This window comes from Orcinus orca, chromosome 10 (genome assembly GCF_937001465.1).
Source record: "Orcinus orca chromosome 10, mOrcOrc1.1, whole genome shotgun sequence".
Classification (NCBI taxonomy): Eukaryota; Metazoa; Chordata; class Mammalia; order Artiodactyla; family Delphinidae; genus Orcinus; species Orcinus orca.
The window spans coordinates 72,334,492-72,619,369 of record NC_064568.1 but is presented as its reverse complement, the minus strand read 5'-3'; the positions used below and the strand labels follow the sequence as shown (position 1 = coordinate 72,619,369).

Here is a 284,878-nt window from a genome sequence, read left to right as displayed (position 1 = left end):
GGAAGCATGACTGAAGGTGTGAGGGAGGGAGCAGAGGGCAGAGCACGTGTTGCCCTGCTGCTTTCCACCAAAGGTCACAGCTCTCCTCCAAGTGGCCTTCTTTGTCTGACTTTCCTTCCTCTTGCCTTTAAGAGGTGCTCACTGCTCTCTCCTTTTATAGCCCTGGATGCTGCACTATCCCTTGGGGTTTCCCTCCACCTATCTCTACCTTTGTAAATAATAGTCCCTTTGTGCTGAGTTGAATTGTGTCTCCCCCCTCCCAAATTCATCTCTACCTAGAATCCCAGAATGTGACCTTATCTGGAAAGAAGGTCTTTGTAGATGTAATTAGTTAAGATCATACTGATTTGCGGTGGGCCCTAACTCCAATGAGTGGTATCCTTCCTTATAAGAGGCCATGTGAAGACAACTAGGGAAGAAGCCCATGTGATGACGGAGGCAGATCTTGGAGTGATGCAAGCCGAGGAACGCCAAGGATTGCCCGCAACCACCAGAAGCTGGGAGAGGCACGTGACAGTTTTCTCTGAGTCTCTAGAAAGAACTAACCTCGCCGACACCTTGGTTTCAGACGTCTGGCTTCCAAAACTGGGAGAGAAGGAAATTTCTGTTGTTTTAGCATCCAGTTTGTAGTAATTCATTACAGAAGCCCTAGTAAACAAGTACACACTTTATCAAACTTTCTTTCAATTCTCCAAACTTGAGTCCTGTGAGGACCCTGCCTCTAGCTCACCTCATTTCCCTGGGGCTTTCCATTACCCTCAATAAGCCCCAAGTCCTCACCTTGGCACCCAACCTCCCCAGTAGGGTTCCACGCTGTTTTTCCTCCCCTCTTATTGCCTGGTTCCCACGAATGTGAATCCCTGCCCCAGCTGAGCTGGTCTTTCGGCTCCTGACCCTGCTTTGCAGTTGTCCCGGTTACCTTTTCTGGGTTCCTCCACTCAAATCTCATCCATCCTTAAGCCCAGCTCCACACTTTCTCCTCCAGCAGGAAGATTTCTGGACTCCCCAACCCGCAGAAATGGACCTTATTAGCTCTTGGTGCCAACACTCTTGGTCCAGCGTACACACCAGTGGGACCCACAGAGTGTCCTTTGTGAGCTTCTCTCCAGCTAGACTGCAAGTCCCAGGAGATCAGGGAGACTGGCACATTCTTAGGGTCAGGTCCCATGGTGCGGGCACACGGTAATGCATCTGAGTGTTTCTGGAAAGGATGCTCCTAGTGTACCAGAAGGGGAAGAGGCAGAAGCTTCCAGGCTCCAGGGAGAACCTGGGGTCCACAGCTCTTACCAGCTGGAACCCTTCTGTGACATCACAGTAGGGACAGGGGCCCTACTATGACGCATACCAAGTAGACTTCTGTGGAGTCAAAAAGACACTTCAGTAGGTGGGAAAAGAGAATTCCCCCTCTGTCCCCAGTTACATCTTTCCTCTCTTCCCCTCTCACTTTTCAGTTCCAGACTATATAACAGTGAGTCTGACTGATTCCCCTACTGGAGGTGTGTGTTGGGACAGAGGGTTTGGGGGTGTTCTAATCCTCCACCCTGAAGGTACCACGCTTCTCCTTGCCCTTTGCCCCCCATCCCTCCTCTGAAAGCTCCTCTGGCTCACTGCTATTCTGAGCCCTCAGTTCGCTCCCCGCCAGCTCTCAATTCCACTCTCTTTTCAGAGAGAATGAAGAGAAACTCTGTTGTAGAATCTGTCAAGTCCTCAATCCAGGAGGAAGAGAGCTTTCTTCAGAAAGATGCAGAGTGAGTACTGTATTGAGGTAGGGAAGCACTGTGCCTGCATTTAAAAAAAAAAATTCTTCTAAGTCTCTTTTCAACTGATCTGCAATTTCCCCCTTCTAGGAAAGCCTGGCACCCCAAGGAGTCGAGATGGGAGGCAGAGGGCAGCCCGGGGGCTCTGCCCTGTCACTCATCAGGGAATAGGCTCTGCTTCTCTGTGCCCCACGCCTCTGAGTCCTGCCTCTGTGGGTGCAGCCTGAGGACCAAGGCCGTGTTACACCCCCGGCCCCCTCCAGTCTCCCTAGCCTCTCAGGCGCTCCCCAACTTGCCATCAGGAAGGAAGCAGCTGCCTTCTCCGGGGATTGTCTCATTCAAATCTCAACTCTCCCGGAGTTCTCCAAAGCCCAAGGCCAAGGCTAAGTCCCAGCTGCTCTCTCGGGACAGGTCAAGAGCTTCCTGCAGTGCCACGCCACTACGCAGGCCGGTACCCATGGGCGTGTGGCCTCAGGGATTTCTTAGCCCATTCTCCAAGTGCTGGCCAGAGGAGCCCCTGCACACCTATATCCCACTGGGAGGGAGCCACTTCCCAAGCCAGGAAGCCATAGCCCCAGTGATGTCACTTGTGGAGGGTGGCAAACCCCAGTTCTCTCTACCATTCTGGTTTAAATAAAAATACATGTAGTCACTTATGGTCTTTCTCTTGTGTCTGCTGAAAGCATGGTAAGGGTCTGTTTTAACTGAAAATATATTTTATCTTCTCATTCTACTCCCGATTGGGTTTTCCAGGGTCCTGATCTTCTGATTGAGGGTCTTGATGGTCTTTCAGTTATGGCTGCCTGTAACCCTGTGTATGCGGGACACTGTGACCCTTGGATTTTATTCTATAGTGTCCAGTTCCAGCGGGCCATGGAGTCAGGTCCACCTGAGTTCAATTTCCATAAACCTGATGATGGGATTTTGATTGGAACTGTATTGAATCTATAGATCTGTTGGTGAGAACTAATATCATTAAATTATGAATCTTCACATTCATGAACAGGGTATATCTCTCCATTTATTTAGGTCTTTAAATTCTCTCAATAATGTCTTATAGTTTCAGGGTAGAGGTCTTATACATTTTTCATTAGATTTATTCCTAGGCATTGGATGGTTTTTGTTGCTGTTGAAAATTTTATTCTTTATACGGAATTTTTCTAAATATCGGTGATGGGTAGTATAGGAAGGGGAGCCTCTGTAATACCTACTCTTAATTATTTTTAAGAATAGCTTTATTGAGGTACAGTTCATATACTGCATTCACCCATTTAAAGCGTACAATTCAATGGTTTTTAGTATATTCATAAATATGTGTAACCATCACAATCAACTTTAAAACATTTTATCACTTCAAAAAGAAACCTCAGGACTTCCCTGGTGGTCCAGGGGTTAAGACTCTGCGTTCCCAATGCAGGCGGCCTGGGTTCAATTCCTGGTCGGGGAATTAGATCCCACATGCCGCAATGAAGATCCCACAGGCTGCAACTAAGACCCGGCTCAGCCAAATAAATAAAAATAATTATTAAAAAAAAACCCTCATGGGCTTCCCTGGTGGCGCAGTGGTTGAGAGTCCGCCTGCCGATGCAGGGGACGCGGGTTCGTGCCCCGGTGCGGGAGGATCCCACATGCCGCGGCGCGGCTGGGCCCGTGAGCCATGGCCGCTGAGCCTGCGCGTCTGGAGCCTGTGCTCCGCAACGGGAGAGGCCACGGCAGTGAGAGGCCCGCGTACCGCAAAAAAAAAAAAAAAAGAATAGAGCTTGAGGATCAAGTCCCAGCATCCCCAGCTGCACTACATGATGGTGGACAAGTCCCTCCCCCTCTGACCCCTGAGACCTTAGGGGTTTCCTCCAATAGTGGTTCCAATGAGACTGTGGCCTCACAAATTTCCTGAGAATCTGCTCTGCTTTATCCAAGTCTCGCCTAAGAGCAGCAAAGAAACCGGATCCAGGATGAGCCTTCTAGACCCTCAGCAAGTTCTGAAATCAGGGAGGTGGACAAGAACTTGCAGCCTGAGGGATGAAGGTTGGAACAAGGGCACCTCTGGACATTCCCCAATGCTGCTTGGCCGCAGTTTGTATCAGGACTTCCTTTCCCTGCTGGAATGCTTTCCCATTGCCACCAAATCCTATCCTCCAGATCAAGCTTTCTCAACAACGGTGCCATTGACATTTTGGACTAGATCATTCTTTGTTGTGAGGGCTGCCCTGTGTATGGGAGGATGTTTAGCGGCATCTCCGACCTCTACCTTCTAGATGCTAGGAGCACTGCCCACGCCACCTCACTGTGAGTTGTGACAACTAAAAATGTCTCCAGACAATGCCAGTGGCCCTTGCTGAGAACCCCTGCCCCAGATGATCTTTGTAAAGCCCCCCTTTCATCAGCCTCTCCCAGTTCAAACTGTCTCTTACTCAGTAGGCCTTTCCTGCCTCCCCCAACTTAAACTCATCCCCCTCTTCTCAGAACTCTGAGCAGCCCAAGCCAGAGCTGCCACCACCCCAGGTGAGAACAGTGTCTAACATCTATGGAGCACTTAGCCCATGCTGTTGCCCAGACTATCTGAAGGAATCCTCACAACAGACCCATGAGTAAATACATGTATGGTTCGCTCCATATTTCAGATACTGGAGCCCAGAGAGGTGAAGTCACTTGTCCAAGGTCACACAGCTGGTGAGTGGTGGATCTGGGATTCAAATTCGGACTCACAACGATCATAAACCACTCACTTTATGCCACTGGATATTCCTCATTTGTTTCTTATGTGTTCAACTGCCTCCAAATCCAACAGCAAACGCTTTGAGGGTAGGGACTAAAATACATCTGTGGATTTTCTGCTGTGCTCAGCACAGGGCAGGAGGGCCAAATACAACTTTAGTGATTGATTTCCTGCCAATATGGAGTTTGACGCATTAGAAGGCACGAGTATGTGATAGAGACACAGATGTAGAGAACGAACGTATAGACACCAAGGGGGGAAAGGGGGGTGGGATGAACTGGGAGATTGGGATTGACATATACACACTACTATGTATAAAATAGATAACTAATGAGAACCTACTATATAACACAGGGAAATCTACTCAATGCTCTGTGGTGACCTAAATGGGAAGGATATCCAAAAAAGAGGTGATATATGTATACGTATAGCTGATTCACTTTGTTGTACAGCAGAAACTAACACAACATTGAAAAGCAACGGTACTCCGATAAAAAAAAAAAAGGCATGAGTATGTGGATGAGACTGAGGATTGGGAAGAAGAAACTTTCAATTTTAGGCTTAAATAAATATATTCACGAAATGCATTGAACAGAGATGCACATCTCAATGAATTTTCACAAACTAAACACATTGTGGAACCATATCAAGAATCAGAGCATCATCAGCTCAGACTCCTCCTTCATACTCCCTCCCATTCATCCGCTCCTGAAGTATCCACCATCTTGCCTTCTAATAACAAAAGTTCATTTTGCCTCTTTCTGTACTTTGAATGAGTGGGACCATGTATCCCTTTGTGTCTGGTTTGTTTTGCCCAGCATTGTTGAGAATCATCCATGGTGTTGTATGTAGCAATATTTCATTCTTTCTCTTTTCTCTAGAGTGTTCCATGTGTGACTATACCACAGTTTGTTTACTGTTAATGGACATTTGGAAGTTTCCAGTTTGGAGCTATTGTGAAGAGGGCTATGTGACATTAGTGTACGTGTCCTTTGGTGAACACAGTATGCATTTCTGTTGGGGCAAAGCTTACCTATGGAAGCGCTGGGCCATAGGTATGCATCATGCTTCAGCTGTAGTAGATACTGAAAGGTTCTCAAAGTTTTTTATATTTGGAGGTTTTTAAAGCATAATTGATGTGCCCTTCCCCCACCCCGGGTGTTTTTCTGAAGAGATGGGAGGAGAGGAGTAGTACGACGACCTCCCTGGAATCTTCCAGATGACTACGCCTGTACTAAGAACTTTCTTTATAGGAAAATTATGTCAGAGATGAAAGGGACCATATAGATCTCAAGTCCAAGGCTTTCATTATGCACAGGGAAAAACGGAGGCTCAGAGACAAGGGTTGACTGGTCCAAGGTGGTGTGGCTCTAGCCTGGTCTAGAAGCCAAGTTTCTGGATTCTAGATCCTCATTTTGCTACCTGAGTACTTGTAGAGACTGCTCATCTGGAAGGCGATGGGGTGGAACTAGATGCTGGATTGGACCCACCAGGATTATATGTGATGCGTGAGAGGTGGGGGTGGGGAGGTGGGACTGGGGACTTGTCTTGCCCCCTACATTTTCCTTGAGTCTGGGCTGAAGCCAAGGAAAACACAAGCCTGGCGGCTCCTCCCAACAGGGGAAGTCAAAGTGAGGGGCTTTACAATTAGAGCCTGTGAGCCTTCCACCTCACAGCCTCCTCCCCTCTCCCCTCTCCCCTCCGCAGTCCAGGGAGAGGATGGGGTGGGGGAGGGCTCTGCTGGCAGTAGGGACAGGGGTTCCAAGGTCTGGAAACAAGATGGGCTTCCCCCTCAAAGGGCTCACAGTCTTCGGAAAAGCCAGACAGACTTTGGGCATAGAGCAAAACCCCACTTATTACGTACTGAAGTTCCATCCACTAGGAACCTGGCCAGAGCCTTGAGCCAACTTCCAGCGGAAACGGCTAAGTCCACGAGACCAACAGCTGCAGCCTCAGTCCTTACCTGGCGCCCCAAACCCACCCCTATTCCTGCAGCCCTCAGACTTCCGCATCCAAGTCCCCGCCCCACGGTCCACATCCGCCCCGCCTGAAATTCACTTTCCATTTTCATTAAAGTAGTTTAAGCCAACCATCCGGAGGGAATAGAAGATGTCCCCCTACCTTGCCCCAGCTTCTCTTATCTCATACCTCCTTCCCAGATCCAGAGGTCCCCACCAGGTAGATGAGACCTAAGGGAAGGATAAAAGAGAGGGGTTGTTTCTCTGTGCAAACTCTTTTGGCATCCCCTCTTCCCTCCCCATCTGCCTTCCCGCCCTGGCTCCCGCGCCGGGCTGGGGCGCCAACTAAATCTGATCAAAATGCAATTGCCAAGTCGTTAAGGTATTTGAATTAAAAAAAAAAAAACTCCCGAGAAAGAAAGTATTTGATGGCTAATAATCTCATTTCAATATAATGGGACCTTCTTCTGCAGAGAGCAAGACAGGTTAAGAGATATAATTATGACTTTGCAAACTCTCTCCCAAGCGCGGGAGACGCACTGACAGGTCTGCGCGCGGCTGCGCCCGACTCCGCTCGCTCCGAGGGGAGACGCTTTGTCTGCAGGGCCCGTTAAAGAGACACGGTCCCTTTTCCCCCCTCGGCCTACATTACAATTTAACTGTCAGCCGCGCCTTCACCCCAGGATCGGCTCTGAGTCCCACGCGAGGATCGGGGGTGGGATGGAAGAGGAAAACCGGACTAGGGGGAGGGGGAAGGAGAACGAGGGCTGACCTGTCAAACGCTGGCCCCTGGAACTGCGAGCTGGGCTGTCAAACCCGCTCCCTTAGTGGTCTCTTTAAGGTCACATTTACACTGTAGGGTTCCGGTGCAGCAATGATTGGGCGGGGCGCTGGTCGTGGTGGTAATTCAGGAAGCTCAGATTTATCTACCGCCCGTCTCCAAAGTAGCCCTTTCTGAAGGACCCCAAAGGAACAGATTCCTTCCTGGCAGAATTGCTCGGTTTCAGCTGGCGGAAAGGAACCGAATTAGGAAACTGGGGAGAGATGGCAGTGGTGCTGTTCATGCCTACCTTTCCCTTTTTCCTACACTCTAAACAAACTTTTTTCCTCCCCTTTACTATAATGGGAGAAAAATACTCATTTGAAGCCCAGATAGGAAATCCTTGAAGAAAGAGAGATTTTCTCGGTTTCACATCTCGCCCCTTCAAGAAAGTGCGAGAAAGAAAATCTCTAATTCGGTGTATACGTGTGTGCTGGGTGGGTGGGGAGGAGGCAAACGACCGGCCCAGCACAGTTAGAGAGTATTGATTGCAGTTCGGGTCAAGAGACCGGGGGAGAGTCAATGCCAGAAGCGCGAGAGGTGTTTGAGCCACGGCAGCCAACGAGCTCAGCGGCACAGCGGCGCCGAGCGACCCGGGGCCCCGACTTGGACGTGTGGGCGAGCGTCTGTGCGAGCAAGTGCGCACGTGGGTGAGCACTGCTTCCAGGAGAGCTCTCCTTTCCCAACCCAGCCAATAGTTGGAGCCGGAAATCGAACGCAGGGACGCAGTAAAGACAGACCGACAGACTGACACGCCTGTCCAGAGAAAAGGAACCAGGGCTAAAGGGGACCGGAAGCCCGTGGGGTCCCTGTCTTCGCTTGTCCGCGACTCTCTCAAAGCAGAAGGGAGATTTACCCTGGGTATTTCCCGCCGATCTCGGCGCCGCCCAGTTTTGCGCTGAAAGAATTCGGAGGAAGCGGGTGCGCCACCACCTCTCCCCAACACTCCAGGCCCCTCGAAGAGTGGCCGGGGGGACGCCGGCCATGTGGCCGCGAGGCGTGAGGCTCCGGCGAATCCCTGGGCCACTCTGACGGCGGGGCCGGTAGGCCCAGAGGCGCCGCGACCCCTTCTCGAGTTGATGAGGCCGTGGGGCCGGGGTCCCAGGATTCCCTCCGATCCTCGCGCCCGGCCCCGAGGACTGTTCGCGACGCCTTGTCGCACATCAGCCACAGCGACTCCCTAGAGTCATTCGCGCGGCAGTAAAAATGAGGTTGGCACTGTCGTGTCCTGCGTGGACAGCACACCTGGCTGCGTATCCTTAAAGTGCGGTTTGTACGCAAGCGGGGTCACCCTCACTCGCCAGACAGCTCCCCCTGGCGGCCCGGGACGCAGATTTCCGTGGCCGCGGAGGACTTGGGGAGAACCAGGCCCCCGAGAAAGAGAGAAGCGATGCTCACCTGGTTGGTTCGGGCTGAGCACCCGCCCCAGCTTATGCTGCCCCTTCGGCTTTGTCGGGCCCGGGGGGGCCTTACCCTGCTGTGGCGACCCTAGCTTTTCCCGCCGCGCACCGTAGGATGGAGAGGGGACGTATCTGGAAGCAGCCCCCCAACCCTGCTCAACTCACTAGTAAATACTTTGCTAGGCGGGTTTCTGACACCCCTGCCCCCTTTTTTTTTTTTTCTCTTGGTGTTCAGTGATCCTATACGACAGAGGCCTGGCGCGCGGCCGCCGCAGGGGAGCGTGGCTGACGGGAGCCATGTGGCTGCGAGGGCGGGGGACTCGGCTGGGATTCCCCGGGTGGCGGGTCGGCACTGGGGATCAAGCCGATGGCTCTGGGGGTGGGGGCTAGTTCGGGGCGCCGAGGACTGCGGGCCGGGGTCCTGGCCCGGTGGGGGGCGCCGGGGAAGGCGGGCGCGGGCGGGGCGCGCCGCCGGCGGGGTCAGGGGCGAAGGGGCAGGCGGAGGGCAGCGCGCGGGGAGCCGGCGCTGCGTCTCGGGTTACGCGGCCCGGCCCTCCCACCCGCAGCTCGGGCGCGGGGGCCCGGGCGGACTCGGGCCGTCCCCCGCTGTTTGCATTTCTCTGGCAGGCGGCAGAGCTTGGGTTGAAAGGAATCGCCTCCATTTGGAACGTTGTTTATTTTTCTTAACTAGCCAGCGCCGACAGACGACCCCGAAAGCACGGCGGCCGGACCCGGCCGAGCCCTCGCTGGGAAGGGGGTCAGGACCGCAGGCGGCCCGACGAGGGGGACTCTGCGAGCCCCCGCCCGGGGAGTGCGCCCGGGTGCCCTCGCGGCCGGATTGGGGGAAGGGTCGCGGTAGAGCAGAGAACGGCTTTCTTCCATGTAGGAAAACCTACTTTATCCTGTCGCAGTTACCTTAGCTTTGACCTTGCTCGAGGCGGGGCGGCGAAGTGGTTAAGCTTTCCGGCTTGGGCGTCCCGCCGCCTTGGATTTCAATTCCGCTGCCTCCTTTTTTTTTTTAACCTCCGTGACCTTGAGCAAGCCGTCTTTGTGCCTCAGTTTCCTCAGTTTTTAAATGGGTATAACGTAGTGCTTAGCTCTTCGCGTTGTTGTAAGGACTAAATGAGCTCCTTCACATAAGCCCTTAGCGCTGGGCCTGGAACTTGCCAGGATCTCAGGAGACGTTAGCCCCTCTCGTCGGGGCTGCGGATGGTTGTTGGTTCTCTGGCCACGCGAGGGTGAGTGGGGTGGGGGCCGCCAGCAAATGTGCGGCCCACCGGGAAGAGGCTCGAGCTGGAGGCCCACGGCTCTCAAGCCCCGGGAGAGGTGCGGGCTAGGGAGAGTTCTGAGCGTTTTGACATGAAATGAATAAAATGCAAATGATATTCCAACACAGATGCTAATGAGGATCTATGCTTTGAGCGTCCACAGCCCCGGCAATGCCCAGAACAGTGGCGGAGCTGGTGTGAACTCAGAGATGGACAGGGTCCAGCAGCCCGGGGCTCGTGTGTGTGTGTGTGTGTGTGTGTGTGTGTGTGTGTGTCGGCGCGCGCTTGCTCCGGAATGTGCGTAGCCGGCTCCGGGTGTGCTCGCGCCGTCATGAAAATGAGGTCAGGGAAGGTCGTTCCACTCTGCAGCATAAATCAAGGAGGAAAGGAGAATGGATGTGAGAGACAGTCCCTGGAGACCGCCCCGAGAGAGGCTGAGCGAGGGAAGCGGGAGGGGGAAAAGTTCTGCGGAGAATGGGCAAGAAGCGGGCCCAGGCGCTCGCCCTCCCCGCGCTTCCCGCCCGGCGGGTCCCTTCGCCGAGCAGCGGCGCCCCAGGCTCAGGCGAGATCGTGCCTTTAACCCCCGCATCCTCCTCCGCAGGCTCCCAACACCTTTCTCTCCTTTCCTCCAACCCCCTAATTTAAATGGTCCTCATCAAAGCGCCCTTTGTGTGGACGGTGAAGCGCCTTACGCCCAGCCTCCTCAGGTGCAGATCAGTGCTCCCGCGCACACGCCAATTGCACTCGCAATCGCACACTTGTTACTCCCGCGCACAACCTCCGGGGCTCCCGGGGACGCCCTGCGGGGATCGGAATCCAACGTCCCGGAGCGGGCTGCTCTCCGCTGTCCTCGTGCCGCGCGACTCCAGCCCCGTGTCCTTTCTCCACGCAGCCCGCCTCCCCGGTCTCCCTGACACTCACTACCACCGTCCTCCAGCCCCTCTGGCTCTCCGCTTTCCACCAGCCCCTGGGGGAGCGCGATGCTCCAGGCCGGTGTTTCCCTGCGCGCTGTCCTGTGACCCCAACCGGGAATCTCCGGAGCCTCGGTCTGTCCTGGGCCGGAACCGAGGCACAAGTCCCGGGCAACCTGGCTCTCAGGGAAAGGGGGACCAGTGTGGGGCAGTTCGGTATGGGGGAGGGGGAGAGGGGGTTAGCTCTCCCTTCTTTCTTCAAGCTCCAGGCCTAGAGGGCTGAAAGTGGGGCAGGGCACAGTGCAGAAGGACCGCAGCCCGAAGCGCCCCTGTGGACCCCGGAGCGCTTTGCTCTCCGCTGGCACAATGGGTACCCGCCGCTCCAAGAACGCGAAGAGAGCAAGAAGGAGGATGGACTGGACGGCACCCACAGTCGGAGCTTTGGGCCTGCATCAGATTTATTTCCCACTGCATTCTTTTTATGAAAATAACAACAATGATGTCTAAAGCTTGTATGGTAGGCACAAAATCGGCACACAATAATATATATTGAATTAAATTTACATAGAGCTGTTAACCATCATGATTCTTCCTGAGCCTCCACATTTTGTAGATTAATTCATTAAGTCATGCATTAATTCAACAAATATTTAGTGAGCTCCTACTAAGTGACAGAGAAACAGAATGCCAAGAGCCTGGCCCTCCTGGCACTTACATTCTCCTGGGACAGAAAGACAGTAAAAAACTCAGACATGTAATACGACTGGGTATTAGGCTGGGTAGCCCTGTGTGCTGTGAAGCAAAGATTAAGGTGGGTTAGAGAGGGCCTCTCTGGGGAGAAGACAGAGACCTGAATGAAGTCAGGAAATGAGCCATGCAAACTTCTGGAAGGAGAGGGTCCAGGCAGACGTACCTGCCAGTGCCGAGATGAAGAGTTGGAAAGTGCCTGGGGTGCAGCCTGACAGGGAGGGGAGAGGAAGGAAGTGAGATGGAAGGTCAGGCCTGGCTTTGTAGGTCTTGGAGGGGAGTTTGGGATTATATATACTTGGTGTGATTGGGAAGCCACTTGAGAAGTTTTTTAAAAAAGGACTGACACAACTTGTGTTTTATAAAATTATAAACAAAGACAGAATTTAACTACCTTGTCCATGGTTTCCAGGTCTGTGAGTTTCTTAACCCAGACCTCCAGCTTTGTCTCAGTCCAACATGTCAGAGATGCATGCCTAGGCGAGACTGCCCCAGAAGGAGCCCAGGAGACATCTTGAACGGTACTCCGTTCCTCCCACCCATACTTTTAGGAAGGTATCCAGAGTGGGGCAGTGGGTAGGGTCTCTAGATCTGCCAGCCCGGGAATCTGGGCTGTGGGCGAGGACTCCCGGGCCTCCGGCTTGAGGATTCCTGGCTCCCCACCCCACCTGTTGCCTCTGCTCTGCCTACCCTGGGCGTTTTCCGGGCTGTGGAGACTGCGAGGGCCACTCTGACGCGAGAAGGTAAGATCCGGTCTCTCCGCGACGCTCCAATTCCTCTGCTCCGGCTGCAGAAATCTTTCCCCCAGAGCGAGCGAGTCCGCCTTTGCGCACAGCCAGCACCGTGGTCCCACACCGCCTCCGGGTGGCCAACAGGGGTACTGCAGCCGGCGTCGGTATAGGGTGCAGAACAGTAACCAGAGACCGCAGGGGGCGCCGGAACAGGCTTACTGATGGCCTACCAGGTGCCAGGTGTTGTGCAAGGCGCTTCGCTTACTCTATTTAACCATCAGAGTAACCCCGGGAGAGAGATCTAGCATTTCCCTCACTCTACAGTTAAGGAAATTGAGGCCAAGAGAGGCAGTGTGCTTTGTCTGAGAACATATAGCTAGTAAATGGTGGAGTGATTTACTCACTTTTGCACTGTCTCTTGGTGCACATAGGGTGTGTGAGAAGAGGCAAATATTGGCCTCCATCCTAGGAAGCTCTCCCTCCCTTTGGCCTTGTAGAATCAGCTAGAAAATGTCTTTAGCAGGTGCACTGAGCTTCCAGATCCGTCCCTGGGAATGTCCCAAGGTCTTTTCACCTTCTCACTCCGAGCCCATTTCAGATGGGTCCATAGTCTGCAGGTTGAGATCAGTTCAGGCACAGCTGCACAACTCCGTCTTGCTTGCTGCATGACTGAGTGGTGGTCAGGGTCTCTGTCCCCTCTCTGAGATTCAGGCTGGTCGAGCACCCTTGTCCCTCACGGGGAAGAGCAAGGTGCACTGAGTGGGGAGTTCTTGAACCTTAGATAGCACGATGGAAGGGAAGGCAGAGGCTGACCACACTGAGCCCACTCAGTGCTCCTTTTCTATCTTGAGTCCCGAGGTCGGGAGATCTCTGATTGGCTTTGGGGGTCCCTCTTATCAGGCCCTGGGACTGCTCAGGCTGGTTTTGCACCTGCAACCTGTGGGGAGAGGACGCCTGGGCAGAGAGAGGCTGCCGCTCCAGCGCGGACGTGGGCGCCGTTCTCCATCCTCTGCTGCCCCCTGGTGGTCTAGGATATGGCTGCCGCCTCCAGCCTCCTGCCCACCCAGCGGAACAACCTTCTCGTCTTCTCACCTTCCTTGCCTGGACAAACAAAGGCTCCTTCCCAGAAGCCAAAGGTATGCTGGGAGAGAGATGTGAAATTTCTGGGAAGGTTAGTCTGCACAACATCCCCGAGCTGCGTCCACATAACACCAGGATTATTACCCCCAACAAATGTTTAAGAAGAGGCTACGGTGCACTACCCTCACAGGGCTCACAGTTTAACAGAGAAGACAGACCCCAAATGACTCCTACAATCTTTATTATTATTAATTTTTTTTAGCTTTTAACTTTATTTATTAAAACAATTCTTTTTTTTTGGGGGGCACGCTGTGTGGCATGCGGGATCTTAGATCCCTGACCAGGGATTGAACCTGTGCTCCCTGCAGTGGAAGCGGGGAGTCTTAACCACTGGACCGCTAGCTAAGTCCCAGCTTTTAACTTTTTTTTTTAACATCTTTATTGGGGTACAATTGCTTTACAATGTTGTGTTAGTTTCCGCTGTATAACAAAGTGAATCAGCTATATGTGCATATATATCCCCATATCCCCTCCCTCTTGCATCTCCCTCCCACCCTCCATATCCTACCCCTCTAGGTGGTCACAAAGCACTGAGCTGATACCACATGGAAGATGAGCCTCCAGAGAGGACACTGAGACTTCCTGCCACCAGGAGACTAAGCCAGGACCAGACACACACAGCCTTCCACTGCTGTCCTGGGGCAGGGGGAGGGGTGGAGGGAGCAAGGCTGCTGGGAGCTCTGACGTCCTCACAATCCACTCACTTCAACAGTCATGAAAATATTGCCATCTTATTTTACCCAAGTGCATTTTATTGTAAAAATATTCCAACAATGCAGAACACGGAGTAAAATGTGAAAGTCCCCCTTCACACACACCCCCACCCCTACCCAGACTTAGCTCCTGTTAGCATCATGAGGCAATCCTTACACACTCTCCCCTGTTTTTACACACACACACACACACACACACACACACACTGTATCTATGGATATAGATTTATCTTCATTTTAACTCATATTAATGAGGTACTATGACTATATGTGTCACTCAGCAGCTTGACTTTTTTTTGCACCTAAATGTTTTGGTGAGCTGATCTATGTACATCAGTACACACAGATCTGCCTCATTCTTTCCAACCTGTTGCACAGTGCCCTGTACTAGTGAGGAAACATCACTTACTTAGCTCCTTTCCTTGTCATGGTCAGTTGATTTATTTCTCAGTTTCATTATTATGTAAAATGTTGTGACACATAGCCTTTTATTTCCCTCGCTGTGCACATGTGACTATGTTCTCTCATGTAGACCCCAGGAATGATTGAATTGTTTGCAGGAAGGGGATGCCTGTTTAATAGTTGATAAATCTGGACAAATTGATTTCCTAAAAGGATGCGCTAATTTATATGTCCGCCAACAGCTTTTGAGACTGCCCATTTTCTCACAACCTTATCACCACTGGAAATGACCAATCTTTCAAATTCTTATTAATTTTTTTTTATGGTTTTAATTTATTTTTTATTCTTTTTCTTTTTTTTTCTTTTTTTTTTCTTTTTGCGGTACGCGGGCCTCTCACTGTTTTGGCCTCTCCCGTTGCGGAGCACAGCTCCAGACGCGCAGGCTCAGCGGCCATAGCTCACGGGCCCAGCCGCTCCGCAGCATGTGGGATCTTCCCGGGCCAGGGCACGAACCCGTGTCCCCTGCATTGGCAGGTGGACTCTCAACCACTGCGCCACCAGGGAAGCCCCCAAATTCTTACTAATTTAATGGGTGCAAAAATGATCCCCTCTCTCAATTGTTTTAATTTGCATTTTCCTATTTACTAGTAAAATTGACCCTGTCTTCTGTATAACTTTTCCATGGGTGTTTTTTGGATTGCAATTTCTGTCGTTTTTTTTTTAAAATTTCTGTCCTTTTCTGTTTCTTCTGTAGAGTTGTTGCCCTACTTATAAAGTAATTCAGACCAGTAAATTTGCAGATCTAATTGGCTTTATTCAGGGGTTCATGAATTGTCAGCATTCCATCTAGAAGGGCACTCCAAGGAGTTGCACAGAATGGAAGGTCGTTATAGGAAGAAGGGTGGGGGGCAAGGGAGCTGTTAGCAAAAGAAAATAAAGTATTATCTTAAGTCCTGGACATCTTTTTTGGGGGGAGGGGAGAAAGGGTTTTATCATGCAGACGGCCTCTTCTTCCTCTGAGGGATTAGCTCATTAGTGCTGACCAGAACATTCCAGACTGGCTGACTGTTCCTGGGGGAGGTTGAGACTGCAATTAGGTACTACGTCTAGGTTAGTTGTCATGGGCTTTAGCACAAGTGGTGCCGATTTGGGCCTGTGGTTTTTCTCTTTAACACCCTTTGCTTACTGATTTTATGAGCTCCTTATACATTCTGTATATTTTTTGTTTTTGTTTTTTTAAAGATTTATTTATTTATTTATTTAGGCTGCGCCAGGTCTTCGATGTGGCATGCGGGATCTTTTAGTTGCGGCATGCGGACTCTTAATTGCAGCAGGCATGTGGGATCTGGTTCCCCGACCAGGGATCGAACCCGGGCCTCCTGCATTGCGAGTGTAGAGTCTTACCCACTGGACCACCAGGGAAGTCCCCGGATATTTATTTTTTGTATAACATATACTATTTTTCTATCCTGTCACTTTTTAAAGACAGTGTTTATAGCATCTTTTGTCATACGTAAGAATTGGTTTTCTAAGTAGAAAATCTGTAAGGCTTTTCCTCCCTGGCTTCTGTGTGGGGAGCTGTTTGCATGGAGGGGCCAGTCCTCTGTGGAAAGGGTGAGGGGCATTCCTCCTGGAAGCCTGATGCAAGCGGAGACCCATTTCCTCAGGGAAGGACTTCACTAGGGACACCGTGGGCGATTGTGAAATTTTAGCAGCTGCAGGGAGCCCTGTGTTTCCCACCAGTGCGCCTGAGCTCGCCTCTCGGAGCCAGTTAGGGCGACAGTGAAGCCAGACCTGGGCTGAGTGTGGGGAGGACATAGTCTTGCTGTATACCTGGGCCCAGGGACTGGCAGGTCACAGTGATTTGCTGAGACTCCCTCCTTTACCCCGTGAACAAAGAACAAAGAACTTTGCTCACCATCCAGTTCTGCAAGGGTTAAGTCATCACCCACTGCGGTTGCCCATGACTGCACCCTGAGAGGAATTCGGGGTGAAGAGCAGCGTAAGGCACAATGAGCGGTGGACAAACGGGCCCCTAGAGAGTTAGACGCGTATCCCAGGAAGAACTCCAACCACCCCAGATTCTTGCATCTTCCCGTTCACAGGAAAGCACTAAAATCATTAACTCAAAATATCCGTTCTTTGTGATAAGCAGTGATCTTTTAGCAAGATGTAAGCTTGACTGCACATACACCCTGGCCCAAAAAATCACATATAAACTGGCTTCCCCTCTTCCTTCTTCGGAGCAGTCTCCTCAGGGCTGCTGAGCAGCTGTCTCTCGGGCTATAGTCCTCAGTAAGTGTCCCTGAATAAAACTTAAACTCATGACTCTTATGTTGTGTGTTTTTCTTTAAGTTCAACAGCCCTTCTTCTGGGGGTAGGCATGGCCCTGCCCAGAGAAACCCTTCCCATTCCCTCGGGCTTGGGTGTCTCTCCCCAGGAGCCTGGGATAGCTACATGGCCTCAGGTCCAGAGGGCCCTCAGACTGGGGGAGGGGAGTGGCGTCCCATGTGCCACACTGAAACATACCTCCTGGCTGGCCGGCCGCAGGGCCTCGTCTCTCTGGCCCACCCCTTCCATCTCCTACCATCTCTCCCACCCTCCCCCTCAACCCCTCATCTGAAGTCAAGGGCACGTGCAGGCCAGGTGGAGGTGGTGATAGCAGAAGGGGTCCTCCCAGCCAATCCGCCCCCTGCCTTGAGCCCTTGGGTGGGGTTGGAGGGTCTGAGGAATGATGTGGTCCCTGGGGAAGGGGCCTGATTCATCAGGGCTCCCCCAGCACCTTTGAGAAGAAAGAATTGAGAAGGATAAAGGCCTCCTTAAGAAAGGGGGAGGCCTGGGGTGATGGGCTCTAAGGGCCCAGGAGAGAAAGGAAACAGAGCCAGGAGAAGCCCCTGTCCCCCAGGTGCACAGAACATCTCTGGGCCCTTAGAGACCTCAGCTCTGCCCGCCCTACCCCACCCCATGGCAGCCACAGGAAACTGTTGTGCTCTTGGCTCTCCTTGCCTAGCTACCCCTCCCCCCATTCAGGTGGGGCAGGGGTGGGGTGGGCAGGCAGGGGAGGAGTTGAGAAGTCCCCGGAGGACACTGTGGTCATCTCAAGGCTGTCCACTCTCCCCCGCCCCCAGCACTTTCTACACGGTGTCTCTCATTTCCTGGGTTCTGGTTTTATCCCCCCCACCCCCCAAAAGTTGGGCTAAAGACAGTTGACAAGGTCAGAGCGTCATTTGGATCCTGACCACTGTTCTGAGCCCCATTGGACCTCAGAGGCCTCACGCTCACGTCTAACTGGTGGGTCAGTGATGTGTTTCCACCCTGGGAGGTTTTGTGGGTACTGGAGGGGAGAAAAGAAAAGAGCTGGGAGCAAAGGAGGGGGGGCGTGCTGATCAGGGGTCCCCAGGGGGGCTGGGGCTGGCTCAGGAGGAAGGCTGGGAGGAGGGGAGAGGCAGCCTGGGTGCTGGGGGTACCACTGAACCTCAGCTACCCCGCCAGAGGACATGAGGTTGGTGAAATGCTGCTTGAAAAAATAAGTAGACGAAAGAATCCAACCTACTTTCCTTTAATGAATCTGAGGATATTTAGAATCAGGAAAACATTGGTGTTTATATGTAATTTACAAAGAAAAGAGCAAAAAACCAAAAAACCTAGTGAGGTAGGTGCAATTCGAGGTGTGGCCATTGCAGACAGCAGCCGACCAGTGCCGAGTTCAGGGCTTCACTGAAACGGGGCACGCTGCTAGGACTGTGGCTGTGATGGTGGCAGCATTTACTGTCATCATCTGTTGATACCAGGTGGGACTCCCCAGCTGTGCCAGTCATCGGGCCTGTCCAGGGGGCACAGATGAGGCTGGAATCCCACGAGGTGCTGCCTGAGTAACCCCCTAAGAAGGGGTTGCAGTTTTCTAATCAGCAGGCCCAGAGAGGTGCCTTTTTGTAACCTCCCCACAGGAAGGGGGGACCATTTGTCTTATTTCCAGAGAGGAGCACGATGTGCCTGCCGTTGGCACTGTCATCGGAGCTCAGGGCCCAGATATGCCACTCTGTTTCTTTATTTTTAACTCACTGTATTTTTTATGAGGAAGTATTTAAAAATAAATTGCAGATATCCTGACATTTCACCTTTAAATAATTCAGTAGGCATCTCTAAAAAAAGAGCTTCTTGCTACATAGGAAATTAATATTATCACAGCCAATGCAATTAAAAATCATTTCTTAATAGCCTGCGTTCACTAGTCCATATTCAGATTTCCCCAGTAAATTCAGCACTTTAACTTTGAGCAGGAACCCATCTGCCTGAGACCTCTGGCTTCTCCAGAATCCCCTGCCTGGGACCTGGAGCAGAACCTGGTCCCCAGAGGAGCCCAGAAAGAAGGCAGAGAACTGGAAGGAGGAAGTGAAAGACTGGGGTTTCTGAGGAAAAGACCCCAAACCTGGGAGCCCAAGGACACCAGCATATTGCCAGACTCTTAGAGGTGAGTGTCAATGGAATGGGGGTTTTGGCACCTTCCTGGGACTATGTACCCTCTCCAGGAAACTGTTAAAAGAAAAAGACATATTACAATGTTTAAGAGTTTATTTGAACAAAAACAAATTTGAATTGGGCAGCATCCAACCTAGCAGATAAAGAAGAGCTCTGAGCTTTTCATAAAATGAAAGACTTTTATAGGGGAGTGGAAACAAAGAAGTTATACTGGCAAAAAAGCAGGTTGGTTATTGCAAAGTTGCTTTCCTTTAGGGGATGGCAGGGGTCTATCAGGCAGATAGCTTAACTAGGGGTGATCAGGTGATTCCTGATGGACTGGCTTAAGATTTCATTTCTGGGAGAGCTGAAACCGTAGATTAAGTTTTGGTTTGGTGACGTGGGGCTTAGCATAAGTGACTCCATTTTGGGTCTGTTGTCTTGTTTTAACAGAGCTCATGTGAAGTCATGGCTATTCTGACTCATCCTCATCCCCTCCATTTTCTAGAGAAAGAAACAGAGGTTCAGAGAGGGGCAGTGACCTACCCAAGCCCACACAGGGAGAAACTAACCCGGGTCTTGGTTCCAAGCCTTGTTTACCCTGGACCCCTCCACTCACTGGGCTTATGTGCAGAGCCCTTCCCCGCTTCCAACAGCACCCAAGGGGCTCCCAGGCTTCCGGTTGGCCCACAAGAGAACTGAGGATCTGAAAGGGTGATGATGGAAAAACAGAGGGCAAAGTGGAGAAGGTGGCCCCCTAGAGATCAAAGGTGGGCATACAGGGCAGAGTTTTAGAGCTTGAAGGAAATGTAGGAAAAATATATATATTCACGTAATTTTATAACCTACAAGGCTTGTTCATTTGCACCGTTTATCTTAATCCTCACAACAGTGTGGAGGTAATATGCATCTCCCTACGGGTGAGGAAACAGGTCCAGAGAAGGTCAGTGACCTGCTGAAAGTGGCAGGTGGCTTTATTGGCCTCCGAGACTCCTGAGTTCCATCAGGATTTTCCATTGCGGCTCCCCCTGCAGTCAGAACAGGAAGCCAGGAGGGGGTCACGGGCTGCTGCAGAATGGCACACAGACGCAGAGGCAACCCCGTCCCCATCCAATCATATATCAGGTTGGTGGCCCCAGCCTCCTGGTGAGAAGGAAGGCTGCCCCTGGCTGCTGCTGACCAGAAAGGGGTATCGGTGAGGATGCGTGTGCTCTGGGCCCAGGTTGGTCAGTTTCTCACCCTGATTCTTTCCTATGTCCCCTCTGCTATCCACAGAGAAGAGGAGCTGACTTCCTGTAGGTCTGCAAGTTCACCGTCTGCCCACACATTACCTGTCCCTCCAGCTGAGATCAGCTCTTTTGTCTCTGCTGTGTCACAGGCCAGTCCTCTCTCTGCTATACCTCACTCTCTCTAAAGCTCCGCATTTGTTCTGATGCTTCATGAATAGATGATCCTACTTAGTAATCCAAGTAGCTTGGCAATGTGGCTATTTTCAGTTCTGTTTCTAAGCAATGAGGAGATTGGAGGTAGAGACCGTAAGAACGTAGACCAGGTTCACTTAGCCAGTAGGTGAGGAGGAAAGGGGTCCCTGTCACGTGGTGGCAAAAAGTTTGGCAGCACTGCCACCTGCAGTAATGTGGAAAGTGGAAAATGTACCTGATGAACTGGGTGGTATAGCTGAGATCTCCAGGCAAAGTGATGAGGGCGCTGCCTCGTTTTTCTTGTGGCTTATCATGAAATGTGAGAGGAGAGAGAGAAACTACAGGCAGGGCTATTAAATGTGAAGGGAGCTGGGACTTGATGGCTTCGAAAATTCTCAGCCTCTCCAGACAGTAAATGTTGCTAAAATCAAATCCAGAGCACTCTCGGGAAAATATGGTCTAAAGATGAAACCAAGGGTATGATTGTAAAATCCTTTGTGAAGACCTCAGAAAGATCAAAGGTAGTGCCTCAGACCGAAGGCCCTTAATGAGTTTAAGGGCATGTGCCTCACAGATTCTTTCAATCAAACATGAGGTCTTCTAAGAAGCTTAAAGACAGTATGGAGGTTTCTAAAAAACTAAAAATAAAACTGCCCTATGACCCAGCAATTCCACTCCTGGGTATATATCTGAAAAAAACAAAAACACTAATTCGAAAAGATACATGCGCCCCAATGTTCATAGCAGCAGTATTTAGAATTGCCAAGATATGGAAGCAACCTAAGTGTCCATCAACAAATGGACAGATATATACATATATATACACATACATACAATGGGATACTACTCAGCCATAAAAAAGAATGAATTTTACCATTTGCAACATGGATGGACTTGGAGGGCATTAGGCTAAGTGAAATAAGTCAGACAGAGAAAGACAAACACTGTATAACATCACTTATATGTGGAATCTGAGAAACACAACAAACTAGTGAATATGACAAAAAAGCAAAGTCACAGATCTAGAGAACAAACTAGTGGTTACCAGAGGGGAGAGGGAAGGGAGGAGGGGCAACATAGGGGTAGGGGAGTAAGAGGTACAAATTATTCTGCACAAAATAAGCTACAAGGATATTGCCCAACATAGGGAATATAGCCAATATTTTACAATAACTATAAATGGAGTATAACCTTTAAATATTGTGAATCACTATATTGTACACCTGTAACTTATATAATATTGTTTATCAACTATACTTCAATTAAAAAAAGAAAGAAAAGCACTATTCCTCAGCAGCAGAAGCCCAAGGTACAGAAGAGGTCTTATCTTGAAGAGATTTGTGGGGGTGGCTTTTGTCTAATTGAGTGAATCCCAGTAAGATACACAGGCGACCCACACTTTTTTTTTTTTTTAGGAGAATAACATTCACAGAACACTGCCAGCTTGGACTGAAAGGCACGAGGGAGCATAACATTTAAAAAGGCCTTTGTGAAGATATACAGATTGCCAACAAACACATGAAAGAATGCTCAACATCACTAATCATTAGAGAAATGCAAATCAAAATCACAATGAGGTATCACGTCACACCAGTCAGAATGGCCATCATCAAAAAATCTACAAACAATAAATGCTGGAGAGGGTGTGGAGAAAAGGGAACCCTCTTGCACTGTTGGTGCAAATGTAAATTGATACAGCCACTATGGAGAACAGTAGGGAGGTTCCTTAAAAAACTACAAATAGAACTACCATATGATCCAGCAATCCCACTACTGGGCATATACCCTGAGAAAACCATAATTCAAAAAGAGTCATGTACCAAAATGTTCATTGCAGCTCTATTTACAATAACCAGGACATGGAAGCAACTAAGTGTCCATCAGCAGATGAGTGGATAAAGAAGATGTGGCACATATATACAATGGAATATTACTCAGCCATAAAAAGAAATGGAATTGAGTTATTTGTAGTGAGGTGGAAGGACCTAGAGTCTGTCATACAGAGTGAAGTAAGTCAGAAAGAGAAAAACAAATACCATATGCTAACACATATATACGGAATCTAAAAAAAAATAATGGTTATGGGGCTTCCCTCGTGGCGTAGTGGTTGAGAGTCCGCCTGCTGATGCAGGGGACACGGGTTCGTGCCCCAGTCTGGGAAGATCCCACGTGCTGCAGAGCAGCTGGGCCCGTAAGCCATGGCCGCTGAGCCTGAGCGTCCGGAGCCTGTGCTCCGCAATGGGAGAGGCCCCAACAGTGAGAGGCCCGAGTACCGCAAAAAAAAAAAAAAAAAAAAAAAGATTCTCACACCCAGTGTCGGCGAGGGTGTGGGGAAGAACCTATTATCTATGTTTACAGTGGCATATAAGTTGTTCAGCATTTTTGAAGGTGAATAGGAAGGATCTATGAAGTTTAATGTGCATATTCTTTGGCTTGCCGATTCTACTTCTGGGTCTTCATCCCTGAGAAATACACACACACACACACACACACACACACACACACACACACACAGAAGGACCTGGACAAAGATGTTCATCACACATTGTTTTTAGTAATTGTGAGCCCCTGTCGAGGGTTTATCTAAACTCCCTGGTGGTCTTGCTGCCTGGACACCCATGTTGTTTGGCCAGGAGGCCTGAAGGGGCCTTAAACTGACGCCAGCCCCTCCTAGAAAGCAGTCCACAGAGTCACAAACAAACCTAAGTTCCCCATCTGACTTCCCTAATAGCCCTGTGGTCAAGAGCCTCCCCTGCAGCCCTGGGCCTTCCCTTTACCAAAACCCCACTCATTTTGGTTCGGGCTCAGCCTGGGTGCCCCGAAACACTCCATCCACAGACCCTAATAAAGGCTTGGGCCCCAAGGTCTGTGCTCTGCCTTGACCTCTCTGTGTGGCCCCTCGAGGCACCTGTGAGTGATAACTTCTCTATATCAATTTCCCTTGTGGCCTTTTGTTGAACACTAACTCACTATCCAGCATCCTTAACAATTGTTAATTTAACAAAGTCACAGCAGCCCCATGAGGCAGTAATGAGATAACCTGTGGTGCACCTCTTCCATTTGGTACCACGGAGCAGTTCAAAAAGAATGGGGTTCACCTTAGATGTGAACGTAGCTCCATCTCTAAACCTCGTGTTGGATTTAATGGTTGTTGCAGAATGGCATGGAGAGTATAATCGCATATCTGTAAAGTAGAATCAACTCAGACTGTATATTTATTTGCTCATGCAAGCCTGTAGCTGTAGAAACTCAGAAATTGTCTGGAAAGCTACACATTCATCAAACAATGGGGGTACCTTTTGAGGGAAGGAGCTTGGTTAGTGTTGGGGGAAGGAGTGGAGAAGGGAACTTTATCTGTTTACTACTGTGGTGCTTGTTTTTAAGAAAGAATCTTTATGTACATGGGGACTTCCCTGGTGGTGCAGTGGTTGAGGATCCACCTGCCAATGCAGGGGACATAGGTTCGATCCCTGGTCCAGGAAGATCCCACATGCCATGGAGCAAGTAAGCCCAGGCACCACAACTACTGAGCCTGCGCTCTAGAGTGTGCTCTAGAGCCTGTGAGCCACAACTACAGAGCCAGCGTGCTGCAACGACTGAAGCCCGCGCACCTAGAGCCCATGCTCTGCAACAAGAGAAGGCACTGCAATGAGAAGCCCGTGCACTGCAACGAAGAGTAGCCCCCGCTGGCTGCAACTAGAGAAAGCCCGCGCGCGGCAAAGAAGACCCAACGCAGCCAAAAAAAAAAAAAAAAGGGACCTTTATGAACATAATTTCATATGTCGCTGTGTAATGAAGATAATGTTTTACATGTTATATTGTGTTATATTTTAAATGGTAAAGGAGGTGGGATGGGGAAAATGGGCATTTGCAGAGGACCCAGGAGCCTGTGTTCCCAGAGGCCAGTGCAGGAGGGGTGGGTGGTGACAGCCCCGGGGCAGGACACCCCGCCGAGGTGAGAGGCTTGTCTGAAAGTCCAAGAAGAAGGTTTAAATTGAACAAAAGCACAGGAGAACCAGTGAGAACACAGTGCTCAGGAGATAGCCAGCAGAGAGGGGCTTTAGACAAACTTGAGACCAGGAAGTGTCATGGAGACTGGAGCCCTTGATGACCAGAAGAGGGGCTGGTGAAGGGCATGGTCAGTAGTGATGGGGTTCAGGGCAGGCCACCCCAAAATATGCCACTTTGGTATGATCATTTTGAATGAAAGTTACTTGGGAAACAACTGGTACAAGAAGAACACTCTGACTGGCCTTTGTCTCCCTGAAAGCAGGAAATTAATCTCCCATGTGAAGGTACCCTCCCTGTAGCAGGAGGATAGGAAGCATGCTATTGCTAGAGACAGGGAGTTCAAGGCTGAGAAAGCTGTAGAAACAAACTTTGTTACTCCTTCATTATTTGCAACCTCAAGCCCAAACCCCTTTGTTTTGTCAAACCTTCACAACTAATTGTTTCTTTGTCTAAAAGGTATAAAAGCTGCCTGCTTTGGTCGCTTCTTTGAACCTCATGTCTTTGGAGTTCCCATACGTATGAAATCAAATTTGATTGTTTTCTCTTGTTGATCTGGCTTCTGTCAATTTAATTATTAGATCTGCCAAAAAGAACCTATAGGCCCTGCCCCAGGCCCTGGGGAATCTTTCCAAGTACCTTGAAGAGCCTCTGACTTGAGCCTGGCCTTGTCCCGAGTCCTCAGGTGCGTCCTGTGCTGTCCAGGTATCCTGAGTGAGAGGAGGTGACAGCGGGGGCATGGGGGGCACAAGGTCCACAATCTGGGACCAGAGGGGACAGTGCCCCTCAGCAGATGGCAGCCTGAGAGAGAGAGAGAGGGAAGAGTGAGGAGTGAAAGCCTGAGCTGGTGTTAAGCTAACCATGCCAGAGTGACAGTCCCTTATTCTGCCTGTGCCAGGCTTGTCTTGGTGGTTTCACAGACAAGGAACTCACGTGCTTTTCGGAGTCAAAGTCACGGGCAATTTTGGTTTTCTAAATGACTGCTCAGGGTTCCCCATGCAAATGGTTTAAACCCTTGCAATGGTCAAGATGGAAAAATTTTTAAAAAACCAAATAAAATTATCTAATTAAAGAAAAAACCCCTTCAAGTACTTGTATGTTCCTCTGTCGTAGAATATTGGAAAACTTTGATAAATATGCAATTTGAATCAATTGTGTTAGAGCTTCAGGTCTGTCCCAATTTGTGTCAAACTTCAAAACTGCTTTCAAATACTCAGTTTCCTTAAGGAAATCTTTTTCAGTTTCTAGAATCCTTTTTCCGGTCTTCCCAGTTTCTGGAATCCTTGCTGCGTTGCCCAGGTCTTATCTCCTTCCACCTGGTTGACAGCAAGAGTCACCCAACTGGACTCCCTCCCTGCAGTGTGGGCTGTACCTCCTGTACCTGGTCTCTGGAGGTCACAGAACTAATGGTGAGCTTTAGAAGGAGCATGGAGGAGTGGAAAGAGCCCTGGCTCAGTCTGATCGTGTGTGTGTGTGTGTGTGTGTGTGTGTGTGTGTGTGTGTGTGTGTCTGGAGAGGTATTGAGAAGATCTGGTCCTGAGCCCACTCCTCTGTGGGGGACCAGAGCAGAGGGCCCCAGGCAGGAAGACTCCAGGAAAAAAACATCTAAGGGAAGGCCACTGGAAGTCTAGCCAGAGCTATGGACCTCACAGACTTGATGGGAGAGGAAGTGTAATATTCCTATTTTACAGACAGGGAAATTGAGTCCCCTCTGTCCCTGCAGCCTTACTAAGAGGGAGGAGCGGCAGGTGGAGCTGCCTTTCCTCAGCCCTCCTGGGACTGCTGTGGTCTCAGCTTCTCCCAGATTCCTCTTGTGTCCTGAATCTTGGGGTTGGAGGAAGAGGTTACAGGTACTCCCTAGGTCAACAGAGTGGGTATGGGGGCCATCCTGGGCTGTTTCCTCTAACAGGGCCATAGACTATGCCACTGCTGGCAGTGACCCTGAGTGCCCCATTTCCCAGGCACCTCCCAGAACCCAGTTCCCACAGAGCCACCTGCCCCCAGCTCCTCCTGGGGGAGCTGCACCTGTGAAGAGGAGATGGACCTCAGGACTGGGGACAGAGACTGATTTGGGCCATTCTCTCTCTGCAGCCTCCATTCGCAGAGATCACACTGAGCTTCCAACAAAGGCCCAGATATTCAGCAGAGTCTGCACCCATGGGGGCTCTGAGACCTCGGCTCTGCATGAAGGATGCTCACCCCATTCATATCGGTGGGGAGACCACAGCTCAGAGAAATGGTGACTCCACCTTCCAAGCGCTCACTGTCTGTGGTGGAGGGAGGACCCCTTGTCACACAGCAAAGAGCAAGTCGGAAGGACAGAGGGCCACAGGGAGTAGGGTGTGGGGAGAAGGTGATCTTGGGACCCTGCTGGGAGGAGGGAAAGGAGGGATCGGTGGGAAGCTGCGGCGCTGTTCACACACACACACTCACACACACACACACACACACACAGACACACACACAGACACACACACACACACACACGATGGCTGTCGTAGCGCGCTTTGGCCAGCAGGGGGCGGGGCAGCCCGTCCATCACGCCAAGCGCACCCCAGGCTCCCTGGCGCTCCCCTGCTCTGCTGCAGACCAGCCCTGGCTGAGCTCCCTGTCCGGCCCGGGGAGGTACCGGCATCAGAAGGAGCTCTGAGCTCGGAGGACTGGGCCCTGGTGATGCCACTAATTCTCTGGGAAACCTTAAGAGAATCAACGAGACTCCTCGTGCCTCAGTTTCCTCACCGTGAAAGGGGATAGTGACAACCGCTTCACAAGGATTTTGTGGAAATCAGATTAGATCAGTGGTAAAATAGATAGCTAGTGGGAAGCAGCCGAATAGCACAGGGAGATCAGCTCGGTGCTTTGTGACCACCTAGAGGGGTGGGATAGGGAGGGTGGGAGGGAGGGAGAGGCAAGAGGGAAGAAATATGGGGACATATGTATATGTATAACTGATTCACTTTGTTATAAAGCAGAAACTACTAACACACCATTGTAAAGCAATTATACTCCAATAGAGATGTTTAAAAAAATGAAAAACAAAACAGAACAGAAAGAAAAACCAAAAACACTGATGTCTGGTTCCCACCCCACTGGGATCATTTCATTGGTCTGGGTCTGGTGTGGGCATTGGCATCTTCTCACACCGCCCAGGTGATTCTAAGGTGAAGGTAAGTTTGGGAATTCCAGAGTTAGATACTCAGGTGACCAGGCTTTGGAAACTCTAAGTTGAAAGTTTGTTTTTAACTCATTCTCCTAAGGTCCCTTTTTTTACTACCTTATTTTCATAAAATTCAAATTCCATCTTCTCTTTTTATCTTCATAGCTACTGCATAACCTCTCGAAATGGAAAATGTAGATTTTCCTAACAATCTGAACTCAAATTACTCAACTATGCACTCCTACCACCTATGATGTAAATAAACCTGTGATGTAAAGACACATGAAATCATTAGTTAGCCTGAGCTGAGGGCTTGTTTCCTAGGCCAGATAGTTGTGAAATACCAGTTCTCTTCCCAGGAAGGTGAGTATAAGAACAAAAACCGGGGTAAAGAAGTGGTTCCAGGTCATTGTTCCAGGTTAGTCACCAGCTCCAGGCCCCAGGAATGGCTCAGAACTCTCCATATTTTATCTTGGACAACCCTGCTGCTGAGGAAGATGACAGACTCCAGTGGGAAGGAGAGACTTCAAGGAATGAAAAGGGACCTGGGCCAGGAAGAGGGTCTGATGGAGGAGAAGGCATGGAACAGGGAGTGAATGAACTTCACATCCTGAATTTCCCCCTCCTTCCCCTGCTCAAAAATAAACAAATGAGGGGCTTCCCTGGTGGCGCAGTGGTTGGGAGTCCGCCTGCCGAGGCAGGGGACACGGGTTCGTGCCCCGGTCCGGGAAGATCCCACATGCTGCGGAGTGGCTGGGCCCGTGAGCCATGGCCGCTGAGCCAGCGCGTCCAGAACCTGTGCTCCGCAACGGGAGAGGCCACAACAGTGAGAGGCCCGCGTACCGCAAAAAAACAAAAAAACAAAAAACAAAAAAAACAAAAACAAATGAGACCTAATGAAACTTAAAAGCTTTTGCAAAGCAAAGATAACTACCAACAAGACAAAAAGACAACCCTCAGAATGTGAGAAAATATTTGCAAATGAAACAACAGACAAAGGATTATTTCCAAAATATACAAACAGCCCATGGAGCTCAATATCAAAAAAACAAACAGTCCAGTTAAAAAATGGGCAGAAGACCTAAATAGACATTTCACCAAGGAAGACATACAGATGGCCAAAAGGCACATGAAAAGATGCTCAACATCACTAATTATTAGAGAAAGGCAAATCAAAACTACAATGAGGTATCACCTCATGCTGGTCAGAATGGCCATTATCAAAATATCTAGAAAAAATAAAGGCTGGAAAGGGTGTGGCGAAGAGGGAACCCTCCTGCACTGTTGGTGGGAATGTAAATTGATACAGCCACTATGGAGAACAGTATGGAGGTTCCTTAAAAAACTACAAATAGAACTACCATATGACCCAGCAATCCCACTACTGGGCATATACCCTGAGAAAACCATAATTCAAAAAGAGACATGTACCACAATGTTCATTGCAGCACTATTTACCAGTCAGGACATGGAACCAACCTAAATGTCCATTGACAGATGAATGGATAAAGAAGATGTGGCACATATATACAATGGAATATTACTCAGCCATAAAAAGAAACGAAATTGGGTCATTTGTAGAGACGTGGATGAATCTAGAGACTGTCATACAGAGTGAAGTAAGTCAGAAAGAGAAAAACAAATATTGTATATTAACGCATATACGTGGAACCTAGAAAGATGGTACAGATGAACCAGTTTGTAGGGCAGAAACTGAGACACAGATGTAGAGAACAAACGTATGGACATCAAGGGGGGAAAGCAGCGGGGGGTGGGGGTGTGATGAATTGGGAGATTGGGATTGACATGAATACACTAACATGTATAAAATGGATAACTAATAAGAACCTGCTGTATAGAAAAATAAATAAAATAAAATTCATGAGCAGTCAAAAAAAAAAAAAGGCACTAATCCCATTCCTGAGGGCAGAGCCCTCATGACCTAATCATCTCCCAAAGACCCCCCACCTCCTAATACCATCACCTTGGAGGTTAGGATTTCAACATATGGATTTTGGGGGGACACAAATATTCAGGTTAATAATAGTAGCAATAGTTGTAGGTAGTGGTAGCCTGACCTTGGTAGTGGTAGGTAGTTTGACCCAGCATTACTGTCTAGCCCATTATTTGGTATTCCATGGAGGAAGGTATCCCAGGCCTGGGTGGATATACTGTAGTCTCTCAGTAAAGTTATAGAGCCCTGCTGTGTCCTGCTGAAAACACAGACCTGGATCTTCTTACTTCCATTCTACTTGGTCCTCCCATCAGCAAGGCTCCATTGGACCAGACCAGAAAGTCATTCCAATTCTAGGTTCAACATCCAAGAGCGTGATTAAAACTTTTGTCCCTGTAATCCAAGGGTTCTCAGCCTCGGCACTATTGACATTTTGGGTGGGATAAATTTTTGTCATGGCGGCCGTCCTGTGCATTGGAGGATGTTTACCAGCATCCCTGGCCTCTACCCATTCGATGCCATTAGCACCCCCCTGCTCCCAGTTATAACAACAGAAAATGTCTCCAAGCATTGCCCAATGTCCGCAGGGGGAAAATTGTCCCCAGTAGAGGACCACTGCTGTGACTCCTTGACATCCCATAATATTTAGAACTCTTTTGGATGCAAGCAACATAAACCCAACTAAAGTAAAAATAGGAGGGGGGATTTCTTGGCTCAGGCAACTGGGAAGTATGAGGGGTGCTGGTTTGGAGCACAGCTGAATTCCTGCCTCAGATAATGTTGCCAGGTCTCTCTCTGTCTTTCTCTCTCTCTTTTTCCCTTTCTTTCTTTGCCTCTGCTTGGCCTCATTCTCAGGCAGACTATTTCCTCACAGTGGAAATGTAGCAATTGAAGTTTCACATCCCACTGACCAATCAACACAGCCAGAAAGAGCTTTCTTCTCAATAGCTGCAGCAGTCTCAGGGAGGATTCTGATTGGCCCAGCCTCAGTCATGTGCTCATTTCTAGGCCAATCAGCATGGCCAGGATGATGAACTTCTTTGATTGGCTAAACCTGTGTCTGTGTGTCCATCCTGGAGAATAGGGTCAGCCCCATCAGTAAAGCTACATAGGATGAGAAGGATGAGCACCCTGAGAAAGAGGTGCTCCGCTACCCAAGGAAGGGAGAGGGGAGAACCACACAGCCAGACATCAATGTCCACCATGTCCTTGAGCTGGCTTCCTCACCATTTTTCCAATAGTCTCTTGAACTGATCTCTCTCCCCTGACTTAGATGAAGTTCCTCTAGCTGTTCAGTGGAATCACTCTCTGCTAGTAGCATGTCTTCACAACCACTCTGCACCCTGCACATCCTTCTCTATAATCTTTCCCTCCCATCATGCCCCTGTTACTCATGGTCTTAGCATGCAACCCAAGCTCTGTCTTTATTCAGGCAATTTCTTCCTCTCAAAAACAATCATTTATAAAAGTTGATTTGCACAAACCATATGCAGTCTAGCTCTTGTAGTAGAAAAAAAAAAAACTCCATAAAACTACTCACAGTGATAAGATCTGGGGTCTAGTGCTAACTTGCAGGGAAAGTTGCATCTTCTCCGGACACCTTGAGGATCTTGTCTGAAAACTGGGTGATTGAACAAGTAAAAGAGGTGGCTCCTCTTTCTTTTTTCCAAAGAGAGAAAAGCTATTCCTCACAGAGCCTAACTCTAATTCTCTACTTACAGAAATCCAAACTGCATCTGAACTACCCGAGGAAAAGTGTACCCTAGCAGAGGAGCAGACCTTGAAAGTGGACTGTCCCATCACCCACGACACGGACTCCAACAGCCGGAAGGCTTGGCAGAGTCTGAAAGGTAAAGGGGAGGTCCAGACGCTGGCAATCACAGAGAGAGTCTCGGGGGAGTTTAGTCAAGTCCAGGTGGGGAGGTACTTCCTAAAAGACGTCCCCAGTGACAGCATGCTGCTCTCACTGTGGTACATGTGGTACATGTCTCTTTTCGAGTGGAGGACACAGGACTGTACCGATGTGTGATCTACCAGCCTCCCAAGGACCCCATCATCCTGTTCTACCCTGTCCACCTGGTGGACCAAGAGTGAGTAACCTGGGGGTGGGGGGTTGAGGGTGGGGAGAGCCAGGACGGGTGGGGGTGGAGCAGTGGTGGTAGCACGAACGGGGCTGTGGCTCAGGATTCCTAGACGCCTGTGCTCCCCCAGAAGCTCCTTGTCTCTCATTTGAGGCCCTTGAGAGACATTTGGTCCAACAGTAAGAAGGGGCTTCTTTGTATGGGATTCTTCTTGGGGAGTAGAGCCTAACGTGCTATGCTGTTGTAGGAAGTGGGTGAAAGGTGAGCGGTGGACTTAGGACAATTTAGTCTCATTCTTCAGGTCTTCATGCAGTAGTCAATTCCTTGGGAAGCCTCTGTGAGTCCCCTCCCCCTCCTAAGGATGCATCTGAGGACCCTCCTGTGTGCTTCCAAAGCAGTTCTCCCCAGACCTTACTGTGGGCATGAATCACCTGGGGATCTTATTTCAAATGCAGACCCCGATGCAATAGGTCTTGGGTGGGACCTAGATTCTGCATTTCTGATCTCTTTGATAGACAGCACTATTTCACTGGATTAAGTAGTGGCCAGTTTCCTTATCTGTCTCCCCTATTCATATCTGAGATCCTTGAGGGCAAGACCTGAGCCTTGTTCGGCTCTATATCCCTAGCAACTAATGAAGTGCCTGGCACACAGTAGGGCCTCCGTACATGTTGATCGGATGAATTAAGGAAAGCAGATTAGAGGGAGGCAGGTTCAAATTCCTAGCACCTGTGGAATTCTAAGCCGAAGGAAGACAAGATACATATACAATATATTAATAAAGATAACTTGTAAAGCAATATGCCACAGGTACAGGTGAGTGCAAGGCAGAGAGAATGGTATAAAGTAATCGGAATTATTCTTGAAGAAGGTGGGGGCATATGGATTGGTGAAGAATAGTAGGCAAGTGCATTTCTAAGGACATGAATAGCTTGGAAATTCCTTCCTTGTTCCCTATCCCCCTCCCTCCGTCTTTCCCACTCTTCTTCCCTTCTTCCCTCTCTCCTTCTCTCCCTCTCTTCCTTCTTTCCTTTTCATTGTCTCTGACCCAGACAGATGCCACACTATTTCTTTAATTTTAGCAAAAGGAAACCTTGCTTCATGAATGGCCATGTTCATTTCCCTCCTGAGTTCCATTTACCCTACCACTCATCCATCCATTTGTCCAACCACCCAATGTGCCTTCTTACAGATCCTTCGGGTACCCCTGCCTCAGGTGAGAATCCTACCCAGAACTTTGCTCAGATTCCCACCCTTCCTCCTATCACCACCGAGTACTGAAGCAAACTCCATCCCAGCCCCAGGACTGTGACCCAACCCCTCCCCATGTCAGCTACCAGCGTCTCCTCTCCTGGCCTCGAAGTCAGCCCCCCACAAATGTGACAGATGTACCAGGTATGGTTTCCAGGTCTCTGGGCCCCTGGTTTGATTGCCAGTCCATGTGCTGAGAGTGAGGGATGGGAAGGGTGCAGCAAGGCAGGGGTGGACCTGAGTCACCTCAGCTGGGCGGACCTTCCCAGGGGAGGAAGGAGGCCGGGCTGGAGTGAGGAGGCGACGGTGAGGCTGCCACTCTCCCCATGGTTCCCCTCTGCTTTGTTTCTTGCACGCCAGAGGAGTAAGAGAGGAAAATGGCATCTTTGCTGAATTCCAGTGGCTCAGCCAACCCCTGATGGTGTAGTGGAAAAAGAGATCCTGGATTCTAATGTCAGTCAGACCGAGTGAAAGTGTAACTCTGGGCCAGTCAGGAGCCCTCTCTGGCTTCAGTTTCCTTGTCTCTGCAGTAGGGTGGGGTGGAGCTCGAAAAACCAGAGCTGGAAGTGACAATCTAGCCAAACAGCTCTGAGCAGCTGCTACATGTTAAGATTTCCTGGACTGTTAGCTTTGGCTTTTTTTTTTTTTTTTTTCAATACTGATGCATGTGACCTACTGCAGACCAACAGAATTAGAATTTCTGGAGGTGGGGCTGGTCTTAGTATTTTTTCTGAGATCTTCAGGAGACATTTTTAATGTGCAGCAAAGCTAAGAATCACTACCTTTGCATGCACACCCCTCCATACAGCTTATTATTAAATGTTGATTTATGTTAGAACATATTTATCATTAAATATTGAATGAACAGAGAAAGAAATATTCTTCCATAGTCCCACTAATCTATCATGTCTTTTTTCTCCATCTTCTAGTTTTTATTCATGCTTATACATATTTTAACATAGCAATAATTCTAATTATACACATTTTCATTATTTTTCTGTGCTAAAACTGTTCTCCAATGTTGCTACCTAGTCTTTGTAATCAGAATTTCAGCATACTTTTTTATCAATAGAAAGCCATGTATAATCATTTGCCTTAGACATTAGATTATTTTAGACATTGAGATTATTTTCATTTTTTGTAGCACTGATAACTCTGAGATGAACATATATTTGCGGATGTCTTTTTCTTTTTTCTTTTTAAAAATATTTATTTATTTATTTTGGCTGCACCGTGTCTTCGTTGCGACATGTGGGATCTTTAGTTGCAGCACGTGGGATCTTTAGTTGCGGTATGAGGACTTCTCAGCTGCAGTATGCAAACTCTTTGTTGCGGCAAGCATGCAGGATCTAGTTCCCTGACCAGGGATCGAATCCGGGTCCCCTGCATTGGGAGCTCGGAGTCTTACCCACTGGACCACCAGGGAAGCCCCCTCTTTTTCTTCTTTTAAATTGTTTATTCAAAAGAAATTCCCTTAAGAGAATTTGAACATTTATATTGGTCTGTATACATATTGCCAAATGGTTTTCCAAAGATTGGAAACAATTTGCAGTGGGATCCCTAACGCATAAGGGAAGCAGCATCACTGCAGGCTTGTCTACAGGGATTTGGTATTTAAAAAATATACCTGTCAAAATAGATGTGAGCTTGGGACCTGCTTTAATCTCTCTATTACTGTGGACTCTGAGCTCCATAGCGTAGAGGCAGCACCCTTTCCTCCTTATGTTGTGCCTAAGTGCCTGCTACCTAGAAGGTGCTCATTAAATCTTGAAAATAAATGATCTAGTGAGAGTCAATGTTTTTCTTTTTTCACTAATTTTCCAGCATGTAAATTGAGAGCGCAAACCTTCGCCCACATTCCTACTAAAGGCTGCATCTCCTTCATCTATTTATCTGTTAATTAACAGGAACCATTCTATGAGTCATATTCCAGTCAGGGAAGCAGAAGCCACTGAGCTGTTTGAAAAAGAGAGAATTTAGCGGAGGGAGCCGTTGGTCCAGGTGATGGAAGAGCTGAGACACCAATCAGGGGATGGAGGGTGTGGTGCCCCTGAGGAAGCCACTGTCTCCCTGTCTTAGGAGGGTTCTGCTGAGGCAGGCCATGGGGAAATTCTTGTGCAAATGGTTTAGGAAGTAATCTCAGGTAAAGCCATTCGGGAAGTGGGACCGGGGAGGGAAGGAAACCTAGCAAACGGTGTCATAACCAAGGTGAGTCATACAGGAAGAACCTTTGTTCAGTCCTGCAGGGGGTTCTGGGGACCACGGGAGTTGTCTGTATGTGGGGGGCTGGGGAGCTGGAGTGTTTGTACTCCCAGAACTCAGTGAGGGGCCATCCCAGAGGCACAGGAATTCCCAGGCACTGTGGCTGGGGTAGAGGTGGGATGGGGTGGGATGGAGTGCGGGTGTCTGGCCACCTGCGTGCAACCTCAGAAAGGGATGCATTTCTGGCCCTCGAGAGTGGACACGTTCTAGGAGCTCTGTGCAAGAAAATGTTCAAGGGCTGGGAGGGGATAAGGCAGGGCACCGGCAGGAGAGACTTGGAGAGGATGGAGTTAGCGGGGCTGGGACCTTCAGGCAGCAGGGCTGGAACCGGGCACAGGCTGGCAACGCAGAGGGCACAGCTGCAAGCTTGAGGGTCCAGAGAGGCGCTGCCTTCCAGGCCGTGCCCCAGTCCCCAGCCACCGCTGCCAGCGGCTGAACTTGGCTGGGCTGCCTCAGACATCTAGTTCCCGGAGATGCAAGGCAATGCCGCAGGCTGGGGGTGGATTTTAGTGCAAAAGGACCTTTGCTGCTTTCTATCGCCATTCTGTCATTTCTCCCTTTGCTGGTTTGCACATTCAGTTTTAAGTTTTGCATAGGCAAATGTGTTGATTTTTGAATTATTTTGTGTTGATATTTTGAATTGCTTTTATTCCTTAATTGTGCTTGATTCTATTTCCTGGTTACTTCTCTATTTTTTCCACTTATTTTAATCTTAATCCATGGAGGGGGGGTGTTACTTTACTTTATGGTACAAATTATAGAACAAATGCCTTTTTCTTCATCTTGTTATCCAGATACCACAAGACTATTTACTAGATAATTCTTGCTTACTTACTGGGCTACCAATTTCCTTAGATGCTAAATTCTTAGATACCCTTAGATCTATATCTGGACTTCTACTTGTTGCCCGGCTGCCGATTTCTCTTTTGGACCCTGTGTCTCTATAGATTAATTGTGCTCGAACCTATTTCCACATCTGCTGAGTCTAGATAGGCCAAGTTTCCTCACTCATTTGCATCTCTTTCTTATGGTACCTACTGACGTTTACCCAGGACTTTTAGAATCATGTTGCTAAAGTCTATAAAAATTCATGATGGGATTTTTCTCAGTTTATAGATGAGGAAACTGAGGCCAAAGAGGTGAGGTGACTCTCCCAGGAAGTAGGTCCTGATGCTGAGAATGGAAACCAGGTTTCCTTGCTCTGGGAGCCCTCACTCTCTCTGCTGCATCACAGCAGGAAGGAGCCTCGTCAGCCTGCCCTTTCTCCCTGATGCCTCTCTGGACATGGACCCTATGCTCTCTACTAAGTATATTTCTCATCAGTAGTTTTAAGCAATGGAACAAGCTAAATGCACAGGACAATCCCAGTTAGTATGGGGAAAGGAAGGATGAGAGCAGATGAACTAAGGGGCGTGAAGGACTTTTGCAAACGCTCAAGTGTGCAACAGCATGTGTGCCAACAGCAGCACTGAATCTCCTCTCTTCCCCAGGGCCCCTGGGACCAGCACTGTCATTCCCGTGGCACGTGGACTCCTGAGTAAGAGCCTGGTCTTCATTGCTCTGTTTGCTGTCACGCAGAGGTCATTTGCATCCTAGGCGCTGGAACCCACGAGAATGAACTCTGACCTCCATCCACGTCCATCTGGCAGTTGTGTCCAAAGAGGAGTGTGAGGGGCAGCGGATGGGGTAGGGGGTCAATGACATGAATTGAAGCTGTAGCACAGGTACTTTCTAAGGCTCAGGATCCCACCTTCTTGGCCCCGCTAACTCCCCTCACTTCACTGATAACCTTGGGTGTGTGCTTTGCCCCCTCACAAAAGAAGCTACTGCCCCAAACGTGCCATTCCACCAGCAGCTCAGGGTGTGCATTAAATACACTGTCCAGTGCTTTTCACTGTCAATGTCTCATGGGGGTCGTGAGGCACAGGGGGCACAGCTGCTCACTCTGCCCTGGTCCTTGCCCTGGACCACAATATTTTGGCCTGAATTGGACAGAATTCCCACTAGAGAGCATCCTGTTCGCCCGACTGCCAGGGCCGTCCTCTCCTCTACAATCAGATGTTTACGTTTCTCCCCTTAATTTATGGCCCTTTCCAACGCTCCCAGAAAAGACTGTTGAAAACCACGGAACGAAGAGAAGATGAGATCCACGGTGAGGATTCCACATTTGGGAGGATGAGCTGGGATCCAGGGCACAGGACGGAAAAGAGGGTATCATCATTTGACTACTGCGTGCGTTTATTGTGTGCATCGTCAGGGATGCACTTTGCCACTGGATCCTCAGAACAGCCCCATGAAGGCAGAGAAGTGCGTGGCTGGAAGGAGACCACGTGAGAAGTAAATCTCCTCTTACTGGCAGGAACAAAAACTAGAGCTCCTTTACTGAAGACCACGCACCTAAAAGCCATATAGAATGGAATACCGGGAGCCTGCTCTATCTAAATGCTTCTTCCTTGTACCACACGAGGGGCAGGGATGGTGGGTGACCGGCTCTCACCAGTTAGGCTCCTGAAGGCTGTCCCCCATGTGCACTTTCCCCCTCCTCTCTCTCTGTTCCTTTAATTCCCCTTTCACTCCCAAGCTCTTCCATAAAATAGGCATCCAGGGCCACCAACAGATTTAAATCACTAGTTTCTGATTTTCTACCTCTTCTGACTCTAAAGGGGAAGGGGTCTCATTAGTGGGGAATAGATGATAGGTCCTTCCATTCCCATTCAGGAACGGCCAAGGCCAATATCATCCTAAATTCCCCAAGAGAAAACACACTCTATCACCCACAATCCACCTCGTGTTAGGAAAACACATTCTTACCATCAGGTTGCCCTTCCCCTACTCCTGTGAGCTAAGGTACAGTCTTCCCCTCCCTGGCCCCACTGCCATCATACGAGGACTTCCGCACCAACCTGGGGCCTGAACCCTCCAAGAGGATGGCACTGACCCCATACAGATTATCTCTGATCATCCAGCTGAGTCCATTAGAAGGTGATGAAGGGAATTCATGTCATCCTGGTGCCGTGGTGAGAGTCTTCTGAGAGGCACTGGATCCAGAAGCTGTTCTGCTCAGCACATCTATTGATATTTTCCTGGCCAAGAGAACCCAGCCACACGGAGGCTGTAAGTGCATGGCATGCAGTGTTTGCTTTCTCAGGTGGCTTGTTTGGGACCTGCATTTCAGCAGTTTCAGTGTTTCCTCTGTTTGTGAAGTTGACAAAAAAGGCTAGGGCAAGGGAGGAGCCACCGTTAAATGCTCTCTAGGAGAGGCAGCGCACTTTAGGGCAGTCTCTTTCAAACTGTAGTCCTTAGGCCACCCGCATCAGACACTCCTGGAGCATTTGTTTAAAATGCAGATGCCTGGGGTCCCCCCCGGCCAGACACCCACTGAATCATAGCACGGGCTGTCTCTTGGTGGTTCTCAAGCTTGTTTGGGAGATAGGGTTCTAAGGAGTCATCGTGCTCCTTTCCAAACACCACGACACATTTATATATTCATCCTGAGTTCACCAACTGCATGATTTGTGTGCTTGTGTGATTAATTTAATTATAGATGAAATAATACTTCAGTTCAATATATTAAACTCGCCTGAGGAATTACACACACTAAATTGGAAGGCAAATGGTTGTACTGGACGCTCTCCCACTCGCACCATCAGGCCCACTCTCCATCCTTTTCCTCCCTCGTCTGTTCCTGGGAACTGACCAGGCTCCCTTTCCCACCAGCTTCTGGCTGGGTTTGGCCAGTAGGCAGCAAGAAAGAAGGGCAGGGGATGGAAAGAGAATGAGGTCAGAGTTTTTATCCTCTGGGTTCCTTCTCCGTGGAGAGGCACGAGGGGCCCTCAAGGCCCCTTCAAGCCTTGCATCAAACAGCTGTTATCTTCAAGTTTGGGCAACTGCTCCGGTCCCTTGATTTTAGGCCACGGCAAGTAGTCACTCACCACTGCTCCAGCCCCAGGGTACTGCAGCCTCCCTTAGTGGTTTCCCCGAATTCTACCCGCACTTTCATTAAACACTTCTCAGTCACCTGTTTCAGAGAGCCACCTCTTTCTTGCTGGGACCTTGACCTACACAACAGTGTTATGTGGTTAATTACACAGGCCTGGAATTAAATAGGACCCAGGTTTGAATCTCAGCTCTGTCACGTCCTTGATGAATGTCTGATCTTGAGTAACTCAGTTACTCTTGCTAGGCCTCAGCCTGAAGATATTCCTCACTGCCTCAAAGGGCATAATAACCAGGGCTTCCCCGGTGGCGTGGTGGTTGAGAGTCTGCCTGCCGATGCAGGGGACATGGGTTCGTGCCCCGGTCCGGGAAGATCCCACATGCCGCGGAGCGGCTGGGCCCGTGAGCCATGGCCGCTGAGCCTGCATGTCCGGAGCCTGTGCTCCGCAACGGGAGAGGCCACAGCAGTGAGAGGCCCGTGTACCGCAAAAAAAAAAAAAAAGGGCATAATAACCAATACGAGTCATGATTCTTGATGCTACCAACTGAATCCAATCCTGGCTAGCAAAGGAGTTTAGAAAGATATTGGTAGCTCACAGAGTCGATGAGAAGGCTGAAGGACCCGTTTTAGAAAATGGCAGAAACCAAGTTATAACTTGAGACAGTCCAGTGGTGTTGCCGTTGTCACTGCCCCTGTACACTTGAAGCCACCAAGTACTTGCCACCATACTATTCCTGGACTCTCAGTGCTTCAAGTGCCTCTAAGTCACTTACAACTGGCCCTGCATCTTGTATCGCACCCCTAGGATCCAGAATCCTGGGCAGAATCATGCATTTGCCCATACTTAGGTCAAGTCACATGTCTGTACCATAGGTGCCAGGGAGAAGGGGCAGAAGAAGTATCTGCCTCCATGCTCAAGGGAAGGGGGCCTCGTGAGACCCACACACTGGGGCATATCCCCCAAACGGGAAAGCTATTGGGTGCTGGAGAGCCAAAAGATGACAAGTATTCATTACACAATCCCAAAGCGGACAGAATTAAACGAGATAACCTGCGTAAAGCACCTGGCACACAGTAGAACTTCAATCCATGGAGGTCACTCCTAGTGCTGTTATAATTGTGGTCTCCAAGCTCATGCCTAGACTAGGAGCTCAGGGAAGCACACACCTCAGACATAGGGAGAGCACCTGAGGAATGCTTTGGGGCCCACCTGACTCATACACAGCCTTTACAGGTATCCTCTGTTTGAACCACTTGCTTCAGAATCACCTGGGCTGCTTGTTGAAGTGCAGGCTCCTGGGCCCTCTCCAGACTTACCACATCAGTATGTCTGGGGTGGAGCCCAGGCACGTGTATGTTTGCTAAGCTCCCCGAGTGATTCAGCCACATGCCCATCCTTGAGAACTGTGGTGTGGCATAACATGAAAGATGGTGGGTCATCAGGAAGGCTTGACTCGGGCCTCAAAAGGCAAGTCACATCTGGGTGCACAGTGTCAGGCAGGCAGGGATAATGGTGGGAGGGGCTGTGGAATGCAGCGGTCAGTGGTCAATGATGAGAATGTCTTGGTGGCCTGAGGAAGTGAGTGGAGCAGAGGTGGGACATCAGATGGGGGGGTCTAGACTTGCTCCGGTGGAGAATGGGGAGCTACTGAGTGTTGCCCAGTTGGGCTGTGACAAAATGAAAGCAGGAAGGAAGATGTCACAAGGGCAGTGATCTCTCTTTTCTCCTTCTTCTTCTGCATTTTCCTGAGCTGCCCCCTCTCATCACATTTTCCTCAGGGTTTCTCAACTGCAAACTGACAACCAAGCCTCTCAGGGAAGATGGAAAACACCCAAGTGGGGCAACATCCTCCAGTAAATGGAAAAGGCACTGAAGCGACTGGCACACAGTGGGTCCAGGGAGCAGGATGGAGTGAGGGGAAGGGCTCTGGGGGTGGCCGTGGCTACCGCTGCTGCTCTAGGTCTCAGGTAAGGAGAGGCAGGGAGAGGGATGTAGATGGCCAAGGGGAGGTAACTACTAAGAGGGGTTTTCTCTCATTTCTTAAGGAGGGACTGGAATGAGATCAGGGTATGTACATGTTAGAGACAGGAAAGCAAGAAAGGAAGGTCATGAATGCGGACTGTGCTGGTTGACCCCGTCCCATCAGGGACTGGATGATGAAATAGAAGGTGGAGGTTCTTCTAGAGCATCTTGAGGTTGAGAAAATTATGTGAAGTCAAACAAACAATCTCTCCTCGCTGTGCTGATATCCTGGGAGATGTCAAGAAGTGTAAGGCAGTCTCCCCCTAAAGGAATCAGGCGCTAAGGCACAGGAGCATTAATAGAGGAAAAGGCAAATGACGACAAAAGGGTCAACCAGCAACGTGAAGGCAAAACTACGGTGGAAGTCACTCTAGCAAGCCACAGAGAGGGGATGTGGAAAGAAGGTAAGGGCAGACAGAGCTGGGTTCAAATCCTATCTCTGCCATTTTCTACCTATGTGACCTTAGGAAGTCCTCTCCTCTTTGAACTTCATTTTCGTCATTTGTAAAGAGTACCTACTCAGAAATATTCATTTGTAAATGGTACCTACTTCAGAGGGTGTCCTGAGAGTTTAAAAGCAGACTGATGTAAACTACTGGCTCAGGACTTACAGCACAGTCGGTGCCCAGTAAAAGTTATAGTGGATGGCGATGATGTACCCAGGTGTAGGGTGATCAGTGGTATTGAGGGTTGAGAGGAGAAAGAGATTAGTGCCAGCGGACCTGTTCAGGTAGACTCCCCGTGCTTTTCTTCTGTCTGTATCTGAATATGGTATTTAAGCCAGAGTTCTAAACTTCCTTGGGGAGCTCCTCATTTTACCCTGGGTATTTCCCACATATACATGAGGTATACACGTTTAAAAGCTTGTTTGCTTTTCTCTTATTCATCTTCTTTTATTACAGGGATCTCAGCTGAGAACTCAGAGGGTAGAGGGAAAATGATTTTTCCTCCCCTACATCTGTCAACCTCTAGCTTCCTTCCTCCACTGAGGTCTCTCCAACTTCAGGCAGCTTTTTTGGACCAGATCTATGAAACCTATGCTGGTGGTTTCACATATGTGCAGCCCACATCTGGTCCATGGGACGTACCCATTTCATTCACCCCAGCAAACTCATGGAGCCCTGATGGATCCCCATACAGCCATCTTTTCTTCACTCTACCATGGGGACAGCTAGTCATTGGCAGTCTCTGCCCATTGTAGTTCTCAGGTTTGAGTCAGACTCCAGTCTGCTGTGTCTCCCAAACTCCAGGGGACGCTTAACAAGCTCTCCAAGTTGTGACCCTGAAGCCCCTCTCCCTAAGCTTGTGGTAAGGGGCAAGTGTCCACTCCCTTCTGCGCCCAGGGTCACAGGACACCAAAACTGTCTCCAAAAATCCTCTCCTAATCTTCAAAATCCCCACAACTTTATATCCTTGATATGGGTAAGGTTTAGATACCTTTTTGCGTGTGTTACACTGGTCTCCCAGCTCACTCTGGAATGGGGCCTCTATTTCCTTGGGACTTGCATTAGTCAAGGTTCAGTTGCAGACAACAAAATCCAATGTACCTATGTTAAGTAGAAAGAGATCCTTTAAAAATAGAATATTAAATGGTTTACGGAATCAGATCCTACTCTGAGCTTCTGGGAATGACTGTCAAAGCCACACTACAGGGTGGGGAGATTAAGGGGCCACTGCTCTTCCCACAGTCAGGACTCTGAAGAATCAGCAAACTTTGCAAATCAGGAAGCTACTGGCATAGTTTCTCCAGACCCACCCCATGTCGGCCACACTCTATACCATCAAAGTGGATGCCTTTTTTCCTACTTAACTCAGTTCCAAATTTGTTTCATACAAATGCCTTTGACTGGTAAAGCCTAAATTATCTCTGGAGCCGTAGCTGCCAAAAACCTGAGAAATGATTGTGCAGACCTTTCACAATAAAGAGGCCCACGAGAAGGAGGTGGGAGTGGAATTTCATTCCACAGCATCTGCCCAAACAATCTCAGCGAAAACGGAGATGAAAATAGTTCAAATTTTAAACATTTTCTTCCTTGCTGTCAGTGAAAGACGAATTGAGTGGAAAACAAACACCCACTCTTTGTTGTGTTATGGCAAATACATTCTTTTATCTATTATAGAGTTATGTTATAACAGCAAGTTCCTATTCACCAAAAATAATATTTTGGATATTATTATATGCTATATATCACCCTCAAGCCATAAAAAGATACAGACCCAGAGAACAAATTCCAAAATTTATGGTACTTTTCTTGGAAACTTCAGTGTGTTCTAAAAAATGAATCCTATTTCCCATCCATCTACTTTATTCTATTCCTGGGATACTGACATGATCACTCATTGTGCAGTGACATTTGGAAAATTCACCTTCCACGGCAGTCACGAAAGTAAAAATAGTTCCACTTTAGCATCCTGTAAATTGAGAGTTTTCAGAACTTCATAAAATCAGAAATGAGTACTTTAGGAACCAAGTGCAGGTCTTTTGGGGTAGGGGTTGCTGTTTCTACCAATTGGGGCTATTATATTGGGATCCTTCCTCAATCTTAATCCAGCCCCGTCTTTGAAAGACTTGCCTTGAACCAAACTTCCCAGTACATTCGGACCTTGCCTTATCTAAGCCGCTCTCAGAGCTCTGTTGAGGCTGAGTTCTCCTTGGCCTCCAATAAGCTCAGCTTTCTCTTATTAACACGTTGTGCTGGGGATATTTGAGAAGCCAGCACTGGACAATGTAATTAAATCCATCCATTTCCCCCTTATGACTTATGCTTTGGGATCTTATTTAAGATGTCCTTCCCAATCTGAAGCACAATCATATTCTGAATATTGTCTTTTAGACAATGTATGAAGATATTCTCACACATTATCTTCTATTAGCTTTACAGTTTTGACACAAACAGGACACAACAAAGAAATCTGCCCCTTAGGATGGTGGCAGGGTCTTGTTAAAGTCCACCTCCGTCATTTAGAGCTGTGCTAGTACTCTAGCCATTAACCTCATGTGCCTGTTTGCATTTAAGTTAATTAAAATTCAACGAAAAATAAGAAATCAGCTCCTCAGTTGCACTTGCCTCATGTCAGAGCTGAACAACCACACGTGGCGAGCGGCTACTGTGCTGGATGGGCAGGTACAGAACACCTCCATTATTGCAGGAAATTGTGTCAGACAGCACTGCTTTCTGTATTTCTGTTTCAACATAACTGGCCGGCTAACAAAGCTTTCAGTTCCTTGTTATAAATTTAGTGTCTTACTAATACAGATGAAAACTTTTTATAGCACACTGTACTTTCACACCTGGGTAGTTTGCTTTAGCATTTCCATTTAACTAAAGCAGATTTTCCTCTTAGAGAATCACACTTCTGATTTTGTACTTTCCATTCTCGGAGAAAGGGTTTATATTATTTTGGTGCTTCAGTCCTTTTGCCCTATTCCCCTCAAGTCTCCTCCAAAGCCTTCTTGCCCTCGCACAAAGCAAGTGCAAGTGTGGCCCATTTGGATGGATGAGGGGGATACACTGCCGGAAGCCAGGGTGCATGGGGGCTGCTCGGCAGTGGGCAAAGCGCTGGGGGGCCGGGTGTTGGAGGACAGGGTCCAAGTGACCAGCTCGGCTTTGATATCTGTCTGTGAAGTCTGAGAAACGTGGGCAAGTCACTGGCCTGCTCTTCAGCTCAGCCTCCAAAAGAAAAAAGGCTGGAGACCCGCTCTGGGGTCCCCTCTGCACGCGATCAAGGCACATGCGTGAACAGCGATGCAGAGTTGAGCAAAGCAGGGCTCACGCGGTTAAGTTAAGCCCCCTTGGCCCTCGGGGGACTCGCAGGCTGTCTAGAGAGGATGGAAGAATGTCCACAACAGGGTGGTGACAGAACACAGCACAGAATCAGGGCCAGAGTGCAGCCAGACGCTACGTGCTCAGGGCAGGGTCGGATGGTGGCTGCAGGCTGGAGTCGTCTGCACCAGCTTCTTGCAAGAGGGCCCCCTTGTGGCCCAACACAAGTGAGGCTAGTTGGGGAGTAGCCCTCAGAGGCATTCCAGGGGCTGGAGAAGGGGACAAGCTCCAGCAGCCTGAGGCACGACCAGCATGGAGTGGTACCATAAGGCGACTGGACACCCTGGGGGCTAGAGACAGGGTGGGCACAGATAATGGGGTCTTAACGCAGACCCAGGCCTCTAACTGAGCAGTGAAGTCCAGTTAATGTAGGGGAGCTGAGCACTCTCGTGAGCTCAGTAAGCAAGACACACAGTCAGGGACAAGTAGCTGTAGACCCCTCCCCAATTTGTCCCCTCTTCTCTGGGCTGCCTAGTGACCACTTGGCCTCCAGGTCTCTTCGTTACTTTCCTCAGAAACTCCAGCTTCCCAACTCCTCTCTCCTGTTGTCACCCTTCTCCCTGGGGCTCCTGGAGGCCCAGCTCCGCAGCAGGACCAGGGCAGGGAGACTTCTGCTCATTTTAGGGAGCTGAGATAATTACGTTACCTGAACAGGACACTGTGAATACCAAACACACCCAGGGAGAGCTGGGTTATAACCAACTGGGAAAAACAGTGAATTCAACACCCACTGGAATGTATGCCTGACCGGTGTGCAGTGCAGCAAACCCACCTCAGGTAAACTAGTCACTTAAAATGACCCTACTCGGTGTTCTTTAAGCCTAATCAAACTAAGTTTTTAAAAACGTCTTCTTTGTTAGTTATCAAGTACTTACAAATATTTTGTGCAAATAGTCTCTCTCCCTTTTTAAGTGAAATTTTTTGTTTTAGAGTAGTTTTAGGGTTCAGAAAAATGAGGATATTACACAGAGTTCCCATATATCCCACACCCAGTTTCCCTTATTGCTAATATCTTACATTAATATGGTACATGTGTCATAATTACTGAACCAATAATGATATATTATTATTGACTAAAGTTCCTACTTCATTCATTATTTCCTTAGCTTTTACCTAATGTCTTTTTTCTGTTCCAGGGTCCCACCCAGGACACCTCATCACACTGAGTCTGCAAGTCTCCTTAGATTCTTCTTGGCTGTGACCATTTCTTAAAATTTCCTTATGTTTGATGGTTTTGACAGTTTTGAGGAGTACTGGCCAGGTATTTCATAAAGTCTTTCATTTGAGAGTTGTTTGATGTTTTTTCTCATGGGGTTAGGGGTTTGGGGGAGGAAGACTGCAGGGGTAAAATGCTGTTCTCATCACATCTGATCAAGGGTTCATGCTATCAATGTGATTATCACTCTTGATCTTAACCTTGATCACCAGGCTGAGGTGGTGACCGTCAGTCTCATCTACCATAAAGTTACTCTTCCCCCCTTCTCCATGCTGTCCTCTTTGGACACTATGGATGGCCCACACTTAGGGGGTGGGGAGTTATGCTTTCCCTCCTTGAGGGCAGAGTATCTACATAAATTATTTGGAATTCTTCTGCATGGGAGATTTGTCTGTTCTCCCCCATTTATTTATTTATTCAATCATTTCCTAGGAACCATCTTTACAGTTCCTTGAATTAAAACCTTGCCCCCCCCAAACCTCCCAGGGTGGAAACACATCATTGACCTCCCCCATGCCTGGAACTCAGGACCCAGCTCAGGCCACCAAGGGCCCCCTGACCACTCACAGGCAGAACACAAAGTGAAAGAAAAGAGGAACAGCCTCTTACTTCACCACGGTTTCATTTTGGGCATCCTCAGGCTCCCCCAGCAACAGTGAAGGAGTGTGACGGGGTGGAAGGTGTGAGCTGTGGAGATGGGGAGGAGTTGGGCCACAGGGAGCAAGTGAGGCTTTTTTCTTTTTTTAAATTTTTTGGTCACGCCACGTGGCATGTGAGATCTTGGCTCCCCGACCAGGGATTGAACCTGCACTCCCCGCAGTGGAAGCGTGGAGTCTTAACCTCTGGACCCCCAGGGAGGGCCCAGCTTTTTGCTTCAAAAGCATATTTTTTTTGAAGTATAGTTGATTTACAATGTTGTGTTAGTTTCAGGTATACAGCAAAGTTATTTATATATGCTGGATTCAAGTTCTTTCTCCCAATCCATAGCTTGCCTTTCTGTTTCCTTAAATAGGTGTTTGATGGGCAAAATTTTAATTTCTCATTAAGTCTAGCTAATCAAAATTTGAAATTTTGTGCTTAGCGTTTTTTGTGTCCTATCTACAAAACATTTGACTAGCCCAAAGTCATGAAGATACTCTCTAATGTGAGGCTTTTTTCTTTTTTTAAATTTTTTAAAAGAGGAACAGCCTCTTATTTTCCTCTACAATGACATTCTAGAAGCTTTATCGTTTTAGTCTTTACATTTAGGTTTATGGTCCATTTTAAACTAACTTTCATATATTATATGAGGCAAGACTTGAAGTTCACTTTTGTCCTTGATCCAGTTGTTTAAGCATCAATTTTTTAAAAAGACTTTTTTTCTTATTTAATTACCTTTAGCAAACATTGATTTACTGTATATGTGGGCCTATTTCTGGATCCTCTATTTTATTCTATTGATCTATTTGTCCTTACATGAATACCACGCTGTCTTGAATACTGTAGCAAATATTTACATCAGATAATGTAAGTATTTCAACCTGTTTTTCTTTTTCAAGATTGTTTTGGCTATTCCATAACCTTTGCATCTCTGTATAAATTTTAGGATCATATTGTTAATTTCAACAAATAAAATGTCTATTGACTGATGAGTGGATAAACAAAATGTATATCCATACAATGGAATATTATTCAGCTATTTAAAGGAGTGAAGTACTGATATAACGTTGCAGAAAGTACTGCTACAACATGGCCAAATCTCAAAAACACTACCCTAAAGGAGCCGATCACAAAGCACCAATACTGTATGATTTCGTTTTCTTGAATTGTCCAGAAGAGGCAAATCTATAAAGATAGAAAGTAGTGGTCACCTGGGGCTGCAGTGTGGGGAGAGGCAGGAAAAGGGAGAGTGATAAGCTGGAAAGTGGCCTCCCCAAGGACATCCACATCCTAATCCCCAGAACCTGTGAATGTTACCTCATATGGCAAACCAAGGGGCTTTGCAGATGTGGTAAGTTAGGGATTTTGAGGTGGGGAGATTATCCTGGATTATGTGGCTGGCACTAAATGCATTCACATGTATCCTTATAACAGGAGACAGAGGGAGGTCTGAACACACACAGAAGAGAAGGTGATGTGGAGATGGAACAGAGAGATTTGAAGATGCTGGCTTTGAAGACTGGAGTGATACAGTCACAAGCCAAAGAATGTTGGCACCCACTGGAAGCTGGAGGAAGCAAGGGCTAGATTCTTCCCTAGAGTCTCTGAAGGGATCACAGCCTTGCCAATACCTTGATCCTGGGTCAGTGATACTGACTTCAGACTTCTGGCCTCCAGAACTGTGAGAGAATACATTTCTATTGTCTTAAGCCACCACATTTGCAGTAATAGGAAACTAATGCAGGATGTGACTGCTAATGGGCATGGGGCTTCATTTTGGGGTGACGAAATGTTCTAAAACTGGACTGTGGTGACGAAATGTTCTAAAACTGGACTGTGATACACTGAAGTGTATACTTTAAATGGGTCAATTTTATATTATGTGAATTATATCTCAATAAGGCTGATATACGATGTTTGTGGGGACTCCCCTGGTGGTGCAGGGGTTAAGAATTCGCCTGCCAATTCAGGGGACACGGGTTCGGTCTCTGGTCTGATAAGATCCCACATGCCGCGGAGCAACTAAGCCTGTGTGCCACAACTACTGAGCCTGCGCTCTAGAGCCTGTGAGCCACAACTACTGAGGCTGTGTGCCATAACTGCTGAAGCCCGTGCGCCTAGAGCCTGTGCTCTACAAGAGAAGCCACCGCAATGAGAAGCCCACGCGCCGCAACTAGAGAAAGCCTGTGCACAGCAACGGAGACCCAATGCAGCCAAAAATAAATAAATAAATAAAATAAATAAATTTATTTAAAAAAGACATATTAGACTAAAGAGCCCTCAAACTCATTAAGAAGAAAACAAACAAATAAAAATGAAAAAAATCTGAAGAGACCCATCTCAAAGAAGATATGTTGATGGCAAATAGATACAATAAAATATACTCAGTATCGTTAGTTATTGGAGAAATGCAAACTAAAATCACAATGAATACTACTGCACACTATTAGAATGGGAGAAAAAATACCTGGCAACAGTAAAATGCTATGAAGGATAGGGAGCAACAGGAACATCAATGCAAATGCAAAACGGTGCAGCCACTTTGAAAAACAATTAGTCAGTTTCTTTAAAATTAAACATAATCTTACCATACAACGCAGCAATTTCACTGTAGGTATTTACCCAAGTGAAATGTAAACCTATGTTCACACAAAAACCTGTGTATAAATATTTGTAGTAGTTAAAAAAAATTATTTATTTATTTATTTATTACACAGCAGGTTCTTATTAGTTATCTATTTTATACATGTTAGTGTCAATCCCAGTCTCCAAATCCATCCCCCCCCACCCCCCTGCTTCCCCCACTTGGTGTCCATATGTTTGTTCTCTACATCTGTGTCTCTACTTCTGCCTTGCAAACCAGTTCATCTGTACCATTTTTCTAGATTCCACATATATGCGTTAATATATGATATTTATTTTTCTCTTTCTAACTTATTTGGAATAACCCCAAACTGGAAACCAAATCTGATTGTCCCTGACCTGGGAGGGATATGTATAAACAATTGTGATACATCCATACAATGGGGTCCTGCTTTGAAGTAAAAAGAAACAAAGTACTGATATATTCAACACACAACATCTCAAATGCCTCATACTAAGTGAAAGAAGCCAACTTAATATGCTTGGCTGGAGAAAAGGGAACCCTCCTACACTGTTGGTGGGAATGTAAGTTGGTGCAGCCATTATGGAAAACAGTATGGAGGGTCCTCAGAAAACTAGAGTTGCTACATGATCCAGCAATCCCACTCCTGGGCATATATCCGGACAAAACTATAATTCAAAAAGATACATGCACCCCTATGTTCATAGTAGCACTATTTACAATAGCCAGGACATGGAAACAACCTAAATGTCCATTGACAGATGAAAGGATAAAGAAGGTGTGGTACATATATACAATAGAATATTACTCAGCCATAAAAAAGAATGAAATAATGCCATTTGTAGCAACATGGATGGAACTAGAGATTATCATACTAAGTGAAGTAAGTCAGAAAGACAAATACCATATATCCCTTATATGTGGAATCTAAAATATGACACAAATGAACTTATCAACCAAACAGAAACAGACTCACAGACAGAGAACAGACTTGTGGTTGCCAAGGGAGAGGGGGTTGGGGGAGGGATGGATTGGGAGTTGGGGATTAGCAGATGTAAGCTATTATATATAGAATGGATAAACAACAAGGTCTTACTGTATAGCACAGGGAACTATATTTAATATCCTGTGATAAACCATAATGGAAAAGAATATAAAAAATGTATATATGTATAACTGAATCACTTTGCTATACAGCAGAAATTAACACAACATTGTAAATCAACTATACTTCAATAAAAAATATATGCTACACACTGTACCAGTCCATTTTTATAACATTCTGGAAAGGGCAAAACTATAGAGGGAAAAAAAAAAACAGATCAGTTTCCTAGGAACTGAGGGTGGAGCAAGGGGAGAACTAAAAAAGGACACGAGGAAACTTTGGCGGGTAATGAAACACTTCTATATCTTGATTATGGTGGTGGTTACAAGTTCCCATGGGTTTCTCAAACTCCCAGAACTTTCTACTGAAAAGGGTGAATTTTACTCTATGTAAATTAGAACTTAATTTTTTAAAATCCAAAATAGAAAGACACAAAAATATCCTGCTATGTTAAATTATTTTGTACATAAAAGCCTAATTAACGTATACACATTTTTAGAGATTTTGATAAATCCTTCCAAATTTCCCTCAGAAACATTGGATCCAGTTTATACCTGTCTGTCAATGGAATGAGAGCATTTGGGTTTTTATATCCTTGTCAGCACAACTATCAGTGATTGCACTTTTCACAAGGCCTCACTCAGGGCTAGGGACACAGCAGGGATTTAATAGAAGCATTTATTCCAAGCACATGAAGTCTCCACAAGAGATAAATGAGATTTTCCCTGAGTCCTGAAGCCATTTACTGTTCTGATGGAGGAAAGAAAGGAAGGAAGATACCACGTGTGTTGGGAGGAGAGACAGCCTCTGAACTCAGGGGTCTGAGGAGCAGTGTCAAACTGGGGGAGAATATGAAAAAGGAAGGGTGAATAAGGAAAGCATACTATGTCTTATGGGGGCTGAGAGGTCTGAAGTGACAACTGTATCTCATTTCTATATGCTGGTGCCCAGCACCAGGCATAGCACATAAGGCTGTAAGAACAAACAAACTGATGAGCGAATGAATGAATGTTGAGACTAAAATTTGGGATCAGCAAAGATAAAACTTCCTTGCTTTGGGAATTGGGGGTTCAAGCTCAGTTTAAGACTGTGGCCATGCAAACTTGAGGACGTTTTACTCTGAGTCCTATCTAAGGAGAAGAAAGTCAGCATAGGTGAGTAGGGGGAGGGCACATAGTCATGAGGGTCCACCTGGGTCCCCACGCGCATAGGAGCCTACAACACAACTCCTGGATGTCAGAAGTCTATCCTTCTGATTCTCAGCCCTGGGGACTGAGTGAAGGGTGGGGTCTTGGGCCAAATGCTGGGTCATTTTAGCTGGAGTTGGGCGGCTGTATAGGAGAGATAGGGTTGGTTGAGAGGAAGTTGAGTGCGCATGCCTGTGTGCTGGCTGGGGGCTGGAGCAGGGGAAGAAGGGGCAGGGGGCGTGGTTTCTGGAGAAGAGGTGGGGGAGGGGAACATTGGGGCTGCTTTAGGAAGGCTGCAGCAGGGAGCCGGAGTCTGGACAGAGCTGATGGGTGATTAGAGGTGTTGGTAGGAGAGGCAGAGAGAGGGATAAAGGTAAGGAGATGTGAGCATTGAAAAGGAGAGGCAGCTGCCGCTTGTGTAAGTATGAGACAGTGCATGAGTGTGTGTGTGTGTGTGTGTGTGTGTGTGTGTGTGTGTGTGTGTGTGTATGAGAGAGTGTGTGAGTGTATGTGTGTGAGTATGAGAGTGTGTGTATGTGTGTGCGTGTGTGCGTGCGCAGGCATACGTGAGAGCACAGAGGCTCCTCCCTGAACCCAAACTTTATGCTCCGAGTCTTACAACTCGCATCTTCTTTTCTCCTGTCACTCTAACCATGACAAAAATAAGGTTGCATTTGAGCATGTAAGGGGTTATTTGCAAGTGTGAGCATGAGTGACTGTTCTGACCAGCCAGGAGCCTGGGAGAGAGAGAGGCAGAGTGCCAGAACGAACACACATATGCACGAATGAGTGCATGAATAAGCAAATGGGCGTTTACAAGAAGCTCCCCGTGAATGTGGGTTCGTGAAAAACGTTGGGTCTGAGAGGCCCCACCCAAGCCCCATAGCCTATATCTCTGGGTCTCTGAGCACAGAGAATTCCAGGGACGTCTGTGCCTGAGGTTCTAGAAACCTCACACTAGCCCCCTAGATGAATAACTGGCTTCAAAGGACGGCATTCCTAATGGACCAGATTCCAGGAGGGAATCCAAAAAGGGTGAGCAGTCTTCTGACCCCGAGAGCCCTCCCTGGACTGGGAGGCCCCGGCCGGGTGGAGCAGCCACACCTGCCTGAAGTTTTGAGTAAGAGGGGGTGGAAACTGCACCAGCACCGCCCTCTCGCAGGCCCTGAGGGCCCCTGCGGTCTGCCGGTCACAGTGGGTCCCACAACTTCCTCACTTCCCTAAATGGGCAACTTCATATTTAGAACCCCAGGTCTTCCCTGGCAGCCCCAAGTGGTACGTCCAGCATAGGCCTGGGGCCCTGACCTCGGATCCCTGCCCCCTGCTGGACTTGTGCCCGTCCCCACTGCTCGGAGCCATGGCTCCCGCCTTGCTGCTGCTGCTGTGGCTCCAGGGCCCTGTCGCAGGTGAGAGGGTGGGCGGGTGGCTTACGGGGGAGGGAATGGTCTGCTCCTGGACCCCCTTCCTGCTTTTCCTTTGCTCAGTGATCTTGTGGGGTTGGAGGAGGAGGAGACGGTCTGGCTGACCTCGTAGCTCCCCAGCAGAGACCGGTGAGAAGGTGCCCTCCTAGTATCTGGCCCCGGGCAAAGCTAACCCAGGCCTCACAAACTAAGATAAAGCTCTGGACCCTCTCTGCATGGGCCCCTTTATCTGCCTGTCTTCCTCAGGACCTCTGACCAGGGCCACCCCACTTCCTCACACACAACAAGCCCTCATCCCTTGGCCTCTGTCGGGAGAGCCCTGTTTGGTGCCTATGGGAATCATTACCTTACGTGTGTGCGCTTTGAATTTGCTTTTTCTTGGAACGTTGATGCCACGCCCTCTGTCCTTACCCCCTGTCCTGGGGTGGGGGTAGGGAAGCAATCCCTGAAGCAATCTCTCCCACCCCACATCTACTAAATGCTCCTTGAGGGGGCCTCACCCAATCCTGCCTTGCTTGCTGCCATGACAACCAAGTTACCATTTCCTGTTCAGTTCTGGGCACCTCCTGTGTGAGGGGTGGAAGGTGGGCACATGTAAACACAGTGCCCTGGAGACACATTCCAAGGTCACCCTATCTGTACGCCTCTCCCAGAGAGACCCGCTTTTCCAGGGCAGAAGAGTGTCCCCTGGGGTCCCCCAAACCTGCCACCTGCCAAATAATTGAGTTGGATCATTCTGTTTAACTTGCATGGGACAAAGTGATACGAGAGAGGGCGTTACCTTACTCCAAGCCTCAACTCTAGCGGCAGCTGGGTTGGAAGCTAAGGTGGATGTCTGGGGTGCTGGGCCCTTGGCTGTCACAGCTCTGGGTTCCATTGGGAAAGTCTGGAGCAACCTGCATTTGGGAGAAGGAGACGTGCACTGAGCATGGACTACATTCAAGGCACTGTCCTGGGGCACAGTTCTCAGAGCCAGCCAGAGACAGATAAGAAACAGAGATGTTAAGTGATCTGCTCACATGGTTAGTCAGTGGTAGAACCCGAGTTTTAACCTATGTTTATTTAGACTCCAAAATGCTGTCCACTCTGTCCTACTGGGGAGAACTGTGTGCGTGTTTGCAGAAGGCTCGGAGGGTGTTAGAGGAGGAAGTGCCAAGCTGAGGGTGGGTGGAGGGCTGAAGGCCCCTCACTGCAGCTTTCTCTCTCTCCCTGTCCCCTGATTCACCACCCCAGCTTTAGTTTTACCCCCTCCCCATCAGACCACGGGTTATGAAGCTCACTGACCACATCTTCTTCCTAGGCATAGAAGGCAACATATGAACAGTGAATAACTGTAGAATTCTTTGGTTTACACTCCATTGGGAGTGTATATAAATGTCTGGGCATATCGGATCTATGGGTTTTAGGTAACTAGAATATTTTATTTTATTTTTTCTTTTTTTTGTGGTACGCGGGCCTCTCACTGTTGTGGCCTCTCCCGTTGCGGAGCACAAGCTCCAGACACGCAGGTTCAGCGGCCATGGCTCACGGGCCCAGCCGCTCCGCGACATGTGGGATCTTCCCGGACCAGGGCACGAACCCGTGTCCCCTGCATCGGCAGGTGGACTCTCAACCACTGCGCCACTAGGGAAGCCCATAGAATATTTTAAAATTAAACATCACCTAGAATGAACTCAGACAACTTGCTATTTAAAAGGTGACTAGAGTAAACCTGTTTTTGAAACAAATAACTACTCTTAATATTTTCAAAGATTGAATTTTCTTATCTACCTAAGTTCGTTGTGCTCTGGAATTTCTGAATGATGACTTGCGTTTGTGTCTGTGTCTCTGTCTTATTGAGGGCAGGACCTGACTCTTTCCCACAAGACCCTGAAGACAGGGCTTATTACTCTCCCATCAGACTAGAAAATGCCGCAAAGAAAACGGCTGCGTCTGCTGAAGTTCCCTGAGTGTAAGGACTGAGTTTCCTTCATTAGACTAGGGGCTCCCTGTGGGCTAGGCCTGTGTCTCCACCATCAGACTGGGCGTCCCCGTAGCGCTAGCCCTGTATCTTCCTCATCATTTTAGGATTCCCCAAGGGCACAGGACTACTGTCTCCCCCATCAGTCTGGGAACTACAGGGCAGGGCTAGTGTCTCCTCCAACAGACCAAGAGCTCCCTGGGGGAGGAGCCTGTGTCCCCCTCCATTGGAGTTGGGCTGTATTTCTTCTTCACACTCTTGAGTTCCATGACAGCAGAGCAATATCTACCTCGTCTCCCTTCACCATGAGCTTTGAGTTTCAAGATGCTTCCTTCCTCCTTTCTCAACAAGTCGTGTCTCCCCAGGTGCCCCTGTCGAGAGCGTGTACTCCAAAGTGCGGCACTTTGAAGGGGAGACTCTGTCTGTGCAGTGCTCCTACAAGAGCCGCAAAAACCACACAGAGGGTAAGGTTTGGTGCAAAATCAGGAGGAAGAAGTGCGAGACTGTGTTCACCCGTGTTGGGGTGCAGGGGCCGCGCTATTTGCTGCAGGACGATACCCAGGCCAAGGTGGTCAGTATCACCATGGCGGCCCTGAGGCGCCAGGACTCGGGCCGGTACTGGTGCATGCGCAACAGCTCTGGCGTCCTCTACCCTCTGATGGGCTTCCTGCTGGAAGTGTCTCCAGGTGAGCAGGCCTGCTGGGGCACTGGGATGCTGGGGGGGTGTCCTCCCCGCCCTGTACTCCACTGGCATCAAATATAACAATAATAATAACCCATCAATAGGCATGATGTACAGCGGGGTTTTAACAGTTCCTTTACAGACAGCTTCATGGGCATGCTTGTCGCCCTTTTACAGATGAAGGAAATGAGATCTAAAAAGTCCTTGCGGCTCTGACTTTGTCCAGGGTCACAGAACTAGCAAGTGGACGAGATGAGATTAGAACTCAGGACTCTCTGTGCTTGTTTTATTCAATCATCTGTTCCATATATATTCACTGAGCCCTGATTCTGTGCCAGGCACTATTCTAGGCTCTGAGGATACAGTGGTGAGCAAAACCGGACCCATTCCTACCCTATGGGAGGTGACAGGCAATAGCACATTGTCAGATAAACAGTTGCAGATAACAATAAATGTTCTTAAGAAAATAAAACGATGTGATGAACCAGAAAGTTCAGTGGTGGGGGGAGCTACTGAATTAGTGGGGAATCAGAGAAGACCTCCCTGAGCAGATGACATCAAGCAGAGCCTGCGTGTGATGAGAGCTTTCTAGCCCTGTTGAAAGTGGGTGATTCAAAGGGCTTTCCAGGCGGGCAGAACTGCATGTGCAAAGTCCCTGAGGTGAGAAGAAGCTGGTCCATATTGAGTGTGGGGCAGAGTGATAGAAGATGAGGCTGGACAGGCAAACAGCAGCCCTACAGTCCCTGATTTGGGGTTTGAGTTTTATCCTAGGTAGAACAGGAAGCTATGGGAGAGTTTAGAGGAGGTGATATGGTGCCTTGTCTTTAAGGTTATCAAAACTCTCCCTTGAGTGTAGAAAAAGAGAGGAGGGCCAAGAATGTAGCCCTGTGCTCCTTCCACATTTATAAGATGGGAAAGGGTGAGGAGCCAGACAAAGAGCAGCCAGTGACTGTGAAACTTATTATCCACCCTTCCCTGTTCCCCTAACCCAACTGCATCCCCTTCTTCTGTTGGGTCTGAGCTAGGATAACTGCTGTCTCTAAGATATGGAGCAAATCTCATTCCTTCCCTCTCCGGGTTCTGATTTAGCCCTAGGGAAGTAGTCGAAACCAATTTATTGAAGTCTTAATTTGCAGGGATACAAACATGAAATGGCTTTATTTTTCCCTTAGTGTATCCCTCTGTTGTACTATGTCAGATCTCACTTTCCACCGCTTAACCACAGTTTGGGGAGATTCCAACTTTGCAGACCTTTTCAATTATTAGGAAATAAAAAATGCACAGGCAATTAAAAAGGCGAATCTTCTAGCAATATATGCTCTTCCAGTCCCCCTTGAAAACCAGGTTTATGGCCCCAGGCACTTGAAGTGGAGAAGGGGGCCTGCTGCTGTCCAGCTCCCCCCTCCTTGATCTCAGGAGGTAGGGAAGGGGTACCCCTCTCCATCACCTCCTCCTGGCCCTGCCCCTCCCAACCCCTTGGTATATTGAGGCAGGGATGAAGGAGAGGGAAACGGTTGTGTGACTTCACTGACCCTTGTAGGAGGTCTCTCTCCGTTGGATGTCACTCCTTTTCTGCCCACCCTTAGATCCTCTGTGGCCAAATGCCGGCTCTCCCAAGGCACCTGTGTATGAGTTCTTTGAAAGGTCCTTTGGGGGTCTCTTCACACTGCTGAGTAGGAAGATGTGGGAGATCTGGCTCCAGATCAGCCCCTTCCCCCATCCCCACCCTCACCAATGCCACTTGTTCTGGTTCCCTCGCCCAGAAAAATGGGCGCCTTCCACGGTGACCATCTGGCTCTCAGGAGTGCATCCTTGCACGCATAGTAGTGGGATGCAGCAGCAGCCAGCAGCAGCCCTCTCCCCCTCACCATCCCTCTCCCCCTCACCACCCCTCTCTCTTTATTTTCCTGTTCCCTGATGAGAAAGAGTCAACACTGCCTTCTAGACTGAGCCCTCACAGGTCCTACCACTCCCTCCTCTTCCACCATCCAAAGTCCAAACTTCTTCTAGAAAATGGGATGATAAAGGCCTGAACTGATGCATGAAGGTGGCAGGACCAGTTCCTGTGTCTCTTAATAAGCCCCCAAGGAAGGCACCTGGCCCCGCTGCTCATGGCGCTCTTTGGGGTCTGGGCCTTTGATGCTTCCTTGTCTTCATCTCTGGATCCCAGTCACCAATCATGGAGCAACTGGGAAAGTTCATGTTCAACATCAGAGCAGAGAAATCTCTGACTTACAGGAATGAGGAAGGTCCAGGAAGTGACAAGAGAGATGGGGGTGGGGAGGGAAGTGTCCTCTTGGCCCAGGTGGCCTGACAGGGGACACTAAAAATTTTGTGAAAGGCTCTTCCTTCTTTCCTGTGCCTACTTCCTCCTCCCTGACCTCACCCTCTGAACAAGCACGCACCTGGTCCCTCAGCAGAGCAGAATCCTAGGTCCAAGGTCAAGGAGCAAAAGACAAGGACAGGTCCGACCCAGACAAGTGTGTGGGCTGCCGGGAGCTGCTTCCAGCACCAAGGCCCCCGACTCAGTCTCACCTTCCTCCCTCTCTGGTCCCTCAGCCTCCACAACCAAGAGAAACACTCCTCTTACGAAGCTGCCCACCATCCTCCAGAGTGGAACTGTCGTCACAGCAGGCCCAGCCCTCACCTCAGGCCCTGATGCCCCTTTCACCACCAGCACGACGGTGTTCACACCTGGACTTCTCACCTTGGCTAGACTCTTGCCCTTCCCTGCCTCAGGGAGCATCAGACTGACCTCTGTGACGGGCTACGGCTTCACTGGCACCAGCCCCTCCACCACGGGGCCCAGTAGGACCATGGGGTCCCAGACAGTGACTGCGTCTCCCAGCAATGCCGGAGCCTCCGCTGCTGGTCCAGCCTCCACCCCCACTAAGGCTGGGCACCTGTGCACCATGGGATCGCCCACCACGGGAATGTGCCCCACTGGCAGGTCTCTCCTCAACCTATTATCCCCCAGCAGGTACCCGGGGGGCCTGGGTTGAACGCCATTTTCCCAGACATGGCAACAGTTCTGGGTGCCTGAACAGACCCCAAGGTGAAATGTTGCAGCAGACCAGCCCCTTTCACCCACCGGGAACTCAGTTTGGCCTGTTGCTGAATGGGAGGTGGGAGAGGGAAGCTGGGATGGACATGGGACAGAAATGATGGCAGTGGGAAAGGAGGGCAGGGGCTGGGTCAGCAAAGGAGTCTATGGATGAAGAGGAGCGGGTAGGGACCAGACAAGGGGAGCAGCCTGGGCAGTAGGAAGTGGGAAATGGGGACACTTTAATTTGGGTTCCCTGAGGAGTGGACTCTGAGACCAGGATTCACATTGTATTTGGAACACTGGAAAGAGCATGGGGAAGTGAGACAGGGAAGGGAAGGCAGCAGACAGAGAACTTACTGAGGCTGGTTATCACTGTGGGCAGCAAGAGCTCAATCCCATTGGGGAGACTCTAGGGTCCAGTGTCTAGCAGCCACCTGGAGGGCAAGGGAGCTGGGGTATTTATACACCCACTCTGTTGGTTATTGGAATATAGGCAGGGCGCCCACAGCATCTGTTCCAGAGGACAAAGGTGGCAAGTACCATCCTCAGTCACCACGAGGACAGTACGAACGTTGGTCTCTCCTGTCACAAATGCGGGTCTCTTAGAGCCTTGTCCTCAGCAGATTTGGGGGAATAATGGAGGAGAGGCACTAAAGTGGAGAGACGCTTCCCTTCGCTGGGGGCAGGGGGCTTCATCCCCTGACCTCTGAGCACCTCACTTCCTTCTCCCACAGCTGGGTCCTCCAGGAAGAGAGGCCATCACTCCCCGCAGGGACTGGCAGGTTTCCCCTGGTCCCACTCCTCTCCCGTGGTGTGCAGAAAGACGTGGGCCAGGGTGGGGCACCCTGGTACTCACCTCCTCCGCACTCTGTCCTGTCTCCGCAGGCACCAGGACTTCTATCCTGCTGTGCTCGTGGCGGTGCTGGCCTTGCTCCCAGTGCCTGTGATGCTGATCGTGGTCTATGGGTTCTGGAAGAAGAGACACATGGGAAGTGAGTAGAGCCCACCCTCCTGGCCCCCCGAGGACAGAACGCTGGGGGTTTGACACCCTTTCCAAAGTGCCCGACTCCCTCGGTCCCCAGACGGTGTGTCCTCACCTGTGTCCAGTCAGGAGGACCATACAGCACCCAGGTGAGGGAGGTGGGTGGGCAGGCGGCGACAGCTCAGCGTAGCCTTCTGGGGCTGAGCCAACAGCAAGCGGAGGGCAGAGGCAGAGGGGCTGGGCTGGCCCAGGAGCTGTGGGTGGTGGGCAGGAGGACCGCCCTCTTCATCTCTGTCCCCATCCTCGCAGGCTACAGCATGTGCCGTGATCCTGCCAGATCCTGGAGGGACCCATCCACAAGACCAGAGCCTCCGTGGAAGCCTGCTTGGTCTGAAGCCACTTAACTGTATGATGGGGGGGAGCTTCTCCCAGAGGGGTCCCGGGAGACCAGAGGAGGAGTGAAGATGGGGACCTGTCTGGATTGGAGCCAGGCTGGGGATGAGGACTGTGCAATGCTGGACTCAGGCCTTCCCAGAACCGGAGGCTGCACTGCATCCTCTCAGTTCCCCTGGGCTGCCCGGAACCTGGCGGGGGACAGGGGGCAGAGCAGGGGGCACCAGGTGGGAAGTCCCTGGGGGTAGGGGGGGAGCCACTGAGGTGATTCTGCTGAGAGCCACAGACTCCTGGGCCCTGGCTGGATGGCAGAGAAGCCCCAGGTGTGCTGTTTGCAGACAGAGACCTCAGCTCCCATCGGCCTTGGAACCTCTTACTATCTAGCTGATGGGGGGAGGGGTGGACAGCTAGGGCTGCCCTCTCCCCACCCGGGGCTCTGTCCTCAGTTTCCCTCTGCTCTTTTCAAGCGTCCCTATGCCCTTGGGGGAAGAAAGAGTCCAGAAACAGCCCGTGTCCCAAGGGTCCCACCCTGGAAGAGAAGAAGGAACAGTGACTAAGAGTTGGGGGTCACCAAAGGTGTTGGGGATCCCAGAGCTGTCCAAGCCCCCCACCCCCTGGGCCAAGTGTCCTCTACGGGGCCTCTGGATGGGCCCTGATCTGACTGTGGCTGCTTGTCCATCGAGTCCTGGGAGCCAGCAGAGCCCCCACTCCCGCTGCTGCTGCCTGCTGGCCGGCCCCTCCAGGGAAAGCTGTGACCGCGCAGCTGAGAACCCCTCACCCGCAGGACCAGCCTGTCCCTCGACTTGCATGCAGAGGCTGATCAGGGCTCTCTCCCCCAGTTCCCACACCCAGGCTCCGGGTCTGGGCTCCTGAAGAGAACAGGGGGCCCTTGAGAGTCCACTGGAGGGGAGGCCATGGCTCAGAGAAGGGGGGGTCACCTTCCCTCTGGGGACTCATTGTCTCCTGAGAAGAGAGGACCCACTGGTGACACAGCAAAGATAACTCAGAGCTGACCAGAGCCTGGAGGACTGCCTGGGCTGGGAGGGGCAGGGAGGATGGAGCTAAGGAGCCTGGGCCAGGGGCCCAATGGCCGGGGGCGTCTGCCCCTGCCTCACTGGCTCGTGCCTCAGAGTTGGCTTCTTCTGCGGCGAAGGCTGAAGAATATGGACTGCGTTCCTCCCCTAGGGAGGGGTATCCCCCAGCCTGGAGCCACTGGAATGAGAGACTGCGGGGAGATGTGGCCTGTCCACCCTCGGCCTTGGGACACAGCCCTCCCAGGTGGGAGATCAAATGTCATAGTCAGGGGAGTGACACAGCTGGGGCCTTGGTGGGCAGCCAGCCTGCAGGTGCCACTCCAGGATGGAAGTGGGGAGGGAGGAAGGGGCAGGGGGCAATCCTGGGGGACAGCAGGGAGGCAGCCCCTCTTTCCTATGTCCAGGAGAAGGCACTAGAGGGGAGACTCAGACTGAGGAACTGACAGACCTGGTGCCAGGAGAGAGACACACACACAGACACACACACACAGACACACACACACACACACACACACACACACACAGACACACACACACACACACACACACACACACACACACACACACACACACGGTGATAGCCGTCCTCCTGATCCTGGTGTGTAACTAGGACGGTGTTGATTCTCCACCCTAAAACCACACGCTGACAGCCCTGCGCCGGCTGAGAGCGGGATGTTGGTGGGTGCAGAGGCTCAGGACCGGGACCCAGGGATGCCACCTGTCACTGTGGGACCCTGTGCAAGTCACTAACCGTATTGGGCCTCATTTTTCCTCTCTTGTGAAAGGGGACACTAATTCCTACCTCTCAAGACTGTTTTCAGGATAAAATGAATTAACACGAACCTCATACACTGAGTAAAAGCCTCATGCTGCTTGGTCCTCCAGTTCTTTTCCAGGTCTGATGCTTGTCACATTCTACTTTTAAAACCATCGGATCCTATTTCTCTGTTTTGTACTTGACGGGAAGGGGCTAGGGAGGGTGTAGGGGGACATGGTCTGGGCCCAGGCAGAGGCCTCTGTTACCTGATGTCATGCTGGGTAGCTGTTAGGTGGACCGACTATCCTTATCTGCCCAGGATGAGGGGCTCCTGGAACCGGGCACACCTCCCACCCGTGAAGCCTGCTCCCAGGTGAATCCATGGTAAGGAAGGACACAGGGTGCTGAGAAGGAGGTGCAGACTCCGTACCCAGCTTCCTAGCTCTTATGGGCCAGGGTGGCCTCTTTGGACCTCCAGGCTCCAGGACATTTTACTCAAACCCTGGCCCCTTACATGCTCCTTCTGTTTGCCCTTCTCCCCGGAGCTCCAGGGGTATCCAGACCCCCAGCAGATCCAGGGCGGGCAGGTGCAGGGCAGGGGCGGGTGTCAGGCCAGAGCTGCTATTGCCTTTGGTGGACGAGACGAGGAGTCTTCCTGAGCAATGGACTGAGACTACGGGACATACCTGCGAAGGGCTTCCTGTTGTGGCCAAGGGAAGGAACAAATACAGGAAGCCCAGCACCCATGGGATGTTCACTCTGTGAGCCCTGATCTGATCCCACAGGACACATGTGTTCTTGCTGTGAGGCCAGCAGGCAAGCCTGAGGTTCACAGTCCCAATGGCTGCAAATGTGCTTTTCACTCTGCATCACCCCGCGTGGGTGGACGCCGCTCTGTGCAGCCTGGCTCCTCCTTCGGGCTGATGGGCTTCTTGCCCCTGTGCTGGGAGTAGTGAAGGCGGAAGGCAGGCTCACGCCTGGGGCAGACCCTTCCCAGGGCAGCCCCCCGACCCCCACTGATTGACGCAGGGGGTCTGAAGCCCCGGCACCCCCTGCCACCTTGGCAAGTTCTGAAGAGTATCCCATCTCCAGAATGGCTCCCAAAGTGACCTGAGCTTCCTGTGGCCCAAGGGCAGCCTGACTTCTCCTGCCTGTCCTGCTTCCCCTGCCCTTCTCTTCCCCAGCCTGGTCCCCGAGCACTTTAAACTTCCTGGTACTAATCGCTGCCTCGGAGTCTGCTACCCACAAGCCCAATCTGCCCCTCTGCTTGTTTACAGGGTTGATTCTTTTCTTTGTTGTTTCTCTATTAACCATAAACGGCCTGTGACAATTGTTTTTCTGTAGCTCATATAAAGACAATTTAAAAAAATGTGTTTGACTAGTGTGGCCTTTCAGCAAACACTATGGAGTGACTACGGCAGGCTGGGAGCTGGGGCACAGGGATGACCTGAGGGGCAGAGATCCTTTCTCCTCCTCTCCCTCCCCCTCCTTCTGCACCCATCTCCCCCTTCCCCTCCCCTCTGATGTTCCTGCCCCCAGCTTTGTTCTCTCCCACCCTTGCCAAGGACCCTCCCTGCACCTCCATTCCTGGAAATGACTCTCCATCTCCCTTCCCCTCTTCCCTCAGTCCCCACGGAACTTCCCAATTCCCAGGCAGGCCTGGGTGGGAAGTCTCTGACCCCTGGAGACCTTGCAAGTGTCCCCTAACTCTGTCATTCACCTTCAGCCCCTGCTTTTCTTTGGTGGGGAGGAGAAAGTTGAGGCTTGGGAGGAAGTGGTAGGAGAGAAGGGAGAAGGAAGGAGGAAAGATAGGTTCTTAATTTGTTACCAAGTCCAAGCTCGTACTTCTTGCCACACGACAGGCCAATCCATGGAGAGACAAGCTGTTGGGACAAGGAATAGCGATTTCATTTGGAAAGCCAGCAGACAGAGAAGATGGTGGACTAGTGACTCGAAGAACCATCCTAGCCCAGTTAGAATTCAGGCTTGCTTTATACTAAAAGGGGAGGGGGTGTGGCTGGGGGCTGCAAACTTCTTGGTGCCAGCCAGACCCTGGAGGGGATGTGATAATCCTTTGTTCTTGTAGTTGTCTACGCAGGTCAGGTCACCATGTTCCTGTAAATCTCCAACAAGACAAATGTGGTTCTCTGTTGTGCAACTTTGATCTCTATATGAATGGAAAAGTGTTATACCTTTAAAGGTCAGAGCCTTGAGAATGGGCTATTATGTATATTTCAGGCTATAAACAACATTCTTAACTCCAAGCAAAAGCAATAGAATACAAAGGTGAAAATAAAAGAAACAGATCCGATATGGAGTCAGATTTGTTCTTCAGTATTACAATTTCACCATGGTTTCCTCCTGGGCTTTTATGGCTTTCTCCACCCCAGAGGGAGTGAGACAGGCTGACGGGGAAGAGGCTGGGCACAAGAGAGCCAGAGTCCCCTGGAGTCTCTATCTAGTCTCAGATGTAGCACCTGCAGTTGAGGGTCCCACCTATAGGCCAAGGTCTCCTCCTCTTCTCCAGGCAGGCTTCAGTGGATGGGCTGAATCCCCTGGCTCTGGGTTTTTCTCCTCAGGGGCTTCCCTGCTCCCTCGCTTTCCTTCCCCCAACCCAACTCAAGAAGAGGGCCCGTGGCCTGGGAGGCCACATACCTGCTGCCACCTGTCCTGCTGGTGCTCTTGGCCTCAGATGAGGGGCAGGCAAGGAGGGCAGAGGGATCAGGGCAAGAGGAGGGGGAGATGGCTAAGTGAGATAGGTATGAAGGGGGCTCTGGGGAGGAGAGGGCAGGGACAGGGTGGCATTGTGGCCAGAGGCCGGCTCTGGGGCTCATTCTGAGTGTAGACACAAAGAGGGTGGCTCCCTGCAGGGGGGAAGCCCTCATCTCACAGCCCTGCAGTGGCGGTTGGCGGGGCTCCCTGACCGGAGGGAACAGAGGCCAGAGTTGCTGTGTAAACTAGAGGACAGGACAACTCCGTGCAATGCTGGTATCCACCCAGCAAGGCTTAAAGATGAAAACCCACACAGGGAAATATCAGCACATAGCTGTACTGTATTAACCACGTTCCAGGCTCTGGACAAGCCCCAGTAGCTTTGATTCTCTAGCCAGGATGACCTCAGCTTGGGCTTCTTCATCATGGCTGAACTCAGGGGGTTCTATTGGTGTGGAATCTACGAGTCTTCCAGGAACTCTGGTCTCAGAACCATCTGTCTGGTATATCCCAGGGTGAGTTCCTTTCCTCCTTTTGTGTGCCTCTCAGACTTCCTGAATCACAAGATGTTAGGGCTGGAAAAGACCCTAAAAATCACTTCCTTCAACCGTTTCATAGCTGAACACTAGGGCCCCTTCCCCAAGGTCTTTGGCTGGTCAGGGGCAGAACCAGCACAGAACTCAGGCCTGCTAGCTTTCCCGTCACACGCATTTCTCTGACCCTTTTTGTTGCTGCCAGCAGGACTCCTCCATTGATGTGTGATGACTGCAGAGCTTCCTCAGGCTTGAACAAGACTGGCTTATTGGTCCATTCCCAGGCATCCCTACCCCGACCCTGACCCCCAACTTTCTCTCAAAGGGCTCTGCTCAAGATGGGTCACAGGTAACTGGGTGAGGGTCAAGAAATGTGGACACAGGAGACAGCCAGGTAGCGAGGCAGACATGAGGCCCTGGGGGTGGAGCTGAGAGGCATAGCAGCTGAGGCCTCAGAGGGCCTGAACTTGCCCCTGATAGTAAGAGACCTTACCTGTCAGAGTGGGAACTTTGGGGTCATCCCTAACCAAGGCCCTCAGTATTCCTCGTACAAACTTCAGAGTTGCAAAGCATCCCCTGCATTCTCTGCAATGGTCAGGGCTTGAGTGACACCTTCCCAGACTCCTGCCCTATGGGAGCCTGTCCAGCCGTTTGGATGGCTGAGGACCCAGATCGGTGGCTGGGTCATTCACTGCCCAAGCCTTGGCTCGTTCCCTTCTCCATGTAGGGCAAGGGGCTAGGCTCCGGGAGGGGAATCAAAAACCTTGAGACCCCATCCTCAGCTGGAGGAGCCCACAGCCCAGCCAGGGAGACAGACAAGTAAATTAAGGATTATGATGCAGGGTGGTAGGTAACATCATAGAAGCATGTTGGGTGGAGGTCCAGTGAAGAGAGGAACAGGTTGATGGAGAAAGCCAGGGTTTGGACTCTCCTGGGGGACTCCCCAGAGGAGGTGACACCACCTGGGCCTTGTGGTTGAGCAGGAATTTATCCAGGGGAGACAACACAGGTTGGGAGGGTGGAGGGAGCCATTAAACATTGAAAGTGTATGACATGTTCAAATGAAAACAGAAGAGACTATAGAACACATCCAATATACAAGTGACAGTGTGATGCCTAATCTAAAATTGTGGCACGTCACAGTGAAAGAAATCCAACACTACTGAGCATGACATCTCCATTCATCTGCAGGGCCATGTGTGGCCTCCGCTTACCCAGGCCTGGGGGCTAGAAGTGGGGAGCCCTGGAGTGTGGGGCAAATAGATAGGAGTGCTCCCCTCCCTGTCACCTCCTCCAGCTTCAACACTGCTCACCACCAGGAGCACCAGGAGGACCACTGCTGCCATCAGCCCTGTCACTGACAGGCACTGTCCCCTCACCCCTGTCCTCTCAGCCCTTCATTTCCTCCCACACACTGCTGACTGTGCCAAATGCCTCCAGCTACCACATTCCCACAGATACCTGGCTCTTGGGATGAAATGGAGTCAGACAGTTCGCTTCCGGTCACTTCACCTCTTTGAGCCTCAGTTTTCTCACCTGCAGAATGGGACCAATAACATTCCCACTTTCATCTGGGGTTCTTACCTTTGGCACTGTGACATCTGGATATTATTCTGAACAGTTCTTTGTTGTGAGGGTGCATCCTGTACATTGCAGGATATTTAGCAGCATCCCTGGCCTCTGCCCGTTAGACAGCAATAGCACAAATACCCCCAGACTGCACAGTTGTGGCAACCAAAAATGTCTCCAGACATTGGCAAGTTCGTCTTGTGGGACACAACCTCCCCCAGTTGGGAACCACCATTTTACAGGGTTGTTGTGAAGATTAAATGAGATCATGGACTCAGAGGGCCCAGTGCCAGGCATGTGATCAGGGCTGCTTCTTTCTCCTCCTTCCCATTCCAGCCCTTCTCTATCTTTCAATACAAGCAGGGGAGCTATCCCGGATCTGCAGGGGTCTAGGGAAAGGGCACACTCTGTGGTTACTACCACCCATGGACGGATTTCTTCTCTAACCCCGCCTGATGGTTTCCAGGTGGAGGATGACAGCGGAGGTGGCACAAGTGAGAGCCACTCACCCCGCCTTCCTCCTGGAGGAAGACCTCATCCTTACACACCTGCCCACCGGACCTCAGACCACCCTCCCTTCTCCTCTCCAACCCCTCACTCCATTTCTGGCCATGACACAGGTCCTATGAGCAAGGCTGACATTTCATTATGGCTGAGGGCAAGCAAGGTCCTGTCTAACAAAAACATTCCCAAACGAGCTGTCTGAGCAGGAGGCAGTGAGATCGCAGCAGAGGCTGCGTGACTCACTGGGATTTTGCCCGGGGGGCTCTAGCATCTGGTTGGCAGCTGGATTCGATGACCTTTTATATCACCCTGGAGAAGTGATGAATCTGCAGTTCCAAGTAATCTTTCCCATGATGTGGCAGGACATCACCCTTCTGCCCACATGGCCTGGAGTTCCCAGAGTTCTGAGTCATTCCTTGGGGGCACTTCTGTCTCTGTGTGTGACCATAGAAAAAAGAATAGGTGAACATACATCAAAATATCACTACGATTATCTCTGGGCAATGGGATTAGAGGAAGGAAGGAAAATTCCACTCAATAAAATGAAGGACTGGCTCTGGAGCCAGATTACGTGGATCTAAATCTAACTTCTACCTTATATGAGCTGTGTGATCCTGGGTAAGTTATTTAATTTCTCTGGATCCCAGTTACCTGGAACAATAATATTACCTACCTGATGGGTAATAAGGTAACACATGTAAAGTATGTGTTTGCCTAGCACATAGTAAGCACTCAATAACTGTTAGTGTGTTTTAAGTGGTGGGATTATGGACAACTTTTACTTTTTTAGAGTGAATTTTCATATATTTTTCTGATAAAGATTAACTGAATATAGTTTTTAAAAGATTTTATAAATGCTGAATACATTTTACATAGTTATTCTTGTAATAGCCATAATCTCCCTTTAAAGCTGGGCACCACCTAAGTGTGGCAGCTGATCCTGGAGGAAATTGCTTGTGGTTTGAAGGTATGATGTTTCAACTGCACAAGAAGTATTTACCAAGTAACTGTTGATATCATTTGCTCTATGTCATCTACTTAGTAAGCACGATTAAATCTTGAGTCTTATAATTTCAATACTAGGTCTTTAAAAATTATCTAATTTTTCTAAATTGAGACTTTAAAAATTCTGCTAAAAATTTTTTTTCGAAACAAGCAAATTTCACAGCAACTAATTTGTCTTTAGGACTATTTTTGCTTTCTACTCTAATTAAGGCACAAATTATTGCTCTAGAACTCCTGTGAATGTCTCGAAATTTAGAGTAATTTTAAAAGGGTCTCATGGCCAGATAATGTTAGGAAGGGCTGATGCTAGATGCACATTGGTGTCAAGATTTATTTCCTTGTTGATCCCTGATTGCCCAACACACTCTGGGTGTAGAGGGAAGGACTTGTGACCTAGCTTAGACCAGGGCATCACAGGGAAATAGTGCCACCGTGTGGGGTCCAGTCTGTGCTAGAGGTAGGAATCAGCCCCTCCCTGGAGAAACTTTTTCTTTCTTTTCAGAAAGGCTGCAATTCTCTAATAATTCTCTTTTATTGTTAAGGCATTATGCATCCGACTATGGCAAGACCAATTTCAGCTGGCAGATCTCTGTGGTCAAAGCCTGGCCTGATTTCTACCCTGATGGGCATTCTGACTTCTCAACTCGATCTTGGACCAGAAGCCCAAGTGTGCCTTTCTGGATGAGATGGCCAGATATGTCCCAGACTTTCTCTGATGACTCATTCGAGGGCCTTACTTCACTCCCCAAACCCAGGTATTAACCTTCTAGAATCCAGCCACTACAGATTTTACAATATCAACATCACTTCCACATCTAGCAACAAAGAGGAACTGCCTCTTGTTTATTGCATCTCCCTAGCACCTGGCATGGTGCTTGGCATATGGTAGGTGCTTGGAAAATATTTGTAGAATAAATGAATGTGCCCCTGAGAAGAGTGCTCCAGCCTCTCCCATTCCCTTCTATAAGAGGGAAAGGAATGTCAAGAAGGAGGGGGCATTTGAAGGCCAAGTTTCCTTCCAGGAACAAATGGCTTACACAAAAGGGCTGAATTATCAATCATTTTAACAGGGTTCTTTACAGAGGAGTGGGCAAGGATAAGGGAACAAGTAAGGGAAGGGATCGTGATGCATCCAAAGACTGGGAGCTGTTAACACCCCCACACTTGAAAGAGCAAGGAGAAAGAATTGTGTTATTGGAACTGAGTGAGCACCAGGGCCATGGAAGAGGGACCACCAATAAGAGCTGTAGCTACAGAGGAAAGCAGCCCCTGTTTAAACCACGGCAGATGAGGAGGGAGTAGGAGGAAGTAAAGACCCCAACTTATTTCTCCTCCTGGCCTCCAAACTCTTGCCAATATCTTCCCTTGACTCGACCCATCAGTAAGCCAGTAAGCTGGGAGCCTGGGTGATGCAGTCCAGCGGGGGTCAGTCTCCTTGGGACAGAGCAGGACTAAGCAGAAAGAACATGGGTTGGTGGAGGGGGCAGGAGAGGAGAATAACCAGCACAGTGGTCAAGGATGTCAAAGGCAGCAGAAAAGCCAAGAAGGGGAGGACTGGGAGGAGGCCACTTGTGACTTCTAAGGATCAGATTCAAAGGCATGAACAGCAAAGCCATCTCTAAAATTTTTTTTAAATAACAGAAATACAAGATAGAGAAGCAAGAAGGACTATAATTCTGCAGCCTGTGGAAGAAAAATCACATTCACAGAAAGAGAGACAAAATGAAAAGGCAGAGGACTTTGTACCAGATGAAGGAACAAGATAAAACCCCAGAAAAACAATTAAATGAAGTGGAGATAGGCAACCTTCCAGAAAAGAATTCACAATAATGATAGTGAAGGTGATCCAGGACCTCGGAAAAAGAACAGAGGCAAAGATCAAGAAGATGCAAGAGGGCTTTCCTGGTGGCGCAGTGGTTGAGAGTCCGCCTGCCGATGCAGGGGACACGGGTTCTTGCCCCAGTCTGGGAAGATCCCGCATGCCGCGGAGTGGCTGGGCCTGTGAGCCATGGCCGCTGAGCTTGCACGTCCAGAGCCTGTGCTCCACAACGGGAGAGGCCACAACAGTGAGAGGCCCATGTACCACAAAAAAGAAAAAAAAAAAAAAAAAGAAGAAGATGCAAGAAATGTTCAACGAAGACCTAGAAGAATTAAAGAACAAACACCTTGAAGAATTAAAGAACAAACAAACAGAGATGAACAACACAATAACTGAAATGAAAAATACACTAGAAGGAATCAATAGCAGAATAACTGAGGCAGAAGAACAGATAAATGACCTGGAAGACAGAATGGTGGAATTCACTGCCATGGAAAAGAATAAAGAAAAAAGAATGAAAAGAATTGAAGACAGCCTAAAAGACCTCTGGGACAACATTAAACCCTACAACATTCACATTATAGGGGTCCCAGAAGGAGAAGAGAGAGAGAAAGGACCCGAGAAAATACTGAAGTGATTATAGTCGAAAACTTCCCTAACATGGGAAAGGAAATAGCCACCCAAGTCCAGGAAGCACAGAGAGTTCCAGGCAGGATAAACCCAAGGAGAAACATGCCAAGACACATAGTAATCAAACTGACAAAAATTAAAGACAAAGAAAAATTATTAAAAGCAACAAGGGAAAAATGACAAATAACATACAAGGGAACTCCCAAAAGGTTAACAGTTGAGTTCTCAGCAGAAACTCTACAAGCCAGAAAGGAGTGGCATGATATTTTTAAAGTGATGAAAGGGAAGAATCTACAACAAAGATTACCTGGCAAGGATCTCATTCAGATTCGACAGAGAAATCAAAAGCTTTACAGACAAGCAAAAGCTAAGAGAATTCAGCACCACCAAACCAGCTCTACAACAAATGCTAAAGGAACTTCTCTAAGTGGGAAACAGAGAAGGAAAGGACCTACAAAAACAAACCCATAACAATTAAGCAAATGGTAATAGGAACATACATATCGATAATCACCTTAAATGTGAATGGATTAAATGCTCCAACCAAAAGAACAGGCTCTCTGAATGGATACAAAAACAAGACCCACATATATGCTGTCTACAAGAGACCCACTTCAGACCTAGGGACACATACAGACTGAAAGTGAGGGGATGGAAAAAGATATTCCATGCCAATGGAAATCAAAAGAAAGCTGGAGTAGCAATATTCATATCAGATAAAATAGGCTTTAAAATAAAGAATGTTACAAGAGACAAGAAAGGACACTACATAATGATCAAGGGATCAATCCAAGAAGATATAAAAATTATAAATATATATGCACCCAACATAGGAGCACCTCAATACATAAGGCAACTGCTAATAGCTATAAAAGAGGAAATCAACAGTAACACAATAATAGTGGGGGACTTTAATATCTCACTTACACCAATGGACAGATCATCCAGACAGAAAATTAATGAGGAAACACAAGCTTTAAATGACACAATAGACCAGATAGATTTAATTGATATTTATAGGACATTCCATCCAAAACCAGCAGATTACACTTTCTTCTCAAGTGCGCACGGAATATTCTCCAGAATAGATCACATCTTGGGTCACAAATCAAGCCTCGGTAAACTTAAGAAAACTGAAATCATATCAAGCATCTTTTCTGACCACAACGCTATGAGATTAGAAATCAATTACAGGGAAAAAAAGGTAAAAAACACAAACACATGGAGGCTAAACAGTATGTTACTAAATAACCAAGAGATCACTGAAGAAATCAGAGGATATCAAAAATTACCTAGAGACAAATTACAATGAAAACACGACAATCCAAAACCTATGGGATGCAGCAAGAGCAGTTCTAAGAGGGAAGTTTATAGGAATATAAGCCTACCTAAGAAATAAGAAAAATCTCAAATAAACAATCTAAACTTACACCTAAAGGAACTAGACAAAGAAGAACAAACAAACCCCAAAGTTAGTAAAAGGAAAGAAATCATAAAGATCAGAGCAGAAATAAATCAAATAGAAACAAAGAAAACAATAGCAAAGATCAATAAAACTAAAAGCTGGTTCTTTGAGAAGATAAACAAAATTGACAAACTTTTAGCCAGATGCATCAAGAAAAAGAGGGAGAGGGCTCAAATCAATAAAATTAGAAATGAAAAAGGAGAAGTTTCAACAGACACTGCAGAAATACAAAGCATCCTAGGAGACTACTACAAGGAACTCTATGCCAATAAAATGGACAACCTGGAAGAAATGGACAAATTCTTAGAAAGGTATAACCCTCCAAGACTGAACAAGGAAGAAATAGAAAATATGAACAGACCAATCACAAATAATGAAATTGAAACTGTGATTAAAAATCTTCCAACAAACAAAAGTCCAGGACCAGATGGCTTCACAGGTTAATTCTATCAAACATTTAGAGAAGAGCTAACACCCATCCTTCTCAAACTCCTCCAAAAAACTGCAGAGGAAGGAACACTCCCAAACTCATTCTATGAGGCCACCAACACCCTGATACCAAAACCAGACAAAGATACTACAAAAAAAGAAAATTACAGACCAATATCACTGATGAATATAGATGCAAAACTCCTCAACAAAATACTAGCAAACAGAAATCCAACAACACATTAAAAGGATCATACACCATGATCAAGTGGGATTTATCCCAGGGATGCAAGGATTCTTTAATATACGCAAATCAATCAATGTGATACACCATATTAACAAATTGAAGAAGAAAAACCATATGATTATCTCAATAGATACAGAAGAAGCTTTTGACAAAATTCAACACCCATTTTTGATGAAAAACTCTCCAGAAAGTGGGCATAGAGGGAACCTACCTCAACATAATAAAGGCCATATACGACAAACCCACAGCAAACATCATTCTCAATGGTGAAAAACTGAAAGCATTTCCTCTAAGATCAGGAACAAGACAAGGGTGTCCACTCTTGCCACTATTATTCAACATAGTTCTGGAAGTTTTAGCCACAGCAATCAGAGAAGAAAAAGAAACAAAAGGAATACAAATTGGAAAAGAAGAAATAAAACTGTCACTGTTTGCAGATGACATGATCCTATACATAGAGAAACCTAAAGATGCCACCAGAAAACTATTAGAGCTAATCAATGAATCTGGTAAAGTTGCAGGATACAAAATTAATGCACAGATATTTCTTGCATTCCTATACATTAATGATGAAAAATATGAAAGAGAAATTAAGGAAACACTCCCATTTACCATGGCAACAAAAAGAATAAAATACCTAGGAATAAACCTACCTAGGGAGACAAAAGACCTGTATGCAGAAAATTATAACACACTGATGAAAGAAATTAAAGATGATACCAACAGATGGAGAGATATACCATGTTCTTGGATTGGGAGAATCAATATTGTGAAAATGACTGTACTACCCAAAGCAATCTATAGATTCACTGCAATCCCTATCAAATTACCAATGGCATTTTTTACAGAACTCGAACAAAAAGACTTAAAATTTGTATGGAGACACAAAAGATCCCGAATAGCCAAAGCAGTCTTGAGGGAAAAAAACCGAGCTGGAGGAATCAGACTCCCTGACTTCAGACTATACTACAAAGCTACAGTAATCAAGACAATATGGTACTGGCACAAAAACAGAAACATAGATCAATGGAACAAGATAGAAAGCCCAGAGATAAACCCATGCACCTATGGTCAACTAATCTATGACAAAGGAGGCAAGGATATACAATGGAGAAAAGACAGTCTCTTCAATAAGTGGTGCTGGGAAAACTGGACAGCTACATGTAAAAGAATGAAATCAGAACACGCCCTAACATCATACACAAAAATAAACTCCAAATGGATTAGAGAACTAAATGTAAGACCGGACACTATAAAACTCTTAGAGGAAAACATAGGAAGAACATTCTTTGACATAAATCACAGCAAGATCTTTTTTGATCCACTTCCTAGAGTAATGGAAATAAAAACAAAAATAAACGAATGGGACCTAATAAAACTTAAAAGCTTTTGGACAGCAAAAGAAACCATAAACAAGACAAAAAGACAACCCTCAGAAGGGGAGAAAATATTTGCAAATGAAGCAATGGACAAAGGATTAATCTCCAAAATATACAAGTAGTTCATGGAGCTCAATATCAAAAAACAAACAACCCAGTCAAAAAATGGGCAGAAGACCTAAATAGACATTTCTCCAAAGAAGACATACAGATTGCCAAAAAGCACATGAAAAGCTGCTCAACATCACTAATTATTAGAGAAATGCAAATCAAAACTACAATGAGGTATCACCTCACACCAGTTAGAATGGGCATCATCAGAAAATCTACAAACAATAAATGCTGGAGAGAGTGTGGAGAAAAGGGAATTCTCTTGCACTGTAGGTAGGAATGTAAATTGATACAGCCACTATGGAGAACAGTATGGAGGTTCCTTAAAAAACTAAAAATAGAATTACCATATGATCCAGCAATCCCACTACTGGGCATATACTCAAGAGAAAACCATAACTCAAAAAGACACATGCACCTCAGTGTTCATTGCAGCACTATTTACAATGGCCAGGTCATGGAAGCCACCTAAATGCCCATCGACAGACGAATGGATAAAGAAGATGTGGTACATATATACAATGGAATATTACTCAGCCATAAGAAGGAACGAAACTGGGTCATTTGTGGAGACATGGATGGATCCAGAGACTGTCATACAGAGTGAAGTAAGTCAGAAAGAGAAAAACAAATTCCCTATATGCGGAAACTAGCAAAATGGTACAGATGAACTGGTCTGCAGGGCAGAAACAGAGACATAGATGTAGAGAACAAACGTATGGACACTAACGGGGGGAAGCGGCGGGGCGTGGTGGTGGGATGAACTGGGAGATTGGGATTGACATGTATACACTGATGTTTATAAAGTGGATGACTAATAAGAACCTACTGTATAAAAATAAATAAAATAAAATTCAAAAAAAATGAAATACAAGATAATAAAAGAACACCAATTGAAGGGGCAGCAGAGACAAATGAGGGGTTTTCAGGACAGGTGAGACTGTGCCCATGTGAACATGGAGGAAAAAATGGCTCTGGGGGTGGGAGGGCAGTAGAACTTAAAGATACTGGAAGAGAGAGGACATAGGTGAGAAAGCAAGTTCCTGGGGATTGTCAAAGGCAGGGAGGGGGGAGAGAGAGACAGAAAGAGAGAGAGAGGAGGGAGAGAGAGAGAGAGAGAGAGAGAGAGAGAGAGAGAGCGAGCAGTCATCTTGGAAAAGGAAAATGGAAATCTGGGATGGACATAGACAGGAGGAAGAAAGAAAGAATTTAGAGAAAAATATATTGAAGAGGGAGGAAAATAATGCCAGCTACTTTTTTTGAGCACTTGACAATGTGCCATACACATTTACATACCCAGATAGTGAAGCCAACTGGAGAGTTAGGAAACCTGCCCAATAGGTAGTAAATAACAGAGCTGGGCTTACTCACCATAAGAAGCAGAGCCTGTGTGCTTAACCCCTACTCTGTAGTTTCAATTTCTGTCCCACTCAGCCTACCAATCCTACACTCTGCCCCATGCTCAGGCTAGACATCTTCCCCTGCCCCTGCCAGATCTGGATGACTCCTGATCCAATCAAGTGGCAGGTGAGATTCCCTACACCTGTGATGCCTTTCACCAGGTTCAGTGCCTGGGTCCCTTCTTCTAAGCTCTGGTGTTCTCAACCAGATCTTCCTTTTGGCTGGACATCCTGCCTCACTATGGCCCCTGGACAGGGGTTGAGATCTTTAGCTTAGAAAATATATCTTAATAATGGGAGAATGGCCTCAGCTGGAAGTGGCGGAGAGTGACAATGCAAATACAAAGAGAGAGGTGGGAGCACGTCAAGTCTGTGAGGGATCAGAAGTGAGAGAGAGTTTGGGGGTGGAAGGCAGGGGTTTGGATCCAGGAAGATGAGATCGAGCAAAAGCAGGACGGGACCAAAGAGGGAAGTGGGAAAAGGAAATCTTAAGTGGCCGCTTAGCAGCAGATGATGTTTGTAGGCTCTAATGTCTGTGGTTGGTGGTGCCAGCTAAGGGTGGAGTGGGTACTGAAAGTCACTCTCTCAAGCCCACTTCTCAGGCAGGGCTGGGCAAGGGATTTCCCAGGTTGGGCTGATGGTGTGCCTGGATAGAGTTTGAGTTGTTTCAGTTTCGAGAAGCTTATTTCCCTGCCAGTTGTTGGCAGCCACACCCTTTCCCATCCCAGGGCCTGTCTGGGTGCTGGCCATGGTCCTGACCGGACTCTTGTACTTCTCTGGCCGCCCAGGTGGGCGAGAGTGGGGATAGGAGGATAACAGAATCTGAAAGAGGGTGAGGATGTTCACATATGTTGATTTATTTCTAGGGAAGGAGGGGGAGTAGAGCTGTGTATTTGAGGATAGTGACGATTTGGAAGAGCTGCTATAGGCAGTTTACTAGGAAACTTCCAGACATTCTGAAAGGGATTACGCAGCAGCTGTGAAGTCTTAGCCAAAGTTAGACATCAGGAGCGTGTCATGTTTCCTGTCATGCCTCTGGTTCTAGGGCTTCCCTCAGCAATGGTCACCACTGTATCCAGGAACACTGAGGCACCAAGAGACCTGAGTTCTCCAGCACGTACATGGTAGTTGAATAATGCATGCATACGTGAATGATGGCATTCAGCTGGAATGATGTAATAGAGGGGAAAAGATCTCTGTGCCCAAGTGTGAAGTGGCAGGTATCTTTGAATTCAGATTTAGCAAAAGGAAAGGAAGGACCCTGTGCTTGGGAGTGGGGTGGTGCAGAAATGTTCCTATGCTCAGACATGAGAATTAGGGGATTGAACTACAAATTAGCACAAGCTAAGAGAAGAGAGAGTTTGATGTGCACACGCTGTGAATTCATATGCATGAATTGGCAAAGATTTCTTGGTACCTGCCCTTTGCTATGAGGCTTAGAGGAATAAAAAATATGCTTTTCTCAGGTAGGAAGGATGTGAGAAGAAGAGGTCAGAATGGGGCATAAGTGGGACACAAAGTAAGATAAAGATTCATGGGATTTCTGAGTTCTGCTTCTGCCTAAGATACAGAAAGCTAGAAACATTTAAAATAGCACCCAAATCATGAAATACTTAGATAGAAATTTAACAAAATATGTGCAAGATTTGTATGCTGAAAACTATAAAACATTGGTGAGAGAAACCATAGAAGAAATATGTCCACGGATTGGAAGACTCAATAGTGTTAAGATGTCTAGTTCCCTCCAAATCGAGCTACAGATTCAGTGTAATCCCATCAAAAGCCTAGCAGGCTTTGGGGAGAGTGTAGGGGGGAGAAATTGACATACAGTGTCTAAAATTTACATAACAAAATTGCTAGAACAGCTAAAACCATTTTGGAAAGGAACAATGTAGTTGGATTACTCACATTACCTGATTTCAAGACTTGTTATAAAGCTACAGAGAGTAGTCAAGATGGGGTGATATTGGTAAAAGGATAGACACATAGATCAATGGAACAGAGTAGACAGTCAAGAAGTAGACCTACAGGGGTTTCCCTGGTGGCGCAGTGGTTGAGAGTCCGCCAGCCGATGCAGGGTACACGGGTTCGTGCCCCGGTCCGGGAAGATCCCACATGCCGCGGAGCGGCTGGGCCCGTGAGCCATGGCCGCTGAGCCTGCGCGTCCGGAGCCTGTGCTCCGCAACGGGAGAGGCCACAACAGTGAGAGGCCCGCGTACCGCAAAACAAAAACAAAAACAACAACAAAAAAGTAGACCTACATGTCAAGGGATTTTCAATAAAGATACTAAGGCAGTTGAATGGAGAAAGGGTAGTCTTCTAAACCATGAGAAGGCTGGTACAGGCAGGACAGTGGGCTGTCCTCTTGGAGGTCTGGGATCCTCAGCACCGCGCTGCTGGGCTGCAGTGGTGGCTCCTCCTCTCCTCCCCTCCCCCACCCCACTCCCCTTCCTTGAATCATAAAGCCAGATCCCAGTTCTGATGATTACTCAACCTCCAGGAGCCGGTTCCTGTGGGCAGCGCCTGACGAGCCTGACCCTCTCCTTCCTGCAGTTCAAGGGAAAGACGAGATCTTGCACAAGGCACCCTGCGTCTGTCCTCCACAAGGGAAGGGTGACATGGAGCCTCTTGGGCTGCTCATCTTGCTCTTTGTCACAGGTAGGATTCCCTCCCTCCGCTGCCTTCTTTCCCTCTCCTTCCTTGAGTATATGGCAAGTGGGTGGGTGGGTAGGGAGCACTGAGCCAAAGTGTGAAGATGGCTGAAATTCTCGGCATGTCCCGCACCCCCTCTTCTCACTGTGCCCCATATTCTTCATCATCTCCCTCTCTCCCCAGCATCAGATTCTTCATGTACGTGGAAGTGTCAGAGGCTGGTGGATTCGGACACCTAGAAAGGGAAGGAGTTCTGATGGTGGCATCTCAGGCACTAGCTAGTAGTTGGGGGAAGTTTTGGGGGGCACTGGTAAGAGCCCCTAAAATTATGAACCACTTAACTAGCCCCAGAAGAGTAGCAGCGTGGGAGGGAGAAAAGAACCTGGTACTGGCAATCTGCATCTTTGGGGTGGCCCTCCTGTGCTCTGAAGGTCCTCTTGTCCTCAGCCCTGGATGGGAGGTGAAGGGGCTGCAGATTCTGTGACTGAGCCGGGGAGGCTGGCATCCCAGATTCTTGCACATGGCGGCCTTTTCTCGTTGGGGAGGGGCGCCTCTTGCTCCCCCGGAGCAACAGGCATACCTGGGTGCGAGGAGGGACTGTTCCAATGGAGCTGGAGCTTCTTGGCTGGAGGTGGAGTAAGGGAGGGGGATGCGTTGGCCTGCCCAAAGGCAGAGGGATGGACTGGGTAGTATGGAGGGGGCACTGCTCACCAGGTCTTTCTGCTTCCAAAAGACAGGCCACCAGCTCCCCAATCCTTTTTACAAGTTTCTGTCACCATGTGGTTGAAGAGAGGGGAGGCTGAGGCAGAGGGCACTGGGTGGTTCTCTTATAGCCCCTGCCCTGGCAATAGACTGGCACTCTAAGCCCACCCCAAGGAGGGTCCCTAAAATAGCAGCCTCATGTCTCTCCCAAAATAGTTCTGAGACGCATCCCTCCTGAAAGGGGAACAAAGGCACAGAAATAGGGAAGCTGGAAGCTAAAGGTCAGAAAGAGGAGAATGCAGTGCTGGTATGAGCGTGGGCAGCTGCAAAGGAAGCAAGGATGGAGGGCGTGGGGTGGGGGTGCCCAGCCCCACGTGGGACCAGCCCCAGGCCTGAGAGGGTCACTGGCCCTGCTCTCTTGAGATGGAGTGGGAGAGGGGAGGGCTTGATTTCATGTGACAGGAAGAACATGAGTGGACTAGGACTGGAGGGAACTTCAAGACCAAATGTCTCTGGAAATAGGCCCAGAGAGGGTCAGTTATTTCTCTAAAGACGTCCAGCAAGTCCAATGGTGATAAAGCCAGATCCAGGACCCGGGTTTCCTGGTTTCCAGCTTCCTATAAACACATACCTGGGTTATACCACCTTCTCCCAACCTGTGTAAAGGCCTGAGTTCCTTAAGTGTGGGATTTCTGTCTCTTCTGTTCATTGAACATAGTAGGTGTTCAATAAACATTTGGTAAGTGAGTGAATGTCTCCTCCCCAGAGCTATCCCGAGCCCACAACACCACGGTGTTCCAGGGCATGGCAGGCCGGTCCCTGAGGGTCTCCTGCCCCTACAACTCCTTGAAGCACTGGGGGAGACGCAAAGCCTGGTGCCGCCAGCTGGGTGAAGAGGGCCTGTGCCAGCAGGTGGTCAGCACTCACCCCTCGTGGCTGCTGTCCTTCCTGAAGAGGCGCAATGGGAGCACGGCCATCACGGATGATGCCCTGGGTGGCACACTCACCATTACTCTGCGGAATCTTCAAGCCCATGACGCTGGCCTCTATCAGTGCCAGAGTCTCCATGGTAGCGAGGCCGACACCCTCAGGAAGGTCCTGGTGGAGGTGCTGGCTGGTGAGTGGGCAGCTGACTGCACCCTGGCCTGCCCTTGGGCCTGGGGTCGTCTTTAGTATCTGAGCACAGGACCACCCTCAGGGCTTTTGGGGACCCTGGGAAATCCCACAGTGTGGATCTTGTCCCTCCCCACCCCACAACTCAGGGTCAACTCAGGGTCGCTGTGGATAGTTGTGCAGGTTGCTAACTGCACAAGGGGGTCACAATCCAGCCCTGCTGTCTCTCTCCAGGCTGTGCTCCCTGGTGGAGGACTGCATCACTTGCAGGAAGGGTACAGTTCTCTAATTTGCCCAAGGCACCTTATGAGCTAGCTGTGGTCCTGCTTCCCCCAAACAGCTTTATCCATTTGGCATCTGGTTAGGATGTGAGCACTGAGGTGGTCCTTAAGGAGTAGGAGGACATTCACCTATTCCTTCACCCAACCACCCAACGGACCTACCAACATAGATTAAGCACCAACCTGGTACAGAGAAACAACCCTAGAAAGGAACACTGCTGTGACCCTGGGCAACGTGCTTCTCCTCTCTGGGCCTCCATTTCCCCATCTTGAAATGAAGGTCGTGGTGCCTGTGCTGCTGACCCCACAGTGCTCCCATGAGACACAAATGACATGACAGAGTTAAAATTGCTTGGGGGTCAGTGACAGTCGTTGCCCCAGCCTCCTGCTGCTAACTGCTCGGGATCCTCATTTCAGGCTTGACTAGGTGAGATGCGCAGTGGTGGGGTCCTTCTCATCCCTGAGTTTGCACAGGGGATGCCCTTCAGGAAAGCTTTCTGTCTGTGTCTTCGGAACGTGATTGTGTCCCAAAGGAAAACAAATCTGAGGTTACGTATCCCTTTTCTGACTCTCCCCTTGTCCAACTCCTCTCTCCAACATGGCCCCTTATCATGGAAATGAAGGTTGAAAGTAACATTTGTCTAAGGTGGGGAGGGTAGGGGACACCGCCTGCCTTAGACCCCAAACCCTACCACCATGAGAGTAGGGGGCGAGGACACACAGATTTTCAGCCCTATCAGGGTCTAAGGCTCAGCTGACTCCCAAGAGAATAGCAGGAAAAGAATAACAACAACAACAACAACAATAATCCATAGCTGGTACAGGCAGCTTGACTGTTTACACAGGACTTTCAAAAACACCCATTATTTCGTTTGATTTTCCTAAAGACCCTGTGTGATGGGAGGGTGGGAGCTGCAGTTACTGAGCTCCTGTGAGGGGATGGGCATTACACAGGATGCTTTCACTGTATCCTGCAACACTATTATTAAGAAGGTGTTCCTAATTGCCCCACTTTACAGGTGAGGAAATTGAGGCTCAGAGAGGTTAACAACTTGATCCACCCAGGGCCATGTCCCAGAGAGCCTCCCCCCACCCAGAGAGGTTCTCCCCACTGTGGCATCAAGGAGGGGGGCTAGAAGCTCACAGGCTCTGTCTCCCACAGACCCCCTTGATTACCAGGACCCTGGAGATCTCTGGATCCCTGAGGAGTCCGAGCGCTTTGAGGATGCCCAGGTGGAGCACAGCATCTCCAGGTATAGTGACAAGTCTTTCCTAAAATCCCTGGGCAGACCTCCACCCTGCAGAGCCAAGGCATGGGGTGGCAGCTGGGGGGTGGCACATGCCAGAAGTACAAATTCCAAGGCAATGAGACACTAAAGTGTCTGCATGTGATCTTGTCTAAACACCCCTCCAACCAGCCAGTGTGTGTTGGTATGACTGTGCCAGTTGTTAAAATATTGCAAAACTTCCCTAACAGTTTGTAAGTAGCTGCTGCTCCAAGACTGCTGAGTGGTCGGCCTCCCACCCCCTTCCCTGGCAGCCCTCAGACATCTCCACAATTCAGCAACAATGAAACTTTGAGTATTTTAGTACAAAACTGGTACCCTCAGACCCCTGCTTCCCTGATGGGACCAGAATCAGTTCCGACTGGTTCTTGATTGGTGTTTAAACACTGTGAGTATAACCATGAAGTGCACATGTGCATGCAGACACACACACACCATACCACACCATCATGCAGAAAACTGCTCAGCAAGGGAGGTAACTGTTTAAAAGCAGTCAGCAGGCAGATCCATGCCTGGAACTCAGGTCTCCTGACTACAGGTTCCCCCAAGCCCCGCAAAGCCTCATCCAGGGATGGTGCTGGATGGGGAGATATCCTCAACCCCCGGAGCTCCTCGTGTCTCCCCATTCCTTCTATGAGGGCAGATTCCAGTCTGTGGGTCCCCTCATGGCCTCCCACATGTCCTCTTTTTTTTCTCCAAGGAACCTTTCTGAAGAGGAGAGCCCCTTCCCACCCATTTCCATCCTTTTCCTCCTGGCCTGCATCTTTCTCAGCAAGCTTCTGGCAGCCAGCGCTCTCTGGGCTGCAGCCTGGCATGGGCAGAAACGGAGGACACCCCATGCCAGTGGGCTGGACTGTGGCCATGACCCAGGTTACCAGCTCCAAACCTTGACAGGTGAGCTTGGAGAGCACGGTGGCCGCTGGGGGCTGGTGAGGTGGTGCTGAGAGGGGCCAAGTGAGTACTCTGTCTGTTGCAGAGCTGAGAGACACGTGACAGGAGGACCCACGGTGGAGGAGAGGCCCAGGAGAGGTCTGCACGGACCACCCCAGCCTGCTGCACACCCGCCCCTTGGCCACCAAGTCTCCTGGTTCTGCTTTCGCAAAAGGCCACTCTGCCTGTACCCTGCTTCTCTTGGCCCCTGGAAGCAGGGATTTGTGCGTGTGTGCACGTGTGTGTGTGTGTGTGTGCGTGTGTGCATGGGAGGTGGGAAGGACATCTACCAACTTCTGGACATTGGACATTAAACACTCTCACAAATAAATCCAAGACTTCATGCTTAACTGATGGTTTAGGGCGTCATGAAGGTCTCTTTTGCTACAGGGCTAGGAGAGTGAATTCAGATGAGGAAAAGATAAAAGGTCTGGCTCCTTGGGGCCTAGGGTTTTAGGATATCATGTCCCTCCATTCCCACAGGCTCCAAACTGGCCAATCTTTTTATTCTTCTCTCTCCCTCCCAGAGATCTGATTACCAAGCCCTGCCTCCTCCTGTGGAATTTCTCTAGCATCCTCTCCTCTCCTCCTCCTGCCTCCTGTCCATCAGTTTCCTAGGATTACTGCTGGGCCCCCTGCCCCAGGCCCCCTTCCTCCCTCCACCCCCCTCAAGTCCATCCAATTCCCAGCTGACTCAAACCTCTAGCAAACCTAGAGGTTTGCTTTTATCATGTTACTCCGCCTCCGGAGAAATGGCAAGGGACTGGGTTGCAGAGTGCAGCGAACCAGAGCTGGGGACTACTGGTGCAAGCCCCTTATCCTGTGGAAGGGAAACTGCGACTCAAAAGGGAAAGGATTTACCCAAAGTCCCTCGTAGAGCCTGGAAATCCTACTTTCACTTGGCGTTCAAGATGTCCTTCCCTCTAGCTCAATCCTACTCATTTATTTGTATATTTATTCAATAAATATTTTCCGTGCCAGGTACTAGTCTAGGCATTGGGGACATAACAGTGAACAAAACAAGCAAAGATTTCTGCCCACACAGAGCCATGTTCTAGTGGGAAGAGAGCAGACAAACAGAGTAAGTCAGTCAGTCAGATGGTTAGGAGTACGGGGAGTGCAGAAGGCGCGGGGGATGATGCAATTCTGAAGAGCAGTCAGAAGGAACCGTTTGAGAAACGCTTTGAGGAAGCAAGGGGGGAAGAGTGCCAGGCAGCTCAGGGAACCTTCTCTCTCTCTTCAACACACACACGCCACCTGAGGTGGAGTGAGGAGAATGGGATGGACACTACCCTGAGAGTGGGTTGCCCCGAAGAGGAGGAAGCAAGTTGGCCACATCCTCAGGTTCTCTGTCCTGGGCCTCAGGGAGGTGGAAGCCCAGGAGCCCCTGTGGCCATGGCCACACTGGGCTGCGTTGCCCCCTAAGCTGGGTGTGGGTACCTGGGGTTTTGAATCACTGGGAAGGAGCCCCTGATGCAGTCCTGTGTTCCAGCCTCATGTCAACACATCACTCCCCTAATTGCAGTCCTGCCCCAGCCCTGCCTCACCCACTCCCTGCTTAGGCTGCTCTGCCGTCTCTGTCCCCAGCTCCAGGACTCTGGTCCAGTCTGTGTTTCCCTGGTGTCCCTGACTCAGCGGCACATGAAACTTCCCCATCGGGTCCTGGGGCAGTCGTCTCCTTCCTGCAGACACAGGCACAGTCTAGGAGCCAAGGCTGAGAAAAGCCCAAACTGAGCCCCCTGCACCTCCCTCGCTCCCGCCCGGTCTGGGCACCGAGAGTGATGAGATGGAAGGGGAGGCTCCAGGATGTGCCTGGTGGTGGAGTGCCGCCGGAACTTTCCTCCCCTTGGGAACTCAGCCTTTTCTCCTGCCTGCTCTGCCATGTCAGAGACATCTACCCTGGGATTCAGATCGCCACCGGGATCCCCTGCCTTGGACTCTCTGGAGTGCACACTGAACAGAAGGGGTTTTCCAATTTCAAGTTTGCCTCCTACTAAGAAAACTTAAGCAAATTCCTTAACTCCTCTGAGCCTCAGGGTCCTCGCATGTAAAAACAAACAAAAAACCCAACAGCAAACCAAAACAAAACAACTCTACTTTGGTGGGTTTTTATGCGATTGAAAGGAATAATATTAAAGTCCTGGCCAGATGTCTGGCACATAGTAGGTCCTGGATAAGCGCTGGCTTCCTTCCTCTTCTCTAATGCCCAATGATAGGACACCTCCCTGGATCCTGGCCACCTCTGTCCTAGGCACCCAGCACCTACCATATCTGTTTTAGGCACTCAGTAAATATTGAAGAGAGGTCTCCTCCCACACAATGCTCCCACATGGCTTGTTAGTGTGAAAATAATTTTCTTGTAAGGAAATCAAAGAAAGCTTGATACATGCTGGCAGGACAGATATACGTACTTCCATATCACTCACTGGGGAGACCCATCTGTCCAGTTAGCCGGAGACTCTGCCAGTGTTAGCACTGAAGGTCCTGTCTCCTGGAAAGACCCCCAGTGTCAGGTAAACAGGGACAGCTGGTCACCCCATCACCATGTCCATGAGGCTCAGCTTAACACAGAAGCCGGCTTTCTCGGGCTCCTGCTCCCAGTTTCCCATTCTCAACTCCCTTGCTCCTGGAGAAAGGAGAGAGGAAGAGAGAGGGGAGGAGGAGAGAAAAGAGGACAGAGGAGGGAGGGAGGCTGGCTTTTTCATGCCCCTTTCCAGGTGTGACCATCTAGGTCAGAGCAGTGTGTCCTCCCAGCCATCCCCACCTTGACTGCTCCTGTCTCTCTGAGCACTGGTGCTCCCCCGGTGTCAGCAGGTTTATTACTCACATTCCATGTAGGATCCCCAAACCCCAGTTCTGCACAAGGTGACGTGAATGAGGGCCAGATGGTCCCTGTGCAGGGAGTGGGTTTGTGTCATAGGACAGGAACCCCAAATTATGAGACTTGGAGCTTATATAGAACATCTGCATGTTGGCCCTTCTTCCTCTCTGGAGAGAGAGAGAGAGAGAGAGAGAGAGACAGAGACAGAGACAGAGAGAGAGACAGAGAGGTCTTCACTCTGGAACATGAACTAATCTTCTCCAGGGAGGGAGGGGAAGGATGGAAGCAAATCTCTCTGGAGCTGACACACTGTCTCTAACTCCCAAGGCATGTTTGCTCTTCAATCGCCCTGGAACAAAGCTTGGTGAGTGCCCTTTCCTGGGAAGGCCCGAAAATGTTCATAGAGAACTGTCTCCTAACAAAGAGGATAATGCATTCATGAAACAAAAATAATATGCTATAAATAAGAAATGCTTGGAGAATAACAAGTCTTGTAAATTAAAAGCACTAAGGGATAAAAATCTGAAGGACAAGGAGAGAAGGGATGGAAGAAAAAGATGAAGATATCTTCTAGGAATCAGAACAAAAAGATGGAAACTGAGAGAGAAAAGCTATGAAGATGAGATGAATACATGAGGTTCAATATCCAACTAATTATCAAAGCAATAACGCAAATCCTAGAACTGGAGCACGTGGTCCACACTCAAAGTGTCTAGGGAGCGCGCATCTGAGGGAATGAAGACAGGCCAGCCCAGGGCGCACGGTCAAGGTGGGGCTTCCTGGACGATCTCCTGAGAACTTGGGTGGGGCACTCACACAGAATTTAAAATCAAGATGGCCTCGGGCCATGAGAAGGACACTATACTTCCCTCCTTCACAGCTCTGCCTCATCGGATTCTATATTTGGAATACCCTGAGGACCATCTTCCCCCTTTCTCTAATGCTCTCTGGTTGTCACAATCCTCCCCCCCCTCTTCATTCCTTAGGGGTGGGCAGGCTCCCAGCCTTCTGTTTTTCCTTGGGTCTTCTCACCCTACCTTGCCCATTCTTACCCTCAGGGATTGTTCCTGAGCACTGAACCAACCAGGGCTTGGAAGAGCTCCTTCTCCCCACCCATGGAGGGGCCCACCAGTGCCTGCTTCCCAGCCCATGGTCACTGAGAACCCCACGTGACCGTCTGAGGCAAAAGTTTCCTGCCCCCAGGGGAATGCTGTGTCAGTGCCCAGGCAAGCCCCAGAGCTGACATCTCCCTGCCCAGCCATGGGCCCCAACCTGCTCCTGCTGCTGTTCCTGGGACTAGCAGGTAAGCTTCAGAAGGAGCTGCACTCTGGGTCCCCACATACCCCGCTCCACGCCCAGGAATAACGGGCATTACCATGGCAACAATAACATGTAGGCCCACAAGGTGGACCTCTAGATCCCTGTGCCCCTATGCAGTGGGTGGGCCAGGAGGTGCCCTGTCCAACATCCCTGCAACTTTCCTTCCCTAGGCCAGGGCTCGGCTGGCAGCCTCCCTGAGGTGCTGCAGGCGCCTGTGGGGAGCTCCATCCTGGTGCAGTGCCACTACCGACTCCAGGATGTCAAGGCTCGAAAGGTGTGGTGCCGGTTCCTGCCAGAGGGATGCCAGCCCTTGGTGTCGTCAGCTGTGGATCGCAGGGCCCCAGCCAGCAGCCGCATATTTCTCACTGACCTGGGGGGTGGCCTGCTCCAGGTGGAGATGGTTACCCTACAGGAGGAGGATGCCGGAGAGTACGGCTGCGTGGTAGAGGGAATCTCAGGGCCCCAGACTGTGCACAGAATCAGTCTGGATGTGCTCCCTGCAGGTGAGTTATCTCAGCCTGGCCACCACTGCTCTAACCTGCCTTCCTGCCCCACCAGCTGCTCTTGGGTCCTTGGTGGGTAGGGGCCCTTGTGGGGGAGGAATTGGGAGCAGATATCCTTTTGACAGCTCTGCAGGGAACGGAAACCAAACTGGGTGAGAAGTCTGAGATAAACCAGCCACACAGCAGTCCCCTTTCCCCTCCCGCACAAGTGGGTCTCCCCACAGGAAGGCAAATTCTCTTTCCCCACTCAGGGCCTTGGCCTCCTTGTCCAGCATTTTCAACATACTTGATGCTATTATTTTGCTTAGAAATGTTTTAAACAAAGTTTTAATTCAGACATATCAACTGGAATTAAGTTTTTTACATCTTCCAGGTTTTTATTGCTGTAATAACAAGTCTGATGGCTTAAAAACTATTGAATTTATATCTTATTTAATTTTATAGGTCTTCACTGAGCATCTAGTATGTGCCTCACCTACAGGCAGGGTACATTCAATGCCTGAATTCCTTCAACTCATTCAGTTTTACAAACAGAAAATAGTGTCAGCAACAGTTAATATTATAGGGTTGAGAACAGTTAATATTCTCAACCCTATTTTCAGTATAGAAACTATGTTCACAGGTTTCATTTTCACAGGCTATAACTTTCTCATGTCTAAGTATTTATTGAAAGTACATTTTAAAGTAGTAAATTTTTCCCATAAACATAGGATATTGTAAAAAAAGAAGTGCTCTGTCGGGAACGCGGTCAGCTACCTGAGGAAGCAGAAACTGTCCTACCTTGCACTTGTGGATGCTGACATTGTTTTCATCTTCAGGTCTTCCTTTTTCAAGTAATTTGTGCCAAATGCCCAAAATAATGAAATTAAGAAAGGCATTTTTCCTTCTCTCAGTTTTTTCTCCATCTTTTAATTACGAGGATGGACTAAGCTCTCATTAGAATCCCTCTTGAGTCCACAATTATTATTTATATTATAAATATACTTCTGTTAACCCTAGTCATCCTTTGTTCTCCTTCTTCCTTGACACTAAGGTTTAGTAACTCAAGATTACAACTCCCTAAATGGCAAGCTGTGACAAGACAATGCACTGGGAATAGGTGGCAGGGAGACAGGTGCCTGAAGTGGGGCAGGTGCTGAGGACCCCAACAGCTGTAGAGAATGGATGTTCAGGCAGGCAGGTAGAGCACAGTATCTAGGGAGGATGTGGGTGATTTAAAAAACTCCAGGAGATCAGGACATATGCAGCAAGATTGGGGCCATAGCGTCTCCAGTTCCTGGATTGGAATGGGTTGGGTAGTGGGAATGGTGAATCTCTGAGAACATGGCAAGACTCTCCTCTCAGAGGGTCTAGAAGGACTGCCCGGGTTCCCAAGGCAGATCCTCAGGCCCAGAGAAACCAACCCTGAGTCCCACAGACAGAAGTTAAGCATGTTGTTGGGATGACAGAAACCTTGTCACAAAACTAAGTCTCAGGGTCCAAGCAAGGCTCTCAGCAAGGATCAGTTGGCATTGTGTCACATCAGGGCTGACCCTAAGTTCCTTAGCTCCTGAGCGCAGAGCTTGGGGTGGGGCTCAGCCAGCCTGCAGGGGCGGTCACAGGGTTGCAGGTATGTGGAGAGGTCTAGCAGGCTGGGCTGAGGCCCCTTTGGAGAACAAGTGATGAGAGCCAGGAGCAAGGTCTCCAATGAGATGAGTGAGGTTGGGTAGGGAGGTGGGCACAGATTACCCAGTAGGGTTTCTGCATAGTCTGAGCAGCCTGGGTACAGGGGGAGCAGGTGGAGAAGAAATGCAGGGGGGGAGGGTTGGGAGCTGGTGGTAAAGGGGAAAGTGAGCATATTCACAACCAGATAAAGACATAAAGAGGCCATTCCCTGACCTCCAGAATGAGAGGCCCCTAAGGAATATCCCAAGCACCGCTTCTTTGTGTTCCTTACTTGGGACTTCTCCTTCCTCAGCTCTACTCCCCCAGTCCCTCAGATCTCAATAGGCCCTTGAACCCTGCCCACAATGGGTATGTTCTCATTAAGTATTTCCTTCTGACTCAGCTCCTGGCCTGAAAGAGGAGGACGAGGAGACCCATCAGGTCGGGAGTCTGGCTGACATCTCCTCTTCAGATCCTGTAGGCAGTGCCAGCCCTTTGGATCCCAGCCGAGATAAGAAGAGGTACTGACAAGAACTGTTATTTGGGTAGCTGGGAAGGGGTGGTGGTGAAGATATGGCTTGTTTAGAGCCCCAGACTAAACTGAAAAGAAACTTTATGATTCTTTCCACTCCTGGGGAATTTCTGACCAGGCAGACAGACAGACAGACAGACATACTTCCCTCCCAGTTCAGCACTGACCCCTTCATCCCAGATCTCCAGCCAGGATACCCTGATAGTGTCTCTCTCTGCCCTGCCTGAGTCTGTCCTCCTCATTCCATTCCAAAAATCTTTCTCCAACCGTGGCTCACCAAGAACTGCACCTCTGTGCCACTTCTCTAGGATTCCTGGCAAGCAGCTCCGTGCCAGGCTCAGGGCTAAGCTCACCTACTCCTTTGTGTCTCTCAGCAGACCCTTGATTTGGGGTGCTGTGCTCCTGCTGGGCCTGCTGGTGCTGGCGGTGGTGCTGTTTGCTGTGATGGCCAAAAGGAAAGGTACGTAGCTGTCCACCTGCCTATCTCAGAATGGCCCCCTGGTCCTGTATCAGCCAGTCTTGAATTCAAGGCTGAGAATCTAGGTCTGCTCCCCCTACAGATGTGCTTCAGTAAGGGTCCCCAGACCCTAGAATTCCCATGGCTGAGGGGTAGAGGAGAGCAAAGAGATTCAGTGGGAGGCGGCCTGGGGAGAAACAGGAATTGGAGAGGGTGAGACAGTGGGATTGGGGACAGGTGACTGGAGGAGGTGGGGGATTTCGGGAGATGGATTGAGTGTTGAGGCAGGTTGAGGGGAGCTGTGGAAGCAGTAAGTGGGTGGGGGGAGAGTTAGGGCTGGCTGGGGGTGGGGGCTGGGGAGATGGAAGGGGAAAACTTTGCTGGTGGGAGTGGGGAAGGTGGAGGCTAGGACAGAGGTTTCCAAAGTTTCTGAAGGGCGTGAGGCGGGCACTGAGTCAGCACAAGAAGCAGACTGTGCTTCTGTCCTCTGTCCTGCCAGGGAACAGGCTTTCTGCCTGTGGACGATTTCAGAGCAGTGGAGTCTCAGGCTCGGTAAGAGATCTCCGCAGGCCCCCAGCCAAATTCCCCAGACCCTCCCTCTGCCACAATCACTGAGAAGTCCCAGGATGATGAGGTGGAGAAAAGACTGTGACCCAGTAGAGGTCCAAACCCTCTTCCCAAACGCTGTAAACTTGGCAACAATGGTCTCCTACCTTCCCACCTTGCTATCCACCTTCCCAGATTTGTAGAGAAACTCGGGGCATGAAAATCTTCAAAGTGAAGCCTTCTTGCCCACTGACATACTCAGGATTGAAGAGACAGATCCAGTCTGGTCCTAGGCTTCCCATCTAAGGGAACTGGGGCAGAGGGAGGCATTTTCTCTTTGCCTGATTTGCCTGCTTTTGTTACAGGCCCCCTCCTCAGTGGTCCACCACATCAGTGACTCTGGACTGGCTGCTGACTTGCCATCGGATGTACCATATGTTAGGCTTGACTCGCCACCTTCCTTTGACAATAACACCTACACCAACCTTCCTCTTGATTCCCTGTCAGGGAAACACCCACCCCCAGCCCCATCCTGTTTGCCCCCTCTGCCTGCTAAGGCTGAGATCTGCTCCCAGCCTGTGACATACGCCACAGTCACCTTCCCTGGAGGGGACAAGAGTGGAGGAGCCTCCTTCGAGCCAGCCCAGGATCCACCTAATAGTGAGATTCCACCCAGCTAAGCTGTTCACCATCCTGTAAACTCACAGAGATCATCCCCAGGGTTCTGTGCAGCCATCCACGCAGTCTGTGCCCTAGATCCTTAGGATATCAGAGCAACTAGGGTCTTTAGGATCTGATCTAATATCTTGACTTTTCTCACCTGGTAAGTGATACTTGGAATGATTGAGGTGTCTGGGGAAGCCCCCCCCATGCTAGTTCCTCTGCCATTACACCACAGGGCTAAATAAACTCTACATGATAATATATGAGCTCTTGATGCTTGAGGGGGAAGGAAAGGGCCCAAGTTTGACTTCACATGGCCCAAGAACTGAAAACACTCGTCCAGAGTTTGTGTTGTATGATCTCCTGCCTGTTCTGCTAGCGGGGAAGTGGTTTCCCTCCCTGGTCAGAATACTGCACACAGTTTGAATTAAGGGGCATCAAGAAGACTTCTTCAAAAGTATTTCCTGCCTTTATCAGGATACCTGAAAGTATAGAGTCATTTGCTCGAGTCTAGAAATCTCTTCTGCTTTCTGCTCTATACCTTGTAAACAAGTGACATCTTATGATGTAACAACATATGGTGGGAGAAGGGGGATAATAATTAGTTAAAGGAGATTCAGGAAAGATGGGGTATGAGAGATGAAGTTGAAAAGAAACAGGAGTAAGGTCAGAAACTGAAATAAATACCAAGCTTAATCCTTGGCAGGACAAAGGATTTTCAAGCACCAGGAAATGAAAGAACTTTGCAGACATCAGTTTTACCAGAGCTGGCTCTTTCTCAACTGGGTGATCATCTGGTAGTTCTGTTCCCTTTGGCCTGAACTCTGAGCCTGGGACGAGTCCAGTGGAAAAAGGGCATGGGGGTGAGGGGAGGAGGAATAAATGGTAAGGGTATGGCCATGGTTAAGTGTAAATGAAAGCTAGTCCAGCCTGGGGATAGGAGGCCCTTTAAGGTTTCTGCCATGATTTCTTCTCAACTGTTCAGTTTGAAAATATTTGCCCATACTGAGATGAGAGACTTAAATGGAGAAGATGAGGTGCTCAGGAACCCAGTCTTTTATAATCACGGAGAACTAAGCAAAAAGAGATTTTGGCCATCTGGACCATCTGGAAGGGCCCTAAGCTTGGTCTAGATATCTGAGGAGAAGGAACAGGCAGGGACTGTGTAAGTCTAGCGATGCTATTTTCAGGAAGCTCTGGCAGGATGTTTTGAGCTTCCTCTGATAGAGTCTCAGCCTGTGACAGAACCTAAATTTACTCTGTCCCTTAGGGAGGCAGGAGCTGCCCACCAATCAACTAAGCCCTCATTTCCCCTGGCTAAGATGACTGGGGACTTGCCTGGTGGGAAGGCAAGGTTGGGGGGGGGGAGGGCAGGAGAATGTGGGGGAAGGGCAGACTAGGTCTAAAAAGCACCCCTCTGGGAGAAACTTAACCTGGTCTGAATGTAGTTTGAACTTTTTAGAACGTGAGAGAAGTAAAGGTATATTTAACAATACAAAAGAAAATACTAAGATAATCAATTGGCTGGAAGAGAAGAGGGAAGGAGAATTATATTAATTCCATCATTGCTTTGGTTGGTATTCATAGACTTCCAACCAGAGTCATAGGTATAAAAGTAACTGCTAAGATGAAAATACTAAACTAAATTTCATTACAAGAAATACAAAAACAAAGCAAAGAAAATGCAGGTGACATGGTGAGGTGACTGCTTCATATCAGAACCTTTGGAATTCAGTTAAAGAAGTTCTCAGAGGAAAATTCACACCCTTAACAAGAATTAAGCATCTAACTCAAATAGCTAATTTTAAAGGAGAAAAATGACATAACTAATACATAAATAAAAGAGCTTATTCTCTGAAGTAAAATGAAATAAAGTGTTAGCTAACTTTACTCAAGAAGATGGATGAAATAAATGACAAGGGGAAAATCATCACAGATATAAACACAAGGAAAAAAAATAACAAGAGTATTTTGCGCGGGTGGTGGTGGTAGAGTGGGAATGACTCTAAAGGGGCCTGAAAGAACTTTTGGGGGTGATTAAATGTTCTCTATCATGTTTGTGGTAGTGGTTACATGGGTTACATTTGTCAAAACTCATCATTTAAATAGGTGTACTTTACTGCATGTAAATTATATTTTGATAAAATTTATTTTAAAAAATACTTGAAAGGTCATTGGGGAATAGTTAAAATAATCTTAGAGGAAAAAAATCTTTAAAGTATTACACAAAACTCAGCAGCCATAAAAGAATTCATAGATACATTAAAACTGACACATTAGGATAAATTAAGAAAAGACTGATACTTTTCCCTTTATGACAAAAACACCATAAACAAAAGTCAAAACACAAAATGAAGAAAAATTTTGCAGCTCATACAAAGGCAGATGGCTCATTTCCCTAACCCCTACAAATCAACTAGAAAACAAATACTTAATAGAATACAGTCACAGAATACATACCTATAGCCCACACAAAAAGAAATATAAACATAATAAAGATGTTTAACTTCATCTAAGGGAAATACAAGTTAAAAGTACATTGAGAGTGATTTTAAAAGAAAGTGGTTAGAGAACTCTGAAAATTCTCTCCTCCATAAAAGAAACAAGAAAACTGGCAAAAATAGAATCAACTTTTTCAGACTCTGGAAATTAACCAATGGCTTGCATCAATCCAAAGAGTATTTACTCAAGAAAAATGGCTTTCCCCTGCCCCTATTTGATTTAGAAGACAACTTCATTAAGCAATAATTATATGCCTGTGTTGATGGGTACACCATTTATTAAGATGTAACTTCTATGACAATAACAATATGAAGAAGGCAGGAGGGAATGGGGCTATATAGAATCAGTTTTTGTATATTATTGAAATTAAGTTGGTATTAATCTGAACTATATTGTTAACTGTAATCCCTACAACAAGAAAATAACACAAATTATATAGTAAAAGAGATGACAAGGGAATTAAACTTAACTCATTTAATATAACAAAAGACAGTGAAGGAATAGAGGAGAAAAAAAGACATAAGACAAGTAGAAGACAAATAACAAGATGGAAGACATAAATCTTACCTTACCAGTAATTATACTGAATGTAAACAGATTAAACATTCCAATTAAAAGGCAGAGATTGGCAGAATGATTAAAAAACACATGATCCAACTATACGCTGTCTCTAGGAGACAAACTTTGGATTGAAAAACACAAGTTGGCTGAAAGTAAAAGAATGGGAAAACATAAATCATGCAAACTAGCTATAAAACACTGGAGTAGCTATACTAATATCAGACAAAATAGACTTTAGGACAAAGATTGTTACTAGTGATAAAGAAAGGACATTCTATAATGATAAAAGACTCAACCCATTAAGAAGATATGATGATGATAAACATATGGGTACCTAACAACGGAGTTTCAAAATACAGCAAAAACTGATAGAACTGAAGGAGAAATAAACAAAGAGTAATGGTTGTAGACTTCAATATTCCACTTTCAAAAATGATAGGACAAGTAGGTGGAAGATTAGCAAGGAAAGAGTAGACATGAACAACACTATAAACCAACTAGACCTCACAGATACCTATAGAACACTCCATCCAACAACAGCAGAATACACATTCTTCTCAAGCATACATGTAACAGTCTCCAGGACAGACCATATATTTGACCATAATCAAGTCTAAATAAATTTAAAAGGATTGAAATCATACAAAGTATGTTTTCTGACCATAACAGTATGAAATTAGAAGTCAATAACAGAAGTAAAATTTGGAAACTCACAAATATGTGGAAATTAAACAACTCACTCCTAAATAACAAACAGGAAAAAGGAATCTCAAGAGAAATTAGAAATACTTTGAAATGAATGAATATAATTACACAACATACCAAAACTTAGGTGATTCAGCAAAGTCAGTGCTTAGAGGGAAATTTATAGTAGTAAATACCTGTATTTAAAAAAAAAAAGAAGAAAGATCGATCTCAAATTAATAACCTAACTTTCCACCTGAAGAAACTGGGAACAGAAGAGCAAACTAAACTCAAAGCAAGTAGAAGGAAGGAAATAATAAAAATTAGAGCAGAAATAAATGAAATAGAGAAAAGAAAAACAATAGAAAAAAATCAGCAAAACCAAGAGTTGTTCTTTGACCAGATCAACAAAATTTACAAACCTTAGCTAGACTGGACAAGAAACAAAGAGAAGACGACTCAAATTACTAAATCAGGAATAATGAAAGTGGAAGGAGAACTACTGACCTTATGAAATAAAAAGGATTATAAGAAATATTATGAACAACTGTATACCAACAAATTAGATAACTCAGATGAAATGGACAAATTCCTAGAAAGACACAAACTACTGACACTGACTTAGGAAGAAATAGAAAATCTGAATAGACGAATGCCAAGTAAAGAGGTTTAATTAGTAATCAAAAAACTTCCCAAAAGAGAAGCCCATGCCCAGATGGCTTCACTGGTGAGTTCTACCAAATGCTGAAAGAATTTTAAAACCAATCCTTCACAAACTCTTCCAAAAAACAGAAGAGGAAGGAATACTTCCCAACTCATTCTATGAGGCCAGTTTTACTTTGATACAAAAACCAGACAAAGAGATCACAAGAAAACTGCAGATCAACATTCCTTATGAATGTAGATGCAAAAATCTTCAACAAAACACTAGCAAATAGAACCTAGGAACAAACAGAAAGGATTATACACCATGACAAAACGTGATTTATTCTAGGAATGCAAGGTTGGTTCTACATTTGAAAATCAATATGATACACCATATTAACAGAAACCCCCCCCCCCAAACCACATGATCACTTCAACAGGTGACAGAAAAAGCATTTGACAAAACCCAACACTCTATCATGATAAAACACTCAACAAACTAGGAATAGTATGGGATTTCGTCAACCTGATAAAGAGCATCTATAAAAAATTCACAGCTAACATCATACTTAAAGGTAAAAAACTAAAAACTTTTCCCCTACAGTTGAGAACAAGAAAAGCATGTCCACTCTTGTCACTTTTATTCAACATTGTACTGTAGGATCTAGCAAGTGCAATTAGGCAAGAAAAAGAAATAAAAGGCATCCAGATTGGAAAGGAAGAAGTAAAATTATCTCTATTCGCAGATAACATGATCTTGTATATAGAAAATACTAAGGAGTGCACCCAAACCAAAAAAACTTAGAGCTAACAAATGAATTCAGCAAAGTTTCAGGATACAAAACCAATATGCAAAAATCAGTTTTATTTCTATACCCTAGCAATGAACAACCCAAAATGAAATTAAGAAAACAATTCCATTTATAATAGTACCAAGAATAATAAAATTATTTAGGTATAAACTTAACAAAAGAGGTGTAGGACTTGTGCATTAAAAACTACAAACATCACTGAAAGAAATTAAAAAAGACCTACATATATGGAAAAGATATGCCACTTTCATGGATCAGAAAACTTAATATTGCTAAGACTGCAATTCTCTGCAAATTGATTTATAGATTCAACATAATCTCTATCAAAATTACAGCTCTCCTTTTTGTGGAAACTGTGGAAACTGACAAGCTGATCTAAAAGTCATATGGAAATGCAAGGGACCCAGAATAGCCAAAACGATCTTGAAAATGAATAATAAAGTTGGAAGACTCACACCTCCTCATTTTAAAACTTACAAAGCTGCAATAATCAGGACTGTGTGTATTGGCATAAGGATAGACATACAGGCCAACGGAATAAAACTGAGAGTTCAGAAATAAACCCATACATCTCATAAAACCATAAATCAACAGGAGTGTTCAGTCATTTAAATGGGGGAAAGAATAGTCTTTTCAATAAGTGGTGCTGAGAAAGTGTATATCCACATGCAAAAGAATGACTTTGGAAACTTACCATTCAATATATGCAAAAATTAACTCAAAATAATCAAAGACCTAAATAAAAGCTAAAACTATAAAACGCTTAGAAGAGAACAGAGAAAAAACATCTTTGTGGCCTAAGATTGGCAATGGTTTCTAAGATATGATACCAAAGCACAAGCAACCAAAAAACAAAAACAAAACAGATAAACTGGACTTCATCAAAACAAAACACTTTTGTGCTGCAAAACAGTACCATCATGAATGTGAAAAGACAATTTATAGAATGAGAGAAAATATTTGTAAATCAAACCTGATAAGGGTCTAGTATCCAGAATATATAAGAAACTCTTCAAGCTCAACAAAAATGCAAATATTCCAACAACAAATGGACAGAGGATTTGAATAGACATTTCTCCAAGAAGATATACAAGTGGCCAATAAGCTCATAAAAAAATGATCAACATCATTAGTCATTAAGGAAATGCTAATCAACACCACAATGAGATACCACTTCACAATCACTAGAATGGCTATAATCAAAAAAACAAATAATAACAATTGTTTGTGAAAAACTGGAATGCTTACACATTGCTGGTGGGAATGTAAATGGTACAGCAACTTTGGAGAACAATTTGACAGTTCCTTAAAGAGCTAAACAGAGAGTTTCTGTATGACCCATTGTCATACAGAAATGGGTATACCATTCCTAGGTATATACTGAAGAGAACTGAAAACATATGTTCATACAAAAACCTGTACACAAATGTTTATCATAGCATTATTCATAATAACCAAAAAGTGGAAACAACCCAAATATCCATTAGCTCATAAATGGATAAACTGTGGCATATACATAAAAAGGAATGTTATTCAGCCACAAAAAGGAATTCTACAACATGGAAGAACCTTGAAAAGATTATGTTAATGGATCTTACCTTATTATATAAGATGGAATCAGTTCATCTCAAAGCCTCCCTGGCCTCCGGTCTAGCTCTGATTCTAATTTCTGCCATAGTTGCATTACCGACTGTTAAGAGTTAAGAAAGATCTAAGTTTCATGCTTTAGAAACACAGGCTTTTATTTTGACAAAGATATAGATAAAGGCTAGCATATTTAATATGTATACTATACAGTATCTTAAAAAGGAGACTTGGGGGCATATCTTTGTATTACATGTAATGAAAGAATCATGGTCCCTTCAGATGATTTTTGTTTGTTTGTTTTAACATATACATTCTTGAATTTCTTCTTCATCTTTATTCTCCTTGACATCAGCCACTCTGACAAATCCTGAAAATAGGAACATAAAGAATAATACAAACACAAAGAACTTCCTCAGCAATTACAAATTTAACTCATGGCCTGGAGGAGGAGATTTGCTGGGCCCTAAAGCAAGAAACTATATTCTTTCCTCTCTTTTACTTGCCCATATCTTACCATTTACCTTCACAGACATTACATTGTGGTTTCTAAGGCCTTCTTTCTCCCTTAGTAACCATCCAGCTACTCCAAGGGAACAATCTATTTGTTTAAGCTGGGACCAGGGAGGAACTTCCTATGCCTAAGGGTTATAGATGCTGAAACAAAGGGCCAAGAGAGGCTCTTACACTGTTCAACAATATAAGGGGTCTCTGTCTAGGGTGGGTCCGGCACTGTGAGAGAAGGACAATTACCTCTGGAGCAAGGACTAATCCTAATTATCTGCATGTCCCTTCTTACTTGGAGGTACAGTCTTTGACTGCTTGTGAGTAAGAATCTGAGACTGTTCTTTATGTCTCTCAGACAAGGGTTCCAGGAAGGAATGCTTACTCTGCAAATTTCCTTCAAAGGAGTTATTTTCCTCCAGGAATTCTCCCTCTATCCAAATCCTGGTCAAGCAGGTGTCAAAAGGTCTGATGACGTTAGTCAAGGACATGGACTCTCTCTTTCCACATCTCATTACAGAGGCTTTAAGCTCAGAGACCCACTGGTGATAGACAGGGCAGGTCACACATCGAGAGAAGAACTCCTTAAAGTACTGAAAGGAAGCGAAGGTCCATTAGCTCAGGGATTAGTACCTTCTTTCCTCCACTCCACTCCATCAGAACTTACAGCAGTCCCCACTCAGCATACTCACTCAGGGCTGGGGTAACAGAAAGGAGTAAAGTAGGCCCAGATGGTAAAGTAGGCCCAGAAAGTCTGTTTTGAGATACAGAGGGACTGGAATGTTTTAGACTCAGAAGGCAGGGATGCAGGGAGATGTGTCAAACTCAGAAGGCAGGGATGCAGGGAGGACAGTATAGACTGAGCCAGAGTGGTCCACTGAGAAGGGCTAAGTGTTAACATTTTAATGGTACTGGGTAGTAGCTGTGCAAATCCAGAAAGTTAAGGAATCCAGTCCTGACCATGCAAGAATATCTGGGAGGATACATGAGGTAGGTGGAAAGACTTTCTAGGCAGAGTAAAAAAAGGGTTCAAGGGGGAAAAAGAGACAGAGGCAGCAAGGAGAAGAGTAAGGGAGAGATGCAGGTGGCAGAAAGAGTACCATAACTTAGGTGTTAGTTGAGGGGTAATGGAGACAGGTACCTTGAGGGTTTGGCGGGGAGTCTCTGAGGCAGTATGTGCGAAGACACCCTCTGGCATCTTCTGTAACATTAGCACATGGCACTCTAGGAATCGGACAAAGCCATGTGAACCAAACAGTGAGGCATTGGTTCTTTTCACCAACTGGTGAGCCTTGGAGAAGTGGTGCTCAAATAGCTTCCACTGTGAGTCCTGGGCAAACCTGAAAGGGAAGAATCACAGCTCTCAGCTCTCTCCCCTGCTTACCAACCATGGCTCTCTCATAGAACTGTCACTTTTTAAGGCTCTAAGATCTCCTGGACAGTCAGAATTGTGATTCTGGTAAGTGGCCAAGGCTACTAACTCATATGTAAGGAGACTTAAAAGGAAACCAATGATATTCAGTCTTGCCATGGGTTATCTTGCACTTAAATGTAACTCTAAACCGAACCCTTAATCTGTAAGCCCAAACCTGTTAAGGGACAAGAAGAACCCTACAAATAAGATGGGGGGTAAATGGGAGGTGGTCTTTAGAAGTGGGTTGGATGAGAGAAGCCGCCACGATGAGAAGCCCACACACTGCAATGAAGAGTAGCCCCGCTCGGTGCAACTAGAGAAAGCCCGCGTGCAGCAACGAAGACCCAACACAGCCAAAAACAAATAAAATAAATAAATAAATGTATTAAAAAAAAACAAAAACAAAGAAGTGGGTTGGAGATGTGGAACAGTCCTGCCTGGAAAGGCAAAAGGCAATAGTTTCAATGAGTTCATGGTGTCTTCAAATTTCTACCCTTTCCCACAGCCCTGAGTAACATGCTGGTACCCCACATTACCACATGGCCAGAGAGGAGTGGACCCCCAGCATGACATTGCTCTGAGAATTTAGAATGCAGCTGTGCTCGTAATGTTGAATGAAATGCAGACATTCCCCTAAGGGCCGACACAGCCATCCTGTGGAGAGAGAAAGTAACCAGGTTAGTATAAGTTGTCCACGTAGGAAGTGGTATAGAAGGTGTGTGGTACAGGGGAGGAGACAGCACCTGAAAGGCAGACATCCCTGAATCACAACGTGGTTCCTAGACCTTAAGGAACCAGAGGCCAGGAGCAGAGGCCATGCCTAAGGGACGGGCTCATGACTGCCTATGTTCCAAACCCAGGGCCCCACCTGAGGTCTGAATCCCTCAGGAGTACAGCAGAGCCCGGCACAAATTTACCTTTTCCATAGAGCAGCAGATCTAAGCAAGCAGAATAGAAGCAGGCCAGGCCAAGGACATCATGACCCTGGGAAATGAGCACCCACTGACTCTCCAGCACATGGACACACAGATCAAATCTGCCGAGAGACAGAGCCACTGGGACCAGCTAGAGAATGGGGAGGACGGTATAGGAGAGGAGGGGATCTTACACCTTCAAAGCAGCCTAATATCCCCTAAATCTCCTCTCCATAACTCTATTTATATAGAGAGCATCTGTGCCTGGGATCAGACCTGTCTCTAAGGCAAAGGAAGTGGGAAAATGACTCTGAGACAATTTCCAGGGTCTTGATCAATTACCTACCTCCCTGCAGAAAAATGGGGGAAAAAAGGAATATTTGGTAGCTCAGACTCTGCATTTCTACTCTTGACCCCTCAAACTTAAGACAATGCTTCCTGGAGTGACTAGAGAAGGGACAGTCCTGGCTGTGGAGAGGGAACAGTTTCTCCCTCTCCACTCTAAGCTTCTCTGGAAGATCATACCCTCCCTTCTAAGGCAACAAATACAAAGGACAGAAAATGATCTTAATACTTTTTCTTCAGAAATGCAGATCTGAAGAGAACTGAGAGAACCAGATTCTCCAGAGCTGGTTTCTTGAGGTGTCTGCATATCTCACGAGCTTGAAAACCTAAGGAGGTTAAAGAGCATCATGTGAGGTCTAGAGGTGAACCTGGCCTCTCTAAAAGCCCTAGGCCCACCAGCGTCAGGCCCCATTACCCAGCCTGATGGAGAAGTCAAGATGGCCGAGGCAGAGCTTGGTGTAGGCCAAGGCCTGCATGAGCTGGGCTGTGGCCAACAATCCCTCCCTGGAGAACCAACACAGGCTGTTTTTCTGAATGGCCATCTGCTCACAATGCAGCCACTTCTCCTTGTCACCCATGTTCTGGGAGAACTGGGAGAGGGCCACGTAGGTAGAGACAACCTGCAGGGCAACAAACATGGGGTAAATATTCTGGCTGTACAGTCAGGCTGCATGCATCTCCATCTCGTCCTTTTCCTGCATAAGAGCCCCCTGCATGCTTTGCTGCTCACTCAGTCAGCACTCCTGGGGGCCCCACCACTCACCTCAACTCCAGCTATGAAAACACACTCCTTCTCACCCCTACACTTCTAATTTGGTCATTCTTACTGCCTGTTCTTGAAACAAACCACTTTCTCCATCTGCACCTCTTGTTTCTCCCCAATCCGAGACTTTCCCCTTCAAAACGCTGGCCAAACTGCACCTCTTCTATGTTTTCTCTAATTAAGTCCTCTGATTCTTGCCCCTTAGAACTCTTCAGAACTGCTGCCTAGATCTCTGTTATCAGTTGCGTGCACATTTGACATCATTGATGACACTCTTGAAACACCGTGTTCGTTAGGTTTCCAATAGAATAATCTTATTAAAATATAAGCAGACTCGGTTACTCCACTTCTAAGAAGCCACTAACAGCTTCCCACCTTCTTTAGGGTAAAAGCCAAAACCCCTACAGTGGCCTACAAGGCCGGCACCATCTCCCATCCCCCTCCCTAGACTCTCTGACTCATCTCCTGGTTCTTCCACCTCTCCTCCCTCCCCTCTAGTCACACTGTTCCTCAAACACAGAGGGCATGCGTTGTGCATTCGCTATGCCCTCTTCCTCTCCACTCTTCTCCCAGATAGCCATGTGGCTTACTTTCTCATCTCCTTCAGATAGTTGCCCACAAGCCAACTGCTCAGTAAGGCTTTCCCTACCATCTTATTAAAATTGCATCCCCCCCCGCCCCGCCCCGCACCCAGTTCCCAAAACTCCATGTCCTCTGGTCTTCATGTAATTTTTCTTCATTGTATTTATTATCACCTAACATACGACATATTTCACTTATCTGTTTCCCTGGAACCAAGATCAGTGCCTAGCACAGAATAGGTGTTCGTCAAATATTTGTTGAGCAGATGGATAAAAGAGAGATATAGACAGATGGACACTAAAATTAGGAAGCCTTTCTTCTTTTTTCCTAAGTCAGCAATTCTGATCCTTTTTTTAGACCACTGGCTTTGAGAATCTGATGAAAGCTATGATCCCTTCCCTACTTCCTATCACTCCCCAAATGCTCTTTTGAACATACACACAAAAGTCAACATTCAGTTCAGAGAGTTCACAGATAGCTTCGTACCTGGAAGCCCATCTATAAACTGCAAATTGAGAACCCTGCTCAAACACAAGATCAGTGGTGTCCCGTTAAGTCTGGGTTACCGTGGAACCACACTTAACCAGGGACTTGGCAGGGTCTCTCCCCCTAGCATTTTAAGTTTCTGAGTGAGGACATAGGTAAACCAAGGGCGGCTTACCTGGGCTTCACTGGCAGACTCCTTGGCTGAATTCTCCTGCATAAGAGTGGCCAGGCAGGCAAACCTGCGGCTGCTGGCCGTGGCCTCCAGGTTGTAGAGCTGCCAGAGCAGGGAGAGGCATTGCACCTGCTGCTGCAGGATTGCCAGCTTCTTCTTACTGGTGTGAAGCAAAGGGTGGTTAGCATGCCCTTATTCTTCACCAGTGTCCGCTATCCTTCCCCACAAGAAATCTGAGTCTACTCACCCAGACTTTCAGACTCAGAAAGGTTCCTGGGATCCCACTACTTCTAACCCAATATGCCTTTTAAATTCATCCCTCTCAACCAGAAAAAAAAGTTTTCAGAGACGTTTTTTAAAAAAGGTTTCATTCTTTGAATTGCTCTTTTGGTTGAATACATTTCCTATAAATTATTATAGCTCAATAACCAGGTAGCAACTTAGTATTATGTGTATATATATCAGAGAAATAATATTGATATTAAATTGCCACATATGTGTATGTGTACACACAATACACATATATGTATCTTTATTTGAAAGAGACAGGATAATACCATACTCCAAAAACGAAAGAAGTCCTCATTCAGCTACACTGAATTGGCTGTAAAAAGAGCAGTCTTTATAGTCAAATAGGCAAAACCCCAGGCTGGGTCCTAGTTTACTTCTCTGTGGCCCTAAATGGAAACAGGACAAGTTGGCTAGGCTTCTCACTTCTCACTAGGATTGTCTGGGGGCTGGCTCAGGGAACAGGAACGCCAGCATTTCTCTAGGAATGTTTGGAAAATGACACCAAACCAGGTCCAAGGGAAATTCCTTTTCAGCAGACGAAGGGCTTGCCTAGCCAATTTTTTGGCCAAGGTGATCTGTCCCATGTTGAAACAGACCTGGAGACGGTAAAATGAGAAACAGTAATGTAAATGTGGGAAGATTATTAAGGACAAGGTTCTGCATATAACACACTGGCTTTTATTTTGGAATGTGTACTTGGGGCCCTTGAGGTACTAGAGTGAGCTGAGTTGGAGCAGAGCCTGGCCACACTACCAGGCACCAGTAGGGCCACGAGCCAAGTAAAGGAGTGAGAAAGCAGAATTACGGAGAAAGCACTCTTCTTTCTCATCTCCCACACATTTGCCAGTGAGTAGTAGAGGAAGGCTGTGATTTAGAAAGTGATGCTGCTAGACTCAGATGGGATTATCATTTGGGCAGAAACTGAGATGCTTCAGATGCCATGGAAAGCATCTGAGATATCACCAAATCCCGTATCCCTCTTCATAAACAAGTTGTACCACCATAGTGCATTTGAGGGTAGGATCTGAGGAACTACCTTGAGGTTATCATATACCTGCCTGTTCTATGGCTAAATCCTCCAAGAAAATGATAAAGTCTATGGTAATTTCTGAACAAGCTTAGGAAGACTGCACAATAATTCTTTCTTTTAAAGGGAAAGAAATAATTATTTAACTTTGCTCCAAAGACCTTTTGGTTGAAACACAAATAATGCAATACCTTGGACAACTCTAATATTCCCTTTGGTATTCAAAGGCATTTATACACATTAGGTTTACTCTCCTAATCAAGGTATCTTAAGGTTCACACTGAAACTAGTTTTTATTTATGTATTTTATTTGAAAGCTCGGCTCTCTAACAAAACATCCCCCATGGTTTTATGAAGTCATCATTTATAACTTGATAAATAATCATTCCAACATACTTTGTTCTGTTCGATTTAACAGTAATGAGGCCGGGAGAAGTTGCTGTTATGAGTTATTCATCCAGAATAAGTAAGTTTACCCCTATTTGTCCTTTGAAAATGGAATGTCTCATGGCATGCTTTCCCCAGAGTTCCTATTTGATATACAAATCTCATTCCCTGGGGAAATTTGTTATAAATGATATAGAATGATCTACAAGGTATATTTATTTATTTATTTTAAAACAAGATGTGGAATGGAGTATAGTGAGCTCCTATTTGTATATAACAAAGGAAGGGGAAAGATTATATACATTTATGTGTGCTGAGCCCCTCTGGTAGAATACATAAAGAGAGGACACAGTGGCTCAGTGGTAGGATTGTGGGGAGAGACTTTGAAATGTATGTTCTTTTCTTCCTTCTAGCTTTATTGAGATATATTTGACATATAACATTGTGTAACTTTAAGGTGTACAATGGGATGATTTTTTTAATTGAGGGATAACTGACATACAACATTGTGTTAGTTTTAGGTGTATAACATAATGATTCAATATATGTATATACTGGAAAATGATCACTACAGTAAGTTTGATTAACATCCATCACCACATATAGTTACAATTTTTTTTCTTGTGACGAGAACTTTTAAGGTCTACTCTCTTAGTAAATTTCAAATATACAACACAGTATTGTTAACTACCGTCCCATGCTGTGCATCACATCCTCAGAACTTATACCTTTTGACTACCTTCACCCATTTTGTTCACCCCCGCATCCCCCTGAATTAGTTTATATACACTCCAGTGAGCAAAGGACATGACAGGCAATTCACAGAAATAAATGACCAATAAACATTTAAAGAAGACTTATAATATCTGATGTTGGTAAGGATGTGAAGAAGTGAGAAGAACTCAAGTTCATATAATACTGTAGTGGACAATTTGGCATTATATTTATTAATTGTAAAATCATTCATATTGTCTGCCTTAGCATTTCCACCTCTGAAAATTTCTCTTACAGAAACACTCTCACAAGGGAGTAAAGAGATATTTACAAAAATATTCACTGTAGAAATGTTTATAATAACCCCAACTTAGAGACAACCTAAATGTACATGAAGAAGGAAATGGCTAAGTAAATTTGATATATGGATATAACGTAGTACTTGGCACCTGTAACTATGATTGGATGTATGTCAATATGCAAATATGTTCAATCTGTATTTTTAAGAATAAAAACCAGATGCAGAAAAAAGACAATGTAGAATTATTCTATTTTAAAAATAATGGATAACAATAATGATATGACTATGTGTGTATAGCTGGTGGAATTCACACCAATTATTAACTATGCTGGGCGTGACATGGGATTAGTAAGCGCTCTTTCACCTCCTACATGTATTTCTGTTTTGAATTTGAATCACATTTATAATTGCAGACAAAAAAAGAGATTTTAAAGGAAATAACAGGATATTCCTCAAGGAGAAACAACCCAGACTTCAAGGTTACCCCCTGCCCTCACCTCTGACCGAAGACAGCAGAAAGTGGCCTCCTCAAACTGACAGATCTTCACCTTGCGCTGTTTATAAAACGAGAATGCTGAGGGCTGGCCCAGAAGGCTGCTTGCCTTCCTCAGATAAAGGAAGGCCTCCAAACAAGACAAGGGATGGAGAAACTGGATTAGGATTTAGATGTTGCTAAGCGTGTGACTGGGGCGAGGGCTAGATCAAGGTTATGATGAATTTGAACTGGGGCAGGATTTAGTTAGAAATGGGGAGCTGGACTGTGTGTGTGCAGGAGTTGGGGCAGGGCTGGCAGCACATGGTGCTCCTTCACTCTCACTTCATATTTTCTCCTAGACCCCTTACAGCTCCTCTCTCTCCCACTTTCCTCCACTTTTCATTGCAAGTTACCTGATGGTAAGAAATCCCTATAAAATTCCCCTAGTCATAGGGCTCAGCTCAGGGGCAGAGAGCAGAGCTTGCTCACCATGTAATTATCTGACAGGTCCAAGGAGGCAGCGGCAGCCTCCAGCAGGTAATAAAACGCACAAGTGGTTTCTCCAATGACCAGGCAGTGCTGGGTGAGAGGTGACAGCACTAACTTCAGGACTTCCTTACAGTGGCAGGGCTTCATGGTTAACATGTCTTTCTCAGGGCTGGTCTGAGCCAGTTTCCTGTTCACTTGATCCAGGAACTCTTCCTCTGTTCTTTGTGGAGAGAAGATGAAGAGCTGAGAGTGGCCACCCAGTAGCCACTCTTGCTGAGGCATTACCAGTTCTCAAAGCCACTTTATCCAGGAAGCTTTCCTTTATAATTCATTAATTCTATGTCTATCTTTCTCCTCCATTGCTCCATAGGTTTTGAAAGTCAGGGACCTGGTCTATAATGGCAAAGCCCTATTAGGGAGTTTTAAAAACCTAAAGCCAAAGTACCTCACAAACTAAAGGAAACGACCACACCTGAAGAGTAAACTAACACTGTTACATGCAAACATAAAAATGATACAAAGCAGTAAGTAATAATACCTTTATCTATTAGCACATTTGAACTCCATCATGGCATATTTGAATATTATTTTATACAATACCACCACCTTATCCTACAATAACCCTGCCATTCAGGTAGGCAAAAATTACCTCCCTCTTACAGATGAGGAAACTGAAGCTCAGAGAGGTTAAGTGACTTATGTATGACCTCACAGCTACTGAGTAGAACCAAAACTAGAGTTCACCTTTCTGACTACTAGTCCAATGCACTTTCTACAGGCACCACGAGTTCAAAAGAGGTCTGATCTCTCTGAGATAGAATGATTGAAAAAAGTGGGAACTGAGGAGGGCTTTGAAGGATGGTGACCATTCTGTTAACTGGAAGGATGTGGATGCCACTGAGTATGTTTAAAAGGGAGAACTGTGTGAGCAGAGACACAATAAGTATGGGGGTGATTCATGTAGAACATAGATTTTTGTTTGAAAAATGAAGGAAATCAGGCTGGATAAGTATAATAGGAAACGAGAGTGGCTGATGAATTCAAGGTATGAACATGTAAAATTGTTAAGACAGGCATTAGAAAGCCAGGAGGTACATAGTTATGAAATGTAAAATCATTTTAATATCATCTGGGCTCAAAAGTAATTGAGAAGGCAAATTTATAGCTGAAAACAATCTGCTACATGTACAATACATTTGAGAGCTATTAAATAAAGTTTTTCTTAATCACTAAAAAATAATTTCCCTACAAACAATCAAAAATTGCCTTTCTGATTCTCTGTTAACTTGAATTTTGGGCTGAGTACAAGAGTCACTGCTCCTGGGTGGTCAGATGCCTTCCTTGTCTGCAGGTAAGGTGAGTGCCCTAGTTTAATGGTTATCTGTGTCTCACTTCCTGGCCTCCTCCATGCCCACTCTCAGCATCTCCACCTACCTGCAGTGTTCCCTTGTGAAGGCCTCCTGACTTCTGGGTGATTTTGTTTGGAACTGAAAACTGTCTGTAGGGAGAAAGAGATGATTATCTTTAATTGCCCATATTTGTATTAACTGAGAATATTTAAAATTCCTGACTACCTTTCCACTGCAGCTTAGTTCATGACCTAATTGCCTCCCCCATTATAAAAATGATAAGTTTAGGTTTAAAATTAGCCTTACACACAAGATTAGGGTGCTAATTTTTTCCTTAAATGCAACTATTTGTGATTCAAATAGTAACTCCTTTCGTTCTCAAACTTCCCAAACCAATTCCTAATTCTGTTTGCAAAAGAAATGAATAAAGAATGTGTCCATCTGGTTTGATGACTAATTCTAATAGTAAAAATCCAAGAATATATCTAGATCAGATTTACGACTAGATGGGAGCGAACCACAGATCCTAAGACCTAGTGAAGAAAATCATGAGGGCACAAGATGTCACATCCCACCAGAGTCACAACGACCAGCAGAGATTTTCAGCTTTACCTAGCTGGCCTTAAATAACCTTTATCCTCTAGATTTGCCTTTTTCTCTGCAGCTGTCTTCTGACCAAAAAGAAAAGACTGGGAAGGATGTGGGGATGTTACCTATTTGGGCTCAGGAGCACAGGTGGTGGGATTGAAAAGAAGTCTAAGAGAATAATTATAGGGAGGACTTGTGTTTGTTAAGTAAACACAAGTTTATTATTGATTATTTAATTACGTCACCTGAGGTAAGGTAAAGCAAGGCTAAGGTAACTAAGGAAACTGGAATTTGGCAGCACTACTGCAATGCACAATTCTCAGGGCATCATCACAGCATAGCCCGTGTGAATAACACCCTCTGTTCTACATGGTCATGCACAACGGCCCTGGGTCTGAGAAGCCTACTCAGGGTTCGGATGTGCTGGAAAGGTCTTGGGCCTCTCTCACAGCTAGACTGACCAGGCTGTCGAATCTACAGCTGACAGTGACCTCTCAAAAACGAAAGGCCATATAGGAAATATGAATGATAGTGTGATTTCTTCATAATACCAACCAGGACATTCACTACTACTTTCCTCTTTCCCCTCAGAAAGTACAAAAGTGCAAATGACTGTAGAGCTCATCAGCCAGTGACCAATTTCTCCAAGTCACTGGTCCACCTTCATAGAGTCATAAGAATGTTCTGGCCAGAAGAGGTAGGATCATAGATCAACATCTTCATTTTAGTCTTTTACCACCACCGATTCACCATCTCTCCCATATCCCTCTCCCCTGCTAACATCAACACCAACTTCTCTTTTATCAAAGTAGAAAAAGAGAAGATTTGCCTGGGTCTTGACAGCTGTCTTCAAATATGAAAGAAAGCACAACTCTGAAAAATGAGTGAAAAAGTTGCAGGAAGGTAGAGTTCACCTTGATGAAAGAATCTTTCTAACAGCTACTGAGAATGAAATGGGATGCCCTACAAGGTAAGCTAACTGAAAATGTTAAAACTAAGAGGGTGAACTCTTGGCCCTCAGCAGTGAAATCATGGAGTCCTAACCACTGGACCACAGGGAATTCCCGAGGGTGAACTCTTTATCTGGGATGTGGTAGAGGGCTATAGGCTTTGGGGAACATCTATCCACTAATCCAAACTTCTTTAAGTAGCTAACTCCTACTTATCTCTCAAATCTCACTCAAGGGAGTCTTATCTTACTCCTTTCTCAGGCTGGGCTAATGGCCCCTTCTCTAGGTACCCCAACTCCTATGTAGTCCGTTTTTATCACCATTATCATGCCATATTGGAATTCTCTATTTATATGTCTGTATCACCCCCCCAAAACTGATAATTTCATTTTGTATTATTAACACCTAACTGCAGCATCTGATACACATAAGGGCTCCATATATGTGTACTGAGCTGAATAATTACTGAGCTGAATAATTATAATAATAAAAACAATAACTAAAACGTATTGAGCACTAACCACGTGCCTGGCACTATTCAAAGCACATTATATATTTATTTTAACTCATTTAATCCTCACAACAACCTATGAAGTGTGTATTGTTATTTTCCTCAATTAACTGAGGTTATGTAACTTGCCCAAGATTGCCAACCAAACCAAGAATAATCTCTAAAGTTCCTTTTAACTCTGAGATCACACTTTTCTTATTTCTGGTACTTCAGTGAGAAATGGCTCTCTCCACCTATTTTTCTCTTTTAATCTGATTTCACCTTTTGAATAAAGAGCTCCAAGTACACGAATAAAGAGAAGTGCTGCCCACGTGTCTTCTTTCTGCCCCCTGGATTTACCTTGGGGAGAAGGCAGCTGCAATTTGTCTGGGATCACTTGTGTTAGTATCGAGCCAGTATCTTTGTAGCTACAGAATCGGGAGGTCCCACTGGAGCTCTTAGTAGAACAGATGGCAAAACGGTGGAAGGGGACAAAGTCCCCCCCATGACAGCTCCCACAGCGGCAGGCCAAATCTCGAAGAAACCAGGCACATTCAAGGTGTAGGGCTGTCTGTTGTGCCTTGGGCCACAGCTCCCAAGCCGCTTCCTGCAATAGAGGCACTCCAAATTCTAGCACCTCGGTTTGAGGTAGGGATAGTTTCTCTTGTAGCCTGAGAGGAGAGCCAGCATCTGAAATATAGGAAAACCTAAATGAGAGTCTCCCTTAAAGTCCTTTTACGCTACCAGGTAGCAAACTCCCAAGCACATGCTGCTAGTGTATAAGAAAATTTTATTTATAATTCCTATTTGGTATTATGGCTTCCTTTGTATAAAAAATTTTATACCAATCTGAGAGTGATATTGACTGTATCTGGTATAAAGTACAACAGGGAAGAAATGTCTAGTGGTAGAGAACTACACTGGATAGACTTCTTAGTTTTTCCTCCTAAATTGAGCTTTTTTTACTGCAAATTATTATAAACATCAAATAACAGAAAGGCTCTGCTCAAATATAAGGTCCAAATATATTTCAAAGTCAAATTATTTGTGGATTATATATGCTTTGGGTAGCTTATGTCACAATTTTATTCTTTTTTGTGGAGAATATGAGATTGCAGCTATTTAATTTATATCTTGCTTTGTTCATATGTTTAAATATCATGTGTGTTTAACGTCCTTGTGAATTTCTAAAATTAGAAACAGTTTATCCTATTTTCTTATTATTTATCCTAAGAAGCCAATAAAAGACTACGGCAATATTTTCTGAACCAAAAATCAAAATACAAATACTTAACACATGGGGTTAACATGGAGCTAGAATTCTTGAAATTAAGACAATTCTGAAAAATACAGGCTATTCATTCACTATAACCATGGGTCTTCCATGGTTAAAATAATTAATTTCCCCCATCTCTTAGACATAAGCTTTAAGAGACTGAGGCCCATGATATATGATATTGATACTCTTTCTGAACACAGATACCCTCACCCAAAGCTCTCTATTCAGTCCTGAGAACAAGGGAGCAGCTCTGCCTCACCTGACTTTCTCTCCTCTTTGGTTTGTTCAATAATCTCGATAGAGGAAGGCATTAATATTGGCTCAGTAGGAAGCTCTTGGCTCTTGTTGCACCAGCGGAGCACATGTATATCCACAAGAGCCCTCAGTACCTGAAGTAGCTTATTTTTACCCCAGCCAGGCAGGAGGTGCTGCAGCAGATCTATGTGGAAGGAGTGACCAATGACTGCAGCACACTTAACCAGCAACTGTTCCTCTGGGCTCAGTTGATCCAGTTGGTTCACTGCTATTTCTGAAGAAAAAAAAAAAATCTGTAATCAACAGGCTTTCTACTAACATAGAATACACTGTGTTAACAATCCGTTCATTCAAAAAAAAAAAAAGCGTTTGCTTTTTTGTCCATCTGTTCTCCACTCAGCCAAATCTCTTGAAAGAGCCTTATCCCCATGTCCTCTTTTGTCCCCATTCCCCATTCATTATTCAACCAACAATCAGGTTTTCAGCACAACACTGAAACTGTTCCTCATGGTCACCAAAACCTTTTGCTGGTAGATCCATTTTCTTCTTACTTTCAACTAAACATGGAGGCTGGGCTTCCTGGTCCCAGAACTCTAATTACTATAAAGATCTTAACTCCAAGCATTTTAGTAAATCTCTCCATATTCTGACCCATGTATTAAAGCAGTTGGTATTGAACCAGTAAGTCACCAAGCCCAAAATCTAGGAATAATTCTAAACTTTTCCCTCTCCCTCACAACCAACTTGTCACCCACTCATTCTCTTTCTAAATGTTCTTGAATATATTTCCTCCTAAACAATTTTAGTATAAGTAGTCATTTTCACCTGGATCACTATGCTACCCTGTTCTGAACATCTCCAATTTCCTCTCATTCTTATCTCAATAACACATTAACTAGTGGTAGAACTGTACACCTAAAGTACAAATATAGTCATGTCAGCCCCCTTCTTAAATACTTGTATAACTTACATGGCCTTTTACCATGTAGCTTTGGCCTTTCATTTAGACCAAGGCCTTGCTGCCTGGACTGTTCATTTTAGCTTATGAGTTAAATCCTTTTTCCTTCCCTGTGGACAATACTGATCTTGGGTTAACTTTCTAGCTGTTTCCTAGGATCCTTATAAAATTAGAATATCAGCTGAGTTACCAGGTAACACTGCTTATGCAAAGAGTGATCCCTGATTGGAAACTGAATTTGGACTAGGAAAACTGTGAATAAGCTACAAATACCTGGTGGTAAGCCACAGCTTTGGGGTTCCTTGAGTGTAGTAATTCTTGTAACAGGTCACAGTGCCTAGAAACTATGCCTCCAGGACTATTCTAAGAGATACCAGTTCCTTGTTGGGAAATGGGGCATCTAAGCACCCATCCATCATGGTCTCATCCCATCACATGTAAGCTATTCCTTGAGGCTCCAGAGAATAGCAGTGGGAACTGCCGTGAGGACCCCCACTGAAGAAAACCACTTGCTCCTGTACTGCTACAGTGCTGTGTTTCCTGACCTGTACGCTTCTAAGTTAGTAAAGCCAATGCCAAGTGTGGCCTATCACAGTTGTAGGAATATGAACTGTCCAGGTGGACCTAAAACCACCAGAGTGGACAGCTTATAATAGCTAACAGTCATTGACTATTAATTATATACCATGATTTATTTCATTTAATCTTCAACTACCCCCATGAGGTAGGGGCTATCATTATCCTCATCTGAGTATGAGAAGACTAAGGCTTAGATAAGTTTATCTAACGTTTCACAGCTACTAAGTGGAGGAAGCAATGGTACCCAGATTTTTCTGATGCCAGAGCCCTGGCTCTTAATTACCAATGTGTTCTGTACTGCTGTTTCACATGCATGTCTTATATTCTCAGTAAGACCATGCTTGACTTGAAGGCATGCTTATCCATCATAACATTCCTCAAGAAGGGTTAATAAAGTACCCTGGCCACCAAACATTTGAACAGAACGTTAAAAAAACCATCCTCATCTCTAAAAAGAACACCGCCTGTCTAATTATGCCTACCCAATTCTGACGACTTTATTCTCTATCTCATCAGTCATTATAAGCTTACTTTGCACTCTTTTTAGTAAACCCCTGCTATGTCCCTAATACTGTCTCTTCACCAGCACCATGGATTTTCCTAAATCTCAGCAGCATTATCTCCCTTGCTTACTGTCTCCTCCAGCACAGGGATATGCACAAAGGGAAACTCAGGTCATAGTTTTTATTAAACAACTAGAAAACTTTCCCAGGTTATCAGTCAGCCTCAAAGAGAACAGTGGGCTCACTTACATAAAACATTACTCAAGTAGCATTACAAGTCTTTAAGAACTCTTCGGGCAGTGCCAGAATTTATTTCTGGAAGGCAGATTTCTTTTTTGAAGAAATGAAGCTAGCATGATAATGAGGGATCTATACGCAATCATCCACCAAATTACTAAGTGCAATGACACCTGTAATTGATTCACTTGAGGTCTTCAAGGGACCTGCCTTTTAATAACGGTGGAAGAAGCACTGTATCCAAGTTCACATCATCCTTGACTGTGCAGACATAAAGTTCCTGGTCTTCAGAGCTGGCAGGAGAAATACTATACATTGTGGATTTCATGGCATTGGCTGTAGAGAAAGAAGACTATGACTGAGGAAAACACCATGCTCAGTGACTGTAGTTTTAAAGGCACAAAAACACATTTAGTCAAGAAACTGAAAGGATTAAGATAAATGGAGCATACACGTTTAAAGTGGTTTACCCCACCCATCCTGCCTGTCCTCTCATTTTCTCTTAGGAACGAACATTTCCTGTACCACACGGTACCTAACATTCTCACTCTTCCTGTTTACCTTTCAATAGCCCTCTCTTCTATTACATCACAGCTCTAGGATGCCTTTCTGGATTTACACATACTTCAATCTCTTTCCTCCTCCCTTCTCCCCTCCCCCATTCAAACCCTCAAGTCATCTTTCTCATCAGTAATGTGCAATTCTCTATTAGACTGTCATGTTTATCAATCCTCTCTGATGTTTATAAATCCTATTTTCCTATCCCCGCCTCCTAGGCTGCTCAAAAAGGAACTAAAGTAGATTGACTCAATTACTTTATCTGAGGCAGGTATTTAGTGTTTTCAACACAGTTGCATATTATTTGTATAGTACACTTAGCCAGGAAAGCCGAATCTTGCTTATGATGGCAGCAGGGAAGAGGCACATGCCTAATTAGGACCAGGTGATGCCATGTTCAAGAATGAACTCCAGCAGTGGGATCAGGGTAGAACCCTGGGAAGCTCAGCTTACCTGACAGGGTCTCCCACTTGCTGTTCTCCCCCTCCTCCTTTTGGAGGTCATGAAAGAGCAATATGTTCTTAGAGAGAAGGTCCTGGCATAAGATCTCACAGTAAAGGGGGTTTCCAAAGCACCTGCGGAGAAGGTAGCTGTGGAGAGGTAAGCAGGGGATTGCTGACTAAAGATGCCCACTTGAAGAGAGCCAAGCATAAAGGTATTTCATACTGAGGAATATTTCTTCTTTTGTTAAAGTCAGTTCTTGATGATATACACTAACAGAGGGAAGCAGCAGCACAGAAATGTAAAAAAAAGTTTCTGATTGGTTTTGGCAGTAACTTTTCTCTCAACTATTTTGCTTCTGTTGATGTTAAAAGGAACTAGCATCCCCTTGCTAAAGGGTCCGGCAGAAGTTGGCCTGACCGCACATACTGGACCTATTAAGAAAGCCATCCAAGTCCTAACTGTCCTGTGAAAACCTGGGTGAAGAGCCCAGGGGAGACAGCCCTTTACTGGGTTACTAGGAGACTGTCTACTCTTAAATCCTAGTTTTGGGCCTCCTCATGGTTTCTAATGCCATACTCTCCCCCAACTCCGGTGTGAGACCTGAGCCTTCTCTTATACTATGGCACTGGCTCCTCCCTTAATGAAGTGCCCAGCTAGTCCTAGCCACTCACATCTGCAGCTCTTGGGGGATGCTCACCACCCCCAGTTCCCAACATGCCATTCTCAACAGTGAGGTCGCTGCCAACTTCGAAATGGGCACAAAGATAGCCTGAGGGCTCTGCAGGAAGTGCTGGGCCCAGCCACAAAGGGTGAAGGTAGGGGTCAATGTCATCACCATGATGATGGGCACACTGGAGAGCAAAGTTCCCAAAAACTCCCAGGAGTCTGCATCCATATACTGGGCCTCATCAATGAGGAAAATCAGTGGTGTTTCCCTCATTGCCTGGAAATAACAGTAAAGAAACAATGACAAGCTCTGATTAGAAATGAAGTCATCTGATTTTCAAATCTACCATGAATTTCCCATCAACAATTTAAATAAAATGTCAACAAAGGCTGGGATTTTCAGAGTAAAATGTATTCTTAGTCCAGGTAATATTTTACTTTATAAATATAAAACACAGCTTATATATCTAATTCCTAAAGAAATGTACTGAGTTTCTTTGAACAAGAAAATACTAACTGAAATATGAAATAAGCATCAAAATATTCTCCAAATCAAACTTGAAGCTTGCAAATATTTCATTTTAGCAAAAGATTCAAACTGTGTGGGAATTCACAGTATTTTTAAACCAGTAATTTCCAAACCAGGCTGCACATCAGAAATACCTGGGAGTGCTATAGCTAAAGCTACCAGTTATAATGCCTGCTCATGTAGACTTTAAAAAAAATGTATTCTCTTTTATCCACATTCCCTACTCCCATTCCATTCCTCACTGCCACAGGTAACCATGCCAATGTGTTTATCATATTACCTTCTGCCTGTATTATATTCTTATAAAATGTGCATTGCTGGTTTGTCATGTAAATTGTTTTTATGTAAATGGTACTGTATAACAGGTCTCATTATTTCTCTTTTTACTCAGGATTTAAAAAATTGGTTTATAACATTATATACTTTTTATGTGTACAATATTATATTTCAACTTCTGTATACATTACATTATACCACAAAAGGTATAGTTTCCATCCATCACCATACAGTTGACCCCCTTTACCCATTTTGCCCCATCCCCTCTGGTAACCAATACTTAGTTCTCTGTAACTATGTGTTTGTTTTTGTTTGGTTTGTTTGAATTTTTTTTTTTTGATGTGGACTATTTTTTTCTTTAAGTTTATGTTTTTGTTTTTTGGCCATGAGGCATGTGGGATCTTAGCTCCCTGACCAGGGAAACCTGTACCCCCTGCATTGGAAGGTGAAGTCTTAACCACTGGACCACCAGGGAAGTCCCTGTTTGATTATTTATTTACTAATATTCCACATATGAGTGAAATTATATGGTATTTGTCTCTCTCCATCTGATTTATTTCACTTAGCATGGTACCCTCAAGGTCCATCCATGTTGTCACAAATGGCAAGATTTCATCTTTTTTTTATCCAGCTATTCCACTACTGGATATTCATTGGAAGAATATAAAAACCCTAATTCAGGAAGATATACGCACCCTTGTGTTCATTGCAGCGTTACTTAGGAGAGCCAAGATACGGAAACAACCTAAGTGCCAGTTGATGGATGACTGGATAAAGAAGATGTGGTGTATATATACACACAATGGAATATTACTGAGCCACAAGAAAAGATAAAATATTCAGGATTGTTTTTAGATTACTCCATGTTGCTATGTTTTCATCTACTGCCTTACTTCTAACTTCTGCACTATAAACACTCCATAGTGTTCATCTATGAATTCATGCCAATACCTCCCTAACCTCCACAAACAAACGCTGCAATGAACAGACTCCCTGCAATATACATCTAGGAGTGGAAGTGCTAGGTATAGAGGATGAATGTTATTAAAATTTGACTAGTTACTTCAAGATAGCTTTCCCGAATGGCTACATCAGCATCTCCTCGTACAGATTATTGACTCTGTAATCCTAGGTTGGGGCCTGAGTATCTGTATTTTTAATAAATAGGAGGTAAAGTAGCTATCAACCTGCATCCAGAAGCTACTGTTCTAAGTTACTAAAATTTCATTAAGAAACAGGATCAGGAAGGAGCAAAGACCTTTCCTTGTATGCTGTGCTGTAGGATGGATTCAAGGTTAAAGGTAGATAGAAACAATGAAGATATCAATAAATAGGCAGGCCGAGAAATGCCCAAGTGAAGGTAAGATGTGGATAGATTGAAATGAGCATAAACCATCTCCACATATTAAGAGTTAATGGTATGTAGCAAAAGTACCCACCTTCTGCAGCACTTGAAAAAAACATGCTTTAACCTTCTTTTGTCTGGTCAGGTCATCCATGTGCGAAACTTCGAAGGATAAGGGAAACTGACCGGGAAAATTATTCATATATTATCATTCAAAATGACAATCTAATAAAAATATACAGGTTCTCAAAAGGGAACAGAAAATTATTCTATTTTGAGTGAGAATGGATTTCTACAGGATTAGGCATAGGGTTACAAATACCAATCCAACGTCAATATACAGTTCAGAGGGTGAGACTGAAAGTCCACTGGTGGTTAGAGAGAGATAGCTCCTTTCCATACTGGACTCTGGCAAACTCTTAAAGGATCATGACTAAGGAATAAAGTGACAGGTCAGAGTTAGCAATGTCACTTTGGACAACTCCAGTACCCCAGTTATTCCAAATATACCAGAATGAATGTGTGCATGAGACTTGTGAGAAAGAACTGCAATGGACATCTGCAACACTGTGCTAGGCTAAGGCACATGAGCTACGATGGACCTGAGAGCCAAAGTGAGGCTACTCCTTGACCACTTTGTCCAGGGCCCCAGGTAAGGCCTGTCTTAAGACAGGGCTATGCTGAGGGACTGGACAGATTTTTGTTTTCTCTATTTTTCATTAGATACAATGCCCTGCATGCTGGGTAGATTAGGAGAAGTGATGGAGGATGGACAAATGGAGCTGTGGACCAGGGAATTCTTAGCCTACTCGCTATTGGGTACCACATAAATCCTAGACCACTGGAAGCGTCTGAGATTCAGATGCTGGTTCAAGTGACATACTCCATGACCCAGGAATAGAAAGGCAAGGTTAAAGAATAAAATGCTGCAACCAACTCAAGAACACATGCATATAATTGCTGGATATGCACATCTGGTCAATATCACAGTGACAGATTTTAGTACCTTCACATTTACGATGCAGTCTCTTATATACTACATCCTCTAAAATCCATGCAAAACCCATATAAAGTACTACTACTGTCATTTCACAGGTGAAAAAAATTGAGGCTCAGAGAGGCCAAGTGATTTGTACCAAGATATACAACTAGCAAGTTTCAGAGTCAGTCCTAGAATCCACTCTCCTCAAATAGGAGAAAGCCTGGGGTCTGGTGTCAAAGACTTTTCAAATCTCAATCCTGCCACTGCTGACTGTGTATTCTTAGGCCATATATGTATACGTATATGTATATGTATATGTGTGTGTGTGTTTTAGATTCGAAGACAATCCTGGGTCCAACTAGCCACCAAAAATATCAGTAATCCAGTTCAGAAAGCCACTGCCTTTGTTACCTTCACAAAGAAGAGGTCATTAAACAGGCAGTGAAGCGATTCCTCCACCATCCCATGGAGCTGTTTGTGGAGGCGCTCTTGCCGGTAATAGGCTGGGCACATATCAATCTCAAAGAAGATGGCCATGAGGGTCTGGATGGCATAGAAGCACTGCTTGGAATCTGCTTCCTTCAGCTTCAATGGCAACACCCTGGTAAACGTTACTATGGTCACTGGGAGTCCCCTGATCCAGAGAGGTTACTCAGTCCGCCAGCCCAAGGATGCTGAATCTAACGATACAAGAGTCTCACCAACAAGGGAAAGGAGCCCCAAGAGAAACAGACGCCAAGTCAGAAAGCAGGAGTCTTTACCTGTGCCCTTCTTTCTGGGCCAGGAAGTTTATTTCAGCCAACAGCTGACTTTTTCCACAGCCTTTTCCACCTTCATACAGAACTGCCTGGCCCTTCTTTTGTTGCAAACTTCCCTGCTGTGCCATTCGGAAGGCTTCCAGTTCTTTCTCCCGGTCTGTGAAGAGACAAGGAGAACCTAACACTCCTGTGCTTTTTAGCAGACACTTATTTATTTGAATTAATTTGTAAAGGTAATTCTCAGAACGGCTTTTTCCCCAGAATCCTTGACAGAATTCCATTATTTGATAAGCCTTCACGTCTTTTTCCAGAAAATCAACTCCGGACTATAAAGAAATGTATGCTGGGCTTGGGGGCTTGCTCCAGAGCCTACATAATAACATTTAGAACAACTAGGCACCACATGGACATGGGGGCTACTACATCTTCTTAGCTTTTTGTAAAAATTTCCATTATAACAATTTAGTGTTCAAAGTCTGTCACTGCTCTGTGAAAATAATGGACTAATGGATCTAGATAAAACAAATATAAAGATAGGGAATATATAGTGTGGGTGGAACAGTCTCGGTGCTACTGTCACTATCTCAGGATGAGGAATTTCCCTCTAAAGATGAGAACCCTTACAAAGATTCTTACTAAATGTTGGAACCTGAAATTTAAACATTCAACATGGAAAAGAAATGGCAAGTCCTCTTCAAAATTAACACACATTCACTAAGAAGGTTGCTCTCTATTTTTTAATACAAGCTTAGAAGCATTTAGTCTCAAATTTTGCTTTTTAAATCACATTTAACCATCTACAGCTGAAAACGATATGATTTAAGGTAAAAAAGAAAACTTACCTAGCAAAGAGTGATTTTTATTTCTCTCTCTGGCCAGATGTCTCTTCCCAAACATTCTGGGAAAAAGGACAAAGGGAAATGTGTTAATTAAAAATAGATTGGTATAGACAGATAATATGTTTTTAAATAGATAGAGGATTTGTCCTTATAAATAAGTACTTTCAGACAACTAAAGAGGTCCAGAGTTCTGTATCAAAGAGTTTTAAAAAAACTAAAAAATTTTGGAAGGGGAGACAAACTATTTATTGTTCCAGGCTCAGGGAAGTAAATAAATTGTGAAGTACACATAGAAAAAAGAACATCTAGACTAGTGACCTATTGCTATTCTCTTCCTGTAGGACAGAAGTTGTTCCCTGAGGAACTAGCTAAAAGCTAAACATAAAAGCTAAAGATCTCAGATATGAAACCCTCCTCTTACGTCTCTTATTCCAGCAGGCCAGTACTAGAAGCATCTTTCTTTCTAATTTCATATAATCAAGCATTCATTATTCCTATGCCCTGATTCTATAAAAGAGATGGGACTGAACTATCACATAATGACACTCACATACATCTTCTATGGCCAAGGTATTCATACATCTTCCCTGGGTTGGAGATGTTTTTCATCATTTTCTCTGGGAGTTTCTTAAAGTTGTAAGCAGGTAGCATAGATCTTAGATATGTTACCTCATCACAGGACACCAAACCTGGATAAGCAGTTATCATTCTTGCCACAAGGCTTACTTTTGGGCCAATAACTGTATCAGGGAGACAGAGAAGAAAAGGATGGAGAATTTTTAGATCACCTCCTTTACCATCACCCCCTAAGTCACAGAGCGAACAGTCCAATGTCCTATTCTACCTGCATATTCGTGTCTTGCTACTGCCCCAACCATGCCACAGAATACTGGTCCACTGGTGATACTGATGGAAACAAGCCTGGGGATCAGAAAAGCAACAGTGGGTAAATATGCACTCAGAAGCCACCAAGTCCAGCACTAGATCTGCCACTCCCTAGATCCAGAAGTCTAGTTTTAGAGCTCAGAATGCAAAAGGCCAGAGGCTGCTGTCAGTTTGCATCACATGGTGGGTACAAAGTACTGAATATTAGGGAAATAGTCAAAAGGAACAAAATGGTCCCCCTACTCTAGGAATTTTAGTTGAGGAGCTATTATTAGTAAAAACACCTTATATCTGTCAGATACTCTTTATGTGCTTTTTGAAGTATTTTCAAATTCATTACCTCATCTGATTCTCTGAGGGATAATTAACAACAAACATGTGAGGTACGTAGGGCAAATATTTAAAACCCATTTAACAAAAGAAAAAAAAAACTGAAGGAGTTAATTAACTTTCCCAGAGTTATACAAGAGTTAATATTAGTGCCAGAATGAGAATCCAGGCCTCCTGACTCCCAGACCAATGTTATTTCCACCACACCATGCTGCTTCACATGAAACCCCAAAATGAAAAGTAGATCAACAGATCTATACAGGGTTAATGGATCAAATAATGCCAGAGTGTGAGAGTAAAGGAATACTCAGAATGTCAGGCTGCTGATGGAAGGCTTGCTGAAGCAAATTAGTCTTTGAAATAAATTTTTTAAAAGGAGTAATATTTTTTCATTCATCCATTCACACATGCATACATTCACTCACTTAATAAGCTCTGAGAAGCATGTACAGTACCAAGTACTGGGCTAGATGTTTATAATACCCTGTCCTGGAGAAGTTCAGTCTGGGCTGGTGGTGGAGACTGAGGGAGGAGAAGAGATATATTCATAAGTTAGCAAGAAAATACTACATATTAGAGATCAATACAGCAATTAACAGAGCAAAGAAAGGGATGCATTAACTGATACTGGAGATTAGAAATAAAATATTCATAAAGGAGAGGACATATGATCAGACCTTGAAACCTGGAGTACTGCCAAAGTGAGGCAACAGCATTTTGTCCAGTGGGAAAAGGCACAGGCTTTAGCAATCCTGGTGTATTTGTGCAAAACTAAGTAGTTCAAGATGGCTAGAACACAGAAGGTGTTTGAAATAGGAAGAGGCGGAAGGAAAAGTGGTCCTACCTAGGCCATGGATGGAAAAGCACTAGAAATATAAATTATTTTTAAAAAGGGCATATACTATTCCAGGTGAGGCAAAGGCTCAAAGGTGGCAATGAACAATTCATGCATAACAGAATAAGCAGATTTACTTGACTGACGTGAAAATTTCATGTGACAGGTAACAAGATATACATCTGGAGAGAGAAGGTGCAATGAAGCATAATTAATTTCAAGTTAAATTTACAAATGAACGACTTTCAGTTGTTCACGGAGAGCACAAAAAGTGGCAACAATCCTAACACTGACGTCTCCCAGACCATCCAAAGTTTCCTGTCTTCCTCTAAGGACAGGATTGAGGACTCTTATATTCACTCACTGGGCCCACTGCCCAGGGTGAATCAGAGACACTCAAGACAAGAACTAGGCAGTTGGTCCTGCTACCACCCCAAGAATGACTGAAAATCTGCTAATGTTTCACAATGTTTCCTTGTCTAAAATACTCTTCCCCACTTTCTCCACCTGCTGAGCGCCTTTCCTTCACAACTGGCTAAAAAATCATCTCTATAGTCAAGACTTCTCTAGTACCTCTGGGGAGAACTATTTCTTCCCATAGCACTTTTTTGTAGCTCCTATGGCGTTTTATTCCTACATTTAAGTTTCACTGTATTAAAATTAGTTGTTTACAGAGCTGAGGAGGTAGTGTCTTATTTCTCTTTATGTCCACCACACCTAGCACAGTGCCTGGCTTGAGGCTTATTCAATGAATGCTTGTTGAATGAATGCATTTATGCATGCCAGAAACTCAGCTGTTAGCAAGACTAAGATAATGAAACAAGTAATACTTTTTTCCACTTGGTTATTTCTTATTTCTTTCTGTTGTACTTTATAATTCCCCCTTGCTCTTCCTGGTGGTCCATGTTCTATCCTTTCCAAAAAATATTTTAAAAAGCGTTCTTCATTGAGGAAATATATATTATTTACTCATATATGTAAAGTATTTCTGGTGCTGCCAAACTGTTATGATGAGATATGGAGACTGCACTCCCTGGGTCTCAAAAATATCCTGGAGAAATAGTCACAAACCAGAAAAGCCTGATCAATCACTGGACACAGGGAATCATCTTTCTTCTGTGAATGAACTGAAAACTGAAGGTTATTTCCTAGACTAGAAAGAGGAACTTAGAAGATGACCCAAGGTGAACAGGGTCATTGAGAAAGGAGACATGGATGTGGTTTTGGGTCTGGGTGAGGCTGATGCAACAGTATCTGCTACCGACGCCACACAGGCACCTCTGAGACTCTGTCTCTAAACTTGAATTACAGGTGAAGAAGGCAAGCTTCAGCATCTGGTTAGTGCAGCATTTCCCAAAATATGCTCCTTAGAACATTCATTCTTCTGGGTGTTTACAGGTCTTGGTGTTTGGTGATCAAGTAAATTTGGGAAATGTTGAATAAAACCAAATATAACAAATTTCTTTACTGTAAGACTGCTCAGAAACTTTGATGTTAATGTACATTGTGAATCTTTAAGAAGGAAATATAGTTGCATCAATTCCCAAACATATTTGGCCATGAAAATATTTTTTTCAGGATTTTTTAAGGGACTAATGTTCTACCAAACACACTTCGGGAAATTACTAAATTAGTCATTATCTTCAAGGAAAAAAACACTGACCTGGAAACTAGCTTTTAGGATCTAACACTGTCAAACTATTTGGCTTTCCAACGTAACCTCTGGATCTTACTTTCCTTAAGTTAAGGAGGCCAAATGAGATGAACTCTTAAGATCCTATCTAGTGCCTAACATCTACTATATTCTCAACTAAAAAAGACCAAGTTATGGTCTAAGAGTCACAGAAGGCATCCTTAAAGGCACTGTAAGATAGCCTCTAATGACCAAGAAATGACTATCTTATTCAGGAGTAAGGGCTAACAGCAGGACTCTTGAAGACCAGAGGTCAAGGCAAAATTTGAAAACAGAATAGACCAGCACTGAAAGGAATGGCTTAGCCACACTCACACTGGAGATACGACTGGAAAGTAGGCTGTAGGAGTATCTGCAGATCTCACTGAGCCTGAAAGAAGTGCCACCACGTATCTGCTTTGGACTAAGAGTTTGAGTATCTATGAAGCAACTGTAGCATCTTTATTATCTATAAAATAAGGAGTTGGATCAGATAATCTCTAAGTTCCTTTTCAGTACTAATGTCCTATGAGTATGCCTCTACAATGGTATCACAATAGTAATATATGCTATCCCTTTTGGGGAATATTTGTATTTTAAAAGAGGCAGCTGTGAGGTAATGAAAATAACACAGGATTTGAGGACAGAAGTTCTGGGTTTCATTACCAGCTTTGCTACATGCTACTAACTACTCTTCTGTGGTCTTAGTTTCCTCATGTGTAACAGATACAAATAACTGTTCACACTGGTAGCATATACTAAAGTATTCTAAAAATGTTAAAGCATTATGTAAATATGTGATATAATTTGTATTCATCTTGAATAAGTATGGCAAGCAAACAAATCTTTGACTCAGTGTTGACATGAGGAATGAGCATTTTTCAAATCTGTTCATGTACATGCTTTCCTCATAGCTTTCTAGTGAAAAAAGAAAAAAGGGCATTTGAAAAATTCCAACCAAATCATGTCATAGTTGCACTACAGAAAATGGAATTTTCTATAACTTCATTAGGGCTAGGCTTTTGTAGGTGGGAGGGTGGGGTGAATATGGAGGCAGGAGATCAGTTCAGTGTGAATTCCAAAAAAATCAACAGGACTGGGAAAGACCAAGAGTGAAAGCCAAGGGGAGCACTAACCAGCTGTGGTCCCTTCCTATCTAGGCAACTGTCCCACAACATCTCTTCCCACGCCTACCCTCCCCATAGACAGGCAGCCGTCTCTTCACATACAGATGTATTATGTGCATATTAATTTATATGTTTGCTTGTTGCTTGAATCTTGCTATGCGTATTCTATACTTCCCCCTCTCCCACCCCACTGGACAGAAACTTATATCCATTTCCCCTGGGTATCTAGTACATAGTTCTGTACCTAGTAATTTCTTAATATATCTTGTTTTCTGACTTCCCTCAGCATGTTCCCACCCTTACAGGCAGACTCTGGACGCCCTCAACCCCTGCTACTTGTTCCTGCTTCCTACCCTGCCTGAAAAGCCCCCTGGGCCTGAGAAGCTCCTCTCTGCCCCACCTTCCTCCTCACTTGGTCTCAGCAAGATTCTCCCAGCAGAAGCTGAATATGCTGAAGGAGCTCTCCAGGGCATGTGCACACTCATCTGGCTTCTTATCCCCAGGAAGGCCGAAAACACAGAGGAACATGCAGCTCTGAGATAGGTGACAAAGAAAGAAAAGGGAAATTGACCTGGGAAAGAAATATGGCTCGCCTCAACTGAACCAACTTCCCTAAATGAAGCCAGACCCCTTCCTGGCTGGTTTTCTATTAGGAATGGAGGATTCTATAAGATTCATGAAATGGACGTTCTAGGCCACATCAACATGGACATTTTAAAAAAAAAGAAAAAAAATCTTGATTTAACTATTTAAAGAACTGAAATCTAAAACATAAGAAAAATCGATGTTAAGAACTTTTCAAAAATTCAATTTCTAGTGTCTACCTTCAGCTAAGTCCATCTGCCTATATTTTGTTTACCTATAATGTCAAGTATGATACTGCTCTTTTTCAAGCTCCTAAATTACCTCAGAAGGATCTGATTATACTTACTGTACTAATAGAGCCAGAAAAACATTCTTCATGCTTTCATAAGGATTTTTCAACAAGAAGAGAATAAAAAAGATATGGAGGATAACACTCAGTTACCCTGAAAATTAAACTACCTAGAACATCCCGTTCCTTAAATATTATTACTTGAAGTTTTAATGTAACATAGCTTATTACAAAATAAGAAGCAGAGAGTCTGACTTATGCCTGTGTTATGTGAGAGATAACATAAGACGTTATAATAATAACATAAGACTATTATAATTGTCTTAAGACTATTATTCCTCACTCACCTTTAATGTTGATATGTCAAGTTCCCTTGTACTTACTGTCTCAGACATAAAGATCCGGCTCAGCTGGCCACCCCCTTTCTCTATCACTGTGGAGATGTATAAGGCAGCCTCCTGGATAAGATGACACAAATGCAACATCCATGCTGTCTTGTGGAATTCTAGGCTGACCAAAACCATAGTCACAGTACGGAATTCGGATATATACTCCATAGGTTGGCCTTCATCAATCTACAAAGACACAGTGAGTTACCTTGACTGTAACTTCAACTTTTAGTATCATGTTTAGGCATTTAAATTCTATATTCCATGGTAAATATGAGAAAATGACTTATAGATGCCAGACAAAAAACTTAAAATTCAGGTTCAAGAGGTATAGAAGATATACAACCAGTGCACTTGGAGTTAAAATCGTTTGACTTTAAACCTAATTCACTGATGAAATTTGCCAAGCTTTTATATTTCCTCTCTAAGACACAGTTTGATATGTCCAGTTCTATTAGTCATTATATCACTTACTAAGGGATTCACATATAAACAATCAGTCAACACTTAATTACCAAGCACATACTCTATACCCTGTTTACAGTGTACTAGTTTCTAGAGGGACAAACAAACAAAAATCAAATATGGTTTCTATTTTCTAGGACTGAGAAATCTAAACTTATAGGACATGTCATCACAGTAACTGGTGCAGATGGGAAAATCTGCTGGTATTACAATGGGAAGCGGGAGATGAACTGGATCAATCAAATGGTTGTCACATCTGTACATGTACACTTGTTTACACAAACACACACACAGTCTACACACAATGACTCAAGAGCTAGGAAATAACCTTCTTCAAAAGGTTTTTCATTATGTGCTTCCGCAGGGTTTGCTCAAGTGCAGAGTCTGGATCCAACTCCAGGGCAGCTCTTAGAATGTCTGAGAGAAGGAAAGCAAACAAAATGTCTCCAGCCATGTGGAAAATTAATCTTTGAAATTTTGGGCATGGGTATAATAAAGGACAAAATAACTTACCAGCACTTGTCCGGTAATGTGGCAGGTAATCGAGGCACTTGTAAAAATGCTCATCAAAATCAAATGGGTCAATGATCCGCATATCTCTTAACTATAGAAAGGAAACTGCTCAATTCTATGCCCACCCACCAACTGGATTACCTTTGGTTCCTTAATAGAGGGGCTAAGGATGCCATCTCCCTTGTTTATCACTTATCTTTTCAGCCTTACTATTCTGCCTCGTCTGTCCTCCTGGGAGAAGATCCCTCACCTCCCTCCAAAATAAAGTTCCAGTGGTTGGTCTGGTCTGGTGTTGAGCACCACCAGAGCACTGCCCTATGCAGTAGGAAGGCCTTTTCAGGACGTTCAATGGATGTGACCAACCTCCTACCTTCACAGCTTCATCCTCCCTCATGATTTCCACTTCAAACATGTACTGCTCACAGAGCTTCCAGCAGTTCCAGGACAAGACAATCTCATTTGCCTGAGCCAACCGCTGAGCTAACTGGACACCATCTACATCACGCCCAATCACCAAGAGGTACTGTCGCTGCTCGTCTCCAACAATAACCTGGGAAATCCGACCTGCAGACAGACCTATCCAGAGAAAAGGAGACAAGTGGTGAATAGACAAACTCAGCTGGAAAACTACGCAAAGGTTGGGGTCTGGAATCCTCACACTGCTTTATGCATCACGCCGTATCTCGTTATTACCCACAGTTGCAGAAATATTAGGTGAGCTCCCCCTCAAAAAGAATACCTTGCCCCAGATTTCCTTCTGTCTTAAACACACCTAGAGACAGACATTCAGACAAGCCTGAGTTGTATGAGGGAAGAAACTCTTGGATCCTAGGCATCCAAGAGTTTTGTCTCTAAATTGCTCTTCTAATGGACAGCTAGGTCCTGATGGCAGAGACCAAATGATTATGCTCAGAAGCTGCCGCCACCATGACCACACCAGCTCTCCTCACATGTAACCAGGGCTCAGTGAGTAGACAATCAGTACTTTACCACACACGGGCTTCGCCATACCCTTTATTTCTGCCTCCTGTTTTTCTTGTCCTGGGGGATTTCTTACTGCTAATAACAGCTGAAAAATGGGTTTGCTTGCCAGGGAAGAAATTACTATAACCAGGAGAAGTATGCCCTTAGGTAAGTCACCCAATCCACACTAAAAAGAAGGGAAAAAGCAGTTTTAAAAGAATGGCAGAGACATATACTTTTGGCCAATGTGCAGCAACAGGCAGTGAATTTACTTTAATGCCTGGAACAACCAAGGAACTGGAAAAATACACAAAACAACAGAAACAACAGTTTTCAAGATATTGGACATTAGGTAATTAAGGACAGTATGCTTGAGAGATGAGAAACAAGGCAAACCCTCTGATACCCCAGCTCACCGCCTAGAGAGAGTTTCCAGTACACATCTCAGGGAGGGCGAGCCCAGGTGCAGCCCGGAGGACTCCCTGAGTTGAGGAGACAGAGGTAGGAGTCTGAGAAGGCCAAGCTAGCTAGAGCTCACAGGGCACTGTGAGTGCTGGAGAGGAGAGTGTGTAGAGAGAAAACGGCACAGAACTCCAGAGAACTGAGTCCCCCTCAGGTCTTTAAGTGCATCAGTGTGAGGAAACAGCCTGAGGCTAGGGAAAGAGACCCGGGAAAAGATTAGAGGGAACAATCTTAGTATCACACAGGGCTGGGAATAGTTCCCATTTCCACTAGCCAGAGTATTAAACTTCATACTTCACAGGACATTAGGTACAGTACTCGAAGTGGTCTGCCTCAACAATGGGGCAAAACTAGCTCTGGACTAAACACTGCTCTGGTCCTATCCATCAAAATTTGAAAGCAAAACCTATTAAGCTAACCACATCTCAGAACTAAGTTCAAGAATATTTACAGAAATATTTAAAAATCCAGCACTCAACAAGGTTAAATTCACACCTGGCACCCGCCAGAAATTACCAGGTATGCCAAGAAAAAGGAAAATATACCCACAATGAGAAGAAAAATCAATCAATCAAGCCCAATGTAGAATAACATAGACGAAAGAATTAGCAGACAGGACATTAAAAGTTATAACTATATTCCATGTATTCAAGAACTAGAGAGATACTAAACAAGTAGGGACATGGAGGATATGGTATCTTCATATGGATGAAAACCACAAGGCCTGAGATGAAAAATACACTACAAAAATACACAAGAAAATATATTAGATCAAAGGCAAATTAGACTTTTCAAAATAAAAGATCTGTAATCTTTAAAACATAGCAACAGAAACCATCCGAAATGAAACACAGGGAGAAAAAAGATAGAAAAACAATGAACACAGCATCAGTGAGTCGTGGGACAATTTCAAGCAGCTTAATATGTGTGTAACTACACAGAGGAGGAGGAAGAGAGAAAAAATTATTTGAAGAAATAATGGCAGAACATTTTCTAAATTTTATAAAAACTAGAAACCTAGAGATCCAAGAATCTCAATGAGTCCCAAGTAGAAGAAAAATGAAGAAAACTGTACCAAGGTACATCACAATCCGATTACCTAAAACCAGTGATAAAGAAAAAATCAAAAAGCAGCTGGGGTGGAAGGGGAGAGACATTATATACAAAGAAACAAAAATATAGATGAAAGCAGATTTCCTGTTGGACATACTGCAGGCTAGAAGACAGCAGAACAACAGCTTTCATGTAAGAGGAAAAAATTCCTGTCAATCTAGAATTCTATACCCAGGGAAAATACCTTTCAAAACCAGAGGTGAAATAAAGGTTTTTTTCAGACACACAAAAGCTAAACTAACCCATCTCCTGCAAACCCACACTATGAGAAACGTCAAAGGAAGTTCTACAAACAGACAATAATAAATGTTGACTAGGACATGGAGAAAGTGGGACCTTTACACACTGCTGGTGGAAATGTAAAATGGTACAACCACTTTGGAAAAAAGATAAGCAATTTCTCAAAAAGTTAAACATGCATCTACCGTTATGACTCAGCCCTTTCACTCCTAGGTATTTAACCAAGAGAAATAAATGCATAAGTCTACACAAAGACTTGTATACAGATGTTCACAGCAGCCTTATTTGTAATAGCCAAAAATTGACAATAATCCTATTGTAGATCAAAAAGTGTACAAATAACCCTAGTCAGAGAACTAAGATCCCGCAAGCTGGCCAAAAAAAAAAGCAATGATAGAAAGATCTGTGGTTGCTTGGGGATGGGGAGGGGAGTAGTGGGATGGAGAGTTTATAAAGGGGCACAGGAAACTTTAGTGAGTGTTGAATATGTTCGTTATCTTGATTGTGGTGATGGTTTCAAAAGTATATAAATATGTCTATGTACAGTATCAATTATGAATTACCTATCAATAAAACAAAAACCAGAACAAAAAAAAGATGGTAGGATAGGAGAGATGCCATATAACTCACAATATGATTCTTCACTTCTGTTCCTCAAAATACAAATGAATAGCTAGAGCCAACTTTTGCCCTAACTTCAGAAACCCCTTGAGGTTTCTGGACTCCTGTGAAGCAGTTTTTCGTATAGAGCTTCGCCTTCAATCCTGACCCTGTTGAAACTATGGCCTCTGTGTACAGCTTTTAAATTTCTATGGCATTATATTTTTGATAATGTAATACAGTAACATAATTAAAAAACCAAACTATATAAAGGATATACATTGAAAAGTCTTGATTCCACCTATATACCTATCTACACTATTTTCCCCCAACAGGTAACTTTTATTAGTTTCTTACATATCTTTCCAGTGTTTCTTTATACAAATATAAACAAATAAGAAAAATTCTTATTCTTCCTCCTTACTCAAAAGGTAGCATGCTAAACACAGTGCTCTGCATCTTGGTTTTTCTCATCTATATTTTGGAGATATTGCTATATCAAAACAACTTTTTGTAAAGTGGCAGACAATCTCATTGGGTAGACCTATTATTGTTTATTTAACCAGTCTCCTACAGATAATTTTCAACCTTTTATCACAATCTATATTGCAATCAATAGTCTTATACATATGATATTTTATAAACACTCAGGTATACCTATAGGATAAACGTTGGGGTTGAAGGATAAATGTTGATTGCTGGGTTGAAGAAAAAATGCATTTGTAATCTTGGTAGAGATTACTGAATCACCCTCCAGGGAAGTTGTACCACTGTTGACTCCCACCAGCACTGTGTGAGAAGGCTTATTCCTCACAACCTTATCAACAGTGTGTTCAGCATCTGAATTTTTCCATAGCTCTAGGTAAGAAATGATCTCAATTGGTACTTTCAATTGGCATTTTTCTTATTATGAAGTTGACCAGTTTTTCCCAAGTTACAAGGGATGATTTCTTTGTTTATGTGTTATTTATTCATGTTCTTTGCTCACTTTTCTGTTAGAATGTTAGTCTTTTCTTGATTTCTAGGTGTTTTTTCTATGTTAGGAAAATTCACCTGTTGTCTATGTGATATAAGTTGCAAATATTTTTTTCCAGGTTGTCATTTATCTTTTGAATTGTTTATACTGTTTTGTTTTGTTTTGTTTTGTTTTTCCAACTGATCACTCTTTTGGTAGCTAATACCTATCTTTAGCTGCAGGTCCTGGCCTTCTCTGGTATGGTAGATCCCAAATTTCTCCTGTATCTCCAGACTGCATTTTGCCACCAGGGTAATGATGTCACTCAGTTGATCCTGTTCCACTGTCCAGAGTGCCAGGAGCACATTCCCTGTAGAGACACAAGATAGGCTGACAGAGATCAAACATCTGGATTCACTTGCCAGAGCAAAGCCCCCAATAATGCAGAAGATATCATGCAAGGTGTCAGACAAGGTTTCTTGGCCCTATACATCATACTAGGTTAAAATACGGCCTTAGATCCTTAAAACTATTCAGCATATAAAAACATGACTAAGTAGAAGCTGAAATGTTCCTAAAACCTAGGGCTATTTTTGGTACTCTTCTCTCCATCAGTATACTAACAGATCTAAGAGGTTCACAAAGTGTAGGTTTACATTCAAGTTGAATTTTAAGATTTTAAGTGGTTTGTTTAAGTTTAAATGAAAAGACAGGCCAACTCTATGGCATATAGCTGTTAATAATCCTAAGAGTTTTCCAGATAGGAAACAAGCTAGACTTCTTCCCTACTTAGCTTCTGCTATTAATGACCAAGTTTCTCATTAGTTTTCTCATGAATGCTTTATAGGCACTTATTTTCCTGTCATTCAATGTGAACAAAATGTAAAGTACGTGGGAGCTTAATATGGACAAGGCTTTTCCATTAGACTGGGAGATCATGTGAGGCAGAGACTGTGTCTTCCTCATCTTTGTTTCCCCAGGGCCCAGCACATACTAAATAATCAAACAATGCTGAATAAACAAACATGCCAAATTCCACCTATAGGCTTCCTTGCTTACAGTGCTTTAAATATTCAGGAAAAAAAGAAAAATACCTGTGATATTTAGGATATCCCCTCCAAAACAGAGCACATCTGAAATCAAGTAAGGGAGAGAGAGGAAAATGAGTCGAAATCAGAGACATGCCAGATCATGGCAGAATAATATATGATGAAAAGAATGGCCTACAGAGTTTTTCCTCATATCTTTTCTGGTCCATTTATTCACTCCAAGGCTTAGACTCCTTCTTCCTTTCCCCTAGCTTCTCCTCAAATCTGTCTGTTCCTTTATCCATCTTCTCTAAAATGGAAGAGAAGTCCTCCTGTTATCTTCAAAGCCATCCCCCTATTGGTGCTCTGCATCTTAGTCCCTCTCACCCTCCCAAGAACTTCACTCCTTTCCTTATCTTCTCTCTACTCCATCATTCCCATTAATATCTTTTTTTTTAAAAAAGAAAACAAAACACATCAAAATTAACCCACCTAGTCTTGACTCTGCCTTCTTCTCTAGTTACTAGCTCAATTTTTGTTACATTCCCAGCAAAACAATTCTCAAAAGAGCTGGCGATATACAAGTTTCTCCTCCTATCAAATTCATGCTTATTTTTTTTCCTCTACCATTCTCTTCTCAGTTTATTCCAATCTGACTTCCATTTCCACCACTTCACTAAAATGATCAAAATCAACACAGCATTCATTTTGCTAAATTCAGTATTTTTCAGACATCACTATTTTTGACACTTTTCATTTTCAACCCAGCTAGAATGGCCCCCTTCTTCTAGAGACACTATCTCCCCTTTGGCTTCAGGAATACCACACAATCCTACCTGACTGGCTGCTTTATAGTCTCTTTTGTAGGTTCTTTCTTCCTAATCTTCCCCTGGAGTTCCTCAGTCTTAGGTTCTTTTTCTTCATTTACACTCTCTCCACGTGGACTCAATCAGTTCTTTAAGTAACCTCTTTATGCCATCAATTCACTTTTCATCTCTAACAGATCTATTCTCTGAGCTCCAGGCTCAATCATACCCACTAACTTCATTTCTCCAGTTGACTGACTTATTAACATCTTAAACTCAATATACTTAAAACAGAACCCTTGATTTTCTCTCAAAGCCATCTTTCCCATCTTGATAAGTGACATCACCATAAATTCAGTTATGAAAGGCAAAAAACTTGAGGGTCCCTTTCCTCACCACTTCCCACTGAAATCCAACACATTAGAAAATCCTGTCTGCTGAACTGCAAAATATATTTCAAATCAATTCATCTCTATATAGCTCCCTTCATAGCATGTATCTAGACCAATGGTTTCAACTTTTACTGCACACTGAAATCACCTATGAAACTTTAAACATCCTTATTCCTGGGGGAAACCCAAGACATTCTGATTTAACTGGGGTGAAGCCTAGACCTCAGGATTTTTAAAAGCTTCCTGAGTGGTTATCTAATGTCCTGCCAAGGTTGAGAATCACTAACCTAGATGAAATTTCCATCATCTCTCCACAGCTGCTCCAAATGCCTCTTCCAGCTTTCATTCTTACCACCTACCCTCCATCAGATCACAATAATACAATCTCCATGAGGGCAGACACTGTGTCTTCCTTATTTTTCCATGTATTTCTAGTACCCAGCAACTCCTGGTGTTATCATACACATGATTATGTATCATACACACATGATACATAATTTCTATTTCTTTCAGCTAAACTTGATCAATTGAAAGACTTTTTATTTTTAAATTAAAAAGAAAGTTTTGGCAGTGCCGTTTGGCTTACAGGATCTTAGTTTGAACCCTGGCCCAGGGATTAAACCCTGGCCCCGGCATTGGAAGCGCAGAGTCCTAACCACAGGAACGTCAGCGAATTCCCAAAATATTTTTTATACTTGTTCCTCAGGGGTAAGGGGTGAGTCACATAGCCACTTTATGTGGCTAAAGAAGATGCCACAAAGTAATCATTCTGGTGAATCTCAGAATGATGGACATAACTCAACAGGATACTGTCAGTACATGAAGGGAATGTTATATTAGTACTAAAGGGTATAGGGCCAGAGTAATTTCTGTTAGGTAGACCTAACTAGACTGAAAACTCCTCGAAGAATGGGTTTTTGCATTCCCTGCACCTATTACACTGTTATGTCACAGAGTAGGTACTCAAAACATGTTTACTGTACAAATGAAAAGGTTTTTTTTTTTCTCCTCAGATTAGGCAAATATCCACAGCTTAGTATTGATACATGGCAGAAAATAAAACTCAGTCCTACTTCACAGGATCAAAATGCAGTAATACAATGGGAAGGTGTTCTGTAAATTATATCTGATATACACACGAGGCACATTATATTACTGTTAGAAGACACAACCTGAGGAATACTTTATTTTGAAATAAAACACAAACATGCAAAGTAAAAATCAGCATTTTCCCCCTTTCTGAACACCGAGTCAACAGGATGTGCGACTGCGTAGAATGGCAGATACAGGCAAAGATCTAGCTCGTCAGAGGCAACCTGAAGAAATAAAGGATGAGTGACACTAAAGGGATGTCACTTTAGTATGTTTTAAAGTGCCCCCGAGCCCCCTTCTGCTACAAACCCTCAAGAGCCCATCACCACACCTCCTTGCTCCCCTACAACGGTCACTCACGCTCCACGATGTCACTAATGTAATAACTGAAGATGTGGGCCAATGTGTCCATGTCACGTTCCGACTTGCAGCTCAGGCTGAACCTGTCCATTAATGCTGTAAACCCTGACCAACAAAGAAAAAAATTACTATGTTAGCTGCAAATCCTAAACTTTTAGGCTCTATTCCCTCCACACATCAGGCCAGTGGAACAGAAGCAGATCTCTTCAAGATGAGTAATTTCATTATCCTTTAACGTGGTGTTACTTAGCAAGTACTCAGGGCCAGGCTGGCTGCTGCTGCCTCTGGGAGTCCAGAGGGCTACCTTCCCCATGTTTCTAGAAGCTGCAGATGGTGAAGATTCACCCACAAGTGCCCTTTTCATTGGAATCCAGCTACTACTGCTTTCCCATCATACTCTCTTAAGGCTCCCTGGCCAAGGGAACCTGTAGGGTTCCCCTCTCCCCACCCACGTGAGGGATAGAGAAACCACTGACAAGGAGAATGGATGAAAGCTTTGTGGAGAACTCATATGGTGAGCTCCTCCGAGGACAGGCACCCGAATCACTCATCTTCATATCCGTGACACATAAACTCCACAAATACCTGTTAAAGGAACGACTCTCAAACTAGCTGCTAGGTCTCAACTCCTAGAACAATGGCGGGCACCTACTTATGGGCCCAAAGAAGGAAATAACTAAACAAAATCATTGGATGAAGCAGAATGCTTATTGGAAAATGCTCGGGACTGGGGAAAAACTTGGGTCCAAAGCCTGACATATGGCCCTGAAAAAGCCCTTTCCCCTTTCTGAGTCTCAATTTCATCATCGCTGAAGTGAACTCCAGGGCTACGACAGGTCGTCCGAAAAGGCGTCCTCCTGCTCGGAAAATGACCCTCAGGTTCCGGCGGCGGCGGCGAAAGTGCAATGAAACCGTGCCTTTAGCTCGCCCCGGGGCCAGGCCCGTAACCGCCGCGGCCTCTACCAGCTGTGGCCCAACGGCCGCCCCTCCTGCAGGTCGGGAGAGCGACGCACCTCCCCTCGCCCTCACCCGTCACGTGGACGCCAAGGAGGACGCCCTGGGCCGTGGCAAGCTCGTGTTCCGATCCCCGGGGCTTTCTGAAGACCAGCAGGTCTGGAAGCAGCGCCGCCAGCCGGGCCTCTACTGGCCACAGAGGCGGCGTCGCCACCCCCTTACCCGTCGCCATAGCGGCGACGGCAGCGGCGAAATTTTTCGCCGAACGACCTGTAACAGCGTTTCTTCGCGTAGTAGCCAATCCGCAACGACGGCCCTGACGGGTCCCTCCCGCCAACCAATCAGTGCGGGCTTCCTTGGGGCCCCGCCCACCTGTTTTCAAAGCTTTTGCGCTTGCTCTGGATTCCGGGGGCGGAGGGGCGGAAGGAGGGCAGGGCGGCGCGTTCGAAGGAGCGAAGCCTGACGTTTTAAAATCTCTTTCAAACGTGAAGCTGCTTTTACGATAAAACTGATTACCTGGGATAAATATCAGTAGGGTGGTCTTTTCCTCGTATTATTTTCTAAGGACAAGTTCCATTGGCATCTGACTAAAGCAAACTCAGGATGGTTTTTAAATTTAACACCGTTAGACTAAGGCCGTTTAACACAGGAAGTCTTTTTCCTTGTTAGGGAACTTATTCCACTTCTGTTGTCTGCCAGGACAGGTCATTTGGTCTCACGGGAGTACTCCCCCTGCGCGCTTTTTCTCACACTTCGTGTGGTAATGGCCCATTTGAGGCTGCCGGTCTGTGGCTCAGATTGGTGAACACAAAGCAATAAAAGGACGAGCGTGTTGTGGATTTTTAACAATCAGAAATGCATCTATATTTTTCTGCATAAATAAATCTAAAAATTACATCTTTACTATTCTTAGTTCTACAATATATCATATAACAATGCTGTTTTGTTGGTAACTGAAGGGCTAATTTTACTCATGGAATTAATTCATCGTGTTTTCATGAACACTTACAGTGGGAAGACCAAATGTATGATCAGTCCACAGGCGACAGAAAATATTTCCTCAGTAGGGTGGGAGGGCCGAAAGGGAAGGAAAAGGGATCAAGGGGAGACACAGCTGAAAGGCTGGACACTCTCAAATTTGACACACTGTCCAGAGCTTACATGTGTGTTTACAGAGTTCACAATATCAGCATTATAAACACAACCCAGAACCCAGGGGATGTAGACTCCTCAAAATTCAAGACACTTTTAAAGCATTTTATAAATTTATTTTAAAAAATAACAATTGAAATGACATCAATGATCAATCACCTGTGCTCCCCCTACAGCTGAGGGAAAAAACCTTCTGTATAGTTGAGTCCCAAAGGAAAATCAAGACATTATTATCAGGCACCCATTAGCCAGAAAAATGCTGTTGGTCCAGTGGTATAGACACTGACATGTTCAATGTACCAGTGCAATTAAAATATATATTTACAATTATCCTGCGGAAAAAAGCACTCAAGAAGTGAACTATGCATTAAACCAGTTATTCACTCATCCATTCACTCTTTTTGCATCTATGAAGCCATCACTAGTCACAAGGACAAATGAATAAAAGAACTTCTAGTAACAAAAGAATCCAAACCTCACCCCCACTTTGTGGGTTATTATGTGCTAAAATGACCACAATAGAAGGGCCATGAGCTACCTGAAATGGCAATGACAAAATGACAACTGAAGCATTTCAAATAAAACCAAACTCAAACTCGTGAAAACAAAAATCCGCAACAATATGAGGTTGGTATTACTATGTACAAACTTACAGACACAAATAAATAGCATTTTAGAACTGTTGTTGGCTTAAGTACTAGAAATTAGGTCTGAGGAATTTCTTTCTGAACTCTGCATCTTGAAGGTTCCTAAACAAACCAAAGGATATAAACTCTTCATTGTTTTTAGTAATCTATCATCTGAAGAACTTGGGGCTTACTGAATAAAGTTAACACCTGAAACTCACATAAAGAGCCAGAAGTTTCTAGTGAGCCCACAGGTCAACCCTGCCTAACATCCGCAAGCCAGGACAGACGACTAGATTCAAGGGACTAGGGAGATACTTCACTTCCTGCTTTCTTTGCATAGCTCTGTACCTCTATTTTGTACCACTACAGTGATTTCCCTTTGTGATGTTTTCTTTAGAGGGTTTAATTTCTTTTCCTTCTTAATACAGCTAGAGTGAAATCAAAGAAAGAGCCAATCTCTACTCTTGGTATTTAAATCAAACCCAAATGTTCTTCAAAAGGATTGTTTTCCTTCTTTGTTTCCAAGAAAACAGCAACTCTTCTGAAATATCATCTTAGTTCTCCCAGGGTTCCACGTTTAGAAAAGAAACAGATTACTGAGGCACAATCCACTCTGGGAGTTGTGGTCCTGTTCCTGACCCTGCAGGAATCTCTATTTCCAGTCCGCAGTTTATCCCCAGAACATGGATGCAACGTGAAAACCTTTCCGCACAATGCCTACGGAGAAAAGGGGAAACAAACGGAAACTGGCACCAAAGAATCAGCTGCCATGGGAAGAATGAGAATGTTCGCTCTCCAGGGCCAGCACAAAGCGCAGGAGTGAAGCCAACATACATCTCAAGCTCTAGTAGGCAAACCTGGACTATGTCCAGGATAGCTTGATTGAACAGTGCTTTCCAGAAATTGTCAAGGACCAAATCTCAGACTTTTCCCTTTCCGTGCTTGTTAAAAGGTTATAGTATAAATGTAAATTATTCTCTTCATCTTAATGATCCATCCCAGGTATCCATCCACTGGTGAATCGTGCTATGACAACATCAGAGTATACATACTACCCTTTGTCCTTCTAGACTGAAACAAACATGAACCTTTCTATTCCCCAAATGCTGTCACAAAGCCTGTGATTGAAAATCTCTAGTTCTGCTCTGTTAAGGAGTTACTACAAATGTCCTCAGCACTTCGGCACAGAAGTTCTATAATTTTGTTCTCTACTTAGGAAAGGCAGTGTCAAGGCCCAGCACACTCTAAGTTGTCTTAAAAGTAACCACAGCAAGAACTACAGTCCATATGACCTGTCGACAGACAAGCAGACCACAACTTGTCAAAGCTAAGAGATTCAGCTGTATTTTTAGTGCTTGAGTCTTTTATCAGTCTATCCCCAGAGTTAGCTTCTTCTTGGCTGGAGTCCAAAAATACCAACCTATCATCTGGGTAGAAGGGATTCTTATTATTACCACAGATTAGATGCATGTATCTCAGAGAATTTATTGTTTCCATATCATGAGATGAAGCTTCCTTGCCTGGAAACCATCTCTGAATACAAAGTGTCCATTAGTCAGCCTGAGATCCCCCATCAGAGGGATGGGTGCTGTTTGGAATCCATGGGAAGGAGTGGGCTGCAGCTTCCCTGACTGCAGTTTAGGTTGAGAAGGTCGTTGTCCTCTGCTGAGATGGCTGGCTCGCATCACCAGTCAACATTAAGTGCTAGGTGTGGTACTGCTGGGCTGGCATGGGTCCCCTGCATCATCCCAATCCATGAAATGTCAATGTCACCAACAGTCTGAAATAAGTCCTGACTGAAAGGGTGAGTCAAAGGCTTGCAACTTCAATTTGCCAGACATCCTTGCAATTATAATACTAAGCCACTTATTAAAAACTAAGTGGTTTCTGTCCTGTAGAAAAGGGCAGAATGTAATCGTCAGTGTCCCATTGGAAGAGGTGATCAGTTTCCTTGGAACAGTGGGAAACAGTGCGAGGAACATGACCTTGATCAGTTCCATCACATGGCCTGGGGTTAGGACACTCGGATGATCTGTGTCATAGCCTCTTCATCTGCTTGATTTGGATCCTACAAAGAAAGCATAACAATTAAAGTCCTTTGCAAAAGAACTGGGAACTCATGGCTCTCACTACTTATCACCAAGGGAAATACACAAACTAAGTAAACCAAAGGCTTGTGATGTATCTAAGTCTGCACACACGGATTGAAACGCAGCTCCATTAGCAAAGAAGAGACAATACATCTTATTCTTAAAAAGATTCCAAGTCTGGCCTGGCATTCCATTAATAAACACTCCAGAGTTGAGAGTATCTCTCTTTTCTAAGCACCTATGCTGTGCTCTATGCTTAAGGATTAAGGGTCCTTAGGCGGCTAAGAAAAAGACCCAGAGAAACCAAGTCATGTTGTATATTTTCTGATCATCATATTTAAATACTGAGCACTTAGCAGGGCTGGAGAGGATGCTGGAATTTATTTACTTTAATGCACTCATTTTGTAGATAAACCTGAAGCCTGGATGGGTGAAGTGATTTGCCTGGACTAGAGTCACAAAGTTAGTGAGGAGCCCAGCAAGAACTAACTCCCAAATCTCTTGACTCCGATTTAATCTTCTTTCCATTAAACTCTGCCTACTGCCTGCCTTTTACAAAACACCTGCAGTGTTCAGACAAGGAACAGCCCTTGGGAGTTCCCTGGCGGTCCAGTGGCTAGGATCTGGCGCTTTCACTGCCATGGCCTGGGTTCAATCCCTGGTCGGGGAACTAAGATCCTGTAAGCCGTGCAGTGTGGCAAAAAAAGGGGGGAGGGGATCAGTCCTTGGAAGCTTTTTGCAACACTCCACAATAACCACCTTCAGTTCCTCCACACCAACACTCTGAAGCCTCAACTGGTGTGATCCAAGAAAAAGCTGAAACATTTCTGGAGGTGGTAGGACCAGAGGCTGGGTCTTGATCAGTGAGCATGAACAATAACCAGCCTCTACTGAGCTCTCGCCATGCGCTAAGCACTGTGCTAAACAGGTGCCTAATGTGACTTACTGCATGAAATCCCAACATTCCTATAAAGTATCAACAGCATCCCACTTTAATGGTGAAGAAAGTGAGGCTAAGTAACTTACAGAAATAGTTTGAGATCTGCTGCAGAAAGCAATGAGCAACTAGCATGCATCCTTGAGCACGGGACTGACATGATTAAGAAAGCACCATCTTATAAAGACAGATTTGACAGTAGTGCAGGTGGGATGTGATGGGTATACAGAATAAAGCATCAGTAAATGGGAGGAATGCATTAATTCAACAAACATTCACTGAGTGCTTGTTCTTAAGTGGGCATCATGCTAAGTACAATCGAGAACAACAATCCTCGACTTTCTACACAGCTTACAGTCTAGTGAAGGAGACAACTACTGCACGATCACACAAATAAAACAATATGATTATTATCAATATTGCACTCAAAAGAAAAGGAAGATGTGAGAAAATAATGGGGTAGAAGAGACCTCTGGATATGGCCTCTCAGATTTAAACCAAGACCTAAAAGAAGGAGATAGCCAAGCAAAAGGATGGCGTGAAAAGCTTTACAGACCAGCTACTATTTTGAAGTCAAAGGTTCCTGAACACTATAGCAAGAGCATAAAGACCAAGCAGCAGGAGGAAATAAAGCCAGAAGTGGGCAGGAGCGAGATCATGCAGGGTCTTGTTGGCCATGGTAAGAACTCTGTATTTTAGTCTAAGTGCAAATGGAAAAGGGTGGGAGTAGAAGGGATTTAAGCAGGATGGTGAGGTGATATGATACACGTTTAGAAAGATCACACTAAGATGTGGAGAGTGAACTAGAGGGGCACAAGAGGGGAAGAAGGGAGACGAGGCAGCTGCTGTAACTGAAGCAAAGAAGAGCAGGTTAGACCAGCCTGACAGCAGTTACGAGGGAACAAAGTAAGCTGATTCAGAGTATATTTTAGAGTTAAAACCAAGAGGACTTCAAGAATTGGACAATTGTAGCTTTAATAACTGGGTGAATGGACATGTCACTTGTTGAGATGAGTGTTTGGTTTAGTCATAAAAAAATAAAATAAAAACCAACAGTTCTATTTTGGACACACTGACTAGAAATGCCAATAAGATATAATCAGTGAAATTAGATGTAAGAACCAGTATGGTTACAGACTAAGTTCTGGAATTACACTGCCTAGGTATGAATTTCAGTTGCACCATTTTATTAAATATTTTACCTTAGGCAAATGACTTAACCCCTCTAAACCTCAGATTCAAATGTAAAATGGAAACTATAATTCTTACCTCATGGGGCTTGAGCTTGTTGTAAAGATTCAATGAAAAAATGCTTACAAAAGAAAAGTGCTTAACATAATGGCCGGCACATAGCAGTTAAGTGTTAGCTGCTGCTGCTGCTGCTACTACTACACTAAGAAACAAACCTGTTCTTTGAAAATCAAGAAAAGTGAGAATTTCAAGAAGGAATTAATAGTAATAACTGGCAAAGACTGGAAGGAAAAAAGGCCACTGATTAAAGACCTTAGTTCTTTTAAGGTGAAAAGGGCTCTAAGACACACAATGTTGCATCTAGTTTAGAGACTGATTAGTACCTAGTTTGAAAATATCAGGAGGACAATGCGAAGGCTTCCACCCAAGAAAATACAAGGCAGTAAAGACAAGAATAAATGGTATAAATCTTCTTACCTGCATATGGGGACTATCTTTTTCCTTTGGAGAGAAAAATCGTCCACCTTCACCACGCTTCCGTGCCATGGCATGACGGTGCCGAGACTCATGCAGGTATTTCTAAAATAAGAAAAATAGAACTACTAGCTGAAACTAGCATAGCTGTCTAATGCTCAAAAGTTTAGGACAGCTGTGATCAAAGCCACCGGGGGCAATTATGACCTTGTATTATGGAGAAATCTTTGGAGAAAACATAAACAGCAGCTAACCATATCTAACTATCATAAGAATGTAAATGCCAAAAGAGTAATAACTAAATAAAGATTCCCCAAAGGTATGAGAGAGATCACTACCTACCTCCCAATATACATCCTCTCTTTCACTTTAATAACAAACCAAATTTTAGTTGGCTGCTCAGTAAAAAGACTGCATTTCCTATACTTATTTGCAGTTAGGTGTGGCCATGTAATTAAATTTTGGCTAGTGAGATGTATGGAACTTCTTGAATGTTTCCTTGAAAGAATGCCTTTCTTATTCCCTTTGCTCCGAGGCTAGAGCCCAGACAGTCATCTTGGACCATGGACAGCATACTAAGAATATCAGGACAGTAAGAAAGGAGGAGAATGGGTCTTGAGGACTGGAAATGTGCTACCACAGCCCAAGACAATTTATCTCTGGACTTCTTTTACGTAAGATAAAAAAAACCACCCTATTTATGTCATATTTTTTAAATATTGCAGTTGCAGCTCCATATAGCAATAATAAATGCTTTTACAAAAGGTAACAGCTATCTAACTTCAATGTTTGGAAGGTACTCAAGGAAACAAACTACATAAAAGTAATTTCAAAAGTAGAACCCTGCCGTTCTCATCCTGTATCCTTCCCAATGTTATACATACCCTTCTTTCCTTTGGAATTTTCCCTTCTGCCTCTAATTTAGCCCGGGCTTGCCTCCTCTTAAGTATACGGTGGTACTGTTTGGCATTCACATAGAGAGGCTCTTCTTCAAGCATCTCTGCCCCAGGGAGAGGGATTCTCTGGATAGCAGGCACAGAGCCAGCACCAGGTACCATCTGTGTGAAAAGAAAATCAGAGCTTATTAACTAGTGACATGAAGTATGGACATGGGAGACAGTTTATTGGTCCCTGTTAGTTTTCTTCTGAATGCTACAAAAAGCAGCTTTTATAGGACACTTAGTTAAATGCAGATTCTTGGAGAACATTTACACCAAAGGCCTGCATTTTATTTTTTTTAACATCTTTATTGGAGTAAAACTGCTTTATAATGGTGTTAGTTTCTGCTTTATAACAAAGTGAATCAGCTATACATATACATATATCCCCATATCTCTTCCCTCTTGTGTCTCCCTCCCACCCTCCCTATCCCACCCCTCTAGGTGGTCACAAAGCACCGAGCTGATCTCCCTGTGCTATGCAGCTGCTTCCCACTGGCTATCGGTTTACATTTGGTAGTGTATGTATGTACATGCCACTCTCTCACTTCGTCTCAGCTTACCCTTCCCCCTCCCCACGTCCGGAAGTCCATTCTCTAGTAGGTCTGCATCTTTATTCCCGTCCTGCCCCTAGGTTCATGACCTTTTTTTTTTAGATTCCATATATATGTGTTAACATATGGTATTTTTTTTAACATCTTTATTGGAGTATAATTGCTTTACAATGGTGTGTTAGTTTCTGCTTTATAACAAAGTGAATCAGTTATACATATACATGTTCCCCTATCTCTTCCCTCTTGCGTCTCCCTCCCTCCCACCCATCTAGGTGGTCACAAGCCACCTTTTACGTTTGGTAGTGTATATATGTCCGTGCCACTCTCTCACTTTGTCACAGCTTACCCTTCCCCCTTCCCACATCCTCAAGTCCATGCTCTAGTAGGTCTGTGTCTTTATTCCTGTCTTACCCCTAGGTTCTTCATGACCTTTTTCTTTCTCTCTTAGATTCCATATATATGTGTTAGCATACGGTATTTGTTTCTCTCTTTCTGACTTACTTCACTCTGTATGACAGACTCTAGGTCCATCCACCTCACTACAAATAACTCAATTTCGTTTCCTTTTATGGCTGAGTAATATTCCATTGTATATATGTGCTACATCTTCTTTATCCATTCATCTGTTGATGGACAGTTAGGTTGCTTCCATGTCCTAGCTATTATAAATAGAGCTGCAATCAACATTGTGGTACATGACTCTTTTTTGAATTATGGTTTTCTCAGGGTATATGCCCAGTAGTGGGACTGCTGGGTGGTATGGTAGTTCTATTTTTAGTTTTTTAAGGAACCTCCATACTATTCTCCATAGTGGCTGTACCAATTTACATTCCCACCAATAGTGCAAGAGGGTTCCCTTTTCTCCCCATCCAGCATTTATTGTTTGTAGATTTTTTGATGATGAAGGCCTACATTTTCAACAAACATTCCAGATGATTCTGTAATAGGGGCCAAGGAGCCATACTGGGAAATGACACAACCATGTCCAAATTTTCGTCTACACAACTGCTCCATTTTCTAGGAATGTCTGCTGCCATCTAATGGTCATGAATGGTAATCATATGGCAATAAAAGAGCACAAGGAAAACACAAAGGAACATAGGTTCAGATTGACCAAGTGCTACTAAATGCTTTTAGTTATATAAATAATTTTAATTAAATTGTTAACTTACTATATAATTCAACCCATATTTTCCTAAACAAACAAAAACAAAACACTACTAAATGTATGAGGAAACAAGTAACGGGCTCCCGTGCCCCACTACCTTCCCAACTATAACAACTTTGAATGGTTGTATTGTTTTTTCTGGTAGTTCCTCTACTTCTGTGCAGGTTTCTACTACTCATTCTTAATTTATCCATTTTAGGTACTGTATACTGGCACCCTATTTTGACATATATGAGGATTTAGCTTTCACTCACACCACCCAACTCTCCTTCCCTATCTTCCCAATATATCTACATCACAGTTTTTGGTTTCTCTATTGATTACAATCTTTCTAATTTTGAACTTACTTCTTGTTTTACCCACTCTGGGCAATATACTTTCCAATTCCCGAAGATCAGTAGTTTGTATCGCCCTTCATTATTTGAATTATGAATAAGATTACAGAAAAGCAAATACATCTGTTTATCTTCTGCTATATCTCTAGCACCTAGAATAGTCTCTGGCACATAGTAGGTGCCCAGAATGAATTATGGTTTGTTGTAATGTTTATTGTAAAAGTATATCTCTGTAAGTGTCTTAAGGGATTAACTGCAATCCCAAGAGGTCAGCATTATAAACAAGCTTTATGAGAGATATCAAATTGCAAGTTGAAGAAATTTTCAAAGACAAAGATACGTGGAAAAACAAATTACAGGTGAGAACAGTGAAATGAAAAATCAATTTTCTTACCATGACCATCCCTCCTGAGTTGACCACATTGCCTGCCACTGGTAGTGTCACAGTGACAGTCCCTTGCCCACTGCTGGTTGTGTTGGTATTGGCTCCGGTCTGGACAATCTGTGCTCCTGCCAAACTGGCTGCAGGGATGGTGATCATGCCTGAAACAGGGACTGTAACTTTAAGAAAATAAAACATAAAACAAACAAAAAACACGTACACAGAAAGGAGGGAACACAGTTAGTCCCTCTTCTATGTGGCACACACTTATGCACCCTAGAAAAACATACTCAATAGCACAAGGGGAAAAGAAGCTCTCCTCCATTCTCTCCCTGGTTTGCTGTATATAATCCAAGTAATCACAATCTTAGAAATTCTATCAACTATCGGGGTTCCAGTTCTGAATAAAACTACCCTTGAAGTGGGTAATTCACTGGGTATTCCAATAATAGTTTTCAATGGGTGACCAGAAAGTCTGGAGGCTTCCCTTTCTATGGGCCAGTATGACTCCAGCTATATCAACCGTTCTTATATATATGAATAACCTGCTTCAGGATGAAGATTTTTATAAACTTTTAATTTGTCTACCCTAAATTGACAATGAGTCAAACAGCTGCAGGACTAAAACTTCCAATTAAACCAGGTACTCCAAGCCCCCAAGCTATCAACAGCAGCACTTGAGAATTTGTTCATCATTCTCTGAGCTCCTGCCAATTCAGGCCCGAGTCATGGGAGAGCACGCTTACTGCACTCACTGGATCTTGTATACTGCCAAATTTTAATCACAGGTCAAACCTTTAGTCATAGAATACAGACCTCTAATAAGGGCTATGCACTGTGTTTATTTGGTCACATGCATGTCTCACTTACTAGACTAGAGGGTCTTTGAGAAGAAAACTACTTTAGTAATGTGCTACATATACACAGTGGGCATATAAGTCTTCTTGGAATAAATTAATAATGAAGAGTGGCCCAGAAAAAAAAAAAAGCAGCAATAGCAATAAATGCCAACTTGACTTATGATGTACGTCTCTACCACTAAAGAAACGCCATATTTCTAACCTTCTATTTAGAAAACATTTCTCCCCAGAAAGAATAAAAAGCTTATATAATCCGTAGGGTCCTAGTGGTTGTCTTTAACAACCACTGTAGTTCTACAAATGGAATCAACATTGGTCGCATATTGGTGACAAGGAACTAACAATCAACGGAGACTTAGAGGAAATTTTGTTGTTTTTCAAAAATATGTAGTATAGAGGTTGCCACAAAATTTCGAAAGCAGTCATTTGCTCAGGATAAGAAGGATGCCCCCAAAGTGCCACAGAAATGACGGGCACACGTACCTTGCTGGAGAATGGTGCCATCTGCGTTAACTGGCTGATAGACGATGGTCTGCCCCTCGGCAGTCTGTGCCACTTGCTGCCCCTGGACAGCAATCTGCTGTTGCGTCTGTAGGAAATAAATAATGCCACAGTTGAACGCATTCCAAAGACACCACAAAGAAAAGGACTATGTAGTCCTTTTTAAGAAAAAGAAATTTTTCTTCCCCATTTCTACTACATGTGAAATATCTGACTCAGTTGTCTAACCCTCCCAAAGCAGCTGTGCTCCTGTGTTGACACAGTGGACAGTGGAATTACCTGCGTCTGGCCAGCAGTGACGGCTGTCTGGGGCTGCTGGATGATGATCTGCTGGGTCTGGCCCTGCTGGCCCTGTACCTGCACAGCCTGCCCACCCTGGATCTGGATCTGTCCAGGTGGGACCAACTGTATCTGCGGAACAGAACATAAAAGATTAGTGTCCTGCTGACACTGGCCTCCTATGGTTCTGGAGTGTTAGTTACCCAAATTCCTCTAGAAGGCAGGGAATGCCCTAAAGAGGAAAAAAAAGAAGTCCTGTTTTGCTCTATTATGAATTAGAGATAACTTGTTTTCCATTTATGAAACAATGGGGGAATTTTGAACACTGTCTAGGTACTGGATGATATTAAGGAATCAACGTCAGTTTTTAAAACGATGATAGGCTGGCATGTGTATATATTTTTAAAAGCATGTTCATTTAAAAATATACCCTAAATATACCTAATATACCATATTTTTAATAGATGAAATGGTACTACATATATTCAAAATAACCCTTGAGTAGGGGAATACAGATGAAAATGGATTTACTTAAACATAATACTAGTTTGTGTGTTAAAATGGGTGATGAGGATTCACCATACCATTCTCTTTGTTTTTGTCTGTTTGAAGTTTTTTATAATAACATATTGAAAAAGAATTAAGTAATTCCTAATTTTTCCAACTGGGATTCTATAAATATGCATATATAAAATCCTTAAAAGATTTTGTATAGAAAGGTTGAGACTATCATATCAGACATCCCTGCAGTCAAAACTGAGATTTAACAAATTAAATTAGAAAGTGTTGGTAAATAAACAAGTAAAGAAATTTATCTGGTTATCTGGATCTTTTTCTACCTGTTTTGGATAGCAAGGAATACGTGTTACTGGTCAATAGGGTTTCCTCTTCTATCTATTCATATTCTTTGCCCATTTTTCTACTGGATTGTTATTTTCATATCAATACATAAATTTTTTTTTTAATGTATTCTGGATACGAACCCAGTTAAGTGTTAAAAATACCTTCTCCAAATTTTGTCTTCTACCTTTGTTTTATGATATATTTTGATGTATACAAGTTTTTATTTTAAAGTAGTCAAATCAATTTTTTTTTGTCTTTAAGAAATCCTTCTCTACCCCACAGCATAAAGAAAATATTCCTGTAAAGAGAATATAAATGTTTCCAAGTATGCTTTTTTCCATTTAGATTTGTAATCTATCTAGCAAGTATTTTTGATATAGCATGAGGTAGAGAATAATTTTCTTTTTTGATATCATTCTTAAACCATTTCCTCACTGATACTTTATACTATTTTTGTTATATACCAATTTCCAATATTCTTACATCTATTTTTTGGCTCTCTACTTTAGTTCCATTGTCTATATCAAGCCAGGGATATTAATCTGAGAGCATAGATTTCACTGGAATTCTAAAACAGAAGATGCAATCCAAAAAAAAGGTTAAGTACACTTCTAAAAGACACAGTTATTCAAAAAACACTAAAGCAACCTCTAATAAAAATGGATCGAAATTTTAAGCATTCTAAGGGAGGCTATGGGATCTTACCTAGAGCCATATTATATAACATTAACAGAAAATAAATTTTCCAAGATGGTTTGATTAGTTACAGTCCTGCTTGGAGGGAGGGGAATAAAATAACCATTTCAATGTCTCTTAAAGGCCAAAAAAAAAAAAAAAATCCCCAAATTTAGAGCTGAAAAATCACAGAATTTAGAGCTGAAATGAACCCTAGCAATCACCTGATATAAACTGCATTTTCAAATGAGAAAACTGACACTCAAATGACTTGGCCAAGATCAGAAAGTTTGTTTAATGGCAGACCTGTGAATGAAGTCAGGTCATCGCACTCGTGGTACAATGTTCCTAGCACTGAATCACACTATTTCTATTCAACAGAGAAGAGGGAGTGGCAAGGGGGGGTTGGAGACGAGGCAATGACAGCAAGGACAGAAATGAAACAGCAGTGTGAAACTGAGGCAAGTACACACACTAAAATATATTTAAAGGCTCACACATTTATGCATGGAGAAACATGGAAACTATTTTTAATCCTAACTAAAACTCTATCTTGGCAAAAATATGCCAAAAGCATTAAAAATGATCTTACCCTTTGCCCAACCAATTCTTCCAATCCAAAGAAATTACCATAAGATTAAATTCAACTGAAAAAATAAAGCTATAAAATTCGAATACATTTATAGTAATCTTACCTATAAAAGCAAAAAAAGAAAAATGAAACAAAAATCCCTAAATACACTTTGTAAATTAGAAATTCTGATTCATCAAATTGACCATTATGAAGGAATTAAAAATGATAAGAAAATCATGTGGGGGATAAAAAAAAGCAAAGTAAAACAAACAAAAACACCAAACACACAACAATGAAAACTATATGCATGTGTATAACTATGTCTGAAAGGTGTGCACAAGACTACAAGGGAATATGCAAAACTTAAAAGTTTGATTTATCAAGCATAGCCAAATTCTTTCAACTTATATTACATTCCTCCAGAAAAATGAAGACATTAATGAAATAATTGTAACTGTTAAAACAAATTAAAGATGTAAACAGCTTTAGAAAATTTTAGTAAAAAGTTCATAAACATATATACTCATTGGGATTTAGCTATTAATTACAAAGGTGAGATGACTTAAGTATATACCTCTCTGAAAATTATTTCTCACTAACAATACTTCAGTATTAACCCCTCACCCAAAGTCAACAGTTCATCCTTTTTAACAAGGACATAACACTCCACATGAATAAAGTATGATGTATTCAACCATTTCTTTATCCTTATTAACACTCAGGCTACAATTATTTATTTATTTATTTGCTACTAGAATGCTGCATGTACAAATGTCTTTGTATATTTTCCCCTACATATTGATGCTTTTCTTCCTATAGAATAGATTCTCAGAAGCAGGACAGGTAGATCAAAAGGCTTATGTATTTAAGAGTGAGATACCTTTCCAAAATGGCTTTAGAATTTGAAAATTACCAAAAATAATGAGTGTTTCATTTTCTTCACACCCATTCTAGCACTGGATATAATTACTGTTTAAAATTTTTGCCAACAAGATAAAAATCCCTCTAAAAATTTGATGCCACAGAGTTGTGTGTCCTGTTTACTTTTGTTTTCTGTTTCCAAATCAGTCTTTCCAGTGGATTTACCTAACTATATGTCTGTTTAAGGAATCAGTTTTTATTTACTTTTCTACATTTGTTGGTTTTCTACTTCATTAATTTTAACCAATCTTTTGCTCATTTTGTTCTTTTCCCAACTTTCTAAGAGAAATACCATTGTTTATTTGCAGTTCTTTTAAAATATTTAAGTTTATAAATTTTGCTCTAAGTACAGCTTGAGGTGTGTGCGACAGGTCTGAACTGAAATATTTCCATCACTTCCTAGGTAACTCAAGTTATAAATTACATGGAAGGAAATGAAGACTATAAAATTCCCTCCCCCGGTGCCCAAAAGTGCCAACTGAGATCACACCAATGAATTACTTTTATTAAACTAGATTCTTTTTATATTCTTTACATTGATTTGAGATCACGTCTAATATCTTAGTCCTTACCAGAGATGTCCAATTTCTGTATAGTTCTGCTTTATATCACTGACACTACAAAGGTGGGAAATCGACTAAATGCGAACAGAAGGTAAGAAACAATTAAGTGCAATATCAATTTTCAGTTTGCAACAACCTATTTCTTAAAACCTGTATCCTATTATTCTGTCTAAACATTTTTAACAATACCACTCACCTGCTGCAAACCCTGTGTCCCAGATACAGGTACTTGCATGATGGTTTGACCTTGTCCACCAGGAACAGCCTGGACCATGATGGGTTGGCCAGTTGATGTGATTAACTGGCCTCCACTGACTTGTACCATTAATGGCTGCCCCTGGACCTAAAATAAAGTAAAATAAGAACAATGAAATAACATAAGACACAAAATGGTTTTTACCAAAAGACAATCACTGCATCTACTCTGCTGCCTTGCTAGAGGAGGAGAAGGTAGGAGAGACACTAAGAAAATAAGTCTCAAGTCCTCATCCTCAAGTAGTCTTCTTTGAAAATACAGTATCTTTGACTAAATGCCAAGCTGAATACTTTAAGGTCAGATATAATGGAGAATAAGCAGTCTTTGGGAAGTCTCAATAGATACAAGGCATTTATCATCAAATACAGGCTAAACCCATGAGAAGTATTTAATCAAATCATCAAGGCTATTATTTTTGTTTTTAGACCAATATCCAGGAATACTCTCTAGTGAAGGCTGGAGAGGAGGCAATGAGAGGGAGGGCTGATGGTGGGGATGGTGGTTGACTGCAAATAAATTCTAAGTAACTTGTAAGGAGTAAATCAAACTGAACCTAGCAACCACTCCAGGTTAGGTAGTGAGCAGCTCTGGGAGCTTTTATAGAATGCCCTTCCTCCCTACAGTTTCTCAAGCATAAATGAAACATATATCTTTTACCCTCTTCACCTCACTAAGAATTCTAATCCTGTGGTTGTTCAAGGAGCCCACTAGCAAAAACGCCTAGAAATATATTGCTGGTCAGTTTGCAATCTCTGTGGTGGAACTTCTCACACTGGACCCTGCAATACCTGCATAGTTATTTTAGCTTTAACAAATATGAAAATTATACAAAGCGCTCAAGTGCACCAAAAACTCCCAACTTTCAAGCTCCAATGAGTAAATGGATTACTCTAGAAGCTGGGGCATTGTAAGTGCTCTGTGACATCTTGAGTCTCAATATAAAAATATCTAGCCAACTGCATTCTGAAAGCCAAAAAATAAGCCACTTTAGTTCAATAGAATAGCTAAAAGTCCAAACTTTCTATCTTTGTTTTGAGGAATTATTTGTAACAGATCAAAAGAAAATCCGTATATCTGAAATAATCATTCTTAATGCTAGTGAAAGTATGTTCAAATAAGAGGAATTAGTTAAAAGACCGATCTGTCCTAGATTAGTAGATTAGATATTAAGCCTCCCCCGACCCCCAAGCATATCATAATCTTCAGGAACATTCAAATCCTGTGTTTTGTTAAACTGTTCATTGAGAAATTCCACTTTACTTTTTAAAGACTTGCATATGTTCTATGAGGAAAGACTTTCCAGAATATTTATTGCATGACTAACTGAATGAAGTATTTAAAATTCTCCAAAATAGTGAGAGCGCTAGAGGAAAGGTTTCCATTATTTTCATAAAGTACCTCCCTTTCTTTAAATAAAATCTGCCTAAGTAGGAAACACAAGTTTTAAGCCACAGCTATTAGTAATTTTCTGGCTATCCATCATCTTAACTTTTCCCTTCATTGGCACACTGTTCCCTATATATGCACACGATGAACTATTTGAGACTCCAAGGAACCCACTGTTTTTACAACATGTGAATGAATACAAGCATACATGCATCAGACAAGAAGCCATACAGTTAAGAGCAGGTTACATTCCCATTCCACAAGTGGTTAATGACAGTACTGTTTTATATTTCAATAAGATGAAGCAAGCATGAGAAACATGAATAACAAACTGCTGAACTGAGATTTGAATATAGTTTGGGAGTACCTATGAGCTCAGCTTATTTCAGCTTAATTTATGTGCGGAATTGGCTGTACATCATCATCAAACACTATGAGTGGCAGGTTTGGGAGTGGGGCTGAAAGGGTAAAGTGAAATGATTACAATAAGGGGTAGTTCACTGCAGGATACTTGCTAAGCAGCACTAATAATAAAGTGAGATGCCAGTTTTACATTCTAGGTCCTACTCTTAATCATTTTCATTCAATGGAGGGAAAAAGGCAGGGTACTCAAATCTTGTCAATTTCTCAAAAATATGGTCATTTTAGTTAAAGTAACCTATAAACTCAGAAAAGACTTATGCTTCTTCACTTATCTTTATATAGGAACCGGCCAAAATATAACCCCAATTTACATATTTATCTTGGTCATACATAATGTTAGGAAACTGCATTGTTTAAGTAGGAATTCTTATGGTGGCTATAATACTTAAGACTTACAGAAAGCATATTCCACCTCTGTCCAAGAGCTATGGGGCAATCTCTGCAGATCTAACAATAAGACAAGTCATTATTTCCCCAAGAAAGGTAATGAAAAGATAGCAGTTAAGAGATTAACAAGATTCAGAGATTAGATCAATCTTGTCAAGTGCAATCATTATTGCAGGACAGGACAGCCAAGTTGTCCTTTTAATAAAAATAAAGCACAATCTACCCTAGTAAAATGTATATATTTTCTTCTCCACTATCATAATACAAACTCAAGAAAAGTTACCATGCAATCTTATTACATTTTGATCTCTAAATAGGTTCTAAAGCCACTTGTAAGAATTTCTTCCTGTCCCTTATACTGATTCTTTCCCAGACATTCCCAAAGAAACATTAGCCAAATGGCACTTTTCAGAAAATTGATACTGGGGTCACTACATGATTTAGCATGAAACATTAGGAAACTGGCATCTTCTAAGCCTCAAAGACAAGTTAGCAGCATCAAAGACATGCAACTGACTTTGCCATTTCTCCATGAGATCCTACCACAAACAGCACCAAACATGAGGAGAGGAGAAGTTCATGCAGTGCTTACAGAGAATCAGAGAGGGCACCACTACCTGGAGGGTCTGGACTTGCTGGCCTGAGGCGGATGCCACCTGGGCCTCAGTCTGCAACTGGACAGCAGTAACACCACCCTGCTGCTGAGAACAGGAACAGGAAGAGCTTGAAATGTGTCAGGAAGGAAATGTATAGTTCAAGACATGAGGTCACCTTACCTCTTATGGGAGAGGGAGGGTCTTCTTTCAATAGCCCCACCCTACACAGGACTTTCAAACTGTAGACTCCCTATACTGAAGCTGTTTTGTTGAAGTAACAGATTACAGATATTAGCCCTTTGTCCCCAGAGTGGAACTCAAAACACACTTCCATGACTCAAAAAACCCAACATAGCTGACATCATTAACAAAAACATTTTAACACAGTCCTTCCCTCCAAAAATAGGTATTTGATCCTTCTTCGTGAAGTTATTTTAAAGCTCTTTTTATTTCCTCAATTGAATTCACAAGAACAAAAAAGTTAATCAGGTTTTAGCAGCTTTGAAGCTACAATGAAGAATTTCTGGAACTGAAATGCAATCCCCAGAAAGGAAGAATGAAGGTAATCACTAGAGCCAAAATCATCTTCAAGAGGTCACTGCTCTTGTGTCCCCAAACTAGGATTACTCCTACTCAGCTGGACTACCTTAGAAGCAATGTTTTCACAGATTCAACCTAATTTTTATTACTCCTAATAGTAAGTTCTGACAGAACAAGAATTCACCCACCAGGGCATTGGTATGAATGGAGGGTCCTCTGTGGAATCCCCTTTTCTACCAAGGCAGTTGAAGGAAGCTGCAGTTACGTGGAAGGAAAAGCCAGCAAAGGAATTTCGATAATTAATCTCTTTTAATCAAGGGTAGCTCCTTTCTTTGATCATTAGATGGAACAACTCACATCAAAACATCCTCTGCCCTCCCTACTAACTACTTTTCTATATTATCTAAGTTCCATTTTGGAAATAAAACATTCCCAATCTTGGTCTAAGGTTAAATCAATGCATAGTAAATTTCTTTTCTTCCAGGGAGAAAAAACCAGTGAAGTTTTCCTAAAATAAAGCCAGGTATAAATCATCAGAAAATGTAATCTGTGTATAAATTCAAGAAGGCAACCTATATTAATTAGGATAAACCAGCAGCAGGGAATTCCTTTCTAATATGTGCTTATCCATAAGTGTGGCTATCTAAATATTATCCTCATGTTAAACTAGAGCTTTTCAAAATAAGCACTGTGATGGATCAAATCAAAGGACAGTGGATTTCTTAGAAGCTATCTTGGTTTGTTTATTGTGGCCAAAGCCTTACTAGACCACAAGGTAGCTTAATCAGTAAGAGAAACAACCAAATTGAATCCAGGACGAACAAAAACCCCTGCATAATTCCATCTGAAAACAGACTAGGTGTTTGATTTCTAATACGATAAAAGGGGGCAATTTACTATTAAACCAGGCTCCCATGAAATCAAATTCTAAGTGGTTATGGACTGGATATAGACTTCTGAACAGAGAAAATGAGAGAAACTGCAAAAAATCCAATCTTTGAAAAGCACTTCAGCACAAGTCACCAGACCCACTCTTATAAGATCTGAGACCTCTCAATTCCGCTACTGAGCAGTGCTATTATCAGCTCTTTTGCTGTGATGTTTAAAGCAGTTTTACTTCCATACCTGCTGCTGAATCTGTCCAGCCTGTACAACAATCTGCTCTGTTGAACTATTGCTGTTTGCTGTATACTGTTCCATGGTCCCTCCAAGTTAGAGTCTTGACCACAGTGATTTTCACTCTGGAGATCCTAGAAGACTTCAGGATGCACTCCTATTAGAAAAGTAGGAAAAGTAAAGTGAGATTGTTAATAAAGCCTTCACCAGATGCTTAACCTTGATAACGCTATTTAACATATGTAAAAAATGCTCTGTCATTTCTCATCAGCAAACTTTCCTTTCAAAACTACTAGAGCAACACTTAAGAAATTCTCATTAAGCTACAACGTCACTTTGTTACAAGGCCTATTTAACACTGATTTTCAGGTCTGCACATGTACTTTAGAGAACAGTTTCTTTAATTTGTAACACATTTGCACTACACATGGCAAGCAATTTAAAATTTCAGGGTTTATTATTTAGTAAGTAATTACCCAGACCTGAAGTCAAACACGTTGCTTATCAAAATCTCCATTAAGTAGTGTTAAGTAAGAAAGACCGAGCAAAGGTTTAGGAGTTTGTGTTTTAATCCAGAGCAAGGAATAAAAAGGAATTACAGAAACAGCAGGCTATGATTTTCTCTGAAAAGAGTTTAAGTTTTCCTCAGTCATGAATCTGAATGCCTAATAATACCCCACCCTTTATTGTATAATTTTAACTTTTACTATGATAATTTTCAAAAATGTATCAAAATAGTGAGAACATTATAATGAACCCCTATGGCCATTACCCAACTGCAACAATTTTCAACCCATGGTCAATCTTATTCCACATATATCTTATCCACTTTCCACCCACCCCTGCATTATTCTGAAGCAAATCCCAGACACTTTATTATTCCAAACTCCAAAAATACGTCAGCATCTATCTCCAAAGAGTAGATTCTTTTCTTTATCGTTTTATCACAATGACATTGTGCCTCTACAATTACTTCAAAACATTAAAAAATTTGTAAGCTCTTAATATCAAATATGCAGTCAATGCCCAAATTTACTATTCTCATACACTTTAACAGCTGAAAGCTCCTTTTTGAAATAAGCACACAATTAGATAAACTGAAGTGATATTTGAGAACCTTGAATAAAGACCTGATTCAAAAATTTTAAATTATATAAATTATCAAAGGGTAATTCACCTTGGAAACATGGGGGAGGTACAGCTGTATATAAGCAAAATGTAGATAAATCTTTCCCCAAACTTTTCTCCAGGGCTTCATGAATTCTAAAATTTGAATGACAAAGTTATGTGGGTTACATGATCTGCACATCACAGCAGCAAAGCAGTGCACCACTCTCCACAAATCCACACATGGTGGAGGATATGAATCACCCAGAATGACTGTAAGGTGTCTCAACGTGATGTGAAGAAATCAAAATATATTCAAGTGCGTGCCCAAATATTAGGAAGAAGTATATTGATGGATGAATAGATGGAGAGATAGATATATATAGGTATCTCTCTGAAAAGGCAAGTATAGTACATTATCAGTAGACTCTAGATGAAGGGTATACAGGTGTTTATTGTAAAACACTTTCAACTTTACTGTATGTTTGAAAATTTTTATACTAAAATGTTGGGAGGAAAATCTAATAAAAATCGATTGAGCCTATTACTCATAACCAAATTGGTATGTAGTATAAGAGTGTAAGAGTTATAAACAAGTGACAGGATGACTATGTCATCACAGCATGATGGTGTGTGGTGATGTGGTTCTTCAACTCACTACCCTTGCTCTAATGGAATACTCACCAAGCACACATCTAGCTATAATTTGGATTTACATATACAGTAGCCGACAGGGAGCATATATGATCAGAAACACAAGTAAACTTGATAGTTATTTCTCATTGCATACTGAAAAACTGGCTTTCTGATTTTTATGTCTCTTCTGAATTGGGTGACTCAGTTGGCTCCTGAGAGATTCTGGGAACAGTACAGAAAATCAGATTTGCAGCCAGACGAAGTGGCTCTTCCAGGGAAGCGAATGGTCTTCCCTGAACTCTATCTTGTCTCTAACTGCAATACACACAATACATTTATATTTCTAAACTAATAAAATTAAAAATTAAGGGTCATGATACAAAACAGTGGTGTGATTGCATTTATATGAAACCCTGAATAGGTAACAGTAATCTAGAGACAGAGAGCAGATCAGTGGTTTCCTGGAAATGGAAAAGGGGGAAGAGGGGAAGGTGGGAAGTTGACTGGAATAAAGCATTTGGAACTTTTCTGGGGCGATAAAATGTTTTATATTTTCACTGTGCTGGTGGTTGCATAGGTGTGTAAATTTGTCAAAATTCATCAAAATGTACACGTAAAATGATTATCCTTTATGTCTAAACTATATCTCAAAAGAGTTGATTAAAAAAAATAAGGATCAGGAAGGAATGTCCTCTATATTTTAACAACCCATCCCACCCCAAATCCCCTTCCTGTATAAGATTTTTTCCTTGACCGCTAATTTCCAGAAGGTTACATCGCACTGGAAGTGCAGGGAAATGACTAATAAAACGTCATGCAGATTTTCTTCTTAACTAGTTTATCCTGGTAATACAAATGCTGCAATTTAAAAACACTTAAATTCACTATACTTTGAAGGGTCAAAAGGAAGCAGCTTCAAGTCTAACAGCAATTCTCTGTCATATTAACGAGGGAGCGATTCAGCGTGGAGCATGATATTGAGACTGCTAATGGTGAAGGCTGGACGCAACTGGCTTCTATGAAGCCACATGTTCCCATTACTGTGAGCTTCAATTAGCAGAACTGCAAACATCGTCGTCTTTCCTCAAGTGCCTTTCGGCCACATTCTGACAGAATTAAGCCAGCCAGCTTTAGTCTGTCTAGCTCTCACTCCTAACTCACAGTTTGAATGTTTTTTTCTCAAAGAGAGAAAGTGAGTATGTTTATTCCGGTTAGCAAGAAAATTTCCCTTCCTCTTCACTTCAAGCTGCAGAACCTGAAATGCAGCTAACTACTTAGGAATCCATTCATTGTGGAACAACACACATTTTTATTTTAAAGCTAAAACTTCCAGAAACTCAACTATAAGCAAGTGAAAAACCCCATAGAATTATCATATTTGACAATCACTACCAGGTAAAAACTAGAACGGCAGCTTTCAAACTTTGTTGACAACTCACAGTAAGAAAAACATTTCACATCACAAATGCACATGCAACATATTAAAAAAGTAACTAAAACAAAAGTTTCATGAATATTTACCTTCATAACATAAGATGAACTGTGATAGTTTCTATTCTATTGTAAAAAATTACCAGCATTGGCCCACTAAATTGACTTCACAACTCAACAAACAGGTTCTGATCTGTGTTTGATAAAAGACTAGAGAACAAAGGGCTGTCCAGCTTCCCCATCATCCAAAAGGTTCTGTATTGCAGTTCCTAACTTGCTTCTTAATCTCCACTAATGATGTACCACCTGTCAGACACCGTCCTGAAGGTTTTAGAAATAAAAGTAAAACTGTGACTAAGATTTTAACTTCAAAGAGTCTTTAAATTTAGTAAAGGAGTAAAAATCTGTACTGAACCCCTAAGAGAAAAACAAATATGGGAGTATGGAGGACACAGAGTTCTTCCAATTGGGAATCGATAAAAAGGCTTTAGAAAAATGTGGCATCTGACCTGGTCTTAAGCATGAGCAGGATTTATATATGTGATGAAGTGGGAGGGAATGGAGTGCTCCAAATGAGGATAGAGCATAAAAACAAGGAGAGAAAAATTTCCACATATGAACAGTATATACAAGGCCACATGTCAAGAGAAAGCTAAGGCCAGATTACTGTATCTCAACATTCCAGGCTAAATTTTTCTGCAGATAGGTGGAGTCTCTAGAAGGGTTTAGCAAAAAAGTGACCAGACTATAACTGTCGCTTAGAAAGAAGTCTAGCAAAAATGTTTGCTGGTGTTTTAGTGACTAGATATAACCATTTTTAAGTACCAAGGTATTCATCCAGTCCAAAGGCAAATGTAAACATTCTAAAAAATATCTAAACCACAGTGCTCCATCTGTTAGATATTTTAAGAATTTAATAAATAAAATATTTATTTATTTTATTTTTTATAAAAAAAAATAAAATTTAAAAATGACTTAAACAATGAAAAACTCATTACAAAAAGTGAAAACAAAAACTGTCCTCAAATTTTTAGTAGTGGAAAGAGCACTACTCCTCAGGAGTAGTTTTCTGCAACCTACCAATTGTATGACCTTAGTAACTGTGATTATACTAAAGGCCTACACTATGTGGCAAGGACTGCTGCACTCGGTGCTTCACATGAGTAAAAACTTTTAAAGTCCTAGGAGAAAAATCTTCCTTTTTCCCCCAAAGTCAGCTGCTATTGTGGAGCAGAACCCCATAAGCCAGAAACTTATTTTTCCAATCTTAGAAAAAAGTGTGTTTCTAGATTTCTCCTATCCGAATTTCCACAAAATAACTGCTTCCGAAAAATTCCTTAGCAAGATATACAAGTGTTTTTACCAACTGGGCTTTCCAGCCTAAACTCTCACGGCAACTGCCCACTGCCCTATACTTTCTTCCCCCTTGAACACACAGCAAAGCTTGGTGCCTCTGCACTTGCTTTTCTCTTTGTGAGCAATGCTCTTCCATTCTTTCTTGTCCGAAGAAATCCCATTATCCTTCAAGGCCAATCAAAAGTGTGGCAATGCTGGCCTTCCACCGGGGCTGTTGGTAGCTCACACATCAGTGCACCACAGAACTGAACCTGGCCCCGTTACAGCACTAACCGTGAGATATTAATTACTGTTCACCTGTCAATCTCCACCAGGCTGGGAAGGTTCTTATCGACCTCTACCCACTCCCTCCCCAGCACACAGATGGAAGCCTGGTACATACGAACTGTTCGATACTTGGTTGTCAACGGAGATTTCCTTTCACCCTAACCAAAACCCCACAAGACTGTTACGTTTCTATAAATACCTGCTGAGAAAACATCAACATACTGGAAAAAAACAAACCAAGAGATGGCTGTGGACTGAGCTAATGAGTGAAACCTGACACGTTCAAAGTGACACAGAAAGGTTAAAAGAAAATAATTGTGCATTCCCAAGGGAGCGAGAGTTCACAAGATGAAAAACAACAGATAAGACTAATGAAAGCAAATTGTGCAGCCTCCGGGAAAAGGAATGCACAGGGCTCGCCACCTTCTATAGTGAGGTTCCAGGCACCGAATGGACAGGCCTTACAGCCCGGGCAAGGACGGATGACCGCCTGGTTGCGCTCCAAGACGGAGGTGTGCAGTTCTGCCCGGCGATCCGGGCGGGGAAGAGAGGAAATGACGAGCCAAAAGGGGGTGGTAACGGCGCCGGGCCGGAGACCCGGGACGAGCGTGCTGGGAGGTGGGGCGCAGCGGGGCCGGGGAGTGGGTGCACTAATGGATCCCCTCCACCGATCAGGGGGACAGCGGGGACGGCGGGGTGGGCGGGGCCCCCCTTTCGGCCCACCCCCTCTCCGCGCTGCACGCGGGCCCGATGGCTGCGGCGCGCGTCTTCCCCGGGCCTGCCTCCCGACCCAGAAGGGCTGCAGACAGACAGACCCGCTCACAGAGGGGTGGGGTGCGCGGGCCCCGCGGGGGGAGACTTCCCGTCCCGAGGGCCAGAGCGTGTTGAATGCAAGGGCGGGCTTAACTGTGAAGCCGGAAGGACCAGGAGGAAACCGCCAAGGCCCCGGGCCCACGTGTGTGTATATACCTGAGCTTAGGGGCCTTGGTGGCAGGCAAACTCAACACCCCCCGGCCTGGGGCCTGAGAAGCTGTGCCTAAGGGTCGGGGGGACGGGGACGCATCGCATCCAACTGGCTCTGGCACCCTGCGAGGCTCTGGACCCCGAGATGCCTGCTCCCGAGGGCGCCATCCCCGCGCGGGGCGGCCCCCTGCAGGCCTCGGCCGGGAGTGCCGTGGGGCGCTCGCAGGCTCCAGCCTGGGCCGTCGGGAGCCCAGCTCGGCTAGGCTCAGCTTGACTCCCCGGGCTCGACGGGCGCCTGGGCCTCTCCTGAGTGGTCAGCGAGACCCGCCAATCGGGGCGCTGGGGCCGGCTCTGGGCCGCTGGATATTGGCTCCTCACACTCACCGTGCCTCGCTCCCCCGGTTCGCTGCCCGCGCTGATTGGCTCCAGTACCGGACCCCGAAACCCAATCAGAGGCTCCAGCCGCCGCTGCCGCCGCCACTGCCGCTGCCTAGCAAAATGGCGAAGCCGAACAAAAGGGAATCGGGCCTCCCTCCAACTGCCTCCGCGCAGGCGCCTCTGAGATCACGCCCCCTAACCCGAGCTCGGGCTCGCCCCACCCCCAGTTGAAGGAGCACTGCTCAGGCGTCCCCTGAAGCCACGCCCACTTCTCTGATTGGATCACACCCCCCGGCCGAAGGAATACGCAGGCGCCTTCTAGACACGCCAGACCCTTCAACCCTTCAACCTTCAAACACCGCCCTGAGTATAGTACCACGCAGGCGCTAAGTTACTCCTTTGCCAACTGCCCTCCCCCGTCTATGCGGCTCTTGGAGACACGCTCCTGGGGCTAATGCGCAAGCGCCGTTCTACCCAACTCGCTGTCTCGTTACGCATGCCCGGGCGGCGGCGGGGTACTCTATGGAATTTACCAACGGAAGTTCGGCGGCCATCACCAAAGAGTGCAGGTTCGGCTAGCTAGCTAGAGGGGCTCGTTTCCGCCCCGCCCCCAGGTGGTGGGCGGCCATCTTAGGTGCGTGCAATTAAGAGCTTTGGCGGGATTGGCTCCACATCTGGGCTCTTCTCCTGCTCCCCACCTACCAGAGCCTTTCCCCGCGGGGCGGGACCTCCTAACGGCCGACTCCTTTCCAGGTGAAGGGTAACCCCGGTACGTTGGGGCTTTGCACGAGCTTCCTCGCTCCCTACCACGGGACCCCGGGACAGGCCCCACGCCCTCGCTGATCCGCCCTAGGGTAGGAAACAGAGAATGGGAGGCCTCTCTAGACTTCTTCCCGCAGCTCCCCCCAAAAGATGGGGGTGAGCCTTCCTTGAGAGGCCGCCTTCCCTCTCCACCTGCCCACGCCTCGGCAGTACACTCCCCCAGGCCTGTATACTCCCTAGATGCGGCTTAATGGGACTGTGGCCAAGTCCCACCTTTTTGCTTCTGGGCCAAATCCAATGGGGAAATACTTTTGCATCTTGCAGGGAAAAGGAGACTGTCTTGAATCAGCCTTACTCGGCGCGGGCGCGGGGAAAGGAGGAGGCGGGTCCTAGGACCGCCTTTCTTCCGCTCCAGGAAAGCGCGAAATGCGAGCGGGGCCCGTCCGCCTCCGAAACCAGGCATTCTTTCTTTTCCTTAACCCCAGAAGAGTTTTGCATTACTTCCTAGAGGCGAACTTACTTTCAGCTATAAACGGTGGGGGGGAAATGTTTGTACGTGGGTGGTCAGGGCAGTCTGAACGTAATATATTCGGGTTGCCTAAGTATTTTTACTTCCTTTCCCCTTTTTATAGTTGAAGAAACACTTAAATTCTGGAAATAGCGACTCAGTATCATGGCTGGCAGCCCTAATGAAGATTCAGAAGGAAGCAGAGTGCGTAACAACTATTAATTTACTGGTGAACTGAAATTCAGAATAATTGAGGTCAAAAGCGTAAACACTTTTTAATTAAACCAATAATTGAATTGTCTTTCTCTCTCCTGCTGATTTACTTTAGAAAGGCTGATACAGTCCTAGGCAGAAACCACCTATCACTTTCTTATGCACATGCTTTAATTCGCTTTAGATAACCCCTTAAATTAAATTCTGAGGATTTGTCTTTAAATGAAGGAGGGACGGAGAAGTGGTGGTGGGCACAGTAAAGGAAAAGAAATAGCTTAGTGTTTTTCTGTCACTAATGAAACTTTTCTTTCCCTTTGCACATTTTAGATTACTTATGTGAAAGGAGACCTTTTTGCATGCCCCAAAACAGACTCCTTAGCCCACTGTATCAGTGAGGACTGTCGAATGGGCGCTGGGATAGCTGTCCACTTCAAGAAGAAATTTGGAGGGGTGCAGGAACTGTTAAATCAACGTGAGTTTTGAAAACAGCTGAACTTATCTGCCCTGGCTAGAGCATCTTTTGATGCTCTTGTTATACTTAATGATTAAACAAGATATACATGCACAGATGGGGTTCCTAACTACTGAGTCCTTTTAACTCTGCAGATTAAGTTTTTCCTCTACAAAAATGGCCTCTAGTTTGGGTCCTTATCACAAGAAACCTGAATTCTTGTAAAAGTTTTAAATTTCTTCCCCGTCTTTTATAAATCTTTCTTGATAATTTTACTCCGTTTCTCTGAAACCTTTAATAACTCAGAAGTGCTTAGCAAAGTCCACAGATTTTAGCTTGACATTCAAGATCCTCTGTTTACCCATATTGTGCTATGCTTCAAAGAGTTTAGAACCTTTTCCTTACAGACTCCTCCCATCACTTTCTACCAGTGATTTTAAACCAGAGATGTGTATCAGAATCACACGTGGGCTTCTGAAACAGTTGCTCAGACCACAGTCCAGGCTTACTGAACCAAAGTTTCCACTGGTGATTCTAATCCCAGCCTTTAAGAAAGCAACTTCTTACTGCTTTGTATTATATTTATTTCTAAACATGACATGTTTTCCTGATTGAAATCTCTTTAATAATTAAGAACTTTTAAATACATCTGTGTTCCCCTTAATGCTTAACGCATTAGCTGTTTTTGTATGTAAAAGGGTTATTATTAAACACATTTGGCAAGTAAAAAGTGCTGTGCATTCCAAAACATTTCACGGCAATAGACATTAAAGTTTTTTAAGTGAACAAGTAAGGGTATATTTGAAAATGCAGCAGGACCAAAGATGGGGTGTGAGGAAAACATGATTCAGAAAACATTAAGAAGAAAGCTGGAAGTTAAGGAATACAGTATTTAGGAAGGCTGATGAGGATCAAAGTGTTCTTCAGGGTTGAAAATTAATTCTAGTTCTGAAGTAGACTCAAATTTATAAAGATTTTTTAAAAATCTAAGAATGGAGATCAGTGTTTCGGTTTTCTTTTTCTTTTTTACTATTAAATAACTGTTTTTCTTAGAAAAAAAGTCTGGAGAAGTGGCTGTTCTGAAGAGAGATGGGCGATATATATATTACCTGGTAAGATGGGGCCAATTCTCAGTAAGTTCTAAGGATTGGTAAACCAATGGGCTGTACTGCATTTATGTCGATCACAGTGTTTCATTCCAGACAACCAGAGATGTCAAAAAGCTGACCTCATGCCAACTCAGATCCGGAAGTGGTGGCCATTTGGTGCACTGGATTAGAAAGGAACATGAGGCTGCGTCCCAGCTCCATGGGAAAGAGTAGTGACATTCACCAAAGACCTGTGCTGTGAGACTTGGAAAAGTTAGGGATGCCTCCCATAGTTTAATTCCTTCCTAATCATAGTAAGATAGAGACAATAAAGTCTCAAGAGATAGATTGCCCAAAGGAGTTTTTCTCTCAGTCTTCCCAATCAAATGCAGTGCCAAGTAATACTCATCTCCTTTCCTGCCTGCTTCCTCAGTGTGGGATTCTTCCACTATCCAAAGGGTCTTTGGCCTCAGAAAGAGTGCAGCTTTTTGGCGATGGTGCTGGATGACTTATAGCCAAGTCACGACAAGCCTGATTTGGACAGCGCACTGAGTGGGGACATGTCCTAGCCTCTTTGAATGTCCTTAATGCTACTGTGACTTCCAGTCTTGTTTGGAATGCTACCAGTTTGTCTCTGTTCTTTTATAGGGAAATAAAAGGCAAGCACAGTTTTTAAATAAATAAACCTAACAGGAAATTTTTAGCTGTTATGGATTCTTCCTTGTTACAGATATGCGGGTTATCTCTTGGAAGTGGCACAGAAACTTTCACCTACTTTGCTTAAAAACAGTAGACAATAGGCATACCTGCTAATCTGGTTTTCTTGGGAAAAGGAAAGCTTATTATATGGCAGTGTCTGGGTTTCTCAGGCTCTATGTAGTGGATTCCTGAGGAGCTCCCGTAACTGGAAGGGACAGTATGACATTTGTCATTTAGACTATTCTATAAAAATATACTTATTATTTTAATTATCGGGATGTTGGGAGAATATGATGACTTTTCTTTGGCTCTCATTTTGGACTAATGGAAATTTGAATTCGTTCTTTGTACTTAGATTACAAAGAAAAGGGCTTCACACAAGCCAACTTATGAAAACTTACAGAAGAGTTTAGAGGCCATGAAGTCCCACTGTCTGAAGAATGGAGTCACCGACCTCTCCATGCCAAGGCAAGGAAATCCAGGGCCCTAAATGAAGACTTGATTAGTGGGGTTTACTGTCTTACCCAAAGACAAGTGACTTAAAAGCTTAATGTAACCTAAAATACAGACTTAAAGGTGGAAAAATTTCAAAACATTTAAAAATCATCAGTAAACAAGTTGTCAGATCTTAGCCTAAGGTGTGCTCATCTTTTAGCCTGGGCTGAATGAATCAGGATGATTAAACCACAGACCTGCCTCAGCCTACTTAGTAGGGAGGAACCATTGTTCACAGACATTAGTTGAATTCTGGGCATCCTCTACCTGAAGCTTGGCCTCTATTTCTGAAGCAATACAGCTAAAGAACAAAGACTGATCAATTGTGATTTCTCTCTGGGCCACTTCAGGTGTCCCAAACCTGTTAATTCTGTGTGAAGAAAGTTGTAAGTTACCACTGCTTTTTAAACTGCATGCTTGTTTGTGTTCAGTGTGGACAATAGCCAGAGGATAGGTCCCTTATGTAATGTCTTAGACCCTAGATATTGGGAACTTAAGGGACTGACGTTAGGGGTTCAATATCCCCTTTGTTTCCTTTTCAGGAAATAGGCTTGGGGTCCCTTCTTCTCTTCTTGTCAGACTAGTTTTGTCAGTGCTGAGCATGCATGCAGGTTTATTCCAAGGTCCAAGTTACTTACGAGCATGGCTACATGGTCCCTTATGTTACGCTGGTCTTTAATATGTTCATCGCTTATGTACCAGAAACTTTTTTTTAATCACAATTTTTTCAGGTACTTAACCACATTTATAGAAAATTATCAATTTTAAGCATCTCTTTTCCCTAGGGATATTGAGGATCAGTTAAGTAACATCTTGGAAGAAAGGTGCCAGGTAGTAAGAGTTTTGTGGGCCGATTGGGGTTTCTCACCAGAGTGCTGCAAAGATCCGAATTACAATCAGCTTGGCATTTCCCAACATTCCCTCTTGACTTCCTGTGTGCAGAGATCCTGTCCTTTGTCATTCTCCTTTTTATCTTCCTAACATTTCATTATCATAAGTGTATTTTAAAAATACCAACCTTTTGCCATCCACCAACAGCTAGTTTTCATCAGTAGAAATAGAAGGATAGTAAGTTCTTCCATCTCACGGCAGTTATACATTTCTAAACGTAGCCTGAAGTAACTGGGAAGTGGTACTTTATTAGGCAAAAGAGAAGTGACAGCTGTTGGATGTTAGGGCGCTCTAGGAAACAGCCTTAGGTGACTCACAATAGGAGTTAACTTCCCAGCTCCCACCATGGCTGCCTATAGGTGTGAGACCAGATGATACCTTAGGCTTTGGGTGGATGCAGCCTAGAGGAAGAGGGAAGGAGTGTTTTCCCAGATACCTTCGTCCCAACCAGTGGGGATGTTTTGTCTTTTTCAGGATTGGATGTGGTCTTGATCGTCTGCAATGGGAAAATGTATCTGCGATGATTGAGGAGATCTTTGAGGCAACAGACATCAGAATTACTGTGTACACACTCTGATCAGATGAGCATTTTGGATACGTCTACCTTCTGTGTCATCTGGGCCTTAGGACTGAGCAAACTGATCTTAAAATGGTCAGAGGAAAGTTTCATGTGAAGTAGTCTGTTTCACAGGCCAGACTTTGGTTGCTGTATTCTCACGATTGGGCTGGGAATTTGGAGGAGGGATTGCTTGGGAAGTGTTGCTGGGAATTTTTTTTTTTTCCAGGAAGGTAAGGCCTAGATGGCCTGATACTAGGTGGGGAAGCCAAATGTTGGGCCTATGACCCCTGTTTTGCTAGGGATGCTACTTGATTTGTTTCGGTTGCCACTAGGTGTCAGCATTGCTTCTACTTCTGCTGTTTAAGAGAAATTTCAGGAAGGATGAACATTTCAGTTAATTTTGCATCTTTTGTCATTTGTGCACTTACCTGGTATTATCCTTATGTCATAATATTCATCCTAGGAGAGAATTATGGGTTCAGTTTTGTTTAAATTACAAGAAAGAGTTTTATGTTGTTAACAAGGAATTTGTGGTGACAAGAATGGAAAAATAAATTCTTGGGCGGGGGGGGCGGGCAGTGAGGTTCTGTGCACATGTCTGTGTTGTTCTGGACTTGGGTAATGGAGGATTCACCTGTAACTTAATCCGGAGGAGTCAGATAGAGGGTCCAGTACAAAGAGCAGCAAGGTGAGAAATAAGACATCAGAATGGGCAAGAACTGTGGGTCAGCACACTGGAAAGGCAGGCTTTTAGAATCTCCCCGTGGTGAACTCCTGCTCTCTTTTGTCCACCACATAGGTTCTGTGATTGAACCTGTTTGAATTCAGTCATGAAACAAATAAAATACTATGAAATATGTGGCAAAGTTCTTAGTGTGGAGTAATGAGTCAATAAATCAGGAGTTCTCAACAAAACCCATATGAATCTCCTTAAAAAAAAATAAAGGTCCACTTCCTCCAAAAAGAATTCTAATTTGGTAGTGGGGGGGGCGGGGGAGAGTGGCCAGGTTTCTTTGTATTTTTAAGCTCCAGAGGATTCTGATGTGTAGCCACCTGGGATCGAAAACAGTAAATATTAGTCCCCTTTTCTTCTAAGCTAAGAGAGCAGTGCTTTGTCCACTCTTGATTTCGATGGTGGAAGAATAAGGTTCATGGATTTAGCCAGTGGTTCAGTATCAGAGGTATGGGGAAAACTAGTAGAGTATTTCAACCCTCCACCCCCTTACTGTGGTGTTGAGTTCAAAGAGACAGACCTCCTATTGATTTTCTCCCTAGAGTGAATTCTGGGTCTGTCATAGGACTCGCTGCTTTCCCAAGTGTAAAAGAACTGGATTTTAGAAGCGGCTTGTTAAACACCAGGAAAGCACTGGTTAAATATAATCTTTGTACCTTAGACTTGTGTTTTTATTGCATCTCAGCCTGAATGAGGCAGCAGTTTCAAAAAGTATTTCACTTCTTTTGTATCTATGTGTAACAGACAAGTTCTCCATGTTGTTGGGGGTAGGGGCAGTGCCGGGGGCAAGTTCACTGTCAAACTTTTAGACTAAGACTTTTTTGGAGCTTTGTTTCTGTCCACATACACACAGTAAAATTGAGGGGGAAAAAAAAGGGAGAGAATGTCTATACAAAACAAAATGAGAGTGGAGTGGTAAGAGGAAACTTAGAATTAAAGTATTTTGCCTAACTATGCAAATAAATCTTAACACTGGGTCAAAACATTGATTTTCTAGGCTGCTGCTACATTTTAAGGGATTAGGGTTAATTTTTTTCATGGAGTATGAGCCTCGTTCATATTTCTTTAACAAAACTAGTCTTGTGGAGGTCTGGCTGTGAGTGGAATTCAGCAGGGATGTGATAAAGTGCTTTGTCATTTGCAGATAGTCTTGGGGTCAAATTCCAATGACTTACCACACTTGAAGCCTGGGGAAAGGAGGCATGGCCTGATACTCAGAATGGACACATTATTCCTGGAAACCTAGTTAGAGTTTGGGAAACACCCAGAAATTCACATGTGAAATTCTGCTTCTACATAGGACTCAAACAAGCCTTTTAAGAAGTGAGACTTTTGACACCATCCTGCCGTTGCCATCAAGTACCACATACTGACTATTCTTACATTATGTGTATCTGAACATTGAAATCCTACTTCTTGTCCTTTCCTCTTTAATCAAGGTGCTAATTGCCTATGAATTGGCACTTGGGATGTTTTTATACCTTAGAAACATTTCTTGTGCCTTTTGTTTCATCCTCTGCCATACTCCTTGTCTTCAGAGGAGGGAAAAGATACTCATTTTACAGCTAATCTCAGAAGAAAATATATCATGAAGGTCAAGACCGAGGTGTGAAGTCTGCATGGGAGAGTTAGTACATCCCGTGTTGCCTAGGCAAGTTCTGGTTTAAGCCTTCCTGCCACTTTATCTATTGTCATGGCTTGGTTCATAGCCTGGGACATCCCTATTCCTGGGACTTGCTTACTGTCCATAATAACTTCTAAATGTCCAAGTTCCTTAAAAAACTTGGTCACAGAAAGACCACACCACCTCTTTTATTAATGTTGCTGTTTTTCTTAAAAAAAAGAACCCAACTTAAGATGCATTTCTGGACATATTTCAAAGATCTGTGCAGACTTTGGGTCTGAGGCTCTTCGACCTAAGCAGCCCAGTTGAGGGAAATGCGGACCTGCAGCCCCGTGGATGCCTGGTGCCCGTATATGGTTGCCGTTTCTCTCTTCGCAGCTCATTTTCCTCTTTCCTAAGAGCAGCCTTAGAGAGAGAGGCACAGCTTAAATGATTTACAGCATAAGTGTATTTTGAGTCCTCGGAGGGCGTTGTGCAGTAGGATTGGTTCGTGTCAAATGTTGTCCAGCTCCAAGTGGTATTGGGAAGTCAGGCATGTCCCAGATGGCCACATGTGTCATTGCTGTCTCTTGGTGGCAGCAGACAGACCTTAGTGAGAAAACAGAAAGCATGTTACTGAGAGCCTTGCTGGCCCTAAGCAGTGAAGGGTTTTCTTTTTGAGTTAGGGTTTCTTTGTGCCCTCGCCAGCAAGTGCCTGAATTTCTCCATAGTCTCCTGTGATTTCCGGTTTACTCAGGACTGGATTTGTTTCATTCATGTTTTGGTGTGGTTCGCACAGAGAAAGCCCCAGAAGAGATCTGCTTTAAATATGTTATCTTGAGTTAAATATATGGTTAAATCCTATTCTGTCATTTTTCAAAAAGACGGAATAAGAAATATGAGACAAATTTTCTTTAACAAATGCTCATTTCTTGAGAGTATTTTAATTAAGCAGAGTTCTTTGCTTTTAGATGACAACTTGATTTCATGCCAATTTTTTTTTTAACTTGGTACATTTTAACCTTTCCCTTCAGGAATATGAGCAACTAAAATAGAGTACAGGGAAGCATGTTAATGGGTCCAGATAATACGGTTATGTACACTAATGGAAGGAGGCTTATAATATGGAACATGTCCAATAATATTTTATTTAAAAATAATTTGACTTAGAAATGGACTTTTCCCTCAAACTGATTTATCTATTTTACTTGTTTATTTAGATTAGCAAAAGATATAACTCTCAGTTATCCAAAATTAAAGGCTCTTTTTAATCCTCCTTGAAATGCTTAATTTTTATAGCAGGTTTAGCTATTTAATTATTATTATTATTATTATTTTTTGCGGCACGCGGGCCTCTCACTGTTGTGGCCTCTCCTGTCGCGGAGCACAGGCTCCGGACGCGCAGGCTCAGTGGCCGTGGCTCATGAGCCCAGCTGCTCCGCAGCATGTGGGATCCTCCCGGACCGGGGCACGAACCCGTGTCCCCTGCATCAGCAGGCAGGCTCTCAACCACTGCGCCACCAGGAAAGCCCTAGCTATTTAATTATTTGACTTAATGGACAACACGCACGTGCGCGCGCGCGCGCGCGCGCGCGCGCACACACACACACACACACACACACACACACACATCCATCTCTGACGTCTGGTTAGTTGGGCAGCTGGAAGAAGTGGCCTGTGACTCTGAAAGATGCTTAAGAAGAAAGTACACGAGTTAAAATTAGGCTACCAGTCATCATTCTACATAATCTATGTAGGGTTTATAATTACGAGTGACAGTCCCTATACTAATAAAATCTTCGAGGAATTTAAGTTAATTTTGTATTTTCAGAGGCCATCCTTAGAAATCTGTTTGTATTACTACTCACCACCACTCAGAGTGGTCTCATTTTGTGTGAGCAAAGTACCATGTGGCATTACCTGACCATAGTCTCACTGAATTCAGTGAATGGGTCCTGCTTTTTGTAAGAAATGGCCAAAAACTGTCTTCATGGATTGGGGAACGCTCAGCTGGAGAATGATCAGGCACCCTGTGTGCATGTCTAATAGCAAACACCTGCCAACATCAAGCCCCGGAACACTTACGTTTCCAAAACGTGTCCATGAAGCAACATCTCTTTAGACTATTACGAGTGAGAGACACCAAAAATAAGTTTAATATCTTCATGGAAGCATGCTGCTTTCATGTTTTATTAATAAGTGAGGTGTTCCAGAATTAAAGTTGGATAAGAGGGTGGTGAAGACCCTTTCTCTGTTATGGGAAAATTTTGATCGGTAACTCAGGTCTTGTAAAGAGACTTAGTCATTTCACTTCTATGGGAGCAAACTAGATCAGATGAAATTCAAAAGGAGGTAGTAAAGGATCCTTTACCCTCTTTCCTGAGGGCAATTGGCCTGTTTCTCTAAGAGTCTAATTTACCCTCAGCAAGAGGCCAAATTTGCCTTAATCGTATCCTAATTATTTGCTTAAATAGCTAATCTTTACTTCCAGTTCTCCTATCACATCTTGATATCTGTAGGAGGCTACTTCTGAGCTACTGCCTAATTTACAAACATCTTTTAAACCTTTAAACATTGCTGTATAGCAGAACTTGTTGCTATATTATCCTCATTCCCCGCATTCATCATTTTTCTGCGAGTTCTGATGAGGTCTTCTCAACATTAGGGAAATGTTCTTGTATTGTACATTCAAACAGCAATTATTGGTCTCCCTCAAAGCAGAACCATTTGTCTGAAAACATGAAAGCTTCTCTGGCCACCAAAAAGTTGAATACAGATCCATTCGGGGACTTTCAAAAGTACCAAAAATGAAAAAAAAAAAATGCCCCTGTAGGAATGCAGAACCTACATTAGAGAAAAACGGAATGGAAAGATTGCAAATGGGGTGGCGGCAGGGCGTCTAGAAGGTGTCCAGAGTTAGTAAGTCTGAACAGGTGGACATGGGGACATGCTTAGGGGGCTGAAATATCTTTGCTGTTCAGTAACAGGTCCTTGCACCGTCTAAATCTTACTATGAAAGTCATTCTGTCTCATCAAAGCTTCTGGATTCCTGTCACGCTTGAGCACTCCAAGTTATGGGGAAAATCAGTTTGATATAAAATAGTAGGAGAGAAAAGGATTTAGGGAGAGGAATTGAGAAGAAAGAGAAAAGAAGGAGGGATCTTCTAAGAATGTTTTTACAACCAACCAAAAACAGAGATGAAATCCTATCAAAGGAAAATCAAAGAGACCACTCGTTCCACCTGACCTTCTACCCAAGTTAACAGTGAAAAGACTCACGTGAGGCTGAGCCCACTCGCCTACTTCAGGATGTCGGCCAACTTCTCGTCATAGTACAGGAAGTTCTCCTGAATGTCCTCCCAGGGCTCAAAGGCCTTGGATTCACCCTCTTCTTGCTCCACGAAATTCTGCCAGACGTACTCGAAGTCTTGGGGCTTCATGATGCGCAGTTTGCAGCCAGCCTCCTTCAGCTTCCTGAGAGCCGCCTGGATCTCAGGCTCCTCCCACATGAAGAGCCGCCCCGCCAGGAGGAGCAGGCGCAGGTTCTTGGTCTTGTTGAGGGTCCTGACGATGCGGTCAGCGCAAGCCGCGCAGGGGCTGGAGGACACGTACCAGGTGACCAGGTAGCGCAGGGCTGGGTCGAAGGCTGGCATGATGGTGTTGAAGAAGGCTTCCTCCGCGTGGGCGGCGACATGCTCGTCCTCTAGGTATCCCTTCGAGGCCTGCACTTGGCCTCCCTTGCTCTGCGCTTCAACCACATAGCAGAGGAAGGTCTTGTTCCGCCCGGAGCTGTACTCCACATTCCGGAACTGAAACTTAAAGAAGTTGGCAGGCAGCCGCTCCCTGTGGGTCAAGGAGGCAAAGGCACAGGGAAGGAGAGAGAATGATGAGTTCTTGTTCTAGAACTAGCAGGGAGTGGATGGCTCTCCAAGATAAGTACCTCTGAGACGCATTCACTCTCAATACCGAAACAGGACTTGCCTACGCTGACAGCAGTGACAAAAAGACACGAAGGAATTCAAATGTTTATCTAAAGGAGAGGAGAGAATTTGGAGTGAGGTGTGCATCCTGGACACCTCATTAACACAGGTCTCCAAACACTCCACCTTCACTCCCAGCACACAGCACACGCTCACATTTCTAAATCAGTGACTCTTTAACCTGGCTGTACGTTAGAATCCGCTTGAGGAGCTACAAATGTCCATGCCCAGGCCCCACGCTAAGCCAATTAAATGAGAACATTTGGAGGAGGCCCAGGCATCAGCATTTTTTAAGTGCTCCAGGGCTTCCCTGGTGGCGCAGTGGTTGGGAGCCTGCCTGCCGATGCAGGGGGACACGGGTTCGTGCCCCGGTTTGGGAAGATCCCACATGCTGTGGAGTGGCTGGGCCCGTGAGCCATGGCCGCTGAGCCTGCGTGTCTGGAGCCTGTGCTCCGCAATGGGAGAGGCCACAGCAGTGAGAGGCCCGCATACCGCCAAAAAAAAAAAAAAAAAAAAAGTGCTCCAGATGATTCTATGTGGCCAGGTTTGAAAAGCAGTGTTCAAATAGTAATTTTACAAAGTAGCAAGCCTGTAAAATATCTCATGACAGAGCAAGAACATTTCATGCTTTCATATCTCTCCTTGTCAGTCACGGATATTGCATCTTAGGTACAGGATGGCCTAAAACTTGCAGTCCCAGGCTCTCCCAAGGACCGTTTTTCTCAAGTCTGTCTTTTCCCTCAGGTGAAAGAAGGGTTGTCATGTAAGTGTCCAAGAATGTTTATCTTTGAGGCCAGACTACCTAAGGGTACCTTGATATGAATTAACTTGTATAAAAGTTAAAAGACTTGGCCTCTGCCTTCCAGATGCTTGCAATCTAGCAGCTAGATTATAGCTGGAAAGAAAAGATGTAAAGAAGACAGCTGAGAACAGTAGAGGACTACTAAAGATGAAGAGGTAGAGTGGAGGACATGTGATGAAGGTTCTTGAGAGTTTAGCCTTGACTCAGTAGCCAATAGAGAATTGTTACGGGTTCCTGAGGAAAGAAAGGTATCATGAAAGTGAGGTCCATGGAGGAGTACCGGGGTGGCATTAGGCAGAGAGAGGGAAGCTGGGGGAAAAGCCTGGAATTTAGAAAGCCCATTTGGTGTCTTAGAGCACCAGACTTGGTAATGAATATGTCCAAGGGGAGATGGATGATTAGGAAATGAAAGCAGCATAAAAAGCCCAGGTGTTTTGCAAAGTTTAGTAGTAATAAGGGGAGAAAAAAGGAGAGGGCCTAAAGAAAGCATCAGAGGTGAAGATTGTTTTCATCTTTACGTGTATGTGCATGTTTTTCTAAAATAGGGAAGATTTGTGCAGGTTCGAAGTCCAAGGAGAATGAAGAGGCTGCAACAGGAGAGATTGAAAAGGTCAGAAGGAGAGGAGTGGATGAGGACCAGCTGGAGAGGCTGAATGTTTTCTTTTAAAAAATGTAATCTCTGTGGTTGCCCCAGAAGGTACCCTATGGCAACCATTAACTCTGCTCTTGCTTCTCTACACCCCTTCCCTTCCCCCAGAGAGGTCACCCAACTCCCTGGGCTGCAGAGGGATCCCTGGTATCCCAGGGTCTTGGCTTCTTAGGGGTAAGTAGCAGGTGCCAAAGAGCTGAGGAAACTTGAGCCATTTTCCTGCAGTCCTTCCGTCCCCCATCACCACATTTTCTCCAGCCAGCTTTCCATGTCCCCTGCTGTCAGGTTAAGTTTCCATTGTGGAGATGGATGTGTTTGGGGACCCAGCCCTGGGATTCCTTCGGGTACTATCTTTAGCTCCCTAAGTCCCTCTGTCCCTGGTTGAATGTGTTTATATTTACTTAACATTTGGGGAGGATGGACGGCCAGATGATTCCCCTGTCCTCTTTCAATCCCTGCTGGGAATTCACTTACACTGGGCTTTCCCCCATTAAGCCCACCCCACCAGACCACTCCTGAACTCAGCCAGTTGCTAAATGATCCCTTCACTTCCTAGAGTGGCTTTTTTTTTCTCCCGAGAAGCACAGAGCTTACCTTCCTTGCTGAAACTGTTTTTGTTTGTTTATTTTTTAATTGGAGTATAGTTGCTTTACAATGTTGTGTTAGTTTCTGCTGTACAGCGAAGTGAATTAGCTATAGGTATACATATATCCCCTCTTTTTTGGATTTCCTTTCTTCAAGGCCTTTTGCCGGAACACTTCCCCAAGTCCAATCCAGAGCTACCTGTAGGATGGATTCTCAGGTAAAACTTTTGGAAGGATTCATGGCTGCTTGGTTGGCTTGGGGGCTTCCTCAATAGCTGCCTGTTGGTCCCTCAGGTTTCCTTCTGGAAACCCCAAAGTATTGCTCCAACTCTGCCAAGTACAGCCCAGCCGAGAGGACATGTGTGGCCCAGTGTGCAGTTGCAGGTTGGCTGGATGGTCTACAACTGATGCTTCTCTCAGCCCATCCTCCTCTTCTTTAGGCAAGAGGAGAGGACCCAGAGAAACCGGAAACCCAAGGGAGAGGAAGAATTTTCACCTCTCTGTAAATATGTTTCCACCGCCGTGGGCCAACAGCCCCATGGTCTACCCTGTCCCTCAGCAGGGCCTTCTGGACTAGGGACCTCAGGAACGGAAGTGCATCCAAGGGGCAAAAGGGAAAGTCACGGAAGGTCCTGGCTCCCCAGAGATTAAGCGTGCTTGCCTTCCCCGTGGGATTCTTGGTCTTCTAGAAGGAGCATAAAGGTTGAATGAGGTTCTTTGGGCTTCCCACAGACTGAAACAGCTCGGCCCTGGAGGGCTACCAGGAGAATAGAGGCAGCAGAGGTCTGAAATTTCTCCAGAGAGCTAGCCAACATGGCCATCTTGGGTTATATTATAGAATCACATAACACTATTATGCCCACTAGTGGAAGGAAGGAAATAGTGACAGTGATTTCGTAGATAATCACAAACATCTTTTATTTTCTAGTAACATGATATGCCCAAGTACCACACTTACTTATATTATAGCCCGTTGCTGTCAACCCCAGCAGATATTTTACTGCTAAAGTGTGTGTGTGTGTGTGTGTGTGTGTGTGTGTGTTGGAGTGGTGGTCAGGAGAGAGATGCTGATGGTAGATTCCTTCACCTGGACTCAGTCCCTTCTTCAAGCACAGAAACCAACAGCATGATTCCTACCCCCTCCTGCCAACTTCAGCACCTCTTTCGGCACCACTTCCTCATACTTTCTGCAGACAAGGCCATTCATACTTCATCTGCTTAGACCCCAGTTTCTGGGCAATTCTCTAGGCAGGAAGTGGAGGATCCTTATATCTAGAAAAAAGTGGGACAAAGGTCTGCTTGATGGAGGGAGAAGAGATGTGAGTCAATGCAATATATATATATATATATATTTTTTTTTTTTCTCACTTTCACATTAAAAAACATTTGCATTTCCTAAGCATAAATCTAGACAGTGAAAGGAAGCAACCTGGAGGGCAGTGGAAGCTACTCCAAGTTTAAACATTTGCCCCCAAATAATCCATGGAGCAGAAAATCTACTCACAGGTAATCGAGTGTTGACTCGTTTCCAATTTGCTCACGAGACCTTTCGTGACCTACTTGAAAGAGGCAGAATTGCCAGTTTCAGTTTCCTTTTCCCTTTTCCAGACCACTTTTCAAAGAAGATGCTAGGAGTGGGCATCGTCAGAGGAGGAGTGTAGGGAAGCAGAGAGTTCTAACAGCCCGACTTCCTAGAGCTAAGAAGGGGTTTGAGGAACTGCTGGCTCCTGACTGACAGTTCTGGACGGGATTCCCAAAGCCCTGGGCCTGCCCTGTTTCCTGGGGAAACACCATCTCTGCACATGAGCTTCCACCTTCCCCCAACCCTCAGTGGAGGCCAGGTGGCCAGAGTCAGTGGCCGTCTTCTGTTCTTTATAGAACAAACTTTCCCAGCCTGCTCCAGACTCCCTCACAGGGGTGAGGGGCCATGGCATCAACAGTGGTGTCGAAGGCCCCTCACTCTTTGCCTGGCCCTTCTCTGAACCCTGCTTCTCCTCTCCATTCCTCACATGGGTGGAGTAAACTACTGGGGGCTAGAGAAGTGGTTGGAAGGAGATTCGTCGCCTGTGCCATTTATCTCTATTCTAGAATAATCCCTTTGATAGCAGGTTCAGCTTATGTAAAATCGTACACAACATAACTAGAGATAAAGACAAACACACAGCAAGGGGAGCTGCCAGGCAGGGCTGCAGCTGGGGTGGAGACATGGGGAGCCAACCCGTTCCGGTGCCCCAGAGCTTCCCTCAAGCATGCTGAGTTAAGAGGCAGGCATGAGCCAGTGGAATTCTCTTGTGAGCCTAGCGCTGCTGGATCTTCGTATATATTTCCTGAACTTCTCTCCTCAAGAAGCCCTCCCTGCAATTAATTCCCTACCCGAATGTCTGGCAGAGAGCCTACCACACAATAGGTGCTCGATCATGAGTTCACTCACTTATTCAGCAAATGTTTATTGAGTACCAGTTAGGAGCTGGGTACCATTCTTGGTGCTAGGGAAAGCACCTAAAAGGCAGAGTCCCCGTCCTCATGGAGGTTAAATATTTCTGGGGGAAACAGGCAGTAAACACATCTCTCCTATTCAGAAAATATTTGTTGAATATGAAAGACTCTTCTTTATGGGCTTTTTAGATGCACTTGCATCACTGTCTGATGCAAATCAGAGAGTCTTGGGGTTCACACCCTACTCTATCCACTAGCTTTGGGCAAATTATTTCTCCCTCTGAGGATTGGTTTCCTCATCTGAAAGATAGGTTGAGTAATCCAACCTCTCAGATTTTGGACAGCAGTCGACACTCGAGAAATTAAACCTGGTACCGATGGATGGGACCTTCTCCGGGCCTCAGATCTTACCCCTTAGGCACATCCCTCCTCTGCTCTCCTCCTGTTCAGAGGGTTCTCTCTTTCAGTGCTGTGCTGGTTTAACAGCTCTCTGAAAGAAAATTTTTTTTAAAAGCCCTGATTTCTAACATTTGCTGATTCCTGTAAACACACCCATTATGGAGATTTCAGGAAACCAACAGGATTTAGTGAACACAGACTTGGTAAGAGATGCACCCGATTGACTCTCAGCTGAGAGGCATGAGCGGGCCTGGGCACACTGCCACAGTTACAGACCTTTCTCTAGCACTTTCTACCACATTATTTTTGTGTGTGTGTGTTTTTTTTTTTTTTTTTTTTTTTGCGGTACGCGGGCCTCTCACCGCTGTGGCCTCTCCCGTTGCGGAGCACAGGCCCCGGATGCACAGGCTTAGCGGCCATGGCTCATGGGCCCAGCGGCTCTGCAGCATGTGGGATCTTCCCGGACCGGAACACGAACCCGTGTCCCCCTGCATCGGCAGGCGGACTCTCAACCACTGCGCCACCAGGGAAGCCCTACCACATTATTTTTAATGTTCTTAGGTCTGCTTTCTATTTTTTTTTTTTTGGCCATGCCACGAGGCTTGTGGGATCTTAGTTCCCCGACTAGGGTTTGAACCTGGGCCCTCGGCAGTGAAAGCTCCAAGTCCTAACCACTAGACCACCAGGGAATTCCTTTAGATCTGCTTTCTATCCCGAGTGCCCTATTCAAACAAGAATCACGATAAGTGGGCATGTCTCTCCTTATTCCTACCCAGTACCCCCTCCTCCCCTCAGACTGTTTCCTGAAAAGCCATCTGCGGTTCTAGTCTGGGGCCCTGTTCTAAGGGTCAGTGTGGCTAGACCTCTCCCCCGTGGAAGTCCAGGCTCTGCTGGTCCTTTGATGCCAGGGCGCCTGGAGAGCGAAAGAGAGGAGAGCTGTTCCCTCTTCCTGTCCCGGCACAGACACAGCCACACCTCTAGGCTATTTTAAGCTGTCTGTTTACTTGGAGGGGCCCAGGACACAGATCTCCACAGCTGTTCCTTGTGGCTGGGAAACACGAAGGGCTCCACCTCCCTCCTGAACTGCTCTCAGAGCACCCAGAAAGCTGCCCTCCTGTGCCTTTTTTTCTGAGCCTTGGGTCAGGGAAGCCTCTGAGCCTCACCATCTCGAGGATGGAGAGAGCTGGAGCTCTGTTTGGGAGATCAGTGGAAAGGATGCTAGGGTGGAGTCAGAAAACTTGCCACTTACTGTTTCTGTGGCCTTGGAGCAGTGACTGGATCTCCCCTACTCTCAGCTTCTCCATCTGTAGAGTGGCAATGATATAGCTCCTCTCCTGGCCTTGTGCCGAGGCTTGAAGGCACTCAGGCCTATGGAAGTGTGCTGAGATTATAAAGCCCCAGACACATGAAGGGACATCAGAGGATTGAACCTTTCAAAACCAACCACGCTGAGACCTCAAAGCACATTCAACTCAACAAACATACTCTAATTCTGTTCTGAAGCAACCCTGCCCCTGTGCCGGGGAGATCACAAGATCACGACACTGTGCAGAGTGGGTGTGCGTGTGCCTGTGTGTGTGTGTATGTGACCAAGGCCAGCATGGACCAGCATGTTGAGGTGTTAGAAAAAGGATCTCCTTCCACAGAGAGCCACTGGAATCAAGGATTCTCCTGTCCCGGTGGCCCTAGGCTCTCCCTGTGAATGTATTAATCTGTGCCCCATTGCTCCTTTAATCCTGGGTTGAAGGGGACATTACTTGGTTGGCCATGGGTGAGTGCAAGTTCCGGGGCTCTTTCCTTAAGCCTTGCCTCAGGAACTAGGATGCATTTCCCTCAGGTTCTGTTAGAAATCGGAGAATATCTGAGTTGGAAGGGACCTTGGGAATCAACTAGCATAACTTCCTCATGTTACGAATGAAAAAACTGCAGCCAGGACTGGAAAAGCACTTGCCCAGCTTCAAACAGCAAGTCCAAATGGCCTCCCAGGGCCCCTTCTGCCCCTTGAAGGCATCAGGCCTCCGTTCTTCCTGAAGTTTCTTTTCCTGTGGCCCTTCGTCTGCTGTGGGCATTGTTGGAGACTCCCGTGAAGGAATCCTAGTGGCCCCACGTACTCCCTTCTTATTTTTTGATTAGGAACTTAGCAGAATCTTCTGCCAAAGGGACAGAGAGGGAAGAGGAGGAAGACAGCTTGGTTTCATTCCTGGAAGTGGCATAATCTGGAGAAGACAGGGGGACCCTGTGTGCAGCCCCCTTTGGAGCCTCAGCACTCTTTGCTCTAGATCCTGCTTCCTGCAGGCTGTGGCTGAGGGTGTTGGAACCCCTCCTCTGCCCAGAAGCTCTGGGCCTGGCCTATTACTTCTCTGTTTCCCTGGGGGGCGGATGTAGGCAGCCCCTGGGGAGACTCAGAAATGATTCAGCAAGCAAAAAAAAAAAAAAAAAAAAGAAACGCTTCTCACTCTAGCTTGGGAAAGGATGGATCTGTCTTTCCTGTCTTAGGATCTTCTACTCCAGGGAGAAGCTCTAAAGAAAGAGTGAGAGACATACAGGTAGAGGAGAGGCCCACTCAGAAGCAGAGAGAGACGTTGAGGGAGGGGCTACTTCGGGACCATATTGAAATGTACCGGTGGCATCCCATGTTTTTACCAAATTCCCTGGGACTAAACAACCTCTACCCAGAGAGGCAAGTGATGCCTCCGGGGTAGTTTCCTCCTCTGGGCCCTGGCCTCCACGGAGTTTCCCCACCTCCCCTGACTGGAGGTGTCTGAGAAGCCAAGAGAGATTTGCTGCTGCGTCCCCTGCAGCCCCTGCTGTGCACACCCGTGCACTCTCATGGCTGCAGCATGGTGACCCCAATCCCTACTCTTACCATCCTAAGTCCCCCCAGCCTGTCCCCAGCCGGTGCTCTTCTAGGGAGGAGGAACCCAGTGCACACCCAGCTCTCACCCTGTGACGATCTCAAAGGGCGGCAGCTCCTCCAGTTCCTTCAGCTTCTTGGGGTCCTCCAGGTTCTCCAGATCCTCGCCATCCTGCGAGGTAGGCGCCGTGGCCGCGGCGGTCTCTTCTTTCTGGGCCATGGAGGGGCTGAGGCTTGGGAGTCTCTGAGAGAGAGGAGAGACGGTGGGTCTGGGCCAAGGCCTGGAGGCAGAGTCCCAAGCAGCTGTCAGCAGCTAAATCTGCCTGGGGGTGTCAGGAAAAGGATCTGGCCGTCCGGGAGTGTGCTCACCCGCTGGCCCACAGGCTTTATAACCAGAGGCCCCTCCCCCAGGCTCTCTCGCTCTGTCTTTTTTTAATTGAGTGACGGCGGGTGCCGGGATGGGGGGAATGGAAAATCTGGCCATCGGTATCCCCTATTTATCAGCAGCAGACAGGAAGCTGGCAGGTGGGGATGGCTTGGCCTGCTCTCCCTCCCCGCACCAGGTCACACATGTATGCATATTCTCTTTGTTCTCACCCTCCCTCACCATGTATCCCTCACCTTTCTTTCCCACCCAGGTCGCCTGGGGAGATCGTGGAAGGGACCTAGGGTGGGTGAGTTTTCGGAGGGAAGCTCTCTCAGAGGTTTAAGAAGGACAAGGCTTGTGTTGAAAGGGGCATTTGCAAAGAGACCCAGGCCAGCTTGGTTGGGGAGACTTGGGTTCAGGGAAAGAGGGTCCTGAGACAGGGGGCGATGAGTAGTGCAAATTGGGAAAGAAACTGTGAGTTGTTACTCAAAGGGAGTGGTTGCTGATTTACCTGTTATGATGCATAAGCAACGTCACATCGACTGGGCGCCTCCAGAAGTAACACTATTGCCATTTACTAAGCTTAGTTTTGGAAAGAGGCCAGGCAGTGAGTTTAGTGTTTTATATGTGAAATTGGACTTAATGCTCTCAATAGTCCTGGGAGGCAATGTGGATTATCCCATGTTACACATGAGGAAACTAAGATGCACAGAAGGGTTAAGGGCCTTTTTACGGTCATAAGCCCCAAAATGGCAGGGCCAGGATTAAAACCAGGCCTTTTCACTCCTGAGGCCAAATGTCCAACTGCCATGTATGTCCCCTCTCAGTTGGTCCTTTATTCATTTAACAAATATTTATTGAGCATCTACTATATGCTAGGGGCTGTTTCAGGTACTGGGGTATGGCAAAGAACAAAACAAATGAAAATCCTTGCTCTCACAGAGCTTGAGGGGGTTGAATAATATACAGGATAAGTAATATATATGGTCTATTTGGTGGTGCTAAGGAGAGAAGGCAGGGAAGGGGGACAGAGTGACATGTTTTTATAGGGTGTCCAGAGAAGAACTTTGAAGAAGGAAATAATTGAGAAAAGATCTGAAGAAGGTGAAGGAAATAGTCATAAGCTTATCTAAGGGGAAAGTGTTCCAAGGGAGGGGCAAAGCAGGTGCAAAGGTCCTGAGGTGGAAGCTTTCCTGGTGTGTTTGAGGAACAAGTAAGGACATACACATGGCTGGAGAGTCCTAGGAGATGAGGTCAGAGAGATAAACAAAGGCTAAGTAGGCTGGGGCCTTAGGGACTGTTATAAGGACCTTGGCTTTTTCTCTGAGTGAGATAGGAAGCCATTATCTTTGAAAAGATGGGACACATGGTCTGACATATTTCTGTAGGATCACCCAGGCTGCTTTGTTGAGAGCAGAGCAAAGGTGAGAAAGAGCAGAAGCAGAAGAACTGGTTTTAAGACTATTGAAACTAATGAGAGATGACTGTTGCCCCTGGAATAATCCCTGAGCTGGGACAGCATCGGGAGGGGCTGGATGATTTTTGCAGTTGACACGGTGGGTGCTTAGCCGGGGCCATGGGTTTTCGTGTCTGGGGCAGTGCAAACATTCTAGGACATTCTCAGGGCAGTAGAAGTGTGGGTCAGAGTCACCTAGATGCTGAAAATGAGGAACCTAAGAACGCTGGGGACCTGATCTGAACACAGCTCCCAGTGCAGGTGGGTGGTGGGAATGAGAAGGTAGGGGACCCCTTCCATGGTTGGGGTAGAGAATAGGAGTTAGGATGATTTGGAGGATTTGGGGCTCTCCCCTCCGGAGAGTTCTGAGCAGCTTTGCGTCCTACGAGTAAGATGTCCAAGCATTTTGGTTTGCCCAGGATAATCATAGTTTATATCTGTTGTCCAGGCATAATTATTACTGCCTTCCCTTTCACTCCCAAAGTGCCCCAGTATAGGTGAACTATATGGTCACCCTACCTATTAGGCTTATTACTAAAAGCATTCTTATCCAGAAGTTATTTTTTTTAATTCAGTCATTTTTCCAGTGATGTAAAGCACAGGGTAGCCGTAGTAGTGCCTGTGTCCACAAAGAAAGGCAGTGATAACTGATAAATAGCAAACACACATTATTATTATCATCACACAAACATACATGATTTAAATGCAAAGAGTTTACTTTGTTCTTTTTTTTTAATCAACATTTATCTAGGGCTCCTACATGCCAGGCACTACTGTAGTAAACACCAAGAATCCAGAGAGGAATAAGGTGCTGCCTCCCCAGGAGCAGCTCCCAGCTTTTATAGCATTTGGGGTCATTCAGGCACTCAGCCTCTCATTATCGCCTTTGGTCCTCATGCCAGTCTCACGCGGGTGTGTATTATTGTGTTCATTTTGCAGGTCAGGGCCCTGCAGCTCAGAAAGGTGATTTGTATAAGATCACACAAAGATTTAAGTCCAGGTCTTCTGAGCCTACCTTCTTATTTCCAGGGCTGCACCCAGCTAGTTCTGATGAATACATCTTTAAAGCATCCCGGTTGCAGCTACAGTGATATGCTTGGATCAACTGAGGAAGAATAAAATGTCTTGCAGGGAGGAAAGTGGGGAGAAGGGATCCTTTCAGCTCACTGTTCCCTCGTGGGGAAGACTTCCTCCCTGAGGACAGGTTCTTATATTTTGGCTGTAGTGTATACCCTAGATTGGGAGTAAAAAAAAAAAAAAAAAAATCCATGTTCATATCCACATCTCAATCCTTGATTCACTGTGTGATCTTGGCCAAATCACTTAGCATCTCTGGGTGGGCCTCAGTGTTCCCACCTGCGATGCAGGCTGAGTTATTGCTCTCTATTCCAGGATGGTAAAGGGATGAAAATGAGGAAGCAGGGCTGGCTCCTGAAGACCTGCAGGGTGGAGATGAACAGTGTGGAAATTTTCTGACTCTGAGTGATGTTGGGAGATGGTCCGCAAGCTGGTCCTCTCTGAAGATGTGACCACTTACTCCTACCACATCCATACACTTTTACCTTTGACATTTGGGAGAGTGCCCTGGACGCTCCCTGGACTGATGACTGACAGTTTCCTTTTCCACTGCTCCTTTCCAACCCTCCTTCCCTGGAGGCCCTCTGACTCCCTCTGACTATTTATGGCATCTCTTGGGGGCACAAATTCCTGCCTGGTCCGTGGCTCTCCTTTCCAAGTCAGTCCAGTCTCCCCTGCTGGCCCCAGAGCGCAGTAGCTAATCTGTGGGATCAGGTGCCAGGAGCCGGATTCCTGCTCCTGCAGCTGCCACTATACTCTTTTTAGTGCAGGCATTTCCCCCCCACTGCCCCGTGTTAACACTGCTGGGTACGTTTCTATCAATACACCCCTTTTGCAGAAGAGGAAACTGGGAAATAAGGTATCTATTTATTTCAGTGGGGTCAGTGGAGTGCTGGGATTTGAACCCAAGTCTGTCAGCCTCCGAGTTCCATGCTTTTCTCACTGGGTTATGCTGCCTGGAATTCAGTAACATGAGAGCTGACACGGGCCCAACCCTCCCTGGGGCTTGACGTGGCTCTAAGCAGGTCACGTAAATGAACTCATTTACTCCTCATAAGGATGTTGGAGTAGGTACTATTATTATCCTCATTTTATTGGTGAAGAAATTGAGATCAGAGAGGTTAAGTGACTTGCCCCCAAAGTCACATAGCTAGTGAGAGCAGAGCTTTGTGGTTCCAGAGTGTTAACTCCTTTACCATTGAGTCCCTACTGCTACCAGGACCCCTGAGGCCAAGCTCTGAGGGAGGAGGGGCAAGAAGGGGACTAGGGGCAGAAGGAGTTCTTGCAGGGAGATTGGGCTCTGGAAGCAATTAGTATATGAGGGGTGTGTGTGTGTGTGTGTGTGTGTGTGTGTGTGTGTGTGTAGGGGGTATAGGTATAGAGACACCAGACAGCGGGTGAGTGGGGATGGAAACCCAAAACGGAATTCTCCCAATCTGTCTCCGTAGGCCCCAGCCCCTCTCTGTGTCTGGGAGGAGCTGGGTTAGGCCCAGGGTAGGCTGCGGCCTGCCTCTCCCTGCCCCATTTCCCACGGTCATTTCAGAAAATATTCCAAGGTTCTAGGAGGTGGCTGAGAGGAGGAGACAGGGTCAGGCACGGCTATTCCTTGGGTCTCGGCGGGCTGCCGAGCTGCCGTCATGGGGAAGGGAGTAGAGAGGCCGGGGTGGGGTGGTGGGCTGGAGGAAAATAGCGGCCTCACCAGGGGAAGGTTTACGTTCTCACTCTGCGAAGGAAGATACCTTGAGAGCCCGTTGATAGAGTGGGTGCTTTATGTGCAGGGACAGCTGGGACCCCAACAATGCGTTGCCCCAGAGACCCAGCCCTGGCGTGCCCGCCCCTCGGTCACTGCCAAGACGAGGAACACAACAACGGGCCACGGACACCAGGCACAGCCCTGGCGGGCAGGAGCCTGACCCTGCTAGCAACCGCTCTGTTGACATAAACACAGGGGTGTCCAAGAGCCCTGGCAGGGTGTGGGATGGGGGCCAAGGGCCTCCAGAGTCTGAGGCCAGGAAGGGAGGAGGCTCTAGGGTCACAGGGCCGGCGGGAGTTTCCAGTCTCCTCCTGTGCGGGTCATCACGGTTGGCTGGCCATGCAGGACACACCGCCCTGGGGAAAATGGTGACACCTGGGACTTTATTCCTGGTCACCGCGCGGTCTTCCATTGCAGTGGCCACTCCTGGCGCTGCCTGGCTCCCGCGGCTGGCGCTTTGAGTCTTTGAGGAGAGCGATCTGATAAGAATCATGCCCATTAAGGTGACTAATAGTGTCCCCCTTTGAAAGGGTGTTTGAAGAACCTACTGGGAGAAAGCGATAAACTTAACAATCAACATTTGAGAGGAGACTTTCAGCCCTTAGAAATGTGTTGGGGTAGGTGAAGGTGGAGGGGGGAGGGGCTTTTTCGGGTGCTCCTCTGAGCAGATCATTTCTGGGCAGGCTGAGGGACCTCAGAGGTATAGACACTAGAGGGACAAATGGGGTTGATTAGATACTGCTGAGGCTCCTGGCGTGACAAAGAGGGCTTCTCTTAACTCCCACGCCAGAAGAGGGGACCTCTGTTATGAAGGGTCCTTGAAATCTAGGTGGGGGGAGGGGCCTCGGTGGACTCTGCTTGAGGATGGAAGTGGCAGGGGTGCCAGATCTGAGTGGATCCCCCCAAAGTCAGGCTTTGTTTGGATGGGTAACTAGTTCGTCATTGACGAGGATCAGCAATAAGTCTTTAAAACAAAAGGGTCTTGTGCTTGTTTTCTGGAACAACGGGAAAAGGGATCTCTGGGAAGACTCTGAAACTGGGCTTGGAGTGCAGGGAAACCCCAGGAAATAGAATGGATGGTGGCCACCACAAGGGAAGCAAGACTTTGGAGCCCTGGCCCGGGCCTGACAGTTACGCCTCCACTAGGGCATCACCTCTACCTGCCCGTAGGTAGAAGGGACCAGAGATGCACAGAGAAAACGCTTCCTGCACTCTGCCCGCCTCCCAGCCCAGCCGACCGACGTTTATCCACTGGACATACACCTACCGTTCTGCCCCACCTCACCTGCCCCTATGTATCCCCATTCTGCAGACATTGGCAAAAGGAAGAAGAATGAAGGGATCAGGGGAGAAGAGAGGGAACTAGGATACAGTAGAATGAGACATCACACTGCCTCCTGGGGTTGGTTTTTCACCTGGAGCTGCTCCCCACCTCTCCAGACACTGGTGAAGGCCTTGCCTCTCCCCTACCCACCGAGTGAATCATATTCAGACACCAGGTGCCCACTCAGAGGCAAATGGAAAAACACTGCCCAAGGACACAGAAGCACACACATGTGATTTGGATGGTGGAATCCCGGGACACATCTGGCAAAGAGAGAAGGCAGCTCCGATTCGATTAGGGCACAACTCTAGGTAACAAGAGGGGAGGGGCCGAGGGCAGTGTGTGCTCCAGACCGGGCTCAGAACTGGGAGGCGGGGTAGAGGAAGGGCAAGAGGCCAGGCAGGTGGGGAGGCTGGAGGATTAGAGGCTCCCACTCAGGAACCAAGGAGCTGGTGCCGAGGGGGATTTTAAGGATGACTTTGGGGTCAGAGGTTATGAGTTTGGGGTTGGAGATCCTGCCCTTTCCAGCTGTTTTTGCACAAAGCCAGGAAGCTGGGCCGGGCAGTCATGCTATTCCAGGGCTTGGGACACTGCCCAAATCAAGCTTCCTTCTAGGGCCAATATCCAAAACTACAGGCATCTGGACCCCTGGACTTGTGGTATCAGCTTGCCCTGCGGAGGTCACAGTCACGTGACAGGCATGGTGCATCCTCTCGGAGGGCCAGTTTAATTTCTAGAATTACTCAGCAACATGAATAAAATGTGGTAGCAAGTATCTGCAATGCCTACATGAGATGGTGATGGTAATGACAATGACAAATACTTCTGGGTGTAGACTTGTTTAAGTGGAACTAGGATAAGGACCCATGCAGTGTGGCTCCCGAGCTTGTCCTCGATCAGTATTTATAGATTACATTTATAAATTTAAAACAGTTACCTGGATCAATGGAGTTATCAATTTAACTGAAAGCTTTAAAAAATCTGATTGAGGGCAAGTCAAAATCCACGTGAATGTGTAAGAAAAAGAGCCCATCATTTTGTGTGTGTAACACTGGTCAGGCTGGCCCACAGACCTGCGGGGAGAGTCACTTACTCTCCCGGCCCTTAGGAAGTCTGGGAAGTACTTCCGGGGTCTCAGAGCAGGGTGGGTCCCCATTGCAGTGTGAATCAGAACCATGGGTGCTCATTAAACAGGTGGCCTCCCGGGGTCCCCTCCTAGGACAGCTAACATTTATTGAGCACCTCCTCTGTGCCAGACACGTTTACTCTTACCCCAAATTCTCTGAGGTCCCCATTTTACAGACGAGGAAAATGAAGCACAGTGAAGTAAGTTGTACCCAGTTACCAGTTACTGACAGGGTCAATATCCGAGCCCAAGTCGGTCTGTCTCCAAGGCTGGAACTGCAAACCACCGTACCTTATGGCCCGCGTTCCTCAAGTTGATCTGATTCCGTGAGTCTGGAGCCAGGCTGGAGTCCAGGCCATCAATAAGGGCCCCAGGAGATCACTGGGCCGCACTTTGAGAAGCAACGCCCCACGGCAGCTGTTCTCAATCTGCCCGCACATTAGAACCACCTGAGAAATTTCAACAACTTAATGCCTTTCCCTCCCCCAAGAGAGAGGCTTTTTCAATTGGTCCAGAGTGGGGTGTAGGTGTTGGTGGGGTGCTGGTCAGCATTGTCTTTTAATGGGATCATGTGTTCATTTATTCAATCAACCAATCAACATAGATGTATGAACACCTTCTCTGTGCTGCTCTGGAGCTGGGGACACAGAGGTGGGTGAGACACTGTGTGTGCCCTCCAGGAACGCCGGTGACCGATGTGCCCAGTTGGGCAGAACACACCCTTAGTGGAGGCGAGGAGACTGCAGATTCCTTCTCGCTTGTCCTCACTTGGTGAGCTCCAGGAACAGCCAGTCTCCTTCTCAAATGATGATGTCCTCTGTCTGTTCCCGCTGTGTGGTCCTTGGTTCCAGACCCAGAACTCAGCTCACAGAACCAAAGGTTGTCAAAGCAAAAAAGGCCCTGAAAGACCATCCATGCCTGGAGCTCTGAGATTTCAGCGAGCAGCTGACTGAAGTGCTGGGAGCTTGTTAAATCTAAAGATGTCTGGAGCCCACCCCCAAAGTTCTGATTCCTAGGTCTTGGGTGAGGTCCGAGGAATACGCATTTTTAATAAGCTCCCAGATGGCTCTGGGACACCCTCAGCAGTGTTTCTCAAGTGGGTTGCACATGAGGGGTTCCTGGCAGTTTTAAAAACACTGATGCCCAAGCCCCTCCCTAGAGAGTCTGGTTGGTATTTTTAAAAGCTCCTTCCGCAAGGCGCCTGGGTCTTCCAGCTGGCCTTGTTTAAGATTTGGGGAGCCAGCCCCGGGGCAGTCACTTCTTGCCACCATCAGGGCTTTCAGACAAGAGGAGAGGAAAACAAGAGGAGGGAAGCGAGGAAAATAAAAAAAGCCAATAAGAAAGTTTAGAAAGAGAAGTAAGAGAGAAGGCTGGACAAGAAGCTCCTTCTGAATTCACCAGCCAGCACCGAGGCTTACATCTCTCCTTTTTCAACATTTTTTCTTATTACAATAATAATTAATTGATGTAAAAAACTAATAGTATGAGTATATGAAAACAAAAATAAAAAAGATCTATAATCTTATCAGAGATAATGACAGAAGGTCTTAATATGACAAATATAATGTATAATATATCATAGAACCATAATATATACTATGATACTGTTATTAGTGAAATTAATAATTAATTAATTAAAATCAATTTATTAAATTAAAATTAAATTAATTAATTAATTAAAAATTAATATTTAATAGTAATTAAAATAAATTAATTAAATAAAATTTATATACTGTAGACTATATAATATTTTATATGTGATACATAATATATATTTATATTTATATATGATACATAATACAAAATATATAATCAATATAATATATAGCTTGACAAGTATAATTGGTATCCTTTTTACTTTATCTACTTTTTGGTTTTGATATTCTGTAACTTTTCAAAAACACTTTACTTTTCAGGTAATTAAAAATTTAAGTCCTGGGAATTCCCTGGCGGTCTAGTGGTTAGGACTTGCCACTTTCTGTGCCAGGGGCCTAGGGTTCGATTCCTGGTTGGGGAACTAAGATCCCACAAGCCTTGCAGTGTGACCAAAAAAAAAATCTGTTAAAAAAAATCCGAGTCCTAAATTTTGGGGTCAGGTTTGTGAGGGCATGTGAGCGGAAATGGTGTGCCCACTCTTCCCACACGTGCGCTCACACCTTCACTCACATGTGCACATGCACACAGATGTACAGACATGTCTATTCCCACCCTGCAGCCCTGGACCTCATACACTCAAGTATACATTTCACATCATACCCTCAAAGATAGTTAGGATTTTATTTATTGATACTACTAAATTAATTCTTTTTAATACAGAATTTATTATTTTATATTAAGTGTGAAATAAGTATCCCTCCTTTCCCATGTCTCTGAATCCTAACGGAAAGTGGTACCAGGGGACCCAGGACAGTGGCCACATTGGAGCGAGTCACCTTCAGGGACTCATCAAGCCCTGCCACCTCCCCCCCCTCCCCCGTCCCCACCCTAGCTCCACAGCCCTGCCTGAGGTCTCCTCTATCCCCACCCTGGCCCTCTCTCATCTCCCCTGCCCCCTGCCTCAGTCACTCTTCTCCCATGTGGGCTGGGGCTGGTGTCCTGGACAAAGGCTGTCCCTCCACAGGCGATAGGTGATGGAAGAAACCACGGTGAGCCAGGCCAGGTAGGGTAGCAGGAGCAGGGAAGCCAGCTTGTTGATGGGGTGCCAGATCAGTGCCGTGCTCACCACCAGCCCGAAGAGCAGCAGCAGGTGCAGCAGGGCCTGGGCAGGGGCAGGGCGGTCAGGCAGGCTGCCCTGGGAACCGGCCCTCGACCTTTCTGCAGCACCCTGGACCTAGCGAGCCAAGTTCCCAGCGCTCTGTGCATGCCACGGAAGCTCAGAGAAGTCTGCCCAACCGTTACCTGCCCACACCTGATTGACCTGCTGTGCTATCAGCTTCTGGGGCCTGGTGGCCTCATCTTCCCCTACCCTATTCCACTGCTGAGCACTGGCGCCTTACCAGACCGGGGGTGTGGGCTGTGAACAAGAGAATCAGGACAGTCCAGCTGATGGCGAGCTGCACAGCATAGAGGCCGAGGGGCAGGGCCAGGGGTCGCCCAAAGCCCCCTCCCAGGTCCTTCCACACAAGGTAGGAGGCATATCTGTGGAGAGATGGTGGCAGAAATGCTCAGAGGAGGGTGTTCTGTGGTAAAAGGAGAAAGCCCTCTGGCTTAGGGCCTTTTGGTTACCAAGAGGGAATCCTTATGGGCTGAAATCGGCGTAAGTGGGTCTAGGCATCATTTGAGGGCTGGGGGTGGGGAGGTAGGGGAAGGGATGGGGATACTGGGAGAGGGTAGAGGAAGAGGGAGGGGTTGGAACCTGAGGCAGGCACAGAGGGGACACCCCAGAAGAGGCAAGATGAGGTACCATCCCTTTAGAGGTCAGTGTACAGCAGCAGTTCAGGGATAGGAGACTTGTTCCCAGCCCAGGGCATGAGAAACAGACACTCACCCCGTGATAGAGTAGATGGCTGTCCACACCAGCAACAAGACTCTGTGGGATGGGCACCAGGGCAGCTTTCTCAGGCTGTCACACCAGCCAGACATCCAATGATGGGTGAGCAGCCAGACCAGGGTGGGCCCCAGGAGGGGCAGGGCCACAAAGGCGGCCCCTTGAGGCCACATTCTCCTTGAGGAGGTACAGCCTGGGGAGGGAGAGAACACACTGACGGTGGCCTTCTCCTAGTCCTTTCCCCGTGTCTGCCCGTCTGTCTCCTCCTACCTGCCACTCTTCCCTGGCCTGGGCCCCTCATAGGCCTGTCCTGGGCCTCCTCCCTATGATTGACAGGATTAGAAGGAAAAAAAAAATGTGGTTATTCTCAGTGTCCGGAGTGACTGCCTACACCATCCTTTCCTGTCAAGTGTCCATGAACATGTCCTGGAGGCGCTGGAGACGGGGAGAACCACCCTGTCTGCCTCTGCGTCTTTATGTTTCATAGAAGCCCCACTGGGTGAGCAAACACCCTCCTCCTCTGAGCCCACACTGCCTTCCCCCTTTTCCACCCTCCATGGACTTCCTTTCTCCACACTGCTTATTTGGCACTGGGAGTGTACTGTCTAGTATTGATAACTGCTTCTCAGTGAAGGACTCCTCTCCCCCAGCGTGTGTCTGGCTCCTGGATCTCAGGTCCAGGTAGGCCCGTCTTTTCTGCCTCTCTCAGTGGGTGGCACTTGGCCAGGTACATAGCAGTCCCTCGATGGGGACAGTGTCTCAGACTGAACTCAACCAAGCTGACATAACCAACCTGGAAGAACCACATTTGGAAGGCAGGAGCCAGAGATCCTTGGGGGTCTTTTCTAGTCCAGAACTGGCCTGCCCAACTGCCCCGGGCTTATCTCGCTATACCAGACCAGCAAACCCCAGGGGCCCACCCTGCCCGAGCTCCCGCCCAAATGCAAACTCAGCCGAGTGACACTGTAGATTCCTTTCTCCAAAGTTCTCATCTTCCCCTCAGGAGCTGGGGGAGGTTCCCCCTCCATCCCTCTGCTTCCAGAGGGTCGGGGCCACAAACACAACCACCCAGATTTTTTTGTGGCCTGACTTCTCAAGGAAACCACCGCTTGGTCTTTGATTAAAACACTGCCATACTCATTTGCATGTAGCTTTGCATGTCCTTTGCATGTGGGATGATGCACAGACCCTCCTCCAACCAAGGCCCCCACCCAATACCATGCTTCTCATTCGCCCGTGATATTTCAGCCTCCACCCCATGATTGACGGGATTAGAAGGAAAAAAAATGTGGTTATTCTCAGTGTCCGGAGTGACTGCCTACTCCATCCTTTCCTGTCAAGGGTCCATGAACATGTCCTGGAGGTTCTGGAGACAGGGAGAACCACCCTGTCTGCCTCTGCGTCTTTCTATTTCTCTTTCTCTGCTTTTCACCGTCCATTTCGTCACCTTCTGCCTTCCTGTGTCTCTATGTCTGTGTTTTCTACTTTTCTATCCAGTGTTGGAGGTCCCCCTGACCCCCCTTCCCTTTTTCCTGTCCTCCCCACTCCTGGCGCCCCTTTATTTATTCCCGGGCCTGTGTTCTCCTTACCTCAGGCAGCATACCTCGCAGACGGAGTGCCGGGGATGTAAGATGTGTGGAGGGCAGAGGAGGCTTGGGGATGGGAGGAGGGTGGAGGGGGGCTCCTAGCTGGCCTGCCCTTCTCCATTGACAAGGGTGGTGACACTGGCTGGGGAGTCCAGGCTGCTGCCTGCATGGCCCGGAAGCGTTCGTCTCAGCAGGGCAGGCCCTGGTCTGCTAGACCCGGCCTCTGGAGAAGTCCCCTTGATAGAACTGTTGAGGTGTTGGTGCTGTGAGACCCGGACCTCTTGCGACGGCTGAGCCCCAGGCTGCCAGGCTACTCATGCCTGTAGTCACTGCATCCCATGAACCAGCTTTGTGTCCGTGGCGGTGGTGGGGACCCTCAGATTTCCCCGGAACTGGGGCTGTAACTGGGGCTGTCCCCAGGGAGGCAAGCGCCAGCTTCAGAAATGATCTCATGAGACATGGACACAGCCCCTGGTTATTGCCTGCTAGCTGGCTTGGAGCTGAGCTTGACAGTTGTTTCACAAACCCCTAGAACCTCATGACTCAGGGGAAAAGGCAGCCAGCCTCCTGTGTGACTCAGACAGAGCCTTGTCCAGCAAAGTCCAACACGTCCGCTCTTCATTCCTGTCAAAGTTCTGAGCACCTCTTCCTTGCTTGTCCTTTAGACATGAGGTCCTCTCCCCAGGCTGGCTGCTCTCCACCACTCCTTTGCCCCATCTTTCCACGTTGCAGACCTGGGCACCCCTGGGAGGTGTTTATCCCCTCCTCCCGGGGAAGGCAGCCCAGGGGAAGGGGGTGCATTCCGGGACAAGAGGCTAGAGAATCATTAACTAAGACGAAAGCAGCAGCAGTTACTTATTTTCCATGGTAGACGATCACTTCGGGCCTGGGGGAGTGACCTCCACTGCAGGAGGCCAGACCACAGGGACAAGTTACCACTTGCTGAGTAACCATTTCGCGGTGAGCACTTTGTATTTATTAGCTCAATAATGACCATCATTATCCCTCGCAAAGTAAATATTATTATGTGCATTTGATAGACAAGGGGAGTGAGGCTCAGAGGGGTTGAGAAACTAGCCTATGATTACACAGCCAGCAGGTGGGTCACGGGTTTCAGTGTTGGCAGTCTGGATTCAAAATGCCTCCCCTTTTCTCTCAGCTGGCCCATTCATTCATTCGAGTCTTTATTGAACACCTACTTTGGATCGGGCTGTACTGAGAGCTAAGGATACAGAGCAAATGGCTGAAAAAACATCCCTCTGCACAGGGAGCTTTCATTCCAGGGGCAGAGTGTCAAAGGAAGGACCAGGCTGGCAAACGGCCTGAAGTTCAACTCTCCCCCAAGTGGCAGCATCGCTGTGGGCAGTGGAAAGGGCACCGGGTAGGGAGCAGACATGGCTGTGCCCCAATGCCGCCAGCAGCTGTGGGTCATATCTGTGCAGGAAGGGTGTAGAACTAGGTATTGTCTAAGCCCCCTGGACAGGCCGCAATGGCATCACCTGGGGGCTTCTAAGATGTAGAACCTTAGGCCCCGCCCCAGACCAACGGGATCAGAACCTGCATTCTAACAAGGTCGCTCAGGCGGTTCGTGCACGGTATAGTTTGAGGAGCCCTGGTTAGGGTTCCTCTTACCTTGTTCCGTTTTAATAGTCTCTGGTGGGGGACAGCCACTGACCAGCAGAGGGCACTCTAGAGAGGTCTCACCTGTACCCAGGTTGTCTCCCTCTGTCCCCTCCCTTCCAGACCTAGACTACTAGTCCTAGACCTAGTCCACTGACTCCTGCGATCCTCCCTCACCTTGGCTGGACTTTGCCAATAGACAGGGACAGACTCCCCACCCCTCCTTAGGGCAGCTGAGAGGCAGGACTTTGCCGGGAAACGGAAGTGCCAGGTCACTCTTGCCTGGACTCCCCGCCCACCTGCACTTGCCTGCTGGCTTGGCGACGGGGTCTGGCTGACCTCTCTGTTTCTCAGAGAAGGAACTACTGTTCCTGGACAAGCCGGCAGCCTCTGGGAGCACCTACACGGTAATGTGAACACCCTCTGGGGCAGCTGGGGGTGGGGTGAGTGTTGCGATGGGGCCACCTGGGGCTCAGGGGAGGAGCCAGGCCCAGCTGAGCTGGGCCTGGCGGAGTGTGGAGACCCTGTGCTGGAGGAGGAGAGGTGGAAGGGGCTTGGGAGAGGGCCACTGCCCAGTGGGTGTGAGGACCAAGGGGAGGCACTATGGAAATATAAACTATGCTCATGAATGCTGCCCATGACTTAGGTTTGGACGCATGCATCCTGGTACCTTTTATGTGCTTCAGTAACTGGAGATCTTTCAAGGAGTAGACACAATAAGAACCAGTGACGTGGGAGAAGGGTTGAGAGTTTCCTTAAAGGATATGAGCAGAGCTTTGCAGCAGGAGCCTGGATCCTTGTGCTGGAGGAGGCAACTCCCTAGGGACAAGTGATGGCAGCATCCTAAAAGACCCTCATCTTGGGGAAGTGCTACCCAGCATGATCAAGGGTCTGGGGCAAGACAAACCAGAGGCCTGGGTAATAAAGGGTCAGCCATGGGGTTGGGAGGCTTCCGTCAGCATTTACCTAGTTGCTGTGCTAATAGATTTGGGACCTTTCCCCTTCCCGGGGCAAAGGGGAGAATGGAGGGAGGGCCAATGCAGCCTGGAGAGCTGTCAGCCTGGGAGAAGGGGGCTGAGCTGGGGGAGGAGTTAGCCTGCTTCTGGCTAGGTAATGAATGGGCCCCTGTGAGAGGCCCTCCAGATTGGAAGCTTGGGCAAGGGAACTCTTCTGGGCCACCCAATGGGGTGGAGGAGATTTGGACTCTGGTCTTTGGAAGCCCTGGAAAGGTTGTTGCTGTAGAAATAGGGCAAGCCCCTCCTTTCTTTCCCAATAGGTAGCCCGTCCCCTGCGGCTGGTGCCTTGGTGGGCAGGGGGTGGGGGGAAGCATCACTCGTTGTAGCACCAAGGATGTGCCTTTAGTTCCTTATGTTTATTTTTCCTCGTATTTATTTTTGTTTCTTTCTCTTCCAACTTCATTTCCTCTAGAAGTGGAAATGAAGAGACCCTGGGGAAAAAGAAGGGGCAGGGAGAGAAAGGGAGTGTTTCTGGAAGCTCTTGTCATCTTTGCTCATCCTCCCCTTCTGCTTTCAGTTGTAGCTTAATAATCTACCCTCTGTCCTCCCTGGGGGAGAAAACTTGGTTTCCTTATCTGGGAAATGGAGATAAAAATAAAAGCTAGCTCATAAAGCTGCTGTGAGGATCAAATGAGCTAGGCCACGCAGAGCGCTTTAACACACTGGCTCAGCAAATCTCCGTGAACGTTAGCTATTATTACTACAGTTATAATTCCAATTGTCTTTACTATGGAAGGACCGAAAGGATTGGTTGGGACGTAAAGGGAAGTCTGCGGCTCCGACCCCCATCCCCACCAGATTCAGGCGTCACCGGCTCACTTACTTCACTTGTGTCCCCAGCCAGGGGCACGGTCTGCAGGGTTGCATGCTAAGGCCAAGGGAGCAATGCCACGCCTTCCCTTCTCGTCTACATTTTCAATGAGGACATGGGGGAATCAGATCCCGCCTCAGTGCTCCATCCTGACGATACAGAGGAGCTGTGACCCCTGTTGGGGATTGGCGGGGGAGATGGGAAGGGGGCTTAGGTTTCATGGGTCCTGAGAAGGAAGGAAGAAGTTGGGCAAGGAAGGACCAAGGGGTGTGGGGCAAAGCCTCAGCTCCTGGTGGGTGGCATAAGTGAAGGGATGATTCACTAGTGCAGATCCTAGTGAAACAACCATGGGGACCCTGGGGACTTTGAAGGAGGATATGGTGTCTCACAGAACTCAGCCTCGGAGTAAATGAACCCCATGCCCTCAGAAGCTCCGTGAGAGCCGAATAAGACATCATTGTTGGCAGGACTGAACTTCCCACAGTTCCTGGTCCACAGCTGGTGCTCAGAAATTGTTCATTTGAGTGGGAAAGCCACACGTGACAGCATATGGTCAAGAGTTACTTAGGGGCTTCCCTGGTGGTGCAGTGGTTGAGAGTCTGCCTGCTGATGCAGGGGACACAGGTTCGTGCCCCAGTCCGGGAAGATACCACATGCCGCGGAGCGGCTGGGCCCGTGAGCCATGGCCGCTGAGCCTGTGCGTCCGGAGCCTGTGCTCCGCAACGGGAGAGGCCACAACAGTGAGAGGCCTGCGTGCCGCAAAAAAAAAAAAAAAAAAAAAGAGTTACTTAGTATGGTGGGAGGCAGCAGTGAGAGATTTCAGAGGGCGAGACTGTCAAGGGCTGGTGAATGGGGGCCGGGACGGTGGGTGGCAGTTACTCCTGAGCAGGAGGGGTCCAGGCAGGTAGATGAGGCAGGTGAGGAGAGCATGAAACAGAGAACAGCAGGACCAAAGGCCAGAGGCTAGAATTAATGAGCTGTGAGGAGTCTGGTCTTGCCCGAGGGTGGGGATGTTGGAAATTAAGGGAGGAAGAGGGAAAGTAGGAGGGGGAGGCAGTGGATCCCAGAGGGCCTGGGGAAGAGCTGACATCTTCACGGGACAGTTGCTGGAAGGCCCCAGTCTGATGCTGGGAACCGGGTGAGCCTCACTGGAGGCCCCCACCTTTGGTTTTCTTTCTCTTTTTGCTTCCACTTTTAACTTTTGTTACTCTTGTATTTTACATATCCCTGTGAACTACGCTCCAACTTTTCTGGCAAAAGGAGGGGCATAAATAAACAAACATATTTGGACAGCGTTTTATCATCTACAGAATGATTTCCACATGATCTCATGCCATCTTCACCATCACTCTGAGAGGCTGGGTTTTTTTTTTTTTTTCACTTTTATTCGTTTTTAAAAAGAACTACAAAGTTAATATACAGACACGCTTGGTGGGGGGATTCAAAGAGTACAGAAAAAAGAGTTTAAGAAAATAGAACGTCCTCTTTCACACCTTCCAGTCCCCTAATTTTTCATCTTTCAGTAATGACCAATGGGAATAGTTTGGGGTGTGTCCTCCCGGACCTGCACGTCCAAGGCGGGAATCACTAGTACACGTGGCTACTGAGTCCTTGAAGTAAAGAGAATCCCAATTGCGATGTGCTGTGAGTGTAAAATACACAAGGATTTCGAAGACTTAGTAAGAAAAAAGAATGTGAAATACCCCAGTAATTTTATATTGATTACGTGTTGACACGATAATATTTTGAATATATTGGGTAACATAAAATATATTACCAAAATGAATTTCTCCTGTTTCTTTTTACTTTTATTTTTTTTGCGGTACGCGGGCCTCTCACTGTTGCGGCCTCTCCCGTTGTGGAGCACAGGCTCCGGACGCGCAAGCTCAGCGGCCGTGGCTCACGGACCCAGCCGCTCCGCGGCATGTGGGATCTTCCCAGACCGGGGCACGAACCCGTGTCCCCTGCATCGGCAGGCGGACTCTCAACCACTGCGCCACCAGGGAAGCTCTTCTTTTTACTTTTTTAATGTGGCCCCTAGAAAGTTTAAAAAGAAAGCCACATCTGTGGCTCACGTTATAGTTTTATTACAGAGCACTGCTCCAGACCTTTCTCTATCATTGACATCTATACACCCATAAATAGGTAGCTACAGTTGTATATAGTCTTGCTGTTTACATTAATGAGATCAGAGGATTTCTAGCTCTTTGTGACTTGCTTTTCTACTTTAAGATTTTCCTATGTCAGCCCATGTAGATCAAGGGAGCTGTTTTGACAGATGAGGAAACTGAAGCACATTAAACAATAGGCCAAGCTCACTCAGGCAGTGACCAAGGTGACATTTGAACTCACATTCTCTAACTCCAAACCCAAGCTCTTTCTGTCTCATGAGAGAGAAATTTGATGTACTAGGTCATGGGGAGCCTGGCAGTTTCTTAAGGAAGAGAGAGAGGGAGAGAAATTAATAAAGAAATTAATTTCTTTAATTTCTGTTAAAGAAATTGATCTGACCGAGGTGCATGGGTGCACTGGGATGAAGACAATTTGATCCCTCATTGCAGCCGCTTAGAAGTCAAGTCTTAGCCTCCACGACCTTGAAAAGGCTTACCTGACACTGACCTCCTTTTCTCCCAGGCCCTTGGCCTCGGCTGGCACAGGGGTGCAGGGGAACTGGAAGCATCAAGTGACCAGGCGGATGTGCTCCTATGAGGGTTCCTTCCAACTCGCCCAGTTCCTACTGCTGGTGGGGGTTCCAGTGGCAAGTGCTGTCCTTCTGGCCCAGTGCCTTCAATGGCGCTGCCCCCGCCGGCTGCTGGGCGCCTGCTGGAAGCTGGAAAGCCAAGAGGAGCCAGTGTCCCATCCCACTCCCCTACCTGAAAGTGAGTCCTCCGGGGAGGCACCCCCGGCCTCGCTGCAGGAGATGGCCGCCTTCTACCAGGAACTGCACACGCCCACCCAAGGCCAGACTGTCATCCGACAGCTGATGCACAAGCTGTTGGTGTTTTCGGCTCGAGAGGTGGACCACCGCGGTGGCTGCCTGATGCTCCAGGATACGGGCATTTCCCTGCTCATCCCGCCAGGTAACGGCACCCGGCTTCCTTCTTAGCATACAGTTGTTCACATTGCACATTGTACAAGGGCACCAACTCCAAGGAAGCACCATTCAGAGACATCTTCATAATTTTGAAAATTGCTTCTATGTTTAGTATGACGTTTTTGACTCCAAAGGTGGATACATTACATATTTTTTATGACAGTTTTGTGGCAGGTGGAGGTAAAGGGCCTTGTTTTAGTGAACAGTGTGTTATGACGATTCTCCCATAAAGGGAAGTAAGATGTCTGGAGGAAGAACACCTTTTGCAAATTCACACAAGGCCCTGAGTGAGCTGGCAGCAGCCTTTGGAGGAGGGGGCGACTTGCTCAGGGTCACGTCCCAAGTCAGTCACAGTCACCTTGTTCTCCTTCCGCACTGCCTCTCCACGTGCCCTGCTGCACGCCCGCTCCTGGGCTCCCGTCCCACCTCCCCTCCCACTCTGGCCTGGCCTCCTCTGCCGCAGGGCTGTGCCTGCCTGCTGGGCCCATCTCAGCTCTCCTCCTCCCCAGGTGCTGTGTCTGTGGGCCGCCAGGAGCGGGTGGCACTGATCCTGGTGTGGGATCTGTCAGACGCCCCGTCGCTGTCCCGAGCCCAGGGGCTGGTGAGCCCCGTGGTGGCGTGTGGCCCCCATGGGGCCTCCTTCCTGAAGCCCTGCACCCTCACCTTCAAGCACTGTGCCCAGCAGCCCAGTCAGGCCCGTACCTACAGCAGCAACACGACCCTGCTGGATGCCAAGGCCTGGAAGCCGCTGGGGCGGCCGGGAGACCACATCTCCCGGGATGAATGTCGCATCCACCTCTCCCACTTCAGGTAGGCACCAGCCCGTCAGCCTGTACTTCCTGCCCCCTTTCTCTGTCTGCCTGACCCTCACCTCTCTGTAGGGGACTGCCCCTTTATCTGTCCAAGAAGGCCTGCAAACCCCGTGTCCCCCTGTCCTTCCCCAGTCCCTCTGTCCTGGTGCCTGTGGCAGCTTATCTTGCTCCAACCCCATCCAGGACCGTGTGTCCCACCGTGGTCCCTCTGCCTGTCTAGAAGGGTCTGGCCCAACCCTGGTCCTATGTCTAGATGGGGCCTGTCCCATCTCCACCTCTGTCTCTAAAATTGTCTGTCTCTTCCCTGTGCCCCAGTTCAGGACTGTCCCCAAGCTGTCTAGGGCACTTTGCCCCTCCAGTTCTCTGAGACTCTAGCCCATGGCACGCCTGTCCTTAGCTATGTCTCTCTAGGGTCTTAGGTCCCTCTGCCTCCCAGTCTCCTTGCCACCCACTGACCAGAGCAGGGCGATGCATGGTGGCCCTGAGCCCAGTGTCCTTCTTTCCCACGCTGGCTCTTCTCCGGACCCAGTGACAGTCACTGTGCCATGACTCACGTTCCTTCCCCCTAGCTCACCCCTCCACCCCAGTTCTTCCCTACATGCCCTGGAATGTTCTCCTCGCCTGGGAGCCCACACAGAGGCCCCTGGTGCGGTGGGAGCCCGGGGGAAGGTGGGCTGGTCTCCCAGCCTGCCTTGCCCCACTGTGCGCGGTCCCTGCCACCGTCTCTCCCCGCAGCCTCTACACCTGTGTGCTGGAGGCAGCTGTGCACAGGGAAGCCCGGAAGTGGCTGCAGCTGGCCGTGTTCTGCTCGCCGCTGGCCGCCGGGCAGTCTCACCTGCAGCTGCGCGTCTACTTCCTCAACAACACGCCCTGTGCCCTGCGGTGGGCTGTGACCAATGAGCAGCCGCACGGCGGGCGCCTGCGTGGGCCCTGCCAGCTCTTCGACTTCACCGGGGCCCGAGGGGACCAGTGCCTGAAACTCAAATACATCTCCGAGGGTGAGGGGGACAGGGCCAGGTGTGGCGCCTCGGGGAGCCCGTTGGAGGGAAGGGTCTGCGCCTCCCCTGTGGTGGAAACCTGGGGCGTTGAGTTTCTTTTTGAGATTCCTGGGCAGGCAGCAGCTTCAAGGGGGCCCTCTGGCTCTTGCTGATGCCTCTTGGAGACCCCGGCTTTCCCACTTCCTCCCTCTGCTGCCCACGGAGCCCCGGTCCTTCCGTGGGAGGCCAGCCGAGTCAGGTGGGTGGTGAGAGGAGAGGCGTTGCACCAGCAGGGGCAGGGAGAGAGCGAGAGGCTTCTCTTGTCCCACCTGGATGGAGCCGGTGTCGGAGGGGGAGGCCCAGTCTTCTCTTCCCTCGTTCCTTTGTGGGTCGGCTGCGGGAACTGACAGTGGGGCTAAGGGTGTTTGTGGGGTGTCGGACAGGGGCGCATGCGTGGCTGCATCTGGGCTAGTGGATGGGAGTGAGGGGGGTGAAGGGGAGGGTGGAGAGGTGGGGGGAGGAGTCTGTGTGCCGGTAGAAGTAGGACCGCTCCCAGGGTCCCCACCCAGGCTCTGGGGCCTCCCATCCACTTGAGTCACCCTCCTGCCTTTGCTCCCTCCCCATCCCTCCCCTCAGTGCCCTGCACAGTGCCTGCCACAGGGTGACCTCCTTAAGCCCTTGTGGAAGTCTCCCCTCTTGAGGCCCTCTGTCTCTCTGGCCCCTCCCCAGGTTGGGAGAATGTGGACGACAGCAGTTGCCAGCTGGTTCCCCATCTGCACATCTGGCACGGAAAGTGCCCCTTCCGCTCCTTCTGCTTCCGGAGAAAAGCAGGTAGCCCAGGAGCCCCGTGTCTACCTTCTGCCCTCTCCTCTCCCCTCCTGGTCACCCTGGAGCCCTACAGCTCCTCATTCGGCCATGCCTGCAGACCCTCTCTTAAAGGTTAGGGGCCGCAGCAGATCTCTGCAGAGAGAAAGATGGGGGGCTATGCAGCTGCTTCAGATTTCCAAAGCCTTACATTGGAGTCCCTTTTGCTCTCCTGCTGTCTTCTCCTGGGCCTTTTCCTCTCTCACCTGCTACGTCTCCTCTTTGTAGCCAATGAGAACAAGGACTGCTCAGCACTGACCAATGAGATCATTGTCACCATGCACACCTTCCAGGATGTGAGTTGGAGCTGAGGGGCAGAGGAAGGGCAGGCCCTGGGGGAGTCCTGGGCAAAGTGGGCGAGGGTCTGGGGCCTAGGAAGTATGGCTCTAATCACATAACCAAGCAGGTGAGGAGGGCATTCTTCCAGGGGCAGGGACTGCCTGGCCTCCAAGTTACCCTCCGTCTTTGACTCTCCTGTCTATCCCTGGATGAATCTAGCAGGCGGGTAAAAGAACCAAACCCTACATGAACCCTTTCTTCCAACCTGGAGGAACTTGGGCATCAAAGAGAAGTGGTTTCTTTCTGGACAGATTGTCTACATCTGAGAGATGGTGCTGTGTATCTTCAGGTGGAGAGTGACCCAGGAAGGGGGTCTTGAGTAGGTGGGATGGGAGTTAGAGCTCCCACTCTCCCGAGGGAAGACATGAAGAAATCAGGATTGGAGAGTCTTTGGGGAACCATGTGGCATCTTACTGGAGAGTAGGCAGATACCCCTCGGGGTATCACTTGGGGAGGAGGAACCAAGGAGAGGAGGAATGGAGGAAGGGGGCACGTATGCCCAAGTTCAGTGTCTCTATTATTAGACGACCTCCCCTGCCCTTGACCCCACCCAGGACTTCTCCTGGTGTCTTAGGATGTACCTTGTTTGGTCTTCATGTCCCAGGTCCCAAAGAGCTCTGAGCAAACTTAAGGCTGAAGGCTGTGAGGTTGGGGAAGCAGAGGGTAGAGGGTGTTGATTGGGGTGGGACTGTGTCTCCTGGTTAAGTGTCTCCGGTGACAGGCTGAAGGAGAGACACGAGGCATGGAGATGGGTGCCCCAGCTTCTTGTTCAGAGGGGTGTCCCATGATCCCTAAGTGTGTTCCCTGCCCCTCTGTTGGCTCAGGGCTTGGAGACCAAGTACATGGAAATCCTCAGATTCCAGGCATCGGAGGAAGAATCCTGGACAGCGCCACCCGCTGTGACCCAACCACCCCCATGCAACAGGTGAGGTGGTGGTCGCTTGAGCTGCTGCCCGGGGCATGTTTGGGATTCCTGCCCCTGGGCTTGCAGGGCGAGCATGGCATTGAGGTGTCTGTGGAGCCAGGCTGGGTCTCTTGATCCTCCCCTCCAAGGCCACCCTTTCCCCCTGCCTCAGGCTGCCCCCAGAGCTCTTCGAGCGGCTGCAGATGTTGTTGGAGCCAAACAGCATCACTGGCAATGACTGGCGACGACTGGCCTCCCACCTGGGGCTTTGTGGTATGAAAATCCGGTAAGAGGGATGAGGTGTGCACGGGTGGGTGGGGGAGGGTGGACTGGGATGGGTGTTCTCAGGACCCCTTGGAGACTGGACCATTCACAAAAGAGTGACTTAAAAGTCAGGGAGCGGCTACTCCCCACCCTATTTCTCAGAACAGGGTTGATTTCATTGACAATGATCTCATTGGTTTGGGCCGAGCAGTCCTCGTTCTCATGGCTACAAAGAGGAGAGGAAACGGCAGGTGAGAGAGGAAGAGGCCAGGGGAGAGGAGCAGGGGAAGTGAAAGGGACTCCACAGGAAGGCTTTGGACATCTTTCTATTTTATCACTCTTCTTGGTACCTAGAATGATGCCTGGCTCATGGCTGGTGTTCAATACATAAATATTGGTTCAATAAATATTCAAAAATGGATCGGTTGACATGTAAGTCATTGGCACATACTGAGTGCTTGACATGCTGTGCCCTGAGGGGCAGAACGGCGGACTATAGGATAATGTGTATAAAGCATGTAGCTGAGTGCCTGGCACTAGTGGGGACAGCGCAGCCATGGTCTCAAGAGAGATCAGTAAACCAATTCTGAGCTAAGCCTCCGCACCCGGAGGATGACGGGTGGTCAGGGAAGACTTCGCCCAGTAGATGGGACTAGAGTTGGATCTGGAAAATAGGGTAGACTTTAAAATCACCTTCTAAGTCCTGGGAAAAGTATGCTAAGCATTGGGACACAGGATGAATGAGACATGGTCCCAGAACCAAGGAGGTCACCCTCTAGTGAGGGATACAGAGAGCTTAAAAAAAATCAAGGCAAGTGCTCCTTTGACCTTACTGTATGTATCCCATATTGCATAGCAAGTTGAAAACAGAGACACGAAGTGGCTGAAGCAAGAATAATGAAGACTTACGTCAATTACAGTTGACCCCTGAACAATGTGGGAGTTAGAGGTGTGACCCTCCATGCAGTCGAAAATCGTAGTATAACTTATAGTCGGCCCTCCATATCCATGGTTGTGCCTCCACAGATTCAACCGACCAGGGACCATGTAGCAGTGTAGTATTTGCTGTTGAAAAACTCTACATATAAGTGGACCCACATAGTTCAAAGTGGTGTTGTTCAAGGGTCAACTATATATCTCAATTAAATAAAAAAGAATAATAAAGACTTGTGGGAGCTATGACCGGAAATCTGAACTGAGGGATGCAGAATGGTCTCCTCCACCTGGGAGGTGGGAAGGAGGGCTTCAGAAACAGGTGTTGGGGAAGTAGGGGATCCACCTTCCTGTTTTGGGGGAGGAGCAGAGGAGGTGGTGGGTCTGGTGTGTTTAAGGTGAGAAGGAAGCTGCGCGATGGGAGCAGAGAGAAGAGGTCAGAAAAAACAGGGCAAGGCCAAGTGGTGGGTAAGCCAGAAAGTCAGGGGAGGGGGCTTGGTTAGTAGGTGAAAGAGACTCTGGAAGGTTTTTGAGCAGGGGAGGGTCCTGCCTGGGAGCAACTGTTTCCTTAGTGGTGGGCAGGATGGGGCCTGGGATGGGGGGAAGGGGAGAGTGTGTTTGGGCGGGGGGTGGGGGGTTGAGAAGGCAAACACAGAACATCAGAGCTGGAAGCGAGCTTAGAGGTCCTCTCACCCAAGCCCTCGTGTAAGAAGAGCAAACTGAGGCCTAGAGGGGAGTAGGCTTTGAGCCAGGGCTATCTCCGATTTCAAGTCCTGGGCCCTCCCACCATCCCAGAGTGTCCTGGAAGGCAGTTAAGAGCAGGATGAGGACCAGAGCTGGGGGAGGGGGTGGATCTCCCTGCAGAGCCCCTCCTCCCCCTCACCTCCTCCCCGCACGCTCCCGGCCAGGTTCCTGTCCTGCCAGCGCAGCCCCGCGGCAGCCATCCTGGAGCTGTTTGAGGAGCAGAACGGCAGCCTACAGGAGCTGCACTACCTCATGACCACCATGGAGCGGCTGGACTGCGCCTCCGTCATCCAGAACTACCTGAAGGGGACGCAGAGCGGCAGCCCACCCCGGGTCTGCTGGGTCGCCCAGGAGAACCAGGGCCTGGAGCTGGATGAGAAGCTCTGAGAGCCCCTCTATGGGGCAGGGTGGAGCTCTGTCTACCGGGATGTACCCCTACACCTAGGAAGAAAACAGCTGCAGTTCCTGGCTGTGCCCACCGACCTCATCAGGACCCTTGGACGGTGCCTGGGGCCACCGCGAGTCCAGACGCCTCCTCGGGTCAGGACCACCCTTTCGGCCCGCGTCGTCCTGCGTGCAGATCCCTTCTTGGCCGGCAGGGGGCGCAGGAGCCCAGGAGATGGCCCCAGCGTGGCCAGCCTCCGGGAAGCTATTTAATAGACCAATGGACTGTTAGGCTGCCCTGTTGGCACTCCTTGGGGACTGGTTAGTCCACGAGTATTCACTGAGCACTTAGTGATACCTGGCACTGGACTGGGTATCATGGGGACTCCTGGAATATATGAGGTCGGGTTTGGAGCCTTGTGGAAACCACAGTTCTCTTGTGGGAACCAAGATGCCCTCGTAGGAGCTGAGGACAAACGCTAAACCAGCAGCACGTGCCCTGTGGTTAGGGGATGTGGATGTGGTATGAATTGCACCTGCATTAGGAGTTGGGAAGGGAGGGAGCTGAGTACGGGCTGGAGCAGTGAGAAACCATCATGGAGGATGTAGGAGAAATGATTTACAGAGAGTGAGATCTTAAGGTGGGGGAAGGCGGGGATGTGACTGGACTTACAGTAGGAGCCCGGTGAGCATGGGGTGCTGAGTCATCAAGGAGCCCAGCGTGCTGGGTATGAGGTGAGAGCAGGACAGGGGTTCAAGGCCAGATCTAAAGATGGACAGTCATAGCTGGCTGTCCACCTGTCTCCTTTGACTTCCTTTGTCTCTTTATCCTCCCATCCTTGCCTTGTCTTCCTCTCTCTGTGCCATTATCTCTGTCATAAAACATCAAAGCTGAAAAGAAACTTCAAGATTATTATTGTTGTCCAACCTTTTAATCTCTTTATCTTGAACTGTGTGAGTTTTAAGTCTCTCTGACTTCATTTTGCTGTCACTGGCCCCTGCAGTGGCTCCATCCCTGAATCTGTCTCTCTTTTAGATGAGATGTCTTAGCATCTTTTTGTCTTAGCATCTTTTTGTCTCTACCTACTTGCTGTACCTGCCCTTGTGTGTTTCTTTCTTCCTCTGAAATCCTCAGTCATTTCCCTCAGGTAAGTGTCTCTAAACCACGGTTAAGTATCAAAGGCTATTGAAAGACACCGGTCTCCCCTAGGAATGGATGGGTGGGGATTTTACCCCATGAGTCAAGATCCACTTTAGGGTCAGGAAGTAGAGGATAGGGATTAAAGAACATCCCATTCAGTCAACTCTTTATTCAGCACCTACTGCCTGTTAGACACTGTATAGAAAATAAATCAGTAGGCTGGGTCCTGAAAAGAGAACAAAGGATTTGACTCAATTTAAGCAATTCTTTTGTTTGCAAACAGGTGTTGTTAATTTTTTCAAGGGCAGACAAATGATCTCTCTGGCAACACTAACAATTTCTTCTGTATTTAATTAAAAATATTAAAGCTTTTTCTATGATGGACAACATTGTATAATAAAATATGAAAACTGCCTTTCTTTGTTACTAGCTGTATTTTGCTCAGACGGATAAATTTGAATGTGGGTATGAATGGTTTTATGTGGTAAAATTGTACCGATGGGGGCCGGCTGGAGAGAAGCATTTTGTAGATTGTGCTTCCAGCGTGGTAAATCAGGGAGGTTCTCTTCCCTTTCTGTTAGAAGCAAGCCTTCGGGGTGGGGCCCTCTCACCCTCCCCTCTTCCCCTAACCCCATCCATTCTCTGTTAGTCCTCCCACCGCATCGGGGGCTGCCAGTCCCTCCAGGCTGGTACCTTGGCCTTCTCCCTCTTCATTTGGCTCAAGATTGAACTACTAAGAGCATCTTTCTCCCCTGGAGTCTGGTACAGTTTTCCCCTTTTCTCCTATTGTCTCTTCCTTGCTTTCCATGCCAGCGAGAGTCATCTTTATTTTGTGTTACTCCCTACCCTGGAACAAATCACTTTAAGAGTTTCAAGTCTTTTGGAATTGTAAATAAAAGCCATGAAGGAGGGACTTCCCTGGTGGCGCAGTGGTTAAGAATCTGCCTGCCCACGTAGGGGACATGAGTTTGATCCCCGGTCTGGGAAGATCCCACATGCCGCGGAGCAACTAGCCTGTGCGCCACAACTACTGAGCCCGCATGCCACAACTTCTGAAGCCCGTGCGCCTAGAGCCCGTGCTCTGCAACAAGAGAAGCCACCGCAGTGAGAAAACTGCGCACCGCAACGAAGAGTAGCCGCTGCTCGCTGCAACTAGAGAAAGCCCGCACGCAGCAGCGAAGACCCAACGCGGCCAAAAAAAGCCATGGAGGAAGGGGGGTTCTAGGATGGGAGGGACTACCTTCTGCCCCCCACCTTAATCCGTCAGAATGGGCTCACAGTGCAGGGAAAGGAAGTCTTGGATATCTTGAGGTAGGTGGCAAGCTCCCTGATGCCTGTAAGGTGGATCTTTCCTTTCTCAAATCAAACCTGATTGGCACACATTTGCCAGCACCTAAAGCCAAGAGATGGCATGTTCCGGGGGCATTGGGACACTTAGTGGTCAGCCCTGACTGTAGTGCTAATTAGCCTGGCTCTTCCCTTCTGGCTTCAGTCTCTACTTTGGGATGAAGGGACCATGTTCAAGGCTCTCCAAGGGCCTCTTTTGGTCTTACGGGCCTGTGCAGAGATGGCACACAGATGATCCACTTGGGGAGTTTTCTTTGTGTATTGCCTTTAAATAGAGCAATTGGTCACTGCTTGTGGCCTTACCTCCAGCCCTTTCCCCAGTAGGTTACCTCCCTGGTCCCTAAAGACACCAAATTTGTGACTTCTCTTATGCATGTTGCAGAAACCCAGGCCTAAACTTCCACCTGTTGTGTTTAGAGCTGGGAGGAGAATGAACAGTAAAGGTTGTGTCCAGGTCTGCAAGGTTAGAGGCTCCAGTGCCCAGAGGTAACACATGTCCTTGGGACCTCATCTGCCTGCGAGTGACATTCATGCCAATGTCAGATCCAAGCTGTCCATCAGAATACAGTGAAAGCCACGTAGTGAAGCCTACAGTTTCTAGTAGTCACATCAAAAAATGTAAAAAGAAACAGGTGAAGTCAGGTTATGATATATTTTGCTTAACCTAATATATCCAGAATATTATAATTTCCACATGTAACCAATGTAAAACTTATTAATAGCATATTTTACATTCTTTTTTCATAAAGTATTTGGAATCTGGTGTGTATTTTACAATTACAGCACATCTCGATTTGTATCAGAAATGTGCTAAATTTTCATTGGAAATATTTGATCTGTACTTAGCTTTCATAAAATTTATAGCTGAAAAAGTACATTTACATACACAAATTAAGCAAGCTGAAAGTTTTCCAAAAATGAAATGAGGTATGAATTAAAAAATTTAAATCAATTGAAATAAAATAAAAATTCAGTCCCTCAGTGGCACTAGCCACATTTTAAGTGGTCAGTAGGCATGTCTGGCTAGTGGGTACCGTGATAGACAGTGCAAGTCTGGATTATGGACCCAGTTGGGTATAACTTTATAGTATACTCGCCTATTCATTCATCAAACATTTACTGAACACCTGCCCTGCACAAAGTGTTGGTTATAAAACTTCAATGAAGAAGAGCATTCTTGTTCTGTTAGAAGCTCCTGGGATGGTGGGAGTCAGAGAAGAGCACTTGCCTTCCATCCCTCTCTGCACCTGACTTAAGAAGGAAATAGGGGATGAGGCCCAGGCAGACACTCTGGGCTGCAGAAATGGCTCAGACGGCAGCCTGGTACTGAGGCATGGATTTAGAGTCAGGTGTTCCTGGCTCACCCAGCACATCAGGTGGGTTCTCAGTTGCTGACAACAGAATCCACTCTTGCTGGGGATTACAGACAGGAGATCTTACCCTGAAGAATAAAGAATCATTTGGAGGGCTGAGAAACAGGACTGAGGTAAAGTTTCCAGAATGATGCCCTAAACTGTGTGGTAGCATCATCCCAAGGGGGGAAACTGGTATTACTGTGGCTGCTGCTACCAGGCTCTGGAGAGCAGGACCTCAACTTTACTGCAGCCCCCCCTGCCACCACCTCTGCCACTTCTGAGTTGGGAACCAGACCTCACTACCACCTCTGAAAGCTGAGGCCTCTGCTGTCATCCATGTCGGCCGAAATGGAAGCTCCAGGCACTGCCCACATTTTCATACTACCCATTTCTGAATCAAACCTCAAGTGGAGGGGGAGAACATCAGAGAGTCAGAGCCCAGATCCCATGGTGAATCCTAGCTGCAAGGGAGTCTGGAAATTTGAATTCTGACTTTAATACTGGGAAGATGGGACTCATTACCTGCAGATATCCCCAAATATGGAAAAAACTACTCAAAAGGTGATGGACAGCTGTGAATATGATAGATGTCCACCATAGCTAAGGTGTGGTTAATGCTGTGGTTCCAGGGAGCAAACTCTCCTCACGAATATAGTCATGCCCTCAGCAGGTGTTGGCCCTATTCCCTGACTTGCAGAATCTTCTCAATAAAGCACAACTGCATACATCCCTCCGATCCCTGCACAATCCAGGATCAGACTTGGACACGTTTCATGAACACACAGCAAAAACTCACCAGCAGTAGTGAACTGATTTACTCATTGCCTTCTCCAGCCCCACTCGCCTTCCTGTACTGCAGAGGCTGAAAACTAAACCTACATTTCCCAGACGCCCTGGCAGATGGGGACCTAGATGTGTTTAGGTTCTTCCAGTCAGCTGAACTCAGGTTGGACTCTGACTTGGCATTGAATAATGGGGGGAGTTGAACAGGGCAAGAGGCTGGTGCCTGTTTTGAGGAGTGGATGGAAGCGGTCCAGGAACCAGCAGCTGTGGCTACACCTTCCTGACGTGGCAGCTTTCTCGGTGGCGTGGTTCTGTGGTGTGGTTTGGGGACTCAATACTGGAAGTCCTACTTAGAGTCTATTCCTTTAGCCCTTCCAATGATTCTGTGAACTATCTAGACTCCATAATATATTGCTTTCTGCTTAAAGGGAGAATCTATCATGTACAGCTAAGACCCCTATCCAATGTGCCCATGAGTCTTTCTCTGGAAAGACTGTCCTTTGTTCTGTGATCATACCCTTTCTTCTTTGCTGGTGTAAAAGGGCCTATTAGCTTATGAAAGAATAGTAATGGAGAGGATAGTTTTATTAAAATGCCCTTACTTGTCAAAATAAGAAGGTAGTGATCCTATGTTTATTTTGCTCTTCCCAAGTTAAAAAACAAAACAAATAAATTTATTGGTCTTTGAAATTCAAAAGCCTGGGAATATTCCTTTATGAGAACTGTCATCCTTACTCACCCTTTTTAAAGCCTTACACAGGTATGTTTATTCATCTACTCAGCATATTTTTGACTATTTATTATGTGCTTAGAATCCCTCATTTATTTCCTTATCTTCAGGTAATCTTTCTGGCACTGGCTTTGTTCTAATCTATGCTAGTTTCTTTTTTTTTTTTTTTTTGGTTCATGGGCCTCTCACTGTTGTGGCCTCTCCCGCTGCGGAGCACAGGCTCCGGATGCGCAGGCTCAGCGGCCATGGCTCACGGGCCCAGCTGCTCCGCGGCATGTGGGATCTTCCCAGACCGGGGCACAAACCCGTGTTCCCTGCATCGGCAGGCGGATTCTCAACCACTGCGCCACCAGGGAAGCCCTATGCTAGTTTCTTATTGGTAGAGATGTTATGGCTCCTGGCCAGCAAAAAGCTATCATCCGTACTAGCTGGTTAGTGTCATGTCATATAGACATTAGCCTGAGGACAGGAATATGCTTCATACTAGCTATCAACCCTCAGGTGGGAATGGATTTGTTTTCCAAATAAACTAGGAAAGATGCACTCCAAAACTTAGAATAATATTTATGAAATGCTGAAGTGGGTGAAGATGGGATTGTAGAAAATTCCTTAGTTGGGTAGAGAGTAGAGATGGGAATGGGGAAGAGTCTAACACTTGATCCAGGGAGGAGCTGGCCATCCTGCCCCTGGGAATCCCAGAAAAACATAAGGAGAGTGTGTGACAGAGAAGGGGACCCAGTGGCATTGGTCATCTTGGAGATCTATCAGGAAAACCTTCACATCTTGCTTGTGCCCATCCACGGGGCTTCCCCAAAGTTGGGGCTCTTGAGCTCTGGCTGAGGAGGCCATCTGTGGCTAGGTGGCAGAAGCGGACCGCTTTCAGTGCACACAACCTGAGCCCTTGGGAAGGTTCAATTTCTGGAAACTCTCCTTCTTTGTGTGTCTGTGCTGTCCTTTCTGCCGATGACTACCCTCTGCTTTCTGGGCCAAGCTGGTCAGATATGGTCAGGAGGTACATTCCATCCTGGGGAGAAGATCAGGTGACCTTTTTTACTTCAACCTTTGTTTCTCTCCCTTAATGAACTTTTAATGTTATTTGATTTTTATCAAAGCATAATGTGGTTCCATTCCCTTGAGGCCAAGTCTTGGAAGACTGGAAATATGGCCTGACTCTGCTGTTTACTAGCTGTGTGACCTGGAGTGAGTCGATTAACATCCATCTGATTCCATTTTCTCATCTGTGAAATGGGACTAACAGCAGTGCCACAGTAATAGTGCCAGTGTGCAGGGTTTTCAGGGTTAAATGAGATAGCATATAGAAAACACTCAGCTTTGTGCCTGGCACTCAGTAAGCCCTCACCAAACGTGAGCTGCTGTAACGCGTATCAGCTTCATCTAGACAGATTATATATTTTAGTAACTTGCACAGTGGATTGGTTCGTCTCACTGTGAACACACTCATTGACGCTTGGAACAAGAAGCCTGTCCCTTCTCTAGTGTTTGCTCTTTCTTCCCCTTCCTCCTCAGTTATCTTTTGTACTATTCCAATATTTGAAGAATGCGGCGTTGTAAAAATTTATAGGGTTCCTGTATAGCATCCAATTTACTGCAGGCTTTCAGGAAACTGTGTTCAATAAGTACTTGTTAACTCAATCAAAAATCAAGTCATCCATGTGGATAAATGACTAGCTGTCCAGCTGGCTGAAGCAGCGCACATGCGCGCCTGCACAAACATACACGCACGCCCACACCCACACACAGAGGCAGAGGTGTTCCTGCCGTGCTCCTCCAGGCTCACCTTTGGAAATCTACTCATCTGAAGCCCAGACCCTGGACAGGGTTTCCACAGGCAGCTTTGGTGGTAGAATGCACAGGTCCCCTCAGACCAAAAATAATCCCAGACATGTGACAGCAACTCTCAGCTTAAGAGGCCATGTGACACCCATTGTCTTCCTGGATTGTCTTCTACAGAGAACTGAAGGCTGAGGGGTTTAGTGATTTTTCCTAAGTGAAGGCCCTGGACTCAAACCCAAGCCTCCTCATGCTAAAACCTGGATTATAATGCTGCTCAGAAAGGTCTGCTCAAATCCCCACCCCCGTTAGAGCTATACTTCTGGGTTAAGTCTTGCACCTGCATTAGATCCCTGTTAGTAAAACATACAAACACACATTTTATCTGAAGGGGACCCAGCTCTACCTCGATGGCTAGAATTAGTTTGTCAGATTGGATAGCTGTTACCTAGAGTGAACATTTATCCATATAAGCATCTCTGAGCGTAACTGAGTGGAGGCTGACAGCTGTCTCTCAGAACACGTCTCCCTCTTCTTCACTGTAAAAGAATTGCCCTGGGCACACACTTCCCAGCCTCCCTGCAATCAGGTGAGGCTGGGTGACAAAGTTCTCACCAGCAGAATGTGAGTGGGGTGGGGCATGAGACTCCCAGGCCCGGGTCCTTAGGGCAATCAGCATGCCTCTTCCATGCCCCCTTTCTCCTCCCCACTGGCTGCAGACAGACCTGGCAATGAGCCAGCTTCCACTGGGAGGATGACCATGTCTTGAGGGATGGCAAAGAAACGAGTCGGAAAGGGCCAGGGTCACTGACTCTCTGACTGAAGTAGAACATCCCACTGACCAGGAAGACTCCCTCAGATGTTACGTGAAAGAGAAATAAACTTCTAACTTTTTTAAGCCACTGGGTTATTGTTGGATCTCTTTGTTACAGCAGCCTACCTATCTGTCAGAATTAGATGTGTTTACCCACATGAAATGCTTGGCATGGGGCCCGGAACATAGTAAATGTTAGCTCTGCCTATGACGCTATTTGAGTTTCAGAACTTTGCATTCATCTCTGAGTCTCTGAGTGGAGAATTCAGGAGTGGTTTTCACAAGGGCTCTGTTGGACTGGCTGCCCTGCGCTAGTGCCCAGGTGACCAGATGTGGCCTGGAGTGGCATCTTCCTTCATACCACGTGGAACATTGAGAGGCTTCAGGCAAGGGGAGTCCAGTGAACTTAGCTGGGTTTGCTGATATCAGGAGGTAGCTTCTTGAACCCAGGCCCTGGTGACCTCTATGCCTGCTAGAGGGGCCCCAATGAGGCACAGCTGCAGATGAGATGGGAGTGAGAAGCAGAAGACAGTGGAAGACTAGTGGGCTCGTGGGAGAACCTCCAGAGATTCCCAGCAATGACCGGGTGACATTTGGCTTGGGGTAGAAGCTCTGTAATAGTAAGTAGGGGCAAAAACTGGTGAAACATGGGCAACATACGTAATTGTGAGTCCCTGGGTAGACAGGTAAGACTGGAAAACTTGGGTTACCCTAAAATAAAATTACCCTAAAATGAAAGAGTCTGCTAAGTAAAGGGGAAGCTATCATGTTTTATACTTGTGTTTAGAATGAGGGCCAGTACTGCACTCTTAATATTCTTGGGCTGTTTTTTACTTGCTAGGAGCTATTTAGAATTTCCCCACCCCCACCCTGGCCCTATATCTTCAAGAGGATGTTTCTATATATGTATACATGTTTTTAGACTTTCACTTTTAACAAATTATAGACTTATCAGAAGTTGCATAAAGAGTCCAGAAAACTCCAATAAAGTCATCACCCACTCCCCCCAATGGTGGCATGTTACTAATTATCGGGCATCATTAAAATTAGAAAACTAACATTGGCACAGTACAACCCACAGATGTATTAGATAACAGACCTTACCCAGATTTCACCAGTTTTTGCAAGTACGCATGTTTTGGGTATGTCTTTGGGCATAATTCAATGTTAGTTTATCACATGTATAGATTCCTAGACCACCACCGCCACATCTAAATACCTTTTGCTTCATAGCAGCAACAGGTGTGTTAAAAACCTACAATGCAGTGAGGAACAGCAGGAGTTTTGTCAACAGACAGACGTGATTTCGAATCCTGGCTTCTCCACTGGGCAGCTGTGCGACCTCGGGCAGGGGTGGTAACTCAATCTTCCTGAGCCTGTTTTCCCATCTGTAGAATGGGGATGATAAAAATAGTACCTGCTCTCTGGATCGTCTTAAAGATGAAATGAGATCATTCCCAGCAGAGCACATGTATATGTTCTTCTATTATCAGTATCCCGGTGTCAATGTCTTTTGACTTTATGACTCAGGGCTGTTGACTCAGCTTCTAGAATAATTTAGTTCATAAGACAAAAAAAAAAAAAAAAAAATTGAAGCTGCATGTGACATACTCAGCCCACTGGGGCTACACTTCTCAAATCCCCTCCTTAAGACTCTTGCCTGTGACAACCCTATGCCAGGGTCCCTGGCATCAGCCTCACTGTCACACATCCCACTCTACCCCCTCCTCACAGATGCCCCATAAGGGAAGCTCCTCAGAAGCCCTGTTTGACTCTTCCCCATCTTCCTTTATCTTTCCAAGTATCTTTGCAAAACCTCTCCTCTACTTTGCATCTGCCTTACTACCTTTTCCCCCATCCTTACCCTCACCTCCTGATTTTTAAATCACGGCCAATGGGAGCAACTTACATTGTATTTATGAGACATCACATATAGAAATACACATATGCAAACCAGGATTTTATTTAAGGGGAACTTGGCTGGAGAGAGATTACGATACCCATATGGATATCTCTCTCTCTTTCTCTCTCTCTCTCACTCTCATTAGACTGTGAGCTCTTTGAAGGCAAAGATTCTTTGAGTTGTTCAGGCACGTATCAGGCGCCCATGAACACTAACCTCCCAAATAATAATCCCACACAAATAATGGTAGCTTCCATTCATTGAACCCCTACTACGTCCTTGTCATGGTGCTTAAAGTTCTAATTCATTTAACATCCTGCAAAGTAGGTATTGGGATGATCTCCATTCTGTGGATGCAGAAACTGAGGCTCAGCATGATTCAATGACCAGCCAGAGCTTGTTCTGTTTTCTCCCCAGAACCGATGCACTCTCCACTTTGACAGGCTGCCTCTCCCTCCATGTCTGTTTGATTAATAACGTGAAACTCCTCACGCAGCTTCCTTGGAAAGTGACATCTGTGAAATGGTGCTATGCGTCTCTGTCTTGTTTATGTCACAGGACCCTTAGTGAGGATCCAATGACAGGTGTTGGGAACAGCCCACTGCAAACCATGGCACAGGGAACAGGATGCATGCGTGAAGGGACCTGCCATCCTCCACTACTTGTAGGAGAGACACTCCCTACTTTTACATCCCTTTTATTCCGTCTCCTGTCCCTAACCTCACCTGCAATGCTCTCCTAGGCACACAGGAAGAAATACATTCAGATTCACCGTACATGATTGAAAACCGTCTTTGTTGTAGCCACTTCCACACTGTTTTTTTTTTTTTTAACACATTCTCAGTGAGTGCTAACAATAACCCTGCCATATAGGTATTATTCTCACCCTTGCTTTACATATGGGGAAACCAAGGCTCAGAGATTGAAGCGACCTGCCCAACATCACACAACCAGTGGATTTGGGTTTGTCTGAACGCAGGTCTGTCTGACTCCAAGTCCAGTGCTCTTAAGCAAAAGTCTATATATTTTTAACAGTTTAAAATTCAAAATGTATAAAAGGGAACTCAGTGACTGTCTTGTCTTTTGGACCCTTGGTTTGCTTCCACAGAGAAAATATTACCATTTCTTGAGTTTTCTTCCAGAGTTATTCTAAGCATGTTAACTAGATATGGGAGTATATTACTTTTTCTCACTTTTCCCATATTCTTCCATACTCCGCTTTTCTTTTTCACTTGACAATGTATCTTGAGACCTTTTCGCAATCAATTTATAGAAATTTCTTCTTATTTTTCTACAGTTGCAGTTTACAAGCGATTCACACCCAGAGTATCAGTGAACCCTAAGACCCTTGGCCAACTCCAAAGGAAGCTCACAGCTAGAGACGCTGGTGGTGGAGGTAGGCTACAGGCTTAATTTAAATATTAATAATAATATTAAACATTTACTGTGCCTTGATTCAGGGCTGGGAACTGTGCGAAACACCTTACATGGATTACCTCGTTGAAGCCTCCAGATAACACTGCAAGACGGTACTGTCATCATCCCTGTTTTAAGGATAACTGAATGGAGAAAACGGGATTGAGTACGTTTCCCAAGACCACATAGTTAGCAATGACACCGCTGGGGTTTGAGCCCTGGTTGTTTGATTTCACTCTCAATCACTGCCCCAAAGCACAACGCAGGAGAGCAGAGGATGACCTTTCGGAATCTTCCCCTCTTCCATGCTTAGTTTCCATCTTTTCAAGAGACACTTCACCCTCCCCAAGGCTGCCTCTTCTCTGGCAAGACTCAGCTTCCCACCTCCCTCTCCCTTTTCCAGCACAATTGATCTCTTCTTTGTCCCAGCCCCCAGCTTCCCAGAGGGGCCATGTTTCTATTGATACAAATAATAACAACTACATAGGTCTCCACTGGACTTAAGCCTGGGGAATTTCAGGTACTGAGATGAGCCAGTGGGTTGGGGAGAGGTCGTTTTTTGATTGTGTGTGTGTGTGTGTGTGTGTGTTCTGTCCTCTTAAATCACACTGAGCAGCTGCCACTGTGAGAAGCTTGTCTGAGAGGCTACTGACACAGTCAGGTGTTAGTTCAGGAAGCCTCTGCCTCTGTAGCAGAGATCTGTGTAGAAGAGCTCGGGCCACTGACACCACCCTGGGGGGCGTGTACTGTTCTCCTTGCACAAAGGGAGGCTCTGTTTCTTGCCAGGAGATGTCTGGCCTCCTTGGAGGCTGAGGGGCAGCAGGGCTTTCCCGGGGAGGCAGTGCAGTGGAAAGGGGCTCTGGTCTGAGAGTCTCCGGTTTCAAATCCTGGGGCCATCACGTCCTGGCAGTATAACCCTGGGCACGTCACTCCGGGTCCTATATTTCATAACTCTGTGTGTGGGGGGGTCTGGGTCTCAACAGATTCTGGGCGCCATTCACACAGAACACAATGCAGATGGTGTGCCTTTGAGCCTTGGACAACATGATGGAACAGAATCACTTTATCTCAGAGTCCATTTGCTGAGCTTCGTCTAGAGAAGATAAGATCTACTTCATGGGGCTGCAGAAAGAATTCAACAAGATAACATCTTTGTAGGTACTTGATAAATATTAGCTCTTGCTTCCCTTCCCTTTCCTTTGAGCCCCCATGTAGGCAGTAAGGTACAGCACGATGGTTAAGACTGTGGGCTTTGATCCCAGATTACTAGGGTTCAAGCTGTGTGATACTGGACAAGTTAATCAACCTTTCTGGGCCTCATATGTCATGGCATAAAATGAGGACAACAGTAGCACCTGCCTCACGAGGCTGGGCTGTTGGGTGGATTTCACGAGATACAGTGGGTGCAGCACGACGGCAGCGCCTGCACTAGAAAGGCCCAGTGTGAACGAGTGTGACCCTGCTCTCTGTGAAAGACCGTCTTCCTTCCCGCTTCCTCTCTTTTCTTCTTTGATCTTCTGCCTCTGGGCTTTTCTTGGCAAAGGGAAATCCTTTCTTTGAGATCATGTGCTTTTTCATCTCTCCCACTGAGGGTGACTGTGGGGGACGCAGTGTGAGTGAGCCCACCTGGCAGATGTTGGCAGAAGCTGTAACCAGGAGGCAAAGCTCTTGCTGGAGGCCGCGGGAGCACAGCGTAGGAAGACACGGCCTCTGGCCTAGGGGTTCTCGAAGGCAGAGCTGAAGGGCAGGGTGAGCCTGTGCCTCAGAGGGCAGAGGTGCTGGGCAGGGGGCCCTAGACGGGATAGGCCGTCCTGTTAGAGGGAACCAGAAGGACCTAAAAGTGGTCAGGGTTCCTGTGTGAAGTGGAAACTTCAACAAAATTGAAGGAAGTTCTACTTCCTCACTCTCTCTTCCTCCGACTGAGCTTCTGAGCCAGAGCTGCCGAGGCCAGCTGGAGACTGAGATGCCCCTGTGACCTTTGAGGTCCTTAAGATCCCCCTGTGACCTTATTTCTAGAGTCCTTGGAGGCTGAGGGCAGATGGTGGGGGTGAAAGATGCCATCATGAATCATGTAGGTCAGCAGGTCCTCAACCATGGCCGCACAGTAAAAGCTTCTGCAGAACTAGATTGTGATTTAAACGGTTTGAGGTGGGACCCAGGCAACCCCTACTTCAACTTGTAACTTTCAAAAACTTCAAATCTGTAGATAAGTTGAAAGACGAGTACAATGAACACTTAGTACCTTTCACTTATATGCACATATATTTTTATATACATATATCTACATATATACTTCCTATATATGTACTGAAAAAAATCGGAATCGTTTGAGTATAAGCTGTAGACATCTTAAACACTTAAATACTTCAGCATGTCTCCTAAAGATACTCTAAACCACAATACCCTATTACACCCAAGAAATGTAATATTGATATAACATTATTTAATATATCATCCATATTCATGTTTCCCCTATTGTCCCCAGAGTGTCCTCTATAGCCTTTTCCTGCCAAAGCAAGGATCGTGGATTTTTTTTTATTATTCTTGAATAGAGAATAGTTTCCTCCAACTTTCTGGTCCTTCTTGACATTGACATTTTTGAAGAATCCACGTAACTTCTATTGTGGAGTGTCCCTCAGTATGGGTTTCTCTGATTGTTTCCTCTGATTGAATTCAGGTGAAAACTTGGGTAAGAACACTGCCAGGACGGGGTGTGCTTCCCACTGTAGCACATTGGGGGCCGCTTCATGTCAGTTGGTCCTGCCCTTAGTCATGCTTAGATGATCCTTTGGTCAAGTGGTGTCCATCATATTTCTCCATTGTACCTTTCTAATTAATAATTAATCTGAGGGACTTGTACTTAGATTGTCTGAATATCCTACCAACCTCTTACCCGGTCGTAAGACAGTACACTGATGACCGCTAGTGGAGTGATTACTACACTGTGATAGGGTGAATGGTAATCTTCCTAATTTGATTATTCCTTCTACTTCATTAACAGACTTTCTTCTGTAGAGTTTCTCCGCTCTTTTCAATATCACCATGAACTCAAGGACTTAAAAAAAATTCAGTGTGTCATCATTCATTACAAATATTGAAGCTCAAATTGTCCCAAATTTGGCCAATGGGAGCCCCTTTCAGATTGGTTCCTGTGTTCCTGTGACATGTCTTAAATTAGAATTTAAGCACTCTCTTGATTTTTAGTATAACCTGATATTCTAGGCTCACCTTGTACTCTGCTGCAGAATTGAATTAGTCATTTCTCCAAAGAGCCCTGTCTACTTTCTTTTAATGGAGAATGGTATTTAAAAACCAAGATCTGGGGACTTGGTATGCTCATTATTGTTGGGGGTATTGTTATTTCTGGGACTTTTCAGTGCTAGGAAATACTCTTGTTTTTCTAAAACAAATCTTGAATTAACTTTGATATTTCCAATCAAATCCAACACCACGGGCTCTTCCTCTGCTTCCTGCATTCCATATTGATGTTTCCTTTCTCTCACAGTGAGAACCTGCTTCTTAGCAATATCAATATATTTATTTACTAATTTTCTCTATTCTAAAATACACACAAAGTCATTTTAGAATTACTACCACAGAAATACTACTAACAACAAACCTACCAAATCAGCCTAGGTTTGAGGCTCCTGTGTAGTTCTTTTTCACTTTAGAATATATCCCACTAAGGATGTATAGTCAGAATACTGTGTCCAAAATTACTTGAATTATGTTTTGTTCCTATATGACTTAATATAGAGTTAGTTGTTGATTTTTAATTTTATTTTTGAAATATGTAAAACATTTAACTAATTGAAAACTCAAAAATACATAAAGAAGTGCAAATGCGGCGAAGTCTCATCCTTACCACTTCCACTGCATTTCTACCCACTTCCTGCAGATAACTGTTTTCATTAGATGCTCATTTACTCTTCCTGGCATCGTTGTTTTAAAATAGCAATGATCCAGCTGAAGAGGAAAAGGGGACTTTAGCTAAAGAACTAGGTGAATCTCTTAGTGTCTAGGTTAAAAGAGAATAGTACAAAAATGGAAGGAAAAATAGTAGTAGGAAATGGGGGAACTCATAAGGCAGAAGCTGGGAACCAGGGGGTCACTCGGGCTAGAGAGTCTCAAACATTCAGAGGACCCTAAAGACAATTGCCTGGGGGCCAGCCTTGCAAGAAGTGCGTGCTTCCTGAGGGCAGGTCACATGGGTCTCCTCTCAAAGTGATGGAAGGGGGTAATGTCATGAGCTCTGCCCTCAGGAATAAAAGCAAAAAGATTGGAAGTATGGGCCAAGGAAGATGACTGAGAACTTTTTAGTCAGGCTCTTAAGGAGGGAGATGACAAGGAATAAAGAAGGAGGAACAGCTGTCAGCAAAAGAAGCAGTAGGCTGGGTCCCAAAACAGTTGGCCTGGGATTCAGAAGTGGCCATGGAGGTTAGGTTTGTGGAAAAGGGTCCACAGGGTCCCCTGATGACACAGGGGGAGGGCTGAATCCAGCAGTGCATCCCCATCTGTAAGAACCAAGGTGGGAAGTGTGATGCCTTGAATGAGCTAAGAGTTATGAACTCTATGAAGAATCCTTTTTATCTCTGTTGAGCATGCAAAGATTAAGGGCAGGCGTTGCTTAGAGAAAATGATGTAATGTTTGGGGCTGAAGACAAAGTGAGTGCTGTGCTGCTGACTTCCTATTTGACCTCCTCTTTCTCCAGGGGGGAAAGAAGTCTTCCAATCGGAAAGGGTGGGAAAAGCATTGCAAAGAGGGGATTGAAATCAAGGACAGGTGAGGAGGCTGGAAAGCCGGGCGCAGCAGCTGTGATGAACTCGGGACTCTGAGCCTGGTGAATTATGTCCTGCGGTCCTGGAGGGACTTGACAAGCAATTTCAGAGCCACTGTCATTAATCTTTGATAAATTATAGAGGAGGAGATTTGTGCTCAAAGACAAGAGATGGGCATATGTGCTCTTGACATTCGAGAAGTGGAAAAGAGTGGATTCTGGAAGTCATAGCACGTGGGCTGGGACGTTCTCACCTCAGGGTTATGAGAAGATGTGTGTGCCTTCCAGAGAGTTGGTTTTGAGTTCCAGCTCTGCTCCTGGCCTAGGGCAGGGCTGGGGAAGAAATTTGGAGGTTATATCCCCACGTTTAGGACCAGGATGGGGGAATTCCCTGGCGGTCCAGTGGTTAGGACTCCGTGCTTTCACTGCCGAGGGTGCAGGTTCAATCCCTGGTTGGGAACTAAGATCCTGCAAACCGCGCAGCATGGACCAAAAAAAAAAAAAAAAAAAAAGAACAGGACCAGGATGGTCTGGAAAGGGTCAAACCAGGGGGAAGGTGGATGCTTTGAGGTTTTCTCACTGCTCCTTCTTTAGTGATGCCTGACTTACCACTGTGGACCTCTGGCAGCCATGTTTGTCTGTCTCAGTCTGGGTTCCCCAGAAGCAGACCCTGAGATGAGGGTTTGTGTAAAAGTGTCAGGAAGTGTCCCCAGGAAAAATCAGTAAGGGTGTGGGGAAGGGGACGGAGAAGAGAAGGCAGTATACAGCAAGTCCCAAGGGTAACTTTGGACAGTGAAAGTCTCACTTCGCAGTTGTCTTTATTGGGAAGGAGGCAGCAGTATGTTTACTCCTCATATCGTCACTTAGTGATGAAGGGATGCCCCAGGAGGATGTAAATTCCCAGGCATGAGGCGGCTTGAGATCAGCCCCTGACTGAGACTCAGGTGCTGGCTGACTCAGGTGGCTGCATGCCAGGAGCTGGACAAGGGTTCTGAGGGGACGTGGGTGGGGCGCCGACAGCCTTCACACACTGCCTGACCCCACAGCCCTGGTTGGACGAGCCGAGCCTGGGGAGAGCACCCATACAAGGTCGGCCAGATTCAGCCAATCAGCTTCCCTCTCCTGGGAACTTGGAGCAGAGCCTGAGATCTGCAGGGTGGAGCCTGGGCTCTGTGTGACAGCCATGCTCCACTATTCGGGCTCCAGGGACATTTGTCATGTTGTCTGACCACGTGGCACCTATCGAATACTGTTCTATTGCTTGCTGGAATTCCCAAGGCAGAACCCAGAGAACTGGGAATTCTAGCATCCCTTGTAGCTGGGGCCAGGCATGCGACTCAGGCTGCACCAGTCAGGAGAACCTACACGAGACTTCCACTCAGAAACAAATACAAAGCTCTGGGGTGGGGGGGGGGCATTGCTTTACTGGTGTTGCTGGCAGCCTAGGCTTCTCGCTTTTGGGATACAATGTCAAATTCCTAAGGCATAGGTGGCAATAGCACAGCTGCAGGAGAGTTGAGTTCCTGGCGTTCGGTACCCATCTCTTTCCTTTCGTGGGAAGGCATTAAGAGTGACAGGTCTGAGGAATGTTGTGGGCAGAGATTCTTTGGAGTCCAGAGAGGAATTTGATCAAGTCTCTTGGCTATTCCAGTGGACAGATGTCAGGAATGTGATGGACTCTCCACTGATTCGACCACATCAAAGGAAAAAGGTGACTCTAGTGGCATACCACAGGGATCTGCGTTAGCTCTGTCCACTCAACATTGTTATCAATGACTTGGACGAAGACATAGAAGGTGTGCTTCTTGATGCTGTGGAAAACACAAAGCTGAGAGGGCTGGAAAATGCATCAGGTCACAGAATCAGTTTGCAAGAGGATCTTGATATCCTGGAAAACTAGGATGAAAATAAAACTTATTGAAATACATCAGTTCTACCTTGAGTTAAGAAAAAAATGCCAGTGGGTGGAGAAAACACTTTGGAAGAAGACGGAAAAAGTATTCCTCTTTCTATATTTATACCTCACTTATTCCACAAAGGATTTCAGGGGGATTATAAAATTTCGTGAAGTGGAAAAGAGTTAAAACATAGCTGAGAGAATTGAGGCAGAATTAAAAGTAGAAAAATACTAACAGCACAGTTAAGATGAAATCCGAAACATGTGTATCACCCAGTTCCGCAGATGTTACACGAGGGCCCCTGAGCTCCCTTGTGGCTGAAGCAAACAGGGAAACTTGATCTAATTTGAGAGTTTTTAGTATACATAAAGGACATAGAAACCATTTATCCAGTAGAAGCGCTGCTTTTCTTTATAACGAGACCTGAAAGAAAGTTCTCCCCTGGGTGCTTACGAAAAGAACACCTTAGGAAGCAGGGGATGAAGACCTCAAAAAGCCAGCGTATCAAAGCAAATTCAGTGAAAGCAATTCTACTCGGGGTCAGAAAAATGTCTAAGCGCCAACTCTGAGTTGGGGTGGGATACAGTCTATCTCTCAAATTCAATGTTTCAAAAACTTTTTGCTGGGTAGAATTGACCTTTGGAGACTCATAAAACTTTTAAATATCTAAGTTTTTTTGGTTTCCCCCTCTAAGAGCCAATTTTCACCCTCTTGGGGGTGTTCTACTGTTCCTGAGAATGCACGCTCTAATGGGATGGAGGATGGCATGCCCTATGGCAGTTCTCCTCAGTAATAATTGCTCAAGGTGTACATTTCTCTCTTAGGTGCATTTCCCCTCCTGGTGGTGGTTTTTTTTTTTTTTTTTGCGGTACGCGGGCCTCTCACTGTTGCGGCCTCTCCCGTTGCGGAGCACAGGCTCCAGATGCGCAGGCTCAGCGGCCATGGCTCATGGGCCCAGCCGCTCTGCGGCACGTGGGATCCTCCCGGACCGGGGCATGAACCCATGTCCCCTGCATCGGCAGGCGGACTCTTAACCACTGCGCCACCAGGGAAGCCCTGTGGTTTTTTTTTTTTTTTTTTTTTTTTTTACCAGTTTGACTCAATGAGGTACAATTAGGAAATGGCTTCATTTTTTGTTTGTTTGTTTGTTTTTCTTCCCCACCTCCTGTTTTCAAGCTTTCTGTTTCAGTTCCCTTCCTCAGCCCTTGATATAGTCTCAGGCAGAGGCTACAACTTTTTGGCCACCTTCAGTTATAATAACTAGCCTTATTTTGGCTGTTTCAACTTTATCTCAGGCATTGAAAGTTTCAGCCCAGGCTAAATAAAAACTTCAGTCTCACACCCAACTCAAGGCTTCTCCCCTCCCCATCCTTCAGCTCGTGCCTGGGCTGGGGACCTGCCTTGGAGAGGCAGGATAGTCTGCTTTTTACCACCCTGTTCCCCACCTTCTGGGCTTCCCCTTTGGGTGGAGGACTCATCACACTCCCGGAGGAGGGATACATTCTGCAGAGGCCACGTGGCCCAGGTGTCACAACAAATGATCAGAGGAGAGCCGCCCCCATGTCCTCTCTGCATCTCTGCCACCGCAGGCCACTCTGGCCAGCCCCCCCGCCCCCCAATCCCTTCATAGCTCTCTGGGCACAAAGCGGCTGCCAGCCTCCCTGTTCCAGAGCCTGGAGGGCAAGGACAAGGATGCTCCCCAAGCCCTGTCCAGTGGGAACACTGCGTCAGACTAATGGTTTCTGTGGCTCAACCAGCATCCACTTCGGAGTTGGACTCACTCTCTCTGCTTTGAAGGCGTCCCAGCATCCGAGCTGCTCTCCTGGACCCCCTTTCCTCTCCTGAAGGCTGGCAGAAGCCTCGTGGGGAGGGGAGGGATGGGGAAACATCCCAGCCTTTCTCACTGCTAGGCTGATGACTCCCTACTCTTAGAAATGCCCCTAGTTCAGGGGACTCTCCCTACACTCCTCAACTTTTCTTGGGGTGCTGGAGGTGGAGGTGACAGGGCTGCCTGATGCACCCTTGAATAAACCCTTCAGGTATGTTCAGATCACTTCCGCTTTAGAATGTGGGAGCACTTTTGCCTTCTGCTAACTCCTCGCTGGGGTGTTAGCAGAAATTCCTAGTGTGGGAAAATTCCCATTCAACACCCCACTAAGTGTTCAAACTTCCTCTTCGGCTGGGGGAACCCAGGACCTGCTTGCCAAGGCATAACCATAACAAGGCCAAGGCCAACCCCTGGCTCGGGACAGCCCTCTCCAGTGGCCACAGGAACCAGATAAAGAGCTGTGGCCACGGCTGCTCCCGGGGTTAGGGATTGCTCCAGACTCTGCCTTTCCACAGTTTCTCAGGAAGCGTCTCTCATCACTCCCTCTCTGCTGCTATTAAGGAAAATTTCCTACTGGGTTTCCCCATTTTCCTGTGCCTACCAAGTTTGTTAGGAGCAAAATTCTAGAAGAGTTCAGAGCTTATCCTCTCTGGTGCCCTCTAAAAGGGGATGTATGTTGGACCAGCCCAGTTCCTGCGACCTCACCTGCTGATGGGGAGGATAGGTGAGGAGGATGGGAAGAAGGTGAATGTAGTATCATATGGAAGAGAATGACAAGAAACGAGCTGGGAAAATAGATGCTGGGGGTTTGAGACATAGGATGGAGTTCTGGGGAAAGAGAGAGAAGAGAGAGCTTGGGCAAGGAGAGCAGCCCTGATGAGTGGGATGTTGTGGGCTATGGAGGGATGAAGAGGCTTTCGGGGAAGAATCCAAGTTTCTTCAATAAAACCTTTTGTTATTTCCTATGTCTTTGGGAGCCAGACTTTTTTTTTTTTTTAAATCAGGAACCTCTAGAGTCCTAAAGGTAGATGAACAAGAAGGTCTAATTTTGTTGTTTCGTTTAGTTTTGGGTTAAACTGGAACTAGCGAGCCTGCTCCAATGTGGCATTTTGAGACATGAAGTTCATGTACTTCCCGCTTGGCTCCAGACACCGTGCCGTTTTCTGGGCACAGTGTGGTTTCTGAATCACACTAAGCATTAGGGTCTCAGAGCCTCCAGCCCTGACTCCCTAGAAAAGAGAATCAGCCGGTTACCATGTCTGAACTCTAAGTGGGCTATCAGGAGTGTGATGACTTTTTTTTTGGCCACACCACGCAGCTTGCGGGATCTTAGACATCAAACCCATGCCCTCGGCAATGAAAGCTGAGTCTTAACCACTGGACCACTGGGGAATTCCCAATGACTTTCTCCTCCTGGTAAGACTGCGTCCCTGTAGTGAGAAAGTCTGGGTAAGGAAGACTCTGCCACATGTTAGTCCCATGGAAGACGCATTAGTCAGATAGACTAAGTTTTGCTGGAATCACAGCACAAATAACCACAACTCTGCGGCTTACGATGGAGCCTGATTTCCCACCAGTACTACATGTCCACTGCAATCCAGTTGCAGCTCTGTTCCATGTTTTCTCCTCTTGGGGACCATGGCTGTTGGATAAGGCCCTTTCTAGAATATTAATGGTCATCATGATAGCAGGGGAAAGCAAAGCCAGATGGCCACATGCTAGCTCTTAACTTACCCAAAATTGACACATGGGACTTCTGCTCACACTTCCTGGGCTACAAGTCATATGGTCACGTCTATGTACAACAGAGTGGAGGTGTATGTTTCTCCCACAGGGTGGGGCACTGAGTATTTGGGACAATAATACAGTCTTTCATGGGAGGCTACCAATTCTGCCTAAAACAGCAGTTGCATGCCGTTTGAAATCTGACAAAAAAGATTGTCAGAAAAGATCTGAAGGAGGCTGCCATGTGGAGAATTGTATTTTTTCTCCCTAAAGATTATTTCATGCTTGTTGGATCCATCATATTCTGAAATCCTTTTGTCGTCCAACAAGTATTGATAAGTAGAAACTGTTTGGTCACACAGCTATTAGCCATATCTCTCCAGAACTCCCTGACATACATTTACTGGCTGGCTGAAATTTCTCCTAATTTCTATCTCCCTGATCCCCTACCTTTTTGGCCCACTTTATGGTTTCTCTGAGCTCCAAAACCTAGATGACTGTGACTCCTCTGAGATCACCTAAGATTTTCAAACTCCTCTCTCAAGAGGCTGGTAATTTCCACTTATGGGATTTTCCTACTATTTGTCCAGCAGAGCCGTGGAGTCTTAGGCAGTCTTTCTGTCTGAGGAGCTGAATTTCCACTATAGACGTGATTCACTGAGAGAGATTAGCATGCTTTTTGCTCTTCATCATCATTACCAACAATTTTAATATTTTATTAAATCATCTGGTCAGAAAAGCAATGACTAAAAATCATAGTTGTCAAAGCACCTTAAGGAAAGAAATACCTGGGACCTGTTTGGTGTTTCGTCACTGTTCTTTGGGCCAGTCCCATCTAACGCCCACCCTGGATATACGCGCAGATTGAATCCTCAAGTGTCTGTCCTACTCCCGAGGGGCCAGCCTGTGTCGTGGCTCTGGGACCCTTCACCAGCAGTGACCAGAAAGCTCTCCTGGGGGGAAGGTTTTGTTTTCTTGCAGAGATGTTTCTGGACCACGGCCACAGGCAGCCCGTTCACCCACCTAGTGGGGAGAGCTCATGAAAAAGACAGGCTTATTCATGTTTTTCTTTGCCTCCTTATCAGCTGGGAGAGTTTGTTTTTCCCTCTGACTCAAAGATTCAGAATTTCAGGACTGGAAAGGGGCTCCCCTGCTGTTTCCTTGAAGTGACAAAGCACAAAAGCATAACCAACAGTGCCTCGTTACATTTCAGTGTGAAGAATATTTATAATTGTCTTTTCCAATCAGACATTTCCCCAGCCAGTATATTTACCTTATGTTTGATTTGAGGAGGTCTATTTCCTACTTCGTTTTGTTTTGTCTTACCGGCCTTAGCTGGGTCTTTTGTGAGCAGGTAATTTGTTCTCTGGTCTCTTAGCAACCAGGAACTTTTCCAGCTGGCCACTGAATCAGACCTTGGAGTTGCAAAGTTTAGAGCAGAACCTGCTGAAGGACAGTATCTCTCCCAGAGCCAACTATGTTAAACCAATGTTTGAACAAGAAAATTAACCGGGGTTTCAGGACATGTACGTTCCTTAAGGCGACAACTGACAAAACACACGTCGGGCTCTCCGGAATGTCTCCCCTGGTCCCAGTCCCAGCGGGCTGAGTTCTCTTTATCCTCTGCTGCAGTGCAAGGCATTTCCCCACTTCTGCTCCTGGGCTGATATGAAGCAGAGGGAGCCTGCCTGGAGAGGAAACGACCATGCCCTCCCTGGAGGAGGACAAGGTGGAGGAGGTCCCTAGCGCGACTGATCACGTGGTCTTCTCCAGTTTCACTCCACACACATTGATTTCATGCCCAGTATTTGTGAGACACTGGCTGGAGAAATGCACAGAACACAGCCGTGCCCTGTAGAGCTCACAGTCTAGTGAAGAGACATCAATAAATCACTTACTATCCAGTGTGCTCAGTCTGACATTCACGATATAAACAAGGACTCCTGGAGGACAGAAGAGAACTTGGCCCGGGAGTGGGGTGAAAGCCCACGCGAGTGACTGCACTGGAGGCAGGATGGGGGGTGGGGAGGGTGAGGAGACGGGGGCTACCTCTCTCCACCTGCAGCAAGTGTGCTGTGAGTCCCGAACTCCCAAACTCCTGGCATTGGCCACTCAGGGGCAGGAAGCCCCAAGCTCAGTTATTAGCCGGTGTGAGGGCCGACTGACTCTTGGCGTTGCCTATGGCTCTGTAAAAAAACCACCCCAAGGTTAAGGGTATAAAATACCGCCGTTTTATCGTGCTCTTGGATTCTGTGGGTCAGGAGTTGGAAGAGCGCAGGCAGAGGCTCTTCTTTGCTCCATGGTGTCTGGAGCCTCGGGTGAGGACTTGAATGTTGGGGGGTACCTTCAACTGCGGGGGCTGGACCACTTCGAATCTAGTTTCTTCACTCATACATCTGGCAGCTGGGCTGGACTGGGCTAATGTCTCTATGTGGCCTCTTCAGCATGGAGTTCTCAGGATTGCTGGATTGGAGGCTCAGGGCTCTAAGAGCAAGTAGATGGTCTCTGAGGGCGAGGCAGAACTGCATGGCCTTTTTTGCCCTCGCCTTGGGAGTCACATAGCATCACTTCCAAACACCCTATGCATCAAGGACCCACCCGGCTGAAGAGTAGGGGACATAGACCCACCTCTCAAGGGCAAGAGGGTCAAAATATTTGCAGTCATGCTGAAATCACCATACAAGGAGCTAAGATTTCTAACTTCTTGTCTGACTCTGCCCCTCACTTGCTGTGTGACCTTGGGTTAGCTGCTTCTCCTCTCTGTGCTCTGGCTTCTTCATCTATACACTGGGAGGGGTTCTCCAGGTGAATCTAAAGTCCCTTCTCATGAGAAGCAGCAGCAGAGCGAGTGCTCCTTGTTATCTATTGATTCCGAATGAGCTGAATTTTAATTATAGGCATGGATCTCCAATTGAATCATGTGAATCACTGGGTAGACAGGATCGTTAGAATTTTCACACTGATGGAAACTTGAGGAACCTTGGTCTAACTCCCTTGTTTTACAGCTAGGGAAACTGAGGTTTAGAGAGGCTAAAGGTCCAGGAGTAATATAATGATGGACATTAACTAAAGAATAGAACCTGGGCCCCTGAGCCAATCATCCTGTGTGCTTTTCACTTACCTTTGTTATATTTGGAATGATGTATGAAATTTCATTCCAATAACCACCTTCAGGAAGACATCGCTTACGTAAACTGAGGGATATCTGTTAAGTAGCCGTCTGGAAATTTTCCATTGTGTCCAATCTGAGTAGTTGTTAACTGGGCTTGAAGGTTTATCTGCCAGGTCCATGCTCACCGGTTGCCCCCTCTCGGGGCCTTGGCCCGGGACTGGTGCAGAATGACAGTGGAATTAGGAGGAAGGTTGAGAAAAGAGGTGAGTTTGCTTCCGGTTTGGATCCTAATTTTTTTCATAGCAGCCGTATTCAGAAATGGGTTCTGTGCATATATAATAAGGTGATTGAGTTAAATAATAAATGACAAGAGAGGCCACTGGAGGTGGGGAAGCAAAGGCAGGGGAGAAGGAGTCTGATTTCAGCTTAAATTGGAAAGGACGTTGAGCTGCTGAGAGAGGGAGATGGGAAAGCAGAAGGGCCCATGGTAACAGGAACAAAAAAAGAACTGACAAAAAGAGCCACGTGGCTCCCTGCAGCCTAGGAAGGCTGAGAGAGCAGGGACAAACTCAGTGTGTGGAAATATAACAGGACATTGGGCATTTCAAAGCAGAGGGAGCCTGGAGTCATATTTAGTGCTGGGGAATAAAGCAAAAAAAAAAAAAAAGAAAATAGAGAGTAGGCCATGAAGCATTGACTCTTCATGATAAATGGGCTTTCCCAGAGCTGGATCCGTCACAAACACGGCCTTAAACAGAGTCAACCGGCCAGGACTGATTTTGTCATGTTGTTTAAACATTGACCTGGAATAAGGCTCATTTGTGCTTGGCCACAGATGGATGCTGGGAGGATGGAGGAAAGGAAACACCGAGGAAGCCACATGGGCTTTTGGAAAGAGCCTGGCTTCCCTACCCCATCCACCCTGTTCTCAGCACACACGAATCCCATCCGCACTCTCTCTCACCCATCGCCCCCTGTTCTCGGCACAATTCACGCCGGACCTGCCCCCATGCTCATCCCCTCTCATCCATGCCACCGAGTCCCAATCCAGCACAACCTTTCATCCCAATTTTCAACCAGCCCATTCCCATCTCGACTCCTTTTCATCCTCTCTCATTTCGTTTACAAATCTCTTTATTAGGCGCTCATCCCTATGACAGTCTAAGCCTTTATAGGATCAAAGTCTCAAGACACTAGACCTTAGGGGTCTAGGAATTTGACATCCCTAAAGCAGGGCATTTCAGCCCTTTATTGTTGTGAATACATAGAAAATGATATTTGTACTGCCCATTAGGGTCGAGAGCTCCAGCCTGATCCAGGCACCAACCTAACTACCCCATGGACCAAGGTATCCAGGCAAAGCTGAAATCCATCCTCAGAACTCTGCTTTGGAGGTTCTGCAAAGGACTACAGGATTTTGCACCCTCCCAATCAAACATGTGCTCCCGGTACAGTTGTGTGTTGCCTATCTGCCCTTTGGCTGATTCAACAAATGACATCCGTTCCAGTGACATGAAAACCTCATTCTTCTTCTGGCATCTAAGATAGCAACAAAATGGAATAGCTGGGTGGTGGTGCAGTTCACAGCAGGGCCAGCTCATCTTCCTTGGCCTGGAAAAAGCAGTCCGGGATGTTCAAATACATTTAGGGGGCGGAAAACCATCATGATGGTTACAGAGAGTAACAGAGCTCGGGTCTGAAAGGGAGACAAAAGGGAGTCTCAGGTGGTCCCTGCTTTTGTGAGCTTTTATTCTAGTAGCAGGGACCAGACAAGCCTGGGAGAACGGTAACAGAAGGCCAGAAAGGTGAGAACTGGAAGAGAGGTTCACAGTCCCTGTGGGGTTGAAAGGAGGCACAGCGTCTGTCCAGCTGGGAGAGAATCCTCCAAAGTTCCTCCAAAGTCATGTCATTTCACATGGGCCTGAGGGAGGGACAGGGTTTCCCCAGGAGTAGAGAGGGCTGGAAGAGTGCATTCTAGGCCCGATGAGGAATATGGGTTAAAGGCTAAAGGGGCAAAAACAACAAATGGGGTGGAGAAAACCTTGTAGGGCAGGAAACAGGAAGAGTGTGTAGACTGCCCAGGGATAGTACAGGGACGTATAAGTCAGAGGCAGGGTGAAGAATGGGATGAGATTAAGAGGCAACAGGGAACCACTTGTTTGAACTCTCCTTCCGGACCCAGGAGAGCATTGGTTATCTTTAAAACACACTTCCGTTCTACTACCCAAAGCAATCTATAGATTCAATGCAATCCCTATCAAACTACCACTGGCATTTTTCACAGAACTAGAACAAAAAATTTCACAATTTGTATGGAAACACAAAAGACCCCGAATAGCCAAAACAATCTTGAGAACGAAAGAAGGAACTGGAGGAATCAGGCTCCCTGACTTCAGACTATACTACAAAGCTACAGTTATCAAGACGGTATGGTACTGGCACAAAAACAGAAAGATAGATCAATGGAACAGGATAGAAAGCCCAGAGATAAACCCACGCACATATGGTCACCTTATCTTTGACAAAGGAGGCAGAAATGTACAGTGGAGAAAGGACAGCCTATTCAATAAGTGGTGCTGGGAAAACTGGACAGCTACATGTAAAAGTATGAAATTAGATCACTCCCTAACACCATACACAAAAATAAGCTCAAAATGGATTAAAGACCTAAATGTAAGGCCAGAAACTATCAAACTCTTAGAGGAAAACATAGGCAGAACACTCTATGACATAAATCACAGCAAGGTCCTTTTTGACCCACCTCCTAGAGAAATGGAAATAAAAACAAGAGTAAACAAATGGGACCTAATGAAACTTCAAAGCTTTTGCGCAGCAAAGGAAACCATAAAGAAGACCAAAAGACAACCCTCAGAATGGGAGAAAATATTTGCAAATGAAGCAACTGACAAAGGATTGATCTCCAAAATTTATAAGCAGCTCATGCAGCTTAATAACAAAAAAACAAACAACCCAATCCAAAAATGGGCAGAAGACCTAAATAGACATTTCTCCAAAGAAGATATATAGAGTGCCAACAAACACATGAAAGAATGCTCAACATCACTAATCATGAGAGAAATGCAAATCAAAACTACAATGAGATATCATCTCACACCAGTCAGAATGGCCATCATCAAAAAATCTAGAAACAATAAATGCTGGAGAGGGTGTGGAGAAAAGGGAACCCTCTTACACTGTTGGGGAATGTAAATTGATACAGCCACTGTGGAGAACAGTATGGAGGTTCCTTAAAAAACTACAAATAGAACTACCATATGACCCAGCAATCCCACTACTGGGCATATACCCTGAGAAAACCATAATTCAAAAAGAGTCATGTACCAAAATGTTCATTGCAGCTCTATTTACAATAGCCCAGAGATGGAAACAACCTAAGTGTCCATCATCGGATGAATGGATAAAGAAGATGTGGCACATATATACAATGGAATATTACTCAGCCATAAAAAGAGACGAAATTGAGCTATTTGTAATGAGGTGGATAGACCTAGAGTCTGTCATACAGAGTGAAGTAAGTCAGAAAGAGAGAGACAAATACCGTATGCTAACACATATATATGGAATTTTAAAAAAAAAAAATGTCATGAAAAACCTAGGGGTGAAACAGGAATAAAGACACAGACTTACTAGAGAATGGACTTGAGGCTATGGGGAGGGGGAAGGGTAAACGGTGACAAAGCGATAAAGAGGCATGGACATATATACACTACCAAAAGTAAGGTGGTTAGCTAGTGGGAAGCAGCCGCATAGCACAGGGAGATCAGCTCGGTGCTTTGTGACCGCCTGGAGGGGTGGGATAGGGAGGGTGGGAGGGAGGGAGACGCAAGCGGGAAGAGATATGGGAATATATGTATATATATAACTGATTGATTTTGTTGTGAAGCTGAAACTAACATACCATTGTAAAGCAATTATACTCCAATAAAGATGTTAAAAAAAAAAAAAAAACACTTCCGGTGTGTGGCCAGAGTTGAGACTGCCGACCCACAGGATGAAGTCCAAACTCTTGTGCATGGAGTGCAGGCCTCTCTCCCTGCAAAGCTCCTGTTTATCTCGCCCGACTTATCTCCCCCTGCTTGCTCCCGGAGCTCAAGCCGTCTCCTCCTCTGCCATTCCCTGAACACTCCATGCAGTTTCATGCTTCTGCGACTTCACACCTGCTCTTGCTGTGCTCGGGAAGCCCCTTCTGCTTGTTGGTTACTTGGATGTCTTTATTCCAGGCTCACTCAGCCTAAGAGCTCATCTCCATCTGGAGGGTCTCCTCGGCCTTCCAGGGTAGAGTGAGTGCTTTCTCTTCGGCGCCCTCACCTGGTCTTGTTCTGCCCTTACAGCCCCCATCACCAACGGTACATATATGTATTCATCTCTCTCCGGGACTTTGCTCACTCACTTACCGTGAGACTTCGGGCAGGTTGCTTCAGTCCTGTGGGTCACCGCCTTAGCTGTAAAAGGGATAATGATACCCACTGCGTGAGTTTATTATGAGGATTGAATGAAATGATGTGTGTCCAGTGTAGACCATGCGTAGAGCATGCTACACGCATGGTAGTTATTATCATCTGACTTGCTATCTCTAGACCAGCACTGCCCAATGGAAACAGAACACAAGCCACAAAAGTGAGCCGCATATGCAATTATTAATTTTCTTATGGCCACGTTAAAAAGGTAAAAAGAAGTGAAGTTAATTTCAATAGTATGTTCTATTTAATTCAATATACTCCAAATATCTTCTAACATTTAATCAATATACAAATTATTAATGAGCTATTTTTATTTTTTTCATATAAGCATTTGAAACCCACTGTTATTTTATAGTAAGAGCACATCTTATTTTAGGCTAATCACAGCTCAAGTGCTCAGTTGCTATATGTGGCTAGTAGCTACTGTCCTGAACAGCGCAGTGCTAGGTTCAAGAGATTCCGTGAACTTCTTGAGGATACGTATTGCACAGTGTCTGATTTTTCTCTGCATCACTCAATACTTGGCACAGAGTAGTGTTTAATAAATGTTTATGAAATATTATTGAGCTAAGTCAGGTCATTGGACAGGTTGCCAAGGACAATAAACTGATAAACAATCACAAGCTATAATGACAGGCTAGGGGAACCAGGCGGTGACCAAAACTGAGGTGCTGCCTTGTGCCGACAAAGCTGGGGTGAAAGAGCATGAGCTGTCTCTGCAGCAAGCCTGGGGTAAAAAGCCTAGAATGGGAAAGGTTCAGATGGTCTAGCCACTAATATTTGTGTTCCCTTCAAATTAGAGGCAACCAACTTTACCCAATGATAGAATGGCTGGTCTTTTTGCAGGGTAGGATCTTGGGACCACTATAAGCAAATCACTTCACTCCAGAAACCTCCCTGACGTTGCTGAATTCCAGTGAATGGTTCCAGAAATATGCTTGTGTTTGAATTCTGCTTCCACCGTCAATGAGCTGTATAACTTTGGACAACTTCCTTAACCTTTCTGAGTTTCAGCTTCTGCCATCTGTGAAATGCAGAGAGTAACAATAGCATTTATCTCATAGGGTTACCATAGGAGATCATGTATTGAGACCATGTCTTTAAAAGATCATGTGCTTCTGACAGAGCTCCCAATTATCCCTGCCTCTGGGTGTTCACCTTTGTGTATCCCCTCCTTTTGAGCGAGTGTGGACCTAGTGACATGATTCTAACCAATAGAATACGGCAAAGTGATAGGACCTCACTTCCATGATTCGATTATAAAAGGCTGTGACTTCCATCATGCTAGGGCTCTCTCCTGCCCTCTCACTTGCTTGTTCTGATGAAACAAGCTGCCATGTTATGAGATGTTTTATGGAGAGGTCCACATGGTAAAGAACTGTGGGGATCCCAGCTGTGAGAACTCCAGGAGGAACGGGATCCAACAGCTCAAGAAGAAGTAAAGTCTTGATGACAACCACGTGAGTGAGCTTGTCAGTAGGTCCATCCAGTCGAGGCTTGAGATGAGACTGCAGGCTTATGAGAGCTAGTGGACCCAGCGAAATTGTGCCTGGACCCACAGAAACTGTGAGACAATAAATGTGTTTTGTTTTAAGTTGCTAAGTCCTTGGGTAATTTGTTACACGGAAATGGATGACAAACACATGCATGCAGCAGCTTGACACGGCATCTAGAATATAGAAGATGCTCAGTAAATTTAAATATTACTCTTAGCAGTGGTATCGGAAAATTCTGCCATTGGTAAGGGGGTCTTGTCCTATACATAGAAAAATCTCTAAGCTAGGCAGACGATCAATGGCCTTCATGTGCAGCCGAGATTAAATCAGACTTGCTTAAGTGGAGTCATTTATATATTTTAAATTACAGTTCATTCTTTTGCACTGGAATCAGCACCTGCCTGTCCACTCCGGGCACGGTTTCGACCCCATCCCATTACTCTCCACTTCCAACCAGGGCTAGTATATTCACACTGTGAGGACACAAATGAGACCTTTTTCTGGGACGGGGAGTCACAGCTTACTTGGGGGCCAAAAGCAGTGACAGGCCTGAGAATAAGGTATAATCAACCCATAGGTCAGAGTAGTGTGTTTTTTTTTTCTCTTTTTTTTTTTTTCCCTCAGAACTTGGTTGTCCTCTGAGAGAAAAACTAGTAAGAAGAATCCACGCATAATAGAGTTTAGCATGTGTGATTGTGAAACCTAACCAATTGTGAAATATAATCGATCACAATGTGCCTTGTCTGGGAAACAAATGTGTTAACTAAAGGGGGGGGTGGTCTGTGCATTGTCTCGAGGAAGAGGACCCTAAGGAACAGTGATTTGTCAGTGTTTTTCCAGCGTGGTTCAGAGCAAGGGTGCCCGTCTGGCTGACAGAAACATCCGCTCTGCTTGACAGGCGGGCCCGAGAGATGCCGGGAGCATCAGGCAATCATAACTCACAGACACGAGCCATTAAGATCATCTCGCTGCTGTTAGGCGTGAAGTCCTTGCTTACCATGCAGCCTTCTGATGAGAATAATTCATTTCTCTTGTACGTTGGCCTCCCACCAGTGGACACGAGGTTCTGGTTTTCTCAGAAGTTATGGTTTTCTCTGGAACTAATGAAATGATGTTCTGACTTATTCATCAGTCTATTGAGAGTTTACACAGCCTGGGTCAGTCTCTGACCTCTGACCTCTAAGGCACTGACCAGATAGAGCTGCTTCCTCTTCAAGCGGAGAGCAAATGCCTGGGACCTAGGGACCTTCTGTATTCCCTCCACCTTCCATCCCTCCTTCCATTTTTTTCTTCCTCTTTCTCTATCTTTCTTCTACCCCTGCCCACCTTCACCAAAGATAACCTTGAATTACAGTGGCCACAGTGGGGAAGTTTTTAACCTAGATAGGCTTATCTATTTATGAGGTGTTCTAGAAAAGAAAACCATCCTGAATTTCCCCAAAACAATGCGATTCTTTTTTTTGTGTGGTACGCGGGCCTCTCACTGTTGTGGCCTCTCCCGTTGCGGAGCACAGGCTCCGGACGCGCAGGCTCAGCGGCCATGGCTCACGGGCACAGCCGCTCCGCGGCATGTGGGATCTTCCCGGACTGGGGCACGAACTCGTGTCCCCTGCATCGGTAGGCGGACTCTCAACCACTGCGCCACCAGGGAAGCCCGGGATGCATTTTTTATTGGTATGCAAAAGCTTCTAAGAAACCAAATGAATTAAAAATTGCCTCTTTAAAGATTCTTTACAAAAGGCAAATGAAAAGCTTACCATGGTGAATCTAAAAAGACATGTACACTGACCAACTTCACTCCGACGACTGCTCCTTCCTTTCCTCTCCCTAAAATATTCAGAATCTACTAACCCCTTTACTCACTGCCTTTCATGCTGAAGATGAGCCAGATGTTAAACAAATGGTTTTTAAAGTGAGGCCCTTCGATGAGCCTGGAATATCAGATGTAACCTTCTTTTCTCCATGGCCAAAGGCTGATCTTAGGTTCAATCTGATATTTTTCAAAGCCTAAAGAGAATCCTCAAAGATTTTATGAGGAATTTAGAATTCTAATTGGAGCTTATGATCCGGGGCCCCCGGATCTTTCCCAATTCATTCATATGGCGTTAGGATCTGGTGATGCCTGTACACCGATGGCTGAAGCCGAATGGGAAGATCCAGGGAATGATATTAACGACCCACATAATAATCGCTCTGCCGAGGATGGCCCAAAGTGCACTAGAAAAAGGAGCCCAACATCTACTTGAAAGTATTGATAAGGCATTTCCTCAAAAGACTGACTGGTCTATCCTTCAATCTTGCAAACAAAAAAAGGACCAACCAGTCAGACTGTAAGACGAGATCAGAAACCCTTTTTGTGAAACATTCTAGGCTTTCTTTATTAGATGCCGGCACAGAAAATGCCCTGAAGTCCTTATTCATGAGTGGCCTCTGGACCAAAATAAGGAGCCTTTTGATAAAGTGACACAGCAGGGCTGGGAAGCCACCCCTCTTGCTGAATTAATAGCGCTCGCTGAGCATGTTGAAAAACTTTGGAGCAAGATAAAATTCAAAAGCCAACAAACATATGGCTCTGCAGTTACAGCAGCTGTAAGAGCTGGGAGCACCTTCAGGTACACTTTTCCACCCAGAACACAGAGGTCCTCCAATCAGGAATCCTGCACCCCGAAATGTCTGCCTTCACTGTAAACAACTAAGGCACTGGAAAAAAGGAACGCCCCCTGCTGAATGGGACATTAATAGACTTCCACCTACTAATCCAGACTGTTTGTCTCTGGGGGGGAAGTCTTAAAAAATTTGATTACTGAAATAATAAGAAGCATTGATGGGACTCAGGGATCCTCTGGTAAATTGCTCCTCAGGATATCTCTAAAGGAGCAGAGGGAAACTACAATAAAAAATAATAGGGGGACTTCCCTGGTGGCGCAGTGGTTGAGAATCTGCCTGCCAATGCAGGGGACGCGGGTTCGGGCCCTGGTCCAGGAAGATCCCACACGCCGTGGTGTAACTAAGCCCATGCGCCACAACTACTGAGCCTGCGTTCCTGGAGCCCCTGCTCTGCAATGAGAGAGGCCACCGCAGCGAGAGGCCCGCGCACCACAACGAAGACCCAACACAGCCAAAAATAAATAAATAAATGAATGAATGAACGAATAAATAAATAAATAAACATAAGAAGAATACTTAAAAAAAAAACCATAGGGGGGCTTCCCTGGTGGCGCAGTGGTTGAGAGTCCGCCTGCCGATGCAGGGGACACGGGTTCGTGCCCCGGTCCGGGAAGATCCCACATGCCGCGGAGCGGCTGTGCCCGTGAGCCATGGCCGCTGAGCCTGCGCGTCCGGAGCCTGTGCCCCGCAACGGGAGAGGCCACAACAGTGAGAGGCCCGCGTACCGCAAAAACAAAAACAAAAACAAAAAAAACAACAACCCATAGGGGATCCTGTACCGTATTGGTGAATACTGGAGCCAATTTATCTACTTTAAGCCCCATTTTCATAAAATAGCAAATCCCTAAGAGTAAAGAGAATGTTTCTGTAGTGGGGGGGGGGGGGCGGGTTTCTAACGGCATTTTGAGTGTACCTGTGTCTAAACCAGTCAGGATGACACGAGGGCCATTTTGGGGAAACTGTACTTTCCTTCTGTGTGACCCTGCCCCAGTAAACCTGTGAGGATGAGGTTTGCTTTCTAAATTGAGGAGTCATATAAAATTTAACTCAGAGGGAAAATTATCTGAGTTAAATTTCCTGTATTTTTTTTTAATAAATAAGTAAATTTATTTATTTATTTTTGGCTGTGTTGGGTCTTCGTTGCTGCGCGTGGGCTTTTTCTCTAGTTGCAGCGAGTGGGGGCTACTCCGTTGCGGTGCGAGGGCTTCTCATTGCAGTGGCTTCTCTTGTTGCAGAGCACGGGCTCTAGGCACGCGGGCTTCAGTAGTTGTGGTACACGGGCTCAGTAGTTGTGGCTCACAGGCTCTAGAGCACAGGCTCAGTAGTTGTGGTACACGAGCTTAGCTGCTCTGCAGCTTGTGGGATCTTCCCAGACCAGGGCTCGAACCTGGGTCCCCTGAATTGGCAGGCGGATTCTCAACCACTGTGCCAACAGGTCAGGAGTAGAATTTCCTGACCCTCCTGAACCTGAGCTGCTCTGCTCTCAGCAAAGAGGACTTGATGAAATTGAGGCTCTAATGCATGAAAGCCCTAATCTCTCCAAGGGTCCTGAATGCCTATGGGCTTCTTCCTCATCTGACATAGGAAAGTATGAGTGCTGAATGCATAAAAATCCAAATAGATCATTGCAAACCCCAGCCTAAATTGCCTTCATATCCACTAAAACCATAAGCTACACTACAAGTTACCAATCCACTCTCCAGAAGCTACCAACTGTAGAAGACTTAGTTGACTTAATTAAGCAAGGACTTATAATCCCATGCACTAGTCCCTATAACACTCTAATCTTACCCATGATAAAACCAAATGAATGAGGTTGTAGATTTGTCCATGATCTAAGCGCAATTAAGAAAATTGTGATACTGGAACTTCCCTGGTGGTCCAGTGTTTAAGACGCTGCGCTTCCACTGCAGGGGGTTTGGGTTCCATCCCTGGCTGGGGAACTAAGATCCCACGTGCCACGAAGGACTGCCAAAAAAAAAAAAAAAAAAAAAGAAAGAAAGAAAGAAAAAAAGAAAATTGTGATTCCAAGTTTCCCTGTAGGTCCAAATCCCACTACTTTGTTATCTGATGTACCTACAGACTCAAAAGGACTCACAGTGGGGGATCTTTGCTTTCTTTAGTATTCCAGTTGACAAGGAGAATCAATATTTATTCACTTCCACTTGGAAAAACCAACAATATACCTGGCTCTAAAGCCACAAGGGTTCACTGAAGCCCCATCCTATTTTTCACAGATTTTACATCAAGACTTGGCAAACTTACAGTTCCCTAAGGACTCTATACTCATTCAATATGTAGATGACTTATTTCTATGTTCCCCTACAGGGTAGGACTCAGAAGTAGATGTGATTTATCTATTCTAGCTATTAGCTTGTAAAGGCCATAAGGCCTCCAAGGAAACACTTTAATTTTCAAAAAAGAATGCTTAGGACATGATTTGACTGCAGAAGGCATTTCCCTCTCACCTGAAAGAAGAAAGACAATCCAAAACTTCCACAGACCTACAACTAGATAACAACTAAGGAGCTATCTTGGACTTGCAAGACGTTGTAGATCGTGAGTTCCAAATTGTTCTCTGATTGTAACTCCCCTGTATGAACTTACAAGGAACTCAATTCCAGAGCCTTTACCCTGGGAAGATAATCATAGGCCAGCCTTCAGCCACGTAAAATTAGCCCTGCAACAAACTCCAGCCCTAGGGCTCCCAAAATACACTCAGCCTTTCACCTTATTTGTCCACATGCGTGGTAACCAGGCTCTAGGAATTGTAACAGAGGAGCGTGGAGGAAAGCATAGACCTATTGCTTATTCGTGTAGCTTACAGTTAGACCCAGTAGCCAGAGCACATCCAAACTGTTTGAAAGCAGTAGCTGCAACAGCTAAACTGGTGGAAGCCTCAGCTGAGTTGGTTATTAGGATATGACTTACATTTACACGTACCTCACACTGTTGAGTCCATTAAATTCTGATCAGACCCAACATTTTTCAGCAAACAGACCAACATCTTATGAGATCCTTCTTTCACCAGTTAACCTTCATCTTAAGCGCTGCAACGTGCTCAACCCTGCTGCCCTAGCCTGATGATGGTACAGATCACTGTAACTTTATAGACGTGGTGTCATGGCTATTGACCCCCAGCATTGACTTAGAGGAGACACTATTAGAAAACCCAGATGTGATACTCTTAGTTGATGCTAAGAATGCAGAAGGGAAATATCAGACAGGATGTGAGGTTACAGCTCAATATGAACTATTGGAAAGGGGACTCCTGCCCCAGTTTCAGACTGCTCAACCCGCGGAACTACATGCCCTCACTTGGGCTTGTCAGCTATCCAGAGCAAACTCAGTAAACATTTATACCGATAGCAGATCTGCCTTTGGGTGGGTCCCTGACTTTGGTATGCTGTGGAAACAGAGAGGGCTCCTCACTTCTGACAGGACCCAAATCAAAACTGGGCCACAAATAAATGAATAGCCCTCTGCCACTCTATTGCCTAACTGAATTGCAATTATTAAAATGGAAGCTCATACTAGAAAGACAAAACCCGAGCGTCAGGGAGATGCTGTAGCAGACTTTCATGCTAAATCAGCCAGCACTTAAACTGTTCCAATATGCAACTTGAATGAATTCCATAAGACTGATTCTAATCAAATTATTTATGATCTTTTATATAAAAGACAAAATCAGGCAGCCTAGCTGGAGCAACAATATTGAGACCAGTGAGGGTGGAAATTTAATATTAAATGGAGACACCGAAGGCCCAGACAGCCACCTGGTTCTTCCTGAGTCCTTAAAAATGCGACTACTAAAAGCTCTATATTCTGAAGTGCATCATGGCACAGATAAAATCATCCAAATTATGAAAAAGTATTGGTGCAGTGACTGCTTCAAGGTTGCAGAATTGGTTTATGACCAATGTCTGATTTGTCAAGCCCATAACCCTGGAAAGACCAGTAAGGTGTTAGATGGAGCATTCCCACCACCTACTGGGTCATTTGAACACTTACAAACAGATTTCATTCAATTTCCTCCTGCAATGGGTTACCGATACCTTCCTGTAATTGTGTGTTCTCAGGATGGATTGAAGCCTTCCCGTGGGGAAAGACTGACGCCACAGTCATGGCTAAAGAACTTTTAGAAAATATATTTCCTTTATGGGACATCCCCAGAGAAATCTCCAGTGATAAGGGAACTCATTTCACTGGACAAATAATTAAGCAATTAAATAAGGTGCTGCTGACACAATGGCATTACCATTGTCTTTACCATCCTCAGTCATCTGGTAAAGTCAAATGGACGAATGGTAACTTAAAACTAAAGCTATCTAAATTAAAAGAATCAACTGGACTGCCAAGGCCAAAAGTTCTACCTTTGGTTCTGATGACAGATCACCACTTAGGGGAAAGTGTAGATCAACGCTTATGAGAAAGCATAAATTAACACCTTATGAAATAGTAACAGGAAGACCTATGCCTTTGATGATAGAGTCACATGTGTCTCCTGTACTCATTGTAAAATTTTGTAAAGCTTTAATGCATTATGCCAAAGTGTATTTCCACCAGGTAAAGGAATCTTTCTGTGACCCTCCTGCAGATGGTCGAACCTTCCACAACTTAGAACCTGGAGAGTGAGTCTTCTGAAATGACACTTAAGAAAGGCTATCCCTGAAATCTCTTTGGAAGGGACCATACCATGTTCTCCTCACTACCCAGGAGGCAGCAAAACTTTAGGGACCTGAACTTTGGGTCCATATCTTCCGATTGAAAGGGTTCCTCTAAATTCTTGGAATTGCATCCCTGCTGGAGATCTAAAGTTAAGATTGACCAGGGAGATTCCACCCCAGAAGGAGGCAACATCTTGAGGCGAACAGTTCTCCCAAGACGATGAATCGAGATCATCTCTAATATGAAATCTTTACCTCTTTAGCCTATTTGCTAGCTGCTTTTTCTCTCTGTTACTGCATAGGAAGACCACGCTATAATTAGGATTTTACAAACAATAACTGCTGCAGGAAACTTAACTAACTGCTGGATTTGTCATGCTAGACCAAAGTCAGTATGTGAGTGGAGAGACCTCATGGTTCACCCTATAAGTAATTCCAATTTCACTGGAATACCAAATGCCATTTAATATGCCTAAATTGTTCCATAGTTTCCTTTTGTAAAGTTCAAATACTAAACCCTCATATCCCGGTTCCTTGCCTCAATTTAACCCACCCCTGGGATGGGAAAACGAGATCCACTGAATATATATATAAAAGACACTGTAGAGCAGGCAGTGCAAATCAGACCATTCGCAGGCTTGCTGTCAGGCTCATATATTTAGGTGGTTTTTCAATATGTAACAACACAGTATTTAAGTTTGGATTGAATGATGCTAAGGATTCTATACCAATGGATGGGTCCATGAATGTAATATTTATGAGGGAGCCCTCTGTACACCTCCTGGCTACTCCTTTCTATGCGGAGGGTTTGGCAATGGTTCCTATGCTTGGGCAACTCATTGTCTTGACAGCTAGAGGATGAAAGGACAATGTGCTCTTGCTGTATTTACTGTTCCATTGTCCCTTCACACTACCTCAGAAACTCAACATTGGTCCAATCCCTTGAATGTACACTATCAATTAATAAGAAGTTTACCAGCAGATGATAACATCTCTGGATGGGTGTCATTTGGACCATCCCTTCTTCCCTGGCTTGGAGTTAGTACAGATGAACGTATGACTGGAAACTTATCCTTAACTCTGGCAACCATTGCTGAATCTACTGCTAAGGCCACGGCTGCACAACAAAAGTCCCTAAGCTCTCCTGCTAAGACAGCTGTAGATCACAGAAGTGCTTTAGATTCCTTGTTGGCTGAACAAGGAAGAGTCTTGCCATAGCAAATACTCCCTGCTCTACCTGGATCAGCACCTTAGTATTGCAGACACTCAAATACAAGAAACTAACACACAAGCTACTTGGCTAAAACAGGTTGATACCTCATCAGGGGGCACCCTTTGATTTCTTTGATACCAGCTGATTTGGTTCATGGGGGCCTGGCTAAGGAGTATACTTCTGTTTCTTGGTTTTATCCTTCTAATAGTCATCATTAGAGTCTCCCTGGTGTGCTGTGTTCTCTCAAAGATCCTAACTGCACGTCTGTGGCCATCAGCAGCACACCAGATGGTCTCACTGCACTTGGAGAAACAGAAAGAAGATGAACAATGGGATAAACAGCGCAAGCAATTCTTCCACAGGTCTGACATCATACCCTATGAGTTTCGCAATGAAACGAGAGCATTTGACTCTCATAGTGACTGAGCGTGGCATAAATACCACATTTTTGGTCAATCTTTCACGTACGAGAGGATGACCAAAAGGGGGGAATTGTTGATCAAACAAGGAGGCCCTTGGACTGAGGTGGCTCCGATGCCCTGGCATCTACATAAGCAAACCAAAATCTAAGCCTGTCAATACCTGAGGGTTATGAAACTGAAACCCAGGCAGAGCCAATCACAAATAGCCAGCTAGGATTTAAGCTCTAGGCTATCAGTAATTTCCTACTTTTCTCCCACCTTTTCTCTAAATTAAGCTTTCCCCCAGCTTCCCCCAACAGAGTACTTCTAACTTCCAGCTTGGCGTTGCCTTTTTGAATCGATTTTTGCTCAAATACATTTCTGAAGTTTTCGTATCAGTTTGTCTTTTAACACAGGTCTGTGCTGGTGAAGGATGATTCAGAGACACCCACCCGCCTCAAGAGCACTTATTGGGAAGGCAGGGAGGCTGGGACATTGACAGGCCCCTTCAAAGCATCCCTTGACCAGGCGCTGGTGCACTGTGAGGGCTGGGGTCCTTCGGGATATCAGAGTCTCATTGCTTCTTAATTTCTCACAGCCACAGGGGTCACTGCCCAGGTCTAAGGGGGTGTAGCATGAGGGTCCAGGAGCTTCGTGTGGGAGGGGGCCTGAGAGAGGGGCAAAACCTACAAGGGAAGGTGGGGAGGGCATGGGAGATGAGGTTTGCTTCTGTCCCAAGGTCCCCTGGGGCGATGAGGGCTGGACCTCACATCCTGTACTGGTTGGGTCATAATAGGCGCGGTGGTGAGGTCTTCTCTCCTGGTTTCTGGCCACTGCAGCTCTGGTGGGTCTCCCAAGTGGGCAGGAGGGTGTGATGGTGAGTCTGTGAACGCCACACGATCCTGGTGAACCTTTGCTGACACTGGGACTGACAGTGGTCTGCTGGCTGAGACTGGCAGTGCCCAGGGAGACCTTATGTCATTTCCAAGAGGAAATGAAGAGATACGATGGCCTCCTTAGAGTTATGGGAAGGGAACCAGAAATCTCACACTACTCTCTCCCGGGGTCTTTGAGCCCCTCCCCTGAACCTCCCACTAAGGGGTTTGCTGCCTGAGCCTGCTCACCTGAGACCTCTGTCATATTCTACTCTTCTCCATTTTGTCAAATGCTTGAATTCTGTGTCTTTGCTAAAAGATGTTGCAATTTAAAACAAGGTTTAAAAATCAAATTAATTTCTTTTCAAATTATAGGTGTTAGGAATAGGTGATGTGTTGGCATGTGTAACATTCAAAAAACAAAAATGTACTAAAGGGCATGTGAAAAATGTCTCTGCCATCCCTTTCCCCAACCACCTGGTTCTTCCCCAGACAATTAGTGCTACCAGTTTCTTAGGCAATAGTAAAATCTTTACATAAACGGGACCAGGAGTTATAAAATGTATATCAATTCAACAGTTCTTTATTGAGCATCAGTTAGAGGCCAAGCACTGGGGATAGGAAAACCAATGGGAATGGTCTCAGCTCTCTGAGATCCCACGGTCTAGCAGGGGAGCAGCCAGGTGGGCCAGCAGTTATAATCTGGTTTTATTAAAGGAGAAATAGAGATATGTGTGGGGTGCAGCGGTAACACCAAGGGGTGGAGAGAACGGGATAACCTAGCAGTGGAGACAGAAAAGGGTCCATAACCCACCTTTTTAGCAGTCCACACCCACGAGGATGGGGGTATTATAGAATTCACTTCTTCCTTAGTGAATTATTTTTTGATTCTTTCTATTAGCCTGGTCTCAAAGATTCGAAGTCCATATTGGACAATCTGCCAACTTTTTTTTAAAAAAGAGCTTTATTGAGATATAATTCACATACCACACAATTCACCATTTAAAGTGTACAGTTCAATATCTTTTCGTATATTCATAGAGTTGTGCATTAACACCATAATCAATTTTAGAACATTTTCATTATCCCAGAGGGAAACTTCACACCTCTTAGTTGCCACTCACCAGTGTCCCCATCCTCTTAGCCCCTGGCAGTGACTAATCTACTTTCTGTCTCTATAGATTTGTCTATTCCAAACATTTCATTTAAATGGAATCATACAATATGTGACCTTTTGCGTCTGGCTCCTTTCATTTCACATAATGTTTTCAAGGTTTATCCATGTTGTAACACAGATCAGTACTTCCTCTCTTTTTATGGCCAAATCATATTCCATTGTGTGGATACACCACATTTTGCTTATCCATTCATCCGTTGATGACATTTGGGTGGTTTCCATGTTTTGACTATTGTGAACAGAGCTGCTGTAGACATTCACCTACGGGTTTTTGTTTGAAAACTTGTCTTTAATTCCTTTGGGTATCTACCTGGGAGTGGACTTGCTGAGTCATATGCTAATTCTATATTTAACTTATTGAGGAACCACCAAATTGTTTTCCACAGTGGCTGCACCATTTGACAATCCTACCAGCAGTGTATGAGGGCTTCAATTTCTCATCTTCCTGCTTTTAAAATTAGACTTTCCCCCCAAGATGCTCATCCTGGAATCACCCACTTAGCTCATCACTCTGCTGCCCGTGGACTTGTGATCCTCCTGAAGTCACCCAGGCCTCAGCTGCTACTTGGCCGGTAGCAGGCCTGGACAGAATTCTTAAAATGTGTCTATTTTTAAACTTTAAATGTGTTATCCACAGGCCACCGCGCCAGTACTCACTTCTGGAGAGCAGAAGGAAAGATCTTAGAAAGCAGAGAAAGGGAGGTGGGGTCTATTCAGTAGCTGTACTGAGCTTCCTCTTTGACCCCAGAGGAGTGACTAGTTTCTTCTTGCTCAATGGTAGACAGAGTCCACTCTGGGTGAGTCCAGTGGGCAGGAGAGGGTGAACTGGGCAGGCAAGCAGAAGGTTGAGGACCTCGTAATCATTCAAGGTCAAGCCAGGACAGACATGGAGGCCAGGCAGTGTCTGGAGGGGCCAAAGGATGTGCTGCCCTGTGGTCAGCAGTAAGCCAGAAACCTGGAGCCAGGAAAGAGCAAGGTCAGGCCATGGTCTACACCGGGGAGGCCGGGCAGGCCCGTGCCGCCCCAGCAGAGTACTTCACAGAGGCTGCTGGCCCTGGAGCCCGACTTGATTAAACACCCAGCTGTGGGCTGCTGGGTTTGGGGATGCAGATGTTGGGAAGGAAGACTCTTGTTGCTACTGGCAGGGGCAGAGGGAGGGGACCTGGTGTGCTGGGGATGGAGAAGTGTGACTGCTGGTGAGAATGCTTGTCCCCAAGAGACTCCATGCCACATTCCTGCACCTCCGCCCCAGGCAATCAGCCCCCAGGCGTGCTATGTGGCTATCCAACAGGACACAACTGACAGAGAAGTGGCAAACCCCGTGGCTCCGGCCAGCCTGGCCTTTGAGAAGCCACTAGGTAAAGGTAAACACCAACATGCGGACCCGATCTGGCTCACCTCTGCACAAGATGGGAACTGACATTCGTAGGTGCCAGGCACTCTGCTAGGCACCTTACGTGTGTCCATCCATTTAATCCTCAGTAACATACGAGGTGGATCCTCTTTTCATGCTAGTTTGCAGACGACGATACTGAGGCACAGGGTGGTTAAGCAACTGCTCCAAAATACCTGGCTGGTAAATGCCAGAGCGAGGAATTGGAACCTAGACAGTCTGGTTCCAGAGTTGGTGCTTTTCGCTGCTAGGCTGTACTGTTGTCTCTTAACTGTTGTTCCCTGCTCTCTGCTCCCCCCCCCGCCCCACCCCCCAAAGTCTTGAGGACCCAGGGCACGTTGTGTCATAGATTTGGGTGAGATTCCTCCTCCTCCAGTGTCCCTCTCTGCCGCCCCTCGGCCTTCTCACATGGCTCTTCCAGCTTCCCTCTGTATCTCCCAGTCTCAGGTTATAAGACTTAGCAAAAACCAAAATTAAAGATACACAAAAAATGTTAAAGCAAACAAACAAAACCCACAGAAAACCAGAACACCCAGTATCAGTTCCATTTCAGAGAACCAGTGAATACTTCTGTAGTGTAAGTATGTCCCCACTGTTGCATGGGGCATACTTATACTTGAGATCTACTTATACGACACAACTGTCTGTTGTCTCTCTGAAATGCAAATATAACTGGCAGTCCTGTGTTTTCTCTGGCAACCCTATCCCTGTTTTCTGAGCTTTGGGCTGTGGTCGTATGTAGATGAAAGTTTGCTGCTGTGAATACTCCCTCTTCTAAATGGTGCCCGAACTGTTCACTTCCTGTTGGTCTCAGTGACATTACTGAGGGAGCCCACCATCAGCAAGTCTCTATTAAGTCATGTGCGTCTTTATTCTTACCTCCAGTTTTGAGGCCACAGTCTCACCGATCCCAGAGTAGATGTATGTTTATGAACCTGTGTTTTAAAACCACACCACAGATTTTTTGGAATTCCACATATGACCTGTCCACTGGTCCCCTCCTTCTCCCTCCCGTCAGGCCTCTCTAACTGCTCCCTTTGAAAAGAGAATTTGCAGATTAGCCTTTTCTGAATCTCCTTTAGGAAGAACCCTGCCAGCTTTCCACCAAGTTCATGTTCTATAGGTGTCCTGTGATTTCGCTTACAGATTCTATCAGCATGTTTGGAATAGAATGCAGACCCATTGCTCTCTGGTTCTCAGGCTTCTCTGCAGGCAGTTTTGTAGGTGGGAAGGACTTTAACCATCCTCCAGGCTTCTGGGACCTGAGGCCTTTTATATTAATAGGTCACACATTTTGGCCAACATTTCTGCAATTACACCCTTCAGAGCTCTTGGGTGGATGCCATCTGGTAGGCAGGATTTATTTACATCAAAATTTTCAGTTAGGTCTAGAACATCTCATTAGTTTACCACTATTTCATCTATTTCATCCCATGTCTTGTCTGCTTCAATAGACACTTTGAGGGGTAGAAAACTCCCTCGGTCCTTTCCCAACTGCTAGCAGATGGTTATTAAGGTTGATTATAGGCTACGCCCTATATTACATGCTGGAGGAAGCAAAGATGTAGAAGATATGGCCCCTGCCACTAGAAAGCTCTCAGTCTGGTAAGGAAGATGATTTGAGTTAGGAATGCTTTTTAGATGCAAGTAACAGAAAAATTAACTAAAAGTAGATTAAACAAGTAAGATTAAATTTTTTTTCTTTTTTGCGGTACGCGGGCCTCTCACTGCTGTTGCCTCTCCTGTTGCGGAGCATAGGCTCCGGACGCTTAGGCTCAGTGGCCATGGTTCACGGGCCCAGCTGCTCCGCGGCATGTGGGATCTTCCCGGACCGGGGCACGAACCCACGTCCCCTGCAATGGCAGGAGGACTCTCAACCACTGCGCCACCAAGGAAGCCCCTAAAAATTTTTTTTTTATAATAAGTAGTCTGAAGGTGAGTGAATGTTGATGTTGGTTTAGCTGCTTAACAATGTCCTTAGGGACCAGGCCCTATAGGTCCATTTGTAGCAACTGGCTTCTCATCCTTGTGCTTGTTTCCTCATGGTCACAAAATTGCTGCTGCAGCCCCAAGCATCATGCCAATGTTTGAGGCAAGAACAGAAAGAAAAGGTAGGATACCAAATTTTCCTGTCTCTTTCATTGGGAAAAATGCTTTTCAGAAGCACCCCTTACCCCTACCTATCCCACTCCCACCAACCCCATGGTGTAAGACTTGAGATTATCTATCATTGGCTACAACAGGGTCACATGGGCATCCTAGCATTAAAAGAGGCTGGGAACATGAATGTTTAGGCTTTCTGGCCTCTGTGGTGGAGGTAGACAAGGTTGGAAATGGGTGGTAGTTAGCCAGCTGACAGCATCTGCCTCGGAAGGGAAGCCAAAAACGTTCAAAGGTCACTGACAACCTAAGGCAGTTTCACTGACAAAGGAGTAGCACAGATCCAGATCCAGCAAGTCCTTTATTCCCCTGGTTTCTTTTTTACATGGAATTCAGAAAGAAGGAAATTTCTCATGAACTGGGTGTAGACGTGGGACTTGAGCTGTGCCAGAAAGGTTGGATGAGAATTAAACGTGGTTGGGTCATGGACATTCTAGGCTGGGGAAATGACGGAAAGGACTAGAGATGGGGATACATAGTTGTTTTGAAGGGCAGTGAGCATGGAATGGTGGGCTCATGTAGAGGAGAACATACCAAAAGAACTAATTTTGGTTAATTTTCAAGGAGCTGCACTCTTGCCTTTGTCAGAGGGTGCAGCTTGCCTTACACGCATGGAGAAGAGTAAGCACTGCGTGGGGAGCAAGTGCCCAGCAAAGCTGGCTTCAGATGCGTCATGTTGCCCAGCATCAGCCTCTTGGGCTCGGAGCAAACACGCTTCTCACAGCTCATGCCGAAGGGCCTCTTGGGCTCCAACTCCAGCACTTCTGCGCATGTGGTCCTTGTTTCTGGGACCCAGTCTCTTGCTTCTCCTCTCGGTACTACTTTCTATCTCTGAAATGATTCTGTTGTCTTGACCCACTTTGGGATGTTGCCCCTTGTGCTCAGATGTTGGCAATTACATTCCCTCCTCAGTCTCGACCTTTTTTGACCATTGAAAACCCTGCCCACACTCAGTTACCTCTTGGCAACTGGTAACCTAACTTCACGCTTGAAATCTAATCTTGGCCACCATCTTGGCCCAACCGTTCAACTGGACTTGGCCAAGCCATTCATCCAGCCCTTCACGAGGGCTCAAGAGCTTTGAATATCAGGCAAAGCATTTGCTCTTTATGTAATAGACACAAGGTAGTCATTGAGAACCTCAGTTGGCAGAATCCAAGTCAGGAGGGGGTGTGGTCTTGGGAAGCTCTCTTTGACAGTGGCATTTAGAAGGGATTGGGGAGAGGAGATACAAGGATGGCCAGACCAGTCAGGAGGCTGCTGGAGTAGCCTATAAAGATCCGGACTGGGTGGGGGCAGGGGAACGGTTGGATAAAAGAAAAATATGAAAGGGTGTGTCAATAGGATTTGAGACATGATGAGTTAGTTTGGGAAGAGAGGAAGAAGCACAAGAGGAAGCCAGTGTTTCTAGCAGATATATTCAGATATATTATCAGGAACAGCAGATGAGGATCCACTGAAACGATTTTTGTTTGTTTGGTTTTTAAGAAGCTGCATTTGGCTTTAGGCCATCTTAGTAGGAAGGACTTCTACTCAGAGGTGTGTCCACGAGGCAGTGGGAGAGATGGAGTGAGAGTTGGGGAAAGACCCCCTGTGGAGGTGGAACTTTGTAGGTGTTAGCTGGGAATGGGGAGAAAGTGTGGGTAGGAAAGAACAGAGAGAAATAAAGGACCCTTGGAGCAGGCGCTGTGTGGAGGTCGGGAAGAGGAAGGAAAGTCAGAGAAGGAGCTACAGGACATGTCAAGGGGCTCAGAAACTAGAAGAGGAGAGTGTTTCAAACAGGAGGGAATGGCCGGTAGTGGCAGACCCCAAGTGTCTTCCTTCACAAGGTAAAGAATTTGAGTCCTTTCTCTGGGTCCTTGTCATTTCTGCAACCAGCCCTGGCCCTGTGATAATTAAGTCTCCTCTCCCTCTCTCCCTTGGGGTGCTTATTTTTACTTTTGAAGTTAAGTCAGATCCTGCAAGACACTTTTCCAATACATTGTGACCTGAGTCAATTCTGATTTTCACCTGCCTGTCACAATGAGTGAGCTCCCCAATTCTCCTGATTGGAACATTTCTCTGTTTTCATTTTTTTTTTTTTTTTAATGAAGACAGAACATCTTATGTGGCTTGCTAGTCAAGCAGTGCTGTTAGCATTTGGTTGCCTTGTAAGGGTTTTTTTTGGCTTCTTGTTAAACTTTTTCCCTGGGCTTCCCGAGAGATGTTGGTGAACATTATTCAGGATTCCTGTGGCCTTTTCCTTCTTTCCATTCTTAGCTCCTTCTTGTATTTTCCTCGTTCCTCTGTCAAAGCCCGAGGTATCTTATTATGGATTTCTTTTCTCTTACATTGTTGGAGTTAATTTTGTGTTAACAACAGCTAACATTTGTACAGCGCTTTACAATTTACAAAGCATGTCACATATGTTTTCTTATTTTATCTTCACAGCAATTCTGTGAAGCCGTTTAGGTACAGTTGTCCTCATTTTACAAACCAAGCCTCTGAAAACTTGGCTGGTAATAAACAGGATTCAGGGTGACTTAATGTCTTTGACTGCTTTCTTTTTTTATAATCATACTGCAAAAAGAAAAAAAAAACCCAATCCGTGACCATTTGAGGAAATTTGGAAATTCTAGGAAAGAATAAAGAAGGAAACATACATTACTGGCCAGCCTAGTCTAGAAACTACTACTGACAGCACTCGTGGTATTTCTTTCCAGCCATATTTCTATGAATTGGTAAAGACTATATAATTAGAAACTAACTACATCTTGATGTTGCACTCTGATTTTTTAATTGTAACAGATTGTGAGCATTTTCCCACACCAGTCAACTATTTCAAAATGTATTCTAGAGCTTCCCTGGTGGTGCAGTGGTTGAGAGTCCGCCTGCCGTTGCAGGGGACACGGGTTCGTGCCCCGGTCCGGGAGGATCCCACATGCGGCGGAGCGGCTGGACCCGTGAGCCATGGCCGCTGAGCCTGTGCGTCCAGAGCCTGTGCTCCGCAACGGGAGAGGCCACAGCAGTGAGAGGCCTGTGTACCGCAAAAAAAAAAAAAAAAAAAAAAATGTATTCTAGCCTATGGCTATACCATAATTTATGTAACAATTCCCCTCTTCAAGGACCTGGAAGTTGTTTCCATTTTTGGCGCATACAAAAAACGTTAAATGGACAACTTTATACCATAAACACCTGTCTGAGGCTCTGTTCTAAGCATAAGGGTGGAACGGCTGGGCTAAAGAGCATATTGTTCAACTGCATTCCACAGATGCACCAGCTTTTATTCCAACAAGAAGTATGCATTTGTATCTATCTTACCACACCCTTGCTAACATTGAATATTATATTTCAAACTCATAGTTAATATTATGGATGAGAACCAAAATCTCACGGCTTTGTTTTACATTTCTCTAATTGCTTATGAGACAGAACTTTTTCCCTTTTGATGCTTGGAAGAAGTTAAACTCTTTCTGGCTCTTAAATCTTAGCTGTGCTGAATCCTCACAGATGCAGTGACAAAGAACATCCACTAAAAGCCCCCCAACATCTCAAATGCTGTCGACAGGAGCAAGGAAGATCCCCAGTGGGAGGACTGGGCGAGGTGGGAAGGATGTGATAGAGCGGGAGCCAATATGCGTCTCTCACGATTCTCTTCCTTAGGAAGACGCGGGGAGTGTGAGAAGGCCACTTCATTCTAACTATATTTATTGCACTGATTTCTGCTGTTTTGATGAGGAAAACTTCCAAGAGGAGATGCAAATTGCCTCGGGACCTACAAATCCTGCTAGCACAGCCCTGGCATTCTCAGACCAGACCAACCAGTGTGGTGATTTCTTCTCCTATGAATAGGTGTCTCTGAGTTTTGCAGTGGAATGGGAGGAGTGTCCAGGGCCATGGGGTGGGGTGATCCAGCCTTGTGGTCTTGGTCTTGGGAATCTCCACTAGTGAGGGTCTCAGCTTCCCAATCTATGGTCACAAAGGGCTACCTCTACCAACGTGCTGCTGTGAATCAGACAGCTGGCTCCATCACTAACCTTGAACAAGGTACTTAAGTTCTGTAACCTCAGTTTCCACATCTGTGAAATAGGGACAAAAGCAGTACTTACCTCATAGAATTACTCTGAAGAGTAAATGAGTTACTCTAGGTAAAGCACCTAGAACAGCAACTGGTTCATGGTAAAATGCTATGGAAATGTTGGTTCTAAAAATGTTTCTTTGCCAGACTGGAAGATTTCTCAGGGCAGGATCTCGACTACCTGGTATAACGTCATGCCTGCGGTGCCTACCTCTGTGCCTGTCTGTAACAGAGCTTTAACATATATTTATCAAGTAAACGTTGAGTGAATGAGAGTGCTTTGCAAACTGATAACTGCAACCCAGGAGTCTGGCAGAATTATTATCTATTACTAGTTGTCATCTCTCAGTTTCTTTCGGGGAGTCTCCTGTAGCTCAGAAACGGGAGGGTACAGAACACCTTGGGTCTGGTTCATTGATCTGATGCTTTCTGTCAAGATGTTTAGGGTCTTGGGACCCATCCACTAGTAGTCACTGGGCAAGGTCTTGAACACATAGATCAGTTGAGAGAGAAGAGGCAGTGGCAGAGTGTTGTAGACTAAGTGCATACTTTTGGTCAGAAAACTCCTTGTTTAACCAAAGCAGGCATTTGAAACACAAAATCTCCTAAGGGCCGGAGAGGTAACATAAAGGGTAGTGCTGGGGGAGGGGTTGTATTTTTGCTGACCCTTATTTGGCCTGTATTGTTTTGAAACACACATAGCCTATTAAACCCCTGCAATTATCCTTCTCTTCCACCAAGAACTGCACTCACTCATATGATCTCATACTGTGCTGTCCTGTGGTCCAGGCTTGGTGTTCCTGGTGCTGATACAGACACCGACACAGAAACACGTGTCCTCACTGTTGGAAGAACAAAGGCAACACCTGACGCCTGGCTCCCAGTCTCCCAGGGTTGGCACCCTGGAGAGTACGGCAGCTCCAGCCAATTGACGCCAGCGGGTGCTGCACAGAACCGTGGGACCAACATGGCAGGAGCTTCCGATTTTTCCAGAGAAGGTAGACATCTGGACTCTTAGATGGAACCTCGTAATGTTCACACAACAAATGGAAAACGTGTTGTAAGCGCTCTGCAAGTCAAACAAAATACCTCTGTGTCCCCATTCGGTCTGCAGCCTCTACTATCTGCTTCTGCCAGAAGGTAGGGAGGTAGTTCAAGTTCAGATGAGGCAGCCCAGGGCAGCAGCCATCGGCCCCTGTTTGTAGAATTGTTCTTTAAGCAGTTCCAGGGGCTTTTACCTGTAGCATCTCACACCTGGTTGTGGAAGTAGAATGACAAGAACGAGGGAGCTGAGGCTTGGAGGAATCGGGAGGTGGCTTAAGGTCCAAAGCTACGTATGCAACACAGGGCTGAGACTCACCTCAGGTTTTCTGACACCAGGCCAGGGGCCTTTTGCTGAGAGTCCCTCAGTATTAGCACCCTGGGTGTCCTTTGTGAAATGAGGGGCTGGTTAGCATTCTGCCCTCCCTCCCCGCCGCCCCCCACCCCCCGGCCCAGGATGTGTGTGTGATCTCGGACAAGTGGCTTCCCTCTGGTCAAATTTTCAATAGGAGCAGCAATAAAACCTACCTTCCCAGGTGGTAGCAAGAATTAGACGATGTAATGTGAGAAAAGGGCTTAACTCAGAACCTGACACGAAGAAAGTGTTCAAGCTTTCGTCACCATGCAGCCCCCTTGCCGTACATTGTACGCCGAGTGTACGCACAGACAGATCCCGCACCAGGATGGGGTTGGGGGGAAGCCATTCCTGCCCTTAGCAAATATTTACTGAGGGTCTACTCTATACAAGGCCCAGTGCTGAGCATTCGGGAGACAGTGGTGAGCAAATGGGGCTGATCTAGGCCCCGTGGGACTTAAATTCCAGCAAGACAGGTAACTGTTAATGAAATATCCATATGGAAAAGATACCCTGATGATGGGTGACAAGGTTTGTGAAGGAAAATCTGGGGTGTTTATAAAAGAGAGTATATATATACTACTCCTTGATGTAGATATAAAAGGACCCCTCCTTTATACAAATAAAATATGATACTTAAAATATATATATAAATATATATAAAATTCTGGGGAAGTGATGCCTAAGTTAAGACCTGAGGGATACAGCAGGACACGGAGGACCAGAGCTGCATTCTGGCCATGTGAAGCTTGAGAGAGACGTGGTCAGCCAACCAGGCCTCTGGCTCTGTGATAACGGAGCTCAGCAGAGAGGCTCTGGCTACAGATGGAAATGTGGGAACTGTCCTCACACAGGTGGGACTTAACCCATGGGATTGGATGAGCTCACCCACGGAATGAAGAGCTACAAGAAAGCGGCTCAGACACAAGAAATGAGAGACCTGGTCCCTCCCACTGTGGGGAGCTTGGAGTGCATTTGGATGGAGAGTGAGTTCCCACACTTGGAAAATGGCCAGAGGCAGGCAACAAGTAACCTGAGCTAGAAAGTGAAAAGGGAGTTGGAATCCAGTAAGGTGAGGAAGATGGAGAAGGGCATGTTCTGTCAGCTGGGGTTAATCAGGAGGAGGGGAGGCTGGGGCCAGGCTAACGATGCAGCATGTACCCAAGATTTCCTGTTGCCCCAGCAACAGCATCCGAAGGCTTTCTGGCACCAAAAAGGACAGATGGTGATAAAGGAGTCAGCACCAGAGGCAGAGGACTGTGTGAGAGCCGAGTGCTCTCAGGTGTGTGTGTGTGTGTGTGTGTGTGTGTGTGTGTGTGTCTGTGTGTGTGTACATGCACAACTCATCTATTTAAAACAAACAAGTTTTTAAGAGCTCTCTTTGAACCTTCTTTTTTAAAAAATTTATTTATTTATTTTTGGCTGCATTGGGTCTTCGTTGCTGCACACGGGCTTTCTCTAGTTGTGGCGAGCGGGGGCTACTCTTCGTTGCAGTGCATGGGCTTCTCATTGCAGTGGCTTCTCTTGTTGCGGAGCACAGGCTCTAGGCGCATGGACTTCAGTAGTTGTGGCACACAGGCTCAGTAGTTGTGGCTCACGGGCTCTAGACCACAGGCTCAGTAGTTGTGGTACACCGGCTTAGTTGCTCCACGGCATGTGGGATCTTCCTGGACCAGGGCTCAAACCTGTATCCCCTGCATTGGAAGGTGGATTCTTAACCACTGCGCCACCAGGGAAGCCCCACTTTGAAACTTCTGATGTCCAAACGGCCTGTGCTATGTGTTAATGCTGTGCAACTTCAAAGTGTCCTTAATTTGAAAATGTTACTATCTCCTGCCGGTGCTGTTTTGGTTAGACACATTTCACCTGCATTTGGGGTAGACAGTGACCGTGCACACTGGCTCTCCCTTCTCACACGCCCAGTCCACTTCTCTGGGTTTTTCAGGTACCATGGGAGCTCGCTCAGCCTGGGTACAGAGTGACCCAGCGGGGCTGGAGGTGAAAGCCCCTGGGAGTGAGTGAATGCGTATTTTTCTGCCTTCCTGTTCAGCACTGGGCGGCATAATTCTCTACAGTGTCTCCTGGTGGGTATGAGCTATGAGCGCAGGTACCTGCAGCAGTAACCCCCTCGTTAGCAGCCCCTGCCCCCAGCCACGGTGGGTTTTCTTCCCCTCCTCATCTCATTTCCCCTCTGCCTCACCTGGTGTCCTGGGATCACCTCTCATATAGACCTCCAGCACCCACGATCTGGTCTCTGGGTCTGCTTTCAGGAAACCAAAACCAAGGTAGGCAGGGTGGGATAGAGGCATTTCCAATACTATAGAAAAAGTCAGTAACCCAGAGATTTTCCTGCGGTCCTGACTCTCCAGCAATCTGCTGGCACCATTGCCCTTGATCCCTGGTGGGGAGGTAGAGGTGGGGGTGGGGCAGGGAGCAGCAGAATGCAGGGAAAAGGCAAAAGTCCGGGTGTCAAGGGTCCTGGGCTCTGTCTCAGATCTGCTACTAACATGCTGTGTGCCCTTGGCAAAGTCCCTTTCCCTCTCTGGACCTTAGTCGAGTCACTGGCCCAAAGAAATGGTTGGGCTGAAGCTTCCTTCTTGCTCTGGGACTCCAGAGCTTGCTCTGGTTTGCTTTTCTTCATTTCTCTCCCCCTCATTCATTTTAATCATCTGCATTTGCCTCCCTGTCTCTCTCTCTCTAAGTCCGCATGCTGGGCCAGTTTTGGGGGGCTGGCTGGTAAGATACCCAGCTTTAGCTGTCCCTGGTAATGAGAGGTGAGGCTTAATCCATGCAGCATTCATTGGGAACCTGGAGAAAGCCGTTTTCTCTACATCTGAAGTGTCATTATTGTTAATAATGAGGACATCAATCTACCTCATCAGACCCACAAGTGCTTAACTAAGAAAAATGCTTATGTCACTATTAGTAAGTATAAAGTGTGCTCACTCAATCAGAATGACACTCCCCAGACAGCGAGTTCGTTCCCTTCCCCACACCCTGACTGCTCGTTTGCAATCCTGCCCTTCTTCAAACGACACTGCTTATTTTTTATTGATGTTTCAGCACTTTGACAAATACATTTTTCCGTGAAGAGAAACATAATTAACTTAAGTCATTTATATTAATCACAAGGTGGGGGGGAATCATGCAAAACAGGGGTAATTTCATATTGAACAAGCCACGTTATCTAATAAATATAGATGATGCTGATTTATGTGTTTATCCAAAAAGCATCAGCGAGAAAAAAAACCATCACCAAACCCCACCCCATTCCCCCAAAAACGCTGAAAAAAAATCCTTCAATGATGCTTCCTGGTTTGGTGGCATCCTGCCCACAGATTGAAAAATAAAATGACTCTTCAAGTTTTTACGGAGCTTGAACAGCAAGAGAAATTCTCTCCCAGCTTGGGTGTCCTCTGCATGAAGGGAAACTGTAACTACTTATTTCTGCAAACATTGTGCTGATGGGGCCGGGTCTACACAGGAGGGATGGTGGGGACTCTTTCCCCACAGCTTTGGGACAGGTCCTGTGGTCCGTCATTGCAGGGTGTGGTCAGCAGGGACCTGGCCACGTAGCTCAGATTCCCCAGCTGCGTCAACCCATGGAGGTAGCTCATTTGATGGCAAAGTTGCAGTTGGAACAATTTCCCACCGTGAATAAGAGTGTAATGCCTCTCATTTATGTCAAGCAGTTGCCTGGGGCTCAATAGATACCAAGTAGAACTGTGAGTAGGATGAGATAAGGAAGCATCACAGGTGTGTCACTAAATCACAGAAAGTTCCAGCCGGAAGTCCATACCCAGCGTGATACCCACAACCCTCATTTTCCCATTGAGGAAACTGAAAACCGGGGAATAACAACAGTTGGCATTTGCTGAGCGCTCACTCTGTATCAGGCTTTGTTCTCAGTATATTTGGGGGTTATAATCCTTGCAATCATTTTAATGAGATAGGTGCTATCATTGTCCCCATTTTACAGATGAGGAAACTAAGGCTCAGAGAAAGGAAGGTGCTTCTGCAAGGCCCCACAGCAAGGGATGGTCTGAACCAGACCCCAGATTGTGGTCTTTCTAAACCTCATCCAGAAGGAGAAGGAAGCTGGTCATCCTGTGTGTATGAAATTCCCATGGGGAGATGTAGAGCAAGACTTTGGAAAGTTTTTTAGAGCTCTCTTCTGTTTCTCTTCTTTTTGTTTTATGTGGTCTGTTCCCTTTTGCCGTCACTAGCCATAAGTATCCCTACAAAATCTCAGAGGACTGTGAGCTTGCCTCAGGGACACAGAGGTGACAGTTTAAAGAGCTGTAAGACGGTATTGCAGGGGGGAATCGGGGTTGAAGTTATGAGGCGGCAGTAGCAAGAGTGTGGAGGCAGAGGAACCGGGGCCTGGGGTTCCCAGAAGAAGAGAGGGGCCGGCCTCAAAGCTGCTCTGGCTCCACAAGACCCTGCAGGGGCAGCGGCAGCAGCTACTTATTTTGCAGGTGGAAACCTGAGACAGGATGGCAGTTTCTGAATGCTCAGCAGGTTAGAGGTGAGCCTGGCGGGGCAGCTGGATCCTTTGTCTCTTCTTCCTGTTGTCTGTCCTGGGCCCACAGTGAGTTCCCCTCCACCCTAGACCCTCAAATAGAAGTCCCGAGGGGCAGGGGACGGTGGAGCCAGACTATCTGGATTCATATCCTGCCTCTGCCATTTGCTGTGTGACCTTGGAGGAGTCTCCTAACCTTTCTGGTCTCAGTGTCCTATACCTGCACTAGGGGATGGCTGAGGACAAATGTTCAGATTTAGGACAGTGCAGCATATATGAGTGCAGGCTACTATTATAATTATCATGAAAAGGACCAAAATCTCATGAGCATCCTCCTCCTTATCTACGACCCCACACAAGTCCTAAGTGCGTGTCAGGTTTGACAGGCGTGTGCGTGCGGTGCGGGAGGATCAGGGAGAGAGCAGGGAGGGCCCGGAAGGGTTTCTGGCTCGGAGCAGAGAGGGGAGGCAGGCTCTGAACCTCCTCGCCCAACCGCCGACCGGGCTGCAATTTGTCGCTTGCCTGGTCTGCGGCTCCCTGCACAGGCGGACTGAACGGGTGCCAGGACCCCATCCATCCTCGGCCTCCTGGACAGCGGCACCAGAGAGCACATCTGTCCCTGTCTCTGGTGGCATGGATGACTGGCTTGTCATCTTTGACAAATGTCTGTGCCAGCGAGTTCTGTGCGGCTGTGTGTACTTACAGATGCCGAAAACTCACAAACACAGACAGGAAGCTCCACACACCAGAGAAAACAAATGAGGACCAGGGCCAGGATTGATTGGAGGGGTGGGGGAGGGGAGGCCTCAACCAGACGACCTGGGCTCTGCCTCACTCTTCCTGAAACTCTGGGCAAACCATTTCCTCTCCCTGTGCCTGGGTTCCACACCCCCTCCCCTGCCCCCCATGAAGGGGGCATAAAGGTCCCTGTCCCGCCCTCAGTGGTCTTGTAGGAATCAGTCATAATTTTCATCACACGGTTAGCAATTAACCCTTATCAAGAAACTGCTTCGGGGCTGGTATTTCATGCATGCATATACTAGCTCGCCAAATTCCCCAGAGGAGCCCATTTTATAGATGAGGAAACGGAGATGCAGAAAAGCAACTTATCTGATTATCCAGGAAGGGATTTCTCTCTACTGCCTGGGTCTGGCAAACACAGGTGGGAAGAGCAGAGACTGAGGCCAGCCTCCTCCTGTCCAGACACAAGCTTTGGAGACCCTTCTGTCTATCCAGGCACCTGAGACCAGCGCGTTCCCAGCCCAGGACCTCGTCTCCTTGCTAGCTGCTAGAAGCCTCCATATTCTGGCCTGGAATGTTAATATTCCACCAGGGTTATTAAGAGGAGAAAATGAAATAGTGCTCACGGCAGGGCCCACCTTAAAGAGCCACGTATCACATTAAAACATCTGAGTCTCCATAGGACTCAGGGCTTGGCTTTCTTGTGTTTCTCCCCCTTCCCACCTCATCATCTGACACTTCTTTCTCCACTTCGCTCATCCATGTTTCAATACCGATAAATACGTTGATAAAGCCTGTTGCCCAGACATCACCAGGATCCCTCACAGAGTCAAATAAAGTTCGGTTTCTGAACTTGCTGCCACGAGGTAGAGCGTGGGCCATGGGCCACCGTGGAGCAGCCGCAGTAAGAGGCCGTTGTAGGGTTTGTTTTGCATGATTTTAGAGAGGGTTGAGGAAACAAGGGTTGTCCTCGAGTGGGTGCTGTCAGGAAGTAGGAGCATTTTGCCAGTTGGGTATCATCATCATTCTTATCTAGGAGACAACAGGAATAAAGCAAGGCCAGAGCTGTCAGTGGTAAAGAAAGAGGAGTCATCTTGGTGCGCTGAAAGGAAAGGATATCCGCGCATCCTTTGCATAACATGCTTGTGTTTATCACGGTCACAGAGAGGCCTTGTCTGATGCTGATAGTGTGTGAAGTTGTTTATTTCAACAAGAACAACTAGGGGGCTTTCCTGGTGGCGCAGTGGTTGAGAGTCTGCCTGCCGATGCAGGGGACACGGGTTCGTGCCCCGGTCCGGGAAGATCCCACATGCCGCGGAGCGGCTGGGCCCGTGAGCCATGGTTGCTGAGCCTGCGCGTCTGGAGCCTGTGCTCCGCAACGGGGGAGGCCACAACAGTGAGAGGCCGGCGTACCACAAAAAATAAAATAAAATGAAATAAAATAAAGAACAACTAGGGCCCAGGGCCAACCTAGTAGTGGCCAAGCCAGGTGTCTAAACTATTTTTCTTTTTCATTCTCAATATACAATCATAGGTAGTAACCTCTAGAGAACTCAAGTGCCCCCTGACCCAAGGGTGATTTGTTTGTATATTCTATATTGTGTCTATTCCCAGCTTTTTCCAGGAAATGTTACCCCTAGTCATTCCCCGAGGAGGGTTCAACAGACCTGCTTCCCTTGTTTTAGGAGAACAAGCAGGCTGGGCCATTGGGCAGAGAAATGCAGACCAAGCACCCAGCCATTGTTCCTGGAGAAAATGGTGATGTCACCCAAGTTTGGACATCCATTCTTTCAACAGACAGAGGGTGTGTTCTGTCTAGTCATGGAATTTTGATGTGCTTCACCAGTCTGTGTCCTTGAGGAATTAGAAAACGTGTTTCTCTAATTACACAGACCTTTGGAGTCCCTGACATAGTGTGGTTTCAGGCTGAATAATCCGGATTGTGGGAGAGGATCTATCAGCTATTGTGATGGCTTTGTCTGGTCTTGGGAGTCAGCCCAGCCCTGTGGGTTCAGGTGTGGGGTTTCCCTTGAAAAATGACATCATCTCAGCTTTCACTGGGTCTGAAGGTTCTGTTGGGAACTCAGGGGAAGGTGGGGTCCAGTGATTCTGATGCAAGGGTGCTCAGCTAGCCCACCATATGGTGCCTGCCAAGGGCGGGCAGAAGCCCTGAGCTGAGGGCCAGGCCTGCGAGCACAAGAGTAGCGATCTAGGGCAGCAGCGTAAGTCACCTCCCGCGTTGTCCTTGTCAGGCCACAGGTGTTCAGTGAAGCTTTGCTGGACGCCTCTAATCTGGTTGCAGCAACCGGCTAATTAACGTCTTATCCTCCATCACTCCATGGAACACTGGCCTTCTTGAGCTGTTTCTCCAGGACACATGTGCCCACCCCATGGTTGTCACACTGCTGCTCCCTATGCCTAGAATGTCCTTCCTGGCTCTTTTTTCAGCTGTCATTTCTTAGTAACATTTTCCCTGACCGTCCTGTCTGACAGTCTAACTTCCTACCCTTGCTATAATTTTTCTATTTAGCATATATCCCTAACATCATATATTCTTTCCTTATACACCCTGTATGTTGCCTGTCTCTCTTACTAGAATATGAGCTCCCTGAGGGCAGGGAATCTTTGTCTGATATGGTCATGGCAACAATCCCTGGAACCCAGTTAAATGCATTGTGGTGCTCAGTACATACTCATTGAAAGAATGAATGAATTTCTTCTATTTTGATTTTCCTTGGAGTTTATATTTCATCAAACGCTTTCATCATTTATGGATATGATCATATTTTTCCCTTGGATTTGTTAGTGTAATGAATTATGTTAATTGATTTCCTGTTATAAATCTGTGTTACTAGGATAAATCCCACTTGATCATAAGGACATTTTGCCAGATTTCATTTACTAGTGTTTTATTTCAAATTTTTACGTTTCTATTCAGAAGAATAATCGGTCTAGAGTTTCCTTTTTCTAAGCACTCTGCATCAGGTTTTCGTACTAAGGCAAAGTGGGCTTCATAAAGTGAATTGCAGCGCTTTATCTTTTCCTATGATCTGGAAGAATTTAAATAACATTGGAATTATTTGTTCTTTAAAGGTTACATAGAACTCAGCTGTGAAACCATCTGTTCCTGGTGCCTTTTATAATGGTAGATCTTTAATCACCTTTCTAGTCTCTTCTGTGGTAACTGGCCTTCTCATTTTCTACTTCTCCTCGGGTCAATTTAGGTAATTTGTATTTTTCTAGGTAAATATCCACTTCTAGATTTCCTATTTTGTTTCTGCTGAGTTGATGTAGATTTCCTTTGTAACCTTTTAATCCCGAGTGCATCTAGGTTTATGTCTCCTTTCTCATTCTTAATTCTGCTTGATTTTGTTCTCTTTCTTTCCCTTTAATCAGTCTCCTAACAAATTTGCCTGATCTCAGTACTTTGGAGAAATAGGAAGGCCAGTGCCCCTGCCCGGAACCCATAGGTTCATGGAGAGGGGCGCCTGCAGGATGCTGGCATGGAACAATTCCTGATGGCAGCAGTGGCAGGACGCCAGCAGGTGAAGGAAGGTGGCTGGAGCTGATGGCTGGGTTTTGACTCTCCCACTTGCCGGTTGTGTGACCTTGGAAAAATACTTTGCTTCTCCACATTTCAGTTTCCGTATCTGTGAAGGGGGATGATGGTAGCAGTACCTAGCTCACATGGGTGGAGAGGAGGGCTAGATGGGTGTATACGTGCAAAGTGCTGGGCACAATATCTGGCAGAGAGTAAACGTGCAATTAACATCAGCCTTCACTATGGAGGCAACACGGTGGAGGGAACAAGGGAGCACAAGAATTTCCAGAAATCACTGGGAGTTCTATAGAAGAACAGACTTTGGACCCTCATCCTGCAGATATTTGAAAGGAGTAGTGATTCGGGTACTAAGGGGAAGGTGACCTTCCTCTGGGGTCCTAAGCTAGTTAGTTATGGGGCCACAGCAGTGACACATATACTCTTCTCACTAAACTGTTCCTACAGTCCTACAAGGTAGGTATTAGGTGGAACCTAATATGAAAGTGCCAATATTCAACCATTTTTAACCTACAAAAAGGCTTTTTCATAGGGTTCACCCTAAGGTTATTATTATCATCTCCATTTTTCTAATGACCAGGTCAGAGGGGTTAAGCAGCTGTCTGAAGGTCACACAGCCTGTTACAGGTAGAGGTACTTGGGTCAGACAGGGCCATACAATTCCAAAGGCTATTTTACACCTCGCAGCGTCGTCAGAAAAACAAACCCCCCCACAAAACCATGCAAACATAGGCTGCAAATGCAAGTTGAATGGGGTGGCCGATACTGATGGCTGAAAAGTGGTCAGTGTATGAGCACCTGGGAGGCTGATCTGAAGAGGAGGGAAGGAGCGGGGCTCCGATGGAGGGAGCTCCAGGGGTCTAAAAATCCAGTCCCCAAAGCTCTGGGCTGTGTGTGGAGCCACTGCCGTTCTGACATTCTATTTATGGAACTATTGCAGCACGTACCTGACTAAAGAGCAGGTATTTGTTTGCAGGACCTGGAAGCTCTCGAAAGGCAGGGATCCTCTCTCATTTATCTTGTAACCACCTTACAAGTAACAGTTTCCTGACAAATGGTCAGCCGTACAAGTTTGAGCTGTTTCATAAGGGACTGCTCATTCAAATTGAATTTTGGGGAGGGAGGGATGGGTGCTGTTTATCTAGTTTTGTCCAATATGGGCAAGAGAAAATGGGGTCCAATAGTCATATAGGATCTATCCATCCAGAGGTCTGTGAATGATAATACTTAGGGCGGGCTCTTAAACTTGGGACTTTATGAAGATGACAAAATGAGTTGTTGATGTGAATGTCTGTGTTTTCTCAAGGATGCAGGCAGATGTATAGTACACATGCACATAGGATAAACTGACAAGGATACAGAGGGTGTGATGTCAGTCTCCGGGTCCCTACACTAAGGAACGGGGTAATCCTTGACTAGAATGCTAGAATGCTAACTCCGTGGTCTGGCTTGCAGCTCTGTGCTCCAGAACCCTCCTTCCTGAGCCTCAGCTACTGCTTATGCACTTTCTTAAAACGCTCCACTAAGAGCCCAGAGAACTGGATCTCAATCTATTTCCGGGGGAGGGTTGCCTCTCCCCAACACACTGCAAAATTCCGACTCTGTTTGGGCATTGCCACGGCCCTGATCTCCAATCTGAGAGGCCCCAAGGGTGCCTTCTCTCTGTTGGGACCAGTGAGACTCTGTTCTGCTCTGTTTTCTAGCTCTTCTTACAGGAATGAGAAGAATCATTCATCTCAGTCCTGTTTTCTGGAATGAAGACGGTTCTCAGAGTCTGAACTATGGATGGAGAGCCCAGGCAGTCCCTGTGGAACCCACCGTGGTGCCCACTCACCCTGGTACTCTGGTTTCAGCTCACACCTACAGCTTCCTACTGCAAACACTGCTGCTCTCTGCTCCAGGGAATTCTCTGGCTGCTGGAGAGTAGGCGACTCAGGTAGGGGACAGACCAGAAGTGTTGGGGAGTTAAAGTCTATGGGAGGAGCTCTCAACCAATAACAAATGAGAGTTAGAGGATAAATAGCCCAGTTCCTTGCCTCTCAGGTGGGACAGACCTGTGACATGTTCTATGCAGTGTCCTGGAGGGTACCCATTGGAACCGAGTTCACTAAAACACTCTGTCCCTGTCTTACCTCCCCACTCTCCTGCTGCTGCTTCCTGGGCTCACTTCCCAAATAAACTACTTCCAGCCACATCCTTATCTCTGTGTCTGCTTCTGGGGAATCCCACTAAGACCTCCCTTAAAATATTCTTCCCTCTCAACCCAGCGGCCCTTGTGTACCTGCTGATGGATTGGGTGATGCTTTGCAAATACCAGCAGGCAGCTTTCCTCCTTAGCTCGTCTCTCCTCTCTGTAGCTCGGGCCTTTGGGATTTGTGGATCTAGAGAATATTAGTCGAATGTGCTCGTCCTGCTGTCTGAGTGAGGCTTAAGCAAACCCGTATCACTCATTGCAAAGCAAGTTCTCCTGTGAGCTCCTGGGGGTCTTTGAGGATGGATGCACCTTGGGGGGGAATTTACCTTCACTTTTTTCTGGACACAGCATGGGCTCAAGTTGAATGTCAGTGCTCTAGCGTGCTAGCTCTTCCGTGGCTGTGATCCCTCTGTGCAGTTTTGCCCCAAGGACCGCGTGGCGGTTCTTCATCACCAGCCCAGCCTTTCTCAAGTGATAGACTTTTCTTTCTTTCTTTCTTTTTGTTCATTCTTGAAGGAATAAATAGGAAAGTCTTAGCTAAGAGAATTTCTGGTTCGAAAGATGCCAGATAAACTAGCATTTATTAGAATTTTGGAAACCTATTTGAAAGCTTAATACTGTATTCAGTTATGATTCTAAATGATGGAGTTTTCATTTTGGAGCTCGGGGAATAGGCACTTCCCTCAGAAGCAGTGTGGTCTGTGAATTCTTGGGTTCAAGGCCTGGCTCTGCCCCGTGACCTCATCTCTACACTGACTCCTATATCTGCTACCTCCTGTCCACTGTCACCTGATGTCTAAGGGCACCTTGCGTAACACGCTCAGGCCAAAACCTGCTCTCCCTCAGTCTCCTCCATCATGGTTAGTGGCAGCTCCTTCTTCTAGTAGCTTGAGACAAAACCCTTAGGGTCATTTTGATTCCCCTCTTCCTCTCACACGCCCATCCCATCTTTCAGTAGATACTATTGCCTTAGCCCTCCAATCTCTGTCTGATTACATCTCCCACCTCCACTGCTGCCTCTCTCTTCTGAGCCATCTTTCTTTGTGGCCTAGATTTGTGCAGTAGCAAAATCTCTTAAACTGGTCCCCCAGTCTCACCCTTGCTACCCTTCTGTCTACTCACAACACAGCAGCCAATGAAAACCCAAGTCAGAGCAGGTCTTTCCCTGCCTGGAGCCCTCCAGTGGCTCCCATCCCACTCGAGTAAAGGCCACGTCCTTACAATGGCCTTACGATGGCCTCCAGGCCCCGTCAGGCCCCAAACCTCTCTGTACCTCTGACTTCAACTACTCCTGTTCCCTTCCTGATTAGCTCTATTCTAGCTATACTGTCCTCCTTGCTTCTCTTCAAACATTCAGCCATGCCCCTGCCTTAGGGACTTTGCACTCGTGGTCCCCTTTGCCTGGAACATTCTTCCCCCAGAAGAGGCTCCCTCACCTCCTTCAGGTCTCTACTCAAATGTTTTCCTGCTTAAAATTGTCCTCACCTCCAAAGCACTCTCTATCCCTCTCTCCTGACACTTATTGCCACCTGGCATCCATGTACTTTCTTGGTTATAACTAACTAGAACTGAAGCTCCTTGAGAGCAGGGACCGTTCTTGTTCACTGTTATATCCCCACCATCACAACAAAGCTTGGCAGGTGGTAGGTGTTTGTGGAAGGACAAATACACATACGATAGGATGTGATTGTGAGGGAGCCATTCAACTTCTCTGGTCCTCAGTATCAGGGAGAAGCCACACTGAGTGATTTCCAAGGTCCTGTTCCTGCCCTTGATCTCTGGCATCATGAAGAGGTCCCTCTGAGAAGCTGTTCTAAGACCTGGGACATCCCCAGCCTTTGTCAGCCATGAAAGGATGGAGCTTCTGGCTTTCTCAGCTGAGGGATCACTTACTGGGAAGAAAATGTGGCCAGGGTCAGAGCTGTATTTGCCCTGATCATCTGTTGGAATGGATAGAAGCTGGGATTCCTACAATCCAATAGACACCCCTGAAGTCTGTGCCCACTGACCTCTATCTATTTGCTCTAACCCTGGAGTTGAAATTTTAAGTGCCTATAATAGCTTTCTTTGCGCCCCAGGAAGGCGCGTGCACGCACGTATGTGTGTGTGTGTGTGTGTGTGTGTGTGTGTGTGTGTGTAAGGACCCACTAACCTAATGAGTAAGGACCCGGGAGTGGGAGTCAATGTAACAATGGCAGCAAGAAAGCAAAATGCAACCGCAATCCCCCAGCCTTCTCCCAGACCTGTGGCCTCCAGCCATTTCAGGTGTTCTGACCCCTCTTCCCACAGCCAGGGGTCTGTGCCCCTCACCTGCCTCCTCCGCTGGGTGGCCCCTCTTTATGTGACTCTGACACCGGGGCAGCTGTGCCACCTGTGTCCATCCCAAGTCCATGTCCTACCCTCCCATGTGCACCCCTTTCTCTTGGACGCTGTCGCGGGTGCTGCCTGGGGGTCTGAATGGAGGCTGAACTTGCCAGTTGAGGGGCTGAACTGAGAGTGAAGTAGTTTGTTTAGGACAGGAAGTGTCTCCCCATTATAGTAGGGCATGTCTGGGGACGAGGTGGGTCTGGCCTCCTCTCCCCTTGTTCTGGCTGAACTGGCTGAGTGATAACTCCCGAGCCCTTACTGGCCATCCACCCCTAATCCGTCATCCACACAGCAGCCGGAATGGCGTTTCTAAATAATACTCTGGGATGGTTAATTTTACGCGTCAACTTGACAGGGCCAAGGAAGGGATGCCCAGATGGCTGGTGAAATGTTATTTCTGGGTGTGTCTCTGAGGGCGTTTCTGGAAGAGATTAGCATTTGCAATGGGGAATGAGTAAAGCAGATGACTCTTCCCACTGGGTGGGCACTGTCCAACAAATACATCCGGGGCCTGAATGGAACGAAAAGGTGGAGGAAGGTTGAATTGTCTCTGGCTGACTGCTGAGCTGGGACATCCATCTTCTCCTGCCCTTCATGTCCTTGTTCTCAGCCTGGAGTCTCTACCATGGGCTCCCTGGCTCTCAGGCCTTCAAACTATACCACCGGCTTTCCTTCCTGGGTCTCCAGCTCGCAGACGGCAGATCGTGGGACTTCTGTAATCATGTGAGTCAATTCCTTATAATGAATCACGTTCTAAATATATATATATATATATATATATAAAAATATATAACATATATGTAATTGGTTCTGTTTCTGTGGAAAACCCTGACTACTAAAAAGTCAGTAATGTCGCTGTCCTGCTTGAAACTCCTCCCTTGTTCCCCATGGCTCTTAAGACAAAAACCCAATCTCTGTAGCATCAGTTTGGCACACAAGGCCTTTCATGAGCCGGCCCTTGGCTGCCTCCCAGCCTCTCCATCCTCCTGTCCCTTGTGGGGCAGCATCAGACCTCCCTCCTCTGCTCCTCTGTGCCGCCCTGAGGCACCTGTTAGCCTCTCCCAGCACGATTCACGATTCACGCTACATTGTAATCACCTGCCTCCCCCTCTGGACCATGAGCTCCTCAAAGGCAGGGGTTGGGCTATATATATTTTGAACCTTTGACACTTGGCACTGTGAGTAGAGCTCAGTGTGTGTGTGTGTGTGTGTGTGTGTGTGTGCGCGCGCGTGCGCGCGCGCGCGTACGTGCACGCACGTGTCTATAAAATGAATGGAGAAACCCAACCTCTCAGGGTCCAAGATGTGAACCTACTTTCCCTCTCTCCATTTTCGGCCTGCTGTGGGTGGAAGTGGCCAGGGTGGACCCTCCAGTCCCCTCTCCAGCTTCCACCTGAGAGCTGCAGGCTGCCTGCTGCTTCTTACCTCTCTGTACAAAGCCACTGCAAAACCCGCTCTATCTTCCTCCTCCTGACTCACCCATCCTCAGAGAGCTGGTGGCTCCTCTCCCTTCCTTCCCAAGCCCCACCCCACCCAAAGAGTTGCACGGCCTCTCTTCTGCACGGCTCTGTAGCAGATGCAGTTGGTGTTCTGTCACCTACTGGCTCTGTAACCTTGGGCAAGTCACTTAAGCTCTCTGAGTCTCAGCCTCAGGGAGACCACCCAGGGCCCCCAGGCTGGGCACTACACAACTACAGACTATGCAGCCTGTCCCATGGCGCTCTTGGATTGAGCAATGCAGTGACCTGCCTCAGGTTCCTCCCATGAAGGTGGTAATACTACCGGGTGGATGACTATAATATAACATGTGTAAAATTCCTAGAACATACACTTAGAACTGGGCACTTAATAAGCACTTAAGTGGCAGTCTTTAGAGTTGTTTTATTATCATCACTATTATTATTATTGCGTAAAGAGTGCTATCCTCCTTCTCCTCTGACCCATAGAGTGTGGTTGTAGGGTTGGTGGGAAGTTGAGTTTTTCAGAGTCGAGTGATGACTCTCGGGGGGTCAAGCAGTATGGACTGTTTTGTCTCAAGGAAGGTGTCTCTATGGCCCATCCATGACCCAGGAACTGAGCCTGCTGCCATGATGGCCTGGGCTGAAATGAAACATATCCACAGACACACACTCAGAGAAGAACCATCTGCTCTTTACTCAGGGGATCCAATGATGAGTGCAAACACACAGGGGAAACTGGGTGTTGGCCCTATGATCTAGTGGACTTATCTCCCTGCACCATGCGGGGGGAGCCTTGGTGTCCATTCTTTTGGGACAGCCCATGATGAACATTCCCTAGGTTTTCTGAGTGCCCCATAAATACACCCCCTTCTTTCCTCATGCAACCACTCTTCCCCAGGGTCAACCTCCCAGGTTTTAGGGGCCTCTACCCTACTAAGAAGAAGTTCCCTTTTCTGATGAGTCTGCACTTCTGTGACCTCAAAGTGAGTGACTTTTAAAATTTTGTGCCCTAGATGCCTCACCCTATTTCTGACCTCACTTCTGGCTGGCATATATTCACCAACTGTCTTGATTTGTGAATCAAAGTTGTTCCTTCACTTCTTGACATTTTTTAGGCAACAGTTGGTTTCTACCCAGCCAAGGAAAGTGGGGAGAGCATTGAGCCCCAAAGAAAAAGTGTGTCTCTGTCAGTTTGGGCTGCTATAACAAATACACTGTAGACTGGGTGGCTTAAACAACAGGTACTGGAGGCTGGAAGGTTCAAGATCAAGGTGCCAGTAAATCTGGTGTCTAGTGGGGACTCTCTTCTTGGTTTCAGATGGTTCTCTTCTAAATGTATCCTCACATGGCAGAGAGCAGAGCAGAGAGAAGAGAAGCAAGGTCTTTTGCCTCTTCTCCTGAGGGCACAAATTCCATTCAGTAGGGCTCCACCCTCATGACCTAATTACCTCCCAAAGGCCTCACCTCCTAAAACCATCACATTAGGGTTAAGATTTCAACATATGGGTTCTGGGCGGACACAGACACTTGGTCCATGGCAGACAGGAAGGAAACCCTTCTGGCTATCCTTCATATTGTGCTATAGTTGGAATTTTTTTCTTGTCCTCAAGTGTCTAAATACACGTAGACCATCTTGCACCACAAGGGCTGATTTCTCTGCCAAAAACCATGATCAGGTCTACGTGGGAGATTCACATTCCCCCTGCTGCCATTACTCTGACTTTATTGTGCTTAAAATTGAATGTGTGTCAGAATCATCTGGAGGGCTTGTTAAAACATAAATCGCTGGGCTCTGAATTTCTGAGTCTGTAGGTCTGAGATGGGGCCTAACATTTGCATCTTACACTTTCTAGGTGATGCTGATGCTGCTGGTCCGGGAACCACATTTTGAGAACAACTGAGCCCCTCCCCCAGCCACAAAATCCTCTTCTTCAGACTTGGGGTCAGGATTCTCTTGACGGCAAAGCTTGCGTTGGGTTGGGGAGAGGAATGGAGTGGAGAAGGGAAGCTTCCTCACATTCTTATTATAGTTGCACACAAAAAAGTTAGCTCTTTATGAGTCTTATAATGAACAAGGCATTGTGCAAAAATATGACTGGGATGAGATTGCTGGGTTCAATAACGTACGAAAAATACTATATATTATTAGCACCGTGCTTTGTAGTTTATAAAGGGCTTCCACATGCATTTTCTACTTTGATCCTTAGAGAGACCCTGGGAGGTGAGCAAGGCATATATCATCACCCCATGTTACAGAGGAGGAATCACAAGGGGAATTAACGTTTTTCCTTGCCTGCTGTGTTCCAGACACATTCCATAAAGATGCTCATCTAGACCTCACAACAACCCTCAGAAATTGGTATTATTACTTATCATGTGGATCAGGAAGCTTGGGGCTGAGAAGCTGAATGATTTGTCAAAGGTTGTGCATTTAATTAGCAGCAGAGCCAAAACTAAAATCAATTTCTCCTGACTCCCCATTCAGGACTCAGAAGACACAGTTACACATATTTTGTGTGTGCAGCTGGGGTGAAATTTATAACTATTCAAGCAGTTGTAACTTTTTTTAAGAGAATTTTTTTTGTCCTTTCAGATTCTGTCTTGACTCCTCTCTCTGTGTTCAGTTTTTTCAATCCAGGTTTTCAATCCTTTGTGACACAGAATCAAGGTACTTGGAAGAGAGTGTTGGAACCAGAGGCGAAGCTGAGTTACATTCAGAAGAGGGAGTAAGTGGAGGGGAGGTGGTTGGGGAATGCCTTGTGGGCTAAGTGTTGAAAGTTTTGTGGGTTTGGCAAGTGGGAGACCCCAGAGCAGCTGCCGGGTGGGAACTGGGAGAAGAAAGAGAGTGGGATTTCACAGAGTTTGTCTCTGGATTTAAATTGGATCTCTCTTACTATTCTTAAAGAGATGCAGGGAAAACTGACACAAATGTAAAATTACTTTTGGCTGCTGAACTGTGCTCATTTGTATGTGATGCTGTGCAGAAAATGGGTTACATGGTACCCCATTTTATATTAAGGCTATGTACGCATGTGTTTTAAAGTGAGGATGTTTGAATGTGAAAGATAAGGTGTAAAAATATGGTTCAGTGGCAGAGATACTAAGGCTGGGAAGGAAAGAGATAAGGGGAGAAGGAGAAATAAAAGAGAAAGAAACAAAGAAGAAAAAAAAAGCGGGGGGGGGGAGGTATTAGAAAAATGGACAGATAGGGGTAAATATACAGAGAAGCATCTTGAAAATAGAAACCAATTGGCATAAAGTAAGTTTGTCTTCTACTCGTTTCCCAAGGCTCTCTGCTACTGTGTTTCTCAAAATGTGATTAACTATTAGGAATATATTTTCCATTGTTACTCACTACTTATACACATATATAACTGGAAAAAACCTTTTTTTTTTTCAGGGACTAATGCTTACCTTACGGTCCCCCATGCCACATTTACCAGTATTCATGTCCCTCCCCCAGTGACTGGCTTCAACTAGCAAGACATTAGCAAGGGTGATGCAAGGGGAGGCTTGCTGAGCTCTTGCACAATGGGGCCTGTCCTCTTGGAATTTTGCTCTTGTGATGTACTCCCTTGGAACCCAGAAATCATACTGTGGCTGCCCAAATTAGCAGTACGGAGAGGCCACTGGTTGGAGCACTGAGGCCCTAGCTGACACCCAATCTGAGCTCCCAGCCAATAGCCAGCCTCAGCTTGCCAACAATGTAAATGACGCATCTTGAAAGTGGGTCCTCCAGCCTCAGTTGAGCCACAACAACTGGTGCCCATGGAGCAGAGAAGAGCTGTCTTCACTGAGCCCTGCCTAAATTCCAGAATTATGAACAAATAAATGTTGCTTCAAGCCCGCCAAGTTTTGGGTTAGGTTTGTTATGCAGCCATAGGTAACATTCTAACTACACGCAGTGCACAGTGGTAGTTTCTATTGTATTCAATTCTATCTTATTTGTCAAGATGGTAAATTGATTTCATGACTTACTAATGAGTCATGATCCACAATTTGAAAAGTGCTGCTCTAATCAATGGCAGATGTGTTTGAGACAATCTGTTTTCCAACCTCTCCCTCTATCCTGCTGCTCTTAGCCTCTGTGACATGAAAGAGATGAGAGGTAATCTCAAGATGTCACCCAGTCCAGGGCTGTGTCTCACAAAGGGCTGCCCCTAAAGCCATCTGGGTCTCCAGGTAAACAATTCTATTCAGTAGATAATTTTACTCAGGAATTATTTAGCCCTTTTGTATGCCTGGCTCTGAATCCTGCAAGCACAGTTTACAACCAAGCATGGTCTACTGGTACCCAAGATACTAAAGTTTTCACTACAAAGGGAGGATGGATATCACTCCCCCAACCCCTGCCCCATATACCCATCCTATGCCCTCTATTTCTCAAGACTCTGGGTTAAGATGAAGCAAGCATGTCCTATGTCATTAAAGCTTCTTATAACACAGTCCTGCCACTTACTTGTTTTCCCCCAAATACAGCAATCCCTGCATCATATTCCACAGAACAAAAATATCAGGACCACCAGGGGAGCCTGTTAAATTCAGATTCCCAGGCCCAACTAAGTGATATGGGCTCAAAAAAGATCCCTGGAGAGTGGTACCTGGAAATATGCATTTTTACGAGGTCTCCAGCCAGTTCTGCTGAACATGGACCTATAGGTTAGGTTTAACTATTCTAGGGGCTATGGTCTGGATCAGTGCATTTCAGCCTTTCCTGCCTCAAGTCATAGTAAGAAATATGTTCACGTTCTGTTCCTACACACACATATGTATCTGTAGAGGAAACAGAAGTTTCATCAGACTCTACTGTTGTTGTATGCTGCACTTTGAATTTTCTATACTGTTTTATTGTTTTTCAAAGGCTGATAGTAACTCATTAAACTGATTTTATGATTCACCAGTGGTCACACTGTACCATTAGTAATAAGCCTGGCCTAAGCAGGCTATGTGTCTATCCAGTAGACATGGCAGATTCTCCAGAGTTTTGCTGTAATAATGATTGTTTGGAGTTGCAAGCCTGGTCTCCATCTTTTTCCAATGTGCCTTCTGATTCTACTGCTACCAGGGCTTATATTCACATAGCACTTACTTAACCACATTCCTCTTTGTCATTGTCGGGTCTCCAGCTCAGCCTAGGCTGGGACTCAGGGTGCAGCTGAATCAGGGCCTGGGGTTCCCTCCAGGGCTCAGTTTGCAAGAACCAGTACTCTGGGAGCTTTTGGTTGCTGGGAGAAGGACATAGGGCAGGGCTGTGACAGCTAACCTCTGCTTTTTCCCCATGATGGTTGTTCCTGAGTCCTCAGGGAGCAGGAACTGGAGTTCCAAGTCCATGAATGGTATCTACGAAGGGCTGTGTGCACCTCCTGCAAGGGCAGAGCTTCTCCAACGTCCAGCTGCTCTAAAGACCTAAGAGGCACCTCTCAGGACTCCCAGAAACGAATTGGAGAAGATGGTGTTATCCAATAATTTAAGTAACTTTGTCTTGAATTTGTATTTTCATCTTACATCACTTCTTGGGCTGAGAAGTTCCCTAGATTTATTGCCTTCTGTATAAGTAGGGCTTGCTTGTCCCTAACTCTTTCAAGTGCAAAGTGGGCGACTATCACAGGCTACTCCAGGACTAGGCACCTGTCCTTATTCCCTGTCCCATCCTCTCTGGGATGGTTGACCTTCTTCTCAGTTTCATCCTTCAGCCAGATGAGGACCCATCTTCTCTGTCCTCAGACTTCAGCCTTTCTACCCCCTCCATCATTTTTGACATTTGAGACAGCCACTGAAGTCAAAGCAGATTCAAAAACGTGCCATTCATGGTGTCCAAGAAAGCCAAACGGATCCCCAAATGATTGATTTAGTGGTTGCAGCTGGGCCTGGATGCAGACAGACAGCTAATGAGGTAATTTTTCTAAATGCAAAGTGTAAACAAGATAACAGCTCCCTCCCTCTCTCTGAGTCTCTCTGGGTTTCTCTCCCTTTCTTTCAATTTTCTGCAGAGATGCACATACCAGTTTGTATTTTATACCTTTACGAGTTGAAATGTGTCCCCTCAGAATGATATGCTGGGAGTCCTAATGCCCAGAATGTGGCCTTATTTGGAGATGGGGTCTTTTCAGAGGTGGTCGAGTTAAAAAGAGGTCATTAGGGTGAGCCTTAATCCATTGGTGCCCTTATGAAGAGGGGACAATTTGGACATAGAGAGAAGCATGCATAGAGGGAAGATGATATAAGGAGACACAGAGAAGCCATCAATACAAGCCAAGGAGAGAGGCCTGGAACAGATCCCTTCCTCACAGCCCTCAGAAGGAACCAACCCTACTGACACCTTGATCTTGGAATTCCAGCCTCCAGAACAGTGAGACAATACATTGCTATTGTTTCAGCCACCCAGTCTATGGCACTTTGTTACAGCAGTCCCAGCAAACTAATACACACACATTTAAAGTGGTTTGCTTCTGTGTTATCTCAGTTGGTCATTCTCCTTCCTGAGGTAGGGGAGGGCAAAGAAGGTGAAGATTTCCTGTGAAGCTGGTGAGGCTTATTCAGGGCCTTCAGCTACACCGGCCCTTCCAGAGCCCTGGCAGGACCATCTGTGATGTCTCCACGTAGTCACATGTTTCTGTAAAATGAGCAAATGATGCTTAAACTGCCAGGGTTATGACTACTGACTCTTCACGGCAGCTTCCCAGCCAGCACACTTTCCGTCACGTCATGTGGCCTTCGGGTGGCCACACGGCATTCTTAGACCTGGATAAAGGGCATTTGAGTTGACAATGTAGATAGTTGGGGTTCAGTGGGATACATGTATGGTTTGTGGCCACTCCCACCTATAATTAAATTTTCCTAGTCACCCCAGTGGAGGAATGGCTTCCAGGGATGCTACTACTGCCCTCTGTGTCCATTCACCTTGTAATGGGACACAAAAGTGTAGGCCAAAGTCAGGTCACTGCGTGAAGAGAGCCCATGGCAACCAGCACCAGAAGTGTGTGGGGAGTGGAGAAAAATCAGGTTTGAAACATGGAGCCAGAAGTTGGTCTATGGAAATTCTTCCACTCATCAAATGCATAAAATTATTAGTCCTTAAAAGTTTAGTATCGGATCCTGAACCAAGATGGTGGAGGAGAAGGATGTGCTCTCTCTCCCTCTTGTGGGAACACCAGAATCACAGCTAGCTGCTGGACAATCATCAACAGGAAGACACTGGAACTCAACAAAAAAGATACCCCATATCCAAAGACAAAGGAGAAGCCACAATGAGAGAGTAGGAGGGGCACAATCACAGTAAAATCAAATCCTATAACTGCTGGGTGGGTGACTCACAGACTGGAGAACACTTATACCACAAAAGTCCACCCACTGGAGTGAAGGTTCTGAGCTCCACGTCAGGCTTCCCAACCTGGGGGTCTGGCAATGGGAGGAGGAATTCCTAGAGAATCAGATTTTGAAGGCTAGTGGGATTTGATTGCAGGACTTTGACAGGACTGGGGGAAACAGAGACTCCACTCTTGGACGGCACACACGAAGTAGTGTGTGCATTGGGACCCAGGGGAAGGAGCAGTGACCCGAGGGGAGAATGAACCAGACCTACCTGCTAGTGTTGGAGGGTCTCCTGCAGAGGTGGGGGTGGCTGTGGCTCACCGTGGGGACAAGGACACTGGCAGCAGAAGTTCTGGGAAGTACTCCTTGGTGTGAGCCCTCCCAGAATCTGCCAAAGAGCACAGGTAGGCTCCAGTGTTGTGTTGCCTCAGGCCAAACAACCAACAGGGAGGGAACCCAGCCCCACCCATTAGCAGTCAAGCGGATTAAAGTTTTACTGAGCTCTGCCCACCAGAGCAACAGTCAGCTCTACCCACCACCAGTCCCACCCATCAGGAAAGTTGCACAAGCCTCTTAGATAGCCTCATCCACCAGAGGGCAGACAGTAGAAGCAAGAACAACTACAATCCTGCAGCCTGTGGAAAAAATAAAACACAATCACAGAAAGATAGACAAGATGAAAAGGCAGAGGGCTATGTACCAGATGAAGGAACAAGATAAAACCCCAGAAAAACAACTAAATGAAGCGGAGATAGGCAAACTTCCAGAAAAATAATTCAGAATAATGATAGTGAAGATGATCCAGGACCTCGGAAAAAGAATGGAGGCAAAGATTGACAAGATGCAAGAAATGTCTAACAAAGACCTAGAAGAATTAAAGAACAAACAAACAGAGATGAACAGTACAATAACTGAAATGAAAACTACACTAGAACGAATCAATAGCAGAATAAATGAGGCAGAAGAACGCATAACTGACCTGGAAGACAGAATGGTGGAATTCACTGCTGTGGAACAGAATAAAGAAAAAAGAATGAAAAGAAATGAAGACAGCCTAAGAGACCTCTGGGACAACATTAAACCCAACAACATTCGCATTATAGGAGTCCCAGAAGGAGAAGAGAGAAAGGACCAGAGAAAATATTTGAAGAGATTATAGTTGAAAACTTCCCTAACATGGGAAAAAAAATAGCCACCCAAGTCCAGGAAGCACAGAGAGTCTCATACAGGATAAATCCAATGAGAAACACGCAGAGACACACAGTGATCAAATTGGCAAAAATTAAAGACAAAGAAAAATTATTGAAAGCAGCAAGGGAAAAACGACAAATAACATAAAAGGGAACTCCCATAAGGTTAACCGCTGATTTCTCAGAAGAAACTCTACAAGCCAGAGGGAGTGGCATGGTACGCTTAAAGTGATGAACAGGAAGAACCTACAACCAAGATTACTCTACCCAGCAAGGATCTCATTCAGATTCAATGGAGAAATCAAAAGCTTTACAGACAAGCAAAAGCTAAGAGAATTCAGCACCACCAAACCAGCTCTACAACAAATGCTAAAGGAACTTCTCTAAGTGGGAAACACAAGAGAAGAAAAGGACCTACAAAAGCAAACCCAAAACAAGAAAATGGTAATAGGAACACACATATTGATAATTATCTTAAACATGAATGGATTAAATGCTCCAACCAAAAGTACAGGCTTGCTGAATGGATAGAGAAACAAGACCCATATATATGTTGTCTGCAAGAGACCCACTTCAGACCTAGGGACACATACAGACTGAAAGTGAGGGGATGGAAAAAGATATTCCATGCCAATGGAAATCAAAAGAAAGCTGGAGTAGCAATACTCATATCAGATAAAATAGACTTTAAAATAAAGAATGTTACAAGAGACAAGGAAGGACACTACATAATGATCAAGGGATCAATCCAAGAAGAAGATATAACAATTATAAATATATATATATATGCACCCAACATAGGAGCACCTCAATACATAAAGCAACTGCTAACAGCTATGAAAGAGGAAGTCAACAGTAACAGAATAATAGTGGGGGACTTTAACACCCCAATTACACCAATGGACAGATCATACAAAATGAAATCAAATAAGGAAACAGAAGCTTTAAATGACACAACAGACCAGATAGATTTAGTTGATATTTATAGGACATTCCATCCAAAAGCAGCAGATAACACTTTCTTCTCAAGTGTGCGTGGAACATTCCCAGGATAGATCACATCTTGGGTCACAAATCAAGCCTCAGTATATTTAAGAAAATTGAAATCATATCAAACATCTTTTCTGACCACAACGCTATGAGAGTAGAAATGAATTACAGGGAAAAAACGTAAAAAACACAAACACATGGAGGCTAAACAATATGTTACTAAATAACAAAGAGATCACTGAAGAAATCAAAGGGGAAATCTGACAATGAAAACACGACTATCCAATACCTATGGGATGCAGCAAAAGCAGTTCTAAGAGGGAAGTTTATAGCTATACAAGTCTACCTCAAGAAACAAGAAAAAAACTCAAATAAACAATCTAACCTTACACCTAAAGGAACTAGAGAAAGAAGAACAAACAAAACCCAAAGTTAGTAAAAGGAAAGAAATCATAAAGATCAGAGCAGAAATAAATCAAATAGAAACAAAGAAAACAATAACAAAGATCAATAAAACTAAAAGCTGGTTCTTTGAGAAGATAAACAAAATTGATAAACCATTATCCAGACTCATCAAGAAAAAGAGGGAGAGGACTCAAATCAATAAAATTGGGAATGAAAAAGGAGAAGTTACAACAGACACGGCAGAAATACAAAGCATCCTAAGAGACTACTACAGGCAACTCTATGCCAGTAAAATGGACAACCTGGAAGAAATGGACAAATTCTTAGAAAGGTATAACCTTCCAAGACTGAGCCAGGAGGAAATAGAAAATATGAACAGACCAATCACAAGTAATGAAACTGAAACTGTGATTAAAATCTTCCAACAAACAAAAGTCCAGGACCAGATGGCTTCACAGGTGAATTCTATCAAACATTTAGAGAAGAGCTAACACCCATCCTTCTCAAACTCCTCCAAAAAACTGCAGAGGAAGGAACACTCCCAAACTCATTCTATGAGGCCACCATCACCCTGATCTCAAAACCAGACAAAGATACTACATAAAAAGAAAATTACAGACCAATATCACTGATGAACATAGATGCAAAAATACTCAACAAAATACTAGCAAATGGAATCCAACAACACATTAAAAGGATCATACACCATGATCAAGTGGGATTTATCCCATGGATGCAAGGATTCTTCAATATATGCAAATCAATCAATGTGATACACCATATTAACAAATTGAAGAAGAAAAACCATATGATCATCTCAATAGATGCCAAAAAAGATTTTGATAAAATTCAACACCCATTTATGATAAAAACTCTCCAGAAAGTGGGCATAGAGGGAACCTACCTAAACATAATAAAGGCCATATATGACAAACACACAACAAACATCATTCTCAGTGATGAAAAACTGAAAGCTTATCCTCTAAGATCAGGAACAAGACAAGGACGTCCACTCTCACCACTATTATTCAACATAGCTTTGGAAGTCCATGGCAATCAGAGAAGAAAAAGAAATACAAATTGCAAAAGAAAAAGTAAAACTGTCACTGTTTCCAGATGACATGATACTGTACACAGAGAATCCTAAAGATGCCACCAGAAAACTACTAGAGCTGATGAATGAATTTGGTTAAGTTGCAGGATACAAAATGAATGCACAGAAATCTCTTGCATTCCTATACACTAATGATGAAGAATCTGAAAGAGAAATTAAGGAAACACTCCCACTTACTACTGTAACAAAAAGAATAAAATACCTAGGAATAAACCTACCTCAGAGACAAAAGACCTGTATGCAGAAAACTATAAGACACTGATGAAAGAAATTAAAGATGATACCAACAGATGGAGAGATATACCATGTTCTTGGATTAGAAGAATCAATATTGTGAAAATGACTATATTACTCAAAGCAATCTACAGATTCAATGCAATCCCTATCAAATTACCAATGGCATTTTTTACAGAACTGGAACAAAAAATCTTAAAATTTGTATGGAGACACAAAAGATCCTGAATAGTCAAAGCAGTCTTGAGGGAACAAAACGGAGCTAAGGAATCAGACTCCCTGACTTCAGACTATACTACAAAGCTACAGTAATCAAGACAATATGGTACTGGCACAAAAACAGAAATGTAGATCAATGGACCAGGATAGAAAGCCCAGAGATAAACCCACGCACCTATGGTCAGCTAATCTATGACAAAGGAGGCAAGGATATACAATGGAGAAAAGATAGTCTCTTCAATAAGTGGTGCTGGGCAAACTGGACAGCTTCATGTAAAAGAATGAAATTAGAACATGCCCTAACACCATAAACAAAAATAAACTCCAAATGGATTAGAGACCTAAGTGTAAGACCAGACACTATAAAACTCTTAGAGGAAGCATAGGAAGAACACTCTTTGACATAAATCACAGCAAGACCTTTTTTAATCCACTTCTTAGAGTAATGGAAATAAAAACAAAAATAAACAAATGGGACCTAATGAAACGTCAAAGCTTTTATACAGCAAAGGAAACCATAAACAAGACAAAAAGGCAACCCTCAGAATGGGAGAAAATATTTGCAAATGAATCAACGGACAAAGGATTAATCTACAAAATATATAAACAGCTCATGCAGCTCAATATTAAGTAAACAAACAACCCAATCCAAAAATGGTCAGAAGACCTAAATAGACATTTCTCCAAAGAAGACATACAGATGGCCAAGAAGCACATGAAAAGCTGCTCAACATCACTAATTATTAGAGAAATGCAAATCAAAACTACAATGACGTATCACCTCACAGCAGTTAGAATGGGCATCATCAGAAAATCTACAAACAACAAATGCTGGAGAGGGTGTGGAGAAAAGGGAACCCTTTTGCACTGTTATTGGGAAAGTAAATTGATACAGCCACTATGGA

The 284,878-nt window shown here is 46.0% G+C and overlaps 10 protein-coding genes and 4 long non-coding RNA genes across 40 annotated transcripts; 9 read left to right on the top strand and 5 right to left on the bottom strand.

Moving 5' to 3' along the window:
• The first annotated feature begins 761 nt into the window (after positions 1-761).
• On the top strand, positions 762-2,459 carry LOC125965590 (uncharacterized). Its single transcript, XR_007479652.1, has 3 exons — positions 762-1,496; positions 1,667-1,748; positions 1,848-2,459. It is a non-coding gene; the product is annotated as an uncharacterized LOC125965590 (long non-coding RNA).
• An 8,627-nt stretch (positions 2,460-11,086) lies between these two features.
• On the top strand, positions 11,087-14,873 carry LOC125965591 (uncharacterized). Its single transcript, XR_007479653.1, has 3 exons — positions 11,087-12,320; positions 13,209-13,444; positions 13,965-14,873. It is a non-coding gene; the product is annotated as an uncharacterized LOC125965591 (long non-coding RNA).
• Positions 14,874-26,938: 12,065 nt separating this feature from the next.
• Positions 26,939-32,331, top strand: TREM1 (triggering receptor expressed on myeloid cells 1). The gene is given in 3 exon segments (XM_033424349.2): positions 26,939-27,075; positions 31,200-31,533; positions 31,536-32,331. Coding segments are annotated over 3 exon segments (591 nt in total). The 3' UTR covers positions 31,656-32,331.
• A 20,451-nt stretch (positions 32,332-52,782) lies between these two features.
• Positions 52,783-62,807, top strand: LOC101281313 (trem-like transcript 2 protein). Of its 2 annotated transcripts, none has more exons than XM_004267798.4 (5): positions 52,783-53,097; positions 55,438-55,758; positions 58,314-58,734; positions 59,686-59,792; positions 60,092-62,807. In XM_004267798.4, exons 1-5 carry the CDS (start codon positions 53,049-53,051, stop codon positions 60,184-60,186), a joined length of 993 nt encoding a protein of 330 aa, XP_004267846.1. In that variant the 5' UTR covers positions 52,783-53,048; the 3' UTR covers positions 60,187-62,807. The 2 variants fall into 2 exon arrangements, with proteins under 2 accessions (XP_004267846.1, XP_033279949.1); XM_033424058.2 differs by having other exon boundaries at positions 52,785-53,097; positions 58,314-58,704.
• A 1,983-nt stretch (positions 62,808-64,790) lies between these two features.
• TREM2 (triggering receptor expressed on myeloid cells 2) lies at positions 64,791-83,083 on the top strand. 2 transcript variants are annotated; one of them, XM_004267624.4, is made up of 7 exons: positions 64,791-65,560; positions 68,832-69,044; positions 78,270-78,427; positions 79,890-80,240; positions 81,680-81,770; positions 82,504-82,697; positions 82,780-83,083. In XM_004267624.4, exons 1-7 carry the CDS (start codon positions 65,550-65,552, stop codon positions 82,794-82,796), a joined length of 1,035 nt encoding a protein of 344 aa, XP_004267672.2. In that variant the 5' UTR covers positions 64,791-65,549; the 3' UTR covers positions 82,797-83,083. The 2 variants fall into 2 exon arrangements, with proteins under 2 accessions (XP_004267672.2, XP_049571750.1); XM_049715793.1 differs by lacking the exons at positions 64,791-65,560; positions 78,270-78,427; positions 79,890-80,240; ... (1 more) ...; positions 82,504-82,697; positions 82,780-83,083 and adding an exon at positions 69,931-75,230 and having other exon boundaries at positions 68,959-69,044.
• Positions 83,084-86,701: 3,618 nt separating this feature from the next.
• On the top strand, positions 86,702-91,478 carry TREML1 (triggering receptor expressed on myeloid cells like 1). Of its 3 annotated transcripts, none has more exons than XM_033424059.2 (6): positions 86,702-86,857; positions 87,045-87,377; positions 89,425-89,542; positions 89,931-90,013; positions 90,510-90,562; positions 90,922-91,478. In XM_033424059.2, the coding sequence occupies exons 1-6, from the start codon at positions 86,815-86,817 to the stop codon at positions 91,234-91,236; spliced, it is 945 nt and encodes a 314-aa protein (XP_033279950.1). In that variant the 5' UTR covers positions 86,702-86,814; the 3' UTR covers positions 91,237-91,478. The 3 variants fall into 3 exon arrangements, with proteins under 3 accessions (XP_033279950.1, XP_004267673.1, XP_012387724.1); XM_004267625.3 differs by having other exon boundaries at positions 86,715-86,857; positions 89,928-90,013; XM_012532270.3 differs by lacking the exon at positions 90,510-90,562 and having other exon boundaries at positions 86,716-86,857; positions 89,928-90,013; positions 90,922-91,094.
• A 6,669-nt stretch (positions 91,479-98,147) lies between these two features.
• On the bottom strand, positions 98,148-136,792 carry LOC101281567 (adenylate cyclase type 10-like). Of its 5 annotated transcripts, XM_049715790.1 has the most exons (32): positions 136,587-136,792; positions 135,558-135,662; positions 132,974-133,012; positions 132,106-132,249; positions 131,582-131,782; positions 127,917-128,122; positions 127,547-127,637; positions 127,362-127,450; positions 126,563-126,754; positions 125,718-125,839; positions 121,301-121,377; positions 121,007-121,196; positions 120,460-120,515; positions 119,621-119,774; positions 119,271-119,460; positions 117,972-118,058; positions 115,733-116,004; positions 115,071-115,207; positions 114,270-114,395; positions 111,787-112,056; positions 110,609-110,938; positions 108,306-108,369; positions 106,872-107,091; positions 106,405-106,530; positions 103,902-104,074; positions 103,191-103,347; positions 101,600-101,804; positions 101,414-101,510; positions 100,843-100,961; positions 100,462-100,579; positions 99,653-99,851; positions 98,148-99,104 (listed from the first exon to the last, which is right to left on the bottom strand). In XM_049715790.1, exons 1-32 carry the CDS (start codon positions 136,741-136,743, stop codon positions 98,781-98,783), a joined length of 5,037 nt encoding a protein of 1,678 aa, XP_049571747.1. In that variant the 5' UTR covers positions 136,744-136,792; the 3' UTR covers positions 98,148-98,780. The 5 variants fall into 5 exon arrangements, 4 of the variants coding, with proteins under 4 accessions (XP_049571747.1, XP_049571748.1, XP_049571749.1 ...); XM_049715791.1 differs by lacking the exon at positions 131,582-131,782 and having other exon boundaries at positions 127,362-127,637; positions 136,587-136,791; XM_049715792.1 differs by lacking the exons at positions 100,843-100,961; positions 101,414-101,510 and having other exon boundaries at positions 127,362-127,637.
• Positions 136,793-137,757: 965 nt separating this feature from the next.
• On the bottom strand, positions 137,758-162,647 carry NFYA (nuclear transcription factor Y subunit alpha). 12 transcript variants are annotated; one of them, XM_033424062.2, is made up of 12 exons: positions 162,048-162,313; positions 159,546-159,776; positions 157,459-157,544; positions 156,291-156,438; positions 154,644-154,730; positions 151,774-151,920; positions 148,002-148,133; positions 147,705-147,810; positions 146,374-146,540; positions 143,869-144,042; positions 142,988-143,089; positions 137,758-140,360 (listed from the first exon to the last, which is right to left on the bottom strand). In XM_033424062.2, the coding sequence occupies exons 4-12, from the start codon at positions 156,363-156,365 to the stop codon at positions 140,307-140,309; spliced, it is 1,044 nt and encodes a 347-aa protein (XP_033279953.1). In that variant the 5' UTR covers positions 156,366-156,438; positions 157,459-157,544; positions 159,546-159,776; positions 162,048-162,313; the 3' UTR covers positions 137,758-140,306. The 12 variants fall into 12 exon arrangements, with proteins under 12 accessions (XP_033279953.1, XP_033279951.1, XP_033279954.1 ...); XM_033424060.2 differs by lacking the exon at positions 162,048-162,313 and adding an exon at positions 161,502-161,647; XM_033424063.2 differs by lacking the exons at positions 159,546-159,776; positions 162,048-162,313 and adding an exon at positions 162,426-162,647.
• Positions 162,648-162,836: 189 nt separating this feature from the next.
• OARD1 (O-acyl-ADP-ribose deacylase 1) lies at positions 162,837-169,478 on the top strand. Of its 7 annotated transcripts, none has more exons than XM_033424070.2 (6): positions 162,837-163,053; positions 163,814-163,893; positions 164,230-164,374; positions 165,407-165,465; positions 166,496-166,608; positions 168,001-169,478. In XM_033424070.2, the coding sequence occupies exons 2-6, from the start codon at positions 163,855-163,857 to the stop codon at positions 168,101-168,103; spliced, it is 459 nt and encodes a 152-aa protein (XP_033279961.1). In that variant the 5' UTR covers positions 162,837-163,053; positions 163,814-163,854; the 3' UTR covers positions 168,104-169,478. The 7 variants fall into 7 exon arrangements, with proteins under 7 accessions (XP_033279961.1, XP_033279959.1, XP_033279960.1 ...); XM_033424068.2 differs by having other exon boundaries at positions 162,849-162,988; XM_033424069.2 differs by having other exon boundaries at positions 163,030-163,188.
• A 1,136-nt stretch (positions 169,479-170,614) lies between these two features.
• Positions 170,615-182,505, bottom strand: APOBEC2 (apolipoprotein B mRNA editing enzyme catalytic subunit 2). The gene is made up of 3 exons (XM_004267633.3): positions 182,215-182,505; positions 173,701-174,264; positions 170,615-171,030 (listed from the first exon to the last, which is right to left on the bottom strand). The coding sequence occupies exons 1-2, from the start codon at positions 182,343-182,345 to the stop codon at positions 173,721-173,723; spliced, it is 675 nt and encodes a 224-aa protein (XP_004267681.1). The 5' UTR covers positions 182,346-182,505; the 3' UTR covers positions 170,615-171,030; positions 173,701-173,720.
• Positions 182,506-191,714: 9,209 nt separating this feature from the next.
• TSPO2 (translocator protein 2) lies at positions 191,715-194,980 on the bottom strand. Of its 2 annotated transcripts, XM_004267634.3 has the most exons (4): positions 194,305-194,980; positions 192,716-192,908; positions 192,225-192,366; positions 191,715-191,986 (listed from the first exon to the last, which is right to left on the bottom strand). In XM_004267634.3, exons 2-4 carry the CDS (start codon positions 192,886-192,888, stop codon positions 191,786-191,788), a joined length of 516 nt encoding a protein of 171 aa, XP_004267682.1. In that variant the 5' UTR covers positions 192,889-192,908; positions 194,305-194,980; the 3' UTR covers positions 191,715-191,785. The 2 variants fall into 2 exon arrangements, with proteins under 2 accessions (XP_004267682.1, XP_049571753.1); XM_049715796.1 differs by lacking the exon at positions 194,305-194,980 and having other exon boundaries at positions 192,716-192,965.
• A 5,240-nt stretch (positions 194,981-200,220) lies between these two features.
• Positions 200,221-208,611, top strand: UNC5CL (unc-5 family C-terminal like). The gene is made up of 8 exons (XM_004267635.3): positions 200,221-200,828; positions 201,352-201,652; positions 202,390-202,652; positions 203,361-203,462; positions 203,724-203,791; positions 204,659-204,759; positions 204,911-205,024; positions 206,844-208,611. The coding sequence occupies exons 1-8, from the start codon at positions 200,444-200,446 to the stop codon at positions 207,064-207,066; spliced, it is 1,557 nt and encodes a 518-aa protein (XP_004267683.1). The 5' UTR covers positions 200,221-200,443; the 3' UTR covers positions 207,067-208,611.
• Positions 208,612-224,487: 15,876 nt separating this feature from the next.
• Positions 224,488-229,871, bottom strand: LOC125965589 (uncharacterized). Its single transcript, XR_007479651.1, has 3 exons — positions 229,846-229,871; positions 225,255-225,336; positions 224,488-225,017 (listed from the first exon to the last, which is right to left on the bottom strand). It is a non-coding gene; the product is annotated as an uncharacterized LOC125965589 (long non-coding RNA).
• Positions 229,872-271,558: 41,687 nt separating this feature from the next.
• On the top strand, positions 271,559-276,776 carry LOC117200581 (uncharacterized). Its single transcript, XR_004482175.2, has 3 exons — positions 271,559-271,773; positions 275,135-275,236; positions 275,911-276,776. It is a non-coding gene; the product is annotated as an uncharacterized LOC117200581 (long non-coding RNA).
• Positions 276,777-284,878: the final 8,102 nt, after the last annotated feature.

Coding starts and splice junctions, on each gene's coding strand:
- LOC101281313 (XM_004267798.4), top strand. CDS start 53,049: ATGGCTCCCGCCTTGCTGCTGCTGCTGTGGCTCCAGGGCCCTGTCGCA. Junction 53,098..55,437: donor GCTCCAGGGCCCTGTCGCAG/GTGAGAGGGTGG, acceptor GTGTCTCCCCAG/GTGCCCCTGTCGAGAGCGTG. Junction 59,793..60,091: donor GAAGAAGAGACACATGGGAA/GTGAGTAGAGCC, acceptor CCATCCTCGCAG/GCTACAGCATGTGCCGTGAT.
- NFYA (XM_033424063.2), bottom strand. CDS start 156,365: ATGGAACAGTATACAGCAAACAGCAATAGTTCAACAGAGCAGATTGTT. Junction 147,811..148,001: donor TCACTGCTGGCCAGACGCAG/GTAATTCCACTG, acceptor TATTTCCTACAG/ACGCAACAGCAGATTGCTGT. Junction 140,361..142,987: donor AAGATAGTCCCCATATGCAG/GTAAGAAGATTT, acceptor CTTTCTTTGTAG/GATCCAAATCAAGCAGATGA.
- TREM2 (XM_049715793.1), top strand. CDS start 73,322: ATGATCCTATACATAGAGAAACCTAAAGATGCCACCAGAAAACTATTA.
- LOC101281567 (XM_049715790.1), bottom strand. CDS start 136,743: ATGGCGACGGGTAAGGGGGTGGCGACGCCGCCTCTGTGGCCAGTAGAG. Junction 125,840..126,562: donor GGATCTTTATGTCTGAGACA/GTAAGTACAAGG, acceptor CACCTATCTCAG/AGCTGCATGTTCCTCTGTGT. Junction 115,208..115,732: donor ATCCCCCAAGAGCTGCAGAT/GTGAGTGGCTAG, acceptor ACCTCTCCACAG/CTACCTTCTCCGCAGGTGCT.
- UNC5CL (XM_004267635.3), top strand. CDS start 200,444: ATGTGCTCCTATGAGGGTTCCTTCCAACTCGCCCAGTTCCTACTGCTG. Junction 204,760..204,910: donor CAACCACCCCCATGCAACAG/GTGAGGTGGTGG, acceptor CCCCTGCCTCAG/GCTGCCCCCAGAGCTCTTCG. Junction 205,025..206,843: donor CTTTGTGGTATGAAAATCCG/GTAAGAGGGATG, acceptor GCTCCCGGCCAG/GTTCCTGTCCTGCCAGCGCA.
- TREML1 (XM_004267625.3), top strand. CDS start 86,815: ATGGGCCCCAACCTGCTCCTGCTGCTGTTCCTGGGACTAGCAG. Junction 86,858..87,044: donor GCTGTTCCTGGGACTAGCAG/GTAAGCTTCAGA, acceptor TTCCTTCCCTAG/GCCAGGGCTCGGCTGGCAGC. Junction 90,563..90,921: donor GCAGTGGAGTCTCAGGCTCG/GTAAGAGATCTC, acceptor CTTTTGTTACAG/GCCCCCTCCTCAGTGGTCCA.
- TSPO2 (XM_004267634.3), bottom strand. CDS start 192,888: ATGTGGCCTCAAGGGGCCGCCTTTGTGGCCCTGCCCCTCCTGGGGCCC. Junction 192,367..192,715: donor GCCATCTACTCTATCACGGG/GTGAGTGTCTGT, acceptor ATCTCTCCACAG/ATATGCCTCCTACCTTGTGT. Junction 191,987..192,224: donor CAGCCCACACCCCCGGTCTG/GTAAGGCGCCAG, acceptor GCCCCTGCCCAG/GCCCTGCTGCACCTGCTGCT.
- OARD1 (XM_033424070.2), top strand. CDS start 163,855: ATGGCTGGCAGCCCTAATGAAGATTCAGAAGGAAGCAGA. Junction 163,894..164,229: donor AAGATTCAGAAGGAAGCAGA/GTGCGTAACAAC, acceptor TGCACATTTTAG/ATTACTTATGTGAAAGGAGA. Junction 165,466..166,495: donor GGCGATATATATATTACCTG/GTAAGATGGGGC, acceptor CTTTGTACTTAG/ATTACAAAGAAAAGGGCTTC.
- APOBEC2 (XM_004267633.3), bottom strand. CDS start 182,345: ATGGCCCAGAAAGAAGAGACCGCCGCGGCCACGGCGCCTACCTCGCAG. Junction 174,265..182,214: donor CCCTTTGAGATCGTCACAGG/GTGAGAGCTGGG, acceptor CTTGACCCACAG/GGAGCGGCTGCCTGCCAACT.